Here is a 243793-nt window from a genome sequence, read left to right as displayed (position 1 = left end):
ACGGAGCAACCAACTTGCGGTACCTGAAACGGATACAGCGTCGTATGTCGGTTATAATTGGAGGGGACAAAAAAGATCTAGAATGCTCCCTTCATTCCGGAACACTCCGTCAGGCCCCTTCCCAGCCCTGCCCCCACACCTCCACCCAGGCAATCGCTCCTGCTGCTTTCCGCCCTGGAGGGTCTGGGGATCGGCTGTGTTCCATCCACTCTTCTGGAAGATCCTGCAGGAACATTGCAAGGCCAGGTCCTGGGGGCAGTCTGAGGGATAAAATGTACTCCGTCTGCATTCCTTTCTGACCCAAGAATGGCACATGCTGTACCCTTTCGGGGCTGGGGAGAAAGAAGCACCACATTCGCCTGGCCCCAAACCTCAGGGAAATGGTAATTTGCAAAGCCCTCCATGCTGGATTTGGGGGGGGGGGGGGGGGGAAGCAAGACACACAGCCTTTTATAAAAGTAATACTCAAATCTAAATTTAAAAAAAGTTCATTGCTTTACAAAAACTGGACTAGCTAGCAAAACCGGAAAGCTTTTCTTAACATAAGGCCAAAAAAGCTTACTGTGTGTATTTCCATATGATTATACACTTCATATCCCTTAATTGCTAGAGGCAGACGATGTAATAGGATTCAAAAGAAAAAAAAAGAACCTGGGTCTGAACCACAAAATAGGCTGAGATGTCTGTGTTTTTAAAGACACAAAAGCATCACTCCAACAAACTGTTTTCCTCTTCAATCTATAAATGATATTTAAAATATTACCCATGGCTGGTTATCAACATACACATCCCTCCTTACATTGGAATCCATAGCACAAACAGGTCTTCCCTCACCCACCTCCATCCTAATATTCTTTAAAAAAAATTTTTTTAATGTCTATTTATTTTTGAGAGAGAGAGAGAGAGAGACAGAGCACGAACTGGGGAGGGGCAGAGAGAGGGACACACAGAGTCCAAAGCAGGCTCCAGGCTCTGAGCTGTCAGCACAGTGCCCGATGTGGGGCTCGAACCCACAAGCCGTGAGATCATGACCTGAGCTGAAGTCGGGAGCCTACCCAGGCGCCCCTCCATCCTATTCTTTTTTTTTTTTTTTAATTTTTTTTTTTTCCAACGTTTATTTATTTTTGAGACAGAGAGAGACAGAGCATGAACAGGGGAGGGGCAGAGAGAGAGGGAGACACAGAATCGGAAACAGGCTCCAGGCTCTGAGCCATCAGCCCAGAGCCCGACGCGGGGCTCGAACTCATGGACCGCGAGATCGTGACCTGGCTGAAGCCGGACGCTTAACCGACTGTGCCACCCAGGCGCCCCCCTCCATCCTATTCTTAAGGGCAGTATGTTGTGTTGGGGAGGCTGTGGGAACGGCCTATGTGGAAGGCCATGGTCATTACAGACCAACCCTGCAATGGGCTGTTGAGGGGGAGGTTCCTGTCCCAGCCTCAATTTGTCCTGTACCAGGGCCAGCTTCATAAATGCTCTGGAGCCCCAGTGGGGCCTAAGCAAAGCACGCACAGCTGAGGAAACTTGACCTCTGTTGAGCAACTTTGCAACCATAGGAAGGGTTTTGAAAACAGGCTCCCTCTGCCCCCAGGTCCCCGCCCAGCACAGGAGCCAGGAGTCTGTTCTCAACAGGAGCCCCACCCAGTGCTGTTTCATGTTAGATGGGATATGCCCCACTCTTTACCTGTTCCTCCCAAACCCCCCAATGCCCTCACCTGGAAATCAAGGAACAAGCAAAATCAGGAGAGAGATTGCCAAGTCCACCAAAAGTTCAAGAGCTGTTAAAGAAATGTGGGAAACAGGACTAGAATCCACTCACCTATAGAGTCATAACTACTACTTGGGAATTTGTTACGGAAGAACCATGAAAAGAATGTGGCAGCAATGGGGGCTTACTAAGTTCCAGGGATGTCTCAGAGCTGGCTTGGTAACAAAGAGACAGGCCTGGCTGAACATAATAGGAGTAGGTGAGCAGAGGAGAGGGACATCTTCTCTGGTCCCCAAAAGGGAGAGGGCTACAGGCAGGAAAGGTCAAGGAAATGGAACTCTCCCAACAAAGACAAGTGATAGGTCTCAATCTAGTAAGTGTTAAACTGAACAAATTAGAAAAAATCCTACCATCACACACTATCTCATTTCTCCTCTCTGGAAGGCAAAACAAAACTTCTTCTTATTCATGGTTTAACTGAATGAACTCAGATCTCTTTCAGCAATAAAACAGACGTCTCACATATCCCCGCAAAAGCAAAGCGGCAGCAATATTTAATTTCACATGTTTGCAAAAACCCTTTTCCTTTATTTGCCGTGCAGGGCTCTTGCCTTATTTTATTTTTTCTTCATATCATATCATCACCACCTGAAATTTTACTTTTTTTGTTTTAGTAAACTCTATACCCAACGTGGGACTCAAACTCACGGCTCCAAGATCAAGAGTCACATGCTCTACTGACTGAACCAGCCATGTGCTCCTAAAATTTTAAATATTTATTTGGTCATTGTTTCCCACCACTACCAACCAATCAACCAACTCAACCCAACACACACTGAATGAAAGTAATTGTTCCATGTTATATCAACCACATCGAACGCAGCACTGCTTGTAAATTGTGCTTTAATTTCTGCAATCAGGTATGATGCAGTGAGATACAAGTATAAACTTTCATACATCCAGAAAATAAAAAGCACATTTATACAGATATAGCCCAACAGCTTATTCCCTTAAAAAAAAAAAAAGTTTTTAATGTAATTAAAGCTAATTTATCTTCAGTGTAAAAACTTGGAGGTATAAACAAACTCAGGATATTATATACAGTAAATTAATGTACATTTCCAAACTTGCACAGTGCAGCATTTTAAACAAAGTAAATGGTCTCATTTCAGTTTTTACTGTTAAGCATAATCCATATCTCAATCTTGAATAAAAATGTCACAATATATAAACCCACTAAGAATTCTGTACACAAATACAAGTTTATAGAAATCTGATTTCAAATATAAATACATAAATTGTCATGACCTCACGTTACAACAGCTTATTTTTCTATTGTAATTTTTTAAAAAATCATAGAAAAATACTTCAATGCACATTCAACTGCTATGACAAGGGCCATGACCTTGTGCCTTTAAACCATACTTTGTGGAGTGTAAAGCATCACACCGGGCATTTTTGGAATGAAAATTACTAAGATTCTAAGATTGAAGAGGCTACTGTATAAATATTTGTGTTATAATATGGTAACAAAAATAGCTCCATAGTGTATCTGGGAGGCAACAGGGCAGAGAAGTGGAGGTTAGTGCTAGTTTAACAAGGCCCACAGAACGTATGTTAAGGTAGCTCATAGACTAGTGTATTTGCAAAATCCCTACTGCAAGCCTAACACTGAACTCACTAGTGAGACTTAAGGCAACCAAGACCGGACATGTGTTTGGACCCCAATGCACGAATCCTGCCCTCTCCTCAACCTCTGTCATTTTAACAGACCAACATGGCTCATGTGCCAACATGAAGAGGGGAGAAGAGCAAAGCAATTTCTTGTACAAACAGAAAGACAATATTCAGTGCAAACTGAGAAACTTCTTTATCAACAGTTTCAAAATTTCTTATTGCCCTTAAAGAACTGAAGTTTTTCTAAACATGTAACATTCAAATTGGGATCTATCCTGGATAGCAAATGTATATCAAAGGCAAACATTCTATTTGAAACATTCTAACATTAGTTCCCCCCTCCCCCACCTTCCTTTTGTGGGATTTAACAGGGTTCTACTGAGAATGAAAAAACTGGTCCTTACAAAGTGTACTTTCCTGCATTACAAAATATATACCATTTAGACAGCAGATTCAAGAAGGTCACCAGGCATAGTCAAGTTTCTTCTATGGCTTTTTAAATCATTGAGGTACTATATGATAACCATCGCTTCTCATATTTATGCTCAGTTGCTTCCCTATGAAAGCCACGTTCAAAAATGATCCTGCTCATGTCTGGGAGGGCTGCTGCGGAGGTCACAAGCGTTCCCAAGCCTCAGCACACTGTCAGAAAAAGGCAAAGCCATTACTTTCAAACACTGAGAGGCTCCAGAAGCATGGAAGCTCCTTCAGGCAAACCAAAGGGATTCCCCAGTTTAACCAACAGATTCAGCAGCAAGATTCTGGACTACATGCCCCGTGGCAGGGAGCATGGAGGGACGGCAGTGAGGGGTGCCCAGTGGGCAGAGAGAGACCCGGAGCTGTCAGCACACAAAAGGGCGGTGTGGCTGCTTGGCTAGCCCACCAACCCCACACAAAGTGACACAGTCTATGCAGGACGGGGGATGGTTGGAAATGTCAGGATGGGTGCTATGGGTGGAATTTCCCCAGCTTTTCTCAGGCAAGAGGACACAGAAAGGAAAAATACTATGGCTTAAAGGAATGCCATAATCTTAATACCTCTAAGTGAGTCTTTCGATTTGCCATACACACATCACATAAAGCTGCACTTTCTCCAAGCTAAGATGGGTAGACTGGATAAATTCCCAATGACTGGATAAATTATCTTGGCACAAAAAAGATCTGAAGAAAGCATTGAGTCCAAGAGTGTCTGACCAAAGCCCTTTCTCGTAGTAAACCAGCCACTGCAGGTTGTATATAATACTTACGCACAATGGCCACAGTTCTTTTATAGGTCAAGTAGTAACTCCTTCCAATTAATAATACTAGAGATATGATTTTAATTGCATAGTCTTCAGGAGAAAGAAAAAAAACCACGAGAACCAGCTCTTTTCCTGAAGATCCCGGCTTCCTCCTACAGAGCCCTGGACTAATGCCTGAGGCCTCCCACTCCCCCCACCCCCACAGCAGTAAAGCATGAGCTGCTAATCCGGAGATCAAACATGGTGGACTCCTGCCTCAACCTTCAACGTTCCTCTTTCACATCACTGAGTGGATGAGTCACACATCCCCTAGGTCCACAAACTCGTCTTCTCGTTTGGCCAGATCTTCTTCATCACCCAGAGCTTTCCAGCCGCTGGTGGGCAAGACCGGCTTAGAGGGATGTCGCTGCAGCAGAGCGAAAGGAAACAGGGCCGACAGGCGGGCAGAGCCCCTCAGCAACAAGGGGGCCTCTGCCAGGAGCGCCCCCTGGCCATGGGGTCTCGCGTCGATTTTCTCTTGTAAGCGCTCTACTTCCTCCATCATTTCCAAGAGTTTGCTCATGGTGGCCGCTCTGCCACCGCCCAGGATTTGGGCTTCTGGAATCCAACGCAAGTAGCGCTGAGCCCACACTTTGATTTCTGGCCCCTCAATGTGCGGCAACAACAGACCGTGGTAGTCAGTGGGTTTGCTGTGCCAGCTGTCATAGAACTCTCGAAAGTTGTCGTGTAGCTCATCGGAAGAGTTAATTAATTTGCTAATTCTCTTGCCCAGAAGGTTTTTAATTAAATGATCGGTTTCTTCCCTGAAAAATCCTCTTTTGGGAGATGATTTAGATTGGGTGAGTGGCAAAGAAAGTTGTCGTTGATGCTTTGAGAGAAAACACACAAAAAAACCTCTGGTTAGCCTGAGAGCAGTTACGTTCATGAGAAATCAGAACTGCCATGAGACTGGAAAGCCATTAAAAAGCAGTAACACAGTGGCGGGGGGGGGGGGGGGGGTTCTTATTTGTTCCATGATGCAAATGTTGGATGCACATCGTGTTCATAAACAAATGGGTGAAAGCAGGCACCAGGGTGCTGTGACAGAGAGGGAAGCTGTCCACCCCCCTTCCCCTGGCACAGGAGCACTAAGGCACTTTTGAAGAACAAGCTTAAGTCGAGACAGGCTGTGGATTCAGGGCAGTCTGGATGTCAGGCCTATTCAGTTTTTGAAGAGTGCAAAGTGCTTCTTCTTTGAGAATGAAATTCTGAACACCTGAGAGGAAGCAGCAGCCAACTACCTGAAGATCCTATCACTCAAATGAACTGCATTTGTAGGTTATCAGGCAGCCAGTGGGAGTTTAAGCCTATGTCATAAAGATTCTTTTGGACAGAGAGACAGGTGGGAGCAAAAGGAATTTGAGAAGTGGCTAAACTGGCCAGATGTTCTTGCCTGACGTGCTGCACCGAGTAAAAAAATGTGAGAGCATGTACATTACTTCCCTCCTGAGTAATTCTACCTGCAGCCAAAGCAAGGTGATCGATACCGAAGAGTGCCAGGGAGGGGCCGTGAAGGTGGGGAAAGATGTCAAGAGGTTACAAAGAACCCCAGAGTCCCACAGAGAGGTCAGCAATGTGGGGAGATGCTGTTTCTCCCCAGCTCTTTTGCTCCTGAGGTGTGAGTCTGAAATAAGAACAGACAAGTTTTCTGGGCAGGCTAGCCCTATGACTCTCTAACATACTCCTGCCAGTGGTTCTTTGTGAAAAAGAGCATTCTTTGTTATGGAATATAGAATAATAATAAACATATGAGAAAAAAGCAAAACCATCCACAATGACACAACTCAGAGCTGACCAGGATTTCTGACCTTCCAGCTGGGGGTGGGAGAGCAGCCTGGCCTCTCCTCCCCAAGGATCAAGGCCAGTCCGTCCACACAGGGGACTGCTGACTGCAGGCGGAAGCTAACAGCCACTGAGTGTTTACTGCCTGCCAGGTTTTGTGCTCAGTGCTTTACGTGCATGGACTTAGCCGATCTCCACAGTCACCGTTATTGTCCTGTTTCACAAATGAGGAGACTGAAGCACAGAGGTTAAGCAGTCCACAAAGACCCCGGCTAGAAAGTGCTAAAGGTGGTCTTACAAAAATCAGTCTGGCTCCAGAGACTGCGCTCTAACAGAGCTCCACTGGTCTCGAGAGCCCTTTCTCTCAACCCCTAAGTGAACAGAGGGCTCAGGAAGGGCATGCTGGGAGGGAAGCCTAGTCAAGGCTGAGGCTGAGAGTGCACACCGGAGCAGGCCCTGCAGCCTCATGTGGCTGTTCACCAGCAGTGCTTCATGCTGATCCACCACAGCCTCTTAGTTTCTACAGAACTTCTCCAAGGCTGCCTGCCCACTCAACAAGGGGCCCTAAGCCCTACGTGTGGTGTCCTAACCCAAAAGCTTCAAAGTTCCTTGTGGCCCCAACCCCAACTCTGCTTTAGCTTTGGCTCAAACCTCCTGCACCAGTCAGCTCCTAGAGCCTAGGCCATCTGCTCCTAACTACAAGGAAAAGGGACGTATGTACAAGGAAAACTGGATGTAAATACAGAAGTGAAATCCAGTCTTGCAAAGGGGAACGTCACTTTCCTCCCATGCACAATAAGGGATCAGGCCCTGGCTGTCTCTGAGGTCCCCTGCCCCTGGCCCGGGGCAGTTCTGGGATCCTGAACAGGTGACAAGTGTGCATGCAGCCACCAGGGGGCACAGCACACCGAGGAAAAACTGACCTCTGGCCAAGCTGTTCCGGAGCTCAGGGCAGTTCTGGTCCAGCTGGTAGGAAAGAGACTAAACCAGGAGGAGAAACGTCCACCCCGGCCCTGAGGTCCCTTGAAAGAGTAAAGCAACAGTTCTAAGTTGTTCAGCAGCTGGCATCTTCTGCAAGTGCGGGCTTTGGTTCACCTGGCCCCCAAGCCTCTTAGAATGGAGCACCTCCCACACCAGACTGGCCAGGCTCCCTGGAGGGCAGGTGGGATCAGAAGTAGGGCAGTGGAGAAGGCAGAGACACACAATGATTTGGGATTCACCACTATCACTTTCCCCTTCGTTGGGTCTGGTGGGGGGAAATTCCAGGCCAGGAGAAAGAGCTAGGAAATGCCACAGAAATCATTTGTCATCTAGGGAACTTTGGGATTTTATTAACTACAATCAAGAACATATATCTGAAGTGATATCCAAATTATTTGACACTTGTGATTCACAGCATGGGTCAGCAAATGACAGCCCGCGGCCAAATCTGGCCTGCTGCCTATTTTTATAAATCCTGGAACACAGCCGTGCCTATTTGCTTATGTGCTGTCTGTGGCTACTTCTGCACATCAATACAGTGGGGAGACTGGACAGCCCTTAACAGAAAAAGCTGTAGCTACCTCATCAGGAAAGGTCTTGCTATTGAAGACATGAACCAGTACAGACCGAGCAAATCCCACAATCAATGCATCTTTTACTCTGCTAACCACACTCAGGTAGAGGGTTCACACAATCCCATGCAGTACAACTGTCTTGGCAGTAACATCCCCGGTGACATTCAGCAAATGGTCATGTCTCATCGGGGCAAAGGCTGATTTGCTGAAAGCAAATGATTCTCATGGGCCCTGACAGTTGGCCTGCCACAAATCTTGATTCTTCAGACTGTTTACAGAATCCATATGTCACTTTTTCCTGCCATACCCGGGGATCCTGGGCAGATGAAAGGGGTTAGACACGTGGACATCTTACTTTGAAACGCATTCCTTTCCGCTGGCCTTTGTCCAGTTTTGGCTTTTCCACATAAAGAGGGTTTTTGAGCAACATCTGGGCTTTGGGTTCAAACTGTACAGACCAATCCCACACGGTGAGCAGATTCAAAGGCTTGCTTTGTGTATCCTGGCTTTCCCTGCCCTGCCAAAACAAGCACAGGTCATGACGGCTTCCAGAGGGCTGAGGAGAGCAAACACACAATGCCGAGGGGCACCAGAAAGGGCGCTCCTGCCCCGAGACCAAACACTCACGGCTTCCTCGTTTTTAAAGGCTGCGGCCTTCAGTGGTCGTTCATTTAAGACTTTGGGTGGGAAGGAAGAGGGAAGAAGGTCACCTTATTTTCCAGCAGGCCACATGTCAGCTGCTGATGGGCACTTTGACACCAACTCTGTGAGGTCACGTCACATTTTATATTTAGGAAACTGAGGCTCAGAAAACTGAAGTGAACTGCCTGAGGCTCACGAAGCTGGTGAGTGACCGGCTGGGATCTGAAACCGGGGCCGGGGGACTGGAAGCCTAGGCTCCGTGCCTCCGCTTCACCGAGGAATTGGCTAACGCTGCTCCTGGAGGCCCAGCTCAAGCAAACCCGGGGCCGAGAGGAAGCCGGTCAGAGGCCCTAAGCTTGGTTAGAAAGCAAAACCCCCAGGAGCAAGGCCCTAGGAGAGACTTAAAAGAGTGTAAGATGGAAAGTAAAAGCTTCCCTGCTTTGCCTTGCCTCCATTCTCTCCAGAGTAACTCCAGGCACCAGGCAAACGGAAGAGAATGCTGACCAGATTTATCAAGGACAGCTTTTAATTCTGCTTAATTCCTCAGCTCCAACACTTGCTCCCAACGTGGACTTGGGCCAGTTCCCCATCCTCTCAGTGCCTTGACTCCTCAGGAATAAGAATATACCCCCCACAGGGTGCTGTGACAATTACCAATACCCAGAAAGCGCTCAAAACAGGGCCCAATATATAGTGTTTTATAAATATTTTTATCATCAAAACTATTGCAATAAACTCATGAATCAGGGCTTAAGACACAGGTTCCTAAGAGGGACTCTTACCACGTTATCTTTCTGATGAGGCGAATTGAAGAAGAAGGTGCTAAAAATAGGTATGTACAGGCTATCTGACAACACAGTCAGGTAAGTCTCCGTGAAATCAAATGCTGGGGGGTGCTGGTGCACCAGCTGCCAGACACAATCTAAGAAAAGCAGGAACACAGGAACCTATGTGAAAACAAGACACACATTACTGAGCAGGCACTACAAGGCCAAGGCCAGCTGTCCTGAGTTCAGGGGCAGCCATCTCAACAGCCATGGAAACCACTTCTGAGCACTGCATTCCCTGGAAAACACAGTCGACTCCATCCCACGCCACACAATGAATATGCTCAATTAAAGTCACATGCCTAACCTTTTGGGATGAGCACTGAGTGTTATATGGAAACCAATTTGACAATAAATTTCATATATTAAAATAAATAAATAAATAAATAAATAAAGTTACATGCCTGTGACTAGACTCATTTCAGTATTTGGCAGTACTGATCTGTACGAAAGACATTTTAGGGTGAAATATGTAAAACCTCATTACTGACCAAACACTGACACATGAGCGTTTGCAACTGATTTTGATGACAGAGAACACTCTGAACCCCAATTAAGTGAAATTGTTATCACCTCCTGAAAGAATTCCATTCTTCACATTAGTAAATCGTATTACCAAAAAACTATACTCCATCACATTGAATTTTGTCAATATTCCCTTCTTCACCCCCACAAGGAGGATGCAGAAGAGAAAGAGGATGGGAAAGACAGCAGAAGCAGCAAAGGTGAGTTTCTAACCTTTTTTTCCACAAGCGTACAGATTTTTTTTTTTTTTTTTAACAGATAGCCTCCTTTACTAGCTTCCCGGAGGCAAGCCCTTTATTGGTAGAGATGGTTTTCTAGGGTGCTTCATCATTCACAAAGTGTTTATCCTTCTGAGTCATCAGCGAAGCTGTCAGGTGGGTAAGACAAGCCATGTCACAGTCTCTCCCTTATGGAGGCTGTCAAGGCCTCACAGAGCTCAGAAGAGAGACAGAAGTTGAGAGGCGCCCGGATGGCTCAGTCAGTTAAGCGTCTGACTCTTGATTTTGGCTCAGGCCAAATCTCACGGTTTGTGAAATCAAGCCCCCCATCAGGCTCTGCACTGACAGCACGGAGCCTGTTTGGGATTCGCTCTCTCTGCCCCTTCCCTGCTCGCTCACTCACTCACTCTCTCAAAAATAAATAGATAAGTAAATAATTCTTTTAAAATGGCCACATTTAGAAGGAAAAAAAACCCCAACATCAATATGTCATTGTGGAGATGCGAAGAAATGCTGATATAGCAACTTTATTTCATACTTCATTTTCTGCTCAGTATATCATTAAACAGAGTGGAAAGTATCTGAACCCTACTATATAGTCATGAAAATGGGCTCAGAAAGTTTGGATGACTTCTCCAAAGGATGGGTGAAAGCAGATCAGACTGTATCTGCTCTTGGACTCATTCTCCCTCCCCAGACATGGTCCTTGACAGTCCTATCTTCTCAAGATATCCAAAACATACTCTTCCCCACATAGTATCTGCTCTCTGCCCATCACGTTGAGTCCCATCAACCTTGCAAAGTTCCTCAGAAAGGCAAAGTCCATTCCAAGGGTGAAAATGGTGATTTCCATTCAGCTTGATGGGACACAGATGAGCAGAGACCAGGCCTGAAAGAAACCTCACAGCCTAGCAAGAGAAGCCGCAGTCTTCCAGAAACATGCCAAGACCCTGAGGGCAGGAACCATGGCTCTCTATTCCCACGGCATGCTGCACCATGCTGCTTCCCATCACAGACAGACACGTTCATTACCTGCAGTAAGAACAACCACGAGCCATGCTCCTAGAACACGGAGCTTTGTAGGTGACTTCGTTAAAGAAAGTTCACCTGTCCTCATTTTCTCTTCAGCAATCATTAACAATGTGGCCAAAGGAGTATGCATAGCTGCAGCTGAGACTAGACCACGATGTGGGGGCCAGCTAAACTACAACGCAATTCACACAGCCAGACGCAGAAGAGGTCATGTGCACAGCACGCTATGTCACCGGTAAGGTCCTGGTGAGGGACGGCGTTAACATAAACCTCATGCTTTATTTGAAAAGGCTTATGTGCAAGGGAAAATTTACTTTGTGTTATTATGTGGAATATTCATTTTTTTGCAAGCACTAACTTCACAGAAATTATAGGAGTCCCTCTGAATTAATTTTTAAGTTTTATAAATCAGTGTTATTCCCATCATGAAATACATATTCCCATCATGAAATACACAATTTAGAAGAAAAGGCACTGAACCACTTACTAATACCCTTTTCCTCTGGGAAGGATTTCAGTACTGTTTAAAGCATTTGGAATCATCCAACAGTGAACTGAACATGGCCTTCCTAACAAGCCCAACAGCATGCACTTCACAAGCACCGGCCCGACACCTGAAGACAGGTATTAGAGACCGGGCGCTTCTCCGACGAGGACACTCACCTCCTCTTTGTCACTCTGACGTAGATGGTTGCAGCGATCCAGGAAAGAGTGCCCGCCCATGATCCACTCCTTTTGGACAAGGCTCTGGAAACCAATCCTGGTTCTACAGTGGGGGTCCATCATCACTTGCACCAGAGAGGAAACGAGGCAGCAGAGGTCGGAAGCATTCTCCTCTAGGAGGGGCCCAGCGGCAGTGCAAAGAGGCAGGAGAGTATGGAGTATTAAAAAGCCGCAAAGAGTGCTCACCCTTGCACAGTTAATGGTGGGGTTCCCAAAACCAAAGTGTGCCTGCTACTGACAGTCAAGATCTACTTCCCTGAAGGTGAGGGCCCATGGGGAAAACAGGTAGTGTTCAGACTGACAGACAAACTGCTTCCAGCCAGTCCCGTACAGGTTCCGGCATATGCTGGCACTAAGCACAGATCTGCTGACTGACTGAATAAAACGCAGCACGTCAAATCCACTGTCAGCGTACCAGCATCCCGGCGTGCTGCATAATGAGGGCAGAGCCATACACGTGGTGGCGACCCACTGGCCTTCACAGAACAAGTTCAAAACTCTTCCAGCTGCCGTGTCAAAGTCTCCATCACTGGACTCACTGTTCCAGGGCTCAGCTGCTCCTCAGACTCCCCTCAGAGCTCCTCTCCTCCACTCCCTCTGCTTGGACTCCCTTATTCCCAGCTCCATAGCTCTTTCCTTCTCTGAGAGCACAGAGGTGCCCGCTTCTCCTTGCCTAGCCTGGCGGAGAAACTCCCCTCGGTCTATGTCCACGTGCCCACCCCCAGAGTGCACCGGACGAAACCTGTGTGATGAAAACACCATTCATACGCATGTTCGGCATTCATGACTCCCGGCAAATAAAAGCATACATTTCTGTCCATGCATTTGCCTTACAGTTTTCAGATCCTAAAAGTTAGGGTCTGCATCCCCATGGTTTCCTCTCTGCAGAAAGAAGTGCAACTCAAGCTGCTATTTAAAAATGTCCAGGAGGATGGCGGTGCTAGTATCGGTGAAACTAGAGAAACTTACAAATTCTAAGGAGGGGGATGTCTCCACCGTTAAAACTCTTTCATTCTGACCCTGGAACCATGAGGCACTAAGGTCTAGGCTTACGCTTGTGCTTCTTTTTCTCCTCCAGGGAGACAAGTCTAAACTACGGGAACACATGGATTCAAAAGAAACAAGAGTTTTGTGTTTGGAGTGTTATCAGCTTATTTCAAGTTTCTTTCTTTTTTTTTTTTTTTGATTTTCTTAACGTTTTATTTATTTTTGAGAAAGAGACAGAGTATGAGTGGGGGAGGGGCAGAGAGAGGGGGAGACACAGAATCTGAAGCAGACTCCAGGCTCTAAGCTGTCAGCACAGAGCCCGACGCAGGGCTCGAACTCGTGAACCATGAGATCATGACCTGAGCGGAAGTCGGACATTTAACTGACTGAGCCACCCAGGCGCCCTGAAATAAGTTTTATAATTTTAAGGGAATCATCCTTCTTGCATCTGATGGGTATTAACAGTAAACCTGTAACAGGAAGAAGGACCAGAAAATGAGATTTCAGAGGAGACAACTCAGTCATTCTTCTGGACCGAGTGACTTCTCACATCTCAGCCAAAGATTCAGATGTTGTTTTATGCAACTGTGACTACTGCAGCCTGGCCTGAGAACTTCTGCCTCTCAGATTCTGATCTTTATTCGTCCTCCTCTGTACCACTTAGTTCCTCAGTACTCTGTTCTGCCATTGGTGATTAGGTCTTTTTCAATAACATGCTCAGGCCAACTCTCATTAGGCTGTAAACTTCTAGAAGGCAGAAGTATAGAGCTCTGCACATGGTAGGTGCTCAGTCAATATCGTAAAATCCAAGTCAGTGAGCCAGCATCAGGTGGTACAGAAGCCCCAGGCAGACACATGTGCAGCCTGCCCACAGAGGCTAAATTTCAGCAGTCATGGAGTGCGTCAGAGCCATGGTAAAAGCTTGAGGGCATGAAAGCATGAGATGATCTACTGAACCGAAGTGCAGGGCTATAAGAAGTTTAAAATATTCTAAACGGCAAACATCGTATTTTAGCTCAGGTCTAACCAACTCTAGCAATCTTTAAATAAAAGCGGTTTGCACCTGTTTTTACACATTCTGAATGCTTATGTCCTGTCCACATGTTTAGCAAGTTAAGCCCATTGAGGCAAAGGAAATCGTGACCCACAAACTTTCTATAGCGACTGCACAAGGTTGTCTGTCAAACACAAAGATATAAAAAGAACAATTAAACCATTCATGGATTTCTTCATATAAAAAGGATTATCAAAAGATTTTAACTGTAACCAAGTGGAGTTAATATAAAACAAAACCCAAAGCAGTAGGAAATGTGAGCTTTGGTGAAGATACCAAACAATTCCTTCTTGGGCTGCAAGTAAGTCTGCCAAGTTCTAAATGAAGGATTTATTTTTAAACTGTAACACTGAAATCAAACGCAAAGAATTCCAAGGTCAGGGTAGAAAAGAATGGGAAGGATTTCTACACTAGCTCGCTCCTTTCGTAAGACAATTCCAATTACATAAAGCTATATATGCAGAAATTGAGTCTCGAGTGAAGGGAAATGAAAACCACTCTTTGTGCTTTAAATGTATTACCTAAAAGAAGAACATTCACGTTTTGTGCTTCTAGACATTCTGTGATTTCTATTGCTTTTTTCAGGCAACGTCTACATTGGAAAGAGACAAGAAAAAGGGGCATTAGTTTCTGAGGTTGGCATCAAAACCATGAGAAATTTAGACAGAGGAAACTGAAGATTGAGACAATCTCATTTGTTTTTTCACTTGAAATCCTCCAGAAAAGAAGTTACCATTTACCCTATTCACATACTGCAAGACACTCATCTGCCAATTAGAAACTGAAAATTTTCAGAAGGGAATCCCAAAATTGATGTCAAAACCTTCCTAGGTGATTTCTAAACTACAGTCTCCCATTGAGAACTCCTGCCTGAGTCTGGCCGGAGAGTCCTAGTAAGACCCACAAATGCCCACGTCGGAAACTGGGCTGCACGCCCACATGGTCTAATTCAAGGTCACCTGTCCAATGTGTCAGTGTGGCTGAAACAGTCCAACAAGGTCCAGAAATCCCTTCTGTCACTCTCTGTACACACTATTCCTGATTTTCAGCGTTGACTTTCCTCTGCTTGTAACTAAGGGCTTCACATATGCTGTTCCCTGCCTGCAGGGGCGCCCTTCCTGGACGGTGCTTCATTTGGTGAGGGATGCTCAACCTTCTCTGCCCACCCCCCGTGAAGAAGGGTGCTTTTCCTGGTGACGTTGATCACTGTCGGCAACTACACATTCCAACTATGGGCCATGCAGCAGGCTCTCCGGAACGGATGCGTTAACAAGTGTTTGGGGGGCTGAGACTCCTTGCCACAAACCTCGCTGGCAGAACCGAGAGATGCAGTGCCAGTTGGAGGCACTGTCCAACTGTGCCTCACAAGTGTCCTAGGGGTGGGACTCTTCTCGCACCCTGATCATTGCTCTTCTGTGCCTCCCTTTGCCCTCTCCTCTCTTTAACAGCAACAGAGAGGAGCTATTCAAACTATGAAGTAGGAAAGGGAATATAGGAATTCTGTCTCTGGGAATCTCAACCTAATTCCCAAACCCAAAATGCCTAATTGAAATTAATCATGAAATTATGAAAAACCGACATTACTCATTCTAAAATAGGTAATATACACAGGAGAAACGTAATTCAAAAAGGTATTCAGTAAAAAGTCAGCATCACCCCCCTTCTTCCTGTTCCCTTCTTGAAGGCCAGCACTGCTGCCTCAGTTAGACTTATGGGTTGCCACCCCCCTGTTCTGCAGTCTTTCCATGCCTAGTCTATAAATATAGTCTAGAGAGATCTCTTTGTGAGCAAGTAGCATGTCGATAAATTCAGATCAAATGTGCACAGAAATAATAAACAAATGTAAAATCCAGCTGAGCTGTCAATAGAATATGTGATCTAAGAACATCTAACTGAGATGTTTAACACATTTAAATGTTTAACATTTAAAACAGTTCCATCGTTTGTCAATTTGTTTTACTACTTTGAATTAGAGAACTATAAAATTCATGAGCAAAATGATGGCTTTAAAATACCTGATTATGTCAAGCCAGCTGCTACTTTCCAACAGAGAAAACCATTTTATATCTGTGTCCCAAAATTCGGTACTATTATCTGAAAAAAGAAAAAAGAGCAAGGAAGTCAGGTCACTGTTCTCTTACATGTCTGCCACCAAAAATCTGTGCTACTCAAGTGTGCTGTTCAGACAGTCTTGGACTTGAACTGCAGCATCCAAGTACAGATCTCCATTCTCAAGAAAGGACACTTCCAGACTTCAGCTGAAATGGTGTTTGAACTGTAAGCCTCTGGAAGGGGGTGGCAGTCAAAAATGGATTTTTTAGATTTTTATTGTTCAAATAAAAAGTGCCCCACAATATTTATGTAAAGCCATGGTTGACCTTGTGACTCAACAAGGAGAGTAACATGTTTTAGGCAGAAACAGTCGACACCCAGGCTACACTATTGTAGCACTGGAAGACAACAGGATACCTCCTGATGCCAGGGAGCCCAAAGGGGGAGACTTGGCTTCTGCTGGAATCCTAAATACACAAGCACATTTTCCTTGCATACTCCTACACCACACACCCCGCCCCCACACCTTTGGTACAGAGAGCCCTGCACTGCACGGACACCTAATACAGGTCCAAGCTGCAAACTCAAATCAACGACAAGGCAGATACCTCTCTGCAAGTCCTAGGTGATGAGACGGAAAGTGGTAGAATCACAGTCCTGCACCAACTAGTGCAGTGAAGACTATACTTTCAAGGATCATTTCTATAGTTTATTACTAGAGAAGTTTCTCTGAATGTGCAGAGTACCCAAAATTTAAGATCTGCAAAAACAAAAAAAACCCAAAAAACTAGGGCAGTGTATCACTCTCCACCAGGTCCCTGCTTTTTATAAATCTAGTTAGAGGTGGACACTGCTGTTTACCTGGGCATCATATTCATCTTTATCTCAAATGCCTCCATAATCGGTGTATATAATGAAAACTCAATAAATGTCAGCTGAATGAATGAATGAATCCTAAGTCATTAGAATTTGCTAGGCTAGAAAGTCCAAGTTAGGAAAAACTGTGACAAATCTCAGATGGTAATACAGATTCACTGAAGAACGAGAATTAATAAACAACTGGGCTGGTTAAGTAGGATTCAGGTCCTAAGCTGTTCATAGTGGGTAGCCCAGGCAGAGAAGTGGGGGTGGCCGGGATGGGCATATTTCATTTCCTACTTTGTACATTTCTGCTTAATCAGAAGAAAAAAAGATATTTTCACTTGGGGTGGGGGGGGGTGGGAGGCGGTCCATTCAATAAGCCACTAAGGAAAACAAAACCAATCATCCACTTTATCAATCACCGTGAGCGAGCCAGCGAATACAGGTGTCGCATGGCTCCACAACTTTTAAAGAGAGAAGCCCCTGTGTACACCACTGGGCGACACTGTGCTGAGGAAGGAGAGAAGAGGAGCAGTGGAGGGGTGGGCCTGTGTTCCCTGTCGTCAGAAGGGGCAGCGGGGTAAAAGCCTGGAAGAAAATGGAGGGGGAGGGAGGTGCGTGCGGTGAACGTGGCAATGACAGCGGCTCCTCAGCTACCAGCCCCTCTGCTCTATGACATCAACCCTCATGGTCATGAGCCTCAGGTACATACAGAGACCAGGGAGAAGGTACCAGCTGTCACCTGATCCACACGGCATGTCTTTCCCTATTTGACAGAGAGCTTTTGTTCTGCATTTTTCTCACCTATCAGAAACAGCTGTTTGAATTTAGAGTAGGCAGTCTGGATGTCCTGCAGGGACAGGAAGTTGCTTGACAGGTCTTCAGTTTTAACAATTTCATAGGGTGGCCTGTGGATGGTCTTATAGATTCTAGGTATCAAAAAGTAACAGGAGATTAAAAGAGCAGAAGTGAATTAGAAACAGCTTATTTTTCCTGAGCACTTAGACGTGGCAAGATCTGTGTGTGTAGGTATCCTCCCATTTGATCCTTGCCAACAAACTAGCTACCACAGGACCGCTGTTCCCAGTCATCAGAGGTGGAAATGGAAGCACGTGGCACATGTATCAAAGGACAGTGACATAGGCCATGACCTGGATTTGACCACTGTCAATACCATTGCCATCATACCCTCCCCCCTAAATACCTCAGTGTGCATCTCTAAAAATAATGCAGTTGATATCCTTTTTTTTTTTTAAGTTTTATTTATTTAAGTTATCTCTACACCCAACATCGGGCTTGAACTCTACCCCGCGATCAAAAGTTGCAAGCTCCTCTGAGCTAGCCAGGTGTCCCTGCAGTTGACATTCTTAATGATTATGTTATACCGACTCCTTTCAACATTATGTATTTTTAAGTTTTTTGTTTTTTAGTAATCTCTACACCCAATGTGGGGCTCGAACTCATGAGCCCAAGATCAAGAGTTGCATCCTCTACCCACTGAGCCAGGCAGGCGCCCCTCCTTTCAAAGGGATTAAAAATGATCCCTCTCTATGGTATTCCTGAGCACTAAGCTATCAGCAGGTAAACAGGAATGAAGCTTCTTTGGAAAACAAGAACTCGAGCTAACCAGTCACAAAATGTAGAACAGTACTGACCCATCCAAGAAGCTCTTTTGCATTTGTGAAAGGCCATCATCCTGTTCTTTTTTGGGCAGTGCTGACATTTTCAAAAGGGCACATCCATTGTGGCAGGACCAACACCATAACTGCAAAGGGGAAGAAAGGTTTTTCAGTCATAATATACACAATCCAGCGGGAGAAAGGTAAGCTGAGCATTTAAATTCACTCAGGGAAATGTATAACTTGGGTAGGAAATGGCTGAATATTTTCAATTTTGTTAAGCCAAAGACTAGTTACTTACAATGAAAAACAATGATTTAGTCTTAAAACAAAAACAAAAAAGACCCCCAGGTCTAGACAGTTACACTCAGACCTGCTTATGGTCTGACCGGGCTTGAGTGCCGGGAGCCTAGATGACCGCATCACCATCACTAGGCTAGTCACTGTGGCGAACCTGCTCTGCCAGGGACTTCATGTCAACTAACTCATGTGATTCTCAGTCACACTCTCAGACTGCAGTGATTTCCTTCTTTCCCCTCTTAAACACTGAGGTTTTCTTTTCTTTTCTTTTTAATGTTTATTTTTGAAAGACACAGGGAGACAGAATCTGAAGCAGGCTCCACGCTGTGTATGCAGTGCCTGATGTGGGGCTTGAACCCACGAACCATGAGATCGTGATCTGAGCCCAAATCAAGCGTCGGACGCTTAACCAACTGAGCCACCCAGGTGCCCCGACAGGGGTGCTTTCTAATTCCATTAACAGCAAGGAACTGAGGCTTGGAGAGACCAAATAACTTCCTCAAGTTGCACTGAAAGCTGCAGCAGTGTGTCTAAATGCTGTGCTCTACCTGGATGGCAAGAAGGAGGCAGCTCCTGTCAGTAGAGAAAGTTCACACCAGACAGAACGGGAAGCTGGCTACTCAACAAAGGATACCAGACCCGTACATGCAAGGTGCTGCATTAGGTGAAGAGGAGGTGAAGAGGATGTGAAGAGGGCGAGGATAGTGTGTCTACTCCAAGGAGCTTATACTCTCAAAAGGGAAATACATTCACAAACATAATAAAATGGAGAATGTGGTAAATAAGAGAAGAAAATTACAAGGAACCACAAAGGGAAGGCAAAAGAGGAAGAAATCACATGAATGACTGTAAGTGACAGGTTCAGGTGTTCAGGTACTTTTCTGGCTACAGTGGGAGAGTTTGTTTGCTGTTTTGCAGGAACAAAAGGAAATGAGAACTGATCTTGGGGCAAAGTAATCTGCCAGTGGAGCCTGGAACGGAGGACAGGGCAAGCCTGGTTAGGTCAGGTGAGCACTGTGTGGACTTTGTGCCCCATCAAGGCCTGGTTATGGGCTGAGAATGGCTAGAGCACAGCCACTGCTCTGCTGACCAAGTCATCAGCCTTAGCTCAAAGATAAAACCTAGGGGAAGATACTTTTTATAATTCTGCCATCCAGCACTGATACCTTTTTGCTATTCATCTGCAATGAATGGTATAAGCCATACACTGGACATGCTAGAAGTCTGGGCTGTGAGGTTCAAGATGAGCACACGATCCAGGCGATAACTCTGCACCACACTTAGAAAGCCAGGAGGAACTGGCTTGGGGTTACAGGGGAAGATGATGGAATGGGTGTTGGATGTATTAGGTGTCCAGTGCCAACAGGATACCCATGTGCAGCTATCCAGGAGGCACATTAGATGAGGGTTATGAGTTTAGGAGGGGAAGGCAGGATTGGGGCTCCGGACATGGGAGGTGGCAGCCAGCTGATAATGAGCCCACCCAGGGAGTGAGGGCAGAGGAACATAGGACCGCTCTAGGAAATGCCAAAAAGCAATGCCTCCCCTTTCAGGGCCAGGCCGTACTTTGACTCTTTAAGGTTCCTAATGAGGTGGACGTGTTAGGACACTAAGACAAATCAAAGGGCCCTCTGCTGTCTTCTCCCAATGTCATACTGAGCAACGTATAGAAACCACCACACAGTTTCTAGCCCTCAGCCAAAGGTGGCAGTAATTTGAATGCCCAGGCAATCATGCCCCTAGTTGCTGCAGCTCACTTGGATAAAAGGAGAGACACTCTTAGCCACGACTAGGTGACAGGTTCTAAGAAATTAAGGGTCCGTAATCCTTTTTTATCTCTTCTCTTGGGATAGAAAGGGTTAACTCTTGGTGACATTCAACCATAATTCATGTTCTCTTTGGGGCACAACCATACCTGTCTCATCTCTTCTGGGGTAATTCCCTAACTATTCTCTACTTGAAAAAATAAATAGGGATGCCCAAGTGGATCAGTCAGTTAAGTGTCTGACTTTGCCTCAGGTCATGATCTCACAGTTCTTGAGTTCGAGCCCTGTGTTGGGCTCTGTGCTGACAGCTCAGAGCCTGGAGCCTGTTTCAGATTCTGTGTGTCCCTCTCTCTCTGCCCCTCACCTGTTCATAATCTGTCTGTCTGTCTGTCTCTCTCTCAAAAATAAACAAATATTTTTTTTAAAAATTTTTAGGGGCGCCTGGGTGGCTCAGTCGGTTGGGCGGCAGACTTTGGCTCAGGTCATGATCTCACAGCTTGTGAGTTCGAGCCCCGTGTCAGGCTCTGTGCTGACATCTCAGAGCCTGGAGCTGCTTTGGATTCTATGTCTCCCTCTCTCTCTGCCTCTCCCCAACTCACGCTCTGTCTCTCTCTCTCTCTCAAAAATAAACATTAAAAAAATTATTTTTAATTTTTTTAATACTCTGAAAATAGATAATAAAATAAAAGCAAAAGCACTAGGTATTGTTTTTAAAAATAAACAGGAAACAAGCAAAATTTTTAATTTTTTTAAGTTTATATATTTTGAGAAAGAGAGAGAGCAGGGGAGGGGCAGAGAAAGAGACAGAATCCCAAGCAGGCTCCTGACTGTCAATGCAGAGCCCGACATAGAGCTGGAACCCTTGAACCATGAGATCATGACCTGAGCCAAAATCAAGGGTTGGATGCTTATCCAGCTGAGCCACCCATACGCCCAGAAACAAGCAAAATTCTTGGTCAAAGACATACTTCTCATAAGAATTTAACAAAAAGCATGTCTTCTCCTATTGTAATATGTATGATTTCTGTCTGGGTTCTTAGTATAAAAGTCTTGACAACAGACAAGAATCGCTCCTTGTTAATCCTGTTTACTTTTATTATTTAAAAAAATATTATTTTTATTTTTAGAGAGGGAGAGAGTGAGGGGACAGAGGGGGAGGGAGGGAAGGGCAGAAAGAGAGTGCGCACGAGAGTATGCAGGAGAGCAAGAGAGCGAGAGAATCTTAAGAAGGTTCCACACTCAGTGTGTGGAACCCAATGTAGGGCTCAATTCCATGACCTTAGGATCATGACCTGAGCCAAAATCAACAATCGGACACTCAACCAACTAAGCCACCCAAGTGCCCCTATTCTGTTTAACTTTGAAGAGGGAGAGGGGGAGATTATTCATTATTTGGCACATCTTAAGGTATCTCTCTTAGTAGAGCCAAAGACAGAGCTTTAGGGGACCATCTACAACTGGACACCAGTGTAAGAAAGAAGAAACTATTAAGGAAGTCAGAGGACCAAGAAAGCACAGTGTGTCCAAAGCAAGACAGGAATTTAGAAGCAAAAAAAGAGAACATAATTAGGGTCAAACCTGCAGTGATGGGGAAGAGAGGTGGCGATACACAAGGCATAGTGACTTCGGGAAGGTCCTTCAGCAGAGTAGGGGGTAAAAGTCACCACGAAAGAAGAAACAAGTAGAGAGACAAGTAGGGGCAGTTAGTACACAGTCTTTTATTTTTTAACGTTCATTTATTTATTCTGAGAGAGAGAGATGGAGATAGTGTGAGTGGGGAGGGGCAGATAAGAGAATCCCAAGAAGGCTCCTCGTGCTAGCGCAGAGTCCAACATGGGGCTCAATCCCACGGAACTGTGAGATCATGATCTGAGCCAATCAAGAGTCAGATGCTTAACCAACTGAGAAACCTAGGTCAGTAGAGTCTTGAAATATGTTTGTCGGAAGGAGAACAAGACAACAACTTAGCTCTTCAGGAGGGGCTTCTTCAGGTTAGGGAAAGCTTGAACACGCCTTCAGGTAGAGCAGAACCATGGAAAGATCCACGTGGAAGGCGGAAGACTGATGGAAGCAGGCTCCAGACAAAACAAGGGCAGATGAGATCAAGAGCCAGGCAGATGTTTAGTTAGATTCAGGATAAGGAAACAGGAACACAGAAAAAAACAACAGGAGGTGAAGGAGGAAGCTGAGGGAGGAGGTCTTGTCGCTGATTGTCCAAGATCCCACAGAAGTGGGGGAAATGTTGTCTCTCAGTACAAAAGTTAAGACTGGAATTACAGGGGAGGTTGCCTGGGTGGCTCAGTCGTTTGAACAGTCCAACTCTTGATAGTGGCTCGGGTCATGGGTCTCATGACGTGGGATTGAGACCCACGTCAGGCTCTGTACCGAGTGTGAAGCCTGCTTGGGATTCTCTCTCTCTGCCCCTCTTGGACTTGGGCTTTCTCTCTCTCAAAATAAATAAACTTAAAAAAAAAGAAGAAGAAGAATGGAATTACAGGGGCACCTGGCAGGCTCAGTTGGAAGAGCATGTGACTCTGTGACTCTGGATCTCAGGGTCATGAGCTTGAGTCCCACACTGGGAGTAGAGATTACTAAAGTAAATAAAACTTTAAAAAAAAAAAAAAAAAGAATGGAATTTACAAACTTAAAAAGAATGCAAAGATGGTTTACACCAGCCCCAGGGAAGAATGATACAGGATCCAAAAGGAGTTAAATAACAGACTGCTGAGCCAGAACAAAGGCCCAACAGAGGCAAGGTAACATGGCTTTCGCATATCCCATTAAGGAACACTCTGCTGTTTGGTTTGAATCATCTTTAGCAATGTTCACTAGCCCCACGGCCAGAAAATATACTCAGGGGCTGGAGAACAGCAGAGGGTAGAGGACGTCAAAGTCGCTATTAGAGCAAGGATGTGACTGAATTTACAAACGATGTAGGTCTTCACTGAAAATAAGTGAAGGCAAGAAAAAAACAAACTAGCTGAAAATTCAGGGTAAAAAAAGCATGGAGATACGCAAATGTTCTGGAACTAGAAAGCAGTAATGGTTGTACAACATTGTGAATACATAAATGCCATTAATGGCAAATTTTACGTTATGTGTACCGAAAGCTGTGTTCCCTGGGTAAATGTGAAAATTCCATTACGTACAAAATGTTTCTACTGTCCATTCATGCAAACTCCACTAACAACTTCCAGGACATATCATGAAGTCAGATCTGAAAAAGTGAGAACACTTTCCTACTGTTTCTATCAAAGTTATGTTGCTGGTTCCCCACTCAGGTCTTAGCAGAACACTTCCTACTCCTCAGCCTGAAGGCCTGGCTAGAACACAGTATCAAAATTTCATACAACGCCAGGTGGAAAAGCAGCCTGTTTGCACAGGTGCGGACAATTCGTATTTGTTTCTTCCCACAGAGCTCACCTTCTTTCCCTAGATCCATCTCTGAAAGGCTGAGAAATGAAGACGTTCATTTTCATCCTTCTACAACAGCAATTCTTAAAATGTTGAGATGGAGGCATGGTGGGGGGTGGAGGGGGGTGGGGGCAGGGTCCCAAGACCCTTTCAGGTGTTCTGAGAATAAATATTAAGAGGTAACTGTGTCCTTTTCACAGTGTTGACATTCGCACCTATGGCAAAGCCCTGGTGGGCAAAAGTGCTGGTGTCTTAGCACCAACCAAGGCACCACCACCAGATGCCATCGGTCACCACTGTATTCTTCGCTGCCACACGCTCACGGGAAAAAAAATTCTCTTTCACTTGAGAATGTCCTTAATGAAGGACTAAAAATTATTAATGTTATTAATCTTGACCATTATGGACAATTTAATAGTAATATGCTTTCTATTCCGTGCGATGGAGTGGGAAGTAAGCACTGAAATGGTGTTGGTCACAAGAAAGAGCACGTGTGTGCCTGAGCTGAGAGGCGAACTAGCTGCTGTTTCCATGGAATTGAAAGAATGAGTGAGGAAAAAAACCAAAAAACCAAAACCCATACAGAATGAGTGTGAGTCAAACAACGGGTGTTCAGACTTTGGAATCTGGCAGATGCATCCTCAAAAAAAAAATGAAGTGACCCTGCCACTTCAAGGAAAACAACTGACAGATTGTTGCAAATAAAAAATGAACTTTCAAGCAAAAATCAGAATTGTGTAAAACTAACCTCTGACTCCAGCTGGACAGCTTCCCAAAATATACAGACTTCTGACAAGACAAAGACAATGCTAATGAATGTGATTTCTTAAAATTTTAGAGAGAGAGAGAGAGCATGAGATCGAGCACAAGTGGGGGAGAGGGACAGAGGGAAAATCCCAAGGATTCTCCTTCTCTCCCCCTCTCTCTGCCCCTCCCCTGTGTGCGCTCTCTCTCAAAATAAATAAATAAACTTAAAAAAAAAAGTTGGACATTCAACTGACTGAGCTCCCAGGCACTTCTGATTTTTATATTATATAAGGAAGTAAGTTAATATTTGGATGATCTGTATAGCCCAGTGAACCAACATTTTCCAAATGACCACTATATAACGTCATAAAATCATTCATGTTTTAAGATCTATGACAAGTACAAGACAGACCCATGGGTTTTAATTTAGCAGAGAATGAAAAATTCATTATATTTTCAGATTCCTTATTGCAATTAACCTTTATGAAACTACCAATCTTTTTTTTTTTTTTTTTGGTGTACCATCAAAGAACAATATTCTCAGTTATCTGAAAAGGCTAATAAATATTCCTCCCTTCCCCAAATATGGATCTGTGTGAGGCTGGATTTTCATGTACTTCAACCAAACGCTACCATACTAGAACACACTGAATGAAAGGGGCAGATAGAAGAATTCGGTGGTCATCTATTTTTAAGAATGTAAAACACTGTTATCCTATGTTTTTGTTTGTTTTGAACAATAGTTATTTTTCACAAAAATATGTCACTTAGATTAAAATGTAGTTAAGTTTATTGCTAAAATAAGCAGTAAGTTTTTAGTTTTTCGTATGGCAAATATGAAACAATATAATCCACATAAACAAAAACTCCTTGAAATCCTCAATAATGTTTTAGAGTGTTGAGCACTAAGACAAGAAAGTGTGAAAACCACAGCTCTCAATCAAAGGTTGTAAACTGGTGGGACATGAGCCAACTCTAGCCCAAAGACCAGAGTTTTTTAAACATCTAAATCAGTTGCATACATTTAGAAACTGGGAAAACTCACAACTCACATAAAAATCCCTATCTCTGGCTTCTCCTGAAAAATCAGATATCTGGCAAGACAAGGCCCATATTCCCACACAGCACAAACTGGCTGGCACAGAGAAGCAGACTCCCCTTAACTCAGGCGGATGGTATCTGGTTCACTGCCAAGGGCCAAGCTCATTACCTACCTGCCTGCATGGGCTTCTGAGCACGTGACCTCTGATTAAACATCTCGACTCCCATACAGGAATGACCTTTTTGGTGAACAAGCCATGTGCACAGCACAGAATTTATTTATAATTCTCATTCTTTACTAAATTCCCTGAAGGCTTGGCAACTCCCACCACCAATTAGAAACTGGAGTAACTGCCAAAGTATTGCTTTCTTTGATCAGTGACACATTAAATATGGCTCCCATCCCAGTCTATTCTGTGAAAAATAAGTTAGTTCTCCATGTTGCCTCTGGGAGAAAACATGGCCACGCCCACTCAAAAATTAATAGTGGGGCCCAAAAGAATCTTAAACCTTATTCCCTTAGGGTGGTCAGCTAGCTCAGCCTCAAAATGATTTCAGGTGTTAAATCAGGCTGGCTTTCAACACTAGACAGACACATAATCCTCTTAAATCTCTAAGATGTTTCTGCTAAAAACTCTACTGCATCTGTGAAAGCTTTAGAGCTCTGTCCTAGGGAGCCTCAAGTCTGAGAGAGAAACTTTTTTAGTGACTCCCTGAGATATTTATGGATCAGTTTTGAACGGAGGACCAAAGCCAACGGCTTTAAATAGAATAATTTGTCAGAATGGGTTGATGAGCAACCCACGGCTATTAGGGTTTCTAGATGTACTTACTGGTATGCCGTGACCCTGAAAGCGTGACAAATCCTCTTCGGGAAGAGGGGTGGGGACAACAAAGTATGCTGGCAATCTAGAAGAAAGAGATGTCACCAGTTTTAGTACTAGAGTAATTCACTAAATATGAAAGCTCAACTTTAATGAACTGAGGAAGCGAAAGCAGAGTGGCAGGACATGAACCTTATTTTCCTGTTAAGAAGAGCAAATGCACATGAATTATCTCTGGCCAAGTCAGTTGGGACTCTGGGTTCAAATCCTAGCTCTGCCTCTGATTCTGTGTGACCCTAAGTAAGCTACCCCACCTCTCTGGGTCTGTTTCCTCATCCATGAAATGAGGGGACTGGAATCTGTGATATCTAAAAATATATGAATTCCAAAATTGGGAGTGATTGATCTTTCTCATCATATAGTGGCAATTAAGCATCCATGTTGTTTCAGTCAGACCAATACGAAAACCAGTAATTAAGATGACTGCTGCCTAGGGGCACCTGGGTGGCTTGGTCGGTCAAGCATCTGACTCTCGGTTTCAGCTCACATCATGATCTCATGGTCTGTGGGTTCAACCCGTGTTGGGCTCCACACCGACAGCATGGAACCTGACTGGGGTTCTCTCTCTCTCTCCCTTTCTCTCTGCCCCTCCCCCCGTTTGTGGTCTCTCTCTGAAAATAAATGAACTTAAAAAAAAAAGATGACTGCTGCCGAGACATTTTATCAAGCACTCTGACAACAACAAACAAATAAGTGTTTACTGTATGCCAGACTCTAATTAGGTAACACAAATTATTCATTTAATCCTCCTGACAACTCTTATGAGGTATGTACTACTATTATTCCATTTCACAGATAAAGAAATTGAGACAGGGCCACTAAGGTCCTTCACAGGTTATACAACTAGTAAGCATTAGGAGAGCTACACTCTGAACCCAACCAGTATGACTTCAGTTTCTGCATGAGAAATTTTAGGTTCTAAAAATAACCTGTTAAGTGGTAGGATGTGGGAAAGTTAGGTTTCAGAGTTGCAAAGATCAGAGCTATACAGGGACACCACCTCTTCCTCTAGTTAACAGATGCAGGTTTCTATTAATAAGAAACCTGCGTAAGTTGCATCACTGTGAGCTACAAACACCTTTCAGTCAAAGAGCTTAAAATAAAGCCTCATGGGAAATAAGAAGTTTAACTGTGGTGTAACTATAATGGAAAATAATCAGATGCCACTTGTATGCACACTGCACATTTTAAGTAAATCCGTTACATATTAGGTGATGGGACACAGGGACTTTCTAAGTTGAAGAGATCAAAATTTTAACGTGATCAAGTCATTAAATCTAATCAATCCATGGGGGAGCACTATTTTAAACACCAACCGAATCTAGATTATAAGAAACAATCAAATAGCCTGGTTTCTTCAAATAAATTGCAAGAAAACAAATAATGGGGGCATCTGGGTGGCTCCCCATTGGGTGTCTGACTTCAGCTCAGGTCATAATCTCATGGCTCATGAGTTCAAGTCCCTTGTTGGGCTCTGTGCTGACAGCTCAGAGCCTGGAGCCTGCTTTGGATTCTGTCTCCCTCTCACTCTCCCTGTCCCTCCCACGCTCACACTCTCTCTCTCCTTCAAAAATAAACAAACACTGAAAAGCAAGAAAACAAATAATGGTGGGACAATCTATAGATTAAGACACTTAAGACACCTATCAATCAATGACAAGAGATCAATCTCATTGAGTCTTGATTAATGATAAAACATAAAAAGATGAAAAATTGTTTTAAAAGTTTATAAAACAATGGGGACATTCTGAATACTGACTGGCTATTGAATGGTATTGATGGTTTTAATGTTAAATTTGAAAGGGATGACAACGGTTTTATGATTATATTTATAAAAAGAATCCTTAATTATTAGAGATGTATACCAAAATATTCATGAATGAAATGTGGTAAGGTCTGGGATTTATTCCAAAAGGATTCAAGGGGAAAATAATTAATTAATTAATTAATTAATTCAGGGGAAACACAGAGAAAATAGGATTAGGCACGAGTTAAAAATTGCTGGGGCACCTGCATGGCTCAGTTGGTTAGGCATCCAACTCTTGATTTCAGCTCAGGTCATGATCTCACAGGTGGGTTCAAGCCCCACACTGGGCTCTGTGCTGGCAGGTGCGCCCTCCCTGAGTCACACTCTGTCTCTCTCAAAATAAAAAACTTAAAAAAAAGAGAATTGTTGAAGGTGGGTGATGAATGAAAGGGAATTCATCATATTCTCTTTTCTTTTATACTGCCTGAAATTTTCCACTTAAAAAAATCTTAAAGGTGTTTAAAAAGAAAAAAGTGCCCATTATATTATAATATAAAATCAGGTTTAGAAACTACTGGTCAAGGAGAAGATACTTCAAACCATCAAAACTGTTAAGAATTATTTGGCTTTTGAAGTCTGCAGTGTCCAGAATATTTTATTAGATGTGTGCTTAAGGGGGTGGGTGGTAAGATGTTCCTTGTTCAGGTGTTATCACTGAAGTAAAAGAAATACATACATACATAAATACCTCTTCACAAATCAACGAATAAGGCTGCCCATTAAAATCACATGGGATGGGGCGCCTGGGTGGCGCAGTCGGTTAAGCGTCCGACTTCAGTCAGGTCACGATCTCGCGGTCCGTGAGTTCGAGCCCCGCATCAGGCTCTGGGCTGATGGCTCGGAGCCTGGAGCCTGTTTCCGATTCTGTGTCTCCCTCTCTCTCTGCCCCTCCCCCGTTCATGCTCTGTCTCTCTCTGTCCCAAAAATAAATAAACGTTGAAAAAAAAAAATTAAAAAAAAAAAATCACATGGGAAAATTAAAAACCTCCTTATGTCCAGGCTCCACCCCAGAACTATGAAATATCAGAAACCTGAAGAAGAAAATCCAAAGCTGAAAAGCCCTCCTGGTATAGAAACAGGATGATGGCTATTGCTCCTACCTATTGCTCCTAGAAGACCCTACGCTCCAGGTATGCAGCGGCATCACCTGGACAGCAGACTCTCAAGCCCAACCTCACACCTAGTGGATCAGAATCTGCACATTAACGAGCTCCCAGGTGATTTAGCTGTGCAAACTGGGAGCAGCACTGCCCTGGATGGCAGCTTATACACAGACCACTGTTTCTCAGTCTGCAGAGGGGAGCCACCTGTGTGGTGGGTTCAGCCCCAAGTCTCAGCTCCCTCCCCAGCTTAGGCCACAATATTTTTATTTTTTAGTTTATTTTTATTTATTTATTTTTGAGAGAGAGAGAGAGCACACATGTGCACATGAGCAGGGTGGGTGGGGCAGAGAGAGAATCCCAAGCAGTGGCACTGGCAGCACAGAGCCCAATTCAGGGCACAAATCCACAAACCGACTCAGGGCTCAAATCCATAAACCGCAAGATCACGACCTGAACCAAAATCAAGAGTCCAATGTTCAACGGACTGAGCCACCCAGGCGCTCCTGGGCCACATTGTTTTAAGAACTACAAGGAAGTTCTAAGGAGTCTCTGCTGTGAGGCTCCCAATGTCCACAAACAGTTAATCTTCCCTCCTTGGAGAGCAGTCATTTTAGTCATTAGGACAAGTTTCAAGTAAACAGCCTTTCCCAATACAGGACGACTTTATTATTCAAGGAAATATTCAAAATAAATATTCAAGGAAAGTTGTCCAGTCCACTCGGGCACAGCCTTACTTAGGGTGAGGAAACCCTCAGAGTGACAACATCAGGGCAGCAATGTCTTCCTGAGGCAGCACTGGTTTATACGTTACCCTGCAGGGTAACGGGCCTTCTGATACCTTGACAGGAGGCAGGATGAGACAAAGGCCTTCAGAAAGGCTTTTCAGAAGGAAGACTGGTAAAGAGCCAGCTCTGACCTTGGGAGATGAAGCAGAAACTCAGTTTCCTATTCTTATCCAAACCGGTTGGAGTGCCCTCTCACTACTGAAGGAAGGACTTCCATTAATTTACTCATTCTATTTATTGAGTGCCTCTCAAAACCAGGCACTGTACTAGGGACTGAGGATATAGTGATGAACAAAAACAGTGTCCCTGAATCTCTCCAGAGCTGCCAGGTTGCAGAAGCAAACATTTCCAAACAGTGACACAGATAAAAATAAACTCACAATTGTAGGAAGTGTTGTGAAGAGAGGCATACAGTAAGTGCAATGAAAGCTCTCCCAGAGACCTGGCCTAGCCCTGGGAAGGCTCCCTATGAAAGTAACACCTGGGCTAATATCTGACACACAAGCTGGAAGGAACTACCCTCCTGCAGCTGAAAGACAAAGGAGCACCCCCAACAGGAGACCACTCAGGCAAGGTCTATGGCAGGGGGTCAGAGTGGCCAGGGGACTGGACAGAAGGCAGTCGGGCAGGAGTCAAACACGAAGCGCCTTGTAAATACAGGCAATGAACACTGGGGAGACCAGCAGGCTGCACCACCTTGGTCCGGGTGAGAAACAAAGCACAACTTGCCCCGTCTCTTCCCCTTGGGACAGAAAAGGGTAGAGGACGGTATGCGTGGCTGGGGCAGCCCAAGGTGGGGTGTGTTGGCACCAGGTGCTCTAAGCACTAAAATCTTGCTAAAGCTTCATTTTCTCTGCTAACCACTCATTAAAGGCTTTCTCCCCACCTGCCTTCCCTACCAAGTATATTTTTGGTGTGCTGAGAACTACACAAATCCTAATGAATTTAATCAGTCCATGGCAGGATTTTTAAAAACATTTCTGAGAACGGAGATGCCTCCTATCAGTGTCAACATCACATTACATGCTACCACCTCCTGGGTGCAGGGATTTCTAAGTTCTTTCTGAGGGAGAGCTAGCCTTCCCTTTCCAAGCTTTGTGACTAGGAAAGAGTGGAGGAGGAGGGTGGGAATGGGGAGGTGACACTTGCTCTGCAGGTCCCTCCCCACTGTCACTCCAGGTTGTGCTGTGTCAGGAGAGCTAACTTGATAGATATTTGAGATTGATCAAAATCAAAACTGATGTGAAGAGGCCCATCAGAACCATAAATACAAAATGCTCTACAAAAATACAAATCTTATAAAACTATTAGCAGCGTGCTGGGGAATATGTCCCAAAATGATAAGATTCAAGTTTCTAAAAGAGGATTATGCAGAGTCATCCTTTAAAAATGTAGGTCAGATCACATCACGCCTCTGCTCAAACTCCTCCTCACCGCATGATAAATTCTGAAAGCCTCCTACCATAACCATCCAACCACCCCTGTGCGCCCTGACCTCACCCCTACTCCTCTGTCCCCTGATGACTGCTCCCCAGCCCCTGGGCTCCTTGCTGTTCCTCACAGAAGCCAGACTAGATTCCACCTCAGGGTCTTTGATTTTGCACTGTCCCCTGTGCCTGACCAACCTCTGCACCAACACCCCCCAGCACTCCCTAGTCCGTTGCTGATTTAATTTTCTCCACAGTACTTACTACCTTTTAATACACTCTATTCACTCATTTGTTCTCTCATAGTTTGCCTCCTGCCAGAATGAAAGTTCCAGGAGGGCAGGAATTCTTAGTGCTGTATCTCCAGTAGCTAGGTCACTACCTGGCATGACAGTAGCCACTCAAAGATTTTTACTGAATAAAGTGCCCAAGAAAAGTAAAGCAAATACACAATATAAATTCAGAAGTGCCTCTAATCATTTTACACTTGGACTACAGATAAAATGGAAAAAAAGACACACACAAAGACACAAATTCATTTCTGAATGTTTTAAGGGACACCTTAAGGTTTTCTTAAGCATGGTTTCAATGTGGGAAAATGTGGCAACCTCACACCCTGCTGATGGGAGTGTAAAATGGTACAGTCACCGTGGAAAACAGTCTGGCAGTTCCTCAAACAGTTAAACAGAGTTACTACATGAGCCAGCAATTCTACTTCTAGGTGTATATATAAATATATATACACAAAAGACCTGGAAACCTCTGTGCACATAAAACCTTGTATACAAATGTTCATAGCAGCATTATTCAAAATAGCCAAAAAGGGAACACAACCCAATGTCTATAAACTGATGAGTAAATAAAATGTGGTACATCCATACCATGGAATCTTATTCAACAATAAAAATGAATGAAATTCTGATACATGCAACAACATGGACGAGCCTTGACAACATCACAGTAAGTGAAAGAAGCCAAGCATAAAGACCACTTTACGATATGATTCCGTTTACATGAAATCTCCAGAATAAGCAAACTATAAAGACAGAAAGTGGACCAGAGGTTACCTAGGGCTAGGGGTGTTGAGGGCACATGAGGGGCAACTACTAAGGGGCATGAGGTTTCTTTTAGGGCTGACGAAAATGTTCTAAAATAGACTGTGGTGATGGTTTCACGCTCTGTGAACAGATCTCAAAATACTGTGTACTTCAAATATGTGAACTGTATGGCATGTGAATTCAATCTCAATAAAGCTGTTAAAAAAAAAAAAAAAGGCAGAGCACTGAATGCTTACCTTTCACAGACTTTATAGCCTTCATTGACACTCACTGCTTTGTACTTGACACTGCCTTTGGTCCGCTCCAATTCCCAACACCAGTCCTTAAGTGTGTCAAACATCACCGTATGGTTCCTGGGATCAGTGGCTAACAAAACAAATTTGAAAAGACAATAAAATCTTGTCGTGAAGTACAAGTATTTTAATGATGTGAAAGTAGATCTCTAAGCCCCAATTTTGTCCACTAAGCCCATTTTTATCCAAGCACAGTAAATTCACTGCTTAATCCTAACCTGGTTCCTTTTTTTTTTGTCATTAACCCAAAATTATGACCAAGGGCCTGTCTCCTCATACTAGACGTGTTCCTGCTCCACTCCTTGCAAAAGTAATTTGTAGCTCCATTTTCAGTCATCTGACCATGAGATAATTTACATAACATAAAAGATCCTGTGAAGCACTAGAAGACAGGCTTGGCACAAATGCTAAAATAATAAAATATTTTTAGCCCTACCAACATGTGCATAAGATGGCAAACTCATTTGAATAGCATGTCAGATGCCTGAATGTAAATCTTCCCTCAGTTTGAAGATGACCGCCAGCAAGAGGATTTTCCAGTGTGACACCTGGTTACTAAAGGCCATCACCAGATCAGACAGCCACAGTGAGGGTTGGGGCTTATAAAGGACAGCACCCTGGTGATGGAGAATTCTGCCCCTCACCCTGCCCTGCTACTCCCTGCTAGGAGGAAATGTCCAGGAGCGTTACTCTTGCAACCCGACAGATGTGTCTGTGGCCCTCTCCCAAGCCATAGACTGCAGGGTGGCACGCACCAAAACAGTCTCAGGTATTTATGCAAATCAGTTACTTCAAGCCCTTTGTTGCACATCAGAACACACACACACACACACACACACACACAAAACCCAAGACTTTTGGGAAAAACAGTGTTTGATAAAACTCCCCCATGCTTTTTTTTTTTTTTGAAAGAGACAAAGAGAATGCGAACAGGGGAGGGGCAGAGAGAGAGGGACAGAATCCCAACAGGCTCCCCGAGGTCAGGGCGCAGAGGCCAACGCAGGGCTCTAACTCATGAACCGAACTGTGAGAACATGACCTGAGCCAAAATCCAGAGTCAGATGCTTAACCGGCTGAGCCACACAGGCTCCCCTCCCCCATGCTCCTTTTAATCAAATCATATCATAGTACAAAAGATAATAGGAATAATGACAAAAACAGTGATTACACTTATATAGCCCTTAGTACGTGCCAGGTGCCGTTCTGAGCATATTACATCTTATTAACTCAATCTTCATAATCCTACAGCATATGCAATATTAATCCTCCATTTTATAGATGTGGCACAGAAAGGTCAAGAAACATGCCTAAGGTCACAGAGCTAAGCAATGACAGAACCAGAATTAAAACCCACGCAGCTATAAGGGATTTCCATAAAGTAATAAATGCAAAAAAAAAAAATTCCCCATGAACACAAATAATAATACTCCAATTCAAAAACAGATAATATTCTTAGCAACACCAGTAAGTCCTTCCCTAAAATGCCATGTCTTCAGTATTCAGGACCTTTCAGCCAAATCACATTCATGAATTATCAAGCCAGGAAATAACTAAAGATGTTCAGATTGCAAAGCACCCATCTCTACACACCCCTACTCAATGCAAAAGCTAATTGGTCAATTAGCATCTATCAGTTATAACATTTACTTCTCAAAAAATGGGGGTGGGAAGGAGGATAAGAAAAAGATGGAATTAAAATAGAATAAAAGATGCCACATATCCTCGGCCTTCTGGCACACACAAAAAAAGGCACCACACGGTGAAGAAACTGCCAGAGTCAATCAAACGAAGGGCTTTGGAACACAGATCAACCTAGTGTTGGCGAGCCAAGAAACTGTCCTATGTAGAGTCTGGACCAAGAATCAGGGTATAAGGAAAAAGCAGAATTCCTAAAAATAGAGTATGATTTTTCAAATACAAACTCAATAAATGTTTATAAAAATTACAGTAACCAACAAATAAGTCATATTTTGTATATCTCATATTGCAACAAGCTATTATAAGCCAGTTACCCAGCACTTATATGTACAGCTCCAGTGAAAAGATCTGTCATTCACAAAGATGAACTTATGAAATTAAGGAACTAATTTTATGTTCAGTCTAACAGTAGAGCTGAGCATTATCTTAAGTTAGTGTGTAATCAAGTCTCTAAACATAATCCACCCCAAATAATATGCAGTTACACTTTCAATTAACCCTCTTTAACTTACTGCACCTTATATGCCACACATTTAACAATTTACAATCTTCACGACACTTCATCAGAGGCATGAATGCTGTTTTGAAAATGAGAAAACAGATGCCCCAAGAGTTTAGTGTCATCCCCAGGATCACACAGCTACTGAGCAGCTGGGCAAGGATTTGAATTCAGGTGGGACAGACCCCAAAATTCACAGCTCTTCTACTAGGTCACCAGAGTTCCCAAAAGGCAACCTGCTCTTTCAGATATCTACATCTCTGCACGTGCTAATCCCTCTGCCTAAAATACTCCTCCTCGCCCACCAGACACTCCCATACCTCCACTATCTGCTCAGGCACCCCCTGTGCCCTGTGTCCCTGGCAGGCCCTTCCACCAGAGGACACAGCTCTCCGCTGCCTCTGCTTGACTTGATGCTCAGAGGATGGGGATTTAGTTGTATTCACATCCATCCCCACAGTCCTGACCCACAGCAAGCGTTCAAAAAATGCCGACCAAATGAGCAGTTTAACTTTGTACTCCAGCATGCCACTTCTCTGACGAAAAGCATGTAACACCCAGAGTCACTTGACATCAATGTGACCTTACAGGTGACGGGCAGAGTGAGTGCACGGACCGAGGAGAGAGATGGAGGGAAGGTACAGACAGACATCTGAGGAAACACTGAACAGTGCTGGGCATTATTGATAGCTAATTCAGATGACTGAAGTTTCTTAGTAAAGGACTGTTCCCTGAACTGAAGGGCAAACACTTGGGATTTTAAGTTCTGTAAGCACACTTGTTTTCTGATGTGCTCCCTTATGTACAACTATTCCATTTCCCCCAAAATACCTGCTACAGAGCACATTCTGGTTGTTTAAAGGCTTTCTAGAATGCAACACATTCTCTTGAGTGTTATGAAATGAGATCAAGTACATTAAAGTGAAAAAAAAAAGAACCCAGGAACAAACAGGATTATTTTAAACTTATCTGAATTTTGCTTCTCTATAGTCTCACATTCCCAGTTGTAATACGTTGATTTTATCTTTCGTAAGAAATAATCAAGCCAATAATCCCTCACAAAAAGCAAATAAACCTAAAAGAGAAGTTAAAGCAACAAAGATCGCAGGAAAAAAGAAAAAAGTTTTTTTCTTTTCTTTTCTTTTTTTTAATAAGAATCTTGAATGAATCACCCAAGCAAGAGGCAACCAGTTGCTGGGAAAGAGGAAAAAGCTCATGGATGGGTTTTCTCCTGCTAGTTTCTGTAGGAATTGAAAGGGTCTGCCTGCAAATTACAGCCCTGAAGACACTTACCTGCATGGTTTTGTGCAGCAGCAGCATAGGAAAACAGAAACAATCGCTTAAGCAGTTTGGGAGCCTGGGTGTGATGGATTATGCCACTGACAATCTAGAAAAGAACCAAACAATGGGTATAGTCATGCTTTTGGCAGATAAACACTGAGTCTAGGTTTTCAGTCATGCTAATAGGCTCCTCTGGGCAGCACACAAACACAAACTCTTGTTGAGGTCTCTATGATCTTATCTTTTGGAATAATGCCAAATAAATGGAATGTTAACAATTTTGTCAGGTTTTCTAAGAGCTTTGAATTTCTAGGGAAATTTTTAAAAACCATCTAATTTCTCAAAATCAAGGTGCTACAGAAGCTTAAGTGCCATATTCAGATATTCTAAAAATCTGACACATCAGAGACAGAGGGCTAATATCAGACAATAACCAAGATATTTAGCTATTCTGATCCACTTGTGGCCTTTACAACCTTCTTCTAGAAGATCAGAAAAAGAAATCAATCCATTGTGCTTTTTGTTTGAAGTTGCAAACTAAAGTATGTTTGGACAGATGACTAAAATCATCATTCAAAATGAAGTTTCTGGCTTCTCTGGGACTTTTCCCTGTCTGTACCACTCATTTCCTGCTCAGAATAGATACCAGAGTCATGCTTATTGTTCTAACTGAACTCTCACACTCCCTAAAAGAAAACCAAGGATTTACTTGTAAGTGTGCACAACTCAACTGTAACCAGAAACAACAGGTGAGCTGCACCCCCCACCAGGTCTCCCCTGACGTATTTACCATTACAGTGGCAAGTTTGAGACCTTTGATACCTCAGTAAGACAAATCTTGGAAGTTACAGTGACCCCTGTAACCAGTTCATACAGTTATATATTTCAACTTGCTGCAGCAACCAGATTAAGTTTCCTTAATGTCCAAAATCACAGGCCTCATTTGGCAACTCAGCTTTGCCCATCCGACCCTATACCACTTCCTCCCTCCCGCATACTTCTACTACCTCCAGGTACGAACTCATCCATTCCAGGAGCTGGGGGTCCCTGCTACTACTTATTGGAAAGACTGTCAGGTGTGGGAGAAGAAGGTTGCCTCCTGACCCTGGTTTCCCACCTCCTACTCTTCAGTTTCCAGGAATCAAAACATTACGAACTGAAGAATTAAAGGTAAATGGGTGCCAACATAATAGACAAGTTTTCCCCAATTCTCTCTCAATTCTAATCAAAGCATACAGGATTATAACCAATTTCACTTTGCAGACAGGCATGTTCCCCCCTCCACCATCATACAATATAAGCCAAAAATAAGGGTTAGTGGTAAAACCTGATGGGAAAGAAAACCTAAAAATACATGCAACTAGTTACCCTTTTGACTTCCTCTTCTTTTGTGTACCTCAGACAGAAGTGGAATACTCGGAGGTCTTTGCAGTGGATGATGAGTTTCTCGGGGTATTTCTTCAGTTGTCCAAAGAGAGTTTTTTTTTTCTCATCAAACACTACACATCAACGATGAAATCAGGAAGGGAAATCATGTTAGAAGGCAAAAAGTCAATGCTAAGGAAACAAGAAAGACTATTAGGACCTCTCAAAAGTAAGAGGAAAGGTGCTGTCTTCTAAGTAATTGTGAGCAAGGGCCCGGCTCTGAGAATGTGCAAGGCTCTTCGTTCCTCTGCATGAGACCAAAATGAACTGGCCACTATCGGCAAAACGGACTCCAAAAGCTAACATTACAAAAAATGAAAGGGAGTCACTAGGGACATGCTTTCAGGACAGTCAACTCCTGAGTTTATGGCCAGGGGCCCCTCCCTGTCCCAGAGTTCGGACCAGGCTGCACCTACTGGTGTTGGGATCTAAACAGCTACTGAATGATTTCTGAAAAAGCCCTGACTGAAAAAATAGAGAAGTGAAGCACAGAGAAGCTTGACCCTTAGCAGAAAAGACATGGAGTACAAGTCTTTCTCAGATTAGTAAAACATTAGTATACAGTAAAACCTACACAGCTAACATGGACAGCCACAAGTGTGATCTAGCATATAGTGGCCCTGTCTGGGCACCTGGGTGGCTCAGCCAGTTAAGCATCCAACTCCTGATTTCGGCTCAGGTAGTGAGCTCACGATCGTGAGATGAAGCCCCATGTCAGGCTCCGCCCTGGGGGTGGAACCTGCTTAGGATTCTCTCTCCCTCTCTCTCTGCCCCTCCTGGCTCATGCATGCATGTTCTCTCTCACTCTCAAAATAAACAAACACTTAATGGCACTGTGGAGTCTCAGAATAGGTTCCAAGTTCAAGTCCAAGTTCCCCCCTCTAAGTGACCCCAAACAAGCCACTATACATCTCAATTTTATCATCCATAGAACTGATTTAAACAAAATAAATATGTAAAGAAATTTTAGTAAACTGTAAAGGACCATAAAAATATTGTCATTATCAGCTATACTTTCAAAGGCTGGCAACACCCCAGGGGAAAAGATACTTACCTCCATAAATCTGATCAACACAGTGGAGTGTTATGTCATTTTCTCCTATAACCTTATTCTTAAATTGGGTTTCCTAAAAGATTCAAAAGGAAACAGCTGTGACTCTTTTCTGTGCCCTATTAAACATTTAAAGGCAGAGCAAATCACCGATTTCCAACTGCACATTAAAAAAACCAGAGAGGGGATGGAAGAATGGGTGAGAGTGGTCCAAAGGTACTAACTTCCAGTTATGAGATAAATCGTGGGATGTAATGCACAGCATGGTGATTATAGTTAATAATACTGTATTATATATTTGAAAGTTTCTAAGAGAGTAATTTTAAAAGTTCTCATCACAAGGAAAACAAATTGGTAACTATAGGAAATGACAGATGTTAACTAAACCTACTTTGGTGATCATTGTGCAAAATATACATATATTGATATACATCTATCAAATCATTCTGTTATACTCCTTAAACTAATGCAATGTTATTATTTATATCTCAATAAAACTGAGGAAAAATAGAGTGTACACTCTAAAAAACAAACAGGGAGATGGAGGCACATTCCCCGAGTAAGAGATGACGAAGTGTGCAAGGAAAGCTGGTAAGCACCTTGTTTTCAAAGCCAGGCACAACATGCCATTCCTGGGCTGCTCCCAGGCTAACCGGCCGTGCCACACACAATCACTCTGGGAGGTTAGAGTCCTCACAAATGCAAACAGGTGAGTGACAGAGCTACGGGAAGCCAGGTTTAGGAAGCAAACGCTGGGAGATTCAAGTATCTGTGAATGCTGTCTTTATTTGCACAGGACAAGGAGCCAAGCCACTAGAGCAGACAGCAGCACAGAAGCCCACACTCCAAGACAGCCAGGGTGGGCTGGGACAGCTGGGTTTGCATCAACGTACAGCGCTCTCCGAGTGGCGTGGGCAGGCCTCTCCTTCACTCCACTGCCCATTCTCCAGGTCTTACAAGGGCACTGCTACTCAGGGCAAAGGAAACCCGAATTCAAGTGCTGCAAGCATCAGTTTCATAATCGAACTCAGTTCTTGAATTTGAGGGACAGCTTAGTACAGAGAAAACACGGGGAACTAGTATTAGGGGAGATTAGTGATTCCAATGAGTGATACATACTGTGCTGAAATACAGAAGAAAGTAAGAAAAAGTTGATGGTGTCAACCTATGAAGTCAGATGCAAGCCAGCATGACCTGGGGCACTTAGAATGGCCCTACAACTGAAAAGAGGTTCTAAAGGACAGACGGCATTCTGGTGTTGAGGACCTCTGTCCTTGGTGTTTCATGTGCGTTGTGAGGGTGGTGAGCATGGTGGGGAATTGAGGAGCTGGGAAAAAAGACAATGGGGCCACAATTTTATTGCTCCCCACAAACTGAGCCAAACGCAGCTCATACATACATCATTATCCAATGCAGAGTCATCATCGCCCAAGAAAGCAATCTTGAAGTCCGTGCAGACAAGTTTCCCATAGATCCCACGCTGACAGGAATCTTCTTGGACATACTTCAGCACCGTGCTGGCTTCACAAAGCAGCTGTTCACCTGATCGAAACCAAACAAGCCCTCCTCAGAGTCCTCAGGGAACATACAGTATGCAAACAGTAAAAGCCTCCCCAGCTCCATTCCCGGGAAAGACAAACACACACTACACTACAGCCCTTCAGAACTCTACGCTTTCCAGCACAGCGGGAGCGGCAAACCTTAGGTGTGGAGATGAAGCAGAGCAGGGACCACTCATAAGTGAACGCAAAATGGCTGATATACCTTCACACAGGGGATTTATCTACCTTTTCACTGTGAACCAGGAAAGTGTCCAATAGGTGGAAATGATCTCAGCTACACTTGCAAGTGCAGACCTCAGTGTTCCTATTACTTGGGCCCAAAGCAGGTAGGTGTGGTATAGAAATGAATGAAAATGAATGAATGAAAATGACCCTAAATGAATGAAATCAGAAAGGCTCTGGAACGTAGAGCTCAAGCCCACTTTGCGGTGAGAGTGGGCCATCTCTCACTCTGCAATCACTGAAAGATGGCGGGTGCCTCCCTGGCCAAAGGGCTCGCAGGTGGCTTCCTCAGACACAGAGGTGCAGCTTGATCGCATTCATTCTGGCTCCACAGAGAAGGATGGGAGGAAAAGGGAGGTCAGAGGTTTGTGGGAAAAAAATGGTTTCCTCTCTTTCTTAGTTGAGAGTATTTCCTCTCAGTGTGTCGCCTTTCCTGCTCTATCTGCACGCACCCCGCCTGCATGAGAAGCTGTATTTCCTGCAGATAGAGAGTTCTTCTCTTTATAGTCAGAAAGATTAGGATTTAGGGATAGGTAAGCATTCTCTGCTCCATGGAAGAGAAGTTCATGAGGGCTGGACATGTGGGTGAGAGCAGGAAAAGGAGAAGGATATGGAAGAAATAAAAAATCAAGTGCAAATATTTTAGAACAAAAAAGAAAAGGCATTTTCTTCCCCTTCAACAGACAACCATCTCAGACCCTCAGAATCTCCCTCTGGATATTCTCCTCAATGACTTTAAATTTACTTTTTGGCTCAAAATTCACTTGGTCTAACTTGCAACATGAAAATAAAGAAGGCTTTCAGACACTCAGACAATCAAGGGAAACATATTATGGTATATTTTTCCACCTCCCAAGGGGTTAATTCCTAAGGAAATACAAAAAGATGGCTCAGTCACTAGGTCGGCCTCTACTGAGACCACAGAGCTTGAAGAAAACAATGAAGCTGGGGCCTCGTTATGGTTTAAAACAGTCCCAGAAAAAGCGCCTCAGCTGGTTCAAGGTGGAAAATATATGAGCAAAGCTTCCTGTGCTTTTTCAACTCCTAGTGTGAAACAGCTTTTAAGTGTGAGTGTACCCCGAGACCAGGCAGGCTGTGTCAGTCAGTGGCCGCGCACTGGAGATGAGACATGGGCACACAGCAGCTAACACAACACCCAGCGATGTGCTAGTCTGTCAGCAAGGCACATGCTGTGCCACAGCCACCAGCTTGCATGTGCAGATAAAGTCTCGAATCGTGGGAGGTGGGAGCTGGAAAAGCTCATGGTCTGGTCTAAGAAATGGAGGCTGAGCATCTAGAAGAGACCTGAGGTACTCCAGGGGATGGGCGAATGCACGTAGCACTGAGCTAAAAATGAAAGTTAGTATCAGAATCTATAACCCAAGAAAAGGAAGGAAAATGTGGTATATGGATTAAGGTTTAGGCCATTATTGTAAAAAAATAAACAAAAAAACATACAAACCTTTGAAACTTAGACATTTTTTTTTAAGTTTCAGGACCCCAATATATTTACCAAATAAGGTGGATCAGTCAGAAACTTGTGTGTAATCATATCCTCCCAATAAACTGGAATAAGGTAAACAGTACCAGAATGAGGCCTCTACTGTTTGGGGGGAAATATACCTAAAAACAAAAACTCACAAAAAAAAGGCTACTGGGATTAGAAAAAAGAAAATGGAAGAACTTAATGCACAGTTCCCAGGACAGCCCCACATATGGAAGGGGACAGACCACCAAGTAGTTTCCGTTTCTGAATTCAGAAATGATTAAAGCTTGACTGAAGGTATAGAGTCACTCTCTTCCATCTCAAAAATGTCCAACCAATCCAGACTCCTCAGTGATGACCTCAGAGCAAAGCCCTGGCAGTCCCAAGGTTAGTAAACCACAGCCTGCCTGGCACTTATGCTCAGATGCAGAAGACCACAGGTGAGGCCACCCACCAACGCTGCCGGGGGAGCCTGGGCAGCCGTGCTTGTCTAGGGCAGCTGCACGGGGAAGTGGGATGTAGGGCTCTGGAGAGGACCAGAATTTTCCTGACCGAAGACCAGAATCCTAGATGTGTCCAAGTACAGTGACGCAAAAAAGGCTTCATTTGCTTGTGAAGGAGGTGAATTTGCCAGGTTGATTTTCATCAACTTGTGGGGAGGGGGAAACAAAAATTCTTGGCAGATGTTATAATACTCAGACCTAATATGTAGTGATTGAACTAAAGACCTTGATATTTTTGTCCAACTCATTCCTGTTATATGCCTTCTGGATGAAAACAAAGGAGTTTATATAAAGCAATACTAGGGATGACATAATTTATCACTGGCTTTGAGTGGCACATGAGGTCTGATGCTAAATGACCGTTACCTGGCAACAAGTGAAGAGTGACTTCCTTCTCTGTTACTTCCTTCTCGTTTGTGTGAATTTCCTAAAAGAGAAGAGCAAAGGGTAATATTTTTCTTTGTTTAAGGGCTCAAAATGAGTAACATAAAGCCATGTTTTCAGAATACACACTAAAATGTCACATACCCTCAGGAATTTTTTGACAAGCTAGTTACTTTTTAAAAATGTATTTTTAACAAAAAGACAGAAAATTCCAGCAAATTAGTCCAGTGCACTAACCTATTTAGGATTGACAACTATTAGTTGCCCCCAGTGGAGGGGCAGGGATGAGCACTCCCTACCTAAAGGAACAACTGTTACACAGAAAGTAAGGCAGCTCAAACACAGAGTCAGAGAGGGAATGGAAGACATTTCACAACATGGCTCCTCTCTTCCTCCAGTGAGAATCAAGGATCGAAAACAAAAGATGACTGTGTGTTCTTGAGAGATAATAGATATATGTAAAGGGTTTGAAGAATAGGAAAATATGAATGTATCAAGTCAGTACTCGACCCATCTACTCTGTAGCATACCAAGACCCAGTAAAGGCAGATGGGAACATTCTAAATTACCTAAAACCACGGCACCTGGGTGACTCAGTTGGTTAAGCATCTGACTCTTGATTTCAGTTGTCATGATCCCGCAGTTTTGTGAGTTTGAGCCCCATTGTCAGGCTCTGCACTGACCCTGCAGAGCCTGCTTGGGTCTCTATCTCTCTCTTTTCCTCTCCCTACCCACCCCCCCACTCGCCCCCGTCTACACACACACACACACACACACACACACACATACACACACACACCCCTCCCCTGCTCATGCTCTCTCTCAAAATGAATAAACTTAAAAAATAGATTGATAATAACCTATAAATAATAAATTATTTTTTTAACTTTTTGATTTTTTTTAATGTTTATCTTTATTTTCGAGACAGAGAGAGACAGAGCATGAGTGGGGGAGAGGCAGAGAGAGAGCAAGACACAGAATCAGAAGCAGGCTCCAGGCTCTGAACTGTCAGCACAGAGCCAGATGCGGAACTCGAACCTACGAAAGGTGAGATCATGACCCGAGCTGAAGTCGGACGCTCAACGGACTGAGCCACCCAGGTGCCCCTTTAAACTTTTCTTAAACATTTATTTTTGAGACAGCACAAGCTGGGGATGGGCAGAGAGAGAGGGAGACACAGAATCTGAAGCAGACTCCAGGCTCTGAGCTGTCAGCACAGAGCCCGACACGGGGCTTCAACTCACAGACCACGAGATCATGACCTAAGCAGAAGTGGGATGCTCAACCGACTGAGCCACCCAGGCGCTCCAATTATTTATTTATTAATAAATAATAAAATAAATAAATAACCTAAAACCACAAGGCACTGCCATGGGATATAATCACTTCTGATAAGGAATCAAAGCCAGGTTTTATGTCACTGTTTCTCAATGAAAATATCTCCAAATGCCTTCATGTTGGGTTCACTGTTTATTGGGTATTCAAACATAATTAGCAATCCTTAATGAATGGAACAAAGCAACAGTCATAAGTGGCTGTTAACATAACAACAAGAGAGGCCTGGTGAGTCTCCTAAAGCAATCTACCACGCCATCTATTAAGTATTCTTGCCAAAATATCTAACTTCAATCAGCTTGACTTTCTATGTCAATCTACCAATTTATAAGAAACACTGGGACAGGAGAAACATGTTAAATGACACCATGGGGATGCAACAAGTCAAATCTTGACTGTGGAAAATTCTATAAGACACAACCAACTTTGTCAACAAAGAAAACTGGAATTTGTTTTGTTTTTTGGCATAAGGCTCTGGGTGGTAGGAGTTTTCTAAAATTGTTAATTCAGGTTGAAATAAGCATTACAAGAAACTTGGGGAACAGCCGAGGCAGGAAGAAGCAAGACAGCCTATCTTAAGGCTAAAGAAGAAAGTCACAGCTGTTTCAGAGAAAGAGCTGTTTCAGAAAATACACCACGCTGAGTGTGATGTATTTTAGAGATGCCCACAGTTTACATCCCAGAAGATGCTAATAAATCAAGTCCTTCTGAGGCAGTGCTTCTTAGATGTGGGGAGTGTTCCATCACCTGTGGATCTTGTTACCTCTTTAGGTGCTCAGGCCTCACCATGAGTGTAAAAAATCAGAGTGCAGGGGATGCAACTGGGCCTTTGGTTGTGCAAAAAGTTCCTCAGATGATTCTGATGCATTGCTCTATGTTGTGCAAGAGGGACTATATTGCATATGTAAATGCTACGAGTGTTTTGGTAATTTAGAAATTCTCATGGAGTTTTCATCGTCTGTTATTGGCACAGAACTAAATGAAAGCACTATTATTTTTGACAGGTCTATCATCTTTCTCTGAGGACAGAGCAAAACGATTCATTAAATTCAATCACCTGTTAGAAAACTAGTGATCATCTTGACTAGTGCCTGGAATTCAGTTCAAACACTGCAGCCAGCTTGGAGAGGGCTACCCTATTGTTTTGTCTCCAAAAGTAGCATCTTCCGATGATAAAGAATTTACACTACTTAAAACTACCTACATCAATTCCTGAAATGGTCGAATTCTTTCTTTACATTCCATAAACAAAACAATCAGAGACACCTTTTAGGATTCTGTCTTGCCGAAAACTCACTTTCCCTAAACAACTGTTCTCTGCTCCCCCAACTTCCTGGGGTGAACCCACCTCCTCCCCATCAAATGCCTGGGGAAATGGAAGTGCTAATCATTTTATGTCAACTGCACACATTGACTATAACGATAATAACCAACATTTATTAAGCTTCTATTATGTGCCAGGTAAGTGCTCTTCATTAGTATCTCATTAATCCTCATACAGAGGTATGAGCACTAGTATTACCTCCATTTAAAGATGAAACTGTGGCTTAAAGAGGTTCAGGAAATTTCCTTTTATAGGAAGTAAGTCACTAAGCAAGGATACAGCCCAACCCCCAACAAGCTCCAGAGCCTACATTCTTCACTGCTGAGTACTGCTTCTAACAAACATGGTCTCCAGTTTCCTCCTACAAAAGGGAGAACAGCTGTAATATCCACTGCCTCCAGTAGGAAACTAGTCTCCTATTACAAAACTGATTCGGACAAATTAGAAAAACTCCCTTAAGAGAACTGCACTTCACCATACAGGACATACAGGACAAAAGCATGTGAAAGCTAAAGTCAGCTAACACTCCTGAGAATCTGCTGAGAGGCTGAAAAGCAGCCTGCTTGTTTTCATTCCATTAATTCTCAAAAAGTAAATTCTCTAGTTTCTTACCAAGTTCATATTTAAGGTGCCCATCTTCTCAAATGTGTGATCGACCCAGGGCACCTCAGGAAAGGCAGAAAATGGGTCCTGCCAGAAAATCGCTGATCTTGAAAAGAACAGGGGCGTGTGGAGGGTGATCCCACAACCAAGCTCTCATCAGGCCGGAATGCTTATATATACCAAAATGCTTCACATCAACCCTTCACTGTTTGCGAGGGCCTGGAGTCAAAAACTGAAGTTGTTATTCTCAGCTTAATTTCATCCAGCCAGAAGGGCAAATTCCAAGAGCCAACATCCCTAAAGGTTCCAAAACACAATTTCTCTCAATCGCATTTGGCACCAAAATGCTAAAAAGACAAAACACAGACATTTTATTTCCTCAAAGTCGCTCCATGCTCTAAAATGGACATTTAATACACTTGTTTTCTCCACTAAAATAGAAAATCTGAAGGGGAAAATGTATTTGCACCCACATATTAGGTGGGAATGAAATGTACCTTTTTTTACAGCAGAAAGCTGTATTATTAATACAGCATTGTACGAATAATTTTTGTTTTCCCCCTTGTTTCTCCAAACTTCTCTCGGTGCCTGCACTACAATAAGGATACAGATGTGGCCACAGTTCAAACCCTGCTCTGCTACCTACAGACGTGACCTTGGGCATGACATTTAACCTGAGTTTTGGTTTGTTCCAATGTAAAGGGAAACAATACTACCTAATATGAGGCCTGAAGAAAAATGTGTACCAACACCTGGCACACATGTTCAGTAAATGAGAGCTGTAATTGTTGGACATAGCAGTATCTGTGCTTCTTGATTTCCTTTTCTTTCGTTCTCTCGTCCTTTCCTTTAAGGAATAAACAAAGAATTCAAATATCCTACATGAGAGGGGCAATTATTCAAGATTCTGTCACAGGTAAGAATAATTTCTACTTCTCTCTCAGTCCTTCTTCCTACATTAAACTACACTGAATCTACTCAGGAGGCCTCTCAATTCTTTTTTTTATGGATCAGAAACTCCTGCAATTAGCAACACCCAAGTTGGTCCTAATTCTGTAAGACAGCGAGGATACAGGAATATGTGAAGCAAAGGAAAAAGAAATGGCATTTTTCTATTAATAGGATTTGTTTTCTAAAAGCCCACAATGACGGGGGCACCTGGATGGCTCGGCTGATTAAGTGTCTGACTTAGGCTCAGGTCATGATCTCTCGGTTTATGGGTTCGAGCCCCACTGGGCTCTGCTGACAGTGTAGAATCTGCTTGGGATTCTCTCTCTCTCTCTCTCTCTCTCTCTCTCTCTCTCTCTCTGCCTGTCCTCACACTTTCTCTCTCTCTCAAAAATAAATAAATAAAATAAAAAATAAAAGCCCATAATGACTTAGGTCTGGTCATTTTGTGTCTTATCTTCTGCAATATGAAGTACTTTGAACCCATTACAAGACCAAGAGAGAAAACTAATGGCTTCCTTAAAAGAATACCACATCCAAGGAATGGACTGCTCAGGCATACTGTACAAAAAGTAAAACCTTCTCAACTGCTGATTCTACTGAAAGTAGACTAAACTGCTGAACTTGAGAATAAAAACCTATAGAAACACTTGAGCAGTGGAATTTAAGGAGGCACACTGTAGACAAACATCACTAATATCTAATCCTTCTTTGGTTCATACTTCAAAATAATTATAAATATACACTATCCAATTCTTACAAATAATTCAGGAAAAAATAAGTACCACAATCACTACCATCAAATACCCATTCCCAAATCAAAACACACACACACCAGTCTTCAGAGGAGAAAGAGCCTAGAGGACTCCAAAAAATCAGGGTATACAAAGAGAATCAGAAAAAAACAAAACAAACAAAAACAAAAACAAAACCGTCCCAGGGTGCCTGGCTGGCAGAGTCCAAAAAGCATGTGACTTTTGATCTTGGGATTGTGGGTTCAAACCCCAGGTTCAGTGTGCAAATTACTAAAAAAATAATAATCGTTTAAAAAAAAAAACCTCCTTTCAAAAAATTGAATTTTTCTTTTAATTTAGGAACCTATCCCTTTGGGTAGTAGGGAGGCATCAGGAAAGACAGAATGGATTCTCATTGGCTACATCCTATAGTTCCTTCACTCCTGTATTTTACAATAGTTTTCTGAACTCCACAGAAAAAGACTGACAAATATGGAGATTCTATCTCAATGTTTTTGAGAAAGAGAAAAGAGTAATAACATCCGTTGCTTGTTGATTCTGGGAGAATGAACACAGTCGAATGGAAGAGAGGAGAAGCAGTTATCAACAAGGGTACAAGGAGCACCCATGTCTGTATATGGATCTTAAAGTGGGTTGGTTATAGGACAGGATGAAATTCCCACATGTACATCCTACTCCTGCTCATGCTGCACCCTGAGTGTGTATAAGGTGTTGTCTTCATGGGAGAATTTATTAGATGAGTGATTAAAGGCTGTCCAACTTGATCTTTAGAACTGGGTAAGTAACTACAATTTCTTCCCTCTCAACATTACAAATTACTACACATCATGACTCAGGGGTCACTTGTGGACTGTAGAAATCATAGGGGCACCTGGGTGGCTCAGTTGAGCGTCCAACTTCAGCTTAGGTCATAATCTTGCTGTTTGTGGGTTCAAGCCTCACGTCGGGCTCTGTGCTGACAGTTCAGAGCCTGGAGCCTGCTTTGGATTCTGTGTCTCCCTCTCTCTGCCCCTCCCCCAGTCATATTTTCTCTCTCTCTCTCTCTCTCTCTCAAAAATAAATAATAAACATTAAAAAAGAGAGAGAAATCATAAATGTCCAATCTGTAAATGCCAAAGTGGATACTTCAAAGACCAGCCCTGAGAGGTGAATAATGACAAATATTTCTTGGGTTGTATGCATCAGGCATTGTTAAAGGGTTTTATACTTATTAACTCATGTAATCCTCATAGCAAGCCCTTGAAGTGGTGTTATTATAGCCACTATTATCTCCATTTTGTAGATGAAGACACCCAACTAGTACATGTGGAGGTGGAAGTCAAACCCAGTAGCTGGCCCAGTCTGTGTCCTTATAGGACATGCCGCCCCTTACATGGAATGAAGGAAAACCAGGACAAAATAATCAGTGAATGTATCTGCCAGACCCACCTGAAACCAAGTTAAATCAAGATTCATACAGAGTTCCCAAGGAAAACCTGAGAGAGTGCTGTAGAGAGGCAGAAGGAAGCTGAAGGGAAAAAACAAACACCAAAAAACATGTGCCCCACAGGAGTAATGGCTGGCTGCATGGGAAAGAACTCTGGGGCTTCTTCAACCCCAGCTGAGTTACCTCTTGTAACTTACTCCACTGGGTCTGCTAAGGCCGAAGCCTCTATCACCCCGACAAACCCTCCAGGGTTCAATGGGAATCTTCTGATTCATGACACTCCAACCACAATTAATACTGCTGTATACTGCCTGGACAATTCTGTGCTTCCCTTCAAGAGCATGTAATCTAGAGGTCAACCTAAGAGTCCCCCTTTACACCTCCTTCTCCATCACCCTCAATATCCAATCTATCACCAAATTCCATCAATATTACCTGTTAAAAATGTTTCTAGAATTCATGTTCCTCTCTTATCTCCACCAGCATCACCTAATTCAAGCTACCACCACCCATTTGGACCACACGCTTTGCAGCTGGTCTACCCACATCCGTCCATTTTTCTGATCCATTCTCCACCCAAAAGCAGCAGTGTTACTTTCAGCACACAGTCTGCTTTGCATTATTGGCAGGATGAAGACAATGACTTGATATGGGCCTGTGCAGCCTGGCCCCTACCTACCTGTCCAACCTGGTTTCCTACCATCCTCTTCCTCAGTCTGCATATTGGCCACACTGGCCTTTCAACCTCCCATACCTGCCATGCTCATTCTCATCCTGAGTTGTTTCCACAGGATGCTCCTTCTATAAAATGCTTCTCCTCTACTTCTCCGCCCTATGAAGTTTGTGTATCCATCAGATCTCATGACAAGGGCCATTTCTATTACCAGGTTCTCACAGCCCTATGTATCTCTCTCCCTCCTAGCCCTTGTCACAGTTGCAATTTCACATTTGTTCTATGTATTTAAGTCTGTCTCTCCAACAATCTAAACTCTGAGGGTAAGTCCTTATCTGTTTTTATGCTCACCATATATCCCCAGAATCCAATACAGGCCCCTGCACATGGTACGTGTTCAAAAGATTTTGCTAATTTCATGAGCAATGACTAAGTAGTGAGATGTTTTAAAGAGGTTTTAAAACCACTTGAGCAGGGACCAGAGAAACATATGGCTTAAGATATGATATCTAGGCTTGAGCCATTACTATAGATGGCATCACTAAATGCTCTAATCATATGGTAAAGTTCTGGAGAAAAGAGTGTGTTCCACTGAACACAGTCATGCATGTGGTATTCATCCAGAAAGACCAGAAATTGTGAAGCCTGTCCAGTAAGAACTGTAGGAGCACGACAGCCGTGGATGGGGCTGGCGTCATCCCAGGATCCGACAGCCAATCCAACCAGCCTCTAGTGACAGCTGCCTGTGTGCTTCCTTACATCGCCATCTGGTTTCAGAGAGGGGCCTGGACTCCATTTTAACCCTTTACTACTTCTATCCCACCGTCCTTCAACTCTTGACACTCCCTGCCCAGCTGCCTAAGAGCAAACAGTGACAATCGTACTTCCAAAGCTATGAAACATGGGATAAAAGTCCTAGCTGACCCCAATTAAGTATCTTGGTTCAATGGGTAGGAAAAAAAGGTAGAAAAGTATGGTTCTTTAATAATTAAGGAGAACTGGTTCTCCTAGTTACACTGACAGACTTTTCTTGAACTCTGCAAGACTCCTGAAAACCAACTCATTTGAAAATGATGCAAATTTTCAGGGCACCTGGGTGGCTCAGTAGGTTGAGCATCCAACTTCCTGCCCAGGTCATGATCTCACGGTTCAAGAGCTGCAGTCCCACACTGGGCCCTCTGCTGACAGTGCAGGGCCCGCTTCAGATCCTCTGTCCCCCTCTCTCTCTTCCCTTCCCCTGCTCATGCTCTCTCCCTCAAAAATAAACAAACATTAAAAAAAGAAAATGATGCAAATTTTCAACAAACGTAGCAGTTACAAATGGACCAAATGATTTGTGTGACACCTCTTGCAACTCCATCTGAGTGTGGACATTTTGTGCCATTACGGTGCAAAAGAATGGCAAAGACTGCTGTCAGCAGTCACAGCATGCCCACAGTTTCCAAACTAGGGTATCCCAGTGGCCTGAGTTCAGTCACAACAGTGGCTGAACATAAATGGGGAACAGTTCTACCACAGTGGTAGGATGGGAGTTGGGGTTTGTAGTCACTAATTCCTTATTTCAACATTTACCCCAATGTTTTGGCTACTGTTTGTTTTAATTTAAAAAGAGAACAAGGGCATGAATAACAAGTCTTCCTGTTTCCGCACGGTTTACCCCAGAGATCAAAAGGAGCCGCAGGAGTACCACCCATCCCTAGGACCTGCCAGTGCCCCCACATCATCTAAAAAGCCCACCCCACGCTGAGCCAGAAGCGCTCCTCTCCTGGCAATCTGTGACAACTGCCACCCATTCTTCTGCAAGCTGATGGCCCAAAGGAGACACACCTACCGGAACCTGGATCATCCACGTGGCCTGGCACTAAAAAAAAACGTTGTCAATGGCATCTCTTCTCAGAACTGTTTCTGAGAAGGAGTGGCCCAAAGCACAGGGCTCCGATGAGCCCGAGGAGCGAATCTAGTGAGTCAACACTCAAGCTGAATGTCTGGTTACTCAGAGCTGCGGGGTGACCCATCTCTAATACATACCAATTCATTTCAACAAACAGCTCCCGAACATCCTAAATACCTAATGCCGAGAATAAAAAGATAAATAAGAATTGACTTCTGCTCTCACTAAATCCAGACAAATAAAAAGTCATAATTGGAACAGTGGGTGAACAATGCAATAAATACTAGAAGCCTACAAAAGATTATATATCAAGACTGCATCATCTCATGTAATCCTCACAACTCTGTTAACAGCCATTACCGTTCCCATTTTACTGATGAGGAAAACAAGGCCGACCTAGGTTAAGTGAAGTGAGACTTGAGCCTCAGTTTACCTGATCAGAATCATATTCTTCACTATAATATAACCTGCCTCTGCCTGCTGGCCACATCCTTCTCCAGGGCACCGTCTTACCCCTGCCTTTTCGCACCCTCTTTCACCGATGAACTATCACTTCTCGCATACCTGCTGTACTCCAGCACAGCAAACCCAGGAGAGAACAGAACACACTGCCTCTGCCTCCCCACCCAGAGCACACAGGAGTCAACCACAGTACACGCGTAACAAAGATGTGTGCGAAGTGCTGCTCTCGGGGACGGACAGGCCATGATGGGAACACAGCAGGAACACCAAACCGCACTCACACAGGGTTAGAGAAGATTGCTCCCCTCAGGAAGTGTCATTTATACTGAGACCTGAAAATAAGCAGAAATTAGTTCCAGGCCAAACCACCACTCTCTGGCTGCTCCTCTGCAAGGCTCCTTTCCAGGCGGGGTCCTCCTCCCTCTTCACAAGACCCGTGTTCCCTGCACAAGCTCTCCCACTCACGTCACTTCCAGCAATATAGCGGATGACCCCCAAAGGGCTCTTCACTCCAGATCTCTATTCAAAAGCTCCAGGCCTAGACACCTGAACAGCCTCCTGCCCACCTGCACTGGAATGTTCCTAACATCCTCCAAATTCACATTTTAAAACCAGCTCATCACTCTGCTGCCCACCACCAAACCTGTTCATCCTCCTCTGGGCTCTGACTCAATGATCGGTCCCATCAACAGACACCCAAAAGTCATTCATTTCTCTTTTTTTTTTTAATTTTTTTAAAATGTTTATTTACTGGGGCACCTGGGTGGCTCAGTTGGCTAAGTGTCCTACTTGGGCTCAGGTCACAATCTCACCGTACGTGGGTTCAAGCCCCACATCAGGCTCTGTGCTGACAGGTCAGAGCCTGGATTCTACTTCAGATTCTGTGTCTCCCTCTCTCTCTGCCCCTCCCCAGCTCGCACGCGTGTGCACACTCTCTCAAAAATAAGTAAACCATTATAAAGTTATTTTTATGTATATTTTACTTATTTATTTATTTATATATAAATATATTTAATTTATTTATTTATTTTTTAATTTTTATTTATTTTTATTTATTCGGGGGAGGGGCATAAAGAGAGAAGGAGAGAGACAATCCCAAGCAGGCTCCACACTATCAGTGCAGACACGGAGCTCGATCTCACAAACCATGAGATCATGACCTGAGCCAGAATCAAGAGCTGGACACTTAACTGACTGAGCCACCCAGATGTCCCTCTTTTTTTAAAGTTTTCATTTAAATTCCGGTTAGTTAGCATATAGTGTAGTATTAGTTTCAGGTATACAATGTAGTGCCTCAACACTTCCATACATTACCCAGTGTTCATCACAACAAATGCACTCCTTTATCCTCACCACCTATTTAACCGATCCCCGCCCCCCTTGACCCAGCAGTCATTCTTTACTACTCCCTGCCCCTCATGACCTGTCTGCTCTGCTTTATTAATAGCTCCAGAATCCATCCACATCTGTCCATCCCTTTGCTGCTTTTACTTTCAGCCACCATCACCTCTCACTTTGCATGCTCCCGTGACCACAGCCACACTGTCACCATCTAGCTCCCAGTGAAGCCACTGGACCCATCAGTCAATTCAACCGTCCACACAATTCAAGACCCCTGCCAAGATCTCTCCGATCGCCCCTCCCTCCTGTATTGCAACAATCTCTTACCTTGTCAGCCTCCCCAACTGATGACACAAAATGGGGGAGGAGGCTGTACCTGTATGTATTTTCTAGCCTCAGATAGTAAATTGTCAAGAAAAGTCTACTAAAAGAATGCATAAACAGAAACATACAAAGAGACAAGTAATTCTTCTTCCTGGTAATATTCTTTAACTATCCTAAGCATAGTTCTTGACAGATTTTTTTAAATTACTACCTAAGTATGATCAGTACTAAAGTATATGATTAGTGCCAAGTCTTACCAACTTTTGTCACACTTCTTTCTGAAACACATTCTAGTCCCATCAATAGGACAGGGGCATATACAAAGCCCGACTTTAAATATGAAGCTCTATCACTGAAGATACAGCCTAGAACCTAAATGAATGTACCTACTGTCCAATTCTAGGGAGCTGGAAATCTAGGCAGGATTTGTTCCTGGAGCTGGTTCCCAGACTGCTAGTTCCCTGCTCCTGGCCAGAGGGCTTCACTCGCTTTAGAGCCAGCCTGCTAGCAGGCTCAGTCCCCTCTGAAAGCATGCCCAGGTAACAGCTCTGCTAACCACAGCTCCACTCTATACTCTCTATATACTCTCTGGCATACAAGCAACAATTACTCTGACAAGAAAACAGTATCTGAAGCCAGGAAAGCAGACATGCAGTAAGAGGTGAACTGACAACCTCTGTCTGGGCTCAAAGTAACAGACCACAGACTAAGCCGGTTCAGGTATCTGGTCTTGAAGGACTCTGCTATTTACTCACCATGCAGATCAGGTCTCAGCCTTTAATAAGTGTTCATTTCATAGGGTTGTTGGGAACTTTCAATAACATTTCAGACTAAGCATCTATTATCCACAAAAATATGTGTCTAACTTAAACACATAAATGTATAATTTGCTGGAGGTTTCACTACGTCCACTTCCACATGTCCCATGTCATTATCTTGATAATGATCCTGTAAGGTATTCTCATCCCTGCTTTACAGATAAGGCCAATGAAGCTCCAAGAGGTTAAATCGTGTGTCTGGACTCATACAGCTAAACAGGTGATGAAGCCAGAACTTGTTCGCAGGAGTTCCGACACCTGGCTTAGTACTTTTGATTTTTACTGTTTTTGTAAAAGTTGTACTAGGATACAAATTCAGGGGCGTCTGGCTGGCTCGGTTGGTAGATCATATGACTCTTGACCTTGGGCTTGTGAGTTGAAGCCCCACATTGGGCACAGAGTTTGCTTAAAAAAAAAAAAAAGGCAAATTCATACACCATACAAATCACCTACTTAAAGCACATAATTCAGTGGTGTTTAGTATATTCAGTTATCCAACTATCACAACAATCAATTTTAGGATATTTTCATCACACCTAAAAGAAACATGGTACCCATTAGCATTCATCCCCCCTATTCTCCCTGACACCACCCTAACACCACTCTGAGCCCTAGGTAACTACGAATCTTAAACTTTTTTCCTATTACAAAATAATAGCATCAAGTGTCCTTTCAACTGTAACAAGTGTTCAGGACAGGGAAACAGGAGACAACCTGTAACAGTGCATTACCCTAACAGCTAAGCAATACTTACTCATGTGTTCATTCTAAATCCTTGCATTCACATTTAGACTGCTTTTTCCCCTTATCTCAGATTTTTTTTTCTTAAAGGAAGAAAAGTAACTGCTCGCTAAGACCCAAATTAAGTCCCTCACTCTGGTTTGACAGCTCATCACTTATTGAATGACAGTAAAAGCATTACTCATTCATGCTTCTTGACAACAATCACTCTAACAGATGACTGTTGGGGTATAGAGACCAAGAACAGAATCAGGAACCACACTAACGGCCTACCACAGTTCTCACCTCACCACCCCAATCACTCTCCCGGAGAAATAAAAAAGAGGCTCAGAACGATGCTCCCACCAGCTCCCCTGAGGCCCCCTCTTGGGATGGCCACAGTCCTCTCTGAAGCCACGCTGACCTCCAGGAGGCCACACTCTGTGGCACTGCAGGCCAAGGAGCTTACAGCTCTGTTGGAGAAAGATCTGCAGACACAAAGCAATTACACACAAGGAGTAGAGAATAAATGCTCGACTGTAGCAACAAAGAACCCAGAGCTACAGACGGCCTGTACCATGGGCAAAAAGAAAGGGAGAATGCCAATTAGGAAAGACTGGCGAACACAGAGAGGCTGAAGTGGCTCTGGCCTTCAGTGTTCCCTGGCCAGCAGCCTTTCCCACTACACTCCTCGCTCACTTTTCTCTATTTGGGATTCCCCTATGACTTCATTTGAAATAGCAGTTCTCAATAGGGGATGAAGGAAAAAATAATAATTAACAGAAAAAAAAATGTGGATACTTACAGCAGGTGCCCCTCCCCCCCCACACACACACCCTTCCCTGACCCTAAAGCACATTCAAATCTCTAAACCAAGACTTGGTACAGTGTATTTATTTTGAAAAAGCTCCCCCAAAGAACCATGCTGTTTAAAAAAAAAATAAGGGGGGGGGGGAGGGGCACCTGGGTGGCTCAGTCAGTTAAGCATCCAACTATTGGTTTCAGCTCAGGTCAAGATCTCACAGTTTGTGAGTTCGAGCCTCGCATAGGGTTCCATGCTGACAGCGTAAAGCTTGCTTCAGATTCTCTCCCCCTCTCTCTCTGCTCCTCCCCTGCTCACACACTCTCTCTCTCAAATAACTTAAAAAAAATTTTTTTTTAATTTCCTTGGGCAAAATAGGTTCAAAAGCACTTGCCTAGGCCAACTCTATGAATCAGGAAATGACAGCCAAAGAGGTCAAGGGGGCTCCCTCAAAATCACACAGAAAAAAATGAACAGAGTCCTGGCCTCCCAAATGCAAACTAACACTCTCTCAACAAACCAGAAGGGGGGCGCCTGGGTGGTGCAGTCGGTTAAGCGTCCGACTTCAGCTAGGTCACGATCTCGCAGTCCGTGAGTTCGAGCCCCGCGTCGGGCTCTGGGCTGATGGCTCAGAGCCTGGAGCCTGTTTCCGATTCTGTGTCTCCCTCTCTCTCTGCCCCTCCCCCGTTCATGCTCTGTCTCTCTCTGTCCCAAAAATAAATAAACGTTGAAAAAAAAAAAATTAAAAAAAAAAAAAACAAACCAGAAGAAGGCAGGAATCTGCAGTGAGTCTGGAAAGGGTGTTAAGGTTTGGGAAAGCGGCAGGCACACAGGAGGACTCTTAAATGGGAAAATGACACACGCAGGCTGCACCCAGCAGGAACCTGGCTGTGCCGTGCAGGGTGACTCAGGTAGAGGGAGAGACCAGGTAAGCATCTATGGTCTGTGGTTCCAACCACAGCAAGGAGGGCGGAATGAATGGAAGTGAAGACAAACCAGCAAAGAGGGCACCCCCCCAAGGGAACCCTGGAAACTGTGATGGCCAGGAGTATAACTGGCTGGCTGGGGAGAGAAGGGGCCACTGGCAGGCTAATTTAAAAGGAAGATAGCCACGCTGGATCGGACAGAAGGCCCAGGACATGAAACACTGCCCAAACCTCAGGTCCTCCTGCATGCCTTCAAGACAAGGAAAAACACTGTGACAGAAGGACAGAGAAGGAATCCGTGAAAGAGCTTACTGAAAAAGAAAGCTATGAAGGAAGGGAAGCCCTCTGGATGGAGAGGAAAGGCGTCCTTTGTGGGCACCTGCAAAAGGGACAGCACCCCCCACTCTGGTGACCAGCCTCTGAGAGTGCAAGGGAAGAACAATGCTAGAAGGGAACATAAGAAATGTCGCCACTATCGGGACCTGCACTTATGGCCCAAAGAATGAACACATGCGCACATGCGCGCGCGCGCGCACACACACACACACACACACACACACACACACACACACACACACACCTGCAGCTTCTGGGGTAAAAGGTAATAGCTACTACAACAATTAACATTTAATAAGGGTTTGCTGCACTTTGGGTACTGTGTTAACTTCGATGGACTGCCTCACTTAAGACTAACAACAATCTTATGAGCTAGACACAACTGTTTTTATTCCCATTTCAGAGGTCAGGAAATCGAGGCTCAGAGAAGTTAAATACCCAGACCAAATCCACAAGGCAAGTAGCAGAGCTCTAATTCCAAAGCTGTGCTCTTAACCACATTACACTAAAAGTTAAAGAGGGTAGCACTGGAATGTATACAAGTGCTGGAGAAAAGTAGCAGGTGGCAGTTACAGGGCTGTCAGAATCTCAGAGTCGAAGCTAACTGACGTGACTAACAACAGCTGCAAACACACATGGCATTGCCTTCTGTGCACCAACCTCCTGCCCCACTCCCAGGACTGCTACACAAATACTAGGTCAGCTGAATAGCTGGCAAGGAGCTAAAAGCCTTGGAACAGGAGCTTTTCCGTGGTCTTGGACCAAGAGGAACCAGGAGCAAACGAGAAGGTGCCTACAGGCTCACAAAGGGCCAGACTGACTTCATGGTAAAGCAGTATTCGCAGAAAGCAGAATAACAAGCCTGCGTGTCCTAGCAGCACCCCTCAGATTCTACTTTTCAGGATTTAGCCCACTTCACCCCCCACCACGCCTTACATAAGGTATAAGACAGATGCTTCGACCACCTGGGCCCAACATGCCCATGAGCCTTTCGAGCTGTCCCTGTTGCCTGCCCACTACATCATCCCCCTCCTCCCCACACCAGCACCCACCCTCACACTGCCCTTTCCAAGTCCTACGCTGCCTTCACATGAGGCCGAATGCTGCTGCAGCCTTCTGTGCTCCAAAAGCATTCTGTGCACGCCTCCTTCATGAACAGGCAGCACCTACTTCTGTGCATTAGAGCCATCTGTTGACTTGCTGTCTCTCTAACAGAATGTGAACCCCCTGAGAGCACAGACTGTTTTTATGCATTCCTAATTCTAACACGGTGCAAATGGGAGGTACACGATCGATAATTCTCCCAATTCAAGTGACTATCAATAATAACAGCATCTAGGGGTGCCTGGATGGCTCAGTCGGGTAAGTGTCTGACTTCAGCTCAGGTCATGATCTCACAGTTCGTGAGCTCGAGTCCCGTGTCAGGCTCTGTGCTGACAGCTCAGAGCCTGGAGCCTGCTTCAGATTCTGTGTCTCCCTCTCGCTCTATCCCTTCCTTGCTCACACTCTCTCTCTCTCTCTCTCTCTCTCTCTCTCAAAAATAAGCAAAAAAAAAAAAAAAAAATTTTTTTTTAAATAATAGCATCTTAACAGTCATGTCATGTACACGTGGTTATTTCTTATCACATTCAAAGTCAGCCTGCAGGGAAGATGGCCATTCAATGTTACAGTTGAGGAAAAAAATCTGAAAGGTGAAACCACACTGGGAAGTAGATCTCAAGGGATTAAAGCAAAACAGGAATTCGATTGTATGTCTAGAGAAAAGGTAAGAACACAGTGAGATTTTTTTATCCAAAAATCTGGGCTCATTCCCTTCAAGGTATTCTTGGGAATTTTAAAACTCTCTTAGCAAGAAAAGCAACACACCCAGCAGCTCAGGACCACTGTCTCAAGCAGGGGTTGGCAATCTGTCATAAGGGAAGGGTAGACAGGTGTCTGGCTGGCTCAGTTGGAACAGCATGTGACTCTTGGTCTCAGGGTTGTGAGTTTGAGCCCCATTTGGGGTGTGGAGATTACTTAAAAATAAAATCTTAAAAAAAATAAAATTAAATTAAAAAAAAGGAAAGGCAGACTTCAAAATATTTCACCAAGGTGTCCAGGACTTCCATTCACAAGCCCTGCTTTTCTTGTGGCTTCAACCCTTCCCTTTCCCAAAAGCAAATGACTGAGGGCTTAGATGCCACCTCTGAAGGGCTTCCCCCACTGAAGTCTATAGGGAATAATGAAGGACAGGGGCACAGGAGGTAAAAGTGATGATTATACTATTTTAGGAAAAGTATTTACCCATGAAAGCAAAACAGCACAGGCTTGCAACTGCCTTTTAAATAAACAGTTATTACTTCCAGGGGTAATCTGATTTTACTTACTCATAAGTAAACCATTGAACAGATGTGATACATGGACAAAATTTGGCCTATGATAGAGTCATTAGAAATGAAGGACAATGGGGGCACCTGGCTGGCTCAGTCAATAGAGCATGCGACTCCTGATCTCAGGGTTGTGAGTTCAAGCCTCATGTTGGAGGCAGAGATTAAAGAAAAAAAAAAATTAAAAAAAGAAAAGAAAAGAAAAGAAAAAAGAAAAAAAAAAAAAAAAAGAAATGAGGGAAGAGGGAAAAATACATCTCCAGCACAAAACTAGCAAAATGTCAAAGGCCAAATGTTAATAATGAAAAAAGTCAACTAGTAAGTGTTCTCATTAGGTTGGAATTTTAAATATAATTAAATCATTCTCAAATATATAAAGGAACAAAGAAAAGAGGAAAAGAAACCTCCAGAGATAGTGAAAAACACTCTAAGAAAGAGTTACCACACAGTGAATTTTCTGGGCATGATACCATGGCAACAACCACAACAACTAAATACTCCACTTTCATTAATACCTTAGCTGGGAAAGATTTCTGTATTCTAAGATTAATGATTAAGCACTTTCTGAAACCATCCAAATGGTCCTGACCAACAACTTAGTGACAGTAACAAGAGCCCACATCTACTAAAGGCTAACCATGTGCCAAGTACTCGAAGGACTTGCATAATCACACTTAATATTCATAAATGTTCACATATACCTATCAGAGATTATTATTATTATGATTTCCATCTTCCAGGTAGAAATACAACCAAGGCTTAGAGGACGGCCTCACTCACAGCCAAAATAAGCGGTTGTCTGCCCTCCTTAGAGTTGTGACCCTGGAGGTATGCAGAGGGGACTAAGGACAGAAGTGGCCCTGTGGCCCTTCTAGCTCTTGAGCAGCTTCACTCTGCTCCATTTGTACCTCCCCTCTTCATCCTCCCAAAACAACAAAAGATTAGAGGTTGTAAGAATTATTCCAGGGGCGCCTGGGTGGCGCAGTCGGTTAAGCGTCCGACTTCAGCCAGGTCACGATCTCGCGGTCCGGGAGTTCGAGCCCCGCGTCAGGCTCTGGGCTGATAGCTCCGAGCCTGGAGCCTGTTTCCGATTCTGTCTCCCTCTCTCTCTGCCCCTCCCCCGTTCATGCTCTGTCTCTCTCTGACCCAAAAATAAATAAAAAACGTTGAAAAAAAAATTAAAAAAAAAAAAAGAATTATTCCAGCTCCGGGCGTCTGGAGGGCTCAGTTGGTTAAGCATCTGACTCTTGACCTTGGCTGGGGTCATGATCTCATGGCTCCTGAGCTCACTGCACTAACAGCATGGACCCTGCTTGGAATTCTTTCTCCCTCTCTCTCTGTCCCACCCCACTCGTGCTCTCTCTTTCAAAATAAACAAACAAACTTGGGACGCCTCGGTGGCACAGTTGGTTAAGTGTCCGACTCAGCTCAGGTCATGATCTCAAGGTTCCCGAGTTTGAGCTCCATACAGGGCTCTCTGCTGTCAGCATGGAACCTACTTCTAATCCTCTGTCCTCCCCATCTCTGTCCTTCCCCCACATGTACTCAGAGTCTCTCTCTCTCTCTCTCTCAAAAATAAACATTAAAATAAATAAACTTTAAAAAATTTTTTTAAAAATTATTCCATACAAAATTTTTAAAAAGAATTATTCCAGCTCAATCCTACCTCCCAACCTCTCTCAAGCGGTTTATTTTAAATGATTCATTAAACTGCAAACCCGCCAATCTTCTTGTTGTCTCCCCAAAACACACCAGAAGCCACAAGCATAACTCATGGGAAACTAAGGGTAGTTCCCTGCAGGTAAAACAACTCAAAGTGCACACTCTCCTGTCACAGATCAGCAGTACCATCTTCAAACATGACAACCACATGCAGGTTATACATTTTTACATATATTATGACTGGGAACAAAGCAAGAACATACTAACAACTGGAAATAACTGCTTTGGTTAAGATAGCATAATTAATGGTAATTTTACTTTTCCAACTTCGGAAGTCTGCACCTTTGTTACATTCTTTTTTCTTTTTTTTAATATTGTCTTTATCATAAAAACAGGTATACATCTTTTAAGGTGATTTAAAAAATCCAATTCTAAGAACACCGTCATGCAGGATGGTTTAATGTGAAATTATTCCAAGAATGTCAAACATCTTGCTGAAGATGCTCAGAGAAAAATCTAGAACTTTAAATTTCTAGTATGGGTTGCCCTCAGCCTAAGATTTCGATGGTAGCCATCACATTTGGTGATGCTAGCCAACATTTTGATGGTTTCACCATCACAGAGGAAAGCAGGGTGCAGGAGAGCATCGGGTTCTGAGACAGAGGCTGTCAGTGTGGCAGCTGTTCGATCAAGCTGCAGGAAGTGTTGCCGGACGTAGCCTCATGACATCTTCTGATGCTCCATCTGCAGAAGTTGAATGGTATTGGAAAGGATCCAGGGAGATGCCGCAGGAAGCACATGCAGGAGAGAAAAAGCGGAAGCTTTGGAGAGATCATCAGACTATAAAAGCCACAGCTAAGAAAGTGGTCATTTTAGGAAGAACTTTTGATGTCCTTTATATCACTGTCAATGACCTCTAAGTTCAAAGAGAAAATTCTGCAGTCATCAAAAAATTAGTTTGGAATGGAAAAAAGTTAAGAGTCTTTAAAAAAGAAAAGTGAATGGATCTAGATTTGCTTTTAAAGGTATATCTTTAAGTTTATTTATTTTGAGAGAGAGAGAGTGCACATACACAAGCCGGGGAGGGGCAGAGAAAGAGGGAGAGAGGGAATGCCAAACAAGCTCCATGCTGTCACCCCAGAGCCTGACTCTGCGATTCAATCCAAGGAACCGTGAGATCCTGACCTGAGCCGAAATCAAGAGTCAGACGCTTAAACAACTGAGCCACTCAGGCACCCCTAAAGGTATTTTTTATTGCTGGGACTGAGCAAGGAAGTCTGATTTAGGATAAGCCAATCTCTTCTAGCCACGGATCCACCCAACTCATCAAAGTCAGTAGTCCAGCACAGTAGTGTTCCACCAAAAATAATCTCAATCATTTCATCTGTTTTGTATCCCCAACCTCTAGAACAATGCCTCGTCAACCTCCAGAACAATGCCTCGTACTTGCAGGTGCTTTAAGTAAATATCAGCTGAATGAAATCTCCAAGGGCCCCTTGTATCCACTCACAGTCACCTAGTGGAGAAGCTAACAAAAGCCAAGAACAAAACTGCTACTAGAGAACACGAATGAGAAAGCATTTTAACATGTGAATGCCAATCATGACTACAGGCATGTTTCACTAATAATACTCCCTGCATTCATAAATGTAAGTACGGAAGAACAGCCTTGGAGTCAGACTGCGTGAGTTTAAATCTTGGCACCACCCCTTGCCAGCTATGGCCGTGAGCAAGGTACTAATTTCACTGGTTCTCTCCACATCTAAACACACAAAACGGAGGGAATAGTATCCACTGCATAAGATAGTTGAAAGGATGAAATGAGAGAAGCACAGTTCCTGGGACACAGAAGTGCCTAATAAATATTGGTAATTATTCATCTTATTATTCTGATATATACCCCCCGCCCGGCCATTATCTCTTGGAAAAACACTAGATCATAGATAGGTTCACTTCTTTCCATGAAAAGATATGGCGGTAAGTGAAGATTAGGCAATCAAATGCATTCTTTTCCCTAAGGGTTAAATGAGAAGATAAAATTGGCTCTTAAGTCTGGATTTTTTTTTTTTTTGACCCTTCTTCAAGCTTTGTTTCTTTTCTTGCTTTTTCTTCCCATGTCTATGTATTCCCTAAGCTCCCGGGGGCCTGGCTTAGCCATGGGCACCACTGGCTCCAGGAGACAGTTCTCTCTGGTCTGAAATACTTCTGTGGTGTGGACAGGACATTTAACCTTGCGAGGCCGCACTTCCACATTGTGTTACAGAAGAAGAGTACAGTGGTGGAGATTATCTTTAAATTCTCTCCCAAATCTAAAAATCCACAAATGGGGGGCACCTGGCTGGCTCAGTTGGTAGAGCATGCGACTCTTGATCTCAGGATTGTGAGTTACAAGTAAGTAACTGATAACTTATTAGTGTTTTCAAGTCAAACACTGACTTAAATTCTACTAGAAAGTCCATTTAAATCATACTTGGAAAATCATACAAATATGGACACAAGTACCACAGACTCTAAAAGCTGGATTCTTCCTGGTCTTAGTTTCAGAGAACAACGCAGGAGCACCCTGAAGCTTTTATTCAACTCCCTTATCACAATGAACCCGGCTCTTGCTAAATCAGAACTTTCCCTTAGGACCATCTAATGGTCCTCTATCTACAGCTTCTTCCTGGCACAGACAATAAGCATTTCTAATCACTATAAATACCAAACCAGTGCTTACAATTTCAAGGTAACTGACCAGAGAACTGGCAGTCCTGAACAATCAGAACTGATACTCAGCACCAGAGAAGGTGATGAAGTAGAAATCCATTAAAAATCACTCTGCCTTTTTTTTTTTTTTTTTTTTTTTTTTTGGCTCTTTGTACTACCTAACATCTCCCCATCACAGTATTTCTGTTGTGGAAAACAGGTCTAATTTTTTTTTTTTTAACGTTTATTTATTTTTGAGAGAGAGGGAGACAGAGTGCAAGCTGGGGAGGGGCAGAGAGAGAGGGAGACAGAGAATCCGATGCAGGCTCCAGCCCGACGTAGGGCTCAAACCCACAAACTGCAGATCATGACCTAAGCCAAAGTTGGACACTTAACCAACTGAGTCACCCAACCATCCTATTGGGTCTAATTGAAAATGACATTATAGGTTAACAACTGACGTGGAAAGACATTTACAATATAGATCTCTGGTGAAAAGGCAGATTACAAAATAGTATGATTAGCAATATTAATCCCACTTTGGAAAAGACATATGCAGACACCTACACACATATCTGACAGGGTACACTCCACGTTGCTTATAACTTTCCTTTAAAAAATTCTTTGTCGGGGCGCCTGGGTGGCTCAGTTGGTTGAGCCTCCGACTTCGGCTCAGGTCATGATCTCACGGTCCGTGAGTTCGAGCCCCGCGTTGGGCTCTGTGCTGACAGCTCAAAGCCTGGAGCCTGTTTCAGATTCTGTGTCTCCCTCTCTCTCTGACCTTCCCCCATTTGTGCTCTGTCTCTCTCTGTCTCAAAAATGAATAAACGTTAAAAAAAATTTTTTTTAAATAAATAAAAAATTCTTTGTCTATCTTTTATTATTTTTCTATAATGAACTACAGCTTCTCCTTTATTTACCAAGAAAAGCGGATCTGGCTCCCAAACCATAACCAAATGCCTCCTTGAAGGGGAGATCAGCACCCCGGGATCCCCTTGTACAGAGGCACAATTTCCTTTGCACCGTCTGTCTGGGACTCAGCTGGGGCAGTGATGCTGAGATGTTTCTAGGTACCAGCCATCAGGTACCACCAAGAATGATCCAGTCCTCTCTCTCCTATTCACCTCAATTTCCAGAGCCACTGGCTTCCCACTTACAAGCTTTACTGATTTATAACTCTCCGGGCAGAGTTTACAAAACATGACCAAAGGTCCTAAACTACAGTTCAGGATTTTAACATTCACGTTCACTGACTTAGAATCAATGACAGAAGAACCCAAGTTAACTCTGGCAGAGGTCCACGTGGAAACTAACTACTATCCTTCATTTTAGGCTGTTCAATGTCAATCTTAGCACAAAAAAAAACATATAAGCCATCATGTTTAAAAGCATCATCTTCAAATACTTTATCCAGTTAAGTACTTCTGTTTTTTGCACAAAGTGCTAACTCTTGACAGACTCTTTAGCATACTGAAGCCACTCTTGAACCTTCCAAGATCTAATCAGCCAAGAACAAATTCATTACCAGGCACAGGTATCATTACATCATAAGGTGTGAAGATTGTTCTGGCAGCTCAGTGACCTACCAGCAAAAAGATACCTAAGAAACCTGCAAATTCCCAGCTAACAAAAGCAAACCGCATACAAAGAAATGTGATAGGAAGACATACACCAAAGCAGTAAAGATGAGGGCAATATGAAGGAAAGCAGTAGAAAAAGAATGGCAGTCCAGAAAAGTGTTGTGAGGGACGACTCCTACTGAGTGAACCAACAGAAGGTTACCAGGTTCAGTACTTTCAGAGGTACATAAGCTATGCCTCAAAGCTGCTCACATGAATTTCCAATAATAGGATATCTAGCAAAAGCTATACACTTAAAAAACAAATTGGTTTCTCACTCCCTCATACCTTTATCTTTTAAAAACCATAAGCGATTTAGGTCAGAGCCCTTCCCTCTGTTAAAAAAATTTTTTTAGAGACAGATTACAACAAAAAAACATAGTATCTACACAGCATTATTTTATGGCAAGAAAACAAAACTGCCAACTAGAAGGATCTGAAAAATGTGACCATTTGGGGGCTGAACCACTCCCCTTCCCTAATTATCCCTCAAAGGAAATATATCAGGCACTGTGGGCAAAGAGGGAAAACATGTCTAACTACAACATGTGCACTTGGTGGATGAAAAATCTGAACATTCTTGAACTCTGGCCACATTTCAGACTTTCCATGTGTAGTTCAATCTCACTGAAGAGGAAAGGTTAAAGATCAAATCAATCATAAAAGACACAAAGAGAAACTGACATTACTTACTCATGATACGAGGGAAACCTATTGAAAATTCAAGATGACCCTGACTCCTTCATCAAGCATCAAAGGAGGAAGTGGTTTTTATTTTCAATTAGGATTAAAAATAAGACCCATTTCAAGAGTATTCTCCATTTGGAGGAAACACACACATTGTGAATTTGAAGATGCATGTGCAAAGGCTTCAGGCCCCAGGTGGTTTTGTGGACGCAGTCCTTGATCAAGACCTCTCATCCACAGCCCACCTGCCTGTGCTTTACAGGGGTAGGAAGACAGCTGAAGACCAGAGGTTTGATAGTGCTCGTGCACATGCTGATTAAAGTGCTGGGCAGAGGAGTAGGAAAAACCTTCAGAAATCCAAAATGAGAACACATCTCATTAGGCATTTGGATTGGGAACTCAAGAAGTCCTCAGCATGGCCAACAAGCTGTAACCTCTCTAACCTGGTTTCCTGGGACTCTTCCCCCTCACCTACTAGGCTTCCTCAGGGCTGACTTCCTTGATGAGCCTCCAACACTCCAGACCATTCCCTCTACTAGTACTACTAGTACTAGTACTAGTACTACTAGTACTACTCTTCCCTCAGACCCCAACATCCTTCAAGTCTGCTCAAATGCCACTGTGACATGGAGGAAAATGGTGCCTTTTCTTTTTCCCATGATACTTTTCACCTTCTAATATAACCATATAATTTACTTATATTTATTCTATTTGTTGTTTACTCCGATCTCCATCAAATACGCTCCAGGAGAGCGGAGATCTGTTTTGTTCAGAATAGTGCAGGAGGTCAAAAAATATTTTATGAATGAATGAACTTAAGAGTAAAACTCCAGGAGGAAAGCAAGTGGGGGTGAGATGAAAGGGGGAAGAAATGACAGAGGGGAATTCACAAGGGAAAGAACTGTGCTGCTTGCAGATGGGAGGCGGGAGGCAGTGCACGGTATCCCGCCGGCGGCATCAAACAGCCCTCTTAGAAGCAGGCAGCTCTGAAGACTCAACTGAGAAATTCCAAGGGCAGACCCACCCAGACGGCGGGCTCCGGGTAGGTCCCCACGGGAGCCCGGAGCGTCCAGCCCTTCCCCTCCCGCGCGGTGCCCAGAACCCCAGCTCCTCGCCAAGGTAGGCAGGGGGGTCCCGGGCCGCAGCACCTTCCCGGCTCAGGCCCCTTCACCTGGTCGCCAGCGACCGGGCCCTGCGCTCCGGCACCTGCCGGCCCGCGCCGGAGGTCCCCACCTCAGCCCGCGACAGATCTCAGCGCGCCCCCGAGGGCCTCACCCCGCCCGGCTCTCCTCCCGCACCCGCACAGGAAGCGCCCGCGGCCCTCCCCCGCAGCGGGGAGGGGGCTCCCGGCGCCCCTAACCCCGGCAGCTCCAGCCTGACGCCCCGCCCGCGCGGAGCCCCCTCACCTCTGGGCGCACGTACGACACGAAGGAGGGCTTGGGCGCCTTGGTGCCGCCGCCACCGCCGACTACCCCTTTCCCCAGCATACCGCCGCCCTAGGAAGCAGCGACGCGCGGGAGCAGAGGCGGCCGCTCGGGCTCCGGCAGCGGCGGCGGCCACCAGCACTGGCGGCTGGGGCTCCGCCCATCCCCAGGGCCGCTGCGGCCCCGGCGACGCCCGCATCCGGCTCCGCCGCTGACACCGCTCGCCCCGCCCACTCCGCGCGCGAGCCCAGGGAGTCGGGAACCCGCAGCCGGAGACCACGCCCCCTCCGCTCGCGGCGGGCGGGTCTGTCGGGCGCAGATTCGCCTTCAGAGATAGGCTCCACTCCGGCAGAACCCGCCTCATGCGTTCTGTGATTGGCCAGAAGGCACTACCGGCCGGAGCCCCACGCCAAGCTACTTCTTGAATGAACCTGGAGAGATGTTTCCTCAGACCAATCCAGAGAGCGTTCTCTCCGGACTCCCCGGCGATTGGATAGCAAGAATGTCGCTGTCGTCCAATGATCCTACGGTCACTAAGTTGAGAGCAGTTGTTCTTTGCCTTCGTTCTCTTCTTGCTTGGCGTCTTGGTGTAAAACTTCCAAAAGTGTGGTGTATCGAAATCCCCCGTATGAGTTCCAGATACACATCGATGACGTCCAGGTTTATTACTTTGAATGTAGACAAAGATGAGACAATTCAAGTGTTAACAGGCACTTAGGAATAGGTTTGAATGTTTCATCATAAAAGGCCTTGTCAGCCTCATTTTTCCACTTGTTTTTGTTTGTGTCTCTTTTTTAAATATTCATTTATTTTTGAGAGAGAGAGAGTGTGAGTGGGAGAGAGGCACAGAGAGAGGGAGACAGAGGATCCCAAGCAGGCTCTGGGCTGACAGCAGAGAGCCCCATATGGGGGCTCAAACTCACAAACGATGAGATCATGGCCTGAGCCCAAGTCCACCGCTTAACCGAGTCACCCAGGCGCCCCTGTTTCTTTGTGTTTCTAACAATACAAAAGCCCTTAAGAGATTTATTTTATCCACTCTCCCAAGTTATCGATAAAATCCTCATTTTTAGTGCAAATTGCAAAGAAAATCCATTTTCATTTCACATTTGGTGCTAAGCATTATGCTAGACACAAGTGAATAAAACAGGGCCCCGCTGTCAAGAAATTTAGTATGAAAAGCTAGTAAATATTGGCAGTTAATTTTTTCAGTGTCAGGCACTGTGACTAATGCTTTTTGCCCTCTTCATCTCCATAAGCATGCCTCCCAAAGCCACTCCAAATAAACCAAAAATCTAAGTGAAAGCAAATGTGCTTAGTTTTGCAAACATAGTTTCAGGACAAGTCCTGTAGCCTCATTTCCAGCTAGACTGCCATTATTAAGCCTAACAAGTATAGCGGCCCTGGGGCCACAGATGAATAGCATTATCCTGGTTTTCAGGTGAGAAACTAGATGCAAGTAATTTGCCCAGGTCTCACAACTAGTCACTGACAGAGCTAGGATTCGAACCCAGCTTTGTATGATTCCAAAGCCCAAATGTTTAACATTGTAATTACACAAATTAGGAAGGAGCATGATGAAAGCCGTCATTTCTATTTGAGAAGGCCACGTCAGGCTTCATAAAGACACTCTGTAGAGAGGTGTTGAGGAATGAAGTTCTTTGTCCAGACTAAAACATCACTTAAACTTCACAACAATTTTTACTTTTTTTTTTTTCAACGTTTATTTATTTTTGGGACAGAGAGAGACAGAGCATGAATGGGGGAGGGGCAGAGAGAGAGGGAGACACAGAATCGGAAACAGGCTCCAGGCTCTGAGCCATCAGCCCAGAGCCTGACGCGGGGCTCCAACTCACGGGCCACGAGATCGTGACCTGGCTGAAGTCGGACACTTAACCGACTGCGCCACCCAGGCGCCCCAACAATTTTTACTTTCAAAGTGAAATGACAGTCTGAGCAAATTTTTACTTTCTTGCTTTTCAGAGGAGTTTGGATTTCCACAGTCTTCCACTACAGCATATTTAGCTTGGGCACCTGTGGCCAGGGCTGGCTTCTTGGACATCCAACTAGTGCAGTCACATAAGGCTGACCCTTAGAGGTAGGATCTACACCCAATGTGGGGTTCAAACTCACAACCCTGAGATCAAGAGTCACATGTTCCACTGACTGAGCCAGCCAGGTGCCCCATTAAGAACCCATGCTTTCCTACAATTATATCTGTACTTGTGCATGTGGGTGTCTGCACACGTGCCTTCTGGTGTGTATGACCATGTGTGTACATAAGTGTACAGCCACCTGCACCTATCTGTGTGAATATGGGGAATGTGTACCACATGTGTGCCCAGAGCTGTGTGCTATGGAGAATGCTGGAGACTAACTCCCCTTTCTCCTCAGTTCCCTGTTCCAATGATAACCATTCACTTTCAGCAGAGCCCAAGTTAAAACCAGCTCTAGATCCAACTGTTCTGCTCTGACCTGGACCTCAATCTTGGGGCCAGCATCTCCCATTGCTTCCAGATATTACGACTGAAGTGCCTGGAAGTTTCTGGGCCTACCACACAGCCCAATCTCCCTCCTCTCCATCATGTAGCCTGTCTCCTTCCTGATGGGCCCTCCCAAGCCCTCTATCCCACCTCACAGTGCTCCCTGAGAGCAGCCAAGGCAGCCATGAGAGCAAGGACCCATGTTCCCCATGTCAGGATGTCATCTCCATGATGGAGGGGCCTGAAGCCCTTGTGGGCGGACCTCCCCTGAGCCTGTCTGAAGGGCCAGACCTTAGTGCATTCAGGCTGCCCCTGGGCAGGGATGCCACCCCTGCTTTTCTGCAGGATGTGCCCTGTCCCGTCACCCTGACATTAGACTCGCCCCTGTGTGCCCAGCAAAGGCCTTTCTGCAGAAAAAAACGAAAATAAACAAACAAATGAAAAAACAAAACATGTTTTCTTTAAGGAACAGTAAGGGAATAAAGATGGAGAATAAACTAACATCTGTTTCCATCTTGCTCTTAAGGTTCTCCAGCTATGAGCATATTTTTACTTAATCTTTAGGGTGTGGGTCAGATCTCCTTGGGAGAGTCTCTCTCAGCTGATTGAAAAATTCCTGTCATGCTGAGGTCAAATAATTCTCCATCTATTAATAAACACAGATGGAAGCCCTTAGACCTTGAAATAGTTTAATTTACACACAATAGTTTAAAGTCACTCTTTTCTCCTAATACTGCCCTAAGCTTTCTCGGAGAATTATAAATAGGAACAAATCTTAGCTCCCATGAAAACAAGTGCCAGACCAAAGGCAGTGCTTCCCACAGACAAGTGAAACTGACAGCATGTTCCAAAATGGAGAGAAAACGGTTTCCTTTGGTAAATAGTTAAGCCTAGCCACATTTGCATTTCCTCCTCTTGGAGTCACTTGAAGCAGCCTATTTGTGTGTGTTATTCACCTTTATCTGGTGCCAGGCATGTAGTAGGAACTCTACCAATATTTGCACCTGAGTGAGTGAAATATTATCAGATGAAAAGCATCCCGGGCAGCAATTGATTACTAAGTGGAGGAAGCAAGAGTTTGAACTTTGGCATCCAGATTAGAACCTCCACTTTTAAATCACTTAGATACTAGGCCAAATTTAAACTAGGGTCTGAATTTAAAATCAATAAATAATGTATGTATGTGTGTATATATATATAATATATATGTATATATATGATATGTTACATATGATGTATTACATGTAATGTGTTATACATGTAACATATGACATACATATGACATGTAATATACATATGATTATATATGTTATATATGATATATTACATGTAATATACTATATTAACATATGTTACATATATCATATGTAATATATATATATTCAAAGACTAAGATGCACATGTCATTTAATGGCCACTTGCCAAATTTCAACTTTAGCAAATGGTCTGGATCTGAAGACTTACCCTCTTCTTTCACGGGAAAAAGAAAATTCTTTAGCCTCTTGCTGTAGCCAGGGCTCTTTCAACCTTCTTCTGAGGATGGTGAGTAATGGACCTGGATTAAGAAGCATTTGGGGGCACCTGGGTGGCTCAGGCGGTTGGGCGTCTGACTTTGACTCAGGTCATGATCTTGTAGTCTGTGAGTTCGAGCCCCGCATCGGGCTCTGCGCTGACAGCTCAGAGCCTGGAGTCTGCTTTGGATTCTGTCTCCATCTCTCTCTGCCCCTCCCCTGCTCTCACTGTGTCTCTCTCTCAAAAATAAAATAAAATCATAAAAAAAAATTTTTTTTAAAGAAGGAAGCATTTGCATTGTTCTCTGGGGGTACCTGGGTGGCTCTGTTGGTTAAGCGTCCGACTTCGGCTCAGGTCATGATTTCATAGTTTGTGAGTTTGAGCCCCACATCAGACTCTGTGCTGACAGCTCAGAGCCTGGAGCCTGCTTTGGATTCTGTGTCTCCCTCTCTCTCTGCCCCTCCCCGGCTTGCCCTCTGTCTGTCTCTCTCTCATAAATGAATAAACATTAAAAAAAAAAAGAAGTTTTTTTAATATTTGGATTGTTCTCAATCTTGTGGTGCTACAATATGACAGCCTGCTAGGCAGACTCAGAATTGTAAACAAAGACTTTTCTGGTAATTTTTCCCCCTATAAAACATCCAACTTAAGATGGTCACATGTTAGGGGTTCTTGATGAGCCTACTCTATGATCTATATTCTATCTTCTTCAAAACACAAGTTAATGGCCTGATTCGTTTTTCATTAAATAAAGATTTACTGATGGTTCACTGTGACTTGTCTCCCAGACTCTCCCAATAAGACTAGAAGTTCTCTAGAGATAGACTCCTTTATGACTAGCTAATAACCATGAATCAGATGCCACAATATTAAGTGAGCCCTCAGTGAAGATAGGAAACAAAGATTCTCATCCATTACTGGTGGGGCGGGGAGGATGGGGTAATTGATGGGGCAAGAGGGAGGGCAACTTTGCAATATCCATCAAAAACTGTATCAATAATTTCACGTCTGAAAGATCCTACAGATACACTCATACATGTGTGAAATGCCATGTATCCAAGCCTACTCACTGTAGCAACTTTAAAACAACAGAAGTTTGGACAAGTCTAAATGTTCATCAGTAGGGATTGTTTGAATAAATTATGGTACAGCCATAGAGCAGGATACTATGCAACTGTAATAAAGAATGAGAAAATTTTTAGGTAGAGGCTGTGAAGTTTAGTGGTTAAAAAGCAAATATTCTCGGGGCACCTGGGTGGCGCAGTCGGTTAAGCGTCCGACTTCAGCCAGGTCACTATCTCGCGGTCCGTGAGTTCGAGCCCCGCGTTGGGCTCTGGGCTGATGGCTCAGAGCCTGGAGCCTGTTTCCGATTCTGTGTCTCCCTCTCTCTCTCTGCCCCTCCCCCGTTCATGCTCTGTCTCTCTCTGTCCCAAAAATAAATAAAAGTTGAAAAAAAAAAAACCCGAATATTCTGGAGTTAGGCTGCTTGGGTTCAAGTCCTGGCTCCAACAATTATTATGTGTGTGACTTTTAACTAGCCATTTATCTTCTTAGTCTCAATTTTCTCACCTATAAAATGAGAGCTACTGGGGGCACCTGGCTGGCTAATCAGAAGAGCATGCAATTCTTGATCTCTGGGTCAGAAGTTTGAGCCCTGGGTTTAGAGCCCTTGATCTCTGGGTTTAGAGATGACTAAGTAAACAAACAAACTTTTAAAAATATTTAAAATGAGGGTTATGAGGATTCTAATGGCATCTACTTCATAGGATTGTTGTGAGGATTAAATAAGTTAATGAATATAAAGTGTTTAGAATGTTGGTACATAAGGTGTGACGGACACAGCACAGTCAGTGATTAAAGCGGGATGCACAACAGCAGGCAGAGTAGGCTACCATTTGTGTAAAACAGAGTGGAAATAAAGACTAGGATACATAGATCCTTATATTTTCATAGAACACCTTTGGATAGGTACAAAGGGAAATATGACACTAGTTGCTTTTAGAGGCGGAACTAGGTGTTTGGAAGAAAGAAAGAAAAGTTTCACTGTACTTTCTTTTATACCTCTGGATTTTAAACTATCAGAATTATTACCTAGCTCAACAACAAATTAATTTAAAATCACACACGCACAGAAACAGTTATCTCCCATAGACATTTTTAAATTGAGATGAAAGTCAGATAACATAAAATTAGCCATTTTATTTTGTTATGTTTATTTATTTATTTTGAGAGAGAGAGAGCAAGCACAAGCAGGGGAGGGGCAGGGAGAGAAACACAGAATCCGAAGCAGGTTCCAGGCTCTGACCTGAGCTGAAGTCGGATGCTTAACTGACTGAGCCACCCAGGCGTCCCAAAATTAGCTATTTTAAAGTGAACAATAGGGGCACCTGCGTGGCTCAGTTGGTTGGGCATCTGACTTCAGCTCAGGTCATGGTCAGAGTTCAAGCCCTGAGTTGGGGTCTGTGCTGACAGCTCAGAGCGTGGAGCCTGCTTCGGATTCTGTGTCTCCCTCTCTGCTCCTTCCCCTCTCGTGCATGCTCTGTCTCTCAAAAATGAATAAACGTTAAAAAAAATTATAAACAAACAAATAAATAAAGTGAACAATTAAAATACATATGTTGGATTTTAATTTAAAAGCAAGAGACTTGGGGCACTTAGGTAGCTCAGTCAGTTAAGCATCCGACTCTTGATTTCAGTTCACGTCACGATCTCCTGGTTCGTGAGATTGAGCCCCAAGTAGGGCTCTGCACTGACAGTGAGCCTGATTGGGATTCTCTCTGTCTCTCTCTCTGTCTCTCTGTCTGTCTGTCCGTCTCTCTCTATCTTTCTGCCCCTTCCCCAGGTGCACGCACATACCCTATCTCTCTCAAAATAAATAAATAAACTTACAAAAAATAAAAGCAAGAGCTTTTTATAAGGCATTGCCATTTTCTGTCTCCATGGTAGTTCCCAAATCGATCCATCCATCATGGTCTGACCTCAATGTTACCACCTCTTTGACATCTTCCTTGGAGACTGTCAGAACCAGGGTAGAGCTCTTCTGAATCCCTAAGCAACCAGGATCTGTATGCTGCATTGGTCCATGAACTTGCATATGTCTTGGAATCACTGCAAAAGGGCCTCACCTTTGTCTTCTTTCCTACAGCTATGCCTGGAGCTTCTCACGGTCATAGGAGACCCTCCTGTGCTTCTAGATAGTTCCTAAAGCACTATCCTTGGTGCTTTGAAGAGATTATCAGATTGATGGAAAGCCTTCAGAACCTGCTGGAGTCACTGACATTCCTGAACCCTGGAAGCCTCTGGGACAAGGCAACTGTGCCCTCTACAGGACTATCTAAAAAGTGGTGAATGGAAGGTACAGATTTCCCCCACTATCCAAAAGTTTGTGTTACACTACTCCGCCTTTACGAAAGACCCACATTAGTAACTGTTTTTGCAAACGAAAATAAAAAAATAACCAAAGACAATTTTTTCTTTTACAGATGGTAATTGCTTCTTTGCTTATGCCATTTAGGCTTAGAATAGGTTTCATAGACAAAACAGATAACACATGGGACAGGAGGGGTTAAGGGGAAGAGGAGAGAAACAAACCACAAGAGACTCTTAAAGGTGGAGAACACAGTGAGGGTTGCTAGAGGGAGGTGTTGTGGGGATGGGCTAGATGGGTGAAGGGTATTAAGGAGGACACTCATTATGATGAGCACTGGGTATCGTATGTTAAGTGACAAATCACTGAATTTTACTCCTTTTTTTAATGTTTATTTATTTTGAGGGCAGGGGAGAGAATGAGAGAGAGAGAGAGAGAGAGAGAGAGAGAGAATTCCAAGCAGACTCCTCAATGCCAGCACAGAGCTCTGGAATTTATAAACCATGAGATCATGACCTGAGCTGAAATCAAGGGTGTGACACTTAATTGACTAAGCCACCGAGGCTTCCCTGAATTCTACTCCTGAAACCAATGTTGCACTGTATGTTAACTAAGTAGAATTTAAATTTTAAAAATTATAATAAAAAAAGAATAGGCTTCATAGAAATGCTTCACTTCCTGTATTCTCAGCACGGGCTGGGGAATCTCCTCAGCTCCACAGGCGATCAAGAAAGATGATAAAGGAGGAGGAGGCTGGGCCCATTCCTTCTCTGTCCTCTGGGCACACAAGCGTCCTCTGGCGCCCTCTGTGCACACAGGCACAGGCAGCCTGCAGGAGAAAGCCTGCTTGAGTCAGCGGCTAGGCCACCCCCTTCGTTTTGAGGAGTGGGGGGTGGGGGGGGGGTCGGGATGTCACAAGGCGGACAGAAGTAAAATGACTGGCCGGAGATCACGCTGATCAGGGCCACCCTGAGACTTATTTCTGTAACACAATCTTCTTTCCGAACGTGAGTTCTAGGCCAGAGAGAGGGGTCTAACGCAGGCAACTAATTCTGGTTACTTCTGAGCTTTATCTTTGTCACTTCAAGTCTTCTAAGCCATTCGCAATCCATTTCCCAGCTCCCTTCTCCTACTCTCTGGGTTGAATTAAAGGCTGTAAGGTACACAAAGCCCCAGCCAGGCCTGGGGTGGGGCAGGGGCAGGGGCCAGGACAGGTTGTTGGCCTCCCTGCCTCTGTCCCATTGCTGGTGCTGCGTGTTCCTGGGCAGGGAAGCTGCTGGGTTCAGAGGGTGCAGACTTGGCCTGCGATCTCTCCGTCCTGCCCCTGTGCAGCTGGCTGACATGGCGTGTCCCCGTTTCCTCTGTGAGGCACTCAGCCCTCTTTCCTAATTACTTTCTATGTCTCACTTGAGGGCCACTGAATACTGTGGATCATTTCCAAAGCCCTTGGGAGACACAGAAGTGTCAAGGGGCTTTGCAAGGTCTCCAGCACCTGGAAAGGCCACCACAATTTCAACCACGCTCTGCCTGGAGGCAGGGGAGGAGAGACTGCCAGCAGGGCCACCACATACTCCAAGTCCCCTCTGGGGGTGCCAGGCTCAGACTCGCACCCCCAGGCTCCCTCTTCCCCTCTCTCAGCTTTCCTAAGTGATGGGGTAACCAGGGAGCAGGGTTAGTGCACAGACACCACCTGCTTCTCACTCTGCTATTTCTCTCCCAGGTTAGCTCTCTGCCCAGCTCAGAGCCCCAGGTAGGGGCGGGGGGCACAGGCATGGGGGGGGGGGGGCAGGAGGAAGCAGCAGGCAGAAAAAAACTGCTATTTTGGCTGGCTTTCCTTTTCAGATTTCTCTTGACTCGTCCCAGGATGATAGAAGTCAAGATCTGGCATCTGATTCAGAGATGATCTCCAGGAGAGGAATGAGAAAAGTTTGTTGATGTCTCAAATTATTATTATTTTAAAACATTTTTAATGTGGGGCACCTGGGTGGCTCAGTCGGTTAAGCGTCCGACTTCGGCTCAGGTCACGATCTCACGGTCCGTGAGTTCGAGCCCCGCGTCGGGCTCTGGGCTGATGGCTCAGAGCCTGGAGCCTGTTTCCGATTCTGTGTCTCCCTCTCTCTGACCCTCCCCTGTTCATGCTCTGTCTGTCTCTGTCTCAAAAATAAATAAACATTAAAAAAAAAAAAAAAAAAAAAACATTTTTAATGTTTATTTATTTTTGAAAGAGACAGAGTGGTGGTGGGGGGGAGGGGCAGAGAGAGAAGGAGATATAGAATGAAGCAGGCTCCAGACTCTGAGCTGTTAGCACAGAGCCTGATTCGGGGCTGGAGCCCATGGAATGTGAGATCATGACCTAAGCTGACGTCGGACGCTTAACTGACCGAGTCACCCAGGTTCCCCGATATCTCAAATTATTAAAATTGACACAACTTCATGCTTCACATGTCATACAATCATGTGGAGAATGTGTATCACAAAATAAAAATAATGTATTATTCCTCCAAATTTTAATTGAAATCAAAACGTTATGTTCATTTGTTAAATTTAATTTTTTTTTTTAAGAGAGAGAGAGAGAGAGAGCATGAGCAGGGGAGAAGGACAGATGGAGACAGAATATCAAGCAGGCTTGACATTCAGCAGGGAGCCCGACACAGGGCTCGGCCCCACAATCCCGAGCCCCACAGTCCGGGGATCATGAGCTGAGCCAAAATCAAGAGAGGGGCGCTCAACCGACTGAGCCACTAGGGCACCCCAAAGCACCACGTTTAGATCTTAGAAGTCCTGGTACTCCAGAGGTGGTTGGGAAAAATTGAGGGACCTGACACCCAGGGTGTTTAGTCTCTAATTTGCAGGAAGACGGCACTGAAAGAATCTTCTCTTCCTTTCCAGTTTTGTTCAGGGCTGCACCTGGTTTGAAACTGGAAGAAGTGGGGGTGGGCACCTCTTCTCCACGGAGGAGGGCCACCGGTTTTTGCAGCCTAATCATCTTAGATGGCAGAAGGAAGCTGTTGGTGTCACAGGGGCCAGGAGAACCTTTTCAAATACAAACGGGCTGCCCCTCCCTCCCTGCCGGGGTATGTGATCTTTGTTGAAAGTGCAGTCAAGCCTGTTTTGAGCTTGGCTGACCCATTCCTACTCACTGAAAACCTGAAAGGCTCATTGTTCAGGTGGTTGTAAAAGAACATAGAGGTTGTGAAAGGCCCACTGTTTTATATCTGAAATAGTTATCTGTCCCAAAGTGAAAATGTAATCAAAATTGTTTTTTAAATATCCTTTTTTGTCCAAAGGCAAAAAAAAAAAAAAAAAAAAAAGAGAATGCAAGGGATAGAAATGACTGCAAAGAAACATCTCAATATTTTTTACAGAGTCATTTTTCTGCTTGAGCACTGTTAATGGGTGGCCATTTCCCCATTTCCCTATTTCCCTGCAGGACACTGGGGTCTATTCACCATTCATTCACCTGGTCTCTGGAACAGAGTCTCGGGGCAGCCAAGCAAAGCACCAGGCAAGACAATTTCAGCCTTTGCAAATATCTTACATAGGTTTAAGAAATCCAAAAAGAAATTCTGTGGCTCAGCTGAAACTGGGGGCCCAGAGAGGTGGTGGGGGGAGGAGGGGGGAATCAGTGCGTTCTCCCACATCATGTGAGACAACATCAGCTGAAGAGAAAATACCAAGAGAAACTTAATCTGAAACCACACAAGATTAGAGAAATAAGCGATTCATTTTTTTCCTTTTATTTCTTTATTTCCTTTTTAAGTAACCTCTACACCCAGCTTGGGGCTCAGACGCACAACCCCAAGATCACGAATCACAGGCTCCCCTGATTGAGCCAGCCAGGCACACCCCTTCCCCCGCCGAACCCTCACACCGATCCAGATTCATCTTTATTTTTCCTTTTTAATTTTTTAAGTTTATTTATTTATTTTGAGAGAGACAGTGACAGCGTGAGTAGGGGAAGGGCAGAGAGAGAGAGGGAGGGAGGGAGAGAGAGAATCCCAAGCAGGCGCCACACCATCAGCACACAGCCCCACAGCTCGAATTCACCAAACCGTGAGATCATGACCTGAGCCCCAGAGTCAGACGCTTAACCAACTGAGTCACCTAGGCGCCCCTGGATTCATTTTAGAAGGCTTCTCTACTTTTTTCCTGGGCTCCTTGTGTGCCAGGGCCACACCCTCCCCATCCCCAAAGGAAAGGCTCTATAAGAAAAGGAGCACCCACATTGGCCTATAAGGCTGACCTCAGAGGGGACAGGATGTGTATGCACCAAGGGCAGAGGCAAGAGCTGGGGATTTGCCCTGGCATCACACTGCTGGTTCCAGTACAGGCAGTGGTGGGAGATGGCACTGGAAGGACAGGCTGGAGCTGTAGTTTAGGGGGCCCTGTATGCTAGGCTTTGTAATTTATCCTTAGGTATGTGGAGCTAGTGAAGACTTTTTACACCATTTTTTTTCTTTTTAAAGAATGATGTGGTAATTAAGAATTATCAGGTGATCACTTATTATTATGCAATAAAATTTATTATATAAACATAGAAACAAGAAAATCTCATAATCAGGTAGAAATAAAAGTCCCAAACTGAACAAACCATAATCATACTACACAAGAAGTAACCACTGTAAAGATTTGGAGAAAGAACGGTCTTTATATACGCTTATCTATTAAAATAAAAAGGGATAATACTTTGCACATGGCTTTGTGATCTGATTTTTTTCATTAAACATTATAAAGTAAATTTATTCGTGTATTATTATTATTATGCATAGTTCTTTTCTTTTCTTTTTTTTTAAATTTATTTTGAGAGAGAGAGAGGGAGCTCGAGAAGGGGAGGGCCAGAGGGAGGAGATAGAGAATCCCAAGCAGGCTCTGCACTGTCAGCACAGAGTCTGACACAGGGCTTGATCCCACAAACTATGAGACCACGACCTGAGTCAAAATCAAGACTTGGTTAACCGACTGAGCCATCCAGGCGCCCCTGCATAGTTATTTTCAACTTTTTTCCTGAACTAAGATTCCTGAGGGAGCTAACACCAAGTCATGAGTAACAGGTTGAACAAGCAGTGATTTTTGAGGGGCACTCCTCTTTAGAATCTTTGGTCTATGATACCATTTAGATGGTTGAGCTGCATTTCAATAAAATACTCGTGGACATTTTAATTGTTTTTAATCTTACACATTTGCTAAGAATGTTTCAGTCAATATATTTGAACTCTCAGTTTGTAAACTTACTAATTAGATTTAATTCTTTAAGATAAATTCTTTGAAGTTCAGCTGTTTATTTGCATTAAAAAAAAAAAGAGACAATTTAGATGTCAACTGAATGAGTGACCCTTGCCTTTGCCTTTGCAATTTTTGGTATTACTAGCTCAGACATTAATATTTTCAATCTTTATAATCTTTGTAAATCTGGCTGACAAAAGGTCTATGACCTTTTAAAAATAATTTGCATGTGTTTTCTTAGTAGTAAGGTTGAAATTTTGTTTTCATATGGTTATCAGCCATTTGTATTTTTTTTGAGAATTGTCCACTCATGTATATTGTTCATTTACACTTTCAAACAGAAATTTATCTTATTATTTATTACCAAAGTATTCCATGTTCATTGTCAAATCATCTGCATCTCTTAAAAAAGTCATTGAGGATCTTGTAACCCAGAGATAACCAGTGCTAACAGTTTTGAGTTAGAACTTTTTCTATGATGTGTATACATATGTAGATGCTTGTACGGCAATAGTGGACTCTTACACAGATACTTGTTTTACATGTATTATTTGTGAACATCTCGGTATGCCAGTGAGTACATAGCTACAACATTATATGCAATGGTTCACTACATGCATGTTCCATTTGTTTAATTCTTGACCATTTAGGTAACAAATCTTTATGCCTGTGTCCAATTCTTTTCTTAGTGGAATCAGATACAAATGACTTGAGTATCTTTATTAATACCAACTGTTATATTATGGTGTAATGGCTTCCCCAGTTATTTGACTTTATTTTTATCATTTTTTTAACATTTTTAAAGTTTTATTTATTTTTGAAAGAGAATGCACATAAGCTGAGGAGGGATAGAGAGAGGGAGACACAGAATCCAAAGCAGGCTCCAGGCTCTGAGCTGTCAGCACAGAGCCCGATGTGGGGCTCAAACCCACGAACCGTAAGATCATGGCATGAGCCAAAGTCGGACACTCAACTGACTGAGCCACCCAGGTGCCCCTTGACTTTAAATTTTATTCTGGGATATGGTAGTTTCATACTTTTAGTAGTAAAATTTGTATGTTGATTGATTTTCATTTATTGAGCCCACTTTATATTCCTAAGATAAACTCCACTTGGTTGTAGTATATTATTCTTCACATATATTGCTGGATATGATTTGATAAATCTCTCATTAAGGGTTCTTCAATCTAATTTCATCAGGTACATTGGTCTGAACTTTTTTTTAAAGTAAGTTCTATACCCAATGTGGGGCTTGAACTCATAACCCTGAGATCCAGTCACGTGCTCTACCAACTGAGCCAGCCAGACAGTCCTGAGCTTTCTTTGAACTGTGTTTATTTGGTTTTTTATTTTTATTTTTTTTTTTTTTAAATTTTTTTTTCAACGTTTTATTTTATTTTTGGGACAGAGAGAGACAGAGCATGAACAGGGGAGGGGCAGAGAGAGAGGGAGACACAGAATCGGAAACAGGCTCCAGGCTCTGAGCCATCAGCCCAGAGCCCGACGCGGGGCTCGAACTCGCGGACCACGAGATCGTGACCTGGCTGAAGTCGGACGCTCAACCGACTGCGCCACCCAGGCGCCCCTATTTGGTTTTGATATCATGGTAATGTTGGCCTCATAAAATAAGTTGAGGTTGGGCACCAGAAAAAATCATTGTGAAGTTACTCATAGGTAACTTTATGGGGTCACTTACCCTAGCTTCTCCCTCTCCCCAGTCTGCCCAGTATGTTCTAGTTACCCAGGACTCCCCCTTTCAATCCTCTGGCCAGGAAAAGTTCCAGCTGGGGCTTTAGTTACTGCTGCCTGCCACACACTTCCATGGCTCTATTCAAATTCATGGCTAAGCAGTGATTTTACCTCTGGAAGGGGGAAATGTGGTCAACTGTTAAGTTTGATGATACGTCAGTTCTTGTCTTCTCCAATCTGCCTGCCATTAGTTGTTTCAGAGTCCTCAAACTGTTGTTTTATGTATTTTAGCCACATTTTATAATTACATTCAGAGGGACAGATAGGGATGAGGGTGCTTACTTCATTTTACTGCGAACTGGCACTCATAAATTGGTTTCAAGGGGCACCTGGGTGGCTCAATCAGTTGAGTATCCATCTTTGGCTCAGGTCGTCATTTCACAGTTCATGAGGTTCGTGAGTTCAAGCCCTGAATTGAGCTCACTGTTATCAGTGCAGAGCCCACTTCAGATTCTCTGTCCCCTGGTCTCTCTGCCCCTTCCCCACTTCCTTTCTCTCTCAAAAATAAACATTAAAAATATCTAAATGTGGTTTCAATTAATAATTTAGGTGTAGCTGCCTTTCCACTTTACTGTAGACTAAGCCCTCTCCTTTTCATCTCCTTTGTTGTACACTAAATTTCATAAAAAGAAAAAATTTAGAAACTCATACAATTTTTTTAAAAATTTTCATTCAGTTTTGAGAGACAGAGAGAGACAGAGTGTGAACGGGGGAGGGGCAGAGAGAAAGGGAGACACAGAATCTGAACGAGGCTCCAAGCTGTCAGCTCAGAACCCGACACAGGGCTAGAACTCATGAACGGTGAGATCATAACCTGAGCTGAAGTTGGATGCTCAACCAACTGAGCCACCCAGGTGCCCCTAAAAACTCATACAATTAAGAGTTTTGTCATCTAGAAAATCTTATTTTCCTTTGAGCCCATCTTTGCTCCTCATCAGCTCCCACTGATTCTTCTACCTCTTTCATTAAGTCCAACCAAAGAGCAGACAGGAGGACAGACCGGCTGCTCCAACATTACCATGAGATTTCTGGGAGATTTTGGTCTCTGCTTTGAAATAAAGGATTCCCTGAATATGTAGTTTGCTTAAATTTTAGGTCTCCTTCCTGACATTTCTCTTGAAACAATCAATGAAGGAAGTGCATTGAGTGTTTATGACAGTCTTTGAGATTTTATTTATTTTTAAAAGTAATCTCTACACCCAACATGGGGCTTGAACTCACAACCCTGAGATCAAGTTACATGTTCCACCGATTGAGCCAACCAGGCGCCCCTATGACTGTCCTTTATACTAAGTGTGAGGGACATCAAGTATCCTAGTGTTTAAGAAGAGAAACATGTGATCACAGAATTGAAGAATTTGGGAACTGAAAGTAATTTTTGAGATTATGCCTCAGTTTAAGAGATGTGTTCACACACTAAATTTAGGAGTCCATAGGTAAAATGACTGGGGTCTCTAATGTCATAAAATCAAATGCACACAAGGCCAGCCTGGTAGACAAAATAGGGAATGGTAGAGGCTGTGATAAACTTTCCAGAGAAGACGGTCTTAAACTTGTCCACCAGAGGGAATAGCCATTCCTCTCAGCTTCAGTTAATTGTTACCACAGAGGAACACATGCCCTCTGTCATCAGATCTTCCATTTTTTCAAGAGAAGTCAAATTGGGATTTCCTGTGAAATTTTTCTTTTCTTTTTTTTTTTTTAAGTTTATTTATTTATTTTGAGAGAGAGAGAGAGAAAGAGCACCAGCAGGGGAGGGGCAGAGAGAGGGAAAGAATCACAAGCAGGCTCTGTACTGCCAGCACAGAGTCAGAGGTGGGGCTTGAACTCAAGAATTGTGAGATCATGACCTGAGCTGAAATCCAGTCAGATGCTTAACTGACTGAGCCACCCAAGTGCCCCTGTGAAATTGTTCTTTAACATTGGCTGTTTAAAAAAAATTTTGGGGGGGGCGCCTGGGTGGCTCAGTCGGTTAAGCGTCCGACTTTGGCTCAGGTCATGATCTCACGGTCCGTGAGTTCGAGCCCCACATCGGGCTCTGTGCTGACAGCTCAGAGCCTGGAGCCCGTTTCGGATTCTGTGTCTCCCTCTCTCTCTGCCCCTCCCCTGTTCATGCTCTGTCTCTGTCTCAAAAATAAATAAACGTTAAAAAAAAAAAATTAAAAAGAATTTTTTTTAGGCTGCTTTCCCTCTCCCACAATACCTCGTGGTCTTCCTTTCCAACCCGGGCCTGGCAGGATGGCTCCTGCCAAGAAGGGTGGCGAGAAGAAGGACTGTTCTGCCATCAACGAGGTAGTGACCAGAGAATACACCATCAACATTCACAAGCGCATCCATGGAGTGGGTTTCAAGAAGCGTGCCGCTCGGGCACTCAAAGAGATCCGGAAATTTGCTATGCAGGGGATGGGAACCCCAGATATGCACATTGACACCAGGCTCAACAAAGCTGTCTGGGCCAAAGGAATAAGGAATGTTCCGTACTGTATCCGTGTGCGGTTGTGTCCAGAAAAAGTAACGAGGATGAGGATTCACCAAACAAGCTCTATACATTGGTTACCTATGTACCTGTCGCCACTTTCAAAAATCTACAGACTGTTAATGTGGATGAGAATTGCTGATTGTCAAATAAAGGTATAAAACTGCAGAAAAAAAAATTAATGTTTATTTTATTTTATTTTTTTTTAAATTTTTTTTTCAACGTTTTTTATTTATTTTTGGGACAGAGAGAGACAGAGCATGAACGGGGGAGGGGCAGAGAGAGAGGGAGACACAGAATCAGAAACAGGCTCCAGGCTCTGAGCCATCAGCCCAGAGCCCGACGCGGGGCTCGAACTCACCGTGAGATCGTGACCTGGCTGAAGTCGGACGCTTAACCGACTGCGCCACCCAGGCGCCCCTGTTTATTTTATTTTTGAGACACAGACAGAGGCAGAGAATGAGGAGGGGAGGGGCAGAGAGGAAGACACAGAATCCGAAGCAGGATCCAGGCTCTGAGCTGTCAGCACAGAACCTGATGCGGGGCTCAAACCCACAAACTGTGAGATCATGACCTGAGCTGAAGTCAGACACTCAACCTACTGAGCCACGCAGGTGCCCCTTGGCTGTTTTTAACAGTTTGGGCCAAATAAGACATAGCTATATCCTGGATATAGTACATAAGATATGACTTCTGGCTCAGGTAAAGGTTAAAATGCAGAGCAATGGAGATGGCATTCCCTTTTCCTATTATTACTTAACCACTGACCTTTGAAAAAGAAGTAGTGTTGTGAATTCTTCAGAATCTGAAGAGTGGAAAAGGGCTGATGGGTAGGCCTTTGGAATAGACCAAAATTTGGGATACTTAAAATTCATGTCTTAAGCATTAAAATTGTACAGAAAGAGGCTTAGCTGCAGGATACATCTATGGGAAGTACATGGCATAAAGGTTAAATGCTCTGGCTTTGAAGTCAAAGAACTCTCCAAATATGTAGCTTTCTGATGATCTGACCCAATTCAAGAAGCTCTATCATTCAAGTGACCTTTTATTACAGAAACAGCAAGTTACTTAATCTCAAACCCTAGTTTACTCGTGTGTAGCAAATACAATGTTGTGAGGATGAATACATACTGTTCAGTACATTGATGTAGAGTTGCTTGAAGGTATCTTGAGTAGCAGTGACATAATCAAACAGATGCTTTAGGAGGAATAATCTGGGGGTTGTAGGCTGAATAGACTGGAGTTTGGAAAAAGGCAGGATTTGGAAATAATTTTAACAAAGGGAGTATCTAAATCCTGAAAGGTGGATGAGATCATCAATAGCATGTACACATGCAGAAGATGTTGATGACAGAACCATGGAAAGTGCCACCTAGAAGCAGCAGCACAAAAGGAATGTTCAGAGCGGTAGGAGGAAATAAAACCAACGAACCAGGAATTTCAATGCCATGGAAAACAAGGGAAAATTTAACAAGGTATAGAGCAAAACCAGCCTCCACTTTGCCGAAATCTTATTCATGCCTGCATTTTGGCTGCCATGAAATAATTATCAACTTTGAGACAATGGCTATTTGAATTCTATTCAAATGATCTTTACTAGGCACATGGACTAACAGTATAAAGGCATATCACATTTTATTGTACTTTGCTTTATTTCTGCCCTTCACAGATACTGAGGCTTTTTTTATTTTTAAAGATTTTTTTTCTTTTTTTTTTTTAGGGGTGCTTGGATGGCTCGGTCGGTTAAGCGTCTGATTCTTGACTTCAGCTCAGGTCCTGATCTCACGGTTCATGAGCCAGAGCCCACATTGGGTTCTGTGCTGACAGTGCAGAGCCTGCTTAGGATTCTCTCTCCCTCTCTGCCCCTCCCCTACTCATGTGCTCCCTCGTACATGCTCTCTCTCAAAATAAATAAATTTGTAATTTTTTTAATGTTTATTTTTGACAGAGAGTGCGAGTACACACGAGCAGGGGAGGGGCAGGGAGAGAGGGGGACAGAGGATCCAAAGTGGGCTCTGCACCGACAGCAGAGCCTGAGGCGAGGCTCAAAACATGAACCATGAGATCATGTCTTGAGCTGAGGTCCTACACTTAACTGAGAGCCAGACAGGTGCCCTGATACTGTGTGGTTTTTGTTTTTTTACAAATTGATGGTTTGTGGCTACTGTGCATCAAGCAAGTCTCTCAGTGCCATTTTTCTCATAGCACTTGCTCACATAGTGTCTTTGTGTCACATTTGCTAATTCTCAAAATATTTCAAACTTTTTCATTATTATTATAATTGTTATGGTGATCTGTCATCAGTGATTATGACTCACTGAAAGCATGGATGATGCTTAGCATTTTGCTTTAAAAATTGTTTTCTTAAAATTTTAATTTTTTTATTTTTTAGAGTTAAGGTATGTACATTTTTTTTTTTTTAAGTTTATGTATTTATTTTGAGAGAGTACACACGCTCACCTCTCTCTCGACGCCAGGCTGGAACTCACAAACTGTGAGATGATGACCTCAGCCGAAATCAAGAGTCAGACACTTAAATGACTCAACTGAGCTGCCCAAATGCCCCTGTACAATGTTTACTAAAGACACAATGGTATTGCACACTTAATAGATGAACATAACTTCTATCTATATATAGGGAAACCAAAAAATTCATTTGACTCACTTTATTGTGACATTTACTATGTTATGGTGGTCTAGAACTGAACCTCCAAGTATCTGAGGTATTCCTGGTAACAGCATCTTCAACTTTGAAAAGATCTGGTTAGCTTATATACTTTCATACTTAATGCCAGAACCTTTAACCAAAATGTTAAGCAGGTGGTTATATTTGAACACAGGCACCAACTTCTTTCCAGTGACATTCATCTATTTTATTGTTGCAGTTAACATTTTCAAAAACTATGCTTTCTATAGATATTCATATTTGAAGATACTTCTAATCCTTTCTCTCCCCCACATCTCTTGTTCCTCCTGTGCTGTGGTTCTAACTGTAGAGTTTAGTTTCAAATTTTCACTACCTTGGTCACTCCAAGTTATCACTCAACAACAAATGCTGAGACAGGCACCTGGCTGGCTCAGACAGTAGAGCAAATGACTCTTGATCTCAAGGTTGTGAGTTCAAGCCCCACATTGGGCTAAAGCTCAGTTAACAACAACAACATCAATAAGAAGCAGCCCAGAACTGAACACCAAACTGAACATTGGTGTGAACCAATGCTAAGGATACGTTTCTCTCTCTTTGGATATCAGATAAGGGACACAGGGAGTTCCTTCCAGGTTAGAAGTTCCAATGCTATCTCACCAAAATTAGCTGTTATTGGTAATGTAGGTTTGAACTTCCCTCCAAACCCCTACTTTAAGCATTAACATTTCAAGATTTTTATTTTTTTTGAGAGAAGAGGGCAGAGGGAGAGAGAGAATCTCAAGCAGACTTCATGCTCAGTGTGGAGCCCAACACCGGGCTTGATCTCATGACTGTGAGATGAGATCATAACCTGAGCCAATGTATCAAGAGTCAAATACTTACCGGACTGAGCCATCCAGTCATATATATTGCCATATATAATGTGTGGCTGATTAAAAAAAAAAAAAAAAAAAAAAAACTTAGAATACAAAATTTAAGGTACAGTTTTGTAGGGATGCCTCAATGGCTTAGGCAGTAGAGCATGTGACTCTTGATCTCAGGGTTATGAGTTTAAGCCCCATGCTGGGCATAGAACTTATTTAAACAAATGTATACACAAAAACACACAAAATAGCTTTTGAACTCTAGAGTAAATGATGGTCACTGCTATAACGCACATTTATTCAAGAATGACCAATGTACCACTCAATCAGAACCACCTATACTTAAAGAAAAAAAATTCTAATTTGAATGATCTTATAGTGCTTGACAAAAATGCAATTTCCCTATGTGTACTGATATGGAATAATCTCTAGGACTCAGATATTTAAAGGAAAGGAAGGCAGGTGCAGAATAAGCCCAGTATGCAGCCATTTGTAAAAAAGCAAAGAGGTGTACACGTTCATGCCACATGCACAGACCATGTGTGGAAGGACATACAATGGATAACACTGACTGCCTCTGGGAAGGGGCAACACAAGAGGCAGACCTTTTAAGCCATATATTCCTTTACACCTTTAAAATTTTAAACGTGTGTGTAAACCATCCATTCAAGTAAATACCTACAAGAAAGCCATCTTAAAATGTACAGCCTTGGGGTGCCTGGTGGCTCAGTTGGTTAAGTGTCAGATTCTTGACTTCAGCTCAGGTCATGATCTCACAGTTCCTAGGTTTGAAGCCTACATTGGGTCTGCGCTGAGCAAGAAACCATGGAGCCTGCGTGGAATTCTCTCTCGGAGACAGGGGAGAGGGGAGAGGGGAGAGGGAGAGAGGGAGAGAGGGAGAGAGGGAGAGAGGAGAGGGAGAGAGGGAGAGAGGGAGAGAGGGAGAGAGGGAGAGAGGGAGAGAGGGAGAGAGGAGAGGGAGGGAGAGAGGGAGAGAGGGAGAGAGGGAGAGAGGGAGAGAGGGAGGGAGAGGGAGAGGGAGAGGGAGAGGGAGAGGGAGAGGGGAGAGGGAGAGAGGAGGGAGAGGGAGAGAGGAGAGGAGGAGAGAGGAGAGGAGAGAGAAGAGAGGAGAGAAGAGAAGGGAGAGGAGAGAGAAGAGCACATTCCTAATTAGGCTTATTCTGGCCCTCCTCAATCTTTTTAGAATGTTCTCCAGACAACTCTCATGGAATAGTCAAATTTGAGACCAATGCTATGAACATTATCTTTCTAGGACACTATAAAATTTGCCCTTTATTGGGAAAAATCTTTATTCATGTTTTTGTTAACAAGCAGGAAAAAATTACTTAAAATACTCTTGACTTACCAGAGATCTGGGGGTGCCTGGGTGTCTCAGTCGGTTGAGCATCTGACTTTGGCTCAGGTCATGATCTCACCATTCAGGAGCTTGAGCCCTGCATCAGGCTCTGTGCTGACAGCTTGGAGCCTGGAGCTTGCTTCAGATTCTGTGTTTCCCTCTCTCCTGGTCCCTCCCCCAATCGCTCTCTTTCTCTCAAAAAATGAATAAACATTGAAAAAAACAATAAAAACTAGAGATCTTTTGCTATGCTGTTCATGCAGTTCTGCATTTTCAATTCTAACTTATCCAAAGAAACAGAAGAAATAGTAGTGGTGAAGAAAAAGAAAATTCTAATTTGGAGTGTATCATTTAAATGGAGGTAGGTGAGAGGAATCAATTTGTTTTATTACGGTCATCATTAAATTACTGTAACACAGTAACAGGGAAAGCCAGCCTGAGATGCAGAGAATAACTAATAATTAGTTACCAAAACAACTGATTCCAGAATGTATTCTCAGGGTGATAACCAATGCCTCTTTTAACTAAAGTTTATAGTTTTCTTTAAAAAATTGTCAAAGCAGAAGATATTAACAAATCCAAGTTATTTCACACAAGATGGTTAATGTGGGTCTAGCCACAACTATGAAACCATTACATCATGCAAAAAATAAGTAGTACTGAAACATTTATTTTCATAAAAAATTTAAACGGCGCTAACTATAGCTCCTACTGAAACCTGACTCAATTTCAATCCTGTCACATAAGTGGATCTGTGATCTTTTGTTAGTTAGCCACTCTGGGCTTCAGTGTTCTCATCTGAAAAATAAGAAATACAGCACTGTCACTTATTCTTATCGTTATGATAGGTTAAAACGGGAAATGACCAAGCATGGTATGTTGTGTCATTAGTGCGTGACAAAATGTCAGTTCTTGCCTTCTCTCTCAAGAGAACTGTGAAAAACAAAATTCCAAAATTTTACTGGGCAACTAATTATTCAAAAGAGTAAAAGGAGACCTAGAAACATTTAAAAAAAAAAAAAAAAGGCTTGCCAATGTTACATAGTATATGTGACAAAATTGGTAAAAAAGCCCAAGTTTCTTGTTCTAGTTCTCTGGTAGTCATCTCCTACGGTTTCCTGGTTCTCTAAGGGTCCAGGGAAAGATTCTGACCAAATTAAGAAGTTAAGCCAATAGACTACTGAATTATAAATTCTTCTGAAATTATGTGCTCAGGTAGCATAACAAGATGTAAGTACCCAAAAAACTTGAATATGGTTTTACTGAAGCATAAGTCATTTCAAAGCAAAAGTAGTTTATGAGTCAATTCTAACATATAATACATTTAAGTCATTATATGAATTTAAGTTTTTATTTGTGTATTTCACTGTAGTGCTGTGACAACAAAATGACATCTGTGTACCAGAGCATACATACATCAACAGTAAGATGTAACTTCTCATTACACCACTGCTAGAATATTTAGCTTTTTGTAGGACACATAAGCATGTAAGATGGCCACACCAAATAATTTTCTGGTTTTTCTCCTTAGATAACCTTAATTTTTTATCAGTAATACTTTATCAACCTCACTGTTAAGAGAACTGTAAATTATGTGGGTGATGGGCAGGGGGAGGAATCATTCAACTGTGTTACACTGTAATAGTTTGCTAGAGTAATCTCACACACACCAATAAGGAACTGTCATCATAATTAAGGGCTAGTTACTGTTGTTAGTTGCACAATGATAAAGTTCTTTTGAAAATATTGGTTAGCCCACTTATATATGAAAAATGCCCTTTCCACTTATGCAGAAGAAAAAAATATTCAGAAAGTTATTTTTGGCCTTGCTATGTCAAAAAGTCAACTGTACAAAGATCTACGTGTCAAACCTAAAATTATAATTTTAAAAGTCTATTAAAAACAAAAATGTCATGCATTTTTATTATCAATTATGCAGAGGCTTTAAAACTGTTGCAAGACCATATAGTATATATTAGCTTTTATACTGCTAATGCACAACTAACAGCAAACTTGATTAGATTAACAGAAATCTGTCTTAATTACACCTTTATATATCACACTAGGGACAAATGCCACAAGATCTGCAGAAACATTCAGTTCTGAGCACTTAAATGGCAGGATAACTTTTTGTGTTGAAATCCATCACATACAGAATAAAACAAAAAGAAAAAATTCTGCAGTTCCACGTTACAAAAAAACGTACTGCTGTAAAATATTAAGAAGGGCAAAGGATATCATCTATAACACAAAGTAACATCTAGTGTCAAAGAGCAAACAAAACTAAATAAAAATATCAAAATACACATAGCAACTGAAGCACAAATACTGCATTAAATACAGTAAAGATTTAATAAGACTAGTTAATAAAAGACACAAAAATAGGGGGAGCTAGGGCAACCAGTAAATAAAACCAAAATAATGGGGAAAAAATCTGAACCGCTGTTTTTCCCCTAGTTGGAGCACAATTTTTTTTTTGGGTGTCTTTCCATTCAATATAATACCTAACACTGTACATTAAGATATTAATGTCACAGAAAAACTTGGTTCTTCCATGAAATTCTTTAAATTCTTGATAAACTTTTCAAAGTAGACATTATTATGAATGAAAAACAACCAACGAATGGGCACCTGTTGTTTTTAACACTGCAGATTTACAGAAACTTTTTAAAAGTTATCATAATCTTTTTTGTCTTTTTTCCCCTCAGCTTCAAATCCATCGACTCCATCGCTATCCCTTCTTCGTTTCCTGTTGTTGTGGATGTTAAAACGTTGGCTCATTTGGGGTAATGGATCCATGCCTAGAACTTTGTGTATCTGGCGGAATGCAAGGAGTCTCAATGCAAACTGCAACAAAAAGAGCCAAAATTCAGAGTTAATTTTAAAGACAAAAATATTCATTCTTAACTAGGTTTAGGTCTCCATGTAACAATATAAAAAAGCATATTTGGTGAAATAACTTCAATAATATTAGTTTCACAACTGAAATACTGTGAAATACTGTTGTTTTATATGTTCAGACTTTTCTGTATACATGCTATTTTGCTTTTTAAAACCTAAATTAAAAAATAAATCTTAAAAAAAATTCAGTATTATGTTCATTTGAAAAAATCTTGAGGGGCACCTGGGTGGCTCAGTCAGGTGAGCACATAACTTCAGCTTAGTTCATGACCTCAGGGTTTATGAGATCAAACCCCATGTCAGGCTCTGGGCTGACACCTCGAGGCCTGGAACCTGCTTCAGATTCTGTGTCTCTCTCCCTCTCTGCCTCTCCCCTGATTGTACCCGGTCTGTCTCTCTGTCTCTCTGTCTCTCAAAAATAAACAAACATTAAAAAAATTTTTTAAAGCCTTGAAACAATATACAGCAAAACAAAGTGTCTCTCAGTCATGCAGTAAATCCCTGTTTGGTTTATAGTCATGTATTTTCCCATTTTTTCTGTGGATGACCATGTGTATAGGCTGCACATATATACATATACACACTTCCTCAGGCTTACAAAAAGGCCATTTCTTTAACTTGTTACTTCATGAACTAAAAATAAAAATTTCATTACATGGTTATGTACGCACAGGCATACATATGTTAGGCATCAATGTCACAAGATTTCACAAAACATAATCTATTCCTCAAATTTCTGGGAATAAACTAATTCAAGAAGATGTAATCATCTGATTATATGGCAAATTTTACTATACGGTTATAACCTTCAATGTAACTGTTTAGACTACTTCTTTAAAATGTTTACTTATTTTTGAGGTTGGGGAGGGAGAGAAGGAGGGAGACAGAGGATCTGAAGATGGCTCTGTGCTGACAGCAGAGAGTTTGATGCAGGGCTCAAACTCATAAACTATGAGATCATGACCTGAACTGAAGTCAGACACTTAACTGACAGTAAGCCACCCAGGCGTCTTTAGACTATTTTTTTAATTTTACATTTATTTATTTATTTTTGAGAGAGACGGAGACAGAGAGAGAGAGAGAGAGAGAATGAACACACATGAACAGGGAAGGGGCAGAGAGAGAGGGAGACAGAGAATCTCAAGCAGATTCTGCGCTGTCAGTGCAGAACCTGACGACTTGGACCTTAAACTCACTACCGTGAGATCATGAGCTCAGCTGAAACCAAGAGTGGGAAGCTTAACTGACGGAGTCACCCAGGCACCCCAGACTATTTTTTTGAGATATAATTAACATATCCTAAGAATCACCCTTCTAAAATGTACAGTGTTTTTTAGTATACTTAACAAAGTTGTTCAACCATAACCACTGATTTCAGAACATTTTCACACACAACTCCCCCCCCGCCCCCGCCCGCAAAACTATGACTCAATGGCAGTCATTCCTCAACCCCTTCACCCTTAGGTAGTGACAACCACTAATCCGCTTTTCTATGTCTACAAGATTTGCAGACTGTGGACATTTCACATAAATGGACTCCTACATTATATAGCTTTGTGTCTGACTTCTTTCACTTAATAAGGTTTTTAAGGTTAATCCATGTTATAGCATGTATCAGTACTTCATTCCTTTAAATGACTAAATAATATTCCGCTGTACAGAATATATACTGTATTTGTTTATTCATTTACCAGTTGATGGGCATTTGGGATGTCTCCACTTTTTAGCAATTATGCATAATGCTGCTATGAACATTCCTGTACAAGTTTTTGTGTGGACATGTTTTCAGTTATCTTGGGAATATACCTCGGAGTCTGTTTTCCAAATGGCTGCTATTGAGAATATTTTTAATACCTGTTGATTTTCTTCAGCTGAGATACAGTTGTTGGTTACAGTCATCTGTGTGAGAATTTACTATTCTAAAACTTTCCCCAATTATACAATTTCAGTTCCTTAGAACTTTGTGCCACATTATATTGGCTTTTGAAATCCTAAAAGTCCCCAAATCATCTGTGTTCATAAGGACTTGATAAGGTATTCTATTTAGTTTGTAATTCTGGATTTTCACCAGTAGTGGGTGCTTCTCTATCTCCTTTAAGCTATCAGGCAACTTTCTGAAGCCAGAACTAGGAATATTTACCATAACAGAATACAAATTCTCTGAGAGAGACTTATGAAAGATAGAGTAACTTTTTTCTGTATTAACAGAAAATATCCAAAGATACCTGGTATACAATAATGAATATTAATACATTTCTACCATAGGGCGCCCAGGTGGCTCAGTCGATTAAGAGTCTGACTCTTGGCTGGGGCGCCTGGGTGGCTCAGTCGGTTGAGCGTCCGACTTCAGCTCAAGTCACGATCTCGCAGTCCGTGAGTTCGAGCCCCGCATCAGGCTCTGGGCTGATGGCTCAGAGCCTGGAGCCTGCTTCCGATTCTGTGTCTCCCTCTCTCTCTGCCCCTCCCCAGTTCATGCTCTGTCTCTCTCTGTCCCAAAAATAAATAAACGTTAAAAAAAAAAAAAATTAAAAAAAAAAAAAAAAAGAGTCTGACTCTTGGTTTTGGCTCCAGTCATAGTTCTTGAGTTTGAGCCCTGCATCAGTCTCTGTGCTGTCAGTGTGGCGCCTGCTTGGATTGATTCTCTCTCTCCCTCAATCACTCTGTCCCTCCCCTGCTCACGTGCACAACTGTGCACGCTCTCTTTCAAAAAATAAACTTTAGGGGCGCCTGGGTGGCTCAGTCAGTTAAGTGTCGGACTCTTGGTTCTGGCTCAGGTCATGATCTCGCGGTTCGTGAGTTCGAGCCCTGTGTCGGGCTCTGTGCCGACATCTCAGAGCCTGGAGCCTGCATCAGATTCTGTGTCTCCCTCTCTCTCTGCTCCTTCCCCACTCATGCTCTGTCTCTCTCTGTCTCTCAAAAATAAACAAACATTAAAAAAAAAAAAGATATTAAACTGTGCCATCACTGTAAGACTCCCTTTCTTGTAACAATCCCTACCCCCATCCCAAATTCCTAGGAAACACTACTCTGTTCTCCATCTCTGTATTTATGTTATTTTATGAATGTTACAGAAATGGAATAATGCAATTAACTCCTTCACTATTAACAAGGACATCTGTCACTACCTCCTAAAGTCAGACCACTTTCTTCGAAGTCACGTTTAAACAAAAAAAGTGCCTTTCAAAAGTGAATTCTATTTGTTTTCGAATGCCCTGTTCCCAACCATAAATTTCATTTCCCTTAGAATTTGTAAGTAATTCCTTCTTTAAGTACCAAGGAAGAAAGAAAGCCACTTAGGGTAACCATCTTCATCCCAAAAAAATTAAACCCAGAGAAATAAAAACAAAACTTGTCTAATACACACGAATTAGTAATTGTATAAAGTCTGTAAGATAATCATAAGGTTCTATTACTACCAATTACCCCTTAATATACTTTTGACACAATTTAATCTTAACATCTTTCAAATTCTAAATTACCCTTGCCAGAAGAGACAACAAATCAAGAACTTAAGCCCAACAACTTAATATCTTAGAGTGAAGTATTTCTGTTCATAGCTAGTTGCCTTTTCTCCCCTTAGTACAATTTTGGAATAAAAAAAAGGAAAGTTATAGGAGTTTTAGACTTTTTTTTTCCATTAGGTTCACACAGTTTTTCCTTTCCATAATTCTTCTGATAAAACTGTTAACTGATAATAGCTAACATTTATTATGATCCTTCCATATATCAGATACAGTTAATAGTTATACACATTAACTCATTTAATCCTCCCCCAAATCCTGCTTGAGATAGATACTGCTTTGGTCTTTGTTTTATAGATAAGATGGAAGAGCTTATATTCAAACCTAGAGAGTCTTGACTCCAGAGACTACATTTTTAATTAACTACATTAGACAGCCTTTCCAGTGGCAGGGGAGGCTAAATTATAGGAATAACTACCAAAAACTACACAGCACATCACTTCTTAAAACCAGAGGACATAAACAGTTCCTAAACTGATCATGATATATAACCTAATATTCAGATTTAATAAGACACTGAAAATACAGAGGTATTTTTATATTTATATAATATACTTACTTAGACATATAAATTATAGTTAAAATAATGCAGTTAAGATTATATTAGCGAAATCTAGTTTAAATTATATCTCCTCCGAGGGCTTACTAAAGAAGCACAAAAAAATACTATACATCCCAAAGGAGACATCCTATTGACTAACTGACACATGAAAAGATACTCAACATCACTCATCATCAGGGAAATACAAATCAAAACCACAATAAGATAGCACCTCACACCTGTCAGAATGGCTAAAATTAACAACACAAGAAACAACAGGTGTTGGTGAGGATGTGGAGACAGGGGAACCCTCTTACACTGTTGGTGGGAATACAAACTTGTGCAGCCACTCAGAAAAACTATAGAGGTTCCCCAAAACTTAAAAACAGAATTACCTTACAACTCAGCAGCTGTACTACTAAGTATTTACAGAAAGGATACAACAACCAAAAAACAATTCAAAGGGGTACAGGCACCCTGATGTTTACAGCATCATTATTAACCAAAAGCCAAACTATGGAGAAAGCTCAAATGTCCACTGACTGATAAATACCCACACATGCACATTATGCATATATAAACACTACACACACACACACACACACACACACACACACACACACACACACACACAGCAATCAAAGAGAATGAAATCTTTGGGGACCCTGGGTGGCTCAGTCAGTTAAGCATCCGACACTTGTCTCAGCTCAGGTCATCTCACGGTTGCTGAGTTCGAACCTCAACTGGATGTGTGGAGCCTGCTTCGGATCCTGGCGCGCGCGCTCCCTCTCCCTCTCTCTCTCTCTCTCTGCCCCTCCCCTGCTCCTGTGTGTGAGCTTTCTCTCTCTCTCTCTCTCTCTCTCTCAAAAATAAACACTAAGGAAAAAGTTCTAAAGTATAAAAAAAAGAATGAAACCTTGCCATTTGCAACGTGGATGGAGCTAGAGTCAGTAAGAGAAAGATAAATACCATATGATTTCATTTATATGTGGAATTTAAGAAACGAAGAAGATGAACATATGGGAGGAAAAAAAAAGAGAGAGGGAAACGAAACATAAAAAGACAAAGATAGACAACAAACTGAACGTTGATGGAGGAAGGTGGGTGGTAGATGGTGATGGGTATTAGGAAGGCACTTATGATGAGCACTGGGTGTCATATGTCAGTAATGAATCACTGAATTCTATTCCTGAAACCAATATTTTACTGTATGGTAACTAACTAGAATTTATCTGTGTGTGTTTATTTACTTATTTTTTAAATTTGAGAGAGAGAGAGAGAGAGCGAGCAGGGGACGGGGGCAGAGAGAGAGAGAGAGAGAGAGAGAGAGAGAGAGAGAGAGACTGACTCTTAAGCAGACTCTACACTCAGCATTAATACTGCCATGGGGCTCAATACCATGGCTCTGGGATCATGACCTGAGCTGAAATGAAGAGCTGGGTACTAAAATGACTGAGCCACCCAGATGCCCCAACTAATTAGAATTTAAAAACTTGAAAAGAAAAAAAAAAATACTATACAATGATTTCTAAAGGACAATTACAAAAAAGGTAAAACTTTGGGGCACCTGGGTGGCTCAGTCAGTTAAACATCTGACTCTGGTTTCGGCTCAGGTCATGATCTTATGGTTAGTTAGTTCAAGCTCCGCATAGGGCTCAGCACTAACAGTGCGAAGCCTGCTTGGGATTTTCCCTCTCTGTCCCTCCTTCTCTCTCAAAAATAAAAATAAAATGAACATTAAAACACACACACACACACACACACACACACACACACACACCCCACAAAAAACCTTAAGGGCAGTGACCCAACAAAACTTTGGGATTAGGAATACACTGGTACCTGTGCACTGGAAGTGATGTCTTCACGCTGTTGGTCAGTCATTGTTGCCAAGGTATCAAATGGATCCTTCTCACAAGGATCCAGAAGTCCAGGACTACCTACAATCACCATAGAGAAAAAAAAGGCATTAGCATTATCCATTTGTAAAAGAAAGAGTTATTATTCAACTATCAAATGCACAAACATTAAAAATGAGCCAAAACTTACCTTTAAGAATAATCCCTGAAGAAATGCACTCAAAAACTCTTCTCAGTGCATCTCCAGGGCTCTGAGGACTAGAAGCACTACTGATCGCCTTCTCGACTAGTAACTCCATAGCCTAAAAATAAAAAAATAAAAACTGTGTTTAATAACTTACAGACCAAAGGAATTACTCATTTTCAAACATAGAATGAAAAATTACTTATTATGTTGCTGTTAAAAGTTTTAAATACTGAAAACGTTACATAGAACAAATCACAAAACCAGAAAATTAAATATAAAAACAATCAAAATGAAATAAAACAAGTAATGAAAACAAAACTCATGAGGCAATATACAATTTACACTTTATCTTTTTTTTTTTTTTTTTTTTTTTGAGACAGGGAGAGACAGAGCATGAACAGGGGAGGGTCAGAGAGAGGGAGACACTGAATCTGAAACAGGCTCCAGGCTCTGAGCTGTCAACACAGAGCCCGACGCGGGGCTCGAACTCACGGACCCCGAGATCATGACCTGAGCCGAAGTCAGCCGCTTAACCGACTGAGCCACCCAGGTGCCCCTACACTTTAAAAAGATATTATAATTTATGCTTAATGAAGAAAAATGCAAAATAAATTAATAGAGTTTGGTTTGTTTTTAGTTTTAAGTATTGCTGGTCTTTCCTATTAAAATGACAGTCCTTAAAATTCTTTAGCTATTTAGGGCTCACATGTTTGTTCCTTAATACCTACAGTTAGAGTAGATCAATATCTCAAGTAAAGAAGACTTGTTTTTTCTTTAAAAACAATGTAGATTATCTAAATTTTCATTTAATGCACAACTACACTTATATTATCCCTAAGGAAAATACAAATTATGCCTTCACTATAAATAAATTACATCTGAGAGACTCAAAATCTAAACCAATGAATAAAAGACAAAAGTAAAAGTATAGATTTAGAAAGAAACCACTTCAGAATATGGTTTGAATGGTCTATTAGAAAATTTGCTTTAATTTAGATTTTAAAACTTGAGATATAATTCACATAAGATCCATTCTTTTAAAGAGTATAATGCAGTGGTTTTCAGTATACTTACAAAGTTGTTCAACCATAATCACTATCTAATTCCAGAATACTGCATCACCTCCACCCAACCCCCGCAAAAAACCTCCATATCCACCAGCTATCATTATCCATTTTCCCTTTCCTCCAACCCCTGGCAACCAGTAAACCACTTTTTATTTCTACAGATTTGTCTTTCTGGACATTTCACACAAATGGAACAAATATAAAATATGGCCTTCTGCATTTTGTGATAGTTTTTACTGAAATTTAAAAAGTATGACCACCAATATAATATTCAAAGAAACTAAACAGATTGAAACTACAATAAAATCCTTAAAATGATAACGAAGCTGGGGCACCTGGGTGGCTCAGTTGGTTGAACATCTGGCTCTTGATTTTGGCTCAGGGCATGATCTCAAGCTTCCTGAGATCAAGCCTGCGCTGGACTCTGTGCTGACAGCATGGAGCCTGCTTGAGATTCTCTCTCTCCACCCCTCTCCCACTTGCTCTCTCTCAAAACAAATAAACATTAAAAAAATGATAATGAATGAATTACTGGGACCTCATCAAAATAAAAAGCTTCTGCACAGCGAAGGAGACAATCAGCAAAACTAAAAGGCAACTGACGGAATGGGAGAAGATATTTGCAAACGACATAGCAGATAAAGGGTTAGTATCCAAAATCTATAAAGAACTTATCAAACTCAACACCCAAAAAACAAATAATCCAGTGAAGAAATGGGCAAAAGACATGAATAGACACTTCTCCAAAGAAGACATCTGGATGGCCAACTGACGCATGAAAAAATGCTCAACATCACTCAGCATCAGGGAAACACAAATCAAAACCACAATGAGATACCACCTCACACCTGTCAGAATGGCTAACATTAACAACTCAGGCAACAACTGATGTTGGCTAGGATGCGGATAAAGTGGATCTCTTTTGCATTGTTGGTAGCAATGCAAGCTGGTGCAGCCACTCTGGAAAACAGTATGGAGGTTCCTCAAAAAACTGAAAACAGAACTACCCTATGACCCAGCAATTGCACTACCAGGTATGTATCCAAGGGATACAGGTGCGCTGTTTCAAAGGGACACGTGCACCCCAATGTTTATAGCAGCACTATCAACAATAGCCAAAGTATGGAAAGAGCCCAACTGTCCATCGATGGATGAATGGATAAAGAAAATGTGGTATATATATATACAATGAAGTATTACTCGGCAATCAAAAAGAATAAAGTCTTGCCATTTGCAACTACATAGATGGAACTAGAGGGTATTATGCTAAGCAAAATTTGTCAGTCAGAGAAGGACAAATCTCATATGACTTCACTCATATGAGGACTTTAAGATACAAAACATATGAACATAAGGGAAGGGAAGCAAAAATAATATAAAAACAGGAAGGGGAACATAACAGAAGAGACTCTTAAATATGGAGAACATACAGAGGGTTGCTGGAGGGGTTGTGGGAGGGGGGATGGGCAAAATGGGCAAGGGGCACTAAGGAATCTACTCCTGAAATCACTGTTGCACTATATGCTAACTAATTTGGATGTAAATTTAAAAAAAAATTAAAAAAAAGAAAAAAATCAAAACAAAACAAAAATAATGAAGCTGAAAATACCTTAGTCAGAATCTATTTTTGTGTACCTAAAATGCTTATGAAGTTATATAATCTGAGATTTACCATATCAACCTAAGGCCATTAGTCAGATGGTTTTTTTTTTTTTAATAATGTTTTTATTTATTTTTGAGAGAGACAGAGTGCAAAGAGGGGAAGGGCAGAGAGAGAGAGAGAGGGAGACACAGAACGTGAAGCAGGCTCCAGGGTCTGAGCTATCAGCACAGAGCCCAAGAACTCGTGAACAGTGAGAGTCGGAGGCTTAACTTAGCCACCCAGGCGCTGCATTAGTCAGATTTTTTAAAAAAATTTAAAAATGTTTTAATTTTATTTTTGAGAGACAGAGACACAGTGAGAGCAGGGGAGGGGCAGAGAGAGATGGAGACAGAATCTGAAGCAGGCTCCAGCCTCTGAGCTGTCAGCGCAGAGCCCGACGTGGGGCTTGAACTCAGACTGCAAGATCATGACCTGAGCTGAAGTCAGATGCCCAACCAACTGAGCTACCCAGGTGCCCCTGCATTAGTCAGATCTTTAAATAGCAATAACTAAAAAGTCTGGACATGTGGAGAAGTAACCCCAAACAAATTAGGAATAAATTATAAGAGAGTTGGAAATTTAAAGAGACAGTACACAATTAACAGGTACAAAAATAATAGCTGGCAGCATGAGACACTGATTAACAAAAATGAAAATAATGAATGTTCATATGATAAATGCAAATCACAATGAAAAAAATTAAGATGGTTCAGTTTACTCAGAAGAATGCAGGAAGATGTTCAAGCATTTTGTTTAAAGATTGTCATTTAGAAATTTTTAGAATTTTAGGGGTGCCTGGGTGGCATGGCTCAGTCAGTTAAGAGTCTGACTTCAGCTCAGGTCATGATCTCGCGGTTTGGGAGTTCAAGCCCCACATTGGGCTCTGAGCTGAGAGCAAGGAGCCTGCTTAGGATTCTTTCTCTCCCTCTCTCTGTCCCTCCCCCACTTGCTCTCTATTCTCTCTCAAAATAAATAAAAATAAACCTAAAAAATTTTTGAGAATTCTAAGGAATCAGCTTCAGTTACTCAGACAACTCTATGAATGTGTAATAAATGGCTCTCCTTTTTTAGACAAATCAAGTACTATTTTAAGATGTTCACCAGACTGTGAAATCATTGAGAAGATCAATGTCATTTATTTTGAACTCCTGTGCCTAGCATAAGTAGCCAACATGTAGAAATTACTCAATGTATATTTAGGAAACAAAATGCTTTTGAAAATAATGTGAGAACAGTCCTGGTCATAAGAGAAATTACAGGTGGTAATTATCAAAATTCCTGATGCTGTGCTCAAAATACAACACAGAGTTACAAAATATGCAGCTTTCACAAATATAGGTGACCCTTGAATAACATGTGTTTGGTGTGGGTTCACCAATACATGGATTTTGTAAAAATAAATATATTAGACGGGTACCAGGCTGGCTCAGGCAGTAAAGCATGCTCTTGATCTCAGGGTTGTGAGTTTGAGTCCTACATTAAGTGTGGAGATCACTTAAAAATAAAAATCTTTAATAAATAAGTAGGACAATATTTTGGACATTTGTGATAATTTGAAAAGACAGATGAGGGGCACCTCAGTGGCTCGGTCAGTTGAGCATCTGACTCTTGTTATCGGCTTGGGTCATGATCTCATGGTCATGGGATTGAGCCCTGTGTTGGGTTCCATGCTGGGTGGGGAGCCTGCCTGGGATTCTCTGTCCCTTCCCCGCTCCCTCTCTCAAAATAAATAACATCAACATTAACGACAACAACAAGATGAATGTAGCCTTGATATATCAAAAGAATTTAAGAAAAGTTAGGCATTACTATAAGAACAAAGGATGTAATATATACAACATACAAAATGTGTTAATGGACTATGTTATTTGTAAAGCTTCCTATGAAGAGCAGGCTATTCGTAGTTAAGTTTTTGGGCAGTCAAAAGTTGTACACGAATTTTTAACTGTGTGGGGATTGGTGCCCCTAACCCCTACATTGTTCAAGGGTCAACTGTACCTCACACTTTTAATAAGTACTTTTAGAAAATGTTAAGAGAAAAAAAGTATTAAATAATCAGCTGTAGTCTTGGTATGTCAAGACACAGGGTGTGTTTCAAGTAATTCAAAGTTTTATCAAAATCTACTTATTAACCTTGAAAAGTGAGGATTTATGATTTATACTTGCAAATAAAGGTATAGACTAATTAAAAACCAAGAAGGAAATAAATTACTTGTGGAAAACCAAAGTCAATATATAAATACCCACAATAAAACTAGGTCAACGATCTGCCTTCTGAGATCATTTGCTATGAAGCAAGCAATTTAAAAATATTAATTTTCGGGGCGCCTGGGTGGCTCAGTCAGTTAAGCGGCCGACTTTGGCTCAGGTCATGATCTCGCGGTCTGTGAGTTCGAGCCCCGCGTCGGGCTCTGTGCTGACAGCTCAGAGCCTGGAGCCTGTTTCAGATTCTGTGTCTCCCTCTCGCTGACCCTCCCCTGTTCATGCTGTCTCTGTCTCAAAAATGAAATAAAAACGTTAAAAATATATATATATATTAATTTTCTTCAGAACATGGTTATTTTCTAAATTTTTTTTTTTCAACGTTTATTTATTTTTGGGACAGAGAGAGACAGAGCATGAACGGGGGAGGGGCAGAGAGAGAGGGAGACACAGAATCGGAAACAGGCTCCAGGCTCTGAGCCATCAGCCCAGAGCCTGACGCGGGGCTCGAACTCACGGACCGCGAGATCGTGACCTGGCTGAAGTCGGACGCTTAACCGACTGCGCCACCCAGGCGCCCCGGAACATGGTTATTTTCTAAGCAAATGTCTATAGTTGGGAAAGCAACAAAAACAGTATGCACGTGGTTTATAAACTCTGAAATGTATGCATTTGAAAGTAAAAAGTAAACATTAAAGATGAACAGAATCAAGAGAAATAATATTTAGATTATAAAGAATCTTGGTAGCTGAAGCTATGGAGAGAGAAAAGCTCTCCATATTAAATGATTTGAGATCTACAATTTTAATATTTGCTTTAAAAGCCACTTGTGGGGGGAGGGGCTCCTGGGCGGCTTAGTCAGTTAAGTGTCTGACTCTTGGTTTCAAGTCAGGCCATGATCTCATGACTCATGAGTTCAAGCCCCGCATCAGGCTCTGTGCTGATAGCGCAAAGCCTACATGGGATTCCCTCTCTCTGCCTCTCCCCTGCTTGCTTGTTGTCTCCCTCTCTCAAAATAAATAAACAAACTTTTACACACATACACTCATGGGTTCCTTTCTGGCATTCAAGATGTTGAAGTGAGGATGTGGTGGGTCCTTCAGTGTGAAATTCTGGATTTCCCTAGGTCTTCTAGTAGGAGCCATGATCAACTGCTGACAACACAGGAACCAAAAAACTGTGTATCATCTCTGTGAAGGAGATCAAGCAACGACTGAACAGACTTTTCACTGCTGTTGTGGGTGACATGGTGATGGCCACAGTGAAGAAAGGCAAAAGATGGTGTGTTTTTCTATTTTGAAGATAACAGAAGGGTCACAGTAAACAATAAAGGTGAAATGATAGGTTCTGCTATCACAGGAGGAGCTGCCAAAGAGTGTGCAGACTTGTGGCCCAGGATTTCATCCAATGCTGGCAGTATTGCATGTTTCTTTGGTGTATTGTTTAAAAAAAAAAAAAATTATTTGCCCCATAACCCAAACCACTTATGAAGCCAATTTTTCCTTCTCATCTCTAGTTGTACTAATTAGGCTTACAATGTGGCAAGCACCATGCTAAGCACTTTATTTTTTATGCTAAGCACTTTATTTTTATTTTTCTAAATGTTTATTTAAAAAGAATTTTTTAAAGTTTGTTTATTTTTGAGAGGGTGAGACAGAGCACAAGCGGGGGAGGGGCAGAGAGAAGGAGACACAGAATCTGAAGCAGGCTCTAGGCTCCGGTCAAGTGTTCAGCACAGAGCCTCACATGGGGCTTGAACCCACAAACTGTGAGATCATGACCTGAGACGAAGTCGGTCACTTAACCAACTGAGCCACCATACGCCCATATTTATTTTTGTGAGAGAGAGCGAGAGCGAGCGAGAGCGAGAGAGAGAGAGCGCGTGCACGCAAGTAGGGGAGGGGCAGAGGGAGAGGGAGACACAGAATGTGAAGCAGGCTCTAGGCTCTGAGCTGTTAGCACAGAGCCAGATGCGGAACTTGAACCTACCAAAGGTGAGATCATGACCGGAGCCGAAGTTGGATGCTTAACCGACTGAACCACAGAGGTGTCCCACGTGCTAATAAGCACTTTAAATGCATAATTTAATTTAATCCTCATAACTAGATGCTACTATACCTGAATTTTAAAGACTGGGGGGGAAAATCTTAAAGACGTTAAATAACTTGTCCAAGGTTATGCAGCTAAACTGTAAAAATTAGGTTGAGATTTGAACCCAGGTCTGATTTAAAATGTTTTTGTTTTTAAAAACCACAACTATATTGCAATATATATCCTTTATCAATGGGTGATCCAGACCAGTTAACTAGTTTCCTTGGATATTAGTTTCTTTCTTTTCTTTTTAAAAATTTAATTAATTAAGCAGGCTTCATACCTAGTGTGGAGCCCAATATGGGGCTTGAACTCAGAACCCTGGGATCAAGACTTGAGATCAATAGTCAGATACCCAACCAACTGAGCCACCTAGGCCTCCCTAAAAGATTTTACGTAGTCTCTACACCCAATGTGGGGTCCAAACTCACAACTCTAAGATCAAGAGTCGCACATTCCACTGACTGAGCCAGCCAAGTGTCCCACTGACTTAAAAAAAACATCTTCTGAGACTGTGAGAACACAGATACTTTCATTTGGTGGCAAAGTAAACGGGTAAACCCCTTTTTAGCATACAACTGACAAGCTCAAAGATTTACAATAGGGCTATTATATTTAATGTAAGCACAATCTAACACTAGGAAGTCTGGTTATATAACAGAAATAATAGTAGTTATCCTCTTTATTAAAACTAATGCTTACTGAGTGCTTATTATAAACTAAGCACTAGTCTAAGCTCTTATGTACATTAACCAATGTAAATTCCCACAATCACCTTTTAGGGGCAGATAGGACTATTATTCCCATTTGACAGATGAAGATGTTAGTAATAATAAAATAGGACTTTATGAATATCATTTACAACAAGCAACTGTATACACAAAATCCATTTCTATATTCTAGTTGACACAGGTTAATATTGATACATGCATGACAGACTTTCATTCCCATGTCCATTTGCAGGATATTGTATTTTTGTATTACATTTATGCAGTAACACCTCATTTCAGACTCAACAATTCTTGGTAAAAATTGTCATGTCTTGTGAGAATAATTTTTTTTACAGCTTTTGATGATTAGGGGGTACATGTGTAGATGGTTTAAGTAGATGGTTTTTGTTGGGGGGTAGCTAAGTGCTACATTATTATTTTTAAACTAAAGTGAATGAGACAATACCCTTCAAGTGTAATTTGCTGATTCTTTTACAAGCTAAGACAATGTTATTTCTTCGCCCTGAATGTCAGTGTCCTATCATTTAAAAACTCTTCACTGGTTCTAAATGTTACAGGCAGGGGGCACCTGGCTGGCTCAGTCAGTAGAGGATGTGACTCTTGATTTTAGGATGGCGAGTTTGATCAAACCCCATGTCGGGTGTAAAGATTACTTAAAAAGAAAAAAGTGATAGGAACTCTCTTACTATAAGCCACCACCACTAAAATCTAAATTACTTATATTCTTGGGAAAAAAACACAACAAAATATGTAGAAAGAAATAATCACATATTTCAACAGCTATTTGAGCACAAAGCAGAAGAATTACGGCAGTTCCCTCAGCCTCTTTGAGAACTGTCCTTTAACATTTGGCAGGTAATTCTTTTAAAAGTGAGGTAGGGGCACCTGGGTAGCTCAGTCGGTTAAGCATCAGACTTTGCCTTGGGTCATGATCTCATGGTTTGTGAGTTTGAGCCCTCGTCAGGCTCTGTGCTGACAGCTCAGAGCCTGGAACCCGCTTCATATTCTGTGTCTCCCTTTCTCTGCCTCACCCCCATTTGTGTGCTGTTTCTCAAAAATGAATAAACGTTTAAAAAAAAAATTTTTTTTTAAATAAAAAAAAGAAGTGAGGTAAAATTCAGGGCGCCCGGGTGGTTCTGTCAGTTAAGCGTCTAACTCTTGATCTTGGTTCCAGTCAATCTCATGGTTCATGAGTTTGAGCCTCGTGTTAGGCTCTGTGCCAACAGCACAGGGCCTGCTTGGGATTCTCTCTCTCCCTCTCTGCCCCTCACCCACTTGCTCTCAAAAATAAATACATACAAGTTTTTAAAAAGTAAGGTAAAGGGGCGCCTGGGTGGCGCAGTCGGTTAAGCGTCCGACTTCAGCCAGGTCACGATCTCGCACTCCGAGAGTTCGAGCCCCGCGTCAGGCTCTGGGCTGATGGCTCAGAGCCTGGAGCTTGTTTCCGATTCTGTGTCTCCCTCTCTCTCTGCCCCTCCCCCGTTCATGCTCTGTCTCTCTCTGTCCCAAAAAAAATAAATAAATGTTGAAAAAAAAAATTTTTTTTTAAAAGTAAGGTAAAAGTCACATAATATAAAATCAAGTACTTTAAAGTGAGTAATTCACTATGTTGTGCAACTAACACCTCTAATTCAAAACACTGCCATAATTTCAGAGTAAAATTTCTTATCCATTAAGTAGTTTCTCCCATTTCCTCTTTCCCCCCATGTCTCTGGAAGCCCATCAATTTGCATTCTGTCTGTATGTATTTGTTTATTCTGGATATTTCACACAAATGTAATCACATAATGTGACCTTTTGTGTCTAAGGCTTCCTTCACTTAACACAGTATTTTGGAGGTTCATCTATGTTGTGACAGGTTATTCTTTTTATAAAATATTCCTTAACTTCATATATACTGTTCATAAATATAATATATAATAAACATTAAAAAAATAATCATATGTCCTTTGTAAATTATACCACAGTATACCATTATAGAGGTATACCATTCTAAAAGAGGTTGAGATACCACATAGCAACACTGATGCCAGGCCAACCTGACAACAGCTCTGTCTTTTCTTTACTTCATCACCATGGGTTTAGGACAAAAGAACTACTCTGAAAGCAAAGTACCATTTCAGTACTCACTGTAGTGGTAAATGAAAGCCTAAAAGCAGGCACTATTACTTAAAGATTTACTCAAATAATCTGAATGCTAAATAAAACTAAAGATAATAAAGTTCATAAAAAATTTCAAATTTCTTTTATGAAATCAAGAAAAGTTACTCTTTGCTTAAGGTGACAGCACAAACCCAAACTTCACCATCTCTGGCCCAAAACATGATTAAGAAATATGTTACAACACATACCACCCAAGCAAAAATGTAACAGCTTCAACCAAAAACAGAGGAAAAGGTCAGTGAAAGAACTTTCCAAGAAATTGCAGGCCTTGGGCAACTCTCCATGTAGCTCCCAACTTGGTTCTCTAGACAGAAGATGGGGGTGGGGGTGGCAGTTGAGTGAGAAAACTCCAAAAAATTTTAGCAATAACTTTCCAACCCAGAGAGGTTGGAAAGATATAACAAGTCATATTGAAGGTAATTCCAGAAGAAATTTTCCTAAATGTAAAAACCCCTTTTCCTTCTACCTCCCCTTCCATCTTAACAGAGAAAGGAAAAGAGTAGAATTCACCATCCTGAAGACTCTTGCAGAAAGGAGGAAGAACAAAGAACAAGAAGAATCCTAATTATCCACATCTAATTATCTCTAAATAGACATTTGGCTAACATGTAGATAAAAAAGAAAAAAAAAAGATCTTTCAAAGGAGTAAGGGTAGGAAAAATGTATTACCAAGGATGGCTGTAAACTCTCAAGTGTCCCAAAGTGGCATCACATACCCAAATACTCTGTTGGTTCAGGGAAATGGAAGTAGTTTCTACAAGGAGAAGGTAAATAGGCTTGGAGTGGGGGTGGGGGTAGGGGTGGGGAAGAGAGCAGATTCTGCATAGGCGAAAAAGCTCTAGGTGTCCACCCTGGGTTTGAACACTAAAGACTGAACTGTGTCAATGGAATCTACCTCACACAATAGCACAGCACATTCAACCAAGATATAGTGGAGAGCACAGCCTATGTCTGGAATAAGGCTGGATACAGCAAATCCATATATCTTTCCAATAAATAATCCTCAAAGCAGAGCTCACAGGAGAAGAAAAAGAAACGGATTTTAAAAGGCACAGACAGATTCAAAGACAATTCTTGTTTGGATGTCTCAGCACAAAAACAATTTTGTAATCAAACTGACAACTAAGGAGAAGAAAAAACAAAAACAAACTAGACATGACATCTCTATATTTGGGTGGAATGTACCATGAAAAACAGAGATGAAAAATCTATTCTCAGAACTGAGTGATGTTGATGTGTCGATACAGGTTCACTGCTTGTAACTAATGTACCCCTCTGGTGAGGAATATTGACAGGGAGGGAGTGAACATGTGAGAGCAGAAGATCCAAAAACTACTCTAAAAAATTAATGTCTATTAAAAAAAAAATTTTAAAAACCTGCTGTGGAAGCGCCTGGTTGGCTCAGTCAGTTCAGCGTCCGATCTCACACTATGTGGGTTTGAGTCCTGCATCAACTCTGTGCTGACAGTGTGGGGCCTGCTTGGGATTCTCTGTCTCCTTTTCTCTCTCTGCCCCTGCCTGCTCTTTCTCTCAAAAATAAATAAACTTAACAACAACAAAAAACCTGTTCTGAAAGAATCTCTCTGCTAACATTCTGAGTTGTAAGAGAGAACCTGATCAGCAAAAAGCCAATAAAATTAAGAACTCAAAGTTGAGATGAAAAGCAAGATTAGAGCTAATAAATAAAGCACACTGAAACATAACATTATTACAGAATGAATGAATTATAAATAATAAATAAAAATACAACATAACTGAAAACCAAGGTACTACCGAAGAGACAATCATAGGGATACAAGAGGAAAGAGAACAAGACTTAAGATAATTACGAAGATAAAAGATATGCAAGACAAAGGCAATCCAACGTAAGGAAACCTGGTTTCCCTAAAATAGAGAATCCTATTAATCAGAGGGGAGCCTGGATGGCTCAGTTAGTTAACTGTCTGACTCATCATTTCAGCTCAGGTCACAATCTCAGGGTTTGAGAGTTTGAGCCCTGGTCAGGCTCTGTGCTGACAGCAAGGAGCCTGCTTCTCTTCCTGGCCTGCTCCCTCTTAAAAGAAATAAACTTTAAAAAAATTAAAAAAAAAAAAATTAGACATAATGGAAGATTATTTCTCCCCTAACTGAAAGAAAAACCAAATCTCCAGGACAAAAGGACATAAAGATTTAAAAAAAAAAAAAAAATGCTGATATTAAACAATAGATTCCAAGACATAATTTGGTTAAGGTAATGATATGGACGAATAAAGAAACAATTCTTTCAATAGCCTGTAAAAAAAAACGTCAGGGCAAAAAAATTAGGCTGAATTTAGATTTACCAATACACAATGCTGGAAAATAGTGGAGCAAAACTAAAAATGGAGAGAGGAAAAACTGTGACCCAACAATGAATTTCTCATTAAAGTAATGGCGATTGGCAGAGATTCTCAAATGTGAGAAATTTTTAAAAACTTACACATCTTTTGATAAAAACTATTTGATGATAAAATTCAGTCAATCAGGAAATGAAAAGGCAAAGCCCCAGTAAAAAGACCTAGTGGTTGGCATTGAACCATTAAAATATAGAACATTAAACAAGCATACAGAATATGGCTACAGAAGGTAAATGTAGTTATTTTTACACTTTTAAAATTTAAAACGCGTAACTGTGTAAATTGACCTGTTTTCTAAATGGAATCAGTATTTATTAAGATAAGTTAATCAAGAAACAGGTGTAAATACATTAAAGAAATAAATGGAATGAACAAAAGAAATAAGAAACCCAAGAAGGAAGGGGTAAGGGGAGGATGTATAAGTGATCATTTTCTCAGCTTTTATAGGTGAGAGGTTGGCAGATATTATCTAAAACTGTTAAAAGAGATAGATGAATAAGAATAGTATATAAAATAGAAGGGCAACAATTAATAGTCAAAAAGAAAAAAATTCACACATAAAAGGGACAAGAAAAGAATAAGAATTATGGTAAAGCACAAAAGAAAACAAAGGAAACACGAAATACACTCCTACTAGACAAATGCTAACGAAAAGAAAACTAGAGTTTCAATATTAATCAATGAACAAGGCTTATTAACTCTCGGCAGAAAGTGTTAAAACAGGGGGCCCCTTATAATGGGAAAGGGTTCATATTCACAATGACAAAACTATATTACTGCAACAAAACAGTAAAGCACAAACTATAGGAAACAGAAACACAATAGAAATAGCGGATTTTAATTCTTTCATCAATCCATGGATAAACAAAGTAGACAAAATATATGTAAGGAAAAATATAGAAAGATGATTAAACTGAACTAAGGAGTGAATGTTGTTTGCTGTAACTTTTTTTTTTAATTTTTTTTTTTTTTAACATTTATTTTTTTGAGACAGAGAGAGACAGAGCATGAACAGGGGAGGGCCAGAGAGAGGGAGACACAGAATCTGAAACAGGCTCCAGGCTCTGAGCTGTCAGCACAGAGCCCTACGCGGGGCTCGAACTCACGGACCGTGAGATCATGACCTGAGCCAAAGTCGGCCGCTTAACCGACTGAGCCACCCAGGCGCCCCGCTGTAACTTTTTAAAAAATATTGATTTATTTTGAGAGGGAGGGATAGAGAGAAAGGAGAACAGGGGGAGAGGCAGAGAAAAGAGAATTCCAAGCAGGCTCAATGCTGTCAGCACAGAGCTGGGCGCAGGGCTCAATCTCATGAACTGTAAGATCATGACCTGAGCCGAAATCAAGAGTTGTCCCCTTAACTGGCTGAGCCACCCAGGTGCCCCAATATCTTACTGAGAACACCTCTTTAACGTGCCCATATAGATTATAAAAATGGTATATATCAGACTGCAAAGCAAAACTTTAAATTCTAAAAACTGTAAATAGAATACCTTTATCAGATTACAATGCTATAAAAACTAGAGCTTATTTACAGAAATAAAAGCAACCCTCCTTCAATCACAATGAATTCAAAAATTCCCTCAAAACTACTCTTTGCTTAAAGACCATGTGAAGACAAATTTCAGATTACATAGAAAATAAAAAGAAAATATTACATATACAGCCAAAATCTGTGTTAAAACCTCTACATAATTAAAGAGTGAATGAGAGTGGGGGGATGGGTGAAATAGGTGATAGGGATTAAGGAGTGTACCTGTCTTGATGAGCACTGGGTGATGTATAGAATTGTTAAATCACTCCATTGTACACCTGAAACTAATATTACACTGTATGTTAACTATACTGGAATTAGAATTAAAGACAGTGAATGAAACAAGTACCCATCTCAAAAAGTTTGTAAAAGAACAATAAAATAACCCCCCACCCAAAAAATATAAAGAGATGAAATTAGAAATAAATAGGGAAATGGTAGATCTGGCAAATAAACCCAAGGAGCTGATTCTTTGGGGACAGGAAAAAATAATATGAAAAGTAAACCACTGCCTAAATAAGACAATTTTTAAATGTCAAAATACTGACATTCTGGTGTGTTATAAATAATCAAAAAATTGGTGTATTTTTGTTATATGTACACGATTTCAAAAGATCAGCCATCAGGTGAAATAGCCTCAAGGGCACCTGGGTGGAGAGGACTGAAGTTAAAGGAAGCAGAAAGCAAAATGATGATGTATAGGGCATATATTTTTATACACTAAAAACCTGAGGGGCACCTGGGTGGCTCACTTGGTTGGGATTTTGACATCAACTTAGGCCATAATCTCGTAGTTCATAAATTTGAGCCTTGCACTGGGCTCTGCACTGACAGCTCAGAGCCTAGAGCCTGCTTCGGATTCTGTGTTTCCCTTTCTCTTTGCCCCTCCCCTGCTCTCTGTCTCAAACTAAATAAGTAACCATTTTGGGGGCGCCTAGGTGGCTCAGTCAGTTAAGCTTCCCACTTCTGCTCAGGTCATGATCTCAGGGTTTGTGAGTTCAAGCCCCCCACCGTGCTCTGTGCTGACAGCTCACAGCCTGGAGCCTGCTTCGGATTCTGTGTTTCCCTCTCTCTCTACCCCTCCCCTGCTCTTCCTCTCAACAATAATAAACATTAAAAAAATATGAAGTTAGGTAATGCTTAATACAATTTTATATTAAAATATATTAAGAATTTTGTGAATTCTGACCACATATAAATACTGAAACAGTCATTCATTTTGCTCTTATATGCTAACTACAACTGTTGGCTAGTGTGATCAATCAAAAGGAGAATTACAAAGAAACAAAATAATAAAGATGCTGCAAGTACTTAAACCCTGAGACAGCAAAATTCTATCATGTAAAAATCTGAATATCTAGCTGAATTGGTCAATTTTTCTAGGAAAATGGAAGTTGCCAAAATGAAGCTCAGGAGAGAGAAAAATTAGACTAATTAATCAACAGAAAAAATTGAGAAAATGCTACCCCATTTCTTGAAAGACACTGGGAAATAGGTGGCTGCTGCTCTTTGAGCTTCACAATGTCACCCAAGGACAAAAAGAAAGATGGCAGAAAGTTGGCCAAAAAAGACAAAGACTCAATGAAAGAATCGGGCCCAAAAAGAAGTGGCCCAAAAGCAAAACTTGGGACAAGCTCAATAGATAACCTGGTTTTGTTCGACAAAGCAACATATGACACTCTGTAAGGAAGTTCCCAACCATAAGGTTGTAACTCCAGCTGTTGTCTCAGACTGAAGATTTGAGTTTTCTTGGCCAGGAAAGCCCTTTAGGAGCTGGTTAGTAAAGAACTTACTAACTGGTTTCAAAGCACAGAGCTCAAGTAATTTACACCAGAAGCACCAAGGGTGGAGATGTCTCAGCTGCTGGTGAACACGCATGAAGAGATCTCACCAAATGAACATTTTGGAAAATAAAAATTTATTAAATTAAAAAGAGAGAGAGATTGGAAAACAGTATCATCAAATGACAGTAGTAGTTTGATCCTATTAAAACTGTTTCAGAGTTCAGAGAAAGAATAAAAGGTTCCAGATTGTTTTTATACCATTAGTGCATTCTTTATTCTAAATCTGAAAACAAGGATAAAAATAAAACTAGAAAAAAATTTTATCACCAAAAAAATCCTAAACAGACCATCAGCAAACAGAATTTAATAGTTCATTAATATTCTCATATATATGAGAATCACCCCTGGAACGCAAAGTTAGCTCAATATGAGATAGTTTATTTGTATTATATACAATATTGAACAGACTGAAAGGAGAAAAACTATACATTTAGGTCAATAAACCCTGAAAAATTATCTGGTAAAGTTCAATTTCCATTCCTGCTTCTTTTTTTATTTACTTTTTGTTTTTAAGTAGGCTTCATGCCCAGTGGGGAGCCCAATGTGAGGCCTGAACTAACAACCCAGAACTGAGATCAAGAGTCAGACGCTTAACCTACTGAGCCACCCAGGTGCCCCTCTTTACTTTTTTTTTTCCATCTAAGTTCCATGCCCAATGTGGGGCTTGAACTTATAGCCCCAAGATCAATAGTCACATGCTCTACAATAAAAGGCTAATCATCATGTTAATTAGTACATTTCACACCTAGAAGCACTTTTTTTCCTTTTTCCAAGAAGCATTTTCAATGCATGTATGAACACAGCATGCATGTAAAGTATTATTATATTCCCTATTTATTCTACAAGTATCAATTAGAAAAGAGAAAGAAAGCAAAATATCATTTATAGTTATGTTTCTAAGATTAGAAAACCCAAAAATATCATATGAAAAAAATATTACAAATAAAGGAATGCAGTCAAGTGGCAGGTTGCAAAATTAATACCAAAAGTTAATAGCTTTTATATACACAACAACCGGAAAACAAAATGTGAAGGGGGGAGGAAAAAAAAAACCTCTAAAAGATTAAATATGTAGGTACAAACAAACCAAACCAAAATTTAACATGCATACAACCTATTCAAATCTGAGCAGGTATGTAAAATTAACTTCAGCAAGCAGGATATCACATACTCTCGGCCAAGAAGAGTCAGTATTATAAAAGTGATATTCCCCAAACTAATTTATTAATTCAGTGAAGTACTACTTAAAAAACATCATGAGAACTTTGGAGAAACTGAACAAAGCTGTAGTAAAGTTCATTTGGAAAAACAAACATATAAGAAAAGCCAGAGAAATTCTTCTGTGCAAGACGATGTTTACAATGAGGGGCAGAAATAAAATGGGGGCAGAGAATAGCCTGGGTGCTCAGTCCCTTGAGTGTCTGATTTCAGCTCAGGTTATGATCTCACGGTTTGTGGGTTAGAGCCTATAAGGGATCACCGCTGTCAGCACAGAGCCTGCTTTGGATCCTCTGCACCCCCCTTTCCTGCTCATGTTCTCTCTCATAAACAGGTAAACATTAAAAAAAATTTTTTTTAAACATACTCTGAAGCTTTAATAGTTAAGAGTTTAGTACTATAGAAGAAAACAAAACAGTCAGACTGAGTAATAAAAGACAACTGCCAAAATGGACCCACAAAAAAAGGAACTCTGGTTTAGGACAGTTTCTCAACCTCAGTACTACTGATAAAGGAAAATGTCTCCTGGAGGGCAAAACTGCCCCTGCATGAGAACCACTGGTTTATGAATAATGGTGGTATTTCAAACTGGGGGTTGGGATAACAGATTTCACTGTTAAATTGTTAAATCGTACTGGAATAATTGGCAATTGGTCTGAAAAAGCATCTAGCTAAATCCACTTATGATTTTAAATGATTATTTATTTAAAATTATTTTTAATTGTGTTAAGTCATATATGTATATTTTGTCTTGGTAAAATTAAACATTACAGATCTCTATTATAATCATCCCTCTTACTCCTCAGAGATAAGTGCTTTAATTTTAAGTTGATATATAGCTTTCTCAAAGCTTTTGTTATATATTAAAAAAATATGTAATACACACTTGTGGAAAACATAATTTTTTAAAAGTTTATTTGAGAGCAAGCGTGAGTGGGGGAGGGACAGAGAGAATCCCAAGCAGGTTCTATACCTGCCAATGGGAGCCCGATGGGGGCTCAAACCCATGAACCGTGAGAACAGACCTGAGCTGAAATCGAGCAGGATGCTCAACCGACTGAGCCACCAGGTGCCCCAAAATATAATTTGATTGTGGGGAGGACGGCGGGAGGCTTCAGAGGAAAGCATGTGTGAACTTTTTTTTTAAGTTTATTTATTTCGAGGGGAGCCTGGGTGGCTCAGTCGGTTGAGCATCCGACTTCGGTTCAGGTCATGATCTTGCAGTTTGCTTAGGTTTCTGTGTTTCCCTCTCTTTGCCCCTGCCCTGCACATGCTCTATCTCTCAAAAATAAATGTTAAAAAAAAATGAAAGTTTATTTATTTTGATGGGGGGGAGAGGCAGAGAGTGAGAAAGAAAGAGAATCTCAAGCAGGCTCCATCCTGTCAGCGTGCAGCCCGACCTTGGGCTTGATCTCGACTTTGGGCTTGACTTCGAGAACTGTGAGATCATGACCTAAGATAAAATCAAGAGTCTGACGCTTAACTGACTGAGCTACTTAGGTGCCCTATAATATATAACCTAAAATACAAGAGGATTTTATAAATAGAATAAGCAAAACCCAGAAGTCATAAAAGATCAATGGATTAGAATTTACAAAAATTTTAAAACTCTGATACAGCAAAAATGATCATATAGTTAAAAAATAGATAAACTGGAAAAAATAATTTTTGTTACAGATAAGGGCTATTTTCTTATAAAAAAGAGTTGATATAAATTATTAAGAAAATGTTGAGTAACAATGGAACTGCAAATTAAGAAAAAAATAATTACAAGTGCCAGCAATCACTCAACTCACTTAAAGAAATGTAAATAACCACATGTGAAGTAACCAGTTGAGCTGAAGCTGACCCTAAAAAACGTAAATAAAAAATGAGACACCATTTTGTATTTATTATATTGTTAAGAAATGTGATGATATCCCAGAGTTAGTGAGGGTGTGAAGGAAATGACCAATCCAACAGTTTTTGGATGTTTTCAATGATCCAACTTTCTGATAAATGATCGGCACATGTTCTTTGACCTTGGAATTCTAGCCCTAACAATTTATCACATGAACATAGTACTTAACAAAAGCTTGACAGCAATATAATGAAGATTTAATGGGAAAACACTGCAAACAACCAAAATGTCTATCAAATGCATGCAGGTTAAATAAAATTTGGCATATCCATACAAAGGGAATACCGTGTAGTCAATGCAGAGAATAAGGTAGATTTGACTGTGACCTTCTCAAAGAGTTTCAAGATGCATTTTGTTAAGAAAAATCCGAATAATGTAAATAGCATAAACACCCCTGTGTTTATTTAAAAAATTACAGAAGTAAAGTAACCCAGGGGCACCTGGGTCAGTTGAACATCTGACTCTTGATCTTGGCTCAGGTCATGATTTCACGGTTCATGGGATCAGGCCCCACGTTGGGCTCTGCACTGTTGGTGCGGACCCTGCTTAGGATTCCCCCTCTCCCTCTCCCTTTCTGCCCCTCCCCCACCACGCGCATGCACTCTCTCTCTCTCAAAATAAATAAATAAACTTTTAAAAAATCTTAAAAAAAAAAAAAAGTTCGGGCGCCTGGATGGCTCAGTTGGTTGGGCATCCTACTTTGGCTCAGGTCATGATCTGGCAGTTTGTGAGCCCACATCGGGCTCTGTGCGGACAGCTCGGAGCCTGGAGCCTGTTTCAGATCCTGTTGTCTCCCTCTCTCTCTCTCTCTCTCTGCTTCTCTTCCACTCACACTCTGTCTCTCTCCCTCTCTCAAAAATAAACAAACATTAAAAAAAAATTAAAAAAAAAAAAAAGAAGAAGTAAAGTAACCTGGCTATTTAATTCTCACTAACCAACTCTGGAATCAATAGGTCCAGTCATATTTTTGGATGAACCCCTCTCTATCTGAATTCTTGCTACTGAGGAACCAAAAAAGCTCCAACATCAAAGGGATACTAGTACTACATATATAAAAACAGGAATATATATGATGCATACGCATGCATTTTTTTTTTTTTCCTGGAAGAACCCACAACAAAGTGTTAGACTTTCACTTTTTGGTGCCTTTCTGCATTATTTGAATTTCCTAACTCTACACATTTTTGAAAAGCCCAGATTTCTGAATTCTTAAAATTTTAAATTTTTGCACATTATTTTAAAACAACTGTCAACAGTTGTCAACAGAACACGGCATAGGGAGATAAATACCTTATTTTTAAACTTTGTACCTTTATGTAAGTAAAAGCCAATTAATAATTGCTGTTATTTTAAAAAATAAACAGGGGCGCCTGGGTGGCGCAGTCGGTTAAGCATCCGACTTCAGCCAGGTCACGATCTCGCAGTCCGGGAGTTCGAGCCCCGCGTCAGGCTCTGGGCTGATGGCTCGGGGCCTGGAGCCTGTTTCCGATTCTGTGTCTCCCTCTCTCTCTGCCTGGCCCTCCCCCGTTCATGCTCTGTCTCTCTCTGTCCCAAAAATAAATAAAAAACGTTGGAAAAAAAAAATTAAAAAAAAAAATAAATAAACATTGTGAGAAGGGCAAAAGGGGGGGGGGCGATACAAAAAGAAACATCAAGTCCAATTCTTCAAATAGTAAAATCTCAGAAAATTAGATATTCTATGACCCCTAGGATTTCTCACTAGAGAAGGAAAGAAATATTTAGCAAGTGAACATAAAGTTGATGACTAAATATAAAAGATTATAAAAACTGCAGAAATATTTCCTAAATGTTTATTTTTCACACCATGAAGTTACATAGTACTCACCCAGCTTGGAAAATCAGACCAAGTTGGAACTCGCTGACAGAGGTCCCGGAGAATACGTATGATAATCACACAGGACTGCAGACCATTAGCTCTAGCCTTAAGAGCAACACAAAAACCAGGTGAATTAATCTTAGAAATATTGAAAATATCCCTTGATGAAAAAAAGTTAAAATACCACTGTTCAATGGAAGCTCAGGTAAAAATAAAACAAAAATAATCACACTTAAAATTGGATTCAATGAGCTGCCATTTACAGCAGTATTTTATGCCAGGGTTAGTATTTAAGAGCTGGTATTTTAGGTCAAAGTAAACAGATTATACAAGAATAATATTTCTTGATCCCCTGTGAACCTTGACCTGTGTCATTTAAAACAGTAAACTTAAAAAAAATCTGCCTACATTAGAAATAAAAGAAAAAGTAAAGAGCTAAAAAGTTTGTCTAGGGACTGAAAGGTTAAGGAAATCTGTTTGGTTTCCCTTCTGTGCCTTTGCATGACTGCAAAGTCACTAAACCAAACAGTTTCTTCCTCACCTTTCACTCCCTACACTTATTAACTTAGAGAAAGAGGGGGAAAAATCTTAAAACTATACACAAAGCTTTAAACACATATTCCATTATTTAAAGCAAAAGTTAATCTGCAGCCTTATGGAATATAATATATATACACAAACATGTGATGTTCCTAAACAAGTAAACTTTAAATATAGCTACTAAAAATGAAAATAAAAAAACCCAAACTACAAAACACCCCCAAAACCTAAGGTTATTGTCAAATTAATAGTAACTGCAATATGCAGATCTTCATACCCAGCTATGTTAACATATTTTCTGAGATTTAATTTAAAATAGTATTGCTTGGGCAATCTTTTGAAATGTTTAAGCACAGTTAAACATGTTGTACTGAACTACTCTCTCATAAGGCTACAAGAAAAAAGTAAAATGATGTTCCGAACCTGGAACCACTTAGCGTGGCGTAGAGCAGCCAGAGCGTCAAGGCATTTTTGCCTGTCCAAGACGTCCGGTGGGTCTTTCACCATACCCGAGGTTACATCTAAAATGGATTGAATTGGCAAAATGCAGTGAGGAATGGGTGTTTGACCAGGTGAGCAAGACACTTCCTTATAGTAGCATCAGTGTCACATGAGCCATTTGAGAGTTTACCGGCACATTAATGTACCCAGAGAATTATTTTCAACAAATTTACATAATCCAATGTGAAGATCAAAAGGAGAATTTAAACTCTTATAATAAATAGTTTCTCCAAATATAAACCCTACCCACCAAAATAAAAAGGGAGGATTACTGGACACAGCGCACCAGCACAAAGACAAGACAAGAGGGAACACAAAAATCCACCTTAATAAATGAAGAGTGTATGATAAACTATGAAGTTTGTTCAGTATTCTAAATGGTCATGTCATTCTGGGGCTCATATAGCAAAGAACTAATAATAAAGATGGATTTATCAATATAGTAATAATCAGAGAAAAATGAAGAGTCAAAGATAAGCATTTCTAAGAGATCAATAATTTCTCTCCTGCAAGGAAAATTTTAGCTTCAAGGGAATATGAAATGCTCTTTTAAAAGGTTACCATAAAATATTCCAAAGAATAAATGTAGAGGAACAATGGGTAAAGTGGAAAAGGGCGATAGGAACCAGCATGATTAAACAGAATACGTACAGAAAGGAAGAGATGCAGTAAAGTAAGCAGAATGCTTTGATGATAAACAATATGTATGGTCTAAAATTGTAATAACTGATTTTAATTAGATTATTGTATTAAAACATAAATGAGCTATCTAAAAACTTGAGGAGAAAACTAGAGACAAGAAGGTAATTTTATATTCATAATAGCTGAAGGGCCAGCTATGTATCCATCTATACATATCTGTAAAGTGTGTATAAAAATAACAGCATATCTGCTAATCAAACTAGCCAAAATAGCAACTAAGTCAATCTAACTCATAGCTCTTGGGTAATTTTAATAGTATAGATATTTTCTAAATACAGTATAATCATATACCAGGAAAGTAGTCTCTGGAATTTAACAGTCTTCTGGCTAAGTGCATCAGATGTATGCAGTACTTAAGATATAATTTACGGGCACGTGGGTGGCTCAGTTGGTTGAGCGTCTGACTTCGGCTCAGGTTATGATCTTGGGGTTCATGGGTTTGAGCCCCGCATTGGGCTCTGTGCCGACAGCTCAAAGCCTGAAGCCTGCTTTGGATTCTGTGTCTCCCTTGTCACTGCCCCTCCCCCGCTCACACTCTGTCTCTCTCTCTCTCAAAAAATAAACGATAAAAAAAAAATTTTTTTTTAAGATATAATTTAATAAATCATTGAAGGTACCAAAGGAGTATGAGGGTCAAAAGAAATATATGATAAAAGAAGTTAAAGTTGGTTTTAAGAGTACAGGGCCACTTTAGGTAAGTTATTTAATTGTATATTTTGTATGAGCATTCAGTTATCTTAAAAGACACTTGTCCTGGGTTGCCTGGGTGGCTAAGTCGGTTAAGCATCCAACTCTCGATTTCAGCTCAGGTCATGATCTCATGGCTTGATTTGTGTCGGGCTCTGCACTGACAACACGCAGTCTGTTTGGGATTCTCTCTGCCCTTCCCCCACTCTCTCCCTCATAAATAAACATAAAAAAAAAAAAAGACACTTGCTCTTATTCTGAATAGGTAACACATAAAAAACCTTATTTTAGAAATGGTATAGAAGTCTCTCCACTGCATGGGCTTTCTGTTCTTAATTCTTGCTCTTCAAATAATCAGATGATACAGATTTTTTTAGAAGACATGTTAGAAGGGCGATTTACAGATAATCCAAGAACACTACGCCACACTACGCCACATTCTGAGAATTAACACTAAAAGAGGAATCTGAGTGCTAAAAAGAAACTGTCAAGACAAAATATTAGTGTTAAAAAAAAAACAGTGAACGGGGTGGGGCGCCTGGGTGGCTCAGCTGGTTAAACGTCTTAGACTTTGGCTTAGAACATGATCTCGCAGTTAGTAAGTTCGAGCCCTGTGTCGGGCTCTGTGCTGACAGCTGAGAGTCTGTAGCCTGCTTTGGATTCTGTGTCTCCTCTCTCTGCCCCTCCCCTACGTGCACTCAGTCTCTCTCTCAAAAATAAGCAAACATTAAAAAATGTTTTAATATTTAAAAAAAACAGTAAATAATCCTAAAACCTGTAAGACCTACTACTAATGTCAGAAACATACTGACCATTAGAAATGGGGCTATTCTGAGATAAGGAAAAGGGACACAGGAAAGCACAGCTAACTAAAGAAAAGGAAAGAAAAAAAGAAACAAGAAACCACTCCTCAAAGCAAGATTACAGAACTGCTGAAGGATCCTCTTTCCATGTCCCCTTATTTACATTATTTGTTAAAGCTAGGATGCAAATAGGTGACAATGTGCAATCTCTTTCTAAAAAGTTTATGAATTTCTAAATGTTATTTTTACAATGTTATAATTTCCTCCAAAATGTAAGAAAATTTCTCTTTTAGCACACATTCATAACTTTGAAATTTTTAATGACAATTTCAAAGATGCCAAGACACCTATTGCAATTTAAAAACAAATTAAGAGCTGTAAGTAGGAAGTTTCTGTTAAATTTAGAGTGTGGATTTTTGCACCCATTTTATATTTCAAGTGGATTAACCCCTTAGGTATACTGTACTAAAAACAAAACAAAAAAAAAAATCATACTTGTTGCTTAATACCCAGTTAACAAAACTCAGTTAATTTAAGAAAAAAAAAAAAAAAAGGCAAATTCTTACCCTACATAAATGTATTTCATAAATTTTAAGGGGTTAATCACCAGTTAGAAGACATGCTGTGTCCACACTACTTTATGATTAAAAGTTAATGGGAATGTATTAATTTAAATTAACATGGTTATATAAAATATATAATCCACCCACAACCATTTAAAAACTAGTGTGAACACTGCTCAATTCTAAATAGACAAAGACAAAACAAACAAAACAGCCACACAAAGGACAATAAATGCCAGACTCTGCATCCAAAAATCCCTCCTTAATCAAATGGCAGGTGTGACACTGAGCTTTTGAAAACCTTGGTCAAAAATCCTTCCGATGTCTTGGCAGCAACCCCTGACAGGAATCAATCCCCTCTGCTAGAAGGCTTTGGACCGGGCCTGATAAGCTACAGGTGGAAAAAAACACACACAATACTTGTCTTGCTGCAGAAAAGACTCTGTAGCAAGGGTTAGAGCATTTCGAACATTTCAAGCTTCAAGTCAATTAACTGTTAACTTAATGTTTAACTGCCAAACACAGTACCATAAAATAGATCTGTCATGCGTTTAACAGTTATTTGGGCAATTTAATAATTTCTTTTAAGTAATTTAAAGATAATTTTTGGTATTAACCAGGACCGTTAAAGAGGCTACCACACTGCGCAAGTCTTGAGATTTATAATTGCTCTTCCGGCAAAGCCTTCCTTACCCTCTGGACTAACTCCCCAAAGCAAGCTATAGGCTTTACGTGATTTTAAGACACAGAGCATTGGGAGCTGCAGTGAGAGAGAATACATACCGTTATTCTGCAGCAAGAAAGAAGCAATCTTCATAATGAAGCTAAAGACATAGTTTACTGCAGTTATCTGCAGCAAGGAACACTCTATCAATGTTTCTACAGTTTTTGCACATCCAACTTTTCAGCTCAGTGTCTTGAAGTAAAATCTTCCAATTTTGGACTGATCATTTCTCTCACCAAAGTATTTATGAAATCCAGAACAGTAATTCTAACTCAAGTCTGGGTCAGACAAAAATATAATTTTGTTTCCTTTAGAAGGGATAGGTTATCAAAGACTACCACAAATGCGATATGAACTTTAGACTTTTGCAACATAATAAAATGACTTGATATTGCACAAATTTAACTACAGTTAAATATAATTAGATAAAATGTGCTCTGAAATAGTTAAATGGTTATATGAATATAATTTCATCCTAAATATAGCAACTTTTATTTATATCATATTAGATTTTTTCCCCCAAATCCTAAGGGTCATATGTTGCATATGAATTGACCAGATTGACTCAGGAACTGTTTTTCTAGCAATATCCACAGCCAGACCTTGAGTGGAAACTCATGTTCATAGAAAAGATCCTTTTCACAAAAGCCATTTATTTTTAAGACGCAAAGCTTTTACAACATACAAGCCCTGATATGGTATACATATGAAGTATATGAGACATGTCTCCCAATGACTACATTTTAAATAAAGTGTTCTCTTCCTGGGTTGTGGAAAGCCCAGTGCCTTAAAAAAATTGTTTTGCTGTAAAAAAAAAACAAAAAACAAAAAACAAATTTAAAGGGACTACAACTAAGAGCCTAATCATGCTATTTTAGACAAGTTAATTTTAATATTCAATATATAGTATTTTCTCTTCTCCTTTATCACAAAGAAATATTAGTGTAGACTAACTCCATACTCAACAAGTTAAGATGTACAAAAACAACATGAAAGGAAACAAAGTAAATTTTATCTGACCCATAAAACAACAGAACCAACATAAGGCAGACACTGACCATGCTTTTTGGCTTAAAAGCTTTCGAAGCTTTGAAAATGTTATAGAACAGTCCCTAAAGCAACATTGCTGGCACCAGCAGGATTTCATATTCTACAATTGTAAAGTAAGTTTAAAAACCCTGAATTGTACTAGAACTTACTAAGTACACCTACACCATTTATTTTTCAATATATCTAGTATAATAATATTGGGATCAAACGCCCAAATCTATGTGCATTAGGATGCTCTGCATTTATTAAAACTCTCCAAACCAAAGAGCAACCTCAGAGAACTAGAAGTATTTACCTGAGGACAAGCCAAATCCATGATTACACTTATAACAATGCCTCTTAAAGTATAAGCATTACAAGTATTAAACCAATTTTATTTATGAAACTCTCTTGTCTTTTTTGTAAGACAAGGCAAGAACAAGAACTTCTTAATAGTAGTTAAATTTGTGGCCCCTTACTACCAACATTTCTTTAATTTTTTTCATGTGTCCACTATGTCAGCAAGAATAATTTTGAACTTTTTTTTTTTCCAGAAATCTGAGGTTAGCAAGAAAAGAAAAAAATTAGAAAATCAACAATACCATGAATGTTTTATGTAGAAGTACATTACTAAAAACATTTACTTTCTGGGAAGTGATCTTAAGCAAAACTGGTTGCTATAAGTCAAATCTATCAAATTCATATTTAATGCCAGCATGTTGCCTTCTAGGGCTTAATGCCATCTTAAAAGAGTAGATAAATGAAAAAAAAAAGTTAATAGAAAAGTAGAATGCTTAATGGCTTTCCAACCTCCTTCCCTCATGTTCTCCTCTCGAATAATTGGAGATGTCAGGGTGATAGTGACTTGCATTTTGGGTTCCACACATGAATTCAAAATTATTGCCGCTTCAGACACAGCACATTTTATGTCATACTTCTCAGGACTTATAACCTATGTAATGAAAAGTACAAACAAATTAGTTGGACCTTTTACATTATCAGACAAAGCAATTTCATTATGGATCTTTCATTTTCTCGGTACCTCAAGCATTTTACTTTAAAAAATTTTATTTTTAAGTAATTGTTACACCCAACATGGGCCTTGAACTTATAACCCTAAGTTCAAGAGTTACATGCTCTACTGACTGAGCCAGCCAGCTGCCCCTCCCTACCTCAAGCATTTTAAAAGTTGATAATATACTACTTCCTCCAAGAAGCCTTGCAATAATGCAAATATCATTAGTTTCTTACTATACTTTCCTTTTAGAATTACCATTATCTGTATCATGAGTTACGTGGATATGTCCCTCTTAGATTATGAATTCTTGGGTAACAGAAACACTGCTGTATTTATTATTGTACCTTCCAAATAGCACCTGGGTAGCTAAGTACTTGTACATTTGCAGAATTTGACTGAAACTTAAATAGATATTTGAACCTAACAGAAGCATAATTCAACCTTTCCCATTGTAAATTGTGAAATCAACAGATCTATATTTCATCAGAGAGCAAAAAGTCTTTATTAACATCCACAAAACCAGGAATCACTGCAATTTGGAAGATATTTAATAAGCCCCAGTTTACATTAATGAATGAAGACTACAGAAATTATACTGTTTATATTTATAACACAGTATCTAAATTCAAATTCTAGCTGTTACTTTACTAGCGATGTGAACATGGGCAAATTATTTAACTCCTCTGTTTCTGTAAAATGGGGACTGTAATTTTACCTAACCTATAGAACCGTTGGAGGACAAAATGAATTAACTACATAAAGCACTTAAAACAGTGCCTAGTACATACTAAGTATTATATAAATGTCAACTCTGACAATGATAATGATGAATTAATTCTGTTTCTTTTGTTTATCCACTTGTATAAAGTACAGACTGATTTGGAAAGAGTATTCTGCTTTTAGCCTAAGTGCCTGATTATTTCCCTAGGATATATCTCCTGTGTTGTAGTTTTACTAAGCATCACAATTAATATCAAGATGTTTCTTGCAAGTTACATAATTCTCTCAAGGTCCTCAAACCTTTTTCTCTCCCCCCGTTGTGCACCCCACTGCCCTTGCAGCCTCAACAGTGGGGTAAGAAGTAGATGCACAATGCTAATTCTGCTGGTTCCTAATACTTAAAAGTATTAGTTGCTTTGCTGTGGTCAGGCAGTATTTATTCTGACTCACTGCTGTAGAATACATATTATCAATGAAATGTCAATCCTTGGATTTAGAATGCCTAATTAAATTGCAAGGTTTTGAAATAAATTTTATACATTGAATTATTCAAGGATATTTATTTTAAATCTTAATCTGAGATTCTGACAAACTAACGTATAAAACTTGAAACAAAAAAAGTTTGCTTTTGTAAGACCAGAAGGGGGTATGCTACTAATTGTGCATTGCCATAACTTAGTGGACACAGATAGAAGTAATTCCTACCATCATAAACACAGAAAACCAAAACAAACAACAACAAAAAAATATATCAAACACAATAAAACGGAGGAAATTCAAACTGGAAAGACTATTTATTATATTTTACTAAAAACATGCATTCAGTTAAATAGGCAAAAGATTCATGAATTTTCAAAACTTAAGCTTGCAATACAGGGTCTTTATTTGAAAAAGAAAGAAAAACCATTTTCTGTCCTGTAACAACTGCCTTCTCTCCTATGCTTCAAATCTTGGAAAAAGAACAGGAAGAAGACATGTGCTAAAATTTAACATTTTTAAATAAATTAGCAGGATGGCTTCATGTCAAATACAAGCACTATAAAACCTAAAAAGACAAAGTAGAAAATAGTTCTGCCAGTTTGCACAACCAAGCAAAAAACTCAATATGGAAAGTCAAGCCAATAATTTAAAGGCTGGCTTAGGTTTAGGCTAAAGCACAGTTCGTCCTGCCAAAAACTTCTGAACTAGACAAGGGGTAAAAATGAACATTTCCATAATACTTACAGCAAGCTGTTTGGGTAGGTTTTCTGCAATACGGCTTAATAATGTCTTTGAAGGTTTCTCAGAGCACAGCAAAACAAGGTTGACATTTCTATCTCCTCGGAGAAGTAATCCTTTTGCCAATACTCCCACTCGCAAAACTCCTTTTAAAGCTCTGCAGTGAAATCAAATTATATTATGACATTTCTCTTCTCAACCAGAGCCATCATAATATCTACACAATAGTAAATCAAATATTTTTTACACTATTAAAAGTTTCATCAACTACAGTATAAAGATGAATTCAATATTATTAAGAAGTATACTTCATTTAGATAAGAAATATGGATAAATAAATGAAGAGCTAAGTTCTCACAGGGACAATTTCAAAGAACATTAACATTTCTGTCTCACTTTATAAATTAGAGTCATGTTTAATATAAAAATATTTCCAAATGGTAAAAGGAAAATGAGAGGTTATTGAGAGGTTATATGCAAAACTGATATGAAAGATACTCCTAAAGCTTAAGCTTCTTTATGCTTTATGGTCAATGCATTAAGGAAAAAAAGTTGCTAAAACAAAGACTGAAAATGGAACAGATGCAACACATAAAAACTGAAGAGCAGCTGAATCCAATTACCAAGGCTGCTTTGAAAACACTCAAAATAGTTTTATACAAATTTCAATAAAATGAGTAAAATCACAAGGTTGGAGATTCTAAGGAACTGTGCATTTCTCATTTTAGCAAACAGCAGCTGAATACATTAAATATCTGACCAAGCAAGATAAGACATGTACATTCACACAAAAGAGTTTTTCAGTCTTTGTAACTTTCTATTTCAGGTGTAAGAAGCCCATGTAAAGAAAACAAAAATATGCAAAGTAAATAACTCTGAAAACACACCTGTCTTTACCTCCCTCTTTTTTATCATCTCCCTCTTTGCTCTTACTCTTCTCATGTTCAGACAAACTGTCTGAAACAAGTTTTAAAGCACGTTCAGTGATAGAAACAATTTTCTGAACTGCTTGTAATTCTTCTTCAGTTGGATAAATGGTTGCGTGTTTTGTCATTACATAACGGTCATCAGATGAGTCAGGACGACGTAAAGGCTAGAGAAAAAAAAGTTACTTCATTTAAAAACGATGTTTCCTGGGCAAAAATAAACTATTTTTCAACTCTACATGTTTCTCGTATCTTTTTAATAAGAAAAGACAATGATGCCAAGTGTCTATTTAAAATTATCTTCTCTTTTTCCATTTCAGTAAAAACAAAAATGCAAACTATGGAAAGTTATACTATCAAGAGTGTGTATCTCTGTATGTATATATGCTTTGCCTAAACACCAGATCTAAGGTTATGAAAATATTTTTTACTCAATTTTAAAGACCAGTGGTTGTGACACTGGTTTTTTTTTTTTTTTTGGCTTTGATAAAACAGGTCTTACAAATGCTTGTTCTGTGTAAAGACAAATGAGAAAGAGAATCGGTTAAATAAAGAGGAGGAATTTGCTGTGCTCTCTGGACAACAGAACAAAACAAAATCTTCTTGTTTTTTGTAATCTAAACTTCTATGAAATGTTCTTCATAACCCAGGTGTCTCTTCTTTTACAGCTTCCATGGAACACAAACTCTCAAGATGCATATCTTTCCTATAGTTTCCCTAATACATCAAGTGTGATGCTCATGTGGAACCATTTACCTACCCCTATCCTGTACTCAATTCAGAAGTAGTAGTAGGTTTTAGATGGTCAGGATTCAAAGAAGGAAAAAAAAGATTCTTAACAACTGGTAATGGGAAGGTAATAATTTTGAAGGCAAAGCAGCTACCTTCAAAATTGGTTGCTCTTGCTGATCTCAAGAAAAACAAAGGATAGAAAATCTCTAATGTTAAAGAACAGTTGATAAAACAAGTTCAGGGTGCCTAGGTGGCTCAGTTGTTTAATGTCTGACTCTTGATTTTGGCTCAGGTCATGATCTCATGGTTTGTACGATCGAACCCTGTGTTGGGCTCTATGCTGACATTATGGAGCCTGCTTGGGATTCCCTCTCTCTCTCTCTCTCTCTCTCTCTCTCTCTCTGTCCCTAGCTTGCATGGGTGTGCTCATTCGCTCTCTGTCAAAATAAACCTTAAAAAAGAAAAAGAAAAAAAACAAGCTCTTCTTCTGTATAGCTTATACTGAAAGTAAGAAAGACTCATGGAAACTCTATCAACTCCTTATATATAAAGCATGAGTTGGGAACCTGTTAACAAAAAAAAAAAAAAAAAAAAAAAAAAAGGAGGGAAAATTCTGTATCAGATGAAAAACTTACATTGAGATTATGAGACTATTAAATCTAAGCATTAGCCCCCCAAACTGTTATCCTGTAATACTGAACCAATCTTACACGTTCACCCCCTATGTAGACAAAGTGGATACTCACTGCAGGCCCCTGTGGCTGAGGAGGCATGCCTGGTCGGACTCCCAGAAGGCCTAATGGGCCTGGGGGACCGTGAGGATAGCCTCCATCAGGCATTCGGCGGCGATCATCCCAATGGTGTTGTTCTTCCTCCATTCTTCTCCAGTACATGTCCTCTTCGTAACGTCTGAAAATACAGAATAATGCTACAAGCCTCAGAGAAATACCACCCCAATAACTTACATCAATAATGACAAAAAGCACAATTAAAAAAAACCTTCCCAAATCAGCCTACCTAATGCCTTTTTTCCACTACTGTATCTAATGTCCTTCATTTGCTTCCATCTATAAGTAAGGAGGCAAATATGAGTGAAGAGGTGAGAAAACAAAGAGAAAAGCAACACAAAATTTCATAGCCTGATGTCAAAGTTGAGGAAGCAAACACCAGAAACCTCAGAGTTCCTTCCAATCTCTCCCTCTTTAAGGGGAAGATGGTAAACTTAAATGGCTACCTCAAATGGCCAGACCAGTAACATGTGGGAAAGACTTGAAGCACACATTCAAGAATTTTCTATTTTCTCCTTAGAATCTCTTTTATTAATGTTTATTTATTTATTTATTTTTAAGAGAGACAGAGCACGAATGGGAGAGGGACGGAGAGAGAGGGAAACACAGAATCTAAAGCAGGCTCCAGGCTCTGAGCTGTCAGCATGGAGACCAATGTGAGGCCTGAACTCAAGAACTGTGAGATCATGACCTCAGCCGAAGTCGGATGCTTACCTACTGAGCCACCCAGGTGCCCCTGGAGAGAATCTCTTAAGACTATTTTTAATCTCCCCATTTATGACACAGGCAGAGACAAAGACATCTGTACACTATGAGGAAAAACAACAGTGCAAGACAGTGATAAATGGCAACTCACATTCTGTCTCATTTTGGGGGATATATTAACAGTGGAGAGGACTATGGTAAAGTAGAAAGCACATGTTCTGGCTAGACAGAACAGCTGCCACCCAGCCTCTATTAATTATTGCTATAAGGGAATAAAGATTGCAATCCCCAAATCATCAAGATTTTATTAACAGCTTTCAGTATCTTTAATGTTGGTTCAGATTAAAAATACCATGTATACCAAATAAAACACCCATGGGCTGAACTTGGGACTGCAGGCAGCTAGTGTATAACCTCTGCTTTAATGGTCCTCTTCAGAATCTAACTTCTTTTTTATTATCTCACTTTCTCTGAGTTCTATCTTCACTTTTAGCTTCATACTATGGTATCAATAACTCCCAAGGGAAATCATGTCTCTAAAGTAAATTTTGAGAGGCAACTGGGTGGCTCAGTTGGTTAAGCAACCAACTCTGGCTCAGGTCATGATCTCACAGTTTTGTGAGTTTGAGCCCCACATCGGACTCTATGCTTGTCAGCGCACAGCCTCTATTCTTCTTACTCTCTACCTTTCCCCAGTTCTCTCTCACAAAAATAAACAAACATTAAAAAAAAAAAAAAAAGAAAATTCTGATAGCAATAAGGTTTTGGTAGATAAATTTATTTAACATAAAACATTAAGAAAGAAGTATGCTTCTCAAGTAGCTCTGCAAAAATTACCAATTTCCTCAGGTGGGGAATAAACTGTGCTTTTTAGGTCATCTGACTTAGAAGTATAGAAACATACTTCTCTGTTATTTAGGTCTTGGAAGAAAAATGAATCACAACAAGCTGAAGGCTCTGGAAAACCACATACATACCAATTTTGAATAGTTTTTTGTTATTACTGAAAAGAAACATTTAAGTTATATAAGGGCAGGGATTTTTTATCCACTGTTTACCAATCCATACTCAGTGCCTAACACACTATGTGCAATTTCCTAGCATATCGTAGGTGCTTAATAAATATTTATATGCAAAGGAGGAAAAGCTGCGTAATCTAAGTACAAAGAATTTCTAATACATTACAAAGGCAGATTATTCATTAGAAAATGAGAATGATATATTTAAATACATTTAAAAGCCTGGGTGGCTCAGTTGGTTAAGCCTCTGACTTAAGCTCAGGTCATGATCTCACAGTTCATGGAGTTCGAGCCCCTGGTCGGGCTCTATGCTGACAGCTCAGAGCCTGGAGCCTACTTCGGATTCAGAGTCTCCCTCTCTCTCTGCCCCTTCCCTGCTCGCGCATGCTCACGCTCTCTCTCTCAAAAAATAAACATTAAAAAAAAAACAACAACACTTTTTTAAAATAAAAAATAAAAACACATAACAGCAAAAACTAAAGGTCACATGCTAATAATAGGCTATTACAATATAGTAATCTATAGAAATCAACAACAGGTAAATAAAAAAATAAAAAGTGAATAGGCAATTACCACAGAAAAAATACAAGTCCTCGAACAGGAAATAAAATTCATTTTGTGGGGTGCCTGGGCGGCTCAGTTGGTTAAGAGTCAGACTTCAGCTCAGGTCATGATCTCAAGGTTCATGAATTCGGGCCCCACTGTCGGGCTCTGTGCTGACAGGAGCCTGTTTTGGATTCTGTTTCCCTCTCTCTCTGCCCCTACCCCAGCCCCGCTTGTGCTCAGTCTCTCACTCTCTCAAAAATTAACATTAAAAAAAATTTTTTTTTAATTCAATTTGTGAAATAATAAGTGTTGGCAAGGATGTAGAGAAAGGATGTAGAGAAAAGGAAACCCTTGTATACTGTTGGTGGGAATGTAAATTGGTATAGCCACTGTGGAAAAGGTATGCAGGTTCCTCAAAAAGTTAAAACAGAAATACCTTATGATCCAATAATTCCACTACTTGGTATCTACCCAAAGAAAATAAAAACACTAATTTGAAAAGATAATGCATCCCTATGCTTATTGCAGCATTATTTTTAACAGCCAAGATATGGAAGCAACCTACGTGTCCACTGATACACAAATAGGTAAGGGAGGTTTGGCACACACATGCAAAATATTATGCAGCCATAAAAAAGGATAAGATAGTGCTGTTGCAACATGGATGGATCTAGAAGGTATTATACTAAGTGAAAAAAGTCAGACTGAAAAAGACAAAATACCCTATGATTTCACTCATGTGGAATCTAAATAAAGACAAATGAAAAAACAGACAAAAAGCTAATTCAGACGTATAAATATAGAGAACTGATTTTTGCCAGAGGGGAAGGGAATGGGGAAATAGGCAAAATGGGTATAGGGAGGTGGGAGATACAGGCTTCCAGTTATGAAATGAGTTAAGTCACAGGAATAAAAGGCATAGCTGAAACCACTGGAATTATACTACTCAGTACAGGCAAAAAGTACAGGTCTCCTTCAAACAAGTATTTCTGTTTCTGGGATTTTATTATTAGCAACCAATCATGTTTTATGCAATAATACAACCTCAAAGATTGTCAATGTAATGATTAAAGACACAATGGAAACAATGTAAATATCTAACAACATGAGAAAAGTTATAAAGAAAATTACACATCTATATGAGAATACTATGCTGCCCTGAAAATAAAGATATAGCTTCATTTTTTAAAAAGTTGACATATAAATGAAAAAAGTAGGTTATAAAAGTGATACATTGTGGTTCTGTTCCTGTTTTCTGAAATTGTATTTTAAAACTTGTACACAAAAACTCCTAGCAACAGTATTCATGATAGCCCCAAAGCAGAAACAACACAAATGTCTATCAACTGATAAATGTTACACCTCCATATAATGGAATATTATTCAGCCATGAAAGGAACAAAGTACTGACACATGCTACAACATGCATGAACCTTGAAAACATTGTGCTAACCAAAAGTAGGCAGACAAAACAGTCCAGATATTGTATGATTCCATTTATATGAAATCTCCAGAGTAAGTCTATAGACAAAGTATATTGTGGTTGCCTGGGGGTAAAGGCTGGAATTCCGGGGAAAATAGGGAGTGACTGCTAATGGGTTTTGTGGTTTCTTTTGGGGGTGATAAAAATGTTCTAAAATTGATTGTGGTGATGGTTGCACAACTCTGTGAACATTACTTAAAAAACACTGAATTGTACTATTTAATTTTTTCGAGTAAGCTCTACACCCAATGTGCGGCTTGACCTCATGACCCCAAAATCAAGAGTCACATGCTCTACTAACTAACTGAGCCAGCCAGGCGCCCCTGAACTGCATTATTTAAAGATATGTCAGTTATACTAATAAAACCAAACATTTATATATCTCCAGAAGATGAATTTTCTCCTTTCTCCTTCCCTGTGGCCTCTAAAGCTTTTTAATAGAAATTTCTTTGAAACAAACAAACCCACACTTTATTTATGTCTAGAATCTACCAAATCTTATACTCAGGATATTTTTATTATGTAACCAAATGTTCTGTTTTGTTTTAAACAGAGGCCATTTACTTATAATATTATAATATTAAATATAATATTAAACTTATAATATTAAATATAATAATTAAACTTATAATTTACTTATAATATTAAACTACTTTGGGGCACCTGGTTGGCTCAATCAGTAAAGCATGTGACTCTTGATTGTGGGGTTGTGAGTTTAAACCCCATGCTGGGTGTAGAGTTTATTTTAAAAAAGAAATCTATAAATCTATATATATATAATATTAAACTATTTATTCATATATTTAATATATATAAGGTACCACTTACCACATAATTCCTAATACCAAGGCCACGGTCAAATACTAGAATAGTCAATAAGTTAATTTTAATGCATTTCTTTCCTAGACCTAGGATCTTCCTGAAAAGTGAAAATTAAAAGTGCATTAAACAAATCTGGATTGCTTTGAATGGGAGTCACATACTCAGAATAGCTGTTTTTTAGAAAGGCTGAACCACTCACTATCATGTTACTAGAAGTTAAAGATATTACCTCATTTCCATTCTCCAACGTTCTTCTTCTTCTCGTCTTCGCCAATACTCCTCTTTCTGCATTTGCTTCCTCATTTTCTCTTCTTGAATCTTCCTGGCTCGAATACTGGGCTTTACTTCTACTTGTAAATCTGGATTTACTTTTTTCTGTTAAAAAAGACATTTAAAAAATTAGCAGCCCCTCTAACAATCTACACATATTATTGAATCATACAATCCTACATATTCTTTCATCATAGAGGCTTTCAGTTTCAAATTTCCTATTATAAGAGTAAGATCAGTAAATAAGTTGTATTAGAGAAAAGATTCAGAATACATTAATAAACATTCGTTTTCCCCTCCCACACCCCCAAATTCTTACTTGTCCAAACTTATGACGACATACTTCTTACATAAAAAGTACATAACTTAGTGCTAACCAATTGAAGAAATCTTTAGGGAACTAATGGCTATTTAATTTTCCTTTACTTGTTTGTGAGTAGATGATTCTAAACGTTTGAGTGTTGGGGTTAAAAAAACAACTATTTTAATTTTCACCACCTCTGTGTTTAGAAGGGAAAACATGAATCTAGTGCATCAGTCTAGCCTAATTAAAAACTTTAGGGGGCGCCTCAGTGGCTCAATCGGTTGAACATCTGACTTTGACTCAGGTCATGATCTCACAGTTCGGTTGATGAGTTCGAGCCTGCATCATGCTTGCTACTGTCAGCTTGGAGCCCACTTTGGATCCTCTGATCCCCTCTCTGTCTGCCCCTCACCTACTCATGCTCTCTCTCAAAAATAAATAAAAATATTAAGCAAAACTTTAAATAGATGATTTGTATTTAACTTAACACTTAACAAGTTTTCAATGCAGAATTTCTCATCTCAAAATTCATCTTAATGAGAATTCTACCAAGACAGAGAAGGTAAATGAAGACCTGATACTTCTTTCAAAACACTTTATGTGAAGCAATTATCTGTATTTACATATTACTGGATCCAAGCAATGTTACAAGTCACTAAAAGTGATGAAATATGGTTATACTGTTCTTACGTAAGTATAACAAACTAATCAGTAAAAACAAACATCTGAATCTAACTGAGACATGATATGCTGTTAAAATCAAAGTTCACAAACTGTCTGCATTATGTTTAGATGCTTTGTTTTCCACATAGAATGTTCCAAGCTGTGTTTAAAAAAAAAAAAAAAAAGTTGAAATCTTACTTTATATTGAAGTCTGTGTCTTCGCCCTTTTAAGTGCATCTCCTTAGCATTGGGATCATTAAAACTGCACTCACATAATTTACAATGGAATCGAATTACTTTTCCTTCATCATTTCGTACCTTGACACGGGGAGAAAAAAACAACAACAAAAACCCAAGAATCATAACAGGTATGCTACAGTTGAAGATTTCATTCACGAACCTTCACAGATTCTGTGATAAGAAAATGTTGTAAACAATTAAGAGTTTGAAGTAGGGGAAAAAATAAGAGACAATGTCTATAATTTTTTGAAAGGATAACCTATAGAAATGAATTGTTAAAATTCTTAACTGTAAGATGCAAGATGTGTTAGCATGTATTTGCTTTTGATATTAACTTTAATTTCAGCACTTTTATCCATGTGCAAACATTTAGATTTAAATGCAATTGGCTAGGGGTGCCTGGGTGGCTCAGTCAGTTAAGCGTCCAACTCTGATTTCGGCTCAGGTCATGCTCACAGTTGTGAGATCAAGCCCTGCCTTGGGCTCTGCACTGGGCATGGAGTCTGATTATGACTCCCTCTCTTCCTCCCCCACTTGCACTTTCTCTCTCTCATGAAAATAATGAGTAAATTTAAAAAAGGAAAAAAGTGTCATTGGATAATATTTCTCTAAGGTGTCCTGGCCATGTATATTTCTTTAGATAACCAAATCTTACTCTCTTAAGATCTGTACTTTTAAAATTGTGATCTACTTATAAACTACACATTCTAGTTTTCTATCTGGTGAACAAAGAAGACAACAAAACACATAATTTTTTTGATGGGAGAAAAAAATGAACAAATATTTACCAAAAACCTACTGCATGCTAGGCGCTATTCTAGGTACTTTATTTAATCTTCACAACTTTGGAAATATCCAAGTTTTACTGATGTGGACACTGAAGCTCAGAGAACTTACATATGTTCTACAACACAGTGAAAGTAAAGAGTAGTGCTATACCACTCTATGTTGGGCCTTTTGCTAACAGCAAATATTTATTAGACCCTCTGACTTTCCCTCTTTCCTCAATTTCCTGAGTTTAGCTATAAAACCAGAAGCTTTCTTACCAGCTTGAGAAACCAAAATAAACACGATCTGTTAAATCAGCACCTTTAATTTTACACGTGAAACTACGTGACTGTTCAGAAATAAATACTGGCTCTCTCTGTCAATATTTTCACTGCTCACAATTTTTTTTTTTTTTTAACTCTTATTTGCAGGACACTTGGAAGGATACAAGAATGCCTACCAAACAAATGGAACGTTACCTTCTATCACAGTGATGGTGTTGGAAGGGAAAGAGAGAAGTTAAAAAAATCATGGTATCACTTAGGCAAGCTTCAAAGGCATGTTTTTTAAAAACCTTTAACAATACCTACCATATTATATTCCTTCATAAGTAACCTAAATCTAATTTTAGACTTAAAGCATGCCTGCAACAAAGTCACACACTTCTCTCCTATATCTAATCTCACAGGAACGGTATTCTCAAATCAATACCTCTTCCACATAGTCATGCCCTACTGGCTGCACATCGCTCTGCAAAGCAGCAAGAGATGCAGGTGTGACTGGTTCTGACACGGTGTCCGGCTTTACTTCTGGAATCTGTACAGAGGTGACAGGAGTGCTTTTAACACATTCAGTTCCTTTTAAGTCTTCTGTTTTATTTCCTGTTGATTGCAACTTATTCCCACCTGGAAGAACATAAAAAAATTACAGTAATTTTAACTTTCTTTTTGTGTAAATGTATAATCTGATACAGGGAAAATTTCAGATAAAGTTCTTATTTTTTCTACCGATAGTCAAACTCCTGGTGACATCCATCAGAATTGTGAAGAACATATAAACCATTTGGCCTTTTTATCCTATTAATGAAATAAATACATGTCTGGATTTTGCCCTTCTCCACCACCCAAGGATCCTCTCCATCCCCACCAGGACTCTACTAATATCAAGTACCTAAAAGTGAACAGCAAGTACCTAAAAAGGTAGGGTCTAAACTTAATTCATGTTTGTAACCCCAGTTCCCTCCCAACTGGGCAATGCCCTAAGTTCTGGTGATATAAGAGTAAGACTGTGTAGCTGCCTTTGAGGTGCCAACAATTTAAGAGAAGACACAAATAATTACAATACAATGTGGTAACTGCTATAGTAAGTAGAAATACATTATGGGAATGCTTTAAAAAAAAAAAAAAAAAGAGCCACTCCCCTCTAACATGATTCAGTTAGGAAAGGCTTCACCAAGGGTGTGTCCCTTGAGCTGGGCTTTGAAAGAAGAGTAACAAGCATGAACCTGGCCAGGTAGAAAGAAGAGAATGATGTTTAAATAGAACACCACGTACAACAACACAAAGTTTAAAAGACTATGGTAAACTCAAGGAAGACATCAGCATCAATTACTAGACAGACAGAGGTGATGACCTATGAGGCAGGGGTCAGATTGTGAAGACTGTGGGATGACATAAATAAGGAATATAACTTTTTCTGATATGCCAGAAGGTCAGTGAAAATTTTTAAGCAGGAAACTAACACAACTTGACACATATTTTAACAAAATAACTTTGACAAGCATTGGAGACTGGACGCAATCAGAGGCAAAGCTCTGAGGAATAGACTTTGAAGGCCTAAAAACAAGGCAGTAGCTATGAAGAAAAACTGACATTTTTTGTAGAGATACTGTGGTGACAGAAATAAAAGAACTATGTACACAACTGAAGGAGGCAATAAACAAGCGGAAATAACGTCAGTGAAGTTTTCCATGTGAAAAAAGCAGCAAACTGAACAGACTATTTCATGGTATTCTTGTGACAGAATGAGACACTGGTTGGCCATAGAGAGCCACACAGATAATGACCAGGTAATTCCTACAAATAGCTCTAAAAGGTGGCAGTTTTGAGTTTGCCCGAAAGATTTCAAAGTTCCTGTACAATGGAGTGAATGAGACAACTTGAGAACACTGGGTGACTAGAGAGGAGAGCCAGAATCACAATCTTAGGAGCACCGCCATTTAATGAACTTGAAGGCAGGAGAACCGATAGAGACACCTGAGAAAGAGGTGGGTGGACATAGGAGAGACTTTAACGCTCTAAGATATAGCAGTCAACTGAGCAAATATTACAGAGGTCAACAAGTTGAGACTGAAAACTAGCCACTAGATTTGGCAATTAGGTCTTTAGTGACTTCTGAAAGTGGTTTTAGAAGAATAGAGTGGAAACACTAAAACAGACTAAGGACTAGAAAAAAAGCATAGAAGTAGAGAAAGTAAGAATTAGGTTGCAGCTTGAGAAGATTATAGTAATAAGACAATATATATATTTTTTAAGACTGCAGAAGACACAGGGAAACCTGTATGACTATAAGGAAGAAACTATAAGAAGATTGAGGACTGCTTAAAAATTCAAGAGAAAAGAACAGGTATGTGATTAAAGAAGGTCCCAGAGAAGAAAGGAGGAGATGGATACAAGAGCATAAAGCAGATGGGTTAGTTCTGGAATGGAGAAGAAACATCACTTTGACAGAGTTAGGAGGAACACAGAGAATCTTCAGTACTTGCCAACAAAGTTTATTTTGGGTGTAGAGGTTTTCTTGGCAGCCATATTTGTAGGCACTGCTGATACTTTAGTGTTGGATGTGCTATTAAGAGACGAGTTTCCTGTAGTTGTAAGACCTTTCACTGAAGAAGTTGCAATTGATGAAGTATTCACAGTACAATTGCTTGCTGCAATGCTTGAGGGAGAGGCAGTTGGTTTTGAAGCAGACACAGCTGTTGAAGAAGTAGCTTGGCTAACAACGTTTGGTTCTGTTGAAGGAATGGGTTTACCAAGTTTTGTGTGTAATTTAACCACCTACAAAATAAAAGCACATTTGTCAGGAAACTCAAAAAGTGTAGATTTTTGAGTATGTCTAAAAGATTTTATACAATGAAAGTCTGAACTATATTTTCGTATTTTTATATTTTTATACACAAAACTCATTACTTTCAAAACAATCTCTGTGATGCAGATTTCGATACATATTCCATCTAGCACTAGGTGAGGAAACCAAGGCAGAGGAAGATGAAATCACCTTGGCTACATGCACACCAACCTAGATTTAAGTATGACAAGAGGAGGCAAATAATCATACAACAAATTTCCAATTGGCAGAATAAATGATCGAGTTCAATTTAAAGAAAAAAGGTCTACAGTCTTTCTCTCGTTAAGCAATGACTATCTGATATTACTTTTATATATATTAACATACAAACAAGGCATGTAATCCACTCAGTTTTTAAGTTTTGAAGTCACCTATACTTAAACCCTCCATTGAAAAAGTAAAAGAAAAGAGAGTAAGACATAAGGGTGTGTGGGGAAAAAACACCTACTTTCTGATGCTTAGCACCACGAATGTGGGCAGCATATGCATCTGCTCCTGTACAAGACACATCGCAGAGCTCACAACGTAGCTGATTTTGAGTCCCACGAGTAGAGTTGTTGCTGCTGCTGGTATTTTGTGAGGCTTTCAATGCGGCTTCTTTTTTTTTATGTTTCTGTCCTTCTAAATGTTCTTTATAAGTCTGTTTCAAACAAAAACGATAAATTTTGCTTTGCTAATTTTCTATCTATAACCATTCAAAATATTCAATTCTCAAATCTCTAATACTCATTTAAGAATGAGTACTAAACAACTGTAAAAGCAATTACAGCATGTGGGATTCCCTATCTATTTATCTATCCATATTTATCTGTGGTTCTCTGCACTTTGTTTACCAAGAATACATTTATCTAACACTGATTTACAAAGGCCTTTCATACTTAGCCACATTATCAATAGAAGGTACATCACTTTCAGTTTTAAGAATCTGCATCTTTTACTGCTTATGTATAATCATGGACAGAGTGATGATTCCACAAATTATTTTCATTATAGAATTAAGATGGGGGGGCTGTATCTACATCATGAAAAAAAAATTATGGAACGGTAACAAGACTCTTTACAAACAGGTATGTCTATTTATAAAACTGACTTTTCTACTTAGAATGCATTTTCACATAGAATCCATGCCATCCCGAACAAAAGCCTATTTAAAATAGGTAACAGCCGGGGCGCCTGGGTGGCGCAGTCGGTTAAGCGTCTGACTTAAGCCAGGTCACGATCTCTCGGTCCGTGAGTTCGAGCCCCGCGTCGGGCTCTGGGCTGATGGCTCGGAGCCTGGAGCCTGTTTCCGATTCTGTGTCTCCCTCTCTCTCTGCCCCTCCCCCGTTCATGCTCTGTCTCTCTCTGTCCCAAAAATAAATAAACGTTGAAAAAAAAAATTAAAAAAAAAAAAAATAGGTAACAGCCAAAATTGTATGTATTTGCAAGGAAAAAATTATTATTGTACTTCTAACCAACAAAATAATGAAATTGTGTATAAAAAACTGTCCGGAATCAGATGATCAAAGAAGGCAGATTTGTGAAGAAGGCAGAAGTGAAGAGGCTACTAAGGACTACTGTTTGCTTTGTCTTGAGTGGGGCCAAAAGTTCTTCATGTTTTATTTTTAAAATTGTCTTTAAGACAGATGTATAATTAGCAAAAAATTGTATTTTCATCATAGAATCTCAGAGGTGGATGGGACTTTAAAAATAACCTAAAACAGTGATTTTCTAATTTTTAAAAAAGAGAATCCTTTCTCCAAGTGAAATCTTATACAGAAGTAGAGAAAGTTGTTCTGTTTTTGAAACAGAAGAGGGAGACCTAAGACCCAGCCATTTGATTCTTCTCGTTATCTGCAGTGGCCTGAACTGGCTCCATGAAGCACTCTGAGGCTCAATTATTTAGGGCACGTCCTTATCACAGAAGTGAGAAAACAAAAGCCCAAAGAAGTAAAGGCCTTCAACTTGCCCAAAGCCACACAATGGTGGAGCCAGGACTGGGAACCATGGCCCCTTAAATCTGAACCCACTTATTCTCCCTCCTTATGTCTACACCTAGACTCTAACTTACAATATCAGTGATATTTTTCCCTAAGGCTCATCAGCCCCTTAAGGCACTGCCCTCTGACCTGCTTGGCCTGTTCTTTCAGAACAATCTAGACAATGGTCAGCCTTATATATACTCATTAAAATGCTGCTTTTCACCTGTCATCCTACAGCTATGTTCTATCCTTTTATATGTATATCACATATTCAAAACATCTCTTAGGCCACTCATAGCATCATCTCCTCTAAACAGCCCATCGTGGAGTAGGATATCCTCCTTCCATGTTTAATCCTGGGCCAACACCAACATTCCCACCTGTTCCGTCTCCCCTAGCCATGTAATCACAATGAAACTGTTTCCTATCACACTCAAAATAGAGAGAAAAAAGGTTTTACATAACTAGTCACATATATTAAATATTCCACAATTATTTCCTAATTTGGTGTAACACAGGAAATACTGACAATTTAAAATAATCTTAAAAAATAGGTATTTAAAAGTAGAACTTATCTAGTAAATTAACAAGAATGTACACAGGTGGGGCAGGAGTGGAAAACAATGTAACTGAAAGAAACTACTACAAAGTTTGTTCCTTTCCAATAAGCCTTTTATCTGCCAAACTGCTTATCAAATTTTTATATAAAAACACACACTCTTAAATATTAACAAATTATGTTGGGATAAGAGTTGAACATATTAGATTTTATAAACACTCATGCCTAAATCACACATTTTAAACTGCAGCAATCAGGAAAAAAACAAAATGGGGGTTGGGGGGGGCATAAAGATTTTACTTTATGCTTTACTATACTTTACTTTATGCTTCTTTAGTTGATATTTCTGAAAAAGACACTTCCCCACATCTTTCTTGTTTCCAAAGTTCCTATTCCCTCATGGAAAGTATTATATAGCAACAGTAATATTCTACAAAGCATATACAAAAATCAGTCTTATTAGAAATGTTACCCTGCAAACTACAGATTAGAAAAAAATTTATTTTAAGAATTTTTAAAATTCAGAAAGACAATTTTCTTCTGCTATTTATATGCTCCAAAAAAGTAGCACACTTGACAAAGTCCTCTCATCTTTAATGCAAGTATGTAAAGCTGAATTCTCTCTATGGTCATCCTTTTTCAGGTGTAAAATTCTATCCATACACTCAAAATGGACCTCAAAGAAAAGCTAAGGAAATCAAGAGCCAACTGTGTTAAGCAAGCTGTGGATGCTAAAAGAGAAATAAAAATTCAATCTTACCCCCAACCCCAATTAATCTGAATGTAAGGCTTCTAAGTTAAATTTAAGTTTTACTTTAAAGAGCAAAGTATCTTTACGGAAAAAAGTACAATTTGCCCATTTTTCATTAACATTCATAATCATTTTTAAAGTTTCTTCTTAATAGAATTCTTATGTGTCAGTACAAACAAATACTTCCTTGAAAATGACTGTTTAGGAAAATATGTATGTGTTAGCTAAAAGCTAACAGGAAAGAAAATGTAAACCTTCTCTGTAAGCATAAGAGTTAGAATATCAACCATACTTAACTATCAAAAATAACCATTGAAGACTCATGGTAAAACATACAACGTTAAGTACCTGTGGTCCAGCACAGCTGATCTTACAAACATCACAATAGTGAATCTGGGGTGGTTTGGGAGGCTGTTTTGGTTTCAGTTGTTTATTTTGGAATGGTGCTTTTTTAGTAAAGGTGGTCCCTGTCCAGGCAGCTGTTGCAGCAGCAGCTGCTGCTGCGGCCGCCGCCTGCTTCTGTTGCTGCTGCTGCTGTTGGTAGTAGGAGGATGCAGCTGAATACACTGCTGCTTCATAACCTGAATAAGACGTACCTTACAAATAAAATCAAACAAAGATTATGTTAAATAATTACAAAAGGCCAAGTTAAATGTCATGAATTTAAATTCAATAAATTCCGCCAATATAGGTAGGTTTACGTGTGCATATTTACAAATATGTATCTCACAAAACCTGGAAAAATCTTTTATCTTCCTTTTATAGAAGTCAATCAAGTTTTTAACTCAACACATGCCAGGCGTTACAGAGGCATAGAAAAAGTTTAAGATTTGGTTTTTGCCTTCAAAAAACATATAGTTCAGTTGGTGGGCTACAACAGAGTGATAAAGTTACATGGTCACTGAATCTGTTAATATTTTTCCCAAAAGAATTCCTCTGAATACAATTTGGGAAGGGTTGAATTTGAGGAAGAGTCTGAACTAAGATACTAGTAGGAAAAAAAGAAACTCATGAAAGTAAGATTTTTATATACTTGATGGCTAAGAGAATAGAAGAAATAAAAGAACAGAAAACACACCAAGATTTTGAAACCCACTGATTGACTGATGGGCTGTGCAACTGATAAAAGCAAGTGGCTGACAGAAGCTGGTTTGGAGAAGTAAGGTGAATAAACCCTAGCAGAAGTTTGTGATATGGAACCAGAGTTTAGATGAATATACAGGACAACAGACGGAAGATTTTGGACTTAAGGACCAAATACACTGTTTTTCATCCTCCAAAAGAGACAAAAGCACTATATTTTCTGGTTGAATGTATGGATTCTATCCATGTCCATTGTTCAAAGTGTAATGAATAAGCACATGAAGCTTGTTACTGACATAAACATAATACATATACACGTTGTTTATGTTCAGTGATTTATAGACCTAAAAATCTATAAAAGTTTTAAATTTGACAAAGTTGCTGTATAAAATGACCTCAAAACTAGAAAACTTACCCCCTTTCTAAACTAAGATCTCTGGAAATTTGGTGGACTCCCTATTTACCCCATTACAGTGAGACTTTTTTTTTCTCTGAAGTGGAAATGAGTGGAAAAAGAGTCATGTAAGGCTCAAAAAAAAGATTCCTGGTTGCCAGGATGGCAAAGAAGAACTACTTGAGGAAAACTGAACTTTTGATGTCTCAAATGCAGACTGCTTTATTGGAAAAAAAAAAGACTTCTGACCCACTAGCTCCAAGGCATCTACACGCAGGGAAGAAAACATTAATTAGAAAGGTGAGGATTTTAAGATGCATGGGAAATCAGAATCATGGCATCCGAAACTGGAAATATCTAGAAAAGAGACCAAATAACTTGCATGAAAAGGCTTCCTAGAGTTTTATGTCAGGTTATTAAATTACATAAATGCTTCTAAAGATAGAAAGTGTGGTAGGGGTGCCTGGGTGGCTTTAGTCAGTTGAGCATCTGACTTCGGCTCAGGTCATGATCTCACAGCTTGTGAGTTCGAGCCCCGCGTCGGGCTCTGTGCTGACAGCTTGGAGCCTGGAGCCTTCTTCGGATTCTGCGTCTCCCTCTCTCTCTCTGCCCCTAACCCACTCGCATTCTGTCTCTGTCAAAAATAAATAAACATTAAAAAAAAAAAGAAAGAAAGTGTAATAAGAGAAGAAAACATCTAAAAATAAAAGTAGGGAGAAGTAGGTAGGTATATCAATACTAAGAATATGATCAGATAAAAAAACAATTAGAAAACAACTGATGTAGGGGCGCATGAAGTGTGTGACTCTTGATTTCAGTTCAGGTCATGATCTCATAGTTCATGAGATCGAGCCCTGCGTCGGGCTTTGTGCTGACAGCTTGGAGACTACTTGGGTTGGTCGGTCTCTCTCTCTCTGCCCCTCCCCAGCTAACATGCTCTCTCTCTCTCTCCCTCAAACATTTTTTAAAAAGAAAGAAAAAAGAGAACAACTGATGTAAATGATCCAGGGAAAACCTATATAGATCAATAAACTCTTTTCTGGTCAGTTTTACCAATGTCCTTTGTTATTTAAAAATGGGATAGAAGAGGGGCACCTGGGTGGCTCCGTCGGTTAAGTGTCCGACATCAGCTCAGGTCATGATCTCACAGTTGGGGAGTTTGAGACTCACGTCGGGCTCTGTACTAACAGCTCAGAATCTGGAACCTACTTCAGATTCTGTATCTCACCCTCTCTCTACCCCTCCCCAGCTTGCTCTCTATCTCTCTCTCAAAAAATAAATAAAAAACAATAAAAAAATTTTTTAGGAATGTGATAGAAAAATATAATTAAGTTCACAGCCAAGTATCTTCAAAATAATAGTTTAAATATCACTCTTAAAATCCATTAAGTTGTCTAGTTAAAGCTACCTTTAGATTAAAACTGGCTAGGACCATGATTTTTGTATGAATCTTTATAATAGATATTTTCTAAATAACTAGCTGTTATATACAGAAACTGTAAAAATGCCACTTAAATGTAACCTCATGAATTATGTATCATAAAGTAAAAAACAGGGTAACAGCAACAGCATACTACAATGCTGGATGACCAGGACTTGCAGTTTTTTGCTTTTTTTTTTTTTTTAATTGAGAATCCACAGTATGACAGGCAGTTTTCCAGACACAGTGAAGTCTCAAAACAGGTGTGTTAAGGCAAGTATCTCCTTATTTGACAGATGAGAAAACTGAGGCTAAGAGATTGTGAAGTACTTTAAACACTGAGTTATCTAAACCACAAAAATAACCAGGTTAAGCTTACTATTTACAAAATAATCTCCATCTGTACACATGTAGTCTAAAACTAATAAAAGGCAAGCTTAACTATAGCTTACTACTTAATCTCCTATGAATACTTGCAAACAATCGTACATTTCTTGTAAAAGCACTGTAGAAAAACAAATATAAGGCTGCATCTTTAAGTAAAAGCTCAATTTTTGAGGGCTAAAACAGTTTCAATTAAAAAGTACTCTTATTTAAAATGCTTATCAATTAGTAAGTTAAATAAGCTGAAATTTTAAGTGTAAGATATCACAAACAAAAACATACCTCTTCAGCAGAAAACTCAGCATGCTACAAGTCACCATTTAGTACATACCAATATTCTAGAACTCATCTTAATGACACCAAAAAAATAGCTAACCTAAATTGTAGCTGATATAAAACTGCATATACAGAACTCAGACACCCTAATAATGACTCTTCTGGATGACAATTTCACACTGTGTATTGCATTTTTTTCAAGTGCATACCCTTCGACACAACAGGAATTTCTAGGAATTTATCTTAGGAAAACAACGGACAACTACACAAATCTTTTCATACAAGGATTATTTAACTCAATGTCGTTCTTAGCTTTTCCCTAATACGAAACCAAGCATCCCAAGACACAAACTCTAAAATCTATATAGTACATCCATACAATAAAATATCACGCACCCATTAAAAACTACGTACTTCTAAACGTAGATTTTGATTTCTAAATACTATATTAGAAATCACAGCTCCTTTGTGAAATGGCTGATTGTGAGACTTGGGCAGGAAATGCTTTAAGTGTATGTATCAGCAATATCTTACTGTGCCAAAAACGAAATAGGGGCTCAAAGAATAACGATGCCAAGTCCAAAAGGCTCAGGAGCTAGTTTGAAATGGATCCCACTGGCCAAATTTGGGAAAATGTGTGCCTCAAAAAGAAAAAAGAGAATAATGGATTATACTACAATGAATAAAAAAGAATGAGTCCACAGTAATACTAAAAAAGAAGGAATAGGGGACTCTTCCTTAGAGAAGAGTGCTAAGAATCAATGTAAAAGGATTTTACATCCACCATCATTGAACTTGATTCAGTTAAGAGATTTTCAAAGGATCTAACACCGTAGAGTGAAGAGTAGTTGGGTAATAGGCCCATAGATTACTCGGTTACTTACAAAGTGAAAAAGGTATCCTTAAAATGGAGAGATCTGATAGTCATTATACCTGGCTGGCATCACCAACACAGAATTTAACATTACTTATGTGCTCTTGATGTGATGAGATACAAAAGTTCACTTAGGTAGTTTTATTGACTAAAAAGCTGTCATAATCTAAGCATAAAGAAAAATCCAGATTGTGGGATATTCTATAGGACAACTGGCCTGAACTCTTCAAAAATGTCAAGGTCATGAGAGACAAGATAAAAATAGATTATTCTACATTAAAGAAAACTGAAACTAACAAGGTATAACAACCAAGTACAATCCATGCTCCTTGATTAGAATCTGAATTTAAAACGAAGCACATGGGTGCCTGGGTGGCTCAGTTGGTTAAATGTCCAACTTCGGTTCAGGTCATGATCTCATGACTTCTGAGTTTGAGACCTGCGTCAGACTCTGTGCTGACAGTTCAGAGCCAGGGGCTTGCTTCGGATACGGTGTCTCCCTCTCTCCCTCCCCCTCCCCACCCAAATAAATAAACATTAAAACATTAATGTTAATTAAAACATTAAAGAAAAAAAGAAAGAAAGAATAACTTAAAAAAAAAATGGGGAGCCTGGGTGGCTCAGTCACTTAAGCACCTGACTCTTGGTTTCGGCTCAAGTCATGATCTCCTAGTTCTTGAGCAGGAAACCTGCATCAGGCTCTGGCTAACACCACATAACCTGCTTGGGATCCTCTGTCTCCTTCTCTCTGCCCCTCCCCTGCTTGTGCACATTCTCTCAAAATAAACAAACAAACATTAAATAAACAGATAAGTAAATAAATAAATAAATAAAACAAAGTGCAAACACACCAAACACCTAGAAAGCCCAGCCATAAAAGACACTTGAGGACAATTAAAGAAATTAGATAATATCCATGTTCAATTTCGTTTTATGATATTTGCATTTGGTTATGTAAAAGAATGCCCTTATTCTTAGGAAATACATGCTGAGGGGTGCCTGGGTGGTGCAGTCGGTTAAGCGTCTGACTTCAGCCAGGTCACGATCTCGCGGTCCGTGAGTTCGAGCCCCGCGTCAGGCTCTGGGCTGATGGCTCAGAGCCTGGAGCCTGTTTCCGATTCTGTGTCTCCCTCTCTCTCTGCCCCTCCCCCATTCATGCTCTGTCTCTCTCTGTCCCCAAAAAAATAAACGTTGAAAAAAAAAAAAATTAAAAAAAAAAAAAAAAAAAAAAGGAAATACATGCTGAAAAATTCTAGGCAAAGCACCAGGTCACCTGCAACTTGTAAATATACTGCTGAACCATTTGAAAATGTGTTTTGATAAAGCAAATATGATAAAATATTAATTAATAAATCTAGTTAAATGGTATATAGTACACTTGTACTATTTTTTCAACTTTTCTGCAAAATTAAAATTTTCTAAAATAAAAAGTTGGGGAAAAACAAATCAAAAGGATGATATATTTTAATTTAATGACATGAAAGAACATTCACAATGAGAAAAAAGCCAATTAACAAAATCATATGCATTAGACAAATTCCTTTTTATAAAAAAAAGGTATATACTGTATATGTATATTCCCATGAAGAAAAGACAGACATGCACCAAAATGTTAATGGCAGGAAGTATCTAGGAGTAGATGTCCAATGATTTAATTTTTTCTCCTTTTTTATCTATAGTTCCTAGTTTTAAATGTATTTACATGTATTATTCATGTAATAGAGCAGTAAATAAAAACAATTAACTTCATCCTGTGTCAGATTTATTCAAGCAACTGAGACAATGGAAGAGAGAAAAGAGAGGGAGGAGAACATGTACGAGAGAAGCAACAATAGGAAAGAATACTATTGTACTCCTTATTTTGCTGAAGTTAATGTGGACATTTTTAAAATATGTGCCCAGGGGCACCTGGGTGGCTGGGTCGATTAAGTGTCCAACTCATGATTTCAGCTCAGGTCATGATCTCACAGTTGTGAGAGTGAGCCCTGCATTGGTCTCTGTGCTAGGCATGGAGCCTGCTTAAGAGTCTCTCCACCCCCCCCCCCACTGCCCCTCCCCCACCACACACACACACCTTCTCTCTCAAAAAGAGAAAAACAAAACTTTAAAATGTGTCTAGTCAGATTCCACTGAAATAATTCCATATGCAGTTATAACTTATTAATCAGAGATAAAGAGAGGCAGAAAAGTATCTTGGCAATCCTAGGAATCACAGACCTAGGAATAATAACATTTCCTCACTCCTAATTCATTCCTGCATGGTTGCCACAGTTAACTTAAAACCTGCTCCTACTGCTCCTGTTCTGCAGATTTCCTCTTTGGCACCCTTTTGGCCCATAAGACTATAACAGAGCCTACAAGGCTTTTCACAATGACATTTCTAGCCTCATATCTTGAGATTTACCCCGTGTATCCTGTATTCCAGCCAGAAAAAAAAGGTTTTCCTAAATACTCCATGTCTGCCTAACTCACCATTATATACCTAGCACCCAGCATAAGCATTTAATTTTGCATAGGGTAAGAGAGTAAAAAAAAAAACAAAAAAAAAAAACTCTGAAAAAAAAAATTTTTTTTTTTAAATTCTGTAGTTAGTCTTCTAACACCAAGCTACAACAAAGTATCAAGAAGAACTAAAATTGCCCATATTGCTTTAAATCCTCCATGGAACAAGATGGGGTATTAAGAAATAAACTGCAGAACAAAACAAACCATACAGTAATGCAAGGTTACAGATCTACAAAAAAGCAACATGTCATTTTTTTTTTTCCCAATCCAAAAAGGTGGTTTTATTAAAGCACGGGGACAGGACCTGTGGGCAGAAAGAGCTGCCACAACATATGATTTTAATCACTGAAACACTGCAAAGTACCTCAGCTAGAAATGAGAAAAGCAGTGGACATAAGTAAGATTTTAGTGATTATATTTCTCTCACTATAATGATTACTTAAGGAAATACATACTTTCCTTAATAAGATAATAAAAAAAATACATGATTATTTAAGGAAAATAAAGCTACTCTGTCCTTCTAAGAGACATGTGTTACAGAACAATCTTATGGATGTTTACAAAAGCTACCTAATATTTTCAAGATTACTTATTCCTGATAATAAAGATAAAGAAACAGCTCCCTGACACAGCTGAAATAAATACAATTTGTCAGTGGTGGTCCCTGAATGTCAACCTTAAGTTTTCAAATTCATTTGGAAAAGTCAGGAAAAAAAAAATGACCATGTAAAACACTAGGTGTTATTTTCTCTAACTGCAACGCTAGGCCCAGGACTCATGACTACCTTTCAAATGCCCAAAGAGCATTTTACATTGTTAAAATCTCCTAGCTTAAAAAAATAAAAATAAAAAAACAAACAAACAGTAACACCACCACCAACAAAAACACAACCTAGGGTATGGTCTATTTGTTACATTATGCACATATAACAACAACTATCAATTAATTCAATTCTGGCTACTGGGAGGAAGATCATTCCATAAAACAAGGTAGTTTCTAGTAACTTGTTTACTCATTTAAACACAGCTTATCCATCTTACCAGAATAAGTAACTGCCGTGGTACTGTAAGTAGCACTCTGGGTATAAGATGGCACCACAGTAGCTGCAGCTGCTACTGGCTGTACGGTGGAAGATACAGGATAAATGGAGAAAGTAGTGGTAGCTGGACTTGGTGTGGCTGGTTTTATGGCTGTCACTTGTCGAGTCTGCTGGGCTTGTGTATACTGAGTTGCACCTTGGCTATAACCTGCTTTGGGGGCTAAAATGGGAAAGAGACATCAGAAAATTAGAAGGGTGTACCTTGGTATTTTTTCTAATTTTCAAGGATATTGATAAACTAAGTATAAACATCAACTGCAAATTTGATGCTAGAAGTTTTTTCTTAGCACAAGGGTTGAAATGCTTACTACCAATTAAATAACACATCTATATAAATTCATCTAATATCCCATTCTCAGATGCTTTCTATGTATTTCCAAAATGGCATTTTGTCCAAATTTACAACTAACTGAATAGCAGTACTACTTAAATAACGTTTTTAGAAAAGGTGTATGTGTGTCGGTGTGTGTGTGTGTATTTAGGCTAGTCAGTCTAATTTGAGCATTATGCTTAATATTAGGAATAGTGAGCCTCAAATATGTATTTCAATTCACAATAAAAATTTCATTGTTTAATTACGTCAACTTGTTCAAATATACTTCATCACATTTTTATTAATTCTAATTCATCCATAGTGAACTTCAGTCTAATTTCAACTCATAAGGTGACACTGACTTAAATCTTCAAATGTCCAATGGCTTGAGTGCAATTGTTCTCAAATGGCTAATATTCAGGTTTCTGTTGCCTTTGACCATGTTCAAAATATTTATTTTGCTTTAAGAATCTTAGGAACCTTATGCTTTAAGGATTTTTTAAACCGTATGCTTTAAGAATCTTAGGAACCTTATTATTAAGCCCTAAATTAATAATTAATCATTTATTAACAATCATTAAGGCATACAAGTCTAATTCCTGATAAAGGCCCAAATATCAGAGGGCCAGTACCTTATGCTTAGTTTAGTAAAGGCACCTTAAATAAACAGCAGTTCAGTTTATAAAACTGTTATCTACATGTAATACGAAACTTGATCCACACAACACACAGATCAAGACATTTTACAAAAGGAAATTAATGTCCAAGAGCTAAATGACTTACAAGTCACATAGTCAATATCAGACCCAAGACTAAACCAAGGCTCTTTTGACTCTTAAATACAATCTAACTTTGATAATTAACTAGGAAGTTCACTACAGATCAGTGTACTCACAAATCATTAGAGAACAAACTATAAGAAAAATCAGTCATAACTATAAAAATATTTGTATACCACTTTTAAGAGACTCATAAAAATCTGAGAACTAGAAGTACCCTAGAGAGATCTGGATCAACTACCTCAGTTACTAATAAGAGAACAGAGACGAAAAGAGGTAAAAATCACTACCCACATTAGTGGTAAAGTCAGTACTAGAGGCTAGTCCTACTTTTTCCTAATCCAAGGTTCTACCCACACTCTCACAGTCCTTCAAAAATAATTAAAATAAATGAACTGTCTACTTTTCTGAACTCAGCTGTTTTTAAAAGTTTTCAATTCAATCTCTATTAAAAAAATCCATCTTCAGGGTGCCTGGGTGACTCAGTTAAGTGTCCGACTCTCCATTTCAGCTCAGGCCATGAGGTCACAGTTCTTGAGATCCAGCCCTGTGTGGGGCTCTGCACTGACAGCACAGAGGCTGCTTGGGATTCTCTCTCTCCCTCCTTCTCTGCCGTTCCCCCCAGTTGCACTCTCTCTCTCAAAATAAATTTAAAAACTTAAAAAGGTGGGGGGCCTCAAAGGGTCTCCACTGGTTACACAAAGGCAGGCAGCAATATGTTCTGAGCATCTCTAGTGAAGATAAGAATGTGGCCAGAAATTATCACCATAACTCCTTTTGTATAGCTTATTTCACAGCAGGAAGAGAACTGTAAGAAAAGGGCATGATTAGGATTTGTCCCCATGGCCTTCCCTCTTTGGTACTCAAAGGCATTACAACAGCAGAACAGAGAACAAGGCTAAAACCTGCTTCTTTTTAAGTAATGTAACACAATGACCTTAGATGAACTCAAAAGGGTACCTTCATTAAACACAGTGAACAATTTATTTTAGTAGTTTTCAATGAAACTGTATGCTAATAAAACCCACCTGTCTGATAGTAGGTTTCAGCAACAGAAGGCTGAGGCTGGGCAGCAGCTGCTACGGCAGCAGCCGTTGCTGTTGGCTGTTGGTAGTACTGCTTACTATCATAAGCTACAGCAGGAGCGGTGGATCTTACATACGAGTACGAGTCCTAAAGAAAGGCAATAAAAGAAAGTCTTCCTGTAAGTGAAGTGGCAGGAAAAAAAACCCAACTCTACTATATAAAAGTGTAATAAAGGAAAACAACTAACTACAGACCTATGTATAAGAATTCAAAACAAAGGGCAATCATTTTGGACTTCAAATAAGGTCAAAACCATTTCAAGCAGCATGTTTAACTTTCACATCAGAAAAAAATCACTGAAGCATTTAAAAATAATGCCTATCTTTAAAAATGGATCTCATAGTAAAGACCACCTGTGTGTTCTAAGCTTTGACTACTCTGGCTTTCTTTTCATTCTTTACCACTATTAAAAACATGATGAGTAGCAGCTTCTGGGTGGAGAGGAAAGGGGAACTCAGGTTCCAGGAAGAAAGAACACCGTATATAAGTCTCCAAAGCAGTGAAGATCAAGGTGAGCTGGGTGAACTCTGGCACTGCATAAATTGAGGAGGGGGACATGCAGGTGGAAAGGCTGAAAAAATAGGCAAGGCCCAGAAAATGATGGGTTGCATACACCCTATTAAAAACAATGGATTTATTATATTGTGTCTCTGGACATAATAAAAACAATCACACATGGCAAAAGGAATTCTGAGTTTAGTAACTTGCCCAATAGTAACAGAAAATACTAATGTTATGATTCACATGTCAATTCATTACTGAACAAAATAAATTTATATACTTTAGAAAGAATATAGGAAAACTAGGCAAAGTCCAGAAGGATCTGAGTTTAAAAACAGATCCTAGGGGAGCTGGGGTGGCTTAGTCAGTTAAGCATTCAACTCAATTTTGGCTCAGGACATGATCTTGCATGAGTTTGAGCCCTGTGTAAGTCTCTGTGCTGACCCTGCTTGGGATTCTCTCTCTCTGTCCCTCCCCCACCCCCTCCCTCAAAACAAACATTTAAATCAATCAATCAATTAATAAATAAATAAATACAGATCCTAAAAGCAAATAGAAAATGGGTTACTAAAACATGAGGACCAAATTTAGTAAGTAGTAATTTAGTGTCATAACAAACATAGTACTACTATAAAAGGGAATTAGATCTTTGGGTCCCCAAAAGACTGAACCAAAAGCAACTAAATGAATAAGAGCAGTCATCAATTTGTTACATACCAAGAAAGAATACCTTGAGCGGAAGAATGTACAGGCAACAGTTTTCTGTCCTTGTTAAATTTCAAGAGAACACTATGTAACTTGTTTGGCCTAATAGCTTAGGCTCATGGTTCTCAAAAGAGGAGACACAGCCTGTGTTCCAAATGGATGAATAATGCCATAATACAAACAAGGAGCATCTTCACTATGTCTTCATTTTTCTGAAAACCTTGGTTAATATTTAACCAGTAATTAATGGAAAATATTTTTAATTAAAGCAGACACAGATACAAAATGGAGTTGAATGGACTCAGGGGAATTACTAACATAAAACTAACTGCAAGGATGCCCCTAAATTACCTATGAACACACACTCACTTCATCATTACAGGTAGATTTCCGAAGACCCAAGTTTGAAAGCACTGGCTTGGACATTGTATCACACACTATGGCCATTGAAGCATGTATGTCAAGACTACTGGAACCAGTAGTTTTCTTACCTGGTAGTTCTGTGTAGTAGCTGGGGGTGGTGGTGGTGGTGCTTCTTGTTGTCTCTGGGTATAACCGTAGTCAGTTGCTGTATGTGCAGTGGGGTAGCCTCCATAAGCAGCAGCTGTTGCAGCAGCTGCAACAGCTACTGGAGCAGGCCTGGCAACTGCAACTGTGGCGGCCGCTGGTGCATAGGCAGCAGTAACTGTGTGAGCAGCTACTGGAGCCTGATGGACAGTGTAGCTAGCAACTGTAGTTGGATGAGAGTAGGCTACACCCGAAGCTGGCTGCTGGCTATATTGTGGAGTAGAAGAATAAAGATAATACAATTTAGTTGTAAAATCTAAGCATTTAATAAAATACAAAGCACATTTTCAAGAAATTTAATCACGGGCTACAAAACACCAAGTATTTGAACTCAATAAACCTCCTAGTCAATACCGTATTTGTTACTGTTGTATAGTTTTTATTCCTTAATTTTAAAACATTGGACAGTCACACATACTACGCTTAAGATCATGGACCATATCACAAAGCAGGGATGACAAACTGGGATAAAAAGCAGTACTAGGAAGAAAAGAAAAACTGATGAAACTAGGAATTTTAAAAAATATTTGTTTGTAAAGTTCTTTATTCTTGTTCTATAGTTAAAAAAATTCTACAAAGAAATCATGTTAAAAATATTGAGTTCTAACTCCAATTACAGAAAACATTTAAGGGAGAAACTATTACTTATTTGACATAAGAAATACTTCTGATACCCTAGGGCAGTACTTATCAACTGGAGGAGATTGTGCCCTCCAGGAACATTTGGCTATGTCTGGAGATAATTTCTGATGGTCAAATTGCAGAGGAGGTGGTGGTGATTGATGTGTGCTACTGGCATCTAGTGGGTAGAGACCATTGATGCTGTTACTTATCCTACAATAAACAGGACAACTACCCACAACAAAGAATTATCCAAAGAATGTCAATAGTGCTGAGGTTGAGAAATCTTGCTCTAGGGCACAAAACCTACAATGGACTATCTATGATTTTAGGTAAATTACCCAAGTTACAGGCAGCATTTCATTACATACATTTATTTTTCTCTTAAAAATGTAGCACATGTTGCAAAAGAAGACCTAAGTCAGATGCTTTTCAATCATAACCATTTAAAACATAAAGAGGCAAAAACATTTTTCAAAACTGTAGATCAAATAAATTTCCAGCTAAAGTTCTCAGAAAAATGTTTAATTTTTAAATTGAGAGTCTATGTCATATAAAACCAAGGCTTACAGATGTTAGCACATGAAAGTGTATTTGTTATTCTAATACACTTAGAATTACACTTAAGTTTTATTATCAAGGCAGAAATGCCTTCTAAAAAAAGGAAAGCCCCAACAGTTATTTTAGCTGACAGGTTTTAGATGACCGTAAGTTTTAATATGAGCCAACAAGTTAAGAATAGCTAAGAAAAAAAATACCCGACGTAAGCTGAAGCTGCACTAATAGAGTGTCTGATTCATGGGTTATAGTACAGGATATTCTTCACTGGTGTGCACAATACCATACAAATATGGCATACAATTAAAATTTGGGGCCATCACATTTTAACCATATTAGGGAAAACACTGATAATTATAATGTACTCAAAGGGAATCAATATGAAACTTATAAGTATGGGTATTATTTCACATAAAAAGTAGAGGACCTGGGAACATTCAGTCTAGAAGAGATGACTGGGGAAGATATGAGAGCTGCCTTCTAATAGAAGAGACTTACTCCATGCTGCTCCAGAGAACAGAACTAGAACCAATGGATGGAAGGGTGGCAGATTTCAGCCCAATATGAAAAAGAAAAAAAAACAAAAACTTAGAACAAAGTCCAAAGAAACTCTTATAATTTATATTTGGAAGAGGTTTTCCACATTTTGATATTAAAAATAGCTAATAATTTCTACATATATGACAACTGAAAGACAGGAAAAGGGAAATTTAAATAGTGGAAAATTGGTTTGGGATTGACATTTTCTATGGATAATTCCACAGCCTTAAGAAAAAAATGCCAATAACATATTATACTTCTTCAAAATTCCTAGAACTGAGAAAAAGAATTATATTTAAAATATAAATACACCAGTTCTGTGAAACTTATATTTAACATTTACTGATAAAATTTCACACATTCAGACTACACTGCATAAAAGGGGTTTGTTTATATAAAAATTTAGATAGTCTTGGACTCCTATACAGTTTCCATTCACCCCACGCTATTTATCAAAATATTTGTTCACACTTCTTGATCCCCAAAACTTGTCCTACAGGACAAAAAAGAGAGTGGGAATAGAATAGGAACGTTAAGTCAATTTGACTTACACTGCCTCTGATCCTTAAAAGACCCTGTGACTGAGAAAGGGAGGACAATATGCTCTGGTTTAAGCCCACTGTCCCCTCATAATTATTAACAGTACTCTCTCACACCCATGTGTCTTGGCTTGAACAATAAATCTTATAATCACCCTTCCCAGTAACCATATAAAAAGTATGTCAATACCTTTAGCAATTATCATAAAGTACATGCCTAGGGCTGCCTAACCCAACTGCTCTTAGCCAGATACCTACCAATCATCTGGGCTGAAACTATATCCTCTACCAAAAGCATCATGATGAACGATGATCTAGTCCCAATTCCCAGGGGTTTAAGGGCTAGGGCAACTGTCTGCTGTTCAAAATAAAGATTCTCTGGTTATCTTAAACCCATCTGGGAAATTCTTTTTCAACTTGAAATATCCTTAGAAAAACTGGGGCGCCTGGGTGGCGCAGTCGGTTAAGCGTCCGACTTCAGCCAGGTCACGATCTTGCGGTCTGTGAGTTCGAGCCCCGCGTCAGGCTCTGGGCTGATGGCTCAGAGCCTGGAGCCTGTTTCTGACTCTGTGTCTCCCTCTCTCTCTGCCCCTCCCCCGTTCATGCTCTGTCTCTCTCTGTCCCAAAAATAAATAAACATTGAAAAAAAAAATTAAAAAAAAAAAAAAAAAAGAAAAGAAAAACTGCCTTTAATGTGATGTATATGACCAGCCTGGACCATACCAATTCAATTAAATATCTACTGGCTAAGTCTAAATAAGTAAATTTTTAAAAATTCAAGTTCAAATTAGTTTAAGCAAAATTAGTCTTAGGTCGAAATATTTTATTTTTATTTATTTATTTTTTCAACGTTTATTTATTTTTGGGACAGAGAGAGACAGAGCATGAACAGGGGAGGGGCAGAGAGAGAGGGAGACACAGAATCGGAAACAGGCTCCAGGCTCCGAGCCATCAGCCCAGAGCCCGACGCGGGGCTCGAACTCCCGGACTGTGAGATCGTGACCTGGCTGAAGTCAGACGCCTAACCTACTGCGCCACCCAGGCGCCCCAGGTCGAAATATTTTAAACCAAGGATTGTGCCTACTTTGGAGTGTTAGAATAAAAGGTCTTAAATTATATCCCTACATAAAATTTAAGGCTTAATGGTCATTAATTTTTTAAAATAAAATTGGACAAGTAATTAAGAACCCAAGTCTTGTAATAAAAATTTATTTGTGAAATGAGAAGACTTTCATTTTCATTCAGAAGAAGCTTCCATTTAGATAATATCCTTTGTGAATAAATTAAGTCTAATAAACTTCAGTCAGTTTTAAACCAGGACAAACTAAATAATTAACCACAAAACAAACATATAAAAATATGTGTAAGCAAGGTTATGAAATACTTGAAGAATCAGACATAAAATGGAAAGGTATTTCTCTTGGGGGTTGAAAAATAAAATATTTAGGGAATTATTAATATTAAAGAGTAATGACACTCTTTATATTCTTGGACTTAAACTGGAGGTTAATGGCCAGCTTTCTCCCCTTCCTTACCAGAAAGTGAAACCAACCAGAGACCTTACCACAACAGATAGCTGACCAAAATCACCAGACAGTTGGAAGAAAGCCTACTATAAACTGTAAAAGAAACAGGATTGATCCAAAGAAAATGAATATCTTAAGGCAACAAACAAGAATTTAAAAAACTCTGATTTATCCATAAAATAAAAACTTTACACTCTGGTAGAAGATAAAGTTGAGGGATACAGACAAGATCAGAATATGAAAACTAGAAAAGAGAAGATAATCTAGGAAGTCCAATATCCAATTGGAAAGAATTCTGAAAAGAAAAGAAAAAACCAAATGAAAGAAATTAAGAAATAGTATTTCCCATTCTGGAAGGGAAGCATATATTTTCAAATTTAAAGGGACTACAGAGTGCAAAATTGAATGAAAGAACTACATCTAGAGACATATAGCATTTTACAACACTTCAAGGTTTAAAAAAAAAAAAATCTTTCAAGTCTCCAGAAAGAAAAAAAAAATAAGTCAGCTGTATACAAATAAATGAAAATCAGACTTTTACTGATAACACTAGTGGCTAGAAGACAGCAGACTGTCTTAAAAAGTCAAGGAAAGATGATTATTAATACAGAGTTCTGTACCCAGCTAAACCATCAAGACAGAATTGTTTTTTTTGACATTCGAGAACTGAAAGAGTTTACTACCTATACACCACCCCCCTCTCTGAAGTAACTAACATGAGGGTGTACTTCAATAAAAAATAAACCAAGAAAAAAAAAATGAGATCCTATAAATACTGGATCCAAATCCAGGAGAGAGGAGAGGCCAGGTCAGCAGCTGTGCAGCAGACCGACACAGGCAATGAGCTTAGACTGTAAGTAAAAACAGTATAGAGGCCTCCAGGAGAGAAATGTCCAGGAAAACAGGATTGGACAAGGGACAGTATACCAGGATCCTGGAAAAATCTTAAGATACAATTAAGGCACCAAAAAGATGGGGGGGGGGGGGTGGTAATGAAAGGCTTCAGCAAATATGAAATTGCTCAAGAAAGGCATGATCCTGGTAAAAGACACCACAGTTAAGCAATCAGTAGGATGTAAAAAACAAACATCCATTTGAACTTGAACCTAGGAAGATTGTTCTATTAAGTGGCACAGGGTTGTAAAAATGGAACAAACATATTAGAAATGATAATCGTACACCACCACCACTTGGCTCCACAGTTAAGTACTACTATTTACAATCATAAAAGAATAAAAGTTTTTGCATTAAAGTTTCAGAATCAACCTAAATTACAGAAGACAAACTACGATTACAGAATATAACATAAATGTTAATCACAAGTACAACCACAGCTAAGTTGGGGGATGGGGTGGGGAAAGAGGGAAAGTAAAGCACCAGAGTTCCAAGATTCTTTTCCTAAAATAGAGAGTACTGAGAAACTGACTACCTTTGATGGAAATGGAGTGTTGAAGTAAGAGAAATAGGCATATCAATGAATTTGGAAGGAGAAATGAGAAGCATGAGAGAGTATGTACTAACTCCTGACTGTAGGAAGTCAAAATATAATGCATAAAAAAGTTGATAAATTAAGATACAGAGAAGCATATGATTTCATGATATGCAGGTTAGAAATAAAACCAGAATGCACTAAAAGTAAGGGTCTCTACAAAGTGGAACTGGGAAGAAGGGAGAAGGAAAATAAGGGAATTTTTTCATTAAAAGCCCTTCTATACTATTTTTTTTTTAATTTTTTTTTAACGTTTATTCACCTTTGAGACCGAGAGAGACAGAGCATGAACGGGGAAGGGTCAGAGAGAAGGAGAGACAGAATCTGAAACAGGCTCCAGGCTCTGAGCTGTCAGCACAGAGCCCGACACGGGGCTCGAACTCACGGACCGTGAGATCATGACCTGAGCCGAAGTCGGATGCTTAACCGACTGAGCCACCCAGGCGCCCCCTATTTTATTTTTGATTACAGTATTATTACTCTAGGGGGGAGCATGAAAGTATTGGAATAGAATTCTCAAACTGGCAACTTGAATAACCGACGAACCACCCACCACAAATTTAAGATACTCCTAATTTCTACATTTCTGGACTAACCTATACCCAACCCTGAGCCCATTTTTAGCATTTGCAAGTTCCATTAGTATGAGTTGGCTATTATACTAAAGTTATAGACACTACTGACATTAAAACAACTATGTGTACCAATGACTTGTCCATATAAGTGGCATCTGGTAACAGGGAAAACATTTCTATACCTCTTTTTTTTTTTTAAGTTTATTTATTTAAGTAATCTCTACACCCCACATGGGACTCAAACTCACAACCCTGAAATCAAAAGTCGTACGCTCTTCAGATTGAGCCTGCCATGCTACTCTCTATACTTTTTAATCTTTATACGAGTGATTTTCAAAATGTGATCCAAGGACTACTAGGATCCAGGAGGTTATCCCTTTTTCAGTTACAGATTGCTTTCATATAATTTAATCCAAATAATTTATTGCTTTCATATAATTTAATCTAAACAATTTAATAAAAATCTCTGTAAAAGTGTGAGGTAAGGCCTCTTATCTCACTATTTTGGGGGGATAGTAATCTAGTTATTTTTCATAAAGAAATTTGGGGTTAACATGTGGTAATTTTATTCTTATTTTAAAATGACTTAATAATTTTAAGTTTTTACTTATTTTGAGAGACAGAGCAAGCAAGGGAGGGGCAGAGAGAGAGGGACAACAGAACCCCAAGTAGGTTCCACTCTGTCAGCACAAAGCCTGATGCAGGACTAGAACTCTCAAACTGTGGGATCATGACCTGAGCCAAAACCAAGAGTCGGATGCTTAACCGACTGAGCCACCCAGGTGTCCCAATAAATATTTTTTTTAATTCTAAGACAGTAAATATAACCCACATAAACAAAAGCTCTTTGGGGTCTTCAATAATTGTAACTGCTTGAGGGGTCCCAAAACTGTAAGCTTCAAGAACCACCATTTTATCATAGAGCATTAACTTAGAGTCTATAATGGTATTCATCATTCGTTTCCCCACTCTTTAAATTATATCTTTAAACAAAAACATTTCCTTCTATTCTGTAACAGGGAAACAGTTCTCCAGGAAAATAAGCAGTGCACATGGTCAGAGCCCTATATCTGCTGCCTACAGCTGCAATAACCCTATCCAGGGCTCCAAATCTCCCACTTTGCCTACTGTGCTGCTCAACAAACATCATTTTCTGTGTTAGCAGACATGAAAGGCATTGGGAAGCAATGGCCTAGAACTCTGGGACTCCCACGAGAACCAGCACAGAAGGTGAATTAGGAAAAAATCCATTCCCCCCACTTCTTTTAAAGATTTTTAAAAAATGTTTATTTATTTTGAGGCATACGTGGGTGGAGGGACAGAGAGAAGGAGAGAGAGAATCCCAACAAGCAGGCCCTGCCCTGTCACCACAGAGGCCACACGTCAGGGCTCTTGGGGCTGGTTCCTACAAACCATGAGATCACAACCTCAGCAGAAATCAAGAGTTGGACACCCAACCAACAAAGCCACCCAGGGATCCCCATTTCCCCTTTTAAGGGAAAATTGTAAAAGAAACTTTACTAGCTCAGCCTGGGCTCTGGGGAAAGGGGAAAGAAGTCTCCCCTGACAATTAATCACAAGCCAGCCTTCCCCTAGTTTGGGCTCTGGAATGCACATTCTCTAACTAGAAACACTCCCAGCTAAGAAGTTCGTTTAATGTATCTCTGGGCTGATAGTGCTTCCAGATGCCACAAAACACATTTTCCTCTCTAAATGCTACAATGTTCCAAGAAACAGGAGCTCTCAATAAAAACACAACAAAACCCACAAGGAAACAAGTTACTATGAGCAAGAGTTTGCAGAATAAAAAAAAAAATTTGAAAAGACTAGAAGCATTAGAATTATTAGATACAAAATATAAAATAAGTACACTAAAAAAAGTAAAAGAGACTATCAAAACTAAGACCAAGGACCAAGAAATTGATCAAACACAACCAGATGAATTTTTAAAAGAACAAAACTTCCAGAAACAAAATACACTATATATAAAAATTATAATCAGGAATTTAGAAAGGCATTACATAACTGATTAGACATGGCTGACAAAAAAAAAAAAAATTAAACTTAAAATTGTCTCCAAAATTACTTAGAATGGACAATGAGGTGAAAAATATTAGAGGTTAAAAAATCAGGAGGAAAGAAAAAAAGTGGTAAATTACATCTAAGTAGAGTTGCAAATGGAGAAAAAGGAAACACACCTAAAATGAATGTTTGAGATTTCCTAAAATTAATAAAAAAATAACAATCCTGAGATTCAAGAGCCCCAACAAAGAGAAGCACTGAGGGAAAACAATTTGCCTACAGAGCCTAAGTGATGACTTCTCAATAATGAGAAACATGAGATTAAAAACACACACAACACACACACACAAAATGTTACCAGTAGACCCATATTTAAGGACATTTTTAAAGATTTCCTTTAGGAAAAATGAAAATGATCTCAGAATGAATAAACTTATGTTTAAAAAGTGGTAAATATAGGGTGCCTGGGTGGCTCAGTCAGTTAAGCAACCAACTTGTGGTTTCAGCTCAGGTCATGATCTCATGATTCTTCAGTTCAAACCCCACATTGGGCTCCATACTGACAGTGCCGAGCCTGGTTGGGATTCTCTCTCTCTACCCCTCCCTGCTCGTGTTCTCCTCTCTCTCTCTCTCTCTCAAAATATATAAACTTAAAAAAAAAAAAAAGTGATAAAGGTGCCTGGGTTGTTCAGTTAGTTAAGCTGCGACTTTGGCTCAGGTCATGATCTCTCTGTGAGTTCGAGCCCCTCATCGGGCTCTGTGTTGAAAGTTCAGAGCCTGGAGCCTGCTTCGTATTCTGTGTCTCCCTCTCTCTCTGCCCCTCCCCCTACTCGCACTCCCTTTCTCTCTCTCTCAAAAATAAACATTAAAAAAAATTTTTTTAAATGGTAAATATGAAAGTAAGTTTAAATAATCACTAATATGGGGCACCTGGGTGGCTCAGTTGGTTGAGCCTCTGACTCTTGATTTTGGCTCAAGGTCATGATCTCATGGATCATGGGTTCAAGCCCTCCACCCCCCTCTGCCCCTCCCCGGTTTGTGCGTGCTCTCTCTCAAAATAAATAAATAACTTAAAAAAAAAATCACTGACTATATAATTTTGTTCAACAATGACTAGTTGTGGGGTTAAAAAAAATCTAAAATATTGTATAATAATGGCACAAAATCAGGAGAGGATTAAGATTAAAGCATTTTATAGGGAAGCAAAAATAACAAAAACAGGGAGGGGCACAAAACAGAAGAGACTCTTAAATATGGAGAACAGAAGGTTGCTGGAGGGGGATGGACTAAATGGGTAAGGGGCTTAAGGAATCTACTCCTGAAATCATTGTTGCACCATGTGCTAACTTGGATGTAAGTTATAAAAAATAAATTATAGAAAGTTTTTAAAAAAAAAAGGCAAGAAAGAAAAAAAAATAAAGCATTTTAAGTCCTTATATTGTTTAGGAGAGTAAAGATAATGATTAACTTTGGACAGTGTGAAATATCCATATTAAATTTCTAGAGCAACCACTGTAAAACAGAAACAATGTTTAATACCTAATGTTGTAAAAGGAATGAGAAAAAGTCTCAATCAAGAAAATGTAGACTGCTTCTGTCACTTACATTATTAAAGGTGTTTTTTTTTTTCTCCTCTGGAAAACATACTCTGTGTGTGTGCATTATTTTTAATTTTGGATAAAATGTCAAATTGATTGATAGATAAAATGTTTTTTTCTTTTTCATGGCATTCAAAACACAATTCGATCTTTTCATGAGTCCAAATTTAATGCTCAACATTGTTGGACTTCTCTAAATTTTCCAGGTCAAATTATGGCATTTTATGTATCTACCAAAGCACTGAGAGATTTTTTCTCTTTTTTTTCTAACGTTTTAATTTATTTTTGAAGGAGAGAGAGACAGCATGAGCAGGGGAGGAGCAGAGAGGGAGACAGAATTTGAAGCAGGCTCCAGGCTCTAAGCTGTCAGCACCGAGCCCAACATGGGGCTCGAACTCACAAACTGTGAGATCATAACCTGAGCTGAAACCAAGAACTGGACACTTAACTGACTGAGCCACCCAGGTGCCCCTGGCACTTTTTATATTTTTGAAGTCATTTAACAAATTATTTACAGAAGATTAAGGGATAATAAAAACCTATTAGAAACCCAAATTTTTATTCCGTATGTTCTTGGTTTTAAAACAAACCACGTTCCCTTAGCCTAACTGCTCATCAACTTTTATGCACAAACCACAACATTTCTATCTCGTAAATGTGGAATCCAGATTTCAAATGTATCTCCAATGAGTTCTAATTTATTACTTCTGGCTCTTCTTCCTGCACCTGAACTGTCAAAATACAATGCTTAAAAAGTTTTTTAGAACATTTGATGGCTCCATTTTTTTTTTTTTTTTTTTTTTTTGAGAGACAGTCATCTTCTTTGCTCCATACAAACGTTTTCAATTTTAAGTCTGGAATGATCAATCTAATCAATCTTTTCCTTTCTACACCATCAACTTCCTTCCGATTATCTTTGAATACATACGTACCTTCAGTATCTGTCCACTGATGAATCCTATCCAGTAAATTGTGATGCATAAACATTACAAAAAGATGAAAGAATTCTGCCACATACACTTCTAGCAAATTGAGATGTTGAAGATCTTGTCACAGAATATTATGTAAGAAGTCCTTCCTACTGACTGATTAGATGAGAATACCATATTTACTTTTTTTTGAGAGAGAGAGACAGGAGAGGAGAGAGAGCAGGGGAGGGGCAGAGACAGACAGACAGAGAGAGAAAGAGAAAGAGAGAGAGAGAGACACACACACACACACACAAGCAGGCTCTTCACTCTCGGTGCAGAGGCCAATGAGGGGCTCAAACTCACCAACCATGAGATCATGACCTGAGCGGAAATCAAGAGTCATATACTTAACAGACTGAGCCATGCAGGTGCCCTTACCATACTTACCTTTTAATCCTTAGAAAAACTTGATTTTTCACTCACTGATTCCTGACTTAAAAAAAAATGTCATCTAGGATATTGTATCTAAAGATTCTTAGTCTGAGATTTTGCTTTTACAATCAATGTCACTATCTTTAGTCTACAGTGATCCTGTTTTTTGGCATTCATGCTATTTATCTAATAATTGTCAAATATTTTCCTGTTAATTTTCTTTTCTTTGCCAATATGGACAAAGTATCAACAGCTTGGAATCCTCAACTGTGCTGAAGGACAAAACTAAAAGCCAGCTATAATGGTAGTGTCTCTTTCTTTCATATTTCTTCAAAGATGCAAAGATGAGGACAATGCAATCAATGTCCTCCAGTTATTTCACTATTGTACTACCCTTCTAGGTTATTCCAACATTCCTCCATTTTTCTATAGTATTAATCTTTCTTAGTGTAGTTGGAAATAAGTGACAAGAGGAAATAATTCCTAGGATGATGAAACAGCAAAATGTTTCAAGACATAGAAAAGTAAAATCACTAAAATCCCATATGGTAAATCTTAAGACTTATAAAAAGGACCCAATGGATCCATACAGTAATTGCAAGATAAAAATGAATTTTACTCCACTTTTAAAAATTAAGCAGATTTTCTTTGAAGACCTCTAAAAAGGAACAAGTCATGAAATGTCAATCCTTTTAACTGTTTATAAATAGAACTGCTCAAAAAAGAAATTCACCAACTATTAGGTACAATAAAAGCTGATGGATACTATAAGGTAATTAAACCAAAGTGCCTTGTAACTTTCCAAACTCAAGAAAAAATACATTCTTCATTATTTCACAAACACATTCACATTTCTTCAGTTAAAGATATGAATATTCACAGTAAGTAAAATGAAAAACAAAACAAAACTAGGGTGCCTTGGTGGCTCAGTCAGTTAAGTGACTGACTCCTCTGATTTCAGCTCAGGTCATCTCCTCACAGTCCGTGGGTTCAAGCCCCATGTGGGGCTCTGCGCTGACAGTGTGAAGCCTGCTTGGGATTCTCTGTCTCCCTTTCTCTGCCCCTTCCCTGCTCGCTCTCTCTCAAACATAAACAAACATTAAAAACAAAAAACACACAAACTAAAAATAGGCTCCTGATATTTCAGATCAATTTTTTATTGTCAAGTGTTTTACAAACTTACCAGGAGTATTTTCAGTAGTTTTTTGATTTCATAAATGTAGATAAGGAATTATAAATGTGTACAATAAGATACGGAAGTCCTTAATAAAGCTAGGATAACCAGATATTCTCAAAGTAATAGACAGCCAGTGAAGATTTTAAGCAGAAAAGTGGTGTGACTGAATTTACATTTTATGATGAGTATTCTGTTTACAATAAAAAAAAAAAATGGCTTGGGATGTGTAGGACTGGGAGAGTGAGAGAAGCTATAAAGCCATCTTTATAAATAACAGCACTTTGCCCTCATCTAGATGATTATCGTTTAAAAGGTTTTTGTGTTGTTTCCTATCAAAAAAGTATTAGATTTCTTCAAATCTTTTTAAGAACATTCTTTCCCATTTAAAACTGATTACCATATCAATGTTAATGCATTTTATACAGCATATATTTTCCCAAAAATAAAAAATATATTAAAATTTTTATTTTCACTTAATTGATCTTCCCAATACTTTAAGCCCCTTTGATCTCTAGGGCCCTCAAGAACTTATTTGAATACTAAATTAGACCATAAACCTTTTTCAGTTTGTTTTTGTTTTTGAGCCCCCAGGACCAAGGTCTAAGGTGTGTGGACAGAAATGCAGGTTTCTAGCAAGGACTCAGGACACAGGGAGTGAAGTTACCCCATCCACCCTGCAGTGAGGCTGAGAAGCTGGGAGAAGGCCTTCCCCCCTCCAGGAACTCTGTGCATGCCCTACTTATTTCTTTCTCTGGCCTTACCTTAAACACAGATGTTTCCCAATTTGTAACCATGGCTTTATTTTTTCTATTTTTCTCTCATTCGTTCAAAATTTTTTACTAAATGACGTATGCCAGCCATAGTACTTTCTCTGGTTTCATCCATGCTCAACAACTAAACGGGGCATCACTACCATATGAATGATATCCAGATTTACACTACCAACCCTTATCCCTTTCTTAAGCTCCATTCCAAATGTCTACTGAATATAATAGCTAACGCTGATGGGGATGTAATATATGCCAGGGACTGTACCCAGAATTTTGCAAATACTACGTCACTGAATTATCAAAACAACACAATGGAGAATGTAGAAGCCTCCCAGGATGCTGATAATGTTTTTGTTTTTAATTTGGATGCTGTTTATACAGGTAAAGTTTAGTATATGACAGTTCATCAAGCTATACTGTGCAGTTTTTCTCTATGTTGTACTTCAACATAGAACTTTCTAAAAATCTCAATCCTATGAAGAAAGAACAATATTTTCTCCAGTTTAAAGATGAAGCTTAAATATCAAGAGACTGCCCATGGTCACACAGCAAGCAGTACAGGGAACCAGGATTCACCTCAGGTAGTCTGACTTCAAAGTCATTCCACTCTTAGTCATATCAAGCATCATACATTGCCTTCCTGGCTCAACACATTTCCTTTGTCTAAAATGATCTTCCCTCAATTTTCAGAATGAAAGACCATGGAAGTGCATCTCAAACTCCACAGTGAGAATCCTCCAATTCCCCATTTTAGTATTTCATTTAAACTCAAGTATGATCATGATCATGGCATGGTTATTTGCAGGTATATTTGTCCTCCCACAGGACATCCCACAAAAGCATAAACTACTTGAGTACAGAGACTGCACATATATATTGTAGATATTCATTAAATATTACGTGTTACTCCCTAAAAATGTATTTTAATATACATATTATATAGGAAATATCTTTTAAAGCCCAATGTAATCTTTATTTTATTAGTATGTCCTCTACAAGCCTGAATTAAAGAGCTGCACTGCACATAGCTTTCACACAGCACTAAGGAATACTATACTCTGAACAGTGACCCTAATTCTGAGGAAGGAGTGCCAAGGGCAATTTATGGCCAAGCATAGTGGGTGCACTGCACACCTTCAATTATTTAACTAAGTAATTCTAACATACTTTGTCAATTACTACACTTATAAACCCAAGGCCTGTCTTCTGATTAACATGATGGTGTACTTCTGAAAACTAATTTGGCTGATTTAACGAATATGTCTATTTAAACAGCTATACATTAATAATCCAACTGCTCATAAGCATAATTCTATCTCTGGGATCTCTATTTTATTCCAGTTATCTATTTGTCTATCCCTGTAACTGATTAATATGACATTCTCCTGTTTAATAAAGTTTGGGTATGTGATAATACAAGACCTTCCTTGTCATATCTTACAAGACTGTTATGACTACTTTTGGACAAACACTATTTTCATTACCAACATTAGAATCTCTTTATCAAGTTAACCCCTGTCCCCCAGGACTGTTGATTTTTATTGGAATTGCGTTATATAGATTACATAGAAGAAAGTTGATAACTTGATGGCATTTTTTCACTCCACGGACCCAGTCCATCCTCATTTATTTATGTATTCTTTTATGGCCTTTATATCCTAATGTATTTTTTCCTTAAGTGTTTTGTAGATCTCATTAGTTCTATTTCTACTTAATAGGTTTTGTGGCTATATAAAAAAAGATTTATTTTGAAATTTAATAATCTAACACAATATTGCTGAAACAGGAATGTTACCAATTCCTGCCTGATTATAGATTCAGAAAATTTGCTAAGTACTTACTATTTCTCTTATTTTTGTCTGTTGGCTGCAAATAAAATAATCATGTTGCTTGCAAATAAAAAATTTCCGGGGTGCCTGGGTGGCTTGGTTAAGTGTCTGATTCTTGATTTCTGCTCAGGTCATGATCTCAAGGTTGGTCATGAAATTGTGCCCTTGGTCAGGCTTAGCATGGAGCTTGCTTGGGATCTTTCTCTCTCTCTCTGCCCCTCCCCTGCTCATTCTCTCTCAAAATAAATAAACTTAAAAAAAATCTCCTTCCTTCCCCATTAAAATGACACGGTGGCAGGGGGAGTGGGAAGCACCTGGGTGGTTCAGTAGGTTGAGCATCTGACTCTTGATTTTGGCTCAGGTAGTGATCTCACATTTGGAGAGACTCCCACTGACAGCACAGAACTTGCCTGGGATTCTCTCCCTTGCGCGCGCGCGCGCGCGCGCGCGCGCGCTCTCTCTCTCTCTCTCTCTGTCCCTCCCCTCCCCTCAAGTGTCCTCGCTCTTAAACATTTAAAAATAAGTAAAATAAAAAAAACAAAATGACACAAATTGAGGCCCATCAATTGATACTCAATTACCTACTTTTAAAACATTTTACCTTGAGATTATGAAACTCTATACATTAAATATATGAAAGACATCAACTAATGAATTCCTTTAAAACCCTTATAGTATTATTCAAATATCTATACTTCATAGAAAACTAACATTGGTTAAAATGCCTACTGAAAATCAGGACCAGGGTAGGAAGTTTTTATATTTAATCTTCACCTCAAGGTAACTCAGGTGAGGGAACAGTCTCAGAAAGATGAAGTGATTTGGCCAAATGACTGATGGGATAGAGCTGAGATTCAAATCTGAAGTCTCACAAGCTCCAAATTCATGCTCTTCCCATTAGAGTATACTGTAAAGCAGTTTACAAAAGCACAGTCAAGCATACACCTTAAACATTCTCTACAGGAATATTTTGGCTCACACTACCCTTAAGGCTACTAATAACATAGGCAAGAAATATCATCAATGTAACAGTAGTAATCCTTTTGGAAAGAAAATTTTCATTATTTCAAACTCATTCAAGCATTATGAATCCTAACATCTCTGATTCAACAATGAAAGAGCTGATATAATTAGCAGTTGCAGAATTTTTTTTATAGAGCCAGTAAATTTCCATCACCGTGACTGGTTTCAAAAACCTGTTCACCTGGTTTTTCACCTTCTCAGTTAGGGATTACTCCTTTTTTACCCTACTAATGTTACCCTCATTCTTTCCTCAAGAGAGTATTCTTAACACTATATTCAAAATAAACTAAAAAGGAAAGAAAAAAAAACTTCACCAGCTATCAACCTACCCAAGTTATCTTAGTGATGTGAGGAGATACTTAACCTTTAGGGACATACTAAACAGATCTTAAGAATTACTGATGAGATGCCTTCTTTTGAATTAGCAGATGCTGAATTTAAACCAATGTCCAGATGATAGTCAAAATCCACTTAAACATTTATCCTTACACAGCATTTGCTAAGATTCTAAGAATATGGGGGTAATTATTTTATATTTTTATAAAATCTCTACCCAAAAGCCTTTAAATTCAATAAATATTAGATATAAAAAGGGTAAAAAAGAAAGTTACCAAATGATTTTTTCAAATAGCTAACTTTAAATTATTCAATGATACATTATGAATTATATATAGGACAAAGAAAATTAGTTTAAGCAAAAGCTAAAGATTTAGGTTATCCAGGTAACAAATAGCTTGATTAGATAGAAAGAGGACAAGGAACTTGTATGTCCAAGGCTTGTCTAAATAATAAAGGGAGGGGCGCCTAAGTGGCTCAGTCAGTCAAGCTCTGATTTTGGCTCAGGTTTGTGAGTTCCAGCCCCCTGTAGGGCTCCGTGCTGACAGCTCAGAGCCTGAAGTCTGCTTCAGATTCTAGGTCTCCCTCTCTCTGCCCCTCCCCTGTTCATGCTTGCTCTTTCTCTCTCTCTCTCAAAAATAAATATTAAAATAAAACAAAATTATAAATAAGGGAAATTGGCTATTTAAAACTCTCAAAGAAATGTTTATGTCCTATTAATAGTAAAATATAATGGGATTATATTACTATTTTATTATATATATAATACACATAATATATATTATTTTACACATTTATTACATATACATGTATCTGTATATGCCACAACTCCTTTCAAAAAGTAAAAACTATGAGAACTTCTCTATCACTGCCAATGAATGAATTAAAAAATTGATTTTGAGCCTATGTAACTATCAGAAAACTTTTTTTTCTATTGAGAACTATCTTTCCCCACATTCTTTGCTACACTAAGTCTTCATAACTGTTGAAATGCTTTTTCCAAGATTGCAAAATTAAATTTATCTGCAAGTCTTTCTTCTCAAACAAAAAAGGTTAGCTCTACTAAAGTAGGTTACCTACCCAAGTCCCCCCCTTTCTGCCATGAAGCCATCCTATTTTCTCACCATACTTCTTATCTGCTTCATCCTGTGCCCCACAAATTAATACTACCAGAAACACATACATATAAACACATAAACTAATACTTAAAAGTATTTTGATTTCTTCATTTCTAAGGAGGAACAAAGGTCAAAAAAATGAAAAGATTTTATCTGCAACAGTGGATAATAGGCATAGGTTTATTTACTTGCCTTAAAAAAATACAAAAAGAAAAACAGTAGCTGATGGAACATGTAGCACAAGGACTGAGTGCTTATCATGAAAATATTTAATATGCATTATACAAATAAAAAACTTAGTTTATTTAGAAGTTAGCAGTGAGAAGAACTTACAGCCTTACAGACAGCTATAACCAAGAAAACTAAGAACTAGAATGAAATGTAGACTTAGGTTACTTTGTTACTTGTATTCAATGAGTTATTTGTATTTGATTCAACACATTATCCACAAGTAAATGCTTAAAATTTCCAAGTTTGCATCCTTTAAATTAAAATAAAAAACAAAAACTAACAACAAAAACTTGCAAAGTAAGCCCTTGGTCTTCCATGTCTACAAGTTACATTATAGTGATTTCTAGACAGGAAGAAAAATAAGCATCATCACTGCATTTTTTGTATATGCTTTTATTATTAATGCTATTTATCTTCCTTGAGCTGCAGGATTAGCATTATTGGGCCTGATTTCTTTCCATAAAAGCAAACAATTTGCCATGTACTATATCTATATACAAGGACAGAACATATTAACAATTAGTTTTGCTGGCATATGCATAAATAAGTATAGTTAAAAGACTAGTATTTCCTTATTAGACATATAGATAAAATTTAGTAATTTGGATGGTTGTTACAGTTTACTGAAACTTGAGATTCAAAGCCAATAGAAAAAGTAGGTACAGAAATTCTGTACTACTTTTCTATACTGGGATAAAACACATACATACAACTATTTTATCAAAAAAATGATTAAGTGGGGCGCCTGGGTGGCTCAGTAGGGTTAGGCATCCAACCCTTGTTTTTGGCTCAAGTCATGATCTCATAGATGGTGGGATAGAGCCCTACATCGGAACTCTGGGCTGACAGTGCAGAGCCTGCTTGGGATTCTCTCTCTCCTCTCTCCCTGCCCCTCCTTTCCCCCACCTCGAAAAATATAAATGAACTTAAAAAAAAAAAAAAAGGTTAAGCATCTTTAAGTTAGCATTTCCTCTCCCATTTTTTTTTAAAACATTTTATTTATTTTTGGGAGACAGAGACAGAGTGTGAGTGGGGGAAGGGCAGAGAGAGAGGGGGAGACCCAGAATCTGAAGCAGGTTCCAGGCTCTGAGCTGTCAGCAGAGACCAATGCGGGGCTTGAACCCATGAACTGTGAGATCATTACTTGAGCCAAAGTGGGATGCTTAACAGACTGAGCCACTTAGGCACCCCTCCTCCCCCATTTCTATCTGTAGGTCTGGACTAGAAAACAATTATTTCAAAACTGCCAAAGAACCCATTCTATTTTCAGCAAATAATCCCAAAATCTATCACTCTGCCCATAGTAACAACAAAAATACTGTGTGAAACAAGTAAAATTTTTAATGGTTAAATACAGCTTTGTCTAGAACACATAGTACTTGGTAGCACAGGATTTATGGCACAGATGCTGATTAGCTAGCTTGTTTTCCAGGAAAAGAAAATGGTTTTTTTCCCCTCTCTCCATGAAAATTATTAGCTCTAAAAGATTTTTATCAAAGTAACTGATGCTTTGTTAGTAGCAAAGAATTTGTTAGTGTTTGAAAAGCCCCAAGATCTTGCCCCCAATATTTTCTGGAATGTCTCAAAATAAAACAGATTTGTAAAAATTGCCACATGCGTTTAAGAAATTCAAGGATTAACAGGGGCACCTGAGTGGCTCAGTCGGTTAAGTGTCCGACTTTGGTTCAAGTCATTATCTCAGGGCTTGTGAGTTCAAGTGCAGGGATTCCGGCTCTGCGCTGACAGCTCAGAGCCTGCAGCCTGCTTTGGATTCTGTCTCCATCTCCCTCTGCCCCTACCCACCTCCGGCATACTCTCTCAAACATAAACAAACATTAAAAAAAAAAAAAAGAAATTCAACAATTATAAAAATTTAATACCAATTTTTTAAATAAAATGTACATTTACACATTTTAACATCTCTTAAAACCAATGGGGTCTTAAGCACTGTATACTTCAATTGGCAACAACTTTCTTTGGTGATATATAAAATAAAGCATACATAAGCGGTATCTTAGAATTCCATGAAATATAGCAACCTTTTCAGAATTACAAGCTTTTACTCAAGAAGACAGCCGAATATCTCATTTTACAGATGAGGAAAATGAAAGCCCAAACAAGTGATGCCCCCAACGACATAAAATCAAGAGGAAAAAAGACATGGAAGCCAGGTCTTCTGATTCCCAGTGATGCCCTTTGCATTACACAACCTAACACCTGAAGTTAAGGAGACAAAAAAATTCCCTGGGTTTAACCAAATAGTTAACACACATATCTAATATATCTCTTTCTATAAAAAGCTGGTCGCTTAGGAGCCCTGTAGGTTTATGGCCTGAATCTGAACACAATGTCTCAGACTGACTCAAAAGCAACAACGACCACACAAAAAAAATCTAGCGCGTTTTTCTCTTTTGATAAGATGTATAATGAACTACTGACACTTCAGAAATTAGAGCTTCCCTTAAGGTACAGATTTCATTGGATGCATCACAATGTCAGTACAATCTCACTCGAACTCCCCCCCCCCCAACCCGCCCCCATACTCGAGGAAAAAGACCCGCCAAGGGGAATTATTACCACCTCCCACCCCCCGGCCTAAACTCAATAGCTAGAATAAGGCCATGGATTCATTTATCAGTACTAGAAACTTCGCACATCTTTACCAGTCTACCAACTACAAATTCACAGGTGGTTGGTATGTTTACATCTCTCCCTAGAGGAAAAACTAAAGGAACCCAATGTAGTTGACACCCGCGGTTTGTTTGCAGGTTTCGAGAGGAGGGACAGGAGGAGCCGAAGGAGAAGGTACCCGAGAAAACGACACGTTATCGGGCTCAAGGGGCCTCGGCACTGGGCGAAGACTGGCGCACGGGAGGCGTCGCGGAACAGGCGGGTGGGCAGTGCGACTCGGCGCTCCCCTGCGCCCACCCTCTCCATTCCCCAAGTGGGAGGGGGTTCAGAGGTGGGCACTGGACAGGCGGGGCGGAGACTGGGGGGGAGATCCGAGCCCCGGCCTCGCTTCCCTCCCTCAGCCGGCCAGGCGGGGGTGGCGGCTGGGCTCCGAGGCCGCGGGAGGCCATTTTAGCTGCGGGGCCGCCGAAAGCCCCGGCGGCCCTCCACGTCCCAACACCTCGGCGGTCTCTCGCTCCCGCCCCCACCGAGGGGGCCCCTCCCCGTCGCGGGCCGAGCGGGGCGGGAGAGGCCGCCGGGCCGGGCCCGTCTCGGGCCGGGACTCGGGGGCGCCGGGCGGGGGCCGGCGCGGGGGCGTTGTGTCGGCGGGATGTGGGCGGAAGAGCGAGCAGGGGGAAAGAAGGGAGAGGGCGGGGAGCCGTTACCTATACTGGGCCGCAGCCGCCGCCGCCGCCGCCCCGCTGTGGGTGAATCCAAAGTAGTTGCCGGTCGCCATTTTGGCATCTTCCCCCAGCCGGCTGGGCACTGCGGCGGGCACGGAGAGTCGGGTCCCATGGCGGGAGGAGAGGCGCAGAGGGGCAGAGACGCCGAGGGAGGGAAAGGGAGAGAGAGAGGCTCTGTGAGAAGCCGCCCTCGCCGGGCCGGGGCCAAGGCCGCGGCCGCGCCGCCTCCCCCTCCCGCCTCGCACTCCCTCACTCACTCGCACGCCCCGGTGGCGGCCGCCGCCTCCTCCCTGGAGCCAGCCCCAACCCCCGCGCCTCCCCGCGGCCCCGGGCCGGGGAAGGGGCCGGGCAGGGACCTCGGCGGGGCACATTATACTCACCATAGGTGAAAGAAACTACAGGGCATATGGGAATCATGGGCTCGGGCTGCTGCTGCTGAACTCTGAACTCTCACCCACTGCCTCCCTCCTCTGCCCCGCTCCTCCTCAGCGGAGAACAGACCGCCGCCTCCCGCCGCACTGCGCAGGCGCCCCCGCGCTCGGCACCCTGGGAGGTGTAGTCCCGGTCGCCTTAGCGGCTCTGGCGGGCGCGTGCCAGGGCCTTGGCCGAGGCGGGCGGGGGAAGCTGACGGGCGAAGGCGGGCCTGGTCTCCCCCAAAGTGATGGTGACTGCGAAACGCAACAGGAGCGATAGAGGAGCGTGCGAGCAGCGCCTCGCCCCAACGTGGGGGGGGGGGGGGGGGGGCGGGGGCGGGGATCAGGGAGAGATTGGAGTGACGCCTGTTAGCCTTCTCTTACTTTTCACTCTCACTTTTGCGTGTATGCAGTATTCTTTACCTTTCAGTCCTTCTCGCTTTTGCACTTTTAATTAGAATTTGAGCTGGACTAATCTGGATGCTTCCTTAATTCTCTCATTCCTGCTTCTGATTCCTAGCTTCCTAGGGGAGGAAATGCCTGGGGAGGAGAGAAACATTGCTCTTGTGTTGAGCTGTAAGCACACCCCCAAACACCCCTTCGGAACACCGTCTCCGCCCATCTACACCCACTCCTTGAGTCCTTCAACTTATGTTGAGCCCCGCCCCCACCTCAAAGTGTCAGGCTAGGTCCCGGAGATGTATCAGTGAAGAAAATGAAGACCCTTGCGCACATAGAATTTACCTTCTGGGGAGGGAGGTGGAGAGTGTCAGACAATCGCAAATCGTGTGGTGGATGGTGATTGCGGCTTTAAGAATAAAGTCGGATAAAAAGGAGGAAGGTGTTATTTTACTTAGGGTGTGGATAGAGCGACCGCTTGGGTATGGCCTTGAAGGAAATGAGGAAAGAGCCCGGTAAATACCTGAAGGACAGCAAATGGAGGGTCCTAAAGCCAAGTGCTCAAGAGCAGCAAGGAAGTTAGTCTGACTGGAGTTGAGTGGTAAGGATACAGGATCTTCTGAAAGGTCCTTGGTAGGGATGCCAGGTCTTTCATGGTAAGGACAGAATACTCTCTCCCATGCAAGCATCTCTTTCTTCCTCTGGTTTCTCACTGTTTTCTCTTTGCTTTCCCAGTTCATTTCCAACCATTCTCTTTCCTCTTACAGTCCCTCCTTCTTGCCTCCCATTAATGCATAAGTGCTCCATTTCACCTCTTGCTCATCTTCTTCATGCCCGTGCCCCAGACCCTTTGCTACTGGCCTCTCTTCAATGTTTATTATTTATTAAAATCATTTATTAAAAAAATAACGATTTTTTAAAGTAAAAAAAAAATTTTTTAACATTTATTTATTATTGAGAGACAGAGAGACACTGAGGATGAGCAAGGAAGGGGCAGAGAGGGGGAGACACATAATGTGAAGCAGGCTCCAGGCTCTGAGCTGTCAGCACAAGGCCTGATACGGGGCTCAAACTCACAAACTGAGATCATGACCTGAGCTGAAGTCGGACGCTCAACCAACCGAGCCACCCAAGTGCCCCCCATTTTTAAAAGTTTATTTAAGTCATCTCTACAGCCCAATATGGGGCTCAATCTCACAACCTAGAGATCAAGAGTCACATGCTCCTCCATCTGAGCCAGGCAGGTGCCCCTCCTCAGTGTTTAATATGAGCACTAAAAAGAAATGCAGGGGTGCCTGGGTGGCTCAGTCAGTTGAGTGTTGACTCTTGACTTCAGCTCAGGTCACAGTAAGGGGATCAAGCCCCAAATCCAGCTCCACAGTGCGTGTGAAGCCTGCTTGGGATTTTTCTTTCTCCCTCTCCCTCTGCCCCTTACTTGCTTGTGCTTTCTGTCTCTCTCTCTCTGTCTCTCTCAAATAATCATAATAATAATAATAATAATAATAATAAACAATAATTTTTTGAAAAGAGAAATGCAAAGGGTGAATCAGAACTCATCATGAAGTTTAGGGCTTTATCCCACCTTCCTATGCCAGAGCAGAAACAATACCTCAGTTCCTATTTGTGCCAACCTGGCTCCCCCACACCTCCTACAAAGGTGCAAGTTCTAAGAACCTGTCTGATTTATCCTATTACTCATTTCAAAAAAGAGAAAATGTAGAACATTGGGGGGAAAAAATCAATGTCATTGTTTTTGACAATACTGGTGTTTCCCTAGGCAGAAGTTCTTTGCAGTCCAAGTGTGTTGCTAGGAAAAAATATCTCCTACACATAGGGTATTAGAACTGCATTTTCAACGTAATTTGTCTTGAACTTCATGGAGCAATAAAGCTTTTAAGGCACTGACTATCACTGCTTTGATAAACTTGCACTATTAGTTCCTAGGCTACTTGAATAAAACTGGAGGAGAAAAGACAGGTGTTAATCACCTAAGATTATTTTTAGGCCAATTTTATGCTTGGCAGGCCTTTAGGGGATGGAAGAGGGCTGCTGGCACACCCCAATGAGCAAGCAAGTAACTAGAAAGAGGAAGGCGTGCCTCTTGTCTTTGGTAACTGTTCCTAGAGTTCAGAGTAGGTGTGGCAGTAGTGAAAATTATTTACCACAGTGTACTCCTTAAAGAGGGAATCTGTAGGGAGGGCTCTACGAACTAGCATGGATTTATTTAAGGAAGGAATTTGGGGGGGGGGGCACCTGGGCAGCTCAGTTGGTTAAGCGTCCGACTTCGGCTCAGGTCATCTCAGGGTTTGTGAGTTCAGGCCTCACATTGGGGTCTTTGCTAACAGCGCAAAGCCTGCTTAGAATTCTCTTTCTCTTTCTGCCCCTCCCCTGCTCCTGCTCCCCCCCCCCTGCCCCGCCCTGCCTTTCAGAATAAATAAATAAGCCTTTAAAAAAATAAAAAAGGAAGGGGTTTTGGGATGTTTGGGATGGACTTGGAATCAAGAAGCAATGGGTCCTGGGGCACCTGGGTGACTCAGTCGGTTAAGCATCCGACTTCAGCTCAGGTCATGATCTCATGGTTTGTGAGTTTGAGCACCACATCAGGCTCTGTGCTGACAGCTCAGAGCCTGGAGCCTGCTGCAGATTCTGTGTCTCCCTCTCTCTCTGCCCCTACCCTGCTCACGCTCTGTCTCTCTCTCTCCAAACCGAATAAACGGTAAAAAAAAAAAAAAAAAAAAAAAAAAAAAAAAAGCAATGGGTCCTTTTCCTGGGCTTTAAGTAGTGGAATGACCTGAACACATTATTGAACCTTTCTGAACCTCTGTGACAGGAATAATACTAATGTCTCCCAGGACTGTGGTGGGGGTTAAATAAGGTAGCATTTCTATAGAACAACTCCAAGCACAGGGTATTTATGTAAAAAGAAGTAGGCTGGATGATTGTGAATCTTTTTAAAATCTTCCTTCCAAAAAGTGAATGCACTGCCCAAGTCACTCACCTAAAACCAAAAAGTAGGTGGCTCTGCCTTAGAGGGTTTATGTCCCAGAGTGTACCCAGTCCAGCCAACAGAGCAATATGCAATCCTCTGGACCAGGTGGGAGACTTGACAGGAGGAAGTCACTTATAACATCTGTCATGCTTCATGTCCAGAAATGCTTGGCATTGGAATACAAAAAATTACACTTACCAGTCATTCTCCACACTTTCACTCCAGTGACGTGTTCAAAATGCAAATCTAATCAAACACTTCTGCGCTTCCCCTCACTCTTAGGACAAAGCAAAACTTTCACTTGGCTCACCCTGTGCAGTCAGGCCTACCAGCCAATCTCAGCTTCTTCCTCCTTCTCTTCATTCCAGCTACCTTGGCCTCCCATCTAGCATGCTATTACCACAGGACTTTGCATGTTCTATCTGACTAGAATGTTCTTCCTTCCTCTCCTTACCTAGTTAATCCTCATGCTTCAAAATCTCCACTCAGTCAATCCCTCCTCAGCCTTCCCTGCCCCCTCCCCCCCCACCATCAGACTCTTATCATGCTCTCAGAGCACCGGGCATCTCTCCTTAAGGTGCCTTTGTGACAGCTGCAATCTTATACTTACTGCGTGATTGTTTGACTGACATTATGTCTCCCATCAAACTACAGCTTGATGAGGGCAGGACGCCAATATTGGGTGCCTGGTGATGGGCACTCAGTAAGTTCTTATTTAATAAATGAACCAGGCAGTGAACAGCTTAATCTTTGATGATTCAGAAGACAGTTTCAGGAAACTGTAATGCCTCGGGGTCATCATTAAGAACCTCAATTAACATCTGAGGGCAAATGAGGAAACATAAATTGGCAGACTGATTAACCACAAGGTGGAGCTAGCCTGAAAAGGCCTGCCCCTAAACTCACCCCAAATATTTGTAGTCACCTTTAGTCACACCTTTGAGTCAGGCCCGGTTTCCTGAAAGGTCTTGTTAAAATACAAATGTGTTAGGGACATCTGGGTGGCTCAGCCAGTTAAGCGTCTGACTTCGGCTCAGGTCATGATCTCACGGTTTGTGAGTTCCAGCCTTGCATCGGGCTCTGTGCTGACAGCTCAGAGCCTGGAGCTGGCTTCGGATTCTATATCTCCCTCCCCCCATCATACCCAGTCTCTCTCTCTCTCTCACTCTCACTCTCTCTCAAAAATAAATAAACATTAAAATACAAATGTGTCAGCCAGAGAGGATGACATATGAGCTACTCTATAAACCAAGAGAGTATGGCATGGTGAATGAGGGCTTGGTCTCTGAAGCTGGACCCATATGGCTTCAAATCTCAGCTGTCACTAACTGTTGTGTGACTTCAACCACAATCTCTCTGTGCTTCATTTTTCTCCTAAGTAAAAAGAGGTTATAAAAGTAGTGTCTACAGCAGGGTTTTGTTGGCAGGGCTTTAACAACTTCCAGAGGTAAAGGTCCTAGATCAATGCTGGGTTCTTTGCAAGTGCTATGAGTATTGGCTGGTCCTTCTAACTACCACCCATTCTTTTTTTTTTTTTTTTAAGTTTATTTATTTTGAGAGAGGGAGAGAGAGAGAATCCCAAGCAGGATTCTGTCAGTGGGGCACAAACTCACAAACCTTGAGATCATGACCTGAGCTGAAATCACAAGTCTGATGCTTAACTGACTGAGCCACCCAGGTGCCACTAACCACCACCCACCCAGTTTTATCACAATCAGAGATAAAGCCAAAGGATGAGGTCATTCTTTTTGTAGTGGAAGGGGGAAGATGGAGTCCACAGGGGCATAGAATGGGCGGGACCTGGATAGGGAAAGGGGCATAGAGGGTCATAGGGAGGAACGCACAGAGAGGCAAGGGACAAACTTGCTGTTGCATCATTGTTTCCTTGAGAACCCAGGGAAGGAGCAAGAAGGCCAGGAAGCTCACTTGGAACCTGTGATGCTTTCGCAAGATAACTACAGTCATTGCATTTGGGGTTAATAAAGAAAGAATGGGAAATGAAGCTCTAGCTCTGGGCGTGACTCGAACAGGCTGAGGCTCCAGGCATTCTGGGACCTTCCCAACACAGACAGGTGGTGGTGGGACAGGAGAGAATGTGGAGAGCAACAGAGTCAGTCTGGGGAGCTGACCCAACTATCAGACTGGCTCTTAAGGGCCAAGTGGGGTAGGACAGTGTTGATTCAAAGGGAAAGCTCTGATTTAAAAAAAAAACAAAAAATTGCTTTAATGTTTGTTTTTCAGAGAGACAGTGAGAGAGAGAGAGAGAGAGAGAGAGAGAGAGAGAGAGAGAGAGGCAGAGAGAGAAGGAGACACAGAATCCAAAGCAGGCTCCAGGCTCTGAGCTGTCAGCACAGAGCCCGACATGGGGCTCGAACTCACGAACCGCGAAATCATGACCTGAGCCGAAGTCAACCGACTGAGTCACCCAGGCACCCCGAGAAAGCTCTGATTTTAATCAAGAAAACCGTAACTGAGAGATGCACTCCAGGTGGTGGATATGACAGTGACACATCAGGAAGTGTTCCCCTCTAAATTCTTCCATACTCTCTCCTCCTCTCCCTCCTATCTCCTTCTCTTCCTTCCCCTCTAGTCTCTTTCCTTCCCTCTGAGGAATAACTGTGTGGTCTAGGAGATGTCAGACACTAGGGTAATCCACAGAGATGGAATGCATCCGTGTTAAACACAGTGACACCTACTGGTGCAAAAGGGGGTTTAGTGCAATGATGATGTATTTAATCTCAGTAAGAGAGTTTATGATACAGTGGTTTCTTCTAGGGCTAAATTTTGTGGGTTCAAATCCTACCTGCACCACACATACTAGTTGTGTAGACCTAGGACAAGTTATATAACCTCGCTGAGCCTCAGTTTCTTCAGTTCGGGTGGTTGTTGTGGACATTAAAGGAAATACACATAAAGTTCTTGGAACATTGCTTGGCACATAGCAAGTTCTCAATACAATCCTTGCGGTTACCACAAAGACTGAATAGATATTAGCAATGTCTTTGGGAATAAAGGATCTCTTGGCATAGGTAATCTCTAATCTCTTTCACCCTGTTATACTATTTTTTAATTAAAATTTTTAAAAAATTAATTTATTAACGTATTCTGATAGAGAGAAAGCATGGGGAAGAGGGGCAGAGACAGAGAGAGAAAGGGAGAGAGGATCCCAAGCAGGCTCTGTGATTGAACCTGATGTGGGGCTCGATCCCACAAACTCTGAGATTATGACCTGAGCCAAAACCAAGAGTCTGATGCCCAACTCATTGAGCCACCCAGGCACCCCTCAACTAAATTTTTAAATTAAAATATAATTCACCTACTATTAAGACTCACGCTTTCAAAGTGTTCAATTCAGTGGTTTTTAGTATATACATAAAATTGTGCAACTCTCACTGCTATATAATTTCAGGACATTTTCCATGACTGCATTAATAAGTCCTGAACCCATTAGCAGTCATTCCCTATTTCCTATTCCTCCGAGGTCCTGGCAACCACTAACCTACTTTCTGTCTTTATGGATCTGTCTACACTGGACATTTAATGTAAATGCAATCATACAGAGGCACCTGGGTAGCTCAGTCGGTTAAGTGGCCAACTTCCATTCAGGTCATAATCTCATGGTTCATGGGTTTGAGACCCATGTCAATCGCTGTCTGAGCTGTCAGCATAGAACCCGGAGTCTGCTTCAGATTCTATGTCTCCCTTGCTCTCTGCCCCTCCCCCACTCATTCTCTGTCTGTCTGTCTGTCTCTCTCTCAAAAAATGAACCAACATTAAAAAAATTAAATGCAATCATACAATATGTAGCTTTTTGTATCTGGCTTCTTTCACTTAGTCTAATGTTTTCAACTTTCTTTTATGTTGTAGCATGTTTTGGTACTTCATTCCTTTTTATGATTGAATAATATTCTACCATTTGAATATATCTCATCTTGTTGATCATTCATAAATTGATGGACATTTGGGTTGTTCCCACTATTTGGCTATTAAGAATAATGGTACTAAAAATCTCTTTGACCTTGGCCACAGCAACTTCTTACTCAACACATCTCAGGAGGAAAGGGAAACAAAGGCAAAAATGAACTATTGGGACCTCATCAAAATAAAAAGCTTCTGCGCAGTGAAGGAAACAAACAGCAAAACTAAAAGGCAACCAATGGAGTGGGAGAGGATATCTGCAAATGACATATCAGATAAAAGATTAGTATCTAAAATCTATAAAGAACTTTTCAAACTCAACACCCAGAAAACATAATCCAGTGAAGAAATGGGCAAAAGACATGAATAGACACTTCTCCAAAGAAGACATCCAGATGGCCAACTGACACATGAAAAAATGCTCAACATGACTCACCATCAGGGAAATACAAATCAAACCACAATGAGATACCACCTCACACCTGTCAGAATGGCTAAGATTAACAACTTAGGCAACAACTGATGTTGGCTAGGATGCAGAGAAAGAGGATCTCTTTTGCACTCTGGTGGGATTGCAAGCTGGTGCAGCCACTCTGGAAAACAGTATGGAGGTTCCTCAAAAAACTAAAAACAGAACTACCCTACGACCCAGCAATTGCACTACTAGGTATTTATCCAAGGGATACAGGTATGCTGTTTCGAAGGGGCACATGCACCCCAATGTTTATAGCAGCACTATCCACAATAGCCAAAGTATGGAAAGAGTCCAAATGTCCATCAATGGATGAATGGATACAGAAGATGTGGTATATATAAATGATGGAGTATTACTCGGCAATCAGAAAGAATGAAATCTTGCCATTTGCAACTATGTGGATGGAACTGGAGGGTATTATGCTAAGTGAAATTAGTCAGTCAGAAAGACAAATATCATTTGACTTCACTCATATGAGGACTTTAAGAGACAAAACAGATGAACATAAGGGAAGGGAGACAAAAATAATATAAAAACAGGAAGGGAGACAAAACATAAGAGACTCTTAAATATGGAGAACAGAGGGTTGCTGGAGGGATTGTGGGAGGGGGGATGGGATAAATGGGTAAGGGGCATTAAGGAATCTACTCCTGAAATCATTGTTGCACTATAAGCTAACTAACTTGGATGTAAATTTTAAAAATTTACCATTTTTTAAGAAAACTAAGAAACTACAAAAAAATATTAAAGAAAATAATGCTGCTATGAACATTTGTGGTGGCTAATTTTATGTGATGAGTTGACTGAGCTGAAGAATGCCTAGATAGCTGGTAAAACATCATTTCTGAGTGTGTCTGTGAGGGTGTCTTTGGAAGAGATTAGCACATGAATCAGTAGGCTGAGTAAAGATGCCCTCACCTGTATGAGTGGGCATCATCCAATCTGCCAAGGCCCAGAATACATCAAAAAAGGCAGAGATCTGGGGGCGCCTGGGTGGCGCAGTTGGTTAAGCGTCCGACATCAGCCAGGTCACGATCTCGCGGTCCGTGAGTTCGAAGCCCCGCGTCGGGCTCTGGGCTGATGGCTCAGAGCCTGGAGCCTGTTTCCGATTCTGTGTCTCCCTCTCTCTCTGTCCCTCACCCGTTCATGCTCTGTCTCTCTCTGTCCCAAAAAATAAATAAAAGTTGAAAAAAAAAATTAAAAAAAAAATTTAAAAAAAAAATTAAAAAAAAAAAAAAAAGGCAGAGATCTGGAGAATTTGCTCTCTCTGCCTGAGCTGAGACATTCATCTTCTCTTGTCCTCCAACTTGGAGTTTCTGGTTCTTGGGCCTTTCAACTCCAACAGGGACTTAACACAAATGACATATCAGATAAAAGATTAGTATCAAAAATATATAAGGAACATATTGGTTCTCATTCTCAGGCCTTTCAACTTGGACTTTCATCACCAGCTTTCCGGGTTCTCTAGCCTGCGGATAGCTGATCAAGGGACTTCGTGGCCTCCATAACAGTGTGAGTCAACTCTTATAACAGATATCCTTTTATATATATCACTATATATCCTATTGATTCTGTTTTTCTGGAAAGCCCTGACTAATACAAAATTTTGCATCGACATGTTTTCATTTCTCCTGAGTGGAATTGCTGGTATAAACTTTAAAAAAACTTTCCAAATATCTCAAATTCTCTTCCTCTGCATAGTCACTGCCCTAGTTTGTCTCTTGCTAAGGCCACTTTAACAGCCTACCAATTGGTCTTTCTAAGGATCCCATTCTCTACATAATTATCAAAGGACCTAAGTTTGAAAAACTAGTAGTAATAATAGAAAGAACAGCTATGTACATTACAATAATTCATTCTTTAATAAAATATGAGGTAGAGACTATTATGTTTATCCCATTTAGAGATGATGAAGCTGAGTTTGCAAAGCTAGTAAGTGGCAGAGAAGGATTTAAATCTAACACCAACCTGACTCCAGAATGCCTAATTTCTATGACATACCACCTTCCTGAAACACCTCTGACCAGCATGTAACTACCCTGCCGAAAACCTTATGAAGATTCCTATTGCCTAAAGTAAAAATCCTGGCCAGCTATTGTACCTGGCTATATCTCATTTATAAACTCCTAGAGCATTTATGTTGTCAACTGTCCAATTATTCTATTCTGAAGCATCCCATACTTTACATTTCCTACATACATTAGATTTGTTATTTCTTGTTCAATGTCTTTCTCTCCCCCAGAAAAGGATGTAAGCTTCACTGAGTCAGGAGCTATGTTTTATCCACTCTAAAATTCCCAATGCCTAGGAAAATGGCAAGAACACGGTAGACACATCCCACATATTTGTGGAGTGAATGAGAGTAGTTCTGTGTTCTTCATCTCTTGAGGGCAATAGTTTTATGATGTATTTTTGGTATCTCCCTCTACCCTCCTCCAGCTACCACCTGGCACAATCCTAAGCACACAAGAGAATTCCAACCTGTTTTAGTCCTCCAGGTTCCTTGACACGTGAACATGGGTTATCTGTTGTCAAGTCTCAACACTCAACACCTGTGTTGTAAGGGTTTCTTTGTGTCAGTAACACATTTTGAGGTATCTGAAGAACATGCAGAACTCAAGGCAGCCATAAAGAATAGCTATTTAGGGGCTTGGAGAAGAGTCTAAGCCATGCTGTGATCATTTAGAGATTGATATCAAATTAATGAGAGATGCTGAAGGGCGTATTGTGACAGAAACTAAATTTTAATTTTGTTTTTTTTTAATTTTATTTATTTATTCTGAGAGAGAAGTGTGCGTGTGCACAAGCAGGGGAGAGGTGGAGAGAGAAGGGGGGGCTGTAGAGAGAGAGGCAGAAAGAGAGAGAGATAATCCCAAGTAGGCTCCATTAGAGTCTGATGTGGGGCTTGAACCCATGAACCATGAAATTATAAACTGAACTGAAATCAAGAGTCAGATGCTTAACCAACTGAGCCACCCAGGCTCTCCTAATTTTGTTTAATTTAAATACCCATATATGGCTAGTGGCTACCATATTGGATAGTACAGTACTAGAATCAGATGACCTAGGTTCAAATCCTGGCTCCACTACTTACTGACTATATGATTGACTGATTTACTCAACCTCCTTGTGCCCTGCTCTCCTCATCTATAAAATGGGGACAATAATAACAGTACTAATGTCATAAATTTGGTGTGAGGATTAAGTAATTAAATATATACTTTAAGCTAGCACTGGGGTGGCTAGGGAAAGAGGCTGACTGACATCCAAAAATGGGTCATCTGGTCCACCTGATTAATCGAGTGCCTTCTCTGCTGGAAATACCCTCTCATGGGCATTAACATGGTGTATTAGTTTCCTATTGCTGCTATAACAAATTACCACAAACTTCTTGACCTGAAACTACACATTTTATCTTACAATTCTTTAGTTCAGAAATCTCACTGGGCTAAAGTGAAAGTGTCAATAGGGCTGCATGCCCTTAGAAGGCTCTAGAGGAGAATCCATTCCCTTGTCTTTTCCAGCTTCTAGAGGTTACCTGTATTACTTGGCTCATGGCCCCTTCCTCATATTCAAAGCCAGCAGCAGGGCATCTTCAAATCTCCCTCTGACTTGGACATGCCTGTATTCCTCTCACAAGGACCCTTGCGGTTATATTAGGTCCACCCGGGAAATCCAGGATAATCTCCTCATCTCAAAATCCTTAACATAATCGTATTTGTAAATTCCTTTGGCCATGTAAGGGAACATGGATATGGGGACCATGATTCTGCCTACCACACATGGGATATGGACATTTCACATTCAGTGACCCTTCTGAAAGGTCCATCCATGTAACCTCTCCCCTGGATTATCTTGTCACCATTTCCTCGGCCTGTTCTTTCTGAAGTCTCTGATCAGCTGGCCAACCTACTAGCCAGTGCTCGTTAATAAATACAGGTCCATGCTCAGTCTATCTTTATTTACACATGAAGTAGACAATAAGGTGGACACTCTAAATCTTGCCCTCTGGGAAGATTTTCTTTTATCATTCTATGTCAGGGCCACCCTGAGTCGGGCAGTAGGACAATCATCCAATTCCAGCTGGAACCAGTGTGGCATACAGATTGATCAATGATTCTTCCAAATTTGCCTCTTTCATTAACTGATCACAGGGAATTCCCCGAGAAGCTACAGGGATGCCTGGAGGAAGAGAGTGCAAAGTACTAGGAGCAGGTAACAGGGGATTCTGGACACTGGTTGTGATAGTGTGTTTGTGCCTTCTGGATTGCTCCAGCCCGGTTATATATATATACATATATGTATATATACATATATGTATATGTATGTGTGTATATGTATATATATATATATATATACATATATATATGTGTGTGTGTGTGTATACACATATATATGTACCACTTCTATTTTGGAATGCTGCTGTGTACATGTTAAAGTTTGGTAGATCAGATAATAATTCCGTTCGGGGCACCTAGGTGGCTCAGTCGGTTAAGCAACCGACTTCGGTTCAGATCATGGTCTCATTGTGAGTCTGAGTCCCGCATCGGGCTCTGCGCTGACAGTGCAGACCCTGCTTGAGATTCTCACTCTTTCCCTCTTCCCCTGTCCCTCCTCCCCTTCTCAAAATAAATAAATAAACTTAAAAAAAAAAAGATAATACCCAGTTCATGTTGGACAGTTCTCATAGGCACCTGGTGTCTCCTAGGGCCCAGAAGCCTCCCCAGGCTAGAAGTAAATTTTTAGTAAACTTCAATTATTTCACTTGTTCTAATCTGCTATAGATTATAAGAGCGGCAAAGAAAAAAAAACTCTGCCAATAATAATTGTAATACAACATTGATTGTAATGATTATATATGCGTTCCAAATTCAGAGATATTAAAATGTGAAAAAAAAAAAAAACCAACCCACAAACCATGCACCTTACAGTCAGTAAAATAAGATACCACCCAATCCATTCTTCCATTGTATACACAAGGAAATGGGTCTAGAGAGGTAAGTGACTTGCCCAAGATCACAACTCCTTTGCCACAGTGGCACATCCAGACACACCTGACTTCTACTCCAAAGCCAGTTTCATTTCAACTTAGAGATTTATTATTAATGATTTAAATGAAAAATAGCAACCCCAACTTTGCAAAATAAACTTATATTAAGTGTCCTTATTCTCCCTTATGTCAGAAATACCAGGAAAAGTAGAGGCTGGGTCTTTCAGGACTGTGCCTCTTACACTCTGCCCTTTGTGTCTATCCTTGCATAATCACAGGCTGCTTCTAGAAGGACTTTGGGGAAGGGGCCTGGAAGACCAGAATTTCTAAGAAGCAAAAGAGACTATTTGCCTTTTTGTGGTGGTTGGGAAAAAAAAAAAAAGTTTTCCTTGTATAATGAATGACTTTTTAATTAAAAATCTAGTTCTAAGTTCATCTGATTTGCATCCATCTTGGAAATACAGTCATTTGTACTCTGGCTCCCCCACTCCAACGTACCTTGCTTGAGTCTGCTTCGTAGCTGTCACACTGCTCCTTCCTCTCCCATTCCTCTGCCCACTCCACACTCCACCTGTGCGGTCAGCCCTGCCTTACTGCTGCAGCCCAGCTATGCTGGGGGCCAGGAGCATCTGAAAGGCCCCTTCTCTGGTGGGAAGGCCTTGGAGTTGTTATCTCCCCGCTGAGACACAGTGAGAGCCCCAGAGTCTCATAGCCTCTAGGCTTGGCTGTGACTCTTCTGCACTTGCCAGCAAGGACCTGAAGCAGCAGTTGGCTTCCTGGACTCCCAGAGAGGACTCCAAGCCTAAGTGGTCACACTCCCACCTTTCTGGTTTCTCCCAGCCACATCTCAAAGCCCCACCGTCAAGGTTCTATGTAAGGTAGGGATAGAAGAATACATTTAAATGTCTAAATGCCTGAGTGTGGGCCAAGTGGATCTGTGTTAACTCTATTGGAAATGCCACTGCTTCAACCCCTCAGAAACTGGCAGTATCTATTAAAGCTCAACAAGCACATATGCCCTGCCCAGCGATACTGCTCCTAGGCATGCCTGCGGAAATGTATATTTACAAGTTTACTAAAAGATATGTTCAAGAATATTCATAGGAGGGGGCACCTGGCTGGCTCAGTTGGTTTAGTGTCCTACTTTGGCTTAGGTCCTGATCTCACAGTTCATGAGTTCGAGCCCCACATTGGGCTCACTGCTGTCAGTGCAGAGCCGGCTTTGGATCCTCTATCTGCCTTTCTCTCTGCTCCTCCCCCACTCTCTCAAAAATAAATAAAAACATTTAAAAAAAAGAATATTCATGGCAGCAACTACTTACATTGTTTAAAGTTGGATACTGTCCAAATATTCATCGATAGTCAAATGGGTAAAATAAATTCTATTACATTCATACAATAGAATATTATCAACAATGAGAATGAATGAATGATACATGCAGCAGCATAGATGGTACTCACAAATATAACACTGAGGGGGAAAAAAGCCAGACATAAATAAGTACAGGTTATATGTCATTTTCATGAAATTTTCTCCCCCCCCCAGTTTTATTGAGATGTAATTGACATAATATGTAAGTTTAAGGTATACAATGTGATGATTTGACATACATATATATTGTGAAATGGTTACCACAACAAAGTTAGTTAACACATCCATCACCTCACATAATTATAATTTTTTATGTGAAGTTTTAACCAAAAACATTCAAAGTTAATCCCTGGAATTTTAAGTCAGGATAGTGGGTAGGAAGTGACTAGGAGAGAATATTAGGGCAAATTCTATGGAGCTGGTAATATTAGAGTCCATCAGAGGTGATGGGTAATTTATAAAACTTTAATTTATAGATGTATAAGTTCTGTAATACTTGGGTAATTTATAAAAATTCATCGAGTGGTCCACTCATGATTTGTGATTTTTCTGTATGTGTGTTTACTTCAATATAAAATTTCCATTAAAAAAAAAGTCACCACAGATCAGTAGTTATCCACTTTATCAAACCCAAACACCCCCTTTTCATAACAAGGGTTTTGTGACATTCTCTGTATCTCCTGAAATTAAAATTGTACATACTACATGTATAATTAATTTTTTTCCTTTTAAAATACAATTTTAATTTTATAATTTAAAAAATCTATAATGCATTAGTTGAAGTATAAAGAAAAAAGGAGAGGAGGAAACTTTATAGTAGAATATACTGTGTATGATAAAATACAATGTATAATTAATAGACTGTGTATTTCAACGTATAAATGTTTGGTCATGACTACTCTGGAAGACATTAAGTGAGTACTTCAAGTTCCTGCACCCAGTGTGAAAATCTCTAGGAATGCAGCGGTTGCAGGTTCAGATGGCATCAGGTAACGTAATTGGCTAATTACTCGAGCACTGGTGATGTGCTTTTCTGAAATGGTAAAAAACTCTGTGCTAGAGTTTTAAATAGAACACAATACAACCATCCTTCTATTTACACAATAATGACATCTCTTTCAAATCTAGAGCATGTTAAAACTATGCAAAAATATTTTGTATTTGTCAAAGCCAACTTAGATTATAGGCTTAAATCATTACAAACTTGCTTTACACGTACATGAACGTCCAACTTGATATTATAAAGTCATGCAGGAGGTAAGACAATCCACTGTGGTCCAGGACTGCCCTGTGTATTGCAGGGTGTCTAACATCTGTGGCCCCTGACCATTATATGCTAGTGGTGTCATTGCAATAACCACAGTTTTCCAATATTCCCCCAGGCAACAGCAATACTTTGGTCAAGAATCATCTGTGCATCAATGTAATTTGTTGGGCATAGCAATTTGAATGAGCTCTCTCAGGTCTTCAGAGCTTCTCCACTCACTGCACTGTAGACCTTTTTCAAATTAGCCTCCCTGAAATCTTAATGAAGATTTGGGTTGTTTTGTGGTTGGTGCCTGAGGTTGAGGGTCTATCAGAGGAGATGGGTAATGTTCTTGGACAAACAAGTGAAAATTACGCCTGCAATTTCAAGCTATGTCCCTACCTCTGCCCTGAGAGCCCCGCTTTGTTTTGTTTTTGTGTTTATGTATTTATTTTTTTTAGAGAGAGAGAGATAGAGAGCAAGTGGGGGAGGGGCAGAGAGAGGCAGACAGAATCCCAAGCAGTCTGCACACTGTCAGTGCAGAGCCTGACGTTGGGCTTGAAGTCACAAGCCATGAGATCATGACCTAAGCTGAAAGCAGGAATTGGTGGCCTAACCAATTGAGTCTCCCAGGTGCCACCTGCCTACTTTGTTTTCATAAATAAGACTCCAGATGTTCCAGAAAAGAGGGCCCCATTAATTTGTCAGTGTGTATGATCAAGAGTTGCACAAATCCATGCAGGACATTCTTGCAGTGAATGCTGGAGACCTTCTACCTCATCTTCTGCCATGGAATATAACTAACATTTGAAAGATTATTATATGCCAGGCTATACACCAACCCTGTGCAAAGCACTTTACAGGCGTTATCTCATTTTATTATTTTAACAGCCCAATGAGGTAGGTACTATTATTATTCCCAGGTTTTGATGGAGAAGGAAACTAAGACACAAAGAGGTTAAATAACATTCCCAGGGTCACACAGTTAATAAGCTTAAAAGCCAGGATTTGAACCCAGGCATCTTATTCCAAATTTATATCTCTTAATGATTATGGCGTCTTGCTCCATAATCCAAAAGGAGAACACCCTTTTGCCAAAAACCTGTATCACAGGCATAGAGACATGATGCAGTCTTCCGTTGTCTAAATGGCTGTTGGAATTCAGCCTGCCTGGGGAGAAGTCTGGTAGCCTCCAGTATTAGTGAGATTACATTCAGCTTCAAATAACACGAAGCTGACCAGTAAGTATGAACAATAAGGACATTTATTGCTTACTTAACACAAATTCTCAGGATTGGTTAAATGGCTTAGTATCATTAAACACCCTTGGCTTCACCATCATCAGGGTGAAAGCCCATTAGCTTTTCTTCCTCATAAATGTTTTCTCCTGGTCACAAGATGGCGGCTGATGTTCCAACTCTGCCAGAGGAAACAAGGGGCAGAGGAAAAAGGATTTTCTTTTAATGGTTTTTTATCTGTAGCCAATTTTCTTTCCCATCTCATTGGCCGTAATTGATTGATGTGCCTACCCCTAAACCCATTATTGAAAACGGGGAATAGTAGCACAATGATTGTCTTACACAAATCATTGTTGATCCCCTGGGCTTCTTTTTCCAGAGGTTTCCACCCATTACAAAATAAGGTTCTGTTAGGAAAGAAAGAGAATGGCTGTTGTATTAGTCTGTGAGGGCTACCATAACAATACTGTAGACTGGGTGGCTTAAGCAACAGCAAATTGGAGGCCATAAAGTCCAATGTCAGTGCAGCAGGGTTCATTTTCTGTTAAGTGTTTTCTTCTTGTTTGGAAACAGGCATGCTGTGCTCTCACATGCTTTCCCTTTCCTAGGCATGTGTGATGGGAGAGAGGAGCAGAGAGAGAGAAAGAGAGCAACTTTTCTAAAGTCTCTTCTTGTAAAGGCACTGATGCCATCATGAGGGCACCACTCTCGTGACCTCTTCTAACCCTAATTACTTCCCAAAGGCTTCATCTTCAAACATTATCACATTGGGGGTTAAGTGTTCAACATATGAATGGGAAGCATTGGGGGTGTGGGGGACACAAACATTCTATTCATAACAGCTGCCAAGTAGGCTATAAATAGTGTCTGCCATTCCTTCTCTGTGGGATGATTAGGTGGTCCCAGCTTGGTAGTAGCCGGGGAATATGTCGGTTGCAGGAGATACCAAAGATGTGATTATGGTACTCTCAGCCATAGTGAAATCATGTTTCTCTAGCCAGTCAGGCCTGACATTCTCTCACATTCTCCTTCATGGACCTCCAGAGCTTGGGACTCCTAGTGAATGGGCTCTACGCACAGACAATGTCCTTGATTATCTTAGCCATCATAGGATAGGCTTAGTGTGGGTGGGCCTTGCTTCTGCCATAAAAAGACCTACTGTATCCCCAAAAAGTCTACAACTTATGACCATGTACAGTAGCCTATTGGAAATTTCCTGAGTTCCCCGTGCATGCATTCTTTGTTCACCAATGCCTACTGTCTCCATCACAAACAACTTCACAGTTATCTATGTTGCCCAATTCCTAGGCAAGTCCTGGGGATGGGTATTTCTAGTCCCCTGAATAAAAAAAGTAAATGTGATAGATTAGAATTTCACCAATAGTAATCTACATACTTTTTCACTTGATATCTTCAAATGTTTTCATTTCCACCACCTTCACCCCAGATAGCTGGACCTCAGTCATTCACTTCTCTGGAGGTATAAAAATTAAGGATCTTTGATCACAAGCAGTAGAAACAAACTCTGGCTGATGAAATCCACAGGGAACTTTGGAAGAGGTTATAGAAAGCTCACATGCATAGCAGGAAAGCTGGAGGATCAGGCTCGGAACTGGATGGAAACAAACTCAGCTCTGGAAGGTAAAGAAGCAGGAAGTGCGGGAATAGTCTGGACAGACACCATTGTCTCATGAAGGAAATCCAACCATTTTCAATTCAGTTCTAGGCAGAACGTTTGAACTAAAGGCAGGATCAATTTCAGCTGGATTGCAAATTTAAATGTGAAAGGAAAAGTCAATAAAGCCTTTAGAGGAAAACAGGGGAGAGCCCTTTTGGGCCAGAGAGGGCAGGGTGTCACATACACGCCTGGCTTGTCTAGGGGACAACTCTTACTCCAGCCCAGGAATGGGAGGTAGAGGCAGAGCCCGGAGGCTTGAAGGGGCATGCTTGTGGCTTAGGGGTTTGAGAAGTTCAAGCACAGCAGATGCTAGGCCTGTGGCAGCCTGATGGATTCCAGATCCCTTCCATGGTGGCTTGGGTATTCCCAGTACCCTTCCATTCTCGGTCAGGGTCAGCTCAGCCTGCTGGAAAAAATGCCTCAAGGCCCACAGCTGAGCAGTGACAGGGACAGATACCATGCATCTCTTCTCCCATTGCAGGTGCTCAGTTAGCTGGGGGCAAGGGATGGAAAACCAGCTTAGCAAGTGCAGAAATCCAGCATTCCCAGGGAAGCTCTCTGAGTGAGTGCAGCACACAGCTCTGGATAGGAAAGGCAGACATTCAGGGCCACGGGTTACTTCAGCAGCAGAATAGAGCAGTGGTGGCAGAGACCACATGTTTTGCATATGTTTTAATAAAAAATAACTCTTACTGTTGTGTTAAGCCTGTTCTAAGCACTGCACATGTGCCATATTGTCTTTAATTTTTTTTTTCTTTTCTTTTCTTTTTTTAATTTACACCCAAGTTAGCATATAGTGCAACAATGATTTCAGGAGTAGATTCCTTAATGCCCCTTACCCATTTAGCCCATACTCCCTAAATTTTTTTTTAATGTTTATTTATTTTTCAGAGAGAGAGAGAGACAGACAGAGTGAGAGCAGGGGAAGGGGCAGAGAGACAGGAGAACATGTGTCATCTTTTTAATCCTGTCATGTAAGTTGCTAGTACTCTCCCACTTTACAGATGAGGAAACTGAGGCTCAGGAAGTTTAAGACACTTGCCTCAGATCACACTCTGTGTCACCTTGACTTGGTTGTAGGGTGCACAGACATTTGGTCAGACCTTATTCTGGGTATGCTGTGAGGGTGTTTTTGGATGAGGTTAACATCTTTGAATCAGCCGACTGAGGAAAGCAGTCTACTGACTGAGTGACGAGGCAGAGCTGGGATTTACATGCCGACAATATTGCTCCAGAGATACTTAACCACTGTACCCAATTTTGCCTCTCATGTAAGCCAAGCAGATAAGCACAGACACAAAGCAAACTCTTGAGCAAGGACTGGCAACCAGAGTGCACCAGAAGTCAAGGAGACACAGATACAGGTGCATTCTAAGGATGAGAACCAGAGAGCCGAAAGAGGTGGAAAGCAGGAGAGTCCCAGAGCCAAGGTGTGAGTGTGTGTCTATGCTGAGGTACAGCTCTGGACAGCCCTCATTTACCTTGTAGCTCCCTTTCGGAGGGTTCCCAAATGTATCTCTTTCTTTCTTCCTTTTTTTTTTAAGTTTGTTTTATTTATTTTGAGAGAAAGAGAGAGAGCATGCGTGTGCATGTGAGCACGAGGGGGGGCAGAGGGAGACAGGAGAGAATCCCAAGCAGGCTCCGTGTACAGAGCCTGACTCGGGGCTCCATCTCAGTTTGTGAGATCATGACCTGAGCCGAAATCAAGAGTCGGACGCTTAACCGACGGAGCCACCCGGGCGCCCTGCAAATGCATTTCTTAACGTGTATGTGACCCTTCTGACACCCAGTTGATAATGAGAATCTTGGGTTCCTTCAGAATTCCACAGTGGAACTTGCCCAGCAAATCCTACTGCTTTGAGCCATTTTGCATACACATTGGACTTCTTCAATACCTGCCTCTTTATCTTGTTAAGAGTAGACAATGATTCTTGTTTGCCTGTGGGACAGTGTACTTATTCCTTACCCTGGCCTCCAAAACTCTGCATAACTCAACAATCCCAAATCTTAGCTGCAGTCTGCCCAACCTCCCCTCTGAACCCCACGTAACATATTCATATTCCAGACACTTCCACTTTGCTTTCCTGGCATACTATCTCCCCTTGTCTTTAACCATTTAAATGCCACCCAGCCTTCAAGGTTAGCTCAAGTTCCATTCTCTCTGCTTAGTCTTCTGTATTGTGTTTTCCAAAGGAACAGAACCAATAGGAGATATGTATGTATATCATATATGGATGATATATGACATATATACTTATTATAAGGAATTGGCTCATGCAATTATGGAGGATAAGAAGTCTCAAGATCTTCAGCTGGCAAGTTGGAGGGCCAGGAGAGGTGATGTGTAATTCCAGACAAGGTCCAAAGGCCTAAGAACCAGAAGAGTTCATGGTGTAAGTTTCAGTGCAAAAGCCCAGAGGCTCAAAAACCAACGTTTCAGTTTGAGTCCAAAGGCTGGAAAAAGACCAGTCCCAGCTCAAGCAATCAGGCAAGAGAAATTCCTTTTTACCTGAAAGAGGGTCAGTGTATTTTGCTCTATTGTTGATTCGATGAAGGGCATCTACATGCGGGAGGGCAATCTGCTTTACCCAGTCTACTGATTCAAATGCTAATTTTTAAAAAATTTTTTTTTTAACGTTTATTTATTTTTGAGACAGAGAGAGACAGAGCATGACGGGGGAGGGTCAGAGAGAAGGAGACACAGAATCCGAAACAGGCTTCAGGCTCTGAGCTGTCAGCACAGAGCCCGATGCGGGGCTCGAACTCACGGACTGTGAGATTGTGACCTGAGCCGAAGTTGGCCGCTCAACCAACTGAGCCACCCAGGCGCCCCTTCAAATGCTAATCTTATCCAAAAACACCGCACAGGCTTACCCGGAATAGGCTTAGACCAAAAGTCTGGGCACCCCATGACCCAGTCAAGTTGACACATAAAATTAACCATCACTACTTCCTTCATTTTTGAATTGGAACTATATACTCCAAGTCCCAAATTGTTACCTGTGGTTACTCCTGAAAGGTGTGATTCCAGGACGGGAAGGGAGAACTTCCATTTCTATTCTCTACTCTTCAAAAGGATGGTGGAACTTTGAGTAAATGGTGCTTTTCTATATTTTTTGGTGCTTTTTCAAAATATTTATATTAAAAATGTTATATTAAAAATAATGATCCAATTCCAACTACCACTTATAGAAAATGCAGAGGACAAAGGAACATGTTTAATAAACCATGTGATACAATAAGCAAAATCCATGACTATTGGAAACTATTCAGCATAAACAACCTAGTTTCTTCAACAGATAAATTGGAAGTGTTATAAAAAGAAGTAGAAGAAAATCCTATGATTAAAAGAGATTTTTAAAAACATAGCAACCATTTGCAATGTGTGGACATTATTTGGATCCCATTAAAAAAAAAAAAAAAGAAGAAGAAGAAAAAGAAGAAAAAAAAAAACAATCCAAAAAGTGAAAAAAGAAAAATCCATAGTATTTATGAGACAATTGGAAATTTAAGCACTGACGGGACATTTGACATTATTAAGACACTTTTTAAAAGTGTAATGGTTGTGTTGCGGTTATGTTTTAAGAGCTTATCTTTTAGGGGCACCTGGGTGGCTCAGTCGGTTAAGCATCAGACTCTGCTCAAGTCATGATCTCGTGTGGTTCGTGGGTTCGACCCCCAGGTCGGGCTCTGTGCTGACAGCTCAGAGCCTGGAGCCTTCTTCAGATTCTGTGTCTTGCTCTCTCTCTGCCATTCCCCTGCTTGTGCTCTCTCTCTCTGTCTCAAAAATAAGTGAAGATTAAAAACATTTTTTAATAAATCAATAAAAGCTTAACTTTTTATTTACTTCATTGAAGTTTATTTATTTATTTTGAGAAAGAGAAGGAGACTGTGAGTGGTGGGGGGAACGGAGAGAGAATCTGAGGGAGAGAGAGAATCTCAAGCAGCCTCTGTACTGGCAGCACGCAGCCTGATGCAGGGCTTGGACTGACAAACCAGGAGATCATGACCTGAGCCGAAATCAAGAGTCAGATGCTTAACCAACTGAGCCACCCAGGGGCCCCTAAAAACTTATCTTAAAAAAAATTTTTTTAAATATTTATTTATTTTTAAGAGAGAGAGAGACTGAGATAGAGCATGAGCAGGGGAGGGGCAGATAGAGAGGGAGACACAGAATCCAAAGCAGGCTCCAGGCTCTGAGCTGTCAGCACAGAGCCCGACCTGGGGCTCGAACCTACGAACCACACGAGATCATGACTTGAGCTGAGTCTGATGCTTAACCGACTGAGACACCCAGGTGCCCCTAAAAACTATCTTTTAAAGAAACGTACTCAGGGGCGCCTGGGTGGCTCAGTCGGTTAAGCATCCGACTTCAGCTCAGGTCACGATCTTGCACTCTGGGAGTTCAAGCCCCGCGTCGGGCTCTGGGCTGATGGCTCAGAGCCTGAGCCTGCTTCCGATTCTGTGTATCCCTCTCTCTCTGCCCCTCCCCCATTCATGCTCTGTCTCTCTCTGTCTCAAAAATAAATAAAAACATTAAAAAAATTTTTTTTAATTAAAAAGATAAAGAAACGTACTCAAAATTTTAAGGATGAAATAATGTTATGTCTGAGATTTACTTCAAAATAATTTGGCAAGAGAGAAAGTGGATGAAGATGTGGATGGGGCAGGATTGTCATGGGTTGATAATTTTGGGGATTAAGTGATACAGAGAGGGCTCATTATACTATTTGATCTACTTTTGTGTGAGTTGGAAATTCTCCACAAATAAAAATATTTTTTTTTAATATTTTTTTTCAACGTTTATTTATTTTTGGGACAGAGAGAGACAGAGCATGAACAGGGGAGGGGCAGAGAGAGAGAGAGGGAGACACAGAATCGGAAACAGGCTCCAGGCTCTGAGCCATCAGCCCAGAGCCTGACGCGGGGCTCGAACTCCCGGACCGCGAGATCGTGACCTGGCTGAAGTCGGACGCTTAACCGACTGCGCCACCCAGGTGCCCCCACAAATAAAAATATTTTAAAAATCATAATATGTCCAGCAAAATTTCATTGTAGGTAATTATTTCCACCCTATCAACTATAAAAGACTTATTTAAAAACTCAGAGGTTCACTCAAAAGATAGTTGAAAATTTCAAATGCTAAGAAATTTTCATCTCCATTTTCCTCCTCCCACACAACATACTTGTCATTCTGGTCACAGAACCAAACTCGTACCACATATGACACAAAGTAAATTATCAGCTCACCTCTGGTTTCTGGCTGCAACTCAGTCCTGAGTTGGTTTTGCTCCTTCAGGTTCCCAGCTGAAACCTCAGTTGAGACTCTCCCTGCTATAGAGACAGGGGTCAGACACCAGGACTTATGCAAAACCTGGAAGGGTCACCAAGATGATTAAGACAGGGCCCCTGCCCTCGAGAACATGAATCCACCATTACGTCCAAATGGAGAACTACCTACATTTTTTAGGACGTCTTCCAGATTGTGAGACTCCAGATACATCAGACTCTCCTCAACTACCTTCTCTTACTACATTTTCTCCCTCGAGAGTTCGCCCTGCTTCACAGCTTCACACTCATCTAAAAGGTGATGATTCCCGGGTTCACACCTCCAGCCGAGGCCTCTCTCCTGATTGCCAACTGAAATATGCAGCTGTTTTCGTGACATTCTCATCTCAATAAAGAAAGGGATTCTTCAGCTACCGTGCAACAGGGCTTGAGTTGTTTCCTCAAGACACACCCCACCACACCCTGCCCTTCCCAAGAAGTCATCCCTGATGCTTCTCTTTTCTTTACTCTCCACATCCAGGTGCTTACTAAGTCCTATGGACCCTACCTTGAAACTATTCCCCAAATCTGAGTCCTGCTCATTGTTGTACCACTACCACTTGGTCCAAGCCACTAATATCTCTCATCTGGGCTACTGCAGTAAGCTTCCAACTTGTCTTTTGTATTGATGAAGATTAGGTTTTAAAGATATTAATCAGATTATAAGCCACCTCCCTATTTCCCTCTCAACTCTCTCTAGTGGCTTCCTCTTCTACTTGTAATAAAATTCAAATTCCTCACATGGCTGACAAGCTCCTCTAGGACCTGAACCCCTGTCTACCCTCTGTTTCCCGCTCCTCTTGGCTCATTCTCCTCTAGCCACTGGCTTTTATGATGTTCCTTGAATGTTTGCTCAAGCCTCAGGTCCTAGTATTTGCTCTTCTTATTCTAGATGGTTCTTTCTTAAAACTTTATGGCTTGTTCCCTCCCTTGATTCCAGTGCCTACCTAGATGTTAGGTTCTCAGAGATACTTTCTCTCTGCCCTATGTGAAAGAGCCCTAACTCTTCTTATCATTTACCCTCCTTCTTTTGTATAGCACTTATCACCACTTAAAATGATATGTTTATGTGTTTATTTCTTTGTTTTCTATTTCCTTCCCCTCCTCCTCCCAGGAGTATAAGCTTCACAGGGGCAAGGACTTTATGCCTTTCACTGTTCTATCTCTAGGGCTTAACTCAGTAGGTGAATAAGTATTTGTTGAGCGAATGAATGAATCTTCCAAGATTAATCTGATACAGACTTATCTTCTCTAAGAATGGGAAAATGAAAATGTCAGCCCAGGGGCACCTGGGTGGATCAGTCAGTTAAATCTATGATTCTTTCTTTTTTTTTTTTTTTAATGTTTATTTATTTTTGAGAGAGAGACAGAGACAGAGACAGAGAGAGACAGAGAGAGACAGAGAGAGACAGAGCATGAACAGGGGAGGGGCAGAGACAGGGAAACAAAATGTGAAGCAGGCTTCAGGCTCTGAGCCATCAGCACAAAGCCCGATGCAGGGCTCAAACCCACGAACAGTGAAATCATGACCCGAACTGAAATCAGATGCTTAACTGACTGAGCCGCCCAGGCACTCCTAAGCCTCCAACTCTTGATTTCAGCTCAGGTCATGATCTCACAGTTGTGAGATCTAGTTCCGTGTCAGGCTATGTGATGACAGCTCAGAGCCTGCTTGGGATTCTCTCTCTCCCTGTCTCTCTGTCCCTCCCCTGATGAAGTGCTCTCTCTCTCTCTCTCTCTCTCTGTCTGTCTCAAAATAAATAAACTTAAGATAAAGAAAAGTAAAGAAAAAAGGAAATACCAGTCTGTTATTCTGCTTCGAATGTCAGAGTGCAGGCGTGTGCTATGGAGTTCACGTGAATTTCCGCATGTGTTACCAGGGATTGTTCTCTCACAAGAGCCTGGTGCCTGGTACATGGGGACTGACACCCCAGGGCTGTACCACATTCAATCAGAGATCATTAACTTTGCCTTAACCTTCCTGATGGTATTCTGAAAGGAAAGCAGCCCACCCCAACAAGAGCACTCCTAACTTGCCCTGGGACACTGTTGAGGTTGCTGAGGAGAGAGGGTTTGAATGCAGCCCAGAGTCTCAAATGATCTTTGGGTCCAGCTATCTTGTAACTATCTCCTGGGGCGAGGAGTCTTGTGCTAAAAAGAAAAAAATTAGTTAAGCTTCAGAGCTTCAGACAGCAGCATAGGGTGGCTCTATTTTGTGACCTTGTACAATTTAACCCAGGTTGGAAGAAAGTAAGCATTTCACTTCAGTGGGAGCTGAGCGGAGTTGTACCTTAACTGTGACCACAGAGACATGGGAGATGTTACAGGGGGTGGTGGGGACACCAGCCATGGTGGGGAGAGTGAAGACCCGTGCAGCAAGAGTCACAGCATGTGTCTGGTGAGTAGGGACTATTGGAATGACACGCCAGCTACATGGTAAACAACAGGGATGTGCCCAACAAGGGGCTGGATTGAATTACGTTGAAGACCCTTCGATTTTTAAGACAGGTAATACATTATATATTTTAGAGCAATTCTACTTCTAAAAAGTAGGGGCTGGATCAGTCAGGTTTTATTGCAATGGTTTTGCATAAACAAATAAACTCAAATTTCAGAGGCTTATATCAACATCAACACCACACTTATGTTTCTCACTATAGGTCCCAATATAGGCTTCAGGCTGAGTCTGGTTCAAGTTAACTCCCCATGTCTCTTAAGCCGGGATCAGCAACTTCTCACAGTGGATGGCTGAGGTCCAAGAAGCCAAACCAAGTCAAGCCAGACCTCGTAAGCACATTTAAAGCCTCTGCATAGGTGATGTTCATTAACATTCTGTTGACAAACTAGAGTCAAGCCCGACATCAGTGGGACATGAAAAGGTACTGCACTGGGAGACCCTATAAGGTCTCGAGGCAAAGGCTGTGGATGTTTCCTTTTTTGCTGGGAGGAAGTGAAGGAGCAGTAACCCAATCTCCTACAGGGCCCATCAAGGCTGTTTGGAGGCACAAGTGAGTTACCATGGAAACATCTTGAATGAGAAGCTTAAAATCTCAAAGGTAGGGGCACGCAGCCAGAATCGTTCCTTTGTTACTGTTACTTTGATACATATTCCTTGATTTTTACCCTCTAGGCTAAAATTCGAGCCTCCTTGATTTTTGCCCCCAGGCTAAAATATGAGCCTGTGGAAGCTCAAATTACAGGGCCAGGAATTTCTGTCTCTGGCAGGAAGCACCAAGGCTGAGAACTTGAGCACGTAGAGTTTGCAAATTGTAATGTAAAGGGGGCTGTGTGCTCAGGCAGTGAATGTAGCAACTAGGCCTGGCATGGAAAAATAAAGCTCCTAGGTATTTTTCAGGTTTGTTTAAAATTGCAGGTAAGATCTTCCTTGCTCTGCATTTATGAGGTTGGTTCCACCGTGGCTTCTTTTCATATCTAAGAATTACAGCAACACTCAGTGTACCCACATAGTATGTGAATCAAGGTCCCATGCAGCTGATAATTCCATGTGATGGAAACTTGCCCCTTCAAGTGCCAAAACAGTGTTTATTTTGACCACTTTAAAAAAATAGATATTGTTTTAAAATATGTAATTTGTTAACTGTTTTAAAAGCCAAAAGGGCAGGATGCCTGGGTAGCTCAGTCGGTTAAGCGTCCAACTTTGGCTCAGGTCATGATCTCATGGTTCATGGGTTCAAGCCCCACGTCGGGCTCTATGCTGACAGCTCAGAGCCTGGAGCCTGCTTCGGATTCTGTCTCCTTCTCTCTCTCTGCCCCTCCCCCCACTTCTCTCTCTATCTCTCTCAAAAATAAACATTAAAAAAAATTTTTTTTAATTCAAAAGGGCCTAAACATAATCCAGTCTTTTCTTTCTTTCTTCTTCTTTTTTTTCTTTTTTTAAAAGTAGGCTTCTCGCCTAGTGTGGAGCCCAATGCAGGGCTTGAATTCACAACCCTGAGGTCAAGACTTGAGTTGAGATCAGGAGTCAGAAACTCAACTGATGAGTCACCCAGGTGACCTTCTTCAGTCTTTTCTTCAAGACTTGGGATATTTATCTATTATTGTGCAAAACAACAAAGCTTCCTCTCTTTTGTTTACCTGTGTTCTTTGTGTTCAGCTTTCACTTCCTTTTGCCATCATTTGACTTGTTTTCTAAAATAAAGTCCTTGATTTATTTTCTTGCTTCCAATCTGTAATAGACAAGGAAACCAGTTATCCAGCTCTGTTAGAATTATGTCAGGACCTGTGCAAGCAAGGGAAGACAGTATTTGATAAAGATGGCATTTTATTTATTTATTTATTTATTTTTAAAACATTGAAGCATATACTTTATTATTTTAGAGAGAGAGAGCAAACACACGTGCATGGTAGGGAGGGACAGAGAAAGGGAGAGAGAGAATCCCAAGCAGACTCCACGATGTCAGCACAGAACCTGATGCAGAGCTCAAACTTACCACCATAAGATCAAGACCTGAGCCAAAATCAAGAGTCAGACGCTTAACCAACTAAGCCACCCAGGTGTCCTGATAAAGATGGCATTTTAAATCAGTGGGGGAACAAATGGAAAATTAGCTATTTGGTAAAAAACTAAATAAAATGATTTCCTTACCTCCATTGCAAGTTCCTGATGGATTTTTACATTTATTTCAAAAGCAAAATCATAAAAGTATTTGAATAAAATGGGGAAGAAAGAAATATGGAAGGATCTTGAAATAGTAAAACTTACTTAATCAACAAAATAATGCAGAAACAATGAAGTTTTTTTAAAAAGTAAATTATGACAACCTGCTAAAAATAAAATTTCTGTACCACCAAAGCTACACAACTTTCAAAGCTAGAAAGAGTAATTGTCACAAATATAAAAGGCAAAATATTAGCATCCAAAATGTACAAAGAATGGCAAATGAATAAGGAAAAGATAACCTAAGAGAAGTATGGGCAAAGGAAATGAACAGATAATTCTGTGAAGAGGAAATACAAATGTCCAGCAAACATAAAAAGATGCTCATTCTCTAGGTGTCTGGGTGACTCAGTCAGCTGAGTGTCCAACTTTGGCTCAGGTCATGATCTCATAGTTTGTGAGTTTGAGCCCTGCGTTGGGCTCTGTGCTGACAGCTGAGACCCTGGAGCCTGCTTCAGACTCTGTGTCTCCCTCTCTCTCTGCCCCTTCCCTGCTTGTTCTCTCTCTCTCTCAAAAATAAACAAACATGAAAAAAATCTTTTAAAAATGATTCTCATTCTCCCCAGTGATAGAATCATATATTGTAAACCAAAACAAAGATATCTTTTTTACCTATCATATTGGCAAAAAGTTAAAAGGTCAGTTAGAACCAACATTGATGAAGATGTGGGGAAACAGGTGTTTACACATTCTGGCTTAAGTGTAAACCATGTATAGCCTTTTGGAAAGCAAATTCTCAGTATTTATTAAATTTTTTAATGTTTATACATTCAACCTAGACATTCACTTCCAGGTAGCTTGCCTGAGGAAACTTACATGTGTGCACTGTGAAACATACAGGATCTTCTCTGACACTCGTTTGTTGTGTGAAAGCCTAGAAAGAATCTAAATATCCATCAATGGAGGAAGTGTTAAATAAACTCTGGTAAGCCCATACTATATGTTGGGGGAAACTTCATTTCTCTTCTGGTCTCCTATTTCCAATGAGAGGGGATTTAATTAGAGTAACATCCCTGTCCCTTTATTCACACCTCTCTATGGGAAGGAGAGATGTCTATAATTAATGAATTTGGAAGAAAGAACTGGACGTGCTCAGCCAAGTCCTTCCCTTTTTCTCTTTTTTGATGACCTTCAGGAACACTGCATTTTGACCTGTCACTGTGTGATAGTTTCTAGTCCTCTAGGACTAGTGACTGAACGAGGAAGCCTATCTCTTTCCACCCCGTCTTTTCACCCCGTCTAATTATAGGCTGAACTGCTTGTAGCCAAAGATTTGAATCCATGTGCTCAGGACTATAAAAAGAGCAGACACTGTGGTCTACTATTTTTCAGTTGCTTCTGTTTTGGGGTGGGAATAAAGAACTGTAAATAGTAGCCTCCTAAAAACCCAGAAACTTGGAACCTTGGGCAATAGATGAGGACTGGCCTTACAAACAGAAAAAACACATGGAGAGACTGTACCCCTGGCATAGCCAGGGCTGCTGGCATTAGGCTTTGTTGCCATTATAGGAAGGACAGGGCCAGGGTTCTTTTGTCCTTGACTGATACAGTTGAAATGTGGCCATTTTATTTTTAATTTTTTAATTTTTTTTTTTTTTTTTTTTTTTTTTTTTTTTTTTTTACTTTGAGAGAGAGAAAGCACAGGAAAGAGAGAAAATCCCACACAGGCTCTGTGCCGTCAGCGCGGAGCCTGACATGGGGCTTGAACTCATGAACCATGAGATCATGACCTGAGCCGAAATCGAGTAGTGTCTGACTGAGCCACCCAGGCACCCCATAATCTATCTTTTATTACAAGGGTCTTAGCTAAGAGCTCAGAAGGGTAGTGGGACTTTTTTTTTTTCAATACCTACCCCCAGGATGGAATTGTTTGATTCAGGAAGATATTAGAATTTGTTTGCTGTTGTTTGTTTGAAAATGAATGTGTTCAGAAAGCCCAGAATTCGCTAATTGAATGTCTCTTTCTCCCAAACCCTACAGGATGAATTACAGATGACTGTGTCAGAAAAAAAAAAAATTCCTGGGCCAGAAAGCAAAAGGATGGTGGGGATGAAGGCACTCAGGCGCAGTGAACAATGTCAGCCACGTAGGAGTTAGAGAAGACAGTCAGTGGACTTAAGTAACTGGCTAAATGCTTACAATCTTCCTGGCGGAGGATGGGAGCTACAAGTGGATATGGAACCCCAGGGCTTAAACCACTACTGCAGGAAAAGGCCTGGCAGAATAAAGTAACTCAAGACCTGAAATTCAAATACAGGACCTCAAAAATATAAAAAGCTGAGAAAACCTAGGGTTTGAGGAAGAACAGATAGCAGGGGTGTGGGCCCTTTGCAGGGCCCTGGGGGTGGGAGGCAGTGCTTCAGGTCAGAATCTACAAAACTGGGGAAAACAGGCCCTTGGAACCCCAGAGAAGGTTGGTGCTGAACAATTGGAACAGCTTTCCTGGGGCATTTCTGCTGAATCTCAGACCTGCATAGACCTGAGCATCCACAGCAAGAGCAGCATAGGACGACTAAAAATGTCTGTTCAGGACATGGTGTGAAGGCTTTGTCACCAGACAGAGCACGGAGTGGCCAGGAACCCAGGGGGAGATATGAACTAAGAGGTTTGAAATCAGTTGGGTGGCTAAGAAAGGAACCTCAAATAAAATGTGGTGACTTTGCAAGAAGGTAGGAATATCTCAAATGCCATCCTCCAAAGGAGACGTTTTTCTTCTATGTATATTAAATGCATGGTTCTCTAATTCACCTCTTGATTTATTATTATTATTAGTATTTGGATATAGTTTGTTTTCAGGCTATGGTCTCCAGATAGCTGACGTGGATGATTTGCCTTCTGATAGAGCTGGAAACAAAGATTTCTCCACCTAGTCTGCTTCAGATCCCATGGCCTTGGTCTTTGGTAATCATAAGTTTCTAGATCAAGCTCTGTATACTTACAGACAGCGTGGGGGATTGAGAATTGCTTGAGTTCCCAAAATATGGTAGGTATGCGACTGGTGCTGACAGGCTTGTGAATCCTATTTACTCTTTGAATTCATTAAAAGAGAAGTACATTAGAGTCCTACCATTGAATGGATTCAATGTATGAGGGTTTAAGAGAACTGTACTCATGGGGCTCCAGGATGGCTCAGTCAGTTAAGCATCAGACTTCAGCTCAGAAGAGTGTGCAAAGTGGGAGAGAGGCTGAGGGGATGAAGGAAAGACAGAGGATTTGAAGCAAGCTCTGTGCTGACAGCAGAGAGCCCGATTCAGGGCTTGAACTCACGAACCACGAGATCATGATCTGAGCTGAAATCGAGAGTTGAACACGTGACCAACTGAGCCACCCAAGCACCCCAATATTGTATTTTTTTGATTGTGGCAAAATATACATAATATAAAATAAATGTTCATCTTTTTTTTAAACTATTTTTAACTGTACAGTTTAGTAGCATTAAGTACATGCACATTGCTGTGCAACCATGACCACCATGCATCTCCAGAACTTTTCCATCTTCCTAAATTGAAACTCCATAACCATAAAACAATAACTCCCCATTCTCCCCCTGTCCCCAGCCCCTGGCAAATATCATTCAACTTTCTGTCTCTATGAATTTGATTATCCCAGGAAATCTCATGTTAAGTGGAATCATACAGCATCCGTCTTTCCATGACTGGCTTCTTTTCACTTAGCATTGAAGGGTAACAGAATATGCCACCCCAAAATATGCTGCTTTAGTATATTGATCATTTTTAGGGTTAGGCACTTGAAAAACAGCAAATGCAGGGAGAGGCTTTCCCTGATGTCCTCTTATCCTCCTAAAGACCAGTCATCCAAAGGAACGCAATTGTCATCGATCCCTTCCTCTGGCGTTTCAATGAGCAGGAAGGAGTGACTCTTATCACTGGTGAGGAGATGAGAAAGTTGACAGCACCCCCAGACAAACTCTGTCACAAACTATCATACTTCCTGCCTATTCTTCTAAGAGCCCATTCATCTTTCCTAAAAAATCATTTACTCTCTCCTTTTTTTTTTTAATGTTTATTTATTTTTGAGACAGAGAGAGACAGAGCATGAATGGGAGAGGGTCAGAGAGAGGGAGACACAGAATCTGAAACAGGCTCCAGGCTCTGAGCTGACAGCATAGAGCCCGACGTGGGGCTCGAACTCACGGACCGCAAGATCATGACCTGAGCCGAAGTCGGCCGCTTAGCCGACTGAGCCGACTGAGCCGACTGAGCCACCCAGGCACCTCTTATTTACTCTCTCCTAAGAGACCTATATCTTCCCTCCCCTTTCCCTAGTAAGATGGTATTTAATCTAGAATTCTAATACCATCTTGGACAGTTATATTTCATTTTTCTTTGATTATCTCCCATATATATCATACATACTAATAAACTTTTTGCTTTTCTTGTGTTAAACTGACTTTTATTACAGGAGTTTCAACAAAGAACTCAGAAGAGTAGAGGGAAAATTATTTTTTCTCCTCTACAGCATAATGTCTTCAAGTTTCAGCCATGTTGTAGCAAGTGTCAGAATTTCCTTCCTTTTTAATGCTGAATAATATTCTATTGTATGTATATGCACGTTTTGTGTATCCATTCATCCATCAGTGGACATTAGGGTTGTTTCCACCTTTTGGCTATTATGAATAATGCTGCTGTAAATGTGTGTGTGTAAATATCTGTTTGAGTTTCTGCTTTCAATTCTTTTGGGTGTATACCCAAAAATGAAATGGCTGAAACATATGGTAATTCTATTTTTAATTTTTTGAGGAGCCCCATGCTGTTTTCCACAGTGGCTACACCAGTTTCTATTCCCACCAGCAATGTGAAAGTGTTTCATTTTTCCACATCCTCTGTGATTTTGATTTGTATTTTCCTAATGATTTGTAATGTTGAACATCTTTTCATGTGTTTATCAGCCTTTTATATATCTTCTTTGGAGAAATTTATTCAAGTCTAGGGTACTCCAGAGAAACAACCAATAGTATATATATATATATCTATATATATATCTATATATATCTATATAGTGTATATATCTATATCTATATCTATATATCCTATATATAGACAGAGGTTTATTATAGGAATTCGCTCATGCTGTTATGGAGGTCAGGAAGTTTCATGATCTGCCTGCCATCTGCAAACTGGAGAATGAGGAAAGTCAGGAGTACAATTGGAGTCTAAAGGTGTGAGAACCAGGTGAGCTGGTGAGCTCTTAGTCCAATGCTGATGGCCTGAGAATGAGGAGCTTTGATGTCTGATGGCAGAAGAAGATAGATATCCTAGGTCAAAAAGAGAAAGTTCTTCCTTCCTTCTGAGAAGGAAAGCCAGCAAAAACCGAGAGAGAGCCAGCCAGATGTCCTGAGAAGGAAATCTGGCGAGAGCAGATACAAAAGGGGACCAGCCAGATGTCCGAGGCCTGGTACTCCCCTTGCATGCTTTTGGCTTCTGCAATCTTGCTTGCTCCCTGCATCCACCAGCTGCCTGCGTAGCACAATCCATAAGAGCGCCCTCCCCCTACTTTTTCTTCCTTGAGCCCCTGCAATCCCACCCATAAAAGGAGACCAGCACCAGTGCTTGGGCTCAGCCTTTGGAAATAAACATCGGTGTGAAATAAACAGTCTTTCCTTAATTCCCCAAGTGGTGTCGCTTGTCTCTTCCTGGGCACCGAGTATTTTCTGTAACACTCCACCTTTTTGTTCTATTCAGGCCCTCAAAGAATTGGATGATGTCAGCTTGCATGGTAAGGTCTGATCTTCCTTACTTTGTCTACTGATTCAAATGCTAATCGCTTCCAAAGAAACCCTCACAGACACACCCAAAAATAATGTTTTACCAACTACGTGGGTATCCCTTAGCCCAGTCAAATTGAATTATAACATTAACCGTTGCAAAGCCCTTTGTCCAATTTTAACTGGGTTGTCTGTTTTTGTTGTTGAGTTCTAGGGGGTGCTTTGTATATTCTGAATATTAATTTCTATTCAGATATATGATTTACAAAAATTTTCTTGCATTCTATGGAATGCCTTTTCATTCTATTGATAGTGTCCTTTGATACACAAACTGTTTTAATTTTGATGAAATCTAATTCATCTATTTATCTATTTTCGTTTTTGTTGCTGCCTGTGTTGTGGTGTCATATCCAAGAAATTATTGCCAAATCTAATGTCGTAAAGCTTTTCCCTATGTTTTCTCTAAAAGTGTTATAGTTTTAGTTATTTATTTACTCAAAAATCTTTAATGTTTACTTTTGAGAGAGAGAGAGAGAGAGAGAGAGAGAGAGGAAGGAGCAGAGAGAGAGGGAGACAGAATCTGAAGAAGGTTCTAGGCTCTGAGTTGTCAGCACAGAGCTGGACATGGGGCTTCAACCCACGAACCGTGAGATCACGACCTGAGCCAAAGTCGGATACTTAACCGACTAAGCAACCCAGGCACTCCAAGAGTGTTATAGTTTTAGCTCTTACATTGAGGTCTTTGATCCATTTTGAGTTAATTTTTGTATATGGTGTTAGGTAGAAGTGCAATTTCATTCCTTTGCATGTGGATATTGTGAGAAATAAGCCCACTGACCCAAAGGAGGGACGCAGAGACTCGCAGCACAGTGAAGCGAGGCTTTAATCAATGTTCTTGCAAGACTAGGTATCTGATGGACAGGCACACCGGGGGAAATCACAGCAGGCAGTTTATCTCCTAGCATGCATGTCCTTCCCCTGGTTCCTCATTGGCTGAGTACTAAGAAGTTACAGCCCTCCCCCCAAACCCCCAACATCACCTATGCCCATGTAAGGTAAGGCAAAATAGTCTGACTGCAACAAATGTACATTGCCGGAGGTAACGCAGAAACTTTCAGTTCCTCCTCCCCTTATTCTATGGCGCATGCTCATTGCAAAGCCCATGAAAACAAACCCAGGAAAATAAGCCCGCGAACCCAGAGACAGGAAGAACCAGGAAGTGAAGTGTCTAAAGGTTAGATTAGGTTAGGTTAGGACTCCATTGGGGGGGTGTGGGATGGTGTGGGGGCGTGGTTTGTACATAATTCCAGTAGGTTGTAGACCTACTGTTAACTGGACAGTACAGCTTTTATTTCGTACTTCTGAAAATGAATTATCTATCTCCCTTACTTCTCACAGATATCCAGTTTTCCCAGCACCATTTGTTGGAACAATGCTCTTTCCCCTTTGACAGGTTTTGACATCCTTGTTGAAAATCATTTGGCCATATGTTTGAGGGCATATTTCTGCATGCTGTAATCTATTCATTGGTCTGTATGTCATCTTTATGTCAATACCACAGTGTTTTGATTACTGTAGCTTTGTAGTAAGTTTTTAAAAAAACCAGCTTTGGGGTGCCTGGGTGGCCCAGCTGGTTAAGCATTCGACTCCTGGTTTTGGCTCAGGTTATGATCTGATGGTTCATGAGTTTGAGCCCAACATCGGGCTCTGTGCTTAAGTGTGGAATTTGCTGAGGATTCTCTCTCTCTGCCCCTTCCCTGCTCTCTCTGTCTCTCTCATTCAAAATAAATAAATACGCTTAAAAATAATATTTTAATAAAAAAATAAGAAAATCCAGCTTTAATAAGGTTTATAATTGACACATAAAATTTAGATATTTAAGGGCACATCATGGTGATTTGATGTATATATATATTGTGAAATGATTCTCCCCATGTAGCTAATTAACATATCCATCACCTCACATGTTTTCTTTTATTGGTGAGAACATTTAAGTTTTACTCTCTTGGCAAATTTCAGTTATACAATACAGCGTTATCAGCTATAGTCACCTGTTTTACAATAGATCCTCAGAACTTATTCATCTTATAGCTGAAAGTTTGGGCCCTTTTACCAACCTCTCCCTATTTCCCCATTCCCTAGCCCTAGCAACCACATTTCTATTCTCTATTTATGTTTGACTTTTTTTTTTTTTAAATATTCCACACATAAGTGGTATCATGCAGCATTTGTCTTTCTCTGTCAGGTTTATTTCACTTACTATAATGCCTTCAGGGCCCATCCATGTTGTCACAAGATTTCCTTCTTTCTCATGACTGAATAACATTATATGTGTGCGTGTATATGGGTGTGTGTGTAGATAGATAGATCGATAGATAGATCTCCATGCATCTGTTGATGGATACATCAGTTGTTCCCCATCTGGCTATTATGAATAATTCTGCAATGAACTTGAGAGTGCAGCTATCTCTTCAGTATCCCATTTTCATTTCCTTTGGGTATATACCCAGAAGTGGCATTGCTGGATCATATGGTAGTTCTATTTTTAATTTTTGAGAAACTTTCATACTATTTCCCATGGTGGCTGTACCAATTTACATTCCCACCAAAGATGCACAAGGATTCCTTTCTCTCCGCATCCTCGTCAACACTTGTTATTTCTTGTCTTTCTGATGATAGCTATTCTGACTGGTGTGAGGTGATATCTCGTTGTGGTTTCAATCTGCATTTTCCTGATAATTTGAGGTTGAGCACCTTTTTCGTGTGTCTGTTGGCCATTTGTATGTCTTCTTTGGAAAAATGTCTATTCAGTTCCTCTGCCCATTTTTAAACTGGTTTTGTTGTTGTTGTTGTTATTCTTTATCCATTTTGGATATTACTTTTTCAAGTTTATTAATTTTTAGAGAGAGAGTGTGTGTACACAACTGGGGGAGAGGCAGAGAGAGAGGGTGAGAGAGAATCCCAAGCAGACTTCTCCCTTCAGCACAAACCCCGATACAGGACCTGAACCCGTGAACCGTGAGGCCATGACCTGAGCTGAAATCAGGAGTTGGATGTCTAACTGACTGAGCTACCCAGGCACCACACCTGGATATGAATTTTTATCTTAATATATATGTTGCAATAATTTTGTCCCATTACGTAAGTTACCTTTTAATTTTGTTGATGGTTTCATTTTCCGTGCCGAAGTTTTTTAGTTTGATGTAGTTCCACTTGTTTACTTTTGCTTTTGTTGCCTTTGATTTCCATGTCAAATCCAAAACATCTTTGCCAAAAACGACATCAAGGAGCTTACTGCCTACTGTTTTTTTCTAGTTTTATGGTTTCAGGTCTTACATTCCAGCCTTAAACCATTTTGAGCTGATTTTTATGAATGGTATAAGATAGTGGTCCAGTTTCATTCTTTTGTACTTGGCTGTCCAGTTTTCCCAACACCATTTACTAAAGAGGCCGTCCTTTCCCTGTTATATATTCTTGGCTCCTTGGTTGTAAATTAATTGACCATACATATGTGGGTTTTTTTTTTTTTTTCTGGGCTTTCTATTCTATTCAATTGATCTATGTGTCTGTTTTTATGCTAATACCATACTGTTTTAATTACTATGTTTATTTTTTTATTACTATGGCTTTGTAATATAGTTTGAAAACAGTGAGAGTGATGCCTCTAGCTCTGTTCTTCTTTCTCAAGATTGTTTTTGCTATTCAGAGTCTTTTGTGATTCCACACAAATTTTCAGATTGTTCTATTTCTGTGAAAAATGCCATTGGAATTTTGATAGGGATTGCATTGATCTGTAGACCACTTGGGGTAGTATAGACATTTCAACAATGTTAATTATTCTAATCCATGAGCATGGCATACCTATTTATCTGTGTCTTCTTCAATTTCTTTCATCAGTGTCTTATAGTTTTCAATGTACAGGTCTTTCACCTTCTAGATTAAATTTATTCTTAGGTATTTTATTCTTTTCAACGAAATTGTTTTTTTTTTTAATTTATTTTTTGTTTTTTAAAATTTACATCCAAATTAGTTAACATATAGTGCAACAATGATTTCAGGAGTAGATTCCTTAGTGCCCCTTACCCATTTAGCCCATCTCTCCCTCCCACAACCCCTCCAGTAACCCTCAGTTTGTTCTCCATATTTATGAGTCTCTTCTGTTTTGTCCCCCTCCCTGTTTTTATATTCTTTTTGTTTCCTTTCCCTTATGTTCATCTGTTTTGTCTCTTAAAGTCCTCATATGAGTGCAAGCATATATTTTTGTCTTTCTCTGACTGACTAATTTCACTAATTAGCATATTACCCTCCAGTTCCATCCATGTAGTTGCAAATGGCAAGATTTCATTCTTTTTTTTTTTTTTTAAATTTTTTTTTTTTCAACATTTATTTATTTTTGGGACAGAGAGAGACAGAGCATGAACGGCGGAGGGGCAGAGAGAGAGGGAGACACAGAATCGGAAACAGGCTCCAGGCTCTGAGCCATCAGCCCAGAGCCCGACGCGGGGCTCGAACTCACGGACTGTGAGATCGTGACCTGGCTGAGGTCGGACGCTTAACCGACTGCGCCACCCAGGCGCCCCAAGATTTCATTCTTTTTGATTGCCGAGTAATACTCCATTGTATATATATACCACATCTTCTTTATCCATTCATCCATCGATGGACATTTGGGCTGTTTCCATACTTCGGCTATTGTTGAGAGTGCTGCTATAAACATGGGGGTGCATGTGTCCCTTTGAAACTGCATAACTGTATCCCATGGATAAATGCCTAATAGTGCAATTGCTGGGTTGTAGGATAGTTCTATTTTTAGTTTTATTTTTAGTTTTTTGAGGGACCTCCATATTGTTTTCCAGAGTGGCTGCACCAGCTTGCATTCCCATCTTTTCAATGAAATTGTAAATGAGATTGTGTTTTAATTTCTCATTCTGATAGTTCATTATCAATATATAGAAATGCAACAGATTTTTGTATATTGATTTGGTATCCTGCCACTTTACAGAATTTATTAGTTAAAACAGTTTTTTTTTTTTGGTGGAGTCTTTAGGGTTTTCTACACATACCATGTCATCTGCAAATAATGACAATTGTACTTCTTCCTCTCCAATTTAGATGCCTTTTATTCCTTTCACTTGCCTAATTACTCTGGCTTGGACTTTAAATACTACATTGAATAATTTAAATACTATGTTGAATAAAAATGGTGAAAGCATGCATCTTTGTCTTGATCTCCAAAAAATATATTTAGTCTTTCACTGTTCAGTATGATGTTAGCTATGGGTTTTTAATATATGACTTTTATTATGATATTGCATTTTCAAAAGGAATATCTTTTTGCTGTATAATCTTTGGTAAGTTACATTGGACAATGCGATTAGGCATGTTTTTGATGGAAAGCAAAATATGGAGCATATTTTGTTTAGATAACATTAAGGTCTAAGAGTTGATTTAATAAATGCACTGTCCTAACCCATATTAGAATCTTCTGAGGCTAAAATGGAAACTGTTCACAAGACAGATCTAAGAAAAGCTAGTGATTGGTATTGAGGGAATGGATTCATGAAGGCAGAAACCAGGAACATTCTGATAAATGCTTGTTCTCTTCTACAGGGAAAAAGAGGGAGTCAACCATGTCCCCGTACATTTTAGGCTAAAAGAGTTACAAGAAAAGCTGGAAAATGATTGGGGGAATCTCCATTTCCCTGGCCTCTATTAGATTCTAGATTACACTCCTGTCTTCCTTCCTATCCCTCATCCACTCATTCCTTTGAGAAGAGGACTGGTTTGCCCAATGGATGAGTTGAGTAGGAGGGGCTGGGCACCTTACCTCCCTGCCCTTTTACTGCCACTTTCCAAGGTGTCTGCCTGGGGGGCATTCTAGCCTCTGCCCTGCTCTGTAGTAAGCTCTGAAGCCTGAGGGCATGGGGTTATCCAAGGATGCCTGTGACCCTTCAGGTAAGTCTATAATCATTCAGGGGTGAAATGCTAGTCCTTCTAGATGTACCCTTAAGCCATGTTTTCTAATCAACATGTTAACAACACAGACAGTTTGATCTCTGCCAGCTTTTGATTTGTATCTGTTTGTCTCCAGTGCCTTCTTTCTCCATTGATCACAGACTTAGGTGAGAAAGAAAGGAGTATTATCTTGGCTTTCTAAACTCCCAATACTATGGAATACTATACAGCAGTTAAATGACTCCGCATTTTTATAAAAATGGAAAGATGCATTGATGAAACAAGGCTTTTTTTACTTGTTTTTTTTTTTAATTTTTAATGTTTATTTCTTTTTGAGACAGAAAAAAAGAGAGAGACAGAGCACTAGCAGCGGAGGGGCAGAGAGAGAGAGAGGGAGACACAGAATCGGGAGCAGGCTCCAGGCTCTGAGGTGTCACCACAGAGCTCGATGCAGGGCTCAAACCCACAAACCGTGAGATCATGACATGAGCCGAAGTTGGAAGTTCAACCGACTGAGCCACCCTGGTGCCCCAAAAGATTTTATTTTTAAGTAATCTCTATACCCAGTGTGGGATTTAAACCCACAATCCCAAGATGAAGAGTCACATGCTCTTCTGACTAAGCCAGCCAGGAGCCCCTAAAGATTTTTTATTTGTAAGTAATCTCTATACGCAATGCAGGGCTCAAACTCACAACCCCGAGATCAAGAGTTGCATGCTCCACTAACTAACTGAACCAGCTGGGTGCCCTATAAAAGAATCTTAATGTGGGGCGCCTGGGTGGCGCAGTCGGTTAAGCGTCCGACTTCAGCCAGGTCACGATCTCGCGGTCCGGGAGTTCGAGCCCCGCGTGGGGCTCTGGGCTGTTGGCTCAGAGCCTGGAGCCTGTTTCCGATTCTGTGTCTCCCTCTCCCTCTGCCCCTCCCCCGTTCAAGCTCTGTCTCTCTCTGTCCCAAAAATAAACAAACGTTGAAAAAAAAAATTAAAAAAAAAAAAAAGAATCTTATTGTTAATTTAAAAAAACAAGTTGTAAGAAAAGATAGGTACAATAAGACCCTATTTATTAATTTATTTTTTTTTGAAAAAGCTCCACAGGCTCACAAATCTCTGTGTTTCTCTATGTACACCTATACGTGTAAATACCTATGGAAAGTTATAGACAGACATACTCCTAACTAGTAACAGTGACTTCTGTATGGATACTTGATTTTTTTTTTTGAGACAGAGTGTCAATTAGGGAGGGGCAGAGAGAGAAGAAGAGGGAGATTCTCAAGCAGGCTCCACGCTGTCAGCACAGAGCCTGACACGGGGCTCAATCCCACAAACCGGGAGACCATGACCTGAGCTGAAATCAAGAGTTGGGCGCTTAACCTACTGAGCCACCCAGGCACCCTGATTTTTTTTTTTTTTTTTGTAATAGACTGTATCTGTGTAATTTATATAGTTAAAAATAAAAAAAATCTGGCATGTGTGTAAAGTGTCTGGCTAAGAGCCAGCTTGTTTTGAAAGTTCAAAGGCTTTTTCCTATTACTTTCTGGTTAGGAGTTGTGAGATTTCCCTAATTAGGGTGGTGGGGATGGTGTGGACCTATGGGTCAGATGGAGCCTAGGGGCCACAGGGTGAATGCAAGGTCGGTCCCTGAGAGCAGACTCTGGGGGTCCAGGTACCACAAAGGACTGGGGAAGCTTGGTGGGCAGGTTTGGATTTGAAGCGGGTGCTGGTGGAGCCAAAGGCCCACGCTGAAATTGGGACTTGATTTTTATCGAGCACTTTCTGTGACATACACTTACAGGTTGGCCTGGAGTTGGGCTAGGCAAGAGCTGTGCATTAAAGGCTTGTTAAGTGTCTGCCTTTGTGAAGTGTCAAAGTACCCAAATATTTCAGGTGTGTGCAATAAATTGCGTGGCTACTACCAGAGCTCATATCCTGACATATAGAACAGTCCTGGTGTGTCTTTGAAGATGACTCTGTACCTGCAGATCTGTCCCTGAAAAAGCTCTGTGTGGGTGTTGAGTGGCGAAATGCAAGAATATAAAATTTGATTTTCTCCTCTCTGCTAAGGTAAATTGTAGTTTACCTTTTAACCACCAGGGGGCGAACGCGTGTCGGCCAGAGATCTGGTTTTGGGCTGGGCGGGAGCCAAGGGGGATAATTACCTCCAGGTGTGGGGGACTCTGCAGCCTCTTCCCTGAGGCCATGGAAATTAACCCTTCAATTGTCCAAATGGTTTATTTCTTTTTGACCATTGGTTCTGCCCTATGGTTGTTGGCTCTAAACCAGGTTTAGAAAGACACCGTTTTAACAAATTTCATTTAACTCTCGATTATCCCAGTGTTCATTTGAGAACTCTTCCAGCTGATTGCTTCTTTCTAATGTGTTTACCCTTAGGCGCTCCGCAAATATGGCAAAAGTTAAATGGGAGAGGAGAGGACCCTTTGTCCTCATTTTTGTCATCAAAGACTAAATCACACACACAAAAGACCCTTTCCCTGTAAACAGAAAGAAAAGAGGAAAATGGCACAAAATTCCAAGAAGCAACATTCCATCTTTTGTTTATTTGTCTGTTTTGTTTGTTTAGTTTTAAGGTTGTGAGCAGATGGCCTAGCTACATCAATAACACATGAAGTCAGAGCTTACGAGGAAAGAGTTAGCTGGAGATTCTGGAGGGCAGGCTGTGCTAATAGCTCAACCCATCTCCCTGGGGCACTATTTTTCTAAGTATAGTCTGCCTCATGCATTTGAACCACCTGGGGGAAGGAGGTTTATAAAAATGCAGCTTTCTGGGCTGCATCCCAACCTACTGAATCAGAATCTAGATCTTGGAATCTGTCTTTTAAATGAGTTGCCTAGTTGATTTCTTATGAATATACATTACTTTTGAGATATGAGGTAGGCCTCCTGGGATGAAGTAAGAGGGGAAATGTGGCAGCAGGGATATTTCTGTGTCTGGTTTCCAGAACCTTACCCCGAGGTAAAGGCCACATTCCCCAGGAAGCTGCGCTGTGGAAAACAAAGTGGGGGGAAGCTGAGTCTGAAGATGGACAGGAAAGGCTGTAAGGTTGTAGGAGATAGACTGGTGTGTCATTGGGAGCCTTCTGGCAGGAGACTGGGGATTATTGGACACCCAGGAAGTTGCCCTAAAGCATCTCTGAGGACTCCTTGTTCTGCGCCTCTCAGAAGCCCCCAGTAATCTCAAGGACAGTATCCAACTATAATATTGGTATCATCTGCAGCGCACCTGAGAAAAGTTCCTCTTGCCCCCAGATATCTCCCTTACTTGAGGAAATCTCCTCACTTAATCACACTTCTGGAATCTCACCACGGATAGCTTCATTTGTGCGGGATTTGTGTTTTGTTTTAAAATCTTTTCAAATGCAAATCCTCTTGGGGAAATGAAGCTTCTATTGACAGGTTGGAGGGAATTTTCTCATTACTTCTCGTTGCACACTTGTGATCTCCCACACCGAGAAGAAAAAGAAACATTTTTTTTTTTCACCGTTTATTTATTTTGGGGACAGAGAGAGACAGAGCATGGACGGGGGAGGGGCAGAGAGAGAGGGAGACACAGAATGGGAAACAGGCTCCAGGCTCCTAGCCATCAGCCCAGAGCCCGACGCGGGGCTCGAACTCACGGACCGCGAGATCGTGACCTGGCTGAAGTCGGACGCTTAACCGACTGCGCCACCCAGGCGCCCCAAAAGAAACATTTTTTATTGAATGGAGAGGAAGAGGTAATTTTAGAGCAGAGGGAATTTTTTTTTCAACCTTTTTTTTTTTGGGGGGGGGGGGGACAGAGAGAGACAGAGCATGAATGGGGGAAGGGCAGAGAGAGAGGGAGACACAGAATCGGAAACAGGCTCCAGGCTCCAAGCCATCAGCCCAGAGCCCGACGCGGGGCTCGAACTCACGGACCGCGAGATCGTGACCTGGCTGAAGTCAGACGCTTAACCGACTGCGCCACCCAGGCACCCCTAGAGCTGAGGGAATTTGAATGAGGAGGGCAGAATGGAATAGAACACTGATTGATTCCAGGGACACTCTAAGCAGGGACTTCAGGAGCTGTTTTTGGTCTTGCAGGGCTTCAAGCCCTAGGATAATTCTGGCCAGAAGAAATAAGAAATAGTGAGTACTTGCAGCAGGAGTGAAATCTTGGTCTGCAAACTCCAGAATGGAAGATATAGAACTTTCATCTGTTTGGCCTCCCTATACCTGCCTATCGACTAGGTGATGTCATGATAACAAGCAGCCTCCGAATCTTACCACAATGGAGGCTTATTTCTTGTTTATGTTACCTGTCTGCTGTGGGTCGGCAGAGGGACTTCGCTTGCTATTGTCACTTAGGGATCCAAGGTGAAGGATTCACCTCCACCATTACCTCCCCAGTGTCTAGCACGTATTACACAGTCACAGAAAATATACGGAATGGATGAACGAATATATGAACAAACAAATAAATAAGATGGAAATTTCTCATTGGGGTCTCAGGCATTTGATTCAGCCTTCAAGGTGTTTGATACACTGAACACTCTTAAATCAATGCTTGCAGAACTGGGAAGGAGTTAAACTGATGAGTCTTACCAACAAGAACAGAAGAAAAGAAGCTGAGGAAACATTTTATTCATGGAACCATACAGGAAGAGAGGGGAGACAAACATAATCGCATTTATATTTCTTTAAAAATTTTAATGTATTGGGGTGCCTGGGTGGCTCAGTCGGTTGAGCAACCGACTTTGGCTCATGTCATGATCTCATGAGTTTGGGCCCCACATCGGGCTCTGTGCTGACAGCTCAGAGGCTGGAGCCTGCTTCGGATTCTGACTCTGCCCCTTCCGACACGCGCTCTGTCTCTCTCTGCCTCTCAAAAATAAAGAAAACTAATAAAAAAAATTTTTTTTAAAAACAAACAAAAAAAATTTAATGTATTTAACAAAGTAATATAAGCACATGGTTTTTTGTTTTTTTTTTTATTTAAATTCTACAATGTTCTACTCTTGTGTACCAGGAATATACTCTGATACCCAGAGGCAGATTCTTGGGTTCAGTTTTTAGGTAATTACCTCTGTGTGTCTGTTATGCTCACACTGCTGTTTCTTGATTCATCAATGTTAGACATTATCTCTTGACTTCCTGTTGTGAACGATAAGGATCTAGCGTGCTCACACCCCTCTCCCAGTAGATGTACATTGTCATTTTCAGTTCTTCTTGTGGTTACTCTTTTAAGTGATGGACATACATGTCTCTTTCTTGTTCCAATGATTTTAGGCATTATCTCTGTGACTTTATTAAAAGTCAAAAAAGATTGCCTTTCCCTTAAACTCTTCTCTCCATGCTCTACTTCCCAATTTCCAACGTCTATCATTTTGTTTTCACATTGTCAAAACTGGTAAAAGTTTACATTCTGTTTTGTAACCATAATTTGTTGCTCCAAACTTTGTCCAGCTTGATTCTTCAAAAAAAAATTTTTTTAATGTTTATTTTTGAGAGAGAGACACACACACTGAGTGTGAGTAGGGGAGGGGCAAAGAGAGAGGGAGATACAGAATCCAAAGTAGGTTCCAGGCTCTGAGCTGTCAGCACAGAGCCTTACATGGGGCCTGAACCCACGAACTGAGAGATCATGACCTGAGCTGAAGTCGAACTGAACCACCCAGGTACCCCCATCTAGCTTGATTCTAAAAGGTCAAAGTCTCCAGGAGAGGAGAAGAATGAGGAGAGAGATTTGAGGGGTTCCTGAGACAAAGCCTGACCCAAAATGGCCTCTTAGATGGGATAAGAGGCTTTATTCAAGGCCTCCAGAAGTGAGTGGGAGCTGAGTTATTACCTGTCATTACCTGTGCTCAGGGGCTAAGGCAGCTGTGCTTTGAGAACTTCTCAAGGTAGCCCACATCTCACCCAATGTCATGACAACTGGTGATTCCTGTCCATCCCTAAACCTTAGCTCAGCCCCTATTTGTCTTACCATTGGCTAATCCTCAAAATATACCATCCTGAGACGTCAATAAACTCCCTGAAAGGAGCTTTAAAACTCATCACGGGTTGGGGGGCCTGGGTGGCTCCATCGGTTAAGCATCTGACTCGATTTCAGCTCAGGTTATGATCTCACTGTTTGCGAGTTCCAGACCCATATCCAGCTCTCTGCTGACAGTGCAGAATCTGCTTGGTTCTCTCTCTCTCTCTCTCCCTTCTCTCTACCCCTCCCCAACTCACACACACACACTCTCTCTCTCTCTCTCAAAATAAATAAGTAAACTAAAAAAAAAAATCCAAACAAACCCAAAAAAACCTCATCAGGGGCAATCCTCTACAACTGATTCTGAAATCTGAGGTGGTGCAAAGCCCCCCAGCTTAAAACTCCCCATCCAGCCACCCTGGGGCCAGAGCAGTAGCTACATGTCACCCTTCCTGCAGACTTTTAACATTTTTTTTTTAAGTTTATTTATTTATTTATTTATTTATTATTATTTTTTTTTTAATTTTTTTTTCAACGTTTATTTATTTTTGGGATAGAGAGAGACAGAGCATGAACGGGGGAGGGGCAGAGAGAGAGGGAGACACAGAATCGGAAACAGGCTCCAGGCTCTGAGCCATCAGCCCAGAGCCCGATGCGGGGCTGGAACTCACGGACCGCGAGATCGTGACCTGGCTGAAGTCGGACGCTTAACCGACTGCGCCACCCAGGCGCCCCTTAAGTTTATTTATTTTGAGAGAGAGAGAGAGCAAGGGCGATGGGAGGGGCAGAGAGAGGAGAGAGAGAATCCTAAGCAGGCTTCACGCTGTCAGTGCAGAGCTCAGTGCAGGGCTCGATCTCATAAGCCGTGAGATCATGACCTGAGCCAAAGTCAAGAGTTGGGCAGTCAACTGACTCAGCCACCCAGGCGTCCCTCCTACAGACATTTAGTAGACTCCTTGTTTTCCTCCTCACTTCTCCATCTGCCTCTGTCATACCCACAGTATGTTGTGAGGCAATTCTTCTGGTGTTTCTACACATTTTATGACAGCCTTTTGTCGGAACAACCTTTTCCAGATTGTTTGCATGGCAATCATACTTGGAAGCCAGCAATGTCATTCTCTGGGTCAGAACACAGTCTTGTTTCCTGACCAGTATAATGAAGATACTGTCTTCCTCTAGGGCCTGGGAAGGGGGGGAGGTTTTGCTAGCAGTTCCCTTATAAGATTGGGGGTTTCCTCAGCTGTGGTATGACCTCTGTGTGGGCAGTATTCACCCAGATGGCTCCACATCATCCCCCTGAGGGCTGGGGGGGGCAGGTGGATCTGGTGGAAACTTTTGGGGCTCCTGCTGCCTGCCATGTTGGGAGTAATAAACTGTATCTGCTCGGGCTGGTTGTTTCCTTACTGCCTATGACAGCATGGAAAGTCAGCAGACGTGGCAGCTGCATGGTCATGCTGTTTAGGGATAGCCTGACAGTTTGACACAGACCCTCAGAAGGGCTTCGGGCTTCTCCCTGAGAGTTAGACCTTTCCTGTATATTCAAGGCAGTGGCTTCCTACGTTCACACGCCTGCCTCTGAACTCCCTCAGCTGCAAGGCCTCTCCTCTGTTCTCTTTACTGTCATTCGGATGAGGTGTCAGGTGTGGTCAGTGATAGATTATTAATGTGTGTGCTCTGATTACCTAGTGGGACCAGAAGCTCCATTTGCAATTCAACCTAGACTGAAAAAATAATACAGAGAGATCTTTTTGAGATGTTCCGTAGCCTTGTATCCTACAACATTCAACTAGTAAATTGCGAAGCATAATGCACCATAAAAAGGGATATTTTTGCTGATTCCAAAATCTCTTTTTTGCATGCCTCCTCAGATTTTCACCATAAGGATCAGCAGAACTTTTTAAAGAACAGATGCTGAATGATATTTTTTAGTAGCATGAGAAGGTGAGACAGGGGAGACATGGTGTCCTCCACTGCAAATCTTAGGGGCTGCCTCTGTGGGTTATTCTACAGGACACCATTCACACATTCCTGTTTGTGGGGGCTGGAGGAGCCTATAGTTACCAGACTCCTGCACAGCTAGGGCTCCTCAGACCCCTCATCCCATGAGACTTCGAGGTGGAAATGAGGCTCCGGCTGAGGGCCGGGCGGCTGTATTTCCTGGAAAGCGCCACCGTGGAGGTTTTGATTCTGCTGGAACAACTGTGGTGGGGTCTCTATTGTTTAATATCTGATGTCGTGGGCATGGTTACTGCTAAGTTATACAGCATCTTTGGATCACCTAGAAAAAGAAACCTAATGTGGCCTAAAGCACTTCAATTCCAACCATAAAAAAGATTGTCATTAGGACACACTGATGCATTAGAATAACACATCATCTGCTGGAAATTGAAATACATAACCTATGATGTCTACCATGTGAGTAGCACTCCCTGGGATTATAAAGAGAATCCTGCTAAGAGACACTAAGCTGCCTGCAGTGGCAATAGTGAAGTTATTGTTAGTTTGCTAGGATGCTTCCCTAATCCAAGGCTGGTTCCCTCCACAGTCTTCTCAGAAATGCATAAGTCTACCTGATAGCTTTAATTAATCCCTTTCTGCATGAAAGGGATTAATTGACTAGAGGGAGTTCTTGTCAGCCACTCACAACTCTGATGACTACAGACAGAAAACACAGAGAAGGTAGCAGCAGTGAGGAGGAGAGGAGGAAAACGAAATGAGTCTTTGGGGTCTGTAGAGAAGAAAATAGGTCCCGGGAAGAGAGATGTGATCTTTCTCTTCGCTGCTAGGAAGACAGAGTGAGTTCCTTTGGAAAGGACCTGTCATGTACATATTTGGGGGAGGGTTATCGGTTCAATTAAGGAGAAGAAATATACTTATATGAAAAATGAATGTACTAGATATTTTTATTTTTTTAAGTTTATATTTTGAGAGAGAGAGAGAGAGAGCATGAGCGGGGGAGGGAGAGAGAGAATCCAAAGCAGGATCTGCTCTAGCACAGAGCCTGACTCCAGCTTCGATCCCACCAACCAGGAGATCATGCATGACCTGAGCAGAAAATCAAGAGTGAAACGCATAACCTGCAGAGCCACGCAGGCGCCCCTGTGCCAGATATTTTTAAATCAGCAAAACATCCCTTTTCATGATGCTTTGCAATGTACTAGCTGAATGATCTTGAGGAAAATAAACATGAGATCCTATTGGTTACCCCTGTGTTGGAAAGGAAGTAGCTGTCTGATCCACGCCACAAATTGATACGCTGATGAAGCCCAGACCCCAAGTCTGGAAGGATGTCCATTAGAGGGTTCACCAGGCCAGGGTGGGGGGTGCTGGAGATCCAGGCGGTGGCCTCTGTCCTATTTCATCAGCTTCCTGCCTGGTTTTCCTCACTGGGGTGGAAAATCTCAGCTCAGAACTGTGTGAGCCAGATTGCCTCTTTCTCCTTTGCTGTCCCCCTTTTAGTTTTCTTCTTTCTGGTGAAAGCTAGGTGGGGGGAGGGAGGGCCAGGTCCTCGATTTTGTCATCAATGTAAAGACTGTATCTCTACCTCTAGCTGCATTTCTCCTTGCAGATGGAAAATACAGAGGCCCCTCAAGGCACAGAGAGGTCTTGCCTTCATTTTCTACCTCCTTGGATTTCTTATCTCTTCTGCCCCTCCCCTGTGGCTCTTCCTTTCTTACCCCTTTTGTCCTCTTCCTCAGTTTGCATTCATTCCTTCTGCTTCATCTGGTTCTTTTCTGGATGGATCCAGGGCTTTGGGCCAGGAAGGTGCTGGAAAAGAGGGCAAGAGAGGCCTCTGGGAGGGACTGCCTTTGCGGAATGGCAGAGGGAGGTATCCAAACCTTTGACACCTTCCAGTTTAACAAATCTTTAGGTTAGTAGGTTAAGAAGCATGGCTGCCTCCTTTGTTATTCTAATCTATTTTGTATTCAACCCAGGAGAAGAAGGGTGCAGGAGGAAAAAAAAAAAAAAAACCCTTTCCTGCCACATATAAAATATTGCAGATGTTAACTGATGATTACAAAGACAGTAAAGCAGGCCAAGAAACTGTTGGGGGGAGGGGGCTTGCTGAACTGACTGTTCAGGACAGATGCTCTGGAGGATTGAATTACAGAGAGTGAGGCTGTGGGTGCCATCCATCCCCCAGCCCTGCTCAGTAGGGCTGGGAGCTATTTCCAGCCTGCGGGAATGAGAGAGCCTGCACTACGTATCTTTAGGAAGCACTTGATTTTATTCCTTGTTTTGGAAAATGATACCCACCTCTGCATGCACATGGGTTCCTTTTTTGTGAAGTGTTACTCGGAGACTCAAAATAAGGAACAGTGATAGACTGGGCATGTGCGGGTTTTGGTTCTTCTGCAGCCATTCCCCCTCCTCTGGTAACAGCCCTACGGTTTTGTGGGGGGACACCGTGTCTTCCTCACTCTCCAGTTTATGTAATCAGTGAGACCAAACCCCACCCACCCCAGCGCCCCTATTCCAGCTGGCACTTTACATCGACCTAAGCAATTTGTCACGGTGAACGCACTGGGGTGTCCATGTGACTTAAGCTGGGGTGATGAGAATCAGCCCCAGGATTTTGCTGTCACATTGTGACAGTGGGGCTTGCCTTCTGCTATGGGTGCTAAATGGATGGGATATAAGTCTGGAGTGGCTCCTGGCCTTTTTTTGTGAAAGCTTGCTGGAGAACGAAGCCCAGTGCAAGGCATCCAGTTGTGCGACGAAGAGAGAAGGTTCCCCAAAACCTTATCTGAGTGTTTGCATCCAGCTGCAGCTGAAAGTGATAACGCCCCAGGACTGTTAGCTATTTGTGCCCGTAAGTCTTCCCTCCTCCCTTTTATTTTCATCATTTTGCATTTGAGTTTCTGTCACTTGCAACCGAAAGGGTCCCACCTGGTACAACTGGGTCCAGAAAGCCCAGCAGGTTTGTTAGAGTTACTGTGCTGGGCCCAACAGAGCGGGCGCTGCTATTCCTTTGCCTCTGATGCTGCTCTTGCAGTGGATGAAGCTCGCAGGCTTCTTTCCAGGTCATGTTTGACTCGGAGTACATACACAGCTGCCTCTGAGAAAGATTGCCAGCCAGGAGTTGCAGCCAGGCCTCAGCTGAACAGCCCACATGTTCAGTTCTGTGCTAGTGTACCCAGGGCTCTCCAAGGACACCCAGCAACAAAAACGAATGCACATAAAGGTCTGACAGGAGTTGAGAAAGCTGATGTTCCACTCGCACCCATGTGAGAAAAAAAAAAAATGGTTCTCAGACCCCCTGCAAGAGACAGCTCTTGGCTCACTGACAGGAGCTGATGTGAAAATGTTCCTTGAATGGAAGGCAGAAGCTGTTAAGGGTATGGAAGATTGGAAAGGAGAGGCCACTTTGATATTTACTTTTTTGTCTAGCGAACATTGATTGAGTGACTTGTATTGTGCTAGGGACAGAAACACTAATAAAAGACAAAGTTCATGCTCTCGGGAAGCGTGCAGGTAGGTCAGGGAATCAGGCAAGAAAATTGATGGATAAATGTAATTAGCGATACCTCAAATGGAAATAATAGAAAGTGATGCCCATCCAACATCATCCATCCATTCTTCCTTAGTTCATAGAATCCTGATTTTATCCTAAGAGGCAAGATGTTCAACCCTCCCCAGGCTCAGGATGAACCATGATAGACCTAAGCCAGTGATTCTCAAATTTTAGTATGCATCTGAATCACCCTCGGAGGGCTTTTAAAACCCAGCATCCCAAGCCTCCCCTGAGCTTCTGATTCAGTAGATCAAGGTGAGGCCCAAGAACTTGTATTTCTAACAAATTCCAGGTGATGCTGCTGCAGCTGGCCTGAGTTCTGCTAATCTAAATCAAGAATGGTCCACTGGTTCTACCATCCTGGTGTTTGGGTTAGGGATGGACGCATGACCAACTCTGGCCAATGAAGCGAAAAGGAAAGCCTATGGAGGACCTCCAGGAAGAATGCTCACTTCCAGGGAAAAAGGGAGTTGAAAAGAGGCCTGCCCTTTCATCCAACTTTGAGTGGAGTTATGGATGACATATTGTTTGGAGCTTCTGTTGGCATGTTCTGACTTTGTGGATGTGGCTGGGATACTTGGAAAAATGCTAACCCAGAGCCCTGACATTGATAAGGAGCTGAGCACACTCTGGAGCCACCCACCTTCAGACTCTGCTGGGTGAAATAATTAAATGCTGTTATTCCCATTTTCATTTAGAGCTGGAAATATCCCAACTGATTCTGAGGGCCACTGATCTGAGACTGAGTGGGATGGAGTATCAGGAGAGACTTCCAAGAGGAGGTGACTCACTCTTGTTTCCCAGCTCTTCAGGAAGAATGTTTCCCATTTGTGCTTTGGCAAAACGACAAATGATGACACTTTATAGACTCACTATCTTATAGAGTAACTTTTGAACTGGCTAAATGAGGAGGGTTAAATTTATGAATGCCAAGGGTTTATTTCGTATATAAAAAAAAACTTTATGGGAACAGAGAGTGAGGAAAGCATTAAATCTACCTGTGGTAAAGTCAAGGAACAACTTGCGTAGGAGGGGACATTTGGGCCAGGCCACCTACAGCTGGTGTCGGGTAGAAGGGAAGTGTAGTGCCAGAGCCTAGTGTATAGGATGTACCTGTGTGTTTCTAGGGCTTAACTGATCTCGAGAACACACCATCCAGAGGAAATGGCTCAGGCACTAGTCCAAAGACAGGTCTGAGCTTGGTGTCTCTGGTTAAGAACGCACACTCTGGGGGCGCCTGGGTGGCTTGGTCGGTTAATCGTCCGACTTTGGCTCAGGTCATGATCTCACAGTCCGTGAGTTCGAGCCCCGTGTCGGGCTCTGTGCTGACAGCTCAGAGCCTGGAGCCTGTTTCAGATTCTGTGTGTCCCTCTCTCTCTGCTCCTCCCCTGTTCATGCTCTGTCTCTCTCTGTCTCAAAAATAAATAAACGTTAAAAAAAGAAATAAAAAAAAAAAAGAACGCCCACTCTGATATGGTGACCTATAGGCAGTGTGGGTTGGACTGTGCCATGATATGAAAAGAATTGGAGAGCATTGAATTAGATTAAATTAGAAAGCAAAAATCAAGTTAAGCATCAGTTAAGTCAACCAAACCAAACTGAAACAACAACCCCAAACCTATCCCAACCCTCAAAGGCTTCTGAAACCCAACCCCTTCCTGCCTCAGGCAGCTCTGTACTTCCTGAGCCTTAAGGAGGCAGTCCCTCCCTCAGAAGGGGAATTTGTTTCCGCCCTACGTGATTTTACAATGCCAGTTAACCAAAATCTAAATACAACCTGGCCTGCTGAACCGAGCAGGGTGTGAAATGAGACAGGAAATCATAGAAAATGATCATTTGTATGGCATGCTGTGTTAAACACATGAGATTGCTTACAGCTGGTGTGACCAGCTCAGGGGATCCATTCACCTGGCCCCAGCCAACTGCCACAAGGAGGGGACCAGTAACCCAGATAGGTTACACACATCTGTAACCCATTGCTTATTTACTTTAAAAAGTCCTGATGATGTATCTGAGAATGGATTTGAAGCCGCTTAAACAAGGATGATGGGATACAGTTTTAGTTTGGGCTGAATAGGGGTGCGGTCACATGCCAGGGTGGGCAGGAGAGTTTGCCTTTTCTCCTTCTTAACAACGAAAATCGCTTTTGAAATGATGTAAAGTAATACTCCTTAAAACAATTCAGAAAAGTCAGGCATCTGTAAATCAGGTTTCACCCCTGGTCCCGGGAAATCTGCACCTTAGACTCACTGCCTGGGGAGGGTGGCTAATTCCTTTTGATCCTTAAATAACAGCTTTATTGAGATATAATGCACATATAAAATTCACCTTTTTCAAATGTACAATTCAGTGGTTTCAGCATATTCACAAGATTATGGGAACATCCCTTCTGACTGAGAGGGCTGCCTGAGGGTATGATGGGACCCAGCGGAAAGAATCTACACCCTAATATCTAAGACGGGGTGGGGTGGGGGGTAGGAGGGGGAGGCGGGTAGGATAGTGAGGAAGGGCAGTCAGAGAACTTCCAGAGCAATCCACTAGAAGTAACCGGGAGAGAAGCATCATCTGGATCACTTAATATGTTCAGAGAAACTGCCAGCCTGGAGTGGTCAGAAGTCACAGAAAGCAGGAGTGGGGGGTGGAGGGTGGAGGGTGGGGAGGGGCTGGCAGAGGGAAAAGACAAGGACGCATCAGGACACTCTTTGTTTAAGCTGAGGGAAGAAAGATGCTTCAAGTTTACATAAAGCTAGGGGTTCTGATTATTACATCCAACAAGACATTCATTTCTAAAATTAGATATTTCTTGTAGCCAAAAGCAATCAGAAAATGTTTTTCTTTTTTCATAGTAAGTGATAAAAAATGGGGTTTGCCTGGGTTTCATCCTGGACAAACAATTAGCAAGAATCAGCCTCCTAAGCTATATGGTTCCTGTTGTTCAACATAGAAGTTACCCTAATAAATAACTTCAGGGAATAATAAGTGTTATAAAGGGATAATAATAGTTCAGGTGAGAGACGATGAAGATAAGAAATAAGGTATTTCAGGGGCGCCTGGGTGGCGCAGTCGGTTAAGCGTCCGACTTCAGCCAGGTCACGATCTCGCGGTCTGTGAGTTGGAGCCCCGTGTCGGGCTCTGGGCTGATGGCTCAGAGCCTGGAGCCTGTCTCCGATTCTGTGTCTCCCTCTCTCTCTGCCCCTCCCCCGTTCATGCTCTGTCTCTCTCTGTCCCAAAAATAAATAAACGTTGAAAAAAAAAATTAAAAAAAAAATGTTAAAAAAAAAAAAAAGAAATAAGGTATTTCAGCCAAATGGAGAAAATTGCTTTCTTTTTTAAAAATTTTCATTTTTTATTGTTTATTTATTTTTGAGAGACAGAGAGAGAGAGAGAGAGAGAGCATGAGCAGGGGAAGGGCAGAGAGAGAGAGGCAGACACAGAATCTGAAACAGGCTCCAGGCTCTGAGCTGTTAGCACAGAACCTGACACGGGGCCTGAACTCAGTAACCATGAGACCATGACCTAAGCTGAAGTCAGACGCTTAACTGACTGAGCCACCTAGATACCCCAGGGACTCTAAACTTCCTAATTTAAGGGATTAGGTGGATGACAGTCCCAACACCTGAATGAGGAACACAAACGGAGGAGCAGAATTTGACGGGGGAGAGGAAGACCAAAGAGTTTTGTTTTGGATTGAGTTTGAGGTATATGTGCCCCAGGTATATGTGAGGTATATGTGCCCCAGGAAGGCCCAGGAAACAGTTGGAAATACAGTCTGGAGCTCAGGTGACAATTCAGATGGTATGGATTTTGGAGTTTTCAGGACATGGAGAGCAGGGGACACAAAGCTAGATAAGATCCTGCAGAGAAGAAGAGCATGGGGGAGAAAAGGCTTGAGAAAGAACCAACACTTATGGTTAGCAGAAGGTAACAAAGCAACTGCAAAGGAGCAGGTAGAAAGTGCTAAAGGGAGAGAGGGGCACCTGACTGGCTCAGTAGGTAGAAAATGTGACTCTTGATCTTGGCGTTGTGGGTTCAAGCCCCCCATTGCGTGAGAGATTACTTAAAAATAAAATCCTTGAAGAAAAAAAAATAAAGGAAAAGAGAACATGGTAACCATACCCCTAACATAGGGAGACGAGAGAGGATGTCTGAGCCATAAAACCACTCCTTTCAATAGTGCAAACGAATTGAATTTTGGTGATGGCTGGCCTAGTGATGTGTTATTCTTCATAGTACATCAGCTAACACTCTTGACCCAGTGATAAGATGTGATATTTGAGCAGTGGATGAACTTGCAGAATTCTACCTGCTCATTTGCCTGGTGATTCCTTAAAATTAGTGACTTGACCCTACAAGATAATTGGATAGAGTTGGGTTTTGGACGAAAGTCCAGAATGAAGTCAACTGTTTGACTTCTGGATGATTTATCAGATCCAAAATGCCTTAACATGGGGTAAGAGGCCCTTCCTGCTGTGACCACTGGTTACTTTTCAACCTTATTTCTCACCATTCCCCTCTGTTTACCTTCCCCTTGAGGCAATCCACTTACTTGAATGTGCCAAGTGCTCCCTCACCCCTCATGCTTTTACCAGTCTTCTCTCAGCTTGGAATACTGGTCTCCAGCCTAAAACCCTTGGTCAACTTCCATTTAGTCTTGGAATAAAATTCAAACATGATTATGCATGACCACATCCTTGCCTATTGATGAAGAAAAACCAACCCCGTAAGGAAGCTTCATGTTACCTAAACTGCCAACTGGAGGAAAGTTGAAACCTTATGAAAGTCCCGATCTTTAAGTTTTTAACAGACACTGTGTTCCATCAGATAGGTAATGCTTTCCATCATCTTTTACTGTAGCCAGCTTTTGAATTTCCTAACTTACAATCATATTTTCCCCTCCTCTGTGGAATAGCATGACATCCTTCTCCACCACCTCAGTTTCATGAACCTTCCCCTTCTTTCCCTGAGTGTCATGAAATCTCTCCTCCCCTGAGTGTCACAGGACATTTCTCAGCCAGGTTCTTCAGTGTACCCATGTTAAAAGAAACCTGTCACACCATTTCTGTTGTTTTCTTTCCCCAAATCTAAAACTTCAGTCTAATACTGAGAAAACATCAGACAAACCCAGACTCAGAAACATTCTACAAAATACCCGACACTCTTCAGGAGTGTCAAGGTCAAGAGAAATAAGGGAAGACCAAGGAACTGTCACAGACTGGAGGAGACTAAGGAGACATGACAAGTGATGGATGTTGGATCCTGGATTAGGTCCTGGGACAGAAAAAATAATTGAGTGGTAAAACTGGAGAAATCCAAATAAACTGCAATTAATTACACTGCACCGATGTTAATTTCTTATTTTTTTGAGGAAGTGCCATGGTATGTAAGATGTTAACATTAAGAAAGCTAAAAGAATACCTATATGTAATTTGACACATGAAAATAACTAAGGTGTGGGGGTCACTCAGCTTTTGATTGGAGAACACTCCCCTTCTTCCTTCATTAGTTCTTAGTAAATGACGAATCCTGACATAAAATTCTAAGTTCTACACTACTTCTTTGATCTTATCTCATGCCACCTTTCCTTTGATCCATTTCACTCTGGCCTGGACCTTCTAGTTCCGGGGACACCAGCCTGCATTGCAGGGTCCTTGTGCTTGTGATTTATTGTATTTCTCAGTTCTTTCCCCAGCTTCTTTGCAAGGCTGGCTTCTCTCCTTCAAATCTCAAGCCTAATGTCATGTTTCAGCTTAATGTCCTTCAAGGTCAAGGAGAGACCTTTCTTGACCACTTCTCCCATCAATCTGGTAGACCACCTTTTGTATTTTTCTTCATTGCCATCATCACAATCTGTAAAGTATTGATTTATTTACAGAGTTTTGCACCTCCAGAATGTTTGCTCCATGAAAGCAGAGACCTTGTCTATCTTGTTCTCTGTTCTATTGCCTGCCCTAAACACAGTGCTTCACCTGCAATAGTTGTTCAACAAGTATTTGTTAAGTGGATGCCAAAGGATAATTTTCCAAGGGTTGAAAATACGATATTCACCAAACATATAGTGGGCATGTGTCAAGTATTTACTTCACCCATTTAATGACAGAACCAACAAGATAATAAAGCTGGTCTAGGGAGAATTCTGGGAACAGAGTCAGGAGGCATGTTGAGATAAGTTAGTTTGGTTACAGGCACATCTGGTTAATGTCCTAAAGGGCAATAAACTGTAATCTTTGGGGTTGTCTTTTTTCCTGAATCATTTGCATTTCTTTTTTTAAAGTTATTTATTTTTTAATTTGCATACAAGTTAGTTAGCTTATAGTGCAACAATGATTTCAGGAGTAGAGCCCTTGATGCTCCTTACACAGTTAGCCCATTCCCCCCTCCCACAACCTCTCCAGCAACCCTCTGTTCTCTATATTTAAGAGTCTCTTATGTTTTGTCCCCCTCCCTGTTTTTTTTTTCAACATTTTTATTTTATTTTTGGGACAGAGAGAGACAGAGCATGAACGGGGGAGGGGCAGAGAGAGAGGGAGACACAGAATCGGAAACAGGCTCCAGGCTCCGAGCCATCAGCCCAGAGCCTGACGTGGGGCTCAAATTCACGGACCGTGAGATTGTGACCTGGCTGAAGTCGGACGCTTAACCGACTGCGCCACCCAGGCGCCCCTGTCCCCCTCCCTGTTTTTATATTATTTTTGCTTCCCTTCCCTTATGTTCATATGTTTTGTATCTTAAAGTCCTCATATGAGTGAAGTCATAGGATATTTGTCTTTCTCTAACTAATTTTGCTTAGCATAATACCTTCTAGTTCCATCCATGTAGTTGCAAATAGCAAGACTTCATTCTTTTTGATTGCTGAGTAATACTTCACTGTATAAAAATGCCACATCTATCCATTCATCTGTCAGTGAACGTTTGGGCTCTTTCCATACTTTGGCTCTTGTAGATAGTGCTGCTATAAACATTGGGGTGCACGTGTCCTTTTGAAACAGCATACTTTTATCCCTTGGATAAATGCCTAGTAGTGCAATTGCTAGGTCGTAGAGTAGTTCTATTTTTAATATTTTGAGGAAACTCCATCCTGTTTTCCAGAGTGGCTCACAAGCTTACATTCCCACCAGCAGTGCAGAAGAGATCCTCTTTCTCTGCATCCTTCCCAATATCTGTTGTTGCCTGAGTTGTTAATGTTAGCCATTCTGACAGGTGTGAGGTGGTATCTCATTGTGGCTTTGATTTGTATTTTCTTGGTGATGAATCATTTGCATTTCTAATGGACAAAACCCTACAAATGAAGAGGTAACTTCATAGAATCTGGACCCTAATGATAATAATTAATAAGTCGAACAAAGTTACATTCTTTAGAGGAATAATGCTTGGGTAGGTCTGCTGAGCAAAGCTCCAGCGTGACATCAAAAGGACATGTAATTATCATTTTGCCTTAATTCTAACTATTGGACAATTAAAAAGAAAAACCCAGAATGAATGAACAAACTGAAACTTTCCAGTTGAAAGGGGTAGGGCTCCATACGTTAGGGAGCTAGACAGCAGCTATCTGCTTTATCACGTCTTCCACAAGTCATCAGCATTTGATTTCACATCTTCTTCAGGAGTCAGTCAGTGTCTTGCCTTCTCTATGAAGTCGGCCTAGCATTTTCTCTCACCCCTGGTCAGGCAAACTGAAGTATTCATCCTTGTTATTGAGACAGTGATTGTTTTCAAGACCCTAGATTTGTTTCCTGCAAAGCCCTGATTTATGCCAAGATGCCCTATTCCTGCTGTATCCCTTGCTTCCCAGGCCATGTTTTTGTTTTGTGGGTATACATGAGATGTCCCCTGGCAATCCCCAGAAATAATTGAAGCAGTGTAGAGAGGAGACTTTGAGGGTGAGAACCCCATCCCTGCAGTCAGCAAGTGAGGCCAAGGGGTCAGGACAAAATAAGCAGAAATATTAAGGAGGACCTCATTTGTATTCTGGCTGGTGAAGTCAGGGGCCTACTGGTCAGACAAGTATCAAAGATGCTTCTTCATTGTTCTCTCCATCCCATGAGATGCTCTTCCGCATCAAGTCTGGAGGCCAGCCTTGCACAGGTATCTTTCTCTAGTTTTAGAATTTACCTTATTTGAGGTGGCGGTGGGGAGAACAATCTCTGGGACCAAAGTCCTGAGCATCAAACCAGGGACTATTCCAAAAAGAAATCATTTCAAGGCCAATAATGACTCAACCCAAGCTGAAAACAGTCCCCTTTGTACATCAGAAGGGACCTTTAGGCAAGTGGCATCTTGCCAGGGAATTGACTCAAAACAAATCTGTGGCAGCCCAGAGGTGTTGAGGGGGGTTTCAGAAACAGTCAGCACTGGGAGGAAGGTGCAACAGTTTACAGGAATTGCCTCACTCACACTCTGATGTTCATCCTCTGCAGACCACTGCTCTTCTCTGCGGCTTCAAAACAGCACGCAGGAATCAGAGATGGTTACATCAGGAGATCAGGAGACCCTGGAGACATTCCACTCAATCTCTTTCCTTATGCAGGTGAAGATTCCATGGCACAGAAAAATTAAAGGGTTTGCCAGAGCCACACAGTGGAGAACTGTGAGCTAACCCTGGCTCTCTTGTTTCTTAGTTCAAGTATTTCCAATCCTTGGTAGCTTATATATTAGCTAGACAGAAGGTGTGGCAAACACATGGGTTTGCTTTCCTGCTGATGTATCTCTATTCCTGGTGCAGAGCGCAGGCATCAATCAACAAACAGTAGGAAGAGAGATGTGGCCCCAGCGTATGGGAGCAGCATGTGACAGTGTCAGCACAGACATAATTCAAAGCAGTGCCATGGCAACCAGTATTCACTTTGGCCCCAGATAGCACCGCAAGCTTCCGAGTATAATAAAAAATGGCTTCTCACTTGCTGAGCAAGAGTGTTCCAGCCTCTGTTTCCCCTGTAGCGAGTGACTCTAAAATATCCTAAGCACTGACTAGTCTAGCTTCTTTACCAAAGGTTGGGTTCAGGTGGGGAGTGGTGTGTGTTCCGACAAGAGAAATAAACTCCACAGACTTGGGAATCCCCGAGAATTACTATGTCTAGCAGTATGGTTTTACTTCCTCGTAGAGTAATGCATTGTTTCAAAGTGTTTTCCCTGAACACTGATGTTCCAATGAAGTACCTTGGGTGGTAAGCGGAAGGTCAGGGGGAGGGGCACCACCACGGCTATCTTTCATATATATATCAGGTTCTGCTGCTACCAAAACAACAACAACGATGATGACGACGATAACGACAGTAAGCCATGGCAGTAGACCGGGAGAGATCTGGACTGAGTCAAGTGTCATTAGTAGAATTGTTTTTTAGGCCATCATACTGACATGATGAGGCGTCCTTGATTTTAACTTGAATGCTCATGTAACAGGCAACACAGAACTCAAACAGACCAACTGTTTTCCCTTAATATGTGCTTTCCCCTCCTTTTCCTAGGTTTCCAACTGGGTACCTTGGAATATAGACTTGCAGCTTCCCTGACACGGAGGCACGGGACTGTGACACTGCTGATGCCACTGAGTACAAGTGTGGCTTCCCTGACTGTGCCCTCTCCTTGGGCCTTCTCGTTTTCCCTTCGGCTGGTTGTAGTGTGACAAACCCTGTGGGCTGGAAGATGATGGCACACAGGAATGGTACAGCAGTAAGGTACACTTTTTTGATAATTCAAGAATATTGCTACTTACTTTATAAGTACCGAAAACAAATAAGGTAGGAAGTATTCAAGCTGCTAGATACCTGAAACCTGGTTCTGAATGAAGCTCTTGAACCTGAACTGCCTTACCAGCCCCCTATTATTTTAAAAGAATTCTTTTGTGGGTGGTTCAGTTGGTGAAGCATCCCACTTGGGTTCAGGTCATGATCTCACAGTTTGTGAGTTTGAGACCCACGTTGGGCTCTCTGCTGTCAGTGCAGAGCTCTCTTTGGATCCTCTGTCTCCCCCCCCTCTCTGCCCCTCCCCTGCTGGGCTATCTTTCTCAAAAATAAATAAACATTAAAACGAAACAAGAATGCTTTCTGTATTAACAGATAAATCAACATTCTGTAATACCCCCACCAAAACTGCCATTGGTCATGCTAAAATTGTTATTTAGGACACTTTGGGGTACAAGTTAACAACAAGCTTTACTCATAACAGCTTTAAAACATAGGCATTAAAAAATGACGTCACTTGAGAAGAAATCCAGAGATAAGGAGATCCCAGGGCTGGTTCATCATTAGGTTGTTGTCGATGACAAATTGCTGCTATGACAAATTATCACAAAATTGACGGCCAAAAACAAAACAACGCAGACTTACTCCCTTACAGTTCTGGAGGCCAGGAGTCTGAAATCAGTTTCACTGGACTAGTGTCAGTTGGCAGAGCTGATATTTTCTGGAAGCTCTAGGGAAGAATCTATTTCCTTGCCTTCCTTAGCTTCTGAAGGCCGCCCACATTGCTTGGCCCATGGCCCTTCCTTGAGATGCTACAACATCACATCTCCTGCAGCCAAACCTCCCTCTGCCTCCCCCTGCCACCCCCTTGTGGTGACAGGGCCCATCCAGAGAACTCAGGATAATCTGAGATTTGAGGATCCTTCGCTTAATCACACCCGCAAAGTCCCTTTTGTTATATAAAGTAAGATCGGCAGGTTCCAGCGATTAGAACAGATATCTTCAAGGTTGTTATTTGGCCTACCACAGTTGTTAAGCACAGAGGCTCTTTCTGTTTCCCTGCCCTGCTGTTCTCAATGTTTTTGGTGACATCTCCCTTCAGGAATTTTAATTAATCATCAATCAATTAATTAATCCATTATAAAATTCCAGTATAATTGACATACAATGTTATATTAGTTTCAGGTGTAAAATACAGTGATTCAACTCTCCCTTCGTGGTTTCAAAATCACATTGTGGAGTGCCTGGGTGGCTCAGTCGGTTGAGCAGCTGACTCTTCATATCAGCTTAGGTCTTGATCTCAGAGTTGTGAGTTTAAGCCCTGTGTTGAGCTCCACGCTGGGTGTGGAACTTACTTACTTAAAAAAATAATAAGATAAAAAGATAAAATCCCTTTGGGGCTCCAAGCATCACATCCTCATGAGGCCTTGTCTATGGCAAGAAGGGAGGAGTGTTCCCAGCATGCCTCTTTGGTTATCAAGGAGGACCTGCTTTCCCAAATAAGCCACGGCAAGTCCCAGGAGTCAGGACTGGGTCGCCTGCCTGTGCTCCAGCAGCAAACAAGGCTGGGAATGTGCTGGTCTCTGCAGCATGGCATGGGTACTGCTGCCAAGGGGGAGAACAGCTGCTAGAGAGGCAGCACCTCACTCTTGAAAGTCTTGCTGTTGATTCCACAGATATGAGCACCATGCAGCCTTAAAGGCACATGTGATGAGAAGATAATCATGACAGATAAACTGTCAACCCACTGATGGAAGCAATGATGTTTAAGGTGTGCATGTGTGTGTGTGTGTGTGTGTGTAAAGCATCAAACATAATGTTTAACAACTACGGTCATGAAACATACGCTCTTTAAGGATAATGTGTGATAATGAAGCTGTCTTTCATTCATTTAACTGATACCTGAATCACCTTTTCTGGGCCAAACTTCTCCATCAAGGGCTGAAGTTACGAATATGAATAAAGAGGGTCTCTGGCATCAAAGAGATCCCGGATAATCATGGGAGAGATGATCTACTGAGGACATAGTGTTGCTCTGAGGGAGTCATGCGATGCTGCGGTGAAACACGGTGACGCTTTCTGAAACCCAGTGGCTGTCAAGTTTTATGGGAGCAAGAAATGAACTAGCAGGAGCCAGAACTGGCTGATGGCCTCTCACTTTCCCATTTCACAATTTCTTCCCTCCACACGGTCTCTCTTTCTCCTCTCTGCTCTCATGACTGGAGTTGAACACCCTACAACCGATGGACTCCTCTGCAGTTGGCTGTCACTGTGGTCACACCTTACATGGATGCTACAGCCACGTAGGAAGGTTGTGAGTGCAGGAGGCCTCCATAGGTACCTCTCGGAGATGGAAGATGACAAAAAGAGTGAGGAAAGGGGGAGCAGAGAGAGGAGGTGTTTGTAATTTGAGTCACTTATGTTAGCTGTCTGTACCCACTTTTAGACAGCTTGTTCCACTTCTTTGAGCCTGGAAAAGAGTGAATAAAAATCTTGCTAGGTTTGGAGGAGGGGGGAGCCGCCCACTGCTCTCCCCAGGGAGGGCTGAAGCAGTCTGCCATGCAGAGGCTCACCGCAGGTGCAGAGATGTGGGGCTGGCGCAGGGCCAGACCCTGTTGTGTTTTGGATTAAGTAGGAAAAGTTCCTGCCCAGAAATAACAAAGCTGAAGGATGTGTGTGGGATTTTCTTCTTGTGCTCAGTGTGTTTCTACCTCCATCCTGGTCTCACTTCAGGAAGGGGAAGTTGGGGTGCTATTGCCCCTGGCAGGCCACTGTTAGTCCTGGAACCCCTTCAACAGGGTTTCACTTCCATAAACAATTACAGGGCAAATGCTCGAAGTATGAATTAGTCTTTCTGGGGTAGACACTTCAGGTCGCAGAGACCCTGAATCTTTAGGAAAGCTGAACTTCATCACTGGGGTAGGGAGGGGGTGGGGAGGGGGCCCCTATCTTAGCTGTGATTAAGCTGGCATTTTCCCCAAAAGCTAACGTATTTTTCATCTTGACTTCAAATTAAAAAACGTCAGTAAGAATACTCGGGTAGTAGATGAGGAGGCTCATTTTGTTTACATAGGGAAACAGTGCCCCGGCTGTCTGCAGCTTCAGGAGGGCCCCAGGCCGCCCTAGGCCTGAGGCTGGCCTCACCTGAACAGGCATTCACTGGGTTCATGCTCCCTTCCCCCAGGAGAGAAGGTGAAGCAACGTTTTGAAAAGTTGGCTTCTCCCTGCCCTAGGGAAAGTGAGTCCAAAGGAGAAGGCTGCTTCTTTGTTGTTGTGGAGACCCTCCGGTTTTGAAGCGTCAGGGAGGCCTTTCCTGCTGGTCCACTAGAGGCAATTTTGGGGAGGATAAAGAAAATGAAGAAGGAGTAAATAAAATAGGATGTTTGAGGGGGAAAACTGGAGGAGAAACATTGGAAGTGGCATTGACAAGGACTGCTGCCCGAGGGGTGCCATGAGATGGGCCCCAGAAGGGGGTCGCTGGGAGTCTGTTCTCGAGGTGAAGTCCTACCAGCTTTTCCATGTAGTCTGAGGAATTTTCGCTCCACATTCCGGCTTTCTTTATTTCTGATAACACCTGAATTCCAAGTGCTGCGTCCGTCAGGGCTTCACTCTCGGTACCTGGGGCATTTGAGTTTAAACCTGCATCTGCAGGGCTTACGGACACCAGAGTGTGGCGATGGGGGCGGTGGAGGCCATTTGATCTTCCGGTCATCTGTGCACATAGGTGTCTGCCGAGACTGCCCCTCCTACTCCCCAATTCATGCGGTTTGCACCTACGCTACTCCTTGAAGGAACCCACTTGTTTCCTTCAAGTACCAGGGCCTTTTCTATGCTATTCCACGCTTAGTCTTTGTTGTTGTTTTTAATGTTTATTTTTGAGAGAGATAGAGTGCAAGTGGGGGAGGGTGAGAGAGAAAGAGAGGGAAACACAGAATCTGAAACAGGCTCCAGGCTCTGAGCCTTCAGCACAGAGCCCGATGTAGGTCTCGAACCCAAGAACCACGAGGTCATGACCTGGGCCAAAGTTGGGTGCTTAGCTGACTGACCCACCTAGACGCCCCTTCCACACTTAGTCTTGAGGGCAACAGAGTCCCTCTGAGACATGAACTTCTCTGCAGCAATTAAGGCACAGAGCCGCAGGCCCTGGGCCTCAGTGACATCTGTCCGTCTGTCCATCCCTCTTCACCCAGCACAAAGCAAATTTTCTGGAGCGGAAAAGTCCCCCCCCTCCAATCTCACTTCCAAACATCTGGCTCTGCTTGACTTCTCTCAGTATCACTGTAAGCTTTAGACTTCTGGAAGCCACAGTCAAGAAGAAGTCTGTCTGCCTGTCTTTCTCATTCTCTTTTGCTTTTGTCCTTCCAAATGACAATGGGCATGAAATAGGCTATCTGCTGGAAATGAGCAAAAGAGAAGAATATATGGAAAAGATTAGTTAAGGCTTCAAAACATTATTCTGTACACACATAGTTTGGAACCTCATATCATCTGCCTGGAACTAAACCAGTGTGTACATCTGGAACCAGAACCACCTGTGTGCTCGCTAAAACTATAGAATCCTGTGCCCCATGCAAAGTCTGCTGATCGGAAGCCTTCCAGGCAATTCTTGTGTGCACTAAGGCTTGAGAGTGACCTAGTCCCAGCCTCAATCCAATCATCTATGGAGTTCAACATTGAGTTGTACCTGTTTCCAAGCCAGTTCAGAATGCTTGCCTGTGTGTGTGTTCAAATCACGCAGGGATCTTGTTAAGTTGCCTGGTGGGACCTGAGATTCTACATTTCCTTTTTTAAAAATTAAATTAAATTAAATTTTATTTTAATGTATATTTATTCTTGAGAGAGAGAGAGAGAGAGACAGAGTGCGAGCAAGGGAGGGGCAGAGAGAGAGGGAGACACAGAATCTGAGGCAGACTCCAAGCTCTGAGCTGTCAACACAGAGCTGGACACGGGGCTCAAACCCACAAACTGAAAGGTTATGATCTTTACTGAAGTCGGGCATTTAACCCACTGAGTCACCCAGGTGCCCCTGAGATTCTATGTTTCTAACAGAGGCTGTTGCTGGTTGGAGGACCACATTTTGGGGGGCAGCGTCTGGAGAGTCTATGTTGCCATCCGTTGCAGGCCTGTGAGTTTGTGACTAGCGGTCATCTAGACTCACTCTGCCTCACTGTTCCCCTCTTCCCTCCCCTTACTGACTCTGCCCTTCCCCACTCCACCCTCCCCTTCCCCACCCCCCCTACCCCCCACCCCAGGCCCCACACCCCCCCACACCCCCTGCCCGCCCGGCTGGTCTTCCTCACTCTGTGGGCCTCCTCTGTCTGTAGGTAAGTAACTGAACATCTCTAGAGTATCTTTAAGTTTGCTAATATGACAAAGCCCTTTCTTTTTTTTTAAATTTAATTTATTTTTTATTTTTATTTTTATTTCATTTGAGAGAGAGTGAGAAAAAGAGAGACAATCTTTTTTTTTTATGCTAAAGAATTTTATTTTTTTTCAATATATGAAATTTATTGTCAAACTGGTTTCCATACAACACCCAGTGCTCATCCCAAAAGGTGCCCTCCAAAGAGAGACAATCTTAAGCAAGCTCCACCATCAGTGAGGAGCCCAACTTGGGGTTCGATCTCACAACCCTGGGATCATGACCTGAGCTTAAATCAAGAGTCAGATGCTCAACCCACTGAGCCACCCAGGCACCCCAACAAAGCCCTTTCTGTGAGAAAAGGGGAAGTAAAATTTGAGCAGG

At 41.1% G+C, this 243793-nt stretch overlaps 2 protein-coding genes, 1 long non-coding RNA gene and 4 pseudogenes across 8 annotated transcripts; 5 read left to right on the top strand and 2 right to left on the bottom strand.

The window, feature by feature from the left end:
- Window positions 1–1933: 1933 nt before the first annotated feature.
- Window positions 1934–68596, bottom strand: MTMR12 (myotubularin related protein 12). 4 transcript variants are annotated; one of them, XR_007145392.1, is made up of 18 exons: window positions 68392–68596; window positions 43262–43322; window positions 40522–40664; window positions 39126–39198; window positions 38015–38145; window positions 36659–36752; window positions 33112–33241; window positions 26645–26720; window positions 18580–18689; window positions 17729–17853; window positions 16027–16105; window positions 14533–14603; window positions 11911–12083; window positions 9428–9592; window positions 8359–8520; window positions 7371–7469; window positions 4830–5494; window positions 1934–1944 (listed from the first exon to the last, which is right to left on the bottom strand). XR_007145392.1 is itself a non-coding variant. In XM_047825604.1 (17 exons), the coding sequence occupies exons 1-17, from the start codon at window positions 68470–68472 to the stop codon at window positions 4925–4927; spliced, it is 2343 nt and encodes a 780-aa protein (XP_047681560.1). In that variant the 5' UTR covers window positions 68473–68596; the 3' UTR covers window positions 2595–4924. The 4 variants fall into 4 exon arrangements, 3 of the variants coding, with proteins under 3 accessions (XP_047681560.1, XP_047681683.1, XP_047681758.1); XM_047825604.1 differs by lacking the exon at window positions 1934–1944 and having other exon boundaries at window positions 2595–5494; XM_047825727.1 differs by lacking the exons at window positions 1934–1944; window positions 68392–68596 and adding an exon at window positions 46551–46658 and having other exon boundaries at window positions 2595–5494.
- On the top strand, window positions 16741–16823 carry LOC125147712 (uncharacterized; annotated as a pseudogene).
- Window positions 57645–98402, top strand: LOC125148290 (60S ribosomal protein L31-like; annotated as a pseudogene).
- ZFR (zinc finger RNA binding protein) lies at window positions 91416–177015 on the bottom strand. Of its 3 annotated transcripts, XM_047825347.1 has the most exons (21): window positions 176883–177015; window positions 176485–176584; window positions 157532–157555; window positions 155779–156061; window positions 154024–154168; window positions 151845–152063; window positions 144216–144463; window positions 141045–141236; window positions 140235–140526; window positions 138182–138375; window positions 136661–136780; window positions 135455–135600; window positions 130609–130771; window positions 129092–129297; window positions 128211–128361; window positions 126059–126200; window positions 120663–120760; window positions 119709–119804; window positions 99099–99210; window positions 98892–98989; window positions 91416–92933 (listed from the first exon to the last, which is right to left on the bottom strand). In XM_047825347.1, exons 1-21 carry the CDS (start codon window positions 176917–176919, stop codon window positions 92754–92756), a joined length of 3246 nt encoding a protein of 1081 aa, XP_047681303.1. In that variant the 5' UTR covers window positions 176920–177015; the 3' UTR covers window positions 91416–92753. The 3 variants fall into 3 exon arrangements, 2 of the variants coding, with proteins under 2 accessions (XP_047681303.1, XP_047681397.1); XM_047825441.1 differs by lacking the exon at window positions 157532–157555; XR_007145360.1 differs by lacking the exons at window positions 91416–92933; window positions 98892–98989; window positions 120663–120760 and having other exon boundaries at window positions 99171–99210.
- LOC125148118 (60S ribosomal protein L23-like) lies at window positions 105078–105540 on the top strand (annotated as a pseudogene).
- On the top strand, window positions 114422–114780 carry LOC125148346 (40S ribosomal protein S25-like; annotated as a pseudogene).
- Window positions 177016–203216: 26201 nt separating the features above from the next.
- On the top strand, window positions 203217–207858 carry LOC125148413 (uncharacterized). The gene is made up of 3 exons (XR_007145542.1): window positions 203217–203335; window positions 206020–206151; window positions 207207–207858. It is a non-coding gene; the product is annotated as an uncharacterized LOC125148413 (long non-coding RNA).
- The last annotated feature ends 35935 nt before the right edge of the window (window positions 207859–243793 follow it).

This window comes from Prionailurus viverrinus, chromosome A1 (assembly GCF_022837055.1).
Source record: "Prionailurus viverrinus isolate Anna chromosome A1, UM_Priviv_1.0, whole genome shotgun sequence".
In the NCBI taxonomy this organism is placed as follows: Eukaryota; Metazoa; Chordata; class Mammalia; order Carnivora; family Felidae; genus Prionailurus; species Prionailurus viverrinus.
Note: the sequence above shows the minus strand (reverse complement) of the source record. Positions and strands in the feature narration are given on the sequence as shown.

Coding starts and splice junctions, on each gene's coding strand:
- MTMR12 (XM_047825604.1), bottom strand. CDS start 68,472: ATGCTGGGGAAAGGGGTAGTCGGCGGTGGCGGCGGCACCAAGGCGCCC. Junction 33,242..36,658: donor TGCTGCACAAAACCATGCAG/GTAAGTGTCTTC, acceptor TTGTTTTGTTAG/CCACTGATCCCAGGAACCAT. Junction 8,521..9,427: donor CTCATCAGAAAGATAACGTG/GTAAGAGTCCCT, acceptor TTGTTTTGGCAG/GGCAGGGAAAGCCAGGATAC.
- ZFR (XM_047825347.1), bottom strand. CDS start 176,919: ATGATTCCCATATGCCCTGTAGTTTCTTTCACCTATG. Junction 176,585..176,882: donor TGTAGTTTCTTTCACCTATG/GTGAGTATAATG, acceptor TGCCCGCCGCAG/TGCCCAGCCGGCTGGGGGAA. Junction 99,211..119,708: donor GGTCTGATTTTCCAAGCTGG/GTGAGTACTATG, acceptor TTTTATTTTTAG/GCTATGGAGTTACTAGTCGA.